General features: G+C 42.9%; 4 protein-coding genes and 1 pseudogene across 6 annotated transcripts in view; 1 reads left to right on the top strand and 4 right to left on the bottom strand.

Annotated features, from left to right (window-relative positions):
• The window catches only part of LOC106586301 (tyrosine-protein phosphatase non-receptor type 4), a 95470-nt gene extending 84441 nt beyond the window's left edge, over positions 1 to 11029 (bottom strand). For all 3 annotated transcript variants that reach the window (XM_014173445.2, XM_045707341.1, XM_014173447.2), the window contains exon 1: positions 10585 to 11029. The gene's annotated coding sequence lies outside the window, so the exon portion shown is untranslated. The remainder of the gene's footprint in view (positions 1 to 10584) is intronic.
• LOC106586288 (transmembrane protein 177-like) lies at positions 8412 to 14787 on the bottom strand (annotated as a pseudogene).
• Positions 14788 to 30728: 15941 nt separating this feature from the next.
• Positions 30729 to 39910, top strand: LOC106586304 (ras-related protein M-Ras). Its single transcript, XM_014173450.2, has 6 exons — positions 30729 to 31051; positions 35811 to 36028; positions 36296 to 36449; positions 36765 to 36864; positions 37511 to 37590; positions 38077 to 39910. Exons 2-6 carry the CDS (start codon positions 35833 to 35835, stop codon positions 38174 to 38176), a joined length of 630 nt encoding a protein of 209 aa, XP_014028925.1. The 5' UTR covers positions 30729 to 31051; positions 35811 to 35832; the 3' UTR covers positions 38177 to 39910.
• Positions 39911 to 75276: 35366 nt separating this feature from the next.
• On the bottom strand, positions 75277 to 84188 carry LOC106586305 (uncharacterized). The gene is made up of 6 exons (XM_045707895.1): positions 84083 to 84188; positions 79268 to 79396; positions 79115 to 79177; positions 78878 to 79024; positions 78666 to 78770; positions 75277 to 78553 (listed from the first exon to the last, which is right to left on the bottom strand). Exons 1-6 carry the CDS (start codon positions 84186 to 84188, stop codon positions 78264 to 78266), a joined length of 840 nt encoding a protein of 279 aa, XP_045563851.1. The 3' UTR covers positions 75277 to 78263.
• Positions 84189 to 102592: 18404 nt separating this feature from the next.
• LOC106586291 (parathyroid hormone 2 receptor) lies at positions 102593 to 256417 on the bottom strand. Its single transcript, XM_045707894.1, has 15 exons — positions 256299 to 256417; positions 255730 to 256035; positions 255526 to 255613; positions 247781 to 247880; positions 236259 to 236369; positions 235913 to 236040; positions 235540 to 235637; positions 183288 to 183471; positions 156936 to 157089; positions 134135 to 134195; positions 123501 to 123567; positions 118442 to 118536; positions 114851 to 114989; positions 103438 to 103479; positions 102593 to 103208 (listed from the first exon to the last, which is right to left on the bottom strand). The coding sequence occupies exons 1-15, from the start codon at positions 256415 to 256417 to the stop codon at positions 102810 to 102812; spliced, it is 2091 nt and encodes a 696-aa protein (XP_045563850.1). The 3' UTR covers positions 102593 to 102809.
• Between the last annotated feature and the right edge of the window lie 31941 nt (positions 256418 to 288358).

The following is a 288358-nucleotide window of genomic DNA, read 5'->3' as shown; positions in this document are numbered from 1 at the left end:
TCATATGTTCTCATGTTCTGAGCAAGGAACTTAAACGTTAGCTTTTTTTACATGGCACATATTGCACTTTTACTTTCTTCTCCAACACTTTGTTTTTGCATTATTTAAACCAAACAGGTGTCATTAGTTATTTGAGGCAAAATGTATTTTATTGGTGTATTATATTAAGTTGAAATAAGTGTTCATTCAATATTGTTGTAATTGTCATTATTACAAAAAAATATATATATATTATATATACAAAAAAAAATGTACATATAAAAAAAGATCTAAAATAAAACAAAAGAAAAATGTAAAAAAAAAATATATATATATATATTTTTTCTTTTAAACGGCCGATTAATCGGTACCGGCATTTTTTTGGGGTCCTCCAATAATCGGCATCGGCGTTCAATAAAATCATAATCGGTCGACCTCTAGTTCAGATGGACCAGTCATCAGCACTATCCGCAGTGCCTCTATTCAAATGACTAACACACGCCATACCATTTTTAATTCTGGTGCTGAGCCACTTTACCCTTGATCGTATGCATATCACTATTGATATTGTTCGTGTACATGCGGTATATTTTATTTATAATGACACTTTCTGATATTGCTACCATGCAAGCAACAATTTGGCTGTACCGTTTACACCTTCTGTAGAGACCCATCCACTTAGCAAGACATAGCAAAATATTGATATACAATACCAATATTGATACGTTCGTAACACGATTTCGTGACATACCACAACAATATCATATGACCAACAAAAATATTTGGCGCATGCATCTGTTTATGTACTGTACATGTGCACCTCACTCAGGTTTCAACTCATTGCCTTAACTTATGTTTGGAATACTATGTGATAAGTGTGTGTGTGTAACAATATACACTGCTCAAAAATATAAAAAGGGAACACTTAAACACATCCTAGATCTGAATGAAAGAAATAATATTATTAAACACTTTTCTTTACATAGTTTAATGTGCTGACAACACAATCACAAAAAAATCAATGGAAATCCAATTTATCAACCCATGGAGGTCTGGATTTGGAGTCACACTCAAAATTAAAGTGGAAAACCACACTACAGGCTGATCCAACTTTGATGTAATGTCCTTACAACAAGTCAAAATGAGGCTCAGTAGTGTGTGTGGCCTCCACGTGCCTGTATGAGCTCCCTACAACGCCTGGGCATGCTCCTGATGAGGTGGCGGATGGTCTCCTGAGGGATCTCCTCCCAGACCTGGACTAAAGCATCCGCCAACTCCTGGACAGTCTGTGGTGCAATGTGGCGTTGGTGGATGGAGCGAGACATGACGTCCCAGATGTGCTCAATTGGATTCAGGTCTGGGGAACGGGCGGGCCAGTCCATAGCATCAATCCCTTCCTCTTGCAGGAACTGCTGACACACTCCAGCCACATGAGGTCTAGCATTGTCTTGCATTAGGAGGAACCCAGGGCCAACCGCACCAGCATATGGTCTGACAAGGGGTCTGAGGATCTCATCTCGGTACCTAATGGCAGTCAGGCTACCTCTGGCGAGCACATGGAGGGCTGTGCGGCCCCCCAAAGAAATGCCACCCCACACCATGACTGACCCACCGACAAACCGGTCATGCTGGAGGATGTTGCAGGCAGCAGAACGTTCTCCACGGCGTCTCCAGAGTGTCACGTCTGTCACATGTGCTCAGTGTGAACCTGCTTTCATCTGTGAAGAGCACAGGGCGCCAGTGGCGAATTTGCCAATCTTGGTGTTCTCTGGCAAATGCCAAACGTCCTGCACGGTTTTGGGCTGTAAGCACAACCTCCACCTGTGGACGTCGGGCCCTCATACCACCCTCATGGAGTCTGTTTCTGACCGTTTGAGCAGACACATGCATATTTGTGGCCTGCTGGAGGTCATTTTGCAGGGCTCTGGCAGTGCTTCTCCTGCTCCTCCTTGCACAAAGGCGGAGGTAGCGGTCCTGCTGCTGGGTTGTTGCCCTCCTACGGCCTCCTCCACGTCTCCTGATGTACTGGCCTGTCTCCTGGTAGCGCCTCCATGCTCTGGACACTACGCTGACAGACACAGCAAACCTTCTTGCCACAGCTCGCATTGATGTGCCATCCTGGATGAGCTGCACTACCTGAGCCACTTGTGTGGGTTGTAGACTCCGTCTCATGCTACCACTAGAGTGAAAGCACCGCCAGCATTCAAAAGTGCCTTCCTACGGCTCCCATAGGCTCTCAGAAGGCGGCAAAACGTTGAATGGTGACTTTGCAGGCCATGGCTGAAAAACAGTAGCGCATTTGGATAGTGGTTGATCAGAGAACAATGAGACTGGGGGCGCGTGCACGAGCCGACACCATGTTTTTATTTTTCCGTCTTTGAACGAAAACAGGGTTTCCTGGTCGGAATATTATCGCTTTTTTACGAGAAAAATCGCATAAAAATTGATTTTAAACAGCGGTTGACATCCATCGAAGTACGGTAATGGAATATTTAGATTTCTTTTGTCACGAAACACGTCGGGCGCGTCACCCTTCGGATAGTGTCTTGAACGCACGAACAAAACAGAGGATATTTGAATATAACTATGGATTATTTTGAACCAAACCAACATTTGTTATTGAAGTAGAAGTCCTTGGAGTGCATTCTGACGAAGAACATCAAAGGTAATCCAATTTTTCTAATAGTAAATCTGAGTTTGGTGAGGGACAAACTTGGTGGGTGTCAAAATAGCTAGCCCGTGATGGCGAGCTATCTACTCAGAATATTGCAAAATGTTTGAGAAATTGAAGTTATAGCATTTATGAGGTATTTGTATTTCGCGCCACACGATTCCACTGGCTGTTGACTAGGTGGGACGTTGCCCAGGGAGGTTAAATTATTGATAATCTAACTGCACTGTCCAATTTACAGTAGCTATTACAGTGAAATAATACCAAGCTATTGTTTGAGGAGTGTGCATCATTTTGTACATGAAAAGCTATTAATAAACATATGCAATGGTTCATTGGATCAGTCTAAAAGAAATGCATGATTTTTCCTTTCTATTATCAGATCTAATATGTTATATTCTCCTACATTAATTTCACATTTACATAAACTTCAGTGTCCTTTCAAATGGTATCAAGAATATGCATATCCTTGCTTCAGGTCCTGAGCTACAGGTAGTTAGACTTGGATGTCATTTTAGGCGTATCCTTAAGAAGTTTTAACATTTCATTTCTAAAGTTGGCAACACAAAGCAGTAGCTACTGAAGCTATACGTCTTCAGAAAGTTGCAAGAAATACAAATCACTGATGCATTCTTTCCATTAAGGCTTTGGATTGAACAAGTCTGTGCTTGCTTTTTTCTCTAGGGAACTCGGAACCAACTAGAGTTGGTCGGTATGCAGATTTTCATATCGTCATACCATCCTCTCACCCCGGGATTTACGATATTACCGGTTTAGTACACAAGGGGGCGCCAAAAAAAAAAAAGCAAAATTCTATGGAGGCTGCTAGCAAAACATGCTAATGAGAGCAAACAAAAATAAACAAATTGCAAAGACAGGAAAACCAGCTCATAAAGTTATACATATATAGGTAGGAGCTCCTGAATGTCATTTTTGGAGAGTTTGGACATTATCCAGCAGCATGTCAAGACGCTGTGTGGAGTCTGGAGTTGCTAGGACAATGGGCCTGCCTACTCTGAGAAGATGGGGGGAGGAGCAGACAGCCGAGAAAAGAGGAACAAAAATGCAAGGAAATCAAGGTAGCAGTGGCAACTGTGCAAATAACTCATCCAAAGCGCGTAGACTTCTCAAACACAGCAGAAAGCTAACAATATGGTGCCTGTCAACTTATTAAAATTCAACCACAAAGGAAAAAAATAAAACGTATAAGACATAACTTGATGGCGCCGGAGCAGAAAGCAGACGTTTTACATGCCCCCAACCGAATGTGTTTTTTGTTTGTTTATCTGAGTTTGTAAAAAAAATATGTAATACACATTTTGTATATAATGTTTCCGCCTTACCGTCTTTTATGACCGAAAATAACTTCTGGACATCAGGACTGCGATTACTGACCACGGACTAGCAGAATGCTTTTTCTTCTTTCACGACTGATGACCCCGAGGATATACGGCTACCTCGGGAACAGGCCCCGACCCCCGGGATATGCGTGAAGAGGAGACGTTGAAAGAGGCCGGAAAGTGGGTTGCCTTCTGAGAATCGAAGGCGATCTAATAAATCCCCACTTCCCTCAATTCTGCTAGCAAACGCACAATCTTTGGACAATAAAATCGACGAGTTACTGGGAAGATTAAACTACCAATGGGACATTAAGAACTAACATCTTATGCTTCATAGAGTGGTGGCTGAACGACGGCAAAAATCAACATACAGCTGGCTGGTTATACAATATACCGGCAGGATAGAACAGCGGTGTCTGGTAAGACAAGGGGCTGCAGACTATGTATTTTTTGTAAATAACAGCTGGTGCACTATATCTAAGAAAGTCTCGAGCTATTGCATGCCTGAGGTTGAGTATATCATGATAAGCTGTAGACCATACTACCTACTGAGAGAGTTCTAACCTATACTCTTCGTAGCTGTTTAAAATACCACCTCAGAGGTTGGCACTAAGATAGCATTGAATGAGATGTATTCCGCCATAAGCAAACAAGAAAACGCTCACCCAGAGACGGTGCTCTAGTAGCCGGGGACTTTAATGCAGGGAAACTTAAATCTGTTTCATCAAATTTCTATCAGCATGTTAAATGTGCAACCAGAGGGAACTCTGGACCATCTATACTCCACACAGATGCAAATAAAGCTCTCCCTCAATCTCCATTTGGCAAATCTGATCATAATTCCATCCTCCTGATTCCTGCTTACAAGCAAAAATTAAAGCAGGAAGCACCAGTGACTAGAACAATCAAAAAGTGGTCAGATGAAGCAGATGCTAAGCTACAGGACTGTTTTGCTAGCAGTCTGGAATATGTTCCAGGATTCCTCCAATGGCATTGAGGAGTACACCACATCTGTCATTGGCTTCATCAATAAGTGCATCGATGACGTCGTCCCCACAGTGACCGTACATGCATACCCCAAACAGAAGCCATGGATGACAGGCAGCATCCGCACTAAGCTAAAGGATAGAGCTGCCGCTTTCAAGGAGTGGGACTCTAACCCAGAAGCTTATAAGAAATCCCGCTATGCCCTCCGACGAACCATCAAACAGTCAAAGCGTCAAAACAGCACCAAGGTCGAGTCGTACTACACCGGCTCTGACGCTCATCCGATGTGGTAGGGCTTGCAAACAATTACAGACAACAAAAAGAAAGCACAGACGAGAGCTGCCCAGTGACACGAGCCTACCGGACGAGCTAAACGACTTCTATGCTCGAAACACTGAAACATGCATGAGAGAATCAGCTGTAAGGTAAGGGTAGGTAACAACACATCCGCCCAGCATGATCCTCAACACAGGGGCCCCTCAGGGGTACGTGCTCAGCCTCTTCCTGTACTCCCTGTTCAATGATTACACAGCCAGGCACGACTCCAACAACATTAAATTAAACAGTTGTTGGCCTGATCACCGACAACGAGACAGCCTATAGGAAGGAGGTCAGAGACCTGGCCATGTGGTGTCAGGACAACCTCTCCCTCAACATGATCAATACAAAGGAGATGATTGAGGACTACAGGAAAAAGAGGACCGAGCACACACCCATTCACGGGGCTGCAGTGGAGCAGGTTGAGAGCTTCAAGTTCCTTGGTGTCCACATCACTAACATGGTCCAAGCTCACCAAGATAGGTCGTGAAGAGGGCACGACAAAACCTATTCCCCTTCAGGAGACTGAAAAGATTTGGCATGGGTCCTCAGATCCTCAAAAGGTTCTACAGCTGCACCATCGAGAGCATCCTGACTGGTCGCATCATTTCCTGGTATGGCAACTGCTCGGCCTCCGACTGCAAGGCATTAAAGAGGGTCGTGCGAACGTCCCAGTACATCACCGGGGCCAAGCTTCCTTCCATCCAGGACCTCTATACCAGGTGGTGTCAGAGGAAGGCCCTAAAAATTGTCAAAGACTCCAGCCACCCTAGTCAGACTGTTCTCTCTGCTACCGCACGGCAAGCGGTACCGGAGCGCCAAGTCTAGGTCCAAGAGGCTTCTAAGCAGGTTCTTCCCCCAAGCCATAAGACTCCTGAGCATCTAGTCAAATTGCTGCCCAGACTATTTGCATTGGCCAACCCCCGACCCCTCTGTTGTCATCTATGCATAGTCACTAACTCCACCTACATGTACTTACTACCTCAACTAAACAGTGCACCCGCACATTTGACTCTGTACCAACCATCCCCCTGAAAATATTATTTTTTTACTGCTGCCCTTTATCTCTTATTCTTATCCATATTTTTTGAAATTGCACTGTTGGTTAGGGGCTCGTAAGTAAGCATTTCACTGTAAGGTCCACACCTGTTGCATTCGGCACATGTGATTAATACAATTTGATTTGCTGTGTTTCGTAAAGCCTGATCTAAAATGCTTTTTGTTGTAATTTCTCCTCGGCATCAGACTAATTTTGTGCTTCAGCTGCACTTCTAAACTCAGATGAGAATTCACAAACAGATGATATATAGCTACTTTTCTCTGTGTATCCAGCCTCCGGTAAAATGAAAGATTAACTTTACGCAAAACATTAGGAAATGTAGCTGGCTAAATTCTTTCAATTATAGGCCTAAACAATAGAAATATGATGGCAATGCATCATTTTAGCCAAAAACACCTTGCTTTTTCATTGCAACATAATTTACTTGAGTGGCTGCCCGCCAAAAAGCGTTGCACTTTGTCGTCATCTGATGAAAATGAATGTATTTTCTGCCGAATGTGTTTGACACATTTTCTGTGAAGGAAAACTATTAGTTGCACGTCCCTGATCACTTTATTGAAAAAAATAATAAAAAAACACTTTCAATATAAAACGCGACCCATCACAACACACCTGGACTCACCTGCTCCCGTTTTCTCCCGTTGTGCTATTTACAAACACATGACTGACTCAACTGTTCTGGTGAATTATGTAAGCTTCATAATGTAAAATAATGTGATGGGTGAAATAAGAGTGCAATCTGATTTATCTCCTAACGCATTGCACAAGTTGACTGCAGGTATTTAGTTAAATATAGCAACACATTTTTAGAATGTAATTAAAAAACGTAAAAGTAGTTTCAAAAGACAGTCATTGGTTGATTTTTCTATTTCCAAATACCCCGGAATATCGCCCAAACCGAGCACCAACTGCACAGAGAAGCCTATCATTACAACAAGCATTATTTTTTCCTGATCGCACTTGTGCTCCCAAAATAAAAAAGTCAGGTGGCACAGCAAATTAGAGCATATGTGATCAAAATGGTTGCACTTTAGAGCCCTACTCATTCCTCTGTGCACCATGTTGCCTTCGCTGATGAATACCATTCATTTAACTGGCAAGCCAGCAATAACCGAATTACGAAATTAAAAGATTAGCCAAAACACCTTTGGTTCAGAGTCGTGAGGCTGGGAGAGTAAACACAGCTGTGTTTTGACTTTTGGAGATTTGCTGAAATGGATGTGATATCCGCATGGCTGGGCTACCGGCACTCTTATGGATTGCCACACATGCTGTCTCTGCAAGGGGTGCTGACATGGTGCCCTAGACCTGCACACATAACACTGTTGGAACACCCAGTGTGTGTGTGGCTTTCAATGCAGGGGTTTACTAACCAGAGAGAAACTGTAAAAGCTAAGAGCTGTCTCCGGTTACTCCTAAGCTAAGAGCTGTCTGAGGTACTCCTGAGCCAAGTCAACACAGCCATCAATCTTGGAACTGCTGCCCTCTCAGAGTAGCCACATTTTTTGACTGATTGACTCAATCTCCATAGACAAACATTGGCAGTAGAATGGACTTACTGAAGAGCTCAGTGACTTTCAAAGTGGCACAGTCATAGGATGCCATCTTTCCAACAAGTCAGGTCGTCAAATTTCTGCCCTGCTAGAGCTGCCCCGGTCAACTGTAAGTGCCGTTATTGTGAAGTGGAAACGTCTAGGAGCAACAACGGCTCAACCGCGAAATGGTAGACCACACAAGCTCACGGGACTGCCGAGTGCTGAAGTGCATAAATATTGTCTCACGACCGAGTTCCTAACTGACCCTGGAAGCAACATCAGCACAAGAACTATTCATAGGGAGCTTCATGAAATGGGTTTCCATGGCTGAGCAGCCCCACACAAGCCTAAGATCACCATGCGCAATGCCAAGCGTCGACTGGAGTGATGTAAACCTCGCCGCCATTGGACTCTGGAGCAGTGGAAACGCGTTCTCTGGAGTGATGAATCTAGCTTCACCATCTGGCAGTCAGATGTCCGAATCTGGGTTTGGCAGATGCCAGGAAAACGCTACCTGCCCCAATGCATAATGCCAACTGGAAAATTTGGTGGAGGAATAATGGTCTGATTTTCATGGTTTGGGCTAGGCCCCTTAGTTCCAGTGAAGGGAAATCTTAACACTACAGCATACAATGACAATATCGAGAATTCTGTGCTTTCAACTTTGTGGAAACCATTTAGGGAATTACGGCCACTCCCTATATCAGCATGATAATGACCCAGTGCACAAAGCGAGGTCCATACAGAATTGGTTTGGAACGCCGACTATGAGACAGGCCTAATCGCCCAACATCAGTGCCCGACCTCACTAATGCTACTGTGGCTGAATGGAAGAAAGTCCGCACAGCAATGTTCCAACAACTAGTGGAAAGACTTCCCAGAAGAGTGGAGGCTGTTATAGCAGCAAGGGGGGGAACCAACTCCATATTAATGCCCATGATTTTGGAATGAGATGTTTGACAAGCTGGTGTCCACATACTTTTGGTCATGTAGTGTAGGTGTATAGTCACTTATCATAAAACAAACAAGGATGGCAATTGGATGCACATGCACAAAGAATATGTTCCCATTGCAGTCGACAAATAAACAAAAAAATAATAATTGTGAGAGCATAATAGGACTATGAATACGGCCTCTTTAGCTTTGTTACTGTCATCTCAGCAGTAGTCTACCTCATAGTAGATTAGCTAGCTGGGTCCAATCAATCTATGTGGCTTCACCAATGCTCATGTCAGCAGGTGCAGTCTATCCCAATTATTCCAGCACCTGAGCCCCTCTCTCCCAAAACCCCACCCACACTCCACTTCAAAATCAGGGATGCCTGGTTCAGGTGCACAACCCATTAAGCCAGGACTCTCTCCACAGGCCATTTCATCTTTACCAGCTGAGTCCCCTAAAACAGGTTTTATTCTAGTTTATACAGAGGCCTCTCTCCTGGCAAAGACAGGCACAGTCTCATAGGCATGAATCTGATTTCTCGCTGAATCCTGACATGGCCCTCTCCAGTAGGATTAGGCTATGTGAAGCAAAGTAGCTATCTATGGGGGCCATATTAGGTGAATGAAATGAGGACATGTGAAAGTGCAGAGGTCCTCTTCTGTCAAACCTGAAGCCGGTCATTCAACGTCCTAGTTGGTTTGATTGAATGAGATTTGGGGACCTGAGAAAGCCTACCAGCACAATTTGGAGACAAGCGGTGATGTAGGCTCAGTCCAACTAAACTCATTCAATAAAAAACTGAATTGAGTTGATGTGGAATTCAAAGTGGAAGTATACGCCCCCCAAAAAATGTGTTTAATGCCATGACACCAAAAACGTGTAATTGAATTTGCTTTCCAGTAGTGAGTACGCAGGTTGAAATCAGTCCAGGTAGCTACTCTCGAACGATAGGCTTCCACCACCACGAATACGATGACTGAGGATTACGTCATTGTTAAAGTTGACCACATTAGCTAAATGATTATGTCCAAATTCAGAAAACACAGATTAGTTACCGGTTTACTCACTTGAAAGCAACCTTGAGTAATATCACAGAGAAGGAAACCCTTGACTTAAAGTAATTCCTCCTCGTGTTTAAAAATGACCAGCAAGTTATAAGACTGATGCAGCTGTCAGTACATTCATATTGTGGGCCATGTACACTGTAACTGGATACCACCTATGATAATTTATAGGCTCTGTTTTAGGCTATTTCTGCAAGGGTTAACTTAACTGAGTAATTAAAATATAAATATTTAGCTAATTGCCTACCTGCAACGTCCACAATTGGATTACTAAATACGGTTATCATATTTCTCCTTCCATCATCTGTCAAGCTTCAGAGTAGGCTTCCACACAGAAAAGTGTAGCTGAAATCTTGTGACTACCGTTACACTGAAATAGCAGTAGTGGATTCAGGGAACATCTTATTTCCCATAATAACTTAAAGGCATAGCCTACATTGTTTAATGGATCCGAGTATGGGACAGTAAATGTTTTTTAACTAAGTAGTTACCAAAACAATGGTGTATTGGTTAGGTTTATGGAGAGCAAACGTCAGAGCAAACAGCTAGATAGCTCGTTAGCAATTTAGCTAGCTAGGTTACCTAAAGTTAGCACAACCAGCTAGCAAACTAGTTAGCTACAGTAGCTACGCTAGCAAGCTGCATTACTTTTCAGTAAAATGGTTGTTAAATAGTTGGTAAATTATCTTACCGTCATAAACAGTTCCAGGGGCGTCCAGTTTTTAAGTAATATGGTTTTCTTACAGCGGGAAATGAGTTTAGGGTGAGGGACTGAAAATCCAAGTTCAGTTCACCCGCTGCCAACTCCGACAAAACCTCATCTTTATCACTGAGAGCCTTCAGCTTCATACACATTCAACTGCGGGCCCTCCTGGCTCGAATCTCGGACTAGCTCGGCAACGAATAATCCACACGCAAGACACAGCAACCATTGGCTACAGCGAACCAGCAGTCATTTCAGACCGAGTGAATGATATTTACAATTCCTTTGATTTGTAAATGCGATGGTATGAGCGACATAAATGTTGGGGGGGATTGGATTATTCGGTCTCTGACTTCTCAGCGGACTGCAGAGTCCGTCGTCAAAGCTCGCTCGCTGCAGCAGAGGCAACAGCATAGCAACGTTATGGCGCAATCTTCGCAGCGCCATCAGTGCACGGGGGTGGAGTCACAGGATAGGGAGGCGTGGTTTTCATTTGTGAAGTCGCGGGTGAGCAATCCTGCAATCTATATTTGTCATGCCATAGTAACTGGTATTTTGCCGGTTTTATAGAGCTACAAAATGTAGGTTAGTGTGGAGACTGCATTTGGCATCACGTTTGTACGTGTGGAGCAGAATAGTCATTAGGCGAGGAGTCATTAGTAATTTCCTCAAGTAATTATTGCCACAGGATATTACATTTCCATTGTTGGTCAGAAATAGCCCACACTAGTTTATCATTGCCATAAATTCAGGAAATACTTAGGTCCGTCAATGTGACTATAACAATACTACACCAGTGTAGATTAGGCCTGACAATGGGACTGTAGATTACAATTTAAATAGGGGCTGTGGCGACATCATGTGGTTAAAAAAACACTCCGTCTCCCAACTGTGTCCAATAATGTGAAGGGATGATGAAAATGTATATTTTACTGACACTGGCAAAGTGGTATATTAAAGACTGAGAATACATTTAAAACAATAATCAATGAAAATTGAACTCCCGAGTGGCGCAGCGGTCTAAGGCACTGCATCTCAGTGCTAGAGGTGTCACTACAGACCCTGGTTCAATTCCAGGCTGTATCACAACCGGCCGTGATTGGGAGTCCCATAGGGCGGTGCACAATTGGCCCAGTGTCATCCGGGTTAGGTTTTGCCGGGGTAGGCTGTCATTGTAAATAAGAATTTGTCCTTACCTGACTTGCCTAGTTAAATAAAGGTTCGATAAAAATTGGAAGTATAAGGACATGAATAATGGATCCTTATGGTATTGCTGACCCTGCTCATCCTTGATTAATTGAAGATTTTAGAGTTGACCAAATCTCTGGACACAGAAATATTATTTATAGTGTCCGAGGGCTATTGCAAGAAACTACATACAATCATTTTCAGTTAATATCCATTATTTGTGTTTAGAATTTTTTGGGAGTTTGAAATTGTGATCTTTGCTCAGGACAAGGGCATTTCCAGGCATAGAGCTGACATGGAAATTAATATTGAAAGTATTTAGAAAAGGGAAAATATTGGTTTTTGGAGTTATAAGATTCCCCTAAATATACATTTTAAGCTCAAATAATGCAACAAAATCAATTTGATCAACTATAAAACATGTAAAAAAGTGTCCCTGTCAGACAAGGATTGTCCCAACTTTCAAGAACCTCAGCTAATTTCCTGCTATTCCAAACATTTTGCCATGAGGCTAAGAATTTTTTTTGGGGGGGGGGTGTTGGGGTCCCCAACGCTCATGAGCTTTCATGCTGCGGTAGAGTGTGTGTTACGCCTATTGTCACAAATTACCCCATGTCGTCTTCACCCAGGCTGAGGGTACCATTGGTGTTTACCCAGTACAGTGCTGTAATTAGTTACAATTAATAATTTTCCGTTGCATAAAAAGATCAGGGGAGTTGTTTGTAATCACATACACAGAGCATTCGTATAACCCAGGAGAGCCTCACTATCAAGACTAAAAAGAAGCTGTCAATGCTGTGACTAGTGTGTATTTTGTTCTGGCTCAAAGATTTAGCCAGAAATAATGTGCCATTGAGATACGCATTTATTTGACAATGACAGTCTCTAGGTTCAGTTTTTCTCAACAAAAGCTGTCAAAGCGTTAATTACTTGTTTATTTTTTTGATACGTGTGTGATGTGATTAAAGTACTTTATTAAGTTGTCCATTTAATATGCAGACAACCTAAATGGCCACCAACTAAATGTGGAGATTCAATGCTGTATATTAATATCATTCTCGCCAAGTAACCAACTTTAAAAAGATTACTTTCTTTAAATCAAACAGATTCTTGATTCCCTTAATGCACACCTCGCTCTCTTTTTGGTTAAACATTCACAACACAGTTTCATCTTACACAAGGCAGCTGTACATGTTTAACATTATAACAGACTTTGTTAAATGTGGCTTTTTATGAAAACTTTTTATTGTACCTTGCCCTGATGTGTTTTACAACAGCACAAAAGTCCAGGTGCACATATAGACCACCTATAACATCCATTTTAGGCAAAGGTAAAATTGAGGTCACTGTTAAGAGGAAAGGAAGCATTCAAGTTTAGGGATGACTGCCATTATTCAGGCAATGTTACATGTGGTTGAAATTCACTTTTTCTTACTGTATATGTGATTGCATAAATACTGCCTGTTTAAAAACTAGTACAAACAGCAGTGGGCTTCTAGTCTCGTGTCAGACTTTACAAGTAACTCGCTAGAGGCCAAAGCTCACGTGATATTTGATTCTTTGTGCAGAAATTAGTGGGCTTCCAATGTCCATTTTAGGTCTTCTCTTCCTTGAGTAGACCCACAATGCCGTCCCTCCTGGAGGTGTAGGGAGCATGCTTCTAATGCCACTATGTTAACTACGCCCCTGAAGACCACAAGCCCAGTGTGTAGCCTGAAGATCTGCTTTATAGTCACCCTCTAGACCATCACCCCTGCCAAGCAGAACGGTGCTACAGCCGCATTCAGCACGAGTCCGCCCACCTCCAGATGAGCTACCTCCCGTGCCATGGCAAACTTCTGAGCCTCTGGAGAGAACACCAGCGCGTCCTTGAGGGCAGTGCCAATGTCACTGTTCCACTCCACCTCCTTGCCATTGATGAGAATGGTGCTGTTGGTAATGCCAGCCGGGTCGTCTAGCATGCTGTTAAAGTTGGCAGGGATGCCAATCTTGGCACCAGAGGGAAGCCAGGGCATGCCAGCCCCCGACCGGGTGGAAGCCAAATGAGGCAAAGGCACTGGAGCCCACATCAGATTTCTACAGGACCTGCTGGAAGACGCTCTCCAGTTTGTCAGAGATGCTGGCTGGTTCTCATTTGTTCCAGGCCTGGTACAGCTTCCTGTAAGTACTCGGGTGCGGCGGGGATACTTCTGTACCATCACAGCATACTTCAGAAATGGAGACACCATGGCATCAGTTGGTTTGGTCGTTAGCTACGGACCTCAGAGGGATTGATCTGACGAGAAACAAAAATCAATATCAAACGCAAGAGGTTTGACTCGGCTGACTGGTGTATTAAAGTTAAAATAAGACCAAAAAAGTGTAGACCAACTCGTCTTATGAATACATCCTCTTTTTGATTCATGGCATTACACACCATGATGGTTTCATAAGGATGCTATGTACAGTATGAGGTCCGAGTCCCCATCCGGATCACCTCTGGACTTGGTATTATGAAATTGTCTATCATCTTGATACAACAACACTGAGTGCATGGGTGGTAATATACTGTACCAGTTATTATTACTGACAGACAAACATTGATTAGTGTAGGAATGGGGATTCAGGCCCTGAGCTGTAATGATGTGCTCCTTGGAAGAGCTCAAAACGTGTCAAAATGCCTACGAACTGTTATTACATTTCAATGGTGTTGTTGGAGAATGCAGAAAATGCCATTTAAAAATATAGCTGTGAGCAGCAATGAACGGGGTTCACAGGATGACAAAAAGGACACAAGATCAGTTGGATACCAAAGCAAGCTCTCTATCATGTAGGAACTATCTTCTTTATATGCAATCATGAGTCTAAATACAACATCTGGAGTGAATATGATGTATGGTTCATGAGGAGACGATGATTTTGACCATTAGCGTTAAATATGCAAAGAATGTGTGGTTTATAGTTTCCTTGTTTTTTTTAGGTATCAATACCATATTCAGTGTGGTTCATCTTAGGGACATCCATGATAGCGCTGATACGTTTTAAGTTGATAGGCAACTGTGGAATGGATTTAAAGTGGTTTGAATGTAAAATCTGATATTTGTAAATAACTCAGGCATATTTTGACCATCCCATAGCTTTTCTCAAACCAAGTTAAAACATCTACCATGGGCCTACATTTGACCCTATAATTCATGAGAATAAGTATTTTAGCATATTATCGAAGGATAGTGTGCCCATTTTTGAATGCATCACCGTTATTTTCTTTTAGAACTATTGTGATGAATCCAAAGACCAAATTTGGAGTGAATCTGACTTTGTCCATGAGAAGATTTTTTTGATTATTTTAAGCATTAGTGTTACATAGTCAAAAAAGTGAATTGTTAATAGTTTCCTTATTTTTTTTAAATACAATGGCCTGACTGGCCTGCACAGAGCGCTGACCTCAACCCCCTTGAACACCTTTGGGATGAATTGGAACGCCGACTGCGAGCCAGGCATAATCGCTCAAAGTCAGTGCCCGACCTCACTAATGCTCTTGTGGCTGAATGGAATCAAGTCCCCCCAGCAATGTTCAAACATCTAGTGGAAAGCCTTCCCAGAGGAGTGGAGGCTGTTATAGCAGCAAAGGGGGGGACCAACTCCATATTAATGCCCATGATTTTGGAATGAGATGTTTAACAGGCAGGTGTCCACATCCTTTTGTGTTTGATGACCCTAAAAAGTTTCAAGTTGATAGGCCATTATGAAGTGGATTTACAAAGGATTTAAATTAACATGTACAATCTGATTTCCGTATTTATTAATAATTCAGTCATTTTAAAACCAATCTCTTAGCTTTTCTCAAACAAAGTTAAAATATGTACCATGGGCCTACATATATCAGGTATGAAGGTAAGACCCAGATGTAGACAATGTCGAATAAACAAATGGTTTAATAATCCGACAGGGGCAGGCAATAGACAGGTGAAGGCATGCAGGGGTCAGTAAACCAGAGGTGGGGCAACGGTACCGAATGGCAGGCAGGGTCAGGGTAGGTAGAGGTCAATAATCCAGAGGTGGGGCAAAGGTACAGGTCGGCAGGCTCAGGGTCAAGCAGAGTGGTCAGGTAGGCGGGCTCAGAGTCAGGATATGCAAGGGTCAAAACCAGGAGAGTGAGAAAAAGAGGCACTGGGAAAAGCAGGTGCTGAGGCAAAAATGCTGGTTGACTTGACAAACAAGACGAACTGACAACAGACAAACAGAGAACACAGGTATAAATACAATGGGGATAATGGGGAAGATGAGCGACACCTAGAGGGGGGTGGAGACATTCACAAAGACAGGTCAAACAGATCAGGGTCAGACAGCACTGAGACAGCTGTGAGACATGGGCTTAATTCTAGACACATGGAAAGTAGGGTGAATATGGAGGGTACGGGGTAACAAAAGACGAACAGCAGTGGGGCTAATGACTCTAGAGGTGGGGGAACGGGCTGATAAACTGGGGGGACAGTTTGCGAGACTCCACCTGGAGGGGCAGATCCCGGGTGGAGAGCCATACCCTCTGCCTGAGTCGATAGCGTGGAGCAGGGTTCCGGTGGCGATCCGCTTGTCACCTATACCTGGAATTGGTCTTCAACAGACTGGCCCGGGATCTTTTCCAGGTATGGTGACAGCGGCGGATGAACATCTGGGCAGAGGGATTGCTGACTTCCTCCTCTTGCTCGGGGAAGAGTGGAGGCTGATATCCCAAGGAACACTCGAAGGGCGGGAGACCCATGGCAGAGCAAGGAAGGTTGTTGCGGCGTACTCAACCAATACCAGTTGCTGACTCCAGGTGGTAGGGTTGGCGGAGATTAGGCAGTGAAGAGTCGTCTCTAAATCCTGGTTGGCTCGCTCCGACTGGCCATTGGACTCGGGGTGGAATCTGCAGGACAGGCTGGTTGACGACCCAATGAGCGTGCAGAACGCCTTCCAGAACCAGGACAAGAACAGCAGACCCCAGTCGGAGACCTAATCCACCGGGAGTCCGTGGATCCGGAAGACGTGCTGCACAATAAACTGGGCCAACTCCTTGGCAGAGGGTAGTTTGGGGAGAGGAATGAAGTGGGCGGCTTTGGAAAACCGGTCGACCACAGTCAGGATGGCAGTGTTGCCCTCAGACTGGGGGAGTCCCGTTATGGGACCAGGGATGCTGAGGGACAGGCAGTGGTTGGAGAAGACCTGCCGGAGCTTGCCGAGGAGTTTTGTTCTGTGCGCAGACTATGCAGGCGGCGACAAACACGGCAACATCCGAAACCATAGTAGGCCACCAAAAGTGTTGTCACACGAAGTCCAGGGTCTGACGAGAGCCCGGGTGACAGGCAAGCCTGGAGTAATGGGCCGACTCCAGGCCTGCGGTGTGGAAACCCCCCCCCCCAGGTTTCGGCTGGGACCGCTGCGCCTCCCGAAACTGTTTCCCTATACCTCAGCTGAGTGCCATCGCCAGGCATGAGGTGGGAAGGATAGTCTCGGGCTCCGGGGTAGTAACCGTGGGCTTATAGCGGCAACACAGGGCATCCGGCTTGACGTTCTTGGACCCCGACCGGTAGGAGAGGGAAAAGTTGAACCGGGTACACAGCAGGGCCCATCTCGCTTGCCTGGAGCTGAGGTGCTTGATGGTGCAGAGATACTTCAGGTTTTTGTGGTCGGTCCACACAATGAATGGATGTTCCGCCCCTTCTAGCCCGTGCCTCCATTCCTCCAATGCCATCTTCATCGTGAGAAGCTCCCGATTCCCCACATCGTAGTTCCTCTCCATGGCGTTGAGGTGGTGGGACAAGAAGGTGCAGGGATGCAGTTTAAGGTCCAGGGCAGAATGTTGGGACAGGACAGCCCCCACTCCAACATCCGAAGCATCGGCCTCCACCATGAACTGACGGGAAGGGTCAGGATGAACCAGGATAGGAGCAGTGGTGAAGTGGTGTTTAAGGTACCGGAATGCCCGGTCAGCGTCCAAAGACCACGTGAATGGAACCTTGGTAGAGGTGAGTGCAGACAGGCGGTAGGCCAGGGTGCTGTAACCCCGGATAAAGCGGCAATAAAAGTTGCCGTACCCCAGGAAGCGTTGTAGCTGCACCCTGGACGTAGGCTGAGGCCAATCCACCACCGCTCTCACCTTCTCGGGATCCATCTGGACACTCCCAGCAGAGATGATGTAGCCCAGAAAGGGAATGGTGGAGCGATGGAACTCGCACTTTTCAAACAACTGGTTCTCCAGAAGGCACTGGAGAACCTGTCGGGCGTGGAGCACGTATTCTTGGGGGGAGCAGGAGAAGATGAGGATGTCATCAATGTAGACAAAGATGAACCGGTTCAACATGTCGCGAAGAACATTATTCATCAGAGCCTGGAACACGGCAGGGGCGTTAGTGAGGCCAAAGGGCATGACCAGATATTCGTAGTGGCCGCTGGCCGTGTTGAAGGCGGTCTTCCACTCGTCCCCCTCTCATATCCGCACCAGGTGGTAGGCATTTTGTAGATCCAGCTTGGAGAAAACAGTGGCCCCCTAGAGCGGCTCGAAGGCCGTGGAAATGAGTGGTAGCGGATAACGGTTTTTCACAGTAATGTCATTGTGTCCCCGGTAATCAATGCACGGGCGCAGGGTCTTGTCCTTTTTGTCCATGAAGAAGAACACAGTGGGAGAGGAAGAGAGACGGATAAATCCTATAGCTAGGGCGTCCCCAATGTAGGTCTCCATAGCCTGGGTCTCTGGTTCCGACAGCGAGTACAGATGTCCCTGGGGCGGCGTGGTGCTAGGGAGAAGGTCAATCCCGCAGTCATAGGGGCGGTGCGGCGGAAGGGAAGTGGCCCGGGACTTGCCCGAACACCTCCCGGAGGTCCTGGTACTCATTGGGAATGACGGAGAGGTCCGGAGCAACTTCCGAGCCCCCAGAAAGATGTCCCGGGGCAGGTTGTGCCGACTTCAGACAATGGGTGTGGCAGAATGGGTGTGGACTCCAGCCCATGATAGCACCCGTAGCCCAGTTGATGATGTGATTGTGTCGCTGGAGCCAGGAGAATCCCAAAACCATGGGAATGTGGGGGGACTTGATGAGCAGGAATTGAATGGTCTCGCTGTGATTCCCTGACACACGTAGGTTGATGGGAGTGGTGTTATGGGTGACCAGACCTATAGAGTGCCCGTCCAGCGCTCTAACATCCATGGGAATGGAGAGGTGCTGAGTGGGGATGTTCAGCTCGGAAGCCAGTGTGGCGTCCAAAAAGCTCTCATTGGCCCCAGTGTCAATGAGGACCCGAAGAGATTTGGACTGTGTTCCCCACAGCAGAATGACATAAAAAGGGGTGCGAGTAAGGGAAGCAGAAAAGTTCTCCCTATTGCCCACCAGAGTACTCGCTCCTACCGGTGAGCCTGGTCAAAATGAACAGAAGTCGCTCAATACAGACAGCTCCTTGTGTTGATCCTGTGTTGCCGTTCCACTGGTGACAGCCCAGCTCTGCCTAGTTGCATAGGCTCGGGAAACAGTGCCTCAGCCGTCTTCGGTGACTCTCGAGGAAGGTCGGAAAACCTTGGGTGCTCTCGTCAAAGGGACTGTCGGGGACTTCCCGGGATGACTCGGAGGTGAAGTGGAATCCCTGGACGTGTGAGCGAAATCGAATTTCCTTTCCATCCGTCATTCCCGCAATCACCCATCGATGCGGCGTGTCAAAGCGATGAGGGAGTCAAGATCCGTGGGTAACTCCCAAAACGCCGTGCAGGAACATGTCGAACAGTGCTTCCTGGTTCCACGCACTCTCCGCTGCCAACGGGCGGAAATCCACCACATAGTCGGCCACCCTGCCGGAGCTGGATTGGCTTCTGGGCAGCATCTCTCCCAGAGAACGTGGCATCAAAAACCTTCCTAAATGAACATGTACAATCTGATTTCCTTATTTATTAATAATTCAGTCATCTTAACCAATCTCTTAGCTTTTCTCAAACGAAGTTAAAATATGTACCATGGGCCTACATATATCAGGTATGAAGGTAAGACCCAGATGCAGACAATGTCGAATAAACAATGGTTTAATAATCCAACAGGGACAGGCAATAGACAGGTCAAGGCATGCAGGGGTCAGTAAAACAGAGGTGGGGCAACGGTACCGGATGGCAGGCAGGCTCAGGGTAGGCAGAGGTCAATAATCCAGAGGTGGGGCAAAGGTACAGTTGGCAGGCAGGCTCAGGGTCAAGCAGAGTAGTCAGGACAGGCAAGGGTCAAAACCAGGAGGGCGAGAAAAAGAGACACTGGGAAAAGCAGGAGTTAAGGCAAAAATGCTGGTTGACTTGACAAACAAGACGAACTGGCAACAGACAAACAGAGAACACAGGTATAAATACACAGGGGATAATGGGGAAGATGAGCGACACCTAGAGGGGGGTGGAGACAATCATAAAGACGGGTGAAACAGATCAGCGTGTGACAACATACAACATTTGTTCAGAAGTTTTTCAACATTTAAAAAAAAATTCCACGATGGAGGAACATATATCTTATGGGTCCTTGAGGCAAATTTGTTCAGCATGCAGAAAGACAACCACATAAAACGTTTCAAATCGTTAAGTCAAATGGAGAGGTGGATATGAGGGTTTAAGTGAGACGGCTTATAACAAGCCACCTATAGGCCAATCAGTGCCATTATTTTTGACCAAGTTACTCATGGCCTCTATATTTGACCAATCTATGCTTGAGTTATTTGACCAAATCTAAAAATAACAATAGGTTTCACCCTAATGAGTAGGATAGACACTACTCTGTCATTAGGTGGATGTGATATAATGAAAATACATTACTTAGTACAAGTTGAAAATCTGGGAAAATGGGTTTGTTGTGTGACAGATTAGTTGCATGATACCCTTCTATGTCTGACGTTTTCTAAAAAAGAGATCACGTACCAAAATGTTACAGAAACAAATTGGCCTCACAAGTCCTCAACTGGCAGCTTCATTAAATAGTATCTGCAGAACACCAGTCTCAACGTCAACAGTGAAGAGGCGACTCCAGGATGTTGGCCTTCTAGGCAGAGTTCCTCTGTCCAGTGTCTGTGTTCTTTTGCCCATCTTAATCTTTTATTTTTATCGGCCAGTCTGAGATATTGCTATTTATTTGCAACTCTGCCTAGAAGGCCAGCATCCCGGAGTCGCCTCTTCACTGTTGATGTTGAGACTGGTGTTTTGCGGGCACTATTTAATGAAGCTGCCAGTTGAGGACTTGTGAGGCGTCTGTTTCTCAAACTAGACACTCTAATGTACTTCTCTTCTTGCTCAGTTGTGCACCGCCCGGGGCGTCCCACTCCTCTTTCTAGTCGGGTTAGTGCCAATTTGTGCTGTTCTGTGAAGGGAGTAGTACACAGTGTTGTACAATATCTTCAGTTTCTTGGCAATTTCTTGCATGGAATAGCCTTAACTTCTCATAACAAGAATAGACTGACAAGTTTCAGAAGAAAGTTATTTGTTTCTAGCCATTTTGAGCCTGGAATCAAACCCACAAATGCTGATGCTCCAGATACTCAACTAGTCTAAAGAAGGCCAGTTTTATTGCTTCTTTAATCAGGACAACAGTTTTCAGCTGTGCTAACATAATTGCAAAAGGGTTTTCAAATGATCAATTAGCCTTTTAAAATGATTAACTTGGATTAGCTAACACAACGTGCCATTGGAACACAGGAGTGATGGTTGCTGATAATGGGGCTCTGTACGCCTACGTAGATATTCCATAAAAATCTGCCGTTTCCAGCTACAATAGTCATTTACAACATTAACAATGTCTACACTGTATTTCTGATCAATTTGATGTTATTTTAATGGACAAACAAATGTGCTTTTCTTTAAAAAACAAGGACATTTCTAAGTGACCCCAAACTTTTGAAGGGTAGTGTATCTACACAAAAAGAGCAAGAGGCTATGATCCACTCCAAGAGAGAAAGCGCCTCTGTCTCCATGGCAACTGGCACCTGCAGCAATGTGGGACTCTCCCGTCCCTTGAAAAGGGAACTGTCAAAAGAGGCAGGTTACCCATTCCCATTAAGCATGCTGGTATTAGAATGTTTTTTGTGTTCCTCACACAAAGGTCTCTAGATCTTTGCCTTGGTCTTTGCCCCAGTGGTCTTAAGACCAGAGCTCTACATTACAGCCTCTTTCTAGTCTACCAGGCCAACATGAATATGGACACCAGATCACCATAAGACCACATCTTTCTCATAATCCCCTTTTCATTAAACTGAGCGAGGTCACTAGGCAACAGGGAACACATGCGAGCAGGGCAGATGGAGTAAGATGTATTTTAATCAGTGGGGGCTGCTGAGGGGTGGACGGCTCATAATAATGGCTGGAATGGAGTCAATGGAGTGGTATCAACCATATTTAAACCACGTCTTTGATGTGTATGATACCATTTCATTGACTCCATTCCAGACATTATTATGAGCTGTCCTCCCCTCAGCAGCCTCCACTGATTTTAATGATTGGCGAAAGAAGCTCTGGCTGCCACGGTGACAAATGTCAAGGATGTTAAATGGTGTTATTGTGAAGGGTGTCAAATTCAGGGTGTCAAATGGAGATTAGAATTTTCCAGGGGAGGCTAGTGGTAACCTTTGGAGCTCTCCCTAATTTGACTATGGATTTTCTGTATCTATTAAGTCTTTACTTTTCAGTTGGATGTTTGTAGCCTACATCAAAAGGTCAAAACACCAGTGGATGGAAAGCTTTTGACTAATCTAAATCCTGCTGCTAATGATCTGACTAATCATTTAATGCAGTCGAGAAATATTATGCACACCAATGTATGTAGAATGCTTACAGGTGTTGGGAAAGTTACTGAACATCATGGGTTATTATGGGTCTAACTTGAAACACAAACCAATCAATAAAATATCGAGAAGCCCCTGACTGCAGTATGCGGTTCGGTGCCGGACTCAATGTCGGCGGAGTCAAATGCGTTTAACCCAAACCCTTCCCGTCTCCTTCAAGGTCACCCAAGTTGAGGTTCACGTCGAAGGTATCAACGGCAACGAAAGCGAATCTTAATCGAACCTAACCTACATGGATAAAAATATTACCTATGGAAGTGAGGCGGTCATTATGCATAATGTGCTTTGTAATATTCATGTTATACTAGTGCAGTGGTATTTTTTTTATATAACCAACTACCGGACCGATGTTAGCGTAATGTTAATTAGCACCCATTTGCACGTGAGCTAGCTAATTAGCAATAGCACCCTTTTGCACATGAGCTAGCAAATTGCTTACAATTAATCTTATTTGGTGTCATGCCCTGACCTTAGAGAGTCTGTTTTATTCTCCATTTGGTTAGGTCAGGGTGTGACTTGGGTGGGCAAATCTATGTTTATATTTCTTTGTTGGCCTAGTATGGTTCCCAATCAGAGGCAGCTGTTTATCGTTGTCTCTGATTGGGGATCATACTTAGGCAGCCCTTTTTCCCACTTGAGATTGTGGGATCTTGTTTTTGCATTGTGCTGTCTAGCCCTGCAGAACTTTACGGTCGGTTTTGTGGTTTGTTGGTGTTCATCTAATAAAGTAAGATTTACATTTTAGTCATTTAGCAGATGCTCTTATCCAAAGCGACTTACAGTAGTGAATGCATACATTTCATTAATTTTTTCTCCGTACTGGTCCCCCTTGGGAATCGAACCCACAACCCTGGCATTGCAAACACCATGCTCTACCAACAGGTGCAGCGCTTACCACGCTGCACCTTGGTCTCATTCTTCAATTGACGGATGTAACATTTGGACAAATTTGCCTTCATGAGCAGTAAGCCTAGGTTTACATGTACAGTTATGTAATCGATTTGATTGTTGATTTTCTGTGTTTGTTCAATGTATGCCTTGTTGTATTTGGCAGGCTCTAAATGTGTATCGTTGATGCCGACGGCCATTCCCTAAGTTACACATAGCGAGTCTACACAGCCTACACATAGTATATACAATAATGAAATTAAATGCCTATTGCATAAAATAAGCCTTTCTAATTATCATGCCTTTTATGTCTATGCTTATTTTCTTTGATGTATAGAGACACAGTGTGTTATTGGAGAGTGAGAGTCCCAAAATGTAAAAATGCAGCAGCAGTCAACTTCATCACTGCCCCTTCTGCACATATAAGGCTGAACAATATGGTCAACAACCACATTAAAGGTCATGCTTCAGTGAGGCACAGAAGTAATATTTCTTTCTTTGTTTATTGAATATATTTGACGTTCACATTTTTTGATTTGCCCTATTTTTTTCAGGTACGTCAGTGTAATGTAATTTTATAACTTGTTACTTTACTGTTATTCCTCTCTTTCAGAGTTAACAATCATAAAGTGTGGCTTCAGTTGTAGAAATGTGACACACTTTCATTGTTATTGCACGGCAACAATAATCAACAGAGCACAGTTTCTGAAGCACCTGACATACCATCAGCATCCAGTGGCCCCTCAAGAGCACCCAGAGGCCCTTAAACAGTCCCTAGAGGCCCCTCGAGCACCCAGATGTCCCTCAAGAGCACCCAGAGGCCCTTAAAGAACCAACCTGTAGCATCAACTGCATTCCATATACCTCAGATACGGCTCCCTAAATCACCTGGTCCCAACATACATGGCAACTCAAGAAAAGTCATTGTAACTTGTCCACACTGCAAACTGAAGTTAAATAAGAAAAACTTCAAAACACATTTATGAAGAAAGCATACACATTGCTTTGAAATGGTGTCCAAGTTAAGATTTTTGGCATGTGAGCGCATTAATGTGAGAAATGGTTTGTTTGCAGTCAAATACATTTCCTGGTCCAGCAACACCCATACATGTGAAAAATACTTGGGGACCCACACAGAAATTGATGTGAGGTTGACCAATGTTGTCCTAATACTGACTTTGCTTTAACGTGTAGGGTGCTTCCTTTTGAATGTCAGCATATACGTTCCTTATTGTACTGCCCACGTGCAGGCAACACAACAGTGACTTTGACAGAGGAGGCCTTGGTGACTGGTCGAGAATAAATGGTTTAGTGAGGTGCGCAAGGCGTCAACACGAGGCAGATACCGAGGGTGTGCCCCTGTCTGTCCAGCTGACTGTTGGTGGACCATCGACAAAAATTCACACTTTGGTGTACGAGCCGAAACTGTCTTATTATAGTAGGCTTGGAAGGGTTGTGACAGCTTATGATAGTAAGCAGAACAGCTGGCTTTGTCCTTGTTCAAAAGCAAGGCATTCTCGCATACATAAAGCAATTGGTAAATGGCACCTCTTTGTAACAAAAAGGCAACTGTTTAGTAGGGTGAAAACCACAGAAGAGAGAAACCTTTCACCACAGCACACCACAGAACAGGATACAAGTGAAGCGAAAGAGGAGAATCATCCACCAAGTGATAAAGGTGTAGCACGGATGATGAACTACCTCATGGCAAATAAAAACGACCTGCTGAACTCCCCCAGGCTGTCATACAGCAGTCAAGAGATGGAAAGATATCGAGTGGCTTTCCGAAGCACCTGATCCCAAAAGAGGCCAGATGCAAGGAGTGTGATTACTATTCAGTGACCATCTACTGATCACTGCAAAAGGGAGAATTCTGACGACCACAGGTGTAATTGAAGGTCAGTAATATCATAGTTCTTTCATTGATTCTAGCTTCTAACATCCTTATGATCAAACAGTACATGATTCCCACATACAATGAAAAATAGAAGAAAAAATTATATTAGTCTCAAAAGGCATGCATTGAATATTTAACACCTTTTGGTTGAATTTTCTTTTTAGGCATATCAACCTACAGAAGGTCATGCCTGAACTGTGGCATGATCTACAGGTACCAGGAGTGAAAGGATGGTGTCCACAACTTTGATGACCACATAATCCTGTCTCTGCACTTATGCCTGATGATAAGGAATGCATTACAGGTGAGAACATATAATTCTGAAAATATGTTGTGCTTACTGAAATACTTAGGCTACTATAAAGTTGAAAATTAGAGCTCTCAGTTCATGTTTTCCTTCTTAATAGCCTACTCACCCTCTCATGCCAAATACTATCAAACAGATAATTTGAATTACTTATTGAGTAATTATAGATATCACTGAAAACCCCTTTAGTAATAGTGGCTTTTGTTTGCATGGTGGTATTGTGAAAGTGGGGTGTAATTTGATTTGATCACCCAATGAGGCACTACTCTTAATATTTATTCTTCCTTTTTCTTCAAGGAAGAGATGTTTTTCTGCCAAACATTTAAAGGCACCGTTTCCCTCCCTAGTGTAATTGGGATGGACGAGGAAGTCCGCATTACAACCCTTAAAGAACTACGGTGAAGAGTGGATGAAGAGGAAAATATTATCCTCAAGGAACCATTCATGTTCTAGTTCCAGTTAGAGAGATTATGAGATGTTCTATGTGGAGGCAGTTGACATCAAGAAAATGACTGTCTGCCTCTTTTGAGGCACAGGAGTGAAGACATTTTTGAGGAGTGGTCAAACCTTGTTTTTGTCTGCTGTGTTAATTGTTTCAGTTGTTAATTGTGTTATGTTATTTAGTAAAGATGACGTAGAAGTCACCCGAGTCTCTGATCTCTTTACAGTATGTCAGTATGTCTATATGGTATAGTCTGTCTCCATTCTCATGAGGAAAGTAAATAGCATTATAAATCAGGATAGGTAGTAACTGTATATATATGCTCAATGAAATAATATAATTGCCAAGTTATAACATTTGTCAACACAATTTTAACAGTACATGACATACGTAACAAGTCTGTTGTTCACTGGAACAATATCAGTAGCTTGTCTCAAATATAGCATGAAGCAAAAAGTGTTACAACACATGTGCTGGTACCACTTTATATAATATTTCTTACGATCTTAAAAAATGAAATACATTTGTATTCAACGTGTGCCTTGCACAAATGTGTGTGTTTGTATTCAGTGTCTGACTGTCAAACCTCTAGATGGACAAAAAAAACACTGGTGGGCGGGGTCAAATGTGAGTGGAGTCAAACGTTTGACTCCGCCCACATTTAGCCCCTCCCCGAACTGCACACTGCAGTCAGGGGTACTTGAAAATATCACCTAAATAAAGCATGATTTGTCCAAAGGGTCATGTTGTTAAAATCAACACAGTTTTGTAAGTTAGCACAGTCACAGAAATATGTCTCTCACACACACGTATGTAAAATTTAAATCAATAATCAAATTAAGATCACCTCTTGCTTCATCGGTTGAGCAATCAATCAGTTTGAGTGAAGATCAATCGGTCAATCTAGCGCCCTTTGAACATGATTGCCTCCAAATAATTTACAAAAGCGAAGTCTATAGTGTACTTCTCTATTCGTTAAACAGGGGAACCATTCTTTAAGATTTCCAAGACCTCTTTAGTCTCTGTCTTTTCATGATTTTGTTCCGAACATGGGTTCCCAGTATCAGAGCTGTCCGAGGGACCATTGTTTATGTTTTGTATTCATTTTCCAAAATGTTTTTATGACCAAAATCTCTTTCGAGGATAGAGAAGGGTGTAGTATCCTGCTATTATACACTGAGTGTACAAAACATTAAGGACACCTGCTCTTTCCATGACATAGACGGACCAGGTGAATCCAGCTGAAAGCTATGATCCCTTAATGATGTTACTTGTTAAATCCACTTCAAACAGTGTAGATGAAGGGGAGGAGACATGTTAAAGAATGATTTTTAAGCCTTGAGACAATTGAGACATGGATTGTGTGTGTATGTGTGCCATTCAGAGGGTGAATGGGGAAGACAAAAGATTTAAGTGCCTTTGAACAGGGTATGGTGGTAGGTGCCAGGCGCACCGGTTTGTGTCAAGAACTGCAACACTGCTGGGTTTTTCGGTTTCCCGTTTTTCAAGAATGGTCTGTCACCCGAAGGACATCCAGCCAACTTGACACAACTGTGGGAAGTATTAGAGTCAACATGGACCAGCATCCCTGTGGAACGCTTTCAACACCTTATAGAGTCCATGCCCTGACGAATTGAGGCTGTTCTGAGGGCAAAAGGAAGACATTATGAAGGTGTTCTTAATGTTTTGTACACTCAGTGTATCTACTCATAATTACATAAGAATAAAGGGGAATGGCAGTTTACTGGAAAACAGTAAGTGTTAAATAGATCATTTGTTTCCGGTACGCCTGACGCAATTCACCATGCTGAGGGAAGGGAGGAGAGGCTTGAGTGAGTCCCCCCCCCCCCCTCACACTTAACTAAAGAACATCAATATGAGATGTTCCAGGAACTGCTGCACACAGCAAGAGAGGGAAAGAGAGAGCTGTCTATTTCATTCCATGCCTATTAGCCACTGTAATGAGTCATGTAAAAGGCAGTAACAGCATCTAATGTATGACTTATTTATGAAGCCAATCCTGATATCAAGCAGCACAGCACCCCTTCCCCATCAGATTATTCACAATCACATCGATCCTATCGCTGCCACCTTCCCTGCCACAGGTCTGCACCCCACCATGAATAACCACTTAATGGTACAAATCTTTCTGTGTGTGTGTGTGTGTGTGTGTGTGTGTGTGTGTGTGTGTGTGTGTGTGTGTGTGTGTGTGTGTGTGTGTGTGTGTGTGTGTGTGTGTGTCTGTGTGTGTGTGTGTGTGTGTGTTTTACAGTTGAGCCCTAAGAAGATGAAGCTCCATGGACTTTTAGGATAAAAATTCATAAAATATATTTTCAGTGATTTCTCTTTGATGACCAGCTCATGTTGGCCTACTCTGAGAAAAGCATGTTTGTAAACATGACAATATCTGACCATATCTATTGTGATATTGGTGTATGTTTTTTGATGTAAGAAACAATTACTGCAATTTCACCAGCTCTAAAATCGAAGATCAACTAACATTAAAAATTCACACCACTCAACAGAATTGTGAATAAAATATAGTATGTGTTACAGTGTGAACAGTGGCAGGAACATCATCTGATCTCCAATCAGCATTCCCAAGGTTTAGGGTGCTTATGTTCCCACATCTTGTTCGCCTCGGGCTTTGTTTGTTTTTCATGTAGTGGACACAATATAAAACAATGCAGGGGGTGAGATTGTAATTGCTCAGCCTAGGCAGATGAATATGGTACACAGAGGAACACAAGAGTGGCTGTCCTCATGGTAGAACAGACCCATATCTAGCTAGCCTCGCTCTCTTTCTCTCTCAAGGAGAAAGGGACCACTCTGTATGTATCTTTAGAATCAATATACACTGAACAAAAATAGAAACGCAACATGTAGTGTTGGTTCCATGTTTCATGAGCTGAAATAAAAGATCCCCAAACTGTTCCATACTCATAAAAAGCTTATTTCCCTGTAAGCAAGCATTTCTCCTTTGCCAAGATAATCCATCCACCTGACAGGTGTGGCATATCAAGAAGTTGATTAAACAGAATGATAATTACACAGGTGGACCTTGTGCTGGGGACAATAAAAGGCCACCCTAAAAATGTTATGTGCAGTTTTTTCACACAACACAATGCCACAGATGTCTCAAGTTTTGAGTGAGCATACATTTGGCATGTTGACTGCCGGAATGTCCACCAGAGTTGTTGCCAGAGAATTTAATGTTAATTTCTCTACCATAAGCCGCATCCAATATCGTTTTAGAGAATTTGGCAGTGCGTCCAATCAGCTTCACTACCACAGACCACGTGTAACCATGACAGCCCAGGACCTCCACATCCGGGTTCTTCACCTGTGGGATTGTCTGAGACCAGACACCCTGGATAGCTGATGTATTTATGTCTGTAATAAAGCCCTTTTGTGGGGAAAAACTCATTCTGATTGGCTGGGCCTGTTTCCCAAGTTGGTGACCCTGGCTCCTAAGTGGGTGGGCCTATGCTCTCCCAGGCCCACACACACACACACACACACACACACACACACACACACACACACACACACACACACACACACACACACACACACACACACATGCACACTTTTGATTAATCTGATCCTATCACCTGACCTCTATTTTAGCTGAAACCCAGTTTTTGTCAAGCAGGCTATTTAGGCTAAAAGGCTATTTTGCCTTTTAAATAGGAGTTATACATATACCTTTATTATTTGTTTCATGATCAGTGTAATCTGAGTCTCACATATGATTCACTTTAAGCATTTCGGTCCTGTGTGGCTCAGTTGGTAGAGCATGGTGTTTGCAACGCCAGGGTTGTGGGTTCGATTCCCACGGAGGATGAGTATGGAGAAAAAATGTAGGAAATGTATGCATTCACTACTGTAAGTTGCTCTGGATATGAACGTCTGCTAAATGACTAAAATGTAAATGTATTTCATGTGATGCATTATGAGATATCTTTAGTTGAGCAATAGGCTATAATTCATGAATTTAGCGATGGGTGCACCATATAAATAGAATGAATTAGACAACTGATTGTAATTGCCACTAATCAAGTCTCATGGTCAATAAAATAATTACAAAAGCTATATTGATGTTCATTCGAAATGTCCTACTCAGAGACGCCACCTTAGAATTTAGACCAGGGATGAGTAACTTTGATGGGGGTGGGGGCCACAAAAAAATCTTAACTCATCATGAGGGGTAGCAGTGGCTCGCATCCGTACATACCCTAGCCCTAAGAGAAACCTGTGAGTAAAACATGTTAGCGGCCCACCTCTTGACAGTGGAGAGAACTTTTTTTAGTTTTAAAGTTAATTTCATGCAATTCTACACATTTTGACTTGTGTTGGAGAGAAGATTTAGTAATTTTATTACTGAGAGAAGATTTTGTAGTTTATAACCAATTTCAAATAATTACACATTTTTCATGGGGCAGAGACAAACATTTTGGGGCTACAAAAAGGGCCCATTCCTGATTTAGATAAAAGTATGTCTTTAAACCAGTCTGGGGGGGGCGTCGACAAAACGGAACAGTCCACTTTCTTAAAAAGGGGCATTCCAAAAAACAAATCAACTGATTTTGGCATTAAAAAAAAAGAAGTATATTCTTGTGAAGGCTTAAATGATTTTACATGTAGACTACATTTTTATATCAGTCATGACATGATGAAGAAGGAAAACATTTTTAACCAACAAGTGTCCACCCTTATGAGGCCGTTCTATTTTTAGTATCAGCTGTTGCAATATAAAGATTTGCTACATAGCGGATTGCATCGCGGTAATGTGAGGCACATTCCGGTCACAAAGGTAAAATGATGGCAATGATTTGAGGTAACGGACAGAGAGAGGGATGAGGAATATTTGTGTTTGAAGTGGTTGCTGGAGCGTTCTTTCACGGCAACGGATATCATAATATTGGTAAGTTATTGCTGAAATTGTCGTCGTTCGTTTTAGGCTGCCACTTCATCGCAGCTACTTAAACATTCTTGGTAAATCTTATCAAGTCTTGTACTGTGCTTTGGAAAATATTTATCTAATTTGACTTGGGTTTTTGCAATTTAACTGTGGATTTAATTTCTTACAACATTGTAACATTGTGTGGCCTCTGATTCAAGAAATGGACGCCAATATTCCATTTGCGGAAATTGCTTGATGCAGCAAACTTCTCTAAAAGATTTGACATTCAAGAAGCAACAAAAATCCTCTATCCAAGGGCGATAACTCTCTACAGCTGTTCCTATACATCACTGATTTAGTTCAACATGAGAATAATCTTGTCAAATTTTGTCAGGGAGGAAGTAAACCGTAGCCTAGTAGTGTTTAATCTACTTTCCATTAGAATTGTCATAATTTGCAGGGGATGAAATGAAACATCACAAGAACAAACTCAATTGATACAGTTAGCTACTTTGTTACAATGTTTATACTTCACACTAGCCTTTTCAACTAGTCATGTATGAATAGATCCATTATAATCATTACAGAATTTCTATTGAAGGATTCTTCAGGCACCACATCATAGGATGAGGTCACCCATCATTATGCAGCCTTCAATATATTAGTCTCTTTTAGAATCCAATTGAGTGGAAGGACTTATACTCTCGTCTCTAACATGTAGGCTCAACATTTCCAAGCAGTCCCATTACAAGTCAGAATGTTGAATAAACCTAATTTGGACTTACTTTACCTGTGTTCTGATTTTATTTTTTTCCCCTTATGTCAGAGGTGATCTGAAACAAAATATCCACAGGGAAGTGTTATTAGCCTGACTTTAAATTAGCTGGTCAGTGTATTTGTCACCTTGACAGCTGGTGTATTTGAACCAGTGACCTTTTGGTTACTGGCCTAATGCTCTAACTGTTATCTTCTACTATTGTTTACATATTGTGCATCACGTGCAATGCATCAGGAGATTGAAAATGCAAACCGGAAATACAAGCTGACAGAGCCATATACAGACTGGTGCCCCAAGAAGTCAGGTTAATATTACTTTCCTGTGGACATTTTAGCTCCCGTTCTTACCGTCAAAAGGACCAACCGCACGGACAACCGTGCGGTTGGTAAAGTTTTATAATATCATTGTTAAATAAAATCTGGCATGTAGAGACTTGCACCTTTTTTTAGGGCGACTTCTTTCAGACTGAATAGCCATGGCGTAACCATGGTAACAGTCTGATGTATAAGGCAACCTTCAATATAGCTACACATATTCATCTGACTATTACTAGCCTAGTGAAATCACCAGATAATTCTGCAACAAGTGTCATGATGGTGAAGCTTCTTCACTTGTTATTCAATCAAAGAAGTTGACATGCCAATGAAGGTACTGCATTTTTAATTTAAACTTGTTCAAAGCAGCTTGAACTCTTTTGTTTTAGAGAAGCAGGTTTATTGAACCGTGTCAACCAAAGAACTCTCACAAGGTGTTACTGTATGAAATGCAACATAAAGTCCACTGACAGCAGCCTGGTGAGGTAGGCCAACGTTGATTCACTGAAGAGGCATCTTAATCTCAAGTCACAACCTACTCTTTACCAAGTTATGTACAGTCAGTCTTTTAGTAGCAACATATGTAATGCATGAGTTCTGATCAGATTAAATGATGAGTTGACAAACGTGGTCTAGAGTATCGAGCACAAAGCTGTCCAGTTCAGAGTACAGAGATGTCCATTATGTGATTGTGTATACTTGCAGTTGATATGAAAGAAGCAGAGTAGTTGCTCAGAGGTGGTAGGATTAGAGTGTGATGCTCCCTACTGCCATTGAGTCATCACAGATGAAGCCCCATAATCTACTGATCTCATTTGTATGCAGAATCTTGTGACCTCATGTACAGTCAACAGGACTTTAGTTGGCACCCTGGCCATTTAGTAGTGGGGGTGATGACACGCCCTTTACTGGACATCTAGGTAAGTTTTCCTGTCTGTAGGGCATCAGTCAGCACTCCCTTAGTCATTGTTCAGCCGTCAGCACCTAGATAAGAATCCTAGATGAGTGAGACAGATCTGAGCTGGACTTGAGTGGTAAGAAATGGTATGAATTGGGTGATCAGCGGTACTTAAAATAAAATGTTATGTGACATGTGCGGAGTACAACAGTTGTAGACCTTACTGTGAAATGCCTACTTTCAAGCCCTTAACCAACAATGCAGTTCAAGAAAAAGAAAATATTGACTAAATAAATGAAAGTAAAAAAAATATACAGTACCAGTCAAAAGTTTGGACACACCTATTCAAGTTTTATTTTTTACTATTTTCTACATTGTAGAATAATAGTGAAGACATCAAAACTATGGAATCATGTAGGAAACAAGAAGTGTTAAACAAATGTAGCCACCCTTTACAATGACAGCTTTGCACAAGCTTGGCATTCTCTCAACCAGCTTCACCAGGAATGCTTTTTCAAGTCTTGAAGGAGTGCCCAAATGCTGAGCACTTCTTGGCTGCTTTTCCTTCACTCTGCGGTCCAACTCATCCCAAACCATCTCAATTGGGTTGGGTGATTGTGGAGGCCAGGTCATCTGATGCAGCACTCTATCACTCTCCTTGGTCAAATAGCCCTTACACAACCTGGAGGTGTGTTGGGTCATTGTCCTTTTGAAAAACAAATGATAGTCCCATTAAGCGCAAACCAGATGGCATGGTGTACCGCTGCAGAATGCTGTGGTAGCCATGCTGGTTAAGGGTGCCTTGACTTCTAAATAAAGCACCCCCCCAACCATCACACCACCTCCTCCATGCTTCACAGTAGGAACCACACATGCGGAGATCATCCGTTCACCTATTCTGCGTCTCACAAAGACACCACGGTTGGAACCAAAAATCTAAAATTTGGATGGCCGAAGGACAGATTTCCGCCAGGTCTAATGTCTCACTCGTGTTTCTTGGCCCAAGCAAGTTTCTTCTTAATATTGGTGTCCTTTTAGTAGTGGTTTATTTGCAGCAATTTGACCATGAAGGCCTGATTCACAGTCTCCTCTGAACTGTTGATGTGTCTTACTTCAACTCTGTGAATCATTTATTTGGGCTGCAATTTCTGAGGCTGGTAACTCTAATGAACTTTTACCAAATAAGGCTATCTTCTGTATACTTACCCTACCTTGTCACAACACAACTGATTGGCTCACATGCATTTTGAGATAATAAACCGTGAGGAGCAGCAGTGTAAAAACAAAGGGGGAGGGGGTGTCAATGCAATAGTGTGGGTGGCCGTTTTGATTAATTGTTCAGCGGTCTTATGGCTTGGGTGTAGAAGCTGTTAAGAAGCCTTTTGGACCTAGACTTGGCACTCCGCTTGCCGTGCAGAAGCAGCCAGAATGGTCTATGACTTGGGTGACTGGGCCTATGACGTGACAGTTTTTTGGGCCTTCATCTGACTGATGAAGTGGTACAGTATGTTTTAGGATGTGCAGGTTGTTCCCTCAAGCTAGCTGTTCCCTTGTGAGGGAGGCAGGGAGCTCCTACAGTATATCCTTCTCCAGGGGTCTGACTGGGCCTCTTGAGGAAGGAAATGTCTTTCCTTCCCTCTATTGTTTCGAGCAGGAAGGTGGCAGGGCTGCCGTCACCAGCTGACAGCTGTTTCCTGCGGCCCACTGCCATGTTCTCTACCCACTGCCTGGGCTGAGCCAAGGCTGTGTTCTCTGAATGCATGCACAGTCTGTCCTCTACCCTTATCCTGTCCTCCTATGCAGCTTGAGGTCAGGCATGTTCAAAGACATTCAAGCATATTCCCTCACGCTATCCTGCTGTTGGAGAAAGTTCTAACACTTTTAATGGTTGGGGATGACCACCACACTCTGCTGTTTTCTCAAGCTAGTTGTCCTCAGTTGGCTTTTCCTTGTTTATCAACCACTCTCTTAGTGGCTTGACATGTCTTGTGAAAGCTGTTGCCTTTTACCAGTACAGCATTTGGTTCACGAAATAATTTGCTGTAATGTGTCCATGTTTTTGAAGGACCAGGTTCTTACTAAATCGCAGTAGAAAAACATTTTAAATACAGTGTGAGATGGAAAACGTCAGGCAACAGAGTATTAAACCAATCTATTCAGTGAATCTGGAGTAGTTTTTGTGGAAGCTGGTGAAATTGCACCACCACAGTTGCTTTAGAGGCTACTCTTTCAGAGAAGTCAGACTTTTTATTCCCCCCCCGAAAGCCATAATTACAAAGCACAGTAATCAATATGTCTAGACTGTATTTCCCCTGCTCATAATGGTGCTGGGAGAGTGGTTGGTGGCTCCATGCTATTCTGGCAGTCTCATAAGGAGAAAACAGAATAGCCTACATAATGGGAGGGAGAGCCTCGCCGTTACACCACTGACTGGCTGGCTATGCAAGGCACTTCCTCATACAGACAGCCAATCAGTGACCAGGGGGTTTTCTCCAGCTCAGTCATATACAGTAAACTCATTTATATCTAAAAGGCTCTGCTGCTCAAGGTGTTTGGTTTATTACACACGTTGTATACATCTATTTCCTATTCTTTACTACAGCACTTTCGGCAAGCCCTTCTAGCTGAGATTGACTGACTGAGGTGTCGATAGCTAGCTGATGTTCTCTCTCTGAGGGGCTGGTGTGTGTGATGCATTGTTCTGTGTACTCTGGTCTCCCTGGCTATGAATTAGCAGCAGCAGTCTCATACTCCTCATATCTCCCTCCCTCCTCTCCTGCTGTGTTCCAGGTATAGCCAGCCGCCCGTCGCCATGGCAACCAGCAGCGCGGTGCCTAGCGACAACCTCCTCACGTACAAGCTGGTGGTGGTGGGGGATGGTGGAGTGGGGAAGAGCGCTCTCACCATCCAGTTCTTCCAGAAGATCTTTGTGTCTGACTATGACCCCACCATCGAGGACTCTTACCTGAAACACACGGAGATAGATGGACAGTGGGCCATCCTGGACGGTAGGGAGACCTTTTCTCACTGTCTCTGGGTTAGGAAGGGCTGGTGTCCTTTATCAATTATGTTTAGAGTTTTAATGAAACATACTGTTGTGGTACAGTATTCCCATGTAGTTTCACAGATTTAGACCTAAACAATATGTGCATTTTTTTTGCAATTGATAGCTTGTAGCGTTTCCAATCATTCATATGAAAACAAGCAAGAAGATGATTCCCAGTAGCATCTGTAAAACCTTTAACACTGGTACCTGTATGTGTGTAATTGCACAGTGCTGGATACGGCAGGCCAAGAGGAGTTCAGTGCTATGAGGGAGCAGTACATGAGGACGGGGGACGGCTTCCTCATCGTGTTCTCTGTGACAGACAAGGCCAGCTTTGAACATGTGGACCGCTTCCACCAGCTCATCCTTAGGGTCAAAGACAGGTGAGGCCCAGCTCTTGATAATGATGCGTGCCTTATGGGCCAGACACCTACACGAGACTGCTGCTACTGTAACGAATGCCTCCGACTGGGTTCTCTGCCGCAATCTTTTGTGTGTTCCCTCTAACACTCACTGTTCAAGGGTTCATCTACACATGCTTTTCTTTTTTGTATCTCTTGTTCACGACAAAGGGAAACAAGTCCTTCCCCATTCAATGTTTCCATTCCAGTCAGGTTGTGTAGTGGTGTAACTGTACACATGTAATGTTGAATGAGATGCATCTGTTCTTCAGTCCTTCTCCTTCTGCTCTCCTTCAGGGAGGCCTTTCCCATGGTGCTGGTGGCCAATAAGGTGGACTTGGTTCACCTCCGCAAAATCACCAGCGACCAGGGGCAGGAAATGGCTGCCAAACACAATGTGAGTACAGTGTTAGCTCAGACAAGGAGTGGGGCAGCTTGATCTCTGAATCCTTTGTTTTTAATATCTTGTTTGATGCCGTACAGTGTCCAAATTGATTAATGTACTTTTGATAAAGTTTGAATGGATAATTTTTGGCCAGTCTTTCATGGTCAGGAAAAAGTCACGGCCGTAGTTGAACCTGTAGAAGTCCTTTCCCCACTGCTGTTGTCAGTGACTGGGGCTGTTCTATGGGCTGTGTGTTCTGGGCTGCTGTCCCTGGGAGAGAGGTTTTTGGGTGCAGGCAGGGACGCTGACTCGGCGTTAGCTACAGGGTGCGATATAGGCCTCTGGGATTGACTGTGCACAGAGGCTCTGTGGTGGGGAGGAAATCACAAATATAGCCAAGTTGGCATTTACTGTTTTAGAACACGCTATTTCAGAGGACACCACCGAGTGTATGAAATTGTGTTTGCAGATCTAAGCTTACATTTTGTTTACTTGCAAAATTCGCATCTCTTGTTATGAGCCGGAAAAGCATCATTAGTATTTGTGTATACCTTGTAGCACTAGCAAAGTCGGACACTAGTCTATTTTTTTTGCTTGTGTACTATGTCATTTTCCTGACAATGTTTGACCAATGTGTTTTTGTTTGTTTTTTTCACAGATCACATACATTGAGACAAGTGCCAAGGATCCCCCTATGAATGTGGACAAGGCGTTCCATGAACTAGTCAGGGTTATAAGGTCGGCCAAACTACTAGACTTGAAGGCTATGTTTTAAGAATTGTATAGGCTTGATCATAATATTTGATTCAATTCATGCTTGAATAATAGAGAACCACCATTTTGGTTTCCCTTTGCAAACATACTGTATATGCAAAAGTCTTAAAGGGTTGGGGGAAAACTGTAGCTATGTCCTGAATGAACAGACGTGTAATTTCAGAGGAATCCAGTATGTGTTGATGTTCGGTGTGGTCATATCCTGCTGGAGGGCCCACTCATCTGTTTGTCAGGCATTTAGAGTTTCACATAAAGACTTTGAGGCCCTCTAGCCAAGCTACCCAAGCAGCAAGACTATCTGATTTTTAACCCTCGCGCTCCCTTCTCTTGTCTACTCCCTCCTTTACATACCCTCCTTTCCTATTAATTTCTTTTTTTTTCTACACCCTCTTTCTCCCCCATCCCTTCTCTCTATTTTGCTCTGTCTTTCTCTCTCTTCCTCCTGTGCAGGCAGCAGATCCCAGAGAGGAGCCTGAAGAAGAAGAAGAAGATGAAGTGGCGAGGAGAAAGATCTACGGGTTCTCACAAAGTCCACTGTGTCATTTTGTGATGGTGTCGCCCCTCGCCGCTGCTAGCAATGATGTAAGAGAGAACTACAGACTGGCAGTAACCAACAACTGGAGGGGGAATTGGGGGAGATAAGGAACTGACTGTTGACTGTTATGGTGTCAAAGAAAACCCTTCACTCCAAGGCATGCCCAAGTGGGGTCTTATAGGGGCATCACTGCCTGCCCGCTTCCCCTGATTGGTCAGAAAAAAGCACTCCAGGAAGAGCTCCTTATGAACTGACTGATTTACAGACAGCGCAGTGATGATGCTCTCCATGGAGGTGGTCTTCATGGTATTCTCCTGGGTGGGGAGATGTGATGTTAGATGTTGTTAGGGACCTATGATCTGAGTGTTTGTAAGTTCTCCATGGTGTTGAATGTTAAATTCTGAAACGATAAAGAAGTATATTCTATCTGCACTAGCCACAGGCATAGGAGGATTTGGCTTTGGGGTCCTGAAGAGAAGTGGATGTGGCTGTTAGTACTTTTTATTTACATTTTTCTGGTGGGGAATCTGGCTTGTAGGTTGAGGGGATCAGTTACTCCAAGCAACAAGATGTTAGATTTCTCTTGTCTAATAGGGAGTATTTAATACCTATGAAATGGCTTGTACTGTTAAAGCACTAAACAAAAAAAACTTGGGGGCTTGTTCATCTGGGGTGTATTCATTACGCCAATTGTGTTGCAAACTCCAAATGGAAAACTTTTGCACGAACACTAGACTTTCTATTGGACAAATTCAGGTAGGTCCCTCCCTGTTTTGTTCCGTTTGTTCAGTTTGCTTCTGTTTTGGTTCTTAAATGATTTCCATTGAAACATTTAATGAATACACCACTGGTTAGAAATTTGCCCTTGAATGAAGGAAGTACCTTTGCACTTTGAATAGATTTTGACTTTCATATCTGCATGTGTTGAAAAATTGCAAATGATGAAAGGGAAGACATAATAGAAATTGACTGAATGTGGAAAAACTGAGCTTATCATAATTATGTCAATACCATGTAGCCCATTTGCTTGTCTCATGTCGGTTGGACAGAACAGTTTATACCAGTGGAGGCTGCTGAGGGGAGGACGGCTCATTATAATGGCTGGAACGGTGCAAATGGAATGGCATCAAACGCATGGAAACCATGTATTTAATACTATGCCGTTCCAGCCATTACCACATGCCTGTTCTCCCCAATTAAGGTGCCACCAACCTCCTGTGTTCTATGCTCTCAGCCCTGGGTTGTGTTCAGTAGGGCACACTGTAGAAAAACAGTTTGCAATGGACAACAAAAATTGACATTTGTTATTGGAGTCCAATTAATCAATCCACGTTTCAGTCCATTTTCATCTGTTTCGTGCCTACTGAACATAATCCTGGAGTGACCCTGCTGTACTTCACCCTGAGGTACAGTAAAAGTTCTACCTCCCAGGGTATGAAGCAACAGACATGGTCTTTGGCAGTATTTTACAAAAAAAAAAGATATGTCTGACGAAATCAATGATATCGTATCAAGTATGTTTGATACTTTTTTTTATTATTGATCTGAGTTTCTTGTAAGTGTTTTTTAAAATAATTAATAATTTATTACTGTACCTGTTACCTCAACATGATGTATTATAACTGGCTCTGTCTGACTGAGCTAGAGGAAGATGAGGCACAAAACAATGGCCACCGCCTTTCTATCTAGCTTCCTTCAGGGTTTCAATAAAGAAATACAGTATTGTGAATTAAATGATACTGTCTCTGACTGTGTGTCTGTATGTGTTCTTGGCTTACTTAACCTCGGGAACCTGGAAACAAACAAATCTGTTACAAGAGACTGTGGTTGCACCAAATTTGCCCTGGCCAAACGTAGTGTACTGTATGGGGAATTGGGTGCCGTTTGGGACTTTATGCACGCTGTCTTTACATGTATGTTCTGTGTAGTGATGACCACAACTAATATCATCCGTCAGAAACCGTTGACTGTTAGGCGCTAAGTGTCCTGCTGTTTGTTGAAGTAGACTTTTATAATGATCTGTAAAATATGTATTATGATGTGCGTAAGGCAGGTAGCCTAGTGGTTAGAGTGTTGGGCCAGTAACCGAAAGGTTGCTGGATCGAATCCCCGAGCTGACAAGGTAAAAATCTGTCATTCTGCCCCTGAGCAAGGCAGTTAACACACCTTTCCCTAGGCGCTGACGACGTGGATGTCGATTTATGGCAGCACCTCTGATTCAGAGGGGTTGGGTTAAATGCGGAAGACACAACTTCAGTTGAAGGCATTCAGTTGTACAACTGACTTGATATCCCCCCTTTCCATAATATCAGCCTTCAGAGGTGCCTGTTCAGCAGGAGCCCCTGGTATTAATCATATTGCTGGGTCAGTAGAATGCTGCATTTCAAAATATTGATCTCTACCCACCATGGAATAGATACAGCCTCTAGAGCTAAAACGGATACGATTGGTTGAAAATGAATGTCCTTGTCGTCAGACTCCAATGAATAGATTTTGAGTCACTTTTCTTTTAAAAACTCTCACACTGCAAAGAGATCCCTGACTTTCTGGGTGATGCAACTTGATATGCAAAGGAATTCAAATTTCATTGTGCATATGCTGTGCTGCTCAGTTTTTGGATGCACCCTGGAGAGTTGTGTTAAGAACTTCTCACTCGGATAAGATATGCCTGCATCTTGTACGGTTATTTTTATTTTGGAACGTGCAGAATCTTCATAGAATTATATTGTGTAGAACAGACATGCTACTCTGTGATATACATTAGGGGATAATGTAACTATAATGCATATGACATATCTGTAAAGTCTAGAATGTTGCTCCATCCTGAATGAGCCTCAGCTTTCTTTTACTTCTGCTAGTCAGTGCTTTTATTGTTCGCAGCAAACATACTTCTCATCGGCCTGTAGCCTGAGGTTCCGTCCCAAATGGCATCCTATACTGTACCAATGGAGGCTGCTGAGGGGAGGACGGCGCATAATAATGGCTGGAACAGAGTAAATGAAATGGCAACAAACACATGGAAACCATGTGTTTGATACCATTCCACTAATTCAGATCCAAAACTATTGTTACCCTTGACAAAGATTAGCAAAAAAGACCATAAAATAAATAATGCAAATGCTGAGCTTTATTTTTTTTATACACTGCTCAAAAAAATAAAGGGAACACTAAAATAACACATCGTAGATATGAATGAAATTATCTTATTAAATACTTTTTTCTTTACATAGTTGAATGTGGTGACAACAAAATCACACAAAAATAATAAATGGAAATCCAATTTATCAACCCAAGGAGGTCTGGATTTGGAGTCACACTCAAAATTAAAGTGGAAAACCACACTACAGGCTGATCCAACTTTGATGTAATGTCCTTAAAACAAGTCAAAATGAGGCTCAGTAGTGTGTGTGGCCTCCACGTGTCTGTATGACCTCCCTACAACGCCTGGGCATGCTTCTGATGAGGTGGTGGATGGTCTCCTGAGGGATCTCCTCCCAGACCTGGACTAAAGCATCCGACAACTCCTGGACAGTCTGTGGTGCAATGTGGCGTTGGTGGATGGAGCGAGACATGATGTCCCAGATGTGCTCAATTGGATTCAGGTCTGGGGAACGGGCGGGCCAGTCCATAGCATCAATGCCTTCCTCTTGCAGGAACTGCTGACACACTCCAGCCACATGAGGTCTAGCATTGTCTTGCATTAGGAGGAACCCAGGGCCAACCGCACCAGCATATGGTCTCACAAGGGGTCTGAGGATCTCATCTCGCTACCTAATGGCAGTCAGACTACCTCTGGCGAGCACATGGAGGGCTGTGCGGCCCCCCAAAGAAATGCCACCCCACACCATGACTGACCCACCGCCAAACCGGTCACGCTGGAGGATGTTGCAGGCAGCAGAACGTTCTCCACGGCGACTCCAGACTCTGTCACGTCTGTCACATGTGCTCAGTGTGAACCTGCTTTCATCTGTGAAGAGCACAGGGCGCCAGTGGCGAATTTGCCAATCTTGGTGTTCTCTGGCAAATGCCAAACGTCCTGCACGGTGTTGGGCTGTAAGCACAACCCCCACCTGTGGACGTCGGGCCCTCATACCACCCTCATGGAGTCTGTTTCTGACCGTTTGAGCAGACACATGCACATTTGTGGCCTGCTGGAGGTCATTTTGCAGGGCTCTGGCAGTGCTCCTCCTGCTCCTCTTTGCACAAAGGCGGAGGTAGCGGTCCTGCTGCTGGATTGTTGCCCTCCTACGGCCTCCTCCACGTCTCCTGATGTACTGGCCTGTCTCCTGGTAGCGCCTCCATGCTCTGGACACTACGCTGACAGACACAGCAAACCTTCTTGCCACAGCTCGCATTGATGTGCCATCCTGGATGAGCTGCACTACCTGAGCCACTTGTGTGGGTTGTAGACTCCGTCTCATGCTACCACTAGAGTGAAAGCACCGCCAGCATTCAAAAGTGACCAAAACATCAGCCAGGAAGCATAGGAACTGAGAAGTGGTCTGTGGTCACCACCTGCAGAACCACTCCTTTATTGGGGGTGTCTTGCTAATTGCCTATAATTTCCACCTGTTGTCTATTCCATTTGCACAACAGCATGTGAAATTTATTGTCAATCAGTGTTGCTTCCTAAGTGGATAGTTTGATTTCACAGAAGTGTGATTGACTTGGAGTTACATTGTGTTGTTTAAGTGTTCCCTTTATTTTTTTAGCAGTGTATATATATATATATATATATCTCCACACTAATTCAATTGCTCAGAGAAATAGATTTTGTTTAACAATTAATACTAAAGAATTCTAACAGGTACCCGTTTTCAATACTCCGCAAGACTCCCTTTGCGAGGATAATGGCACTGTGCCTTTTTCTGAAATGTTTTATGAGATTGGAGAACACATTGGGGTGATCTTAGACCATTCCTCCATACAGAATCTTAAGATCCTTGATATCCTTTGTGTGCACTTATGGACTACCACAGGTTTTCAATGGGGTTCAAGTCATTGGCACTTGGATTGGAACCTTTGCTATGGTCAGATGACATGTAAATAGAGCTCTTTGGCCATGCAAACAAGTGGTGGGTTTGGTGTCAAAAGAAAGGTGTATATGACGAAAAGAACACAAAACCTACTATAAAATATGGTGGTGGATATTTCATGTTATGGGGCTATAGGTCAACCAAAAACCTGCTTGTCTCTGCCAGGAGGCTGAAACTTGACAAAAAAGTAGATCTTCCAGCAAGACAATAACCCATCAAAATCCAGAAAAAAATGGTTAATTGACCAATGCCTTGAACCCCCTATGGGCCCTGGTAAAACGTAGTGCACTATGTAGGGAATACAGTGCCATTTGAGATGCAGACAGGGTCTAAATTACATTCAGCATGTCACACTTCACGCCTCTCTATGTGTCATCTTTCCTTTTCACAGACAATGAATAAATCATGTGCTGATGAAAGCAGCTACTGCTGGGTGAGGAGTTCCTCTGATATTGAGGACTTTGAAGATTAGATTTCAGAGGGGCTCTGAGGAAAGATGTCAAACACCAGACATCAAAAACATACAAAACTTCTCCAAGTCAACTGATGTTTTTTGGATTATGATAAGGAAAGAAGCAGTAAAGCCATTTTGGGCATTTCTGTAAAAACATGCATGGAGAAATCAAATGTAGGGCTAAAATGTAATTGCTCATGTTGTCCCAGCCAGGGACCATGACCTGACCCAGAAATATTATTGGTTAACTTGAACTATGACTATATTGTTGCAAACTTGCATGAATTTCAATGACTGAAGGACTTGCTGGACTTGCTGTAGTACACGGGTTTAAGTTGTGTATTTACCTCATTAGGCCAAGTGATGGCGCCATTGTGTTGTCTCAAGGGGTGTTGCCATCAACCTTGTGTAAAGCATTCACATCCCATGGTATCACCACAGGTTTAGAAAGGTAAGTGTCTTTGGTGTCATCATGCCTGTGTCCATCTCTGACCATGGTGTACTTGTATCCAAGTGTGTCTCTGGTGCAAAACGCAAGAAGTCAAACTTAATAGACAAGAACGGTTTCTGCTTTGTTGAACTAGCAAAGAACGTTGTGACCAAGCAAGCGTAGCATTTTAACTATGCTACACTCTCCAGATGCCAGCACTTCATCCGTTACATTGTAATCAGTTGTGCTCCAGAATAATTCACCTATTCATTTAATTATTAATTTGCTAAATTATTGCACAACACAAAATGTTCCCGGTCAAGAGAGTGTGCCGCAAACCAACAACCAACAACTGTCAACACATGTCAACAGCTGTGCTGCTGTTTGTTATCATTATATTTTATTTCAATCTATGCAGAGCAGCCTGCTCTCAACTCATACAGAAGAGAGAGTACATTGTGGGCTCACTGGAAAACTCAAATTAATGAGTCATTGTGGTTAGGGGTACCGATGATGGTTCGTTTAAGCAATAAGGCACGAGGGGGTGTGGTAAATGGCCAATATACCACGGCTAAGGGCTGTTCGTTAACACGACGCAATGCGGAGTGCTTGGATATGGTCTGATATACCAGGGCTTTTAGCCAATCAGCATTCAGGGCATGAACCACCCAGTCTATTATTGAAAATAATTTCATGAGATTGGAGAACACATTGGGAGGGATCTTGACCCTTCCTCCATACAGAATCTTTCCAGATCCTGTGCTTATGGACTACCTTCTTCAATTCAAACCACAAGTTTTCAATGGGGTTCAAGTCCGAAGTCCGGCGACAAAATTGATATTTTGTGGTCAATTAACCACTTATTTTGGGATTTTGATGTGTGCTTGGGGTTATTGTCTTGCTGGAAGATCTACTTGCGGCCAAGTTTCAGCCTCCAGGCAGAGGCACCCAGGTTTTGGCAAAAATGATGCTGTTGACCTTAACCGTTGACCTATAGCACCATAACATGAAATATACACCACTATATTTTACAGTAGGTTTGGGGTTCATTTCGTCATATGCATCTTTCTTTCGACGCCACATGTTTGCATGGCCAAAGAGCTCTATTTACATGTCATCTGACAATAGCAAAGTTTACAATCCAAGTGCCAATGCCTTGAACCCAATCGAAAACCTGTGGTTTGAGAAGGTAGTCCATAAGTGCAGACAAAGGATATCAAGGATCTGGAAAGATTCTGTATGGAGGGATGGTCTAAGATCACCCCAACGTGTTCTCCAATCTCATAAAACATTTTAGAAAAAGGCACAGCGCCATTATCCTCGCAAGGGGAGTGTTGCGGAGTATTGAAAACAAGGGTACCTGTTTTTAGATAATTTTTTTATTACGTGTTAAACAAAATCTCTCTGAGCAATTTTATCAGTTTATATACACAAAATAATAATAATAATCAAGCTCAGCATTTGTGTTACTTATTTGATTGACTTTTTTGATTATCTTTATCAAGGGTGCCAATAGTTTTGGATCTAACTGTATAAATGCCATTTAGCTTTTATCGTAATCAATTTACAGTCATGTGTGCATACATTTTACATATGGTTTGTCCAGGGAAATGAATCCACTATCCTGATGTTGCAAGTGCCATGCCCTAACAACTGAGCTACAGAGGACCGAATAATTCAGTTGCTTACGTAAGTATACAACTAGAGTCTCATGATTTCTATAGACAAATCTATTAATTCAATTATGTTTTTCAGTTTATACAAATTCATCATGATAAGTACATGTGCTATTCTGTCTGTCTGTGCTCATGTTTCTCCTCTTCATACTCAAGCGTTTTTCAAAGCGTGCACAAATTGATTAACTTCAGGTTATTTTTGCGCACTCATCCAAAGACAGGCAAAACTGTCTGTGTCTGTCTGTCATTTTGTCAAAAATCATTGAAAGCATTTCTCAAGGTCATGTTAACACAACTTAAACATTTCTGTATTTTATCAAATGCAGCATCTCAATTCCTTCTACTCTAACTCTTTGAAGTTCATGAAAAGTACAAGAAACATTTTGTTGAAAACATGCCTTCAGACAATACAAAGTATTCTATCTCCATAGAAACAGTACCTATAGCCCCGTCTATGGTATTTTACGCTAGCCCATGAGGGCCAATCTCTACCCTTAACCTTGTTCTGATCACCTCCAAAACAAAGGTCATGTGGTTTGGTGAGAAAAATGCCCCTCTCCCCACAGGTGTGATTACTACCTCTGAGGGTTTAGAGCTTGTGGTAGTCACCTCATACAACTACTTGGGAGTATGGCTAGATGGCACACTGTCCTAGGCTAAAGTTAAATCTAGACTTGGTTTCCACTATCGTAATCACTCCTCTTTCACCCCAGCTGCCAAACTAACCCTGATTCAGATGACCATCCTACCCATCCTAGAATACGGAGATGTAATTTATAGATCGGCAGGTAAGGGTGCTCTCGAGCGGCTAGATGTTCTTTACCATTCGGCCATCAGATCTGCCACCAATGCTCCTTATAGAACACATCACTGCACTCTATACTCCTCTGTAAACTGGTCATCTCTGTATACCTGTCGCAAGACCCATTGGTTGATGCTTATTTATAAAACCCTATTAGGTCTCACTCCCCCCTATCTGAGATATCTACTGCAGCCCTCATCCTCCACAAACAACACCCGTTAAATTCACAATCTGTTAAAGGTCCCCAAAGCACACACATCCCTGGGTCGCTCATGTTTTCAGTTTGCTGCATCTAGCGATTGGAACGATCTGCAACAAACACTCTAACTGGACAGTTGTTTTCTCAATCTCTTCATTCAAAGACTCAATCATGGACACTCTTACTGACAGTTGTGGCTGCTTTGCATGATGTATTGTTGTCTCTACCTTCTTGCCCTTTGCTGTTGTCTGTGCCCAATTATGTGTGTACCCTGTTTTGTGCTGCTACCATGTTGTGCTGCAACTATGTTGTGTTGCTACCATGTTGTTGTCATGTTGTGTTGCTAACATGCTATGTTGTCATGTGTTGCTGCCATTTTATGTTGTTGTCTTAGGTCTCTCTTTATGTACAGTTGTGGCCAAAAGTTTTGAGAATGACACAAATATTAATTTACACAAAGTCTGCTGCCTAAGTTTGTATGATGGCAATTTGCATATACTCCAGAATGTTATGAAGAGTGATCAGATGAATTGCAATTAATTGCAAAGTCCCTCTTTGCCACGCAAATGAACATTTGCCACGCAAAAACATTTCCACTGCATGTCAGCCCTGCCACAAAAGGACCAGCTGACATCATGTCAATGATTCTCTCATTAACACAGGTGTCAGTGTTGACGAGGACAAGGCTGGAGATAAACTCTGTCATGCTGATTGAGTTTGAATTTCTTTTATTTTATTTTTTATTTCACCTTTATTTAACCAAGTAGGCTAGGTGAGAACAAGTTCTCATTTACAACTGCGAACTGGCCAAGATAAAGCAAAGCAGTGTGACACAGACAACAACACAGAGTTGCACATGGAATAAACAATAAACAAGCTGTAACGACGGTCGTCAGGAATGGACCAAGGCGCAGCGTGCTCATAATTAACTTTAATGAAAACACTTACACAAACAAAACAAAACGATGGACGACGAATACAGACTTGACGGCAAAAGACAGCAATTCAAGTGACAACCTCCCACAAATTACAAACACAAACACACCTTAATATATAGGACTCTCAATCAAAGGCAACTAGACAACACCTGCCTTCAATTGAGAGTCCACACCCCAATTAACTAAACATAGAAACAGACCAACTAGAAAGAACATAGACTAACAGAGCAGTGACCAAAAACCCCGGAATACATAAATCAACTACCCTCTACATAATACACACACCCCGAACCACATAAACCAAATACCCTCTCCCACATCCTGACCAGCCTACACTAACAAAATAACCCTCATACTGGTCAGAACGTGACACAAGCCAATAACACAATGCCCAATATAACAGATTGGAAGCTTCAAAAGGAGGATGGTGCTTGGAATCATTGTTCTACCTCTGTCAACCATGGTTACCTGCAAGGAAACACGTGCCGTCATCATTGCTTTGCACAAAAAGGGCTTCACAGGCAAGGATATTGCTGCCAGTAAGATTGCACCTAAATCAACCATTTATTGGATCATCAAGAACTTCAAGGAGAGCGGTTCAATTGTTGTGAAGAAAGCTTCAGGGTGCCAACGAAAGTCCAGCAAGCGCCAGGACCGTCTCCTAAAGTTGATTCAGCTGCAGGATCGGGGCACCACCAGTACAGAGCTTGCTCAGGAATGGCAGCAGGCAGGTGTGAGTGCATCTGCATGCACAGTGAGGCAAAGATTTTTGGAGGATGGCCTGGTGTCAAGAAGGGCAGCAAAGAATGCCACTTCTCTCCAGGAAAAACATCAGGGACAGACTGATATTCTGCAAAAGGTACAAGGATTGGACTGCTGAGGGCTGGGGTAAAGTCATTTTCTCTGATGAATCCCCTTTCCGATTGTTTGGGGCATCTAGGAAAAAAAGCTTGTCCGGAGAAGACAAGATGAGTGCTACCATCAGTCCTGTGTCATGCCAACAGTAAAGCATCCTGAGATCATTCATGTGTGGGGTTGCTTCTCAGCCAAGGGAGTGGGCTCACTCACAATTTTTCCTAAGAACAGGCATGAATAAAGAATGGTACCAACACATCCTCCGAGAGCAACTTCTCCCAACCATCCAGGAACAGTTTGGTGACAAACAATGCCTTTTCCAGCATGATGGAGCACCTTGCCATAAGGCAAAAGTGATAGCTAAGTGGCTCGGGGAACAAAATATCAATATTTTGGGTCCATGGCCAGGAAACTCCCCAGACCTTAATCCCATTGAGTACTTGTGGTCAATCCTCAAGAGGCGGTTGGACAAACAAATACCCACAAATTCTGACAAACTCCAAGCATTGATTATTGTCACGACTTCCGCCGAAGTTGGTCCCTCTCCTTGTTCGGGCGGTGTTCGGCTGTCGACGTCACCGGCCTTCTAGCCATCGCTGATCCATTTTTCATTTTCCATTGGTTTTGTCTTGTCTTACTTCACACCTGGTTTCAATCCCATCAATTACATGTTGTGTATTTAACCCTCTGTTTCCCCTCATGTCTTTGTTGGTGATTGTTTGTTGTATGTTTTGTGCTAGTCATGTTCTGGTGTGCGATGGGTTTTGTACCCTTTTATATTATTTTTGTATATATTGGTTTTCTGAGTTTTTTAGCATTTATTAAACTGCTCCGCTTATACCAACTTCATTCTCCTGCGCCTGACGTCCCTGCCACCAGCACGCACCCATTACAATTATGCAATAATGGGCTGCCATCAGTCAGGATGTGGCCCAGAAGTTTATTGACAGCATGCCAGGGCGGATTGCAGAGGTCTTGAAAAAGAAGGGTCAGCACTGCAAATATTGACTCTTTGCATCAACTTCATGTAATTGTCAATAAAAGCCTTTGACACTTATGAAATGCTTGTAATTATACTTCAGTATTCCATAGTAACATCTGACAAAAATATCTAAAGACACTGAAGCAGCAAACTTTGTGGAAATTAATATTTGTCATTCTCAAAACTTTTGGCCACGACTGTGTTGTCTCTCTTGTTTTGATGTGTTTTGTCCTATATTCTTATTTAATTTATTTTTCATCCCAGCCCTCATCCGTGCAGGGGGCCTTTTGCCTTTTGGTAGGCCATTATTGTAAATAAGAATTTGTCCTTAACTAACTTGCCTAGTTAAATAAAAGGTTAAATAATAATAACAAATAATTGGATACTCTGTGTGTTGATCTTTGGACTCCAGCCCTCTCTATTAACTTTCTTCAGCCATGTGGTGAATGACTGGAGTCTGAAAGATGAAAGGGGAGCAGGTCAGAGCAGGTAACTCAAACAGCCAGGACAGGAGAGGACAGGGAGAGAAAGAGAGAGGGAGGGAACAGAGAGGGAGGAAGTATAAGAGAGAAGAGGGACAAGGATAGGAGGAGTGTGAATGAGGTGAGTGAATGGCTGATGAAAGGACAGGAGAGGCTCACAGTGACCTGGGTGTGTGAGGGGATTTTACTTTAGGTGCTCTTCAGGGCACACAGCTGGGGTGTCATTCCACCGACTCGGTGCATTTTGAGAAGTGTAACCCGGTCCAAAAAATATTTGATTTCACCTAATTTTAACATTGTCATGAAGAGCACATCTTTATAAAAAACACGTTTTTCCATCTCAAGAGGTTAAATTAAAAAAAATCTATAGTAAGTGCTTATTACAGTGTAAGTGCCACAAAGTAACAGGGTTGACGATTTCATCTTACATCAGCCGTACATCCCCTCATGACAAAGGGAATGGAGGCTTGTTGTGTGCAACATGGAGTGGCAATTGAATGCAACCTTCACAAAAAAGTTTTATTGCTAAAACATTTCTAGACTTTCTATGTGTAACAAGGTTAACGTGTTATGCTTGACCCGCTCAGTTTTCCACCACAAGACACCAGAAAATGGACAAAAATAATAGAACCAGCTGACTTGCTTTTACACTTTGATTTAACTATTGGATGTTAAAGAGTTCCCTCTATCCCTATCTCTCTCCTTAGCCCTCTGTGACTCTGTCTCCTCCTCTCTCTCTATCTCAAGTGCCATAGCATACCTTCCTCTGTACCCACCTTATCTTTCATTATCTTTCATCAATCGAAATGAGTGTTAGGGCTGTTTCTGTTTTGGTTAATTTTGTTTTATTTTTGGTTCTCCACTAGCTGTAAGGAGCTGTGTGGCTGTGATAGGAGCATCTCGCTACGGTGGTGATGCTAATTCGATGGGGGAGAACTGGGAAGTGATTTTTGGAAGAGAGGAAGGAATGATGAGTGTATTGGTGGAGATTTCAGGGAGAGGAGGCTGGGGGATTACAATGGGGTGGGAGTAGTCAGAGACTTGATCTGGAGGACTCCCATCTGCCAGCGGTCCTACACTAACCCTGTTCCTGGATGATAAGGAAATACTCGCTTTCTGTGGAACAAATAAATTACATATCTTTCAAAAGTCTAGCTGTCAACGAGTGGAAAAACAGTTTGAAGTGCGTTGTTCTTGAGGAGAGAGAGGAAACCCTAAGGAATTAAAAAGATGTGAAGCTGCTTATCAGCTTCTTATCTAAGGGTTTACTGAGGAACTGTAAATAATAAAGGCTATACTTATTAATAATGTACTTTGAACTTTGACGAAAAGCTCGGCACACGCATACTCAGGCTGACTGGGTCTCGTTCAGGCAAATGAGAAATAAGTGCACTCAGGCTATCCGGAAGGCCAAAGTTAGTTACTTTAAGGAGCAGTTCTCTCTCTGTGGGTCTAGCCCCAAGAAGTTCTGGAAAATAGTTAAAGACCTGGAGAATTAACCCTCCTCCTCACAGCTGCCCATGTCTCTTAAAGTTGATGATGTGGTTGTTACTGAAAAGAAGCACATGGCTGAGCTTTCTAATCACCGCTTCATTGAGTCAGGATTCCTATTTGACTCAGCCATGCCTCCTGGCCAGTCCAACATTTCCTCATCTACCACCCCTTCTAATGCGACTAGCCCCGATGCTACTCCCTCTTTTCCCCCTGCCCCGCTACAAAGTTTCTCCATGCGGGCAGTCACTGAGTCCGAGGTGCAAAAGGAGCTCCTTAAACTTGACCCCCAAAAAACATCTTCTTTAAGGCCCCTTTAATCGCCAAGCCTATCTCTGACCTTTTTAACCTGTCTCTCCTCTCTGGGGAGGTTCGCATTGCTTGGAAGGCAGCCACGGTTCATCCTTTATTTAAATGGTGATCAAGCTGATCCTAACTGTTATAGGCCTATTTCTATTTTGCTCTGTTTATCAAAAGTGTTGGGAAAACGAATAATCAACTGACTGGATTTCTTGATGTCTACAGTATTCTCTCTGGTATGCAATCTGGTTTCCGCTCAGGTTATGGATGTGTCACTGCAACCACAAAGGTCCTCAATGATGTGACCATTTCCCTTGATTCTAAGCAATGTGGTGCTGCTATTTTTATTGACTTCACCAAAGCTTTTGATACGGTATACCATTCCATTCTTGTGGGCCGGCTAAGGAGTAATGGTGTTTCTGAGGGGTCTTTGGCCTGGTCTGCTAACTACCTCTCTCAAAGAGTGCAGTGTATAAAGTCAGAACATCTGCTGTCTCAGCTGCTGCCTGTCACCAAGGGTGTACCCCAAGGCTCGATCCTTGGCCCCACACTCTTCTCAATTTACATCAACAACATAACTCAGGCAGTAGGAAGCTCTCTGAACCATTTATATGCAGATGATACAGTCTTATACGTACTCAGCTGGCCCCTCCCCGGATTTCTTGTTAAACGCTCTACAACAAAGCTTTCTTAGTGTCCAACAAGCTTTCTCTGCCCTTAACCTTGTTCTGAACACCTCCAAAACAAAGGTCATGTGGTTTGGTAAGAAGAATGCCCCTCTCCCCACAGGTGTGATTACTACCTCTGAGGGTTTAGAGCTTGAGGTAGTCACCTCATACAAGTACTTGGGCGTATGGCTAGACGGTACACTGTCCTTCTCTCACACATCTAGACTTGGTTTCCTCTATTGTAATCACTCCTCTTTCACCCCAGCTGCCAAACTAACCCTGATTCAGATGACCATCCTACCCATGCTAGATTACGGAGATGTAATTTATAGATCGGCAGGTAAGGGTGCTCTCGAGCGGCTAGATGTTCTTTACCATTCGGCCATCAGATCTGCCACAAATTCTCCTTATAGGACACATCACTGCACTCTATACTCTTCTGTACACTGGTCATCTCTGTATACCCGTCGTAAGACCCACTGGTTGATGCTTATTTATAAAACCTTCTTAGGCCTCACTCCCCCCTATCTGAGATATCTACTGCAGCCCTCATCCTCCACAAACAACACCTGTTCTGCCAGTAACATTCTGTTAAAGGTCCCCAAAGCACACACATCCCTGGGTCACTCATATTTTCAGTTTGCTGCAGTTAGCGACTGGAACGAGCTGCAACAAACACTGAAACTGGACAGTTTTATCTCAATCTCTTCATTCAAAGACTCAATCATGGACACTCTTACTGACAGTTGTGGCTGCTTTGCATGATGTATTGTTGTCTCTACCTTCCTGCCCTTTGTGCTGTTGTCTGTGCCCAATAATGTTTGTACACTGTGCTGCTACCATGTTGTGTTGTCATGTGTTGCTGCCATGCTGTGTTGTTGTCTGAGGACTCTATTTATGTAGTGTTGGTTTGTCTCTTGTCGTGATGTGTGTTTAGTCCTATATTTTTATTTAATAAATTTGTCTTTTTAATAACAGCCCCTGTCCCCTGCAGGAGGCCTTTTGGTAGGCCGTCATTGTAAATAAGAATTTGATCTTAACTGACTTGCTTAGTTAAATAAAGGTTAAATATAACATTTTTAAAATTAACTTTTGTAGAAATAGTATTCATTTAAGACAAAATACATCATTTTATGCTGTATGTGGGCCAACCTAAAAACCTACCTTTTGGGTCATTACCCAGTTATTACAGCACTTTACTTAAGTAAATCTTATGTACAGTACCTTACCAGTTACTTAAAAAAAATACAAAAAAAATACGTTTTCGTCTTTTGAGCTGCTAGTCATGAAATCTATGCAGCCTACTCAATCACTTTTTATAGTTTTCTGTTTACAGGCCTACTGGGCCATATACAGCGTTCCTCACTGAGTTCCCTGAATTCCTATTGGACCTTGTAGTCATGGCAGATAATATTCACATTTTTGGTGACTTTAATATTCACATAGAAAAGTCCACAGACCCACTCCAAAAGGCTTTCGGAGCCATCATCTACTCAGTGGGTTTTGTCCAACATGTCTCCGGACCTACTCACTGCCACAGTCATACTCTGGACCTAGTTTTGTCCTGTGGAATAAATGTTGTGGATCTTAATGTTTTTCCTCATAATCCTGGACTATCGGACCACCATTTTATTACGTTTGCAATCGCAACAAACAATCTGCTCAGACCCCAACCAAGGATCATCAAAAATGGTGCTATAAATTCTCGGACAACCCAAAGATTCTTAGATGCCCTTTCAGACTCCCTCCGCCTACCCAAGGACGTCAGAGTACAAAATCAGTTAACCACCTAACTGAGGAACTCAATTTAACCTTGCGCAATACCCTAGATGCAGTCGCACCCCTGAAAACAAAATCATTTGTCATAAGAAACTAGCTCCCTGGTATACAGAAAATACCCGAGCTCTGAAGCAAGCTTCCAGAAAATTGGAACGGAAATGGCGCCACACCAAACTGGAAGTCTTCCGACTAGCTTGGAAAGACAGTACCGTGCAGTATCGAAGAGCCCTCACTGCTGCTCGATCATCCTATTTCTCCAACTTAATTGAGGAAAATAGGAACAATCCAAAATGTATTTTTGATACTGTCGCAAAGCTAACTAAAAAGCAGTATTCCCCAAGAGAGGATGGCTTTCACTTCAGCAGTGATAAATTCATGAACTTCTTTGAGGAAAAGATCATGATCATTAGAAAGCAAATTACGGACTCCTCTTTAAATCTGCGTATTCCTCCAAAGCTCAGTTGTCCTGAGTCTGCACAACTCTGCCAGGACCTAGAGTCAAGGGAGACACTCAAGTGTTTTAGTACTATATCTCATGACACAATGATGAAAATAATCATGGCCTCTAAACCTTCAAGCTGCATACTGGACCCTATTCCAACTAAACTACTGAAAGAGCTGCTTCCTGTGCTTAGCCCTCCTATGTTGAACATAATAAACGGCTCTCTATCCACCGGATGTGTACCAAACTCACTAAAAGTGGCAGTAATAAAGCCTTTCTTGAAAAAGCCAAACCTTTACCCAGCAACTCACTGCCTTCCTGAAGACAAACAATGTATACGAAACGCTTCAGTCTGGTTTTAGACACCATCATAGACTACACTTGTGAAGGTTGTAAATGACCTTTTAATTGCATCAGACCGAAGCTCTCCATCTGTCCTTGTGCTCCTAGACCTTAGTGCTGCTTTTGATACCATCGATCACCACATTCTTTTGGAGAGATTGGAAACCCAAATTGGTCTACACGGACAAGTTCTGGCCTGGTTTAGATCTTATCTGTCGGAAAGATATCAGTTTGTCTCTGTGGATGGTTTGTCCTCTAACAAATCAACTGTAAATTTCGGTGTTCCTCAAGGTTCCGTTTTAGGACCACTATTGTTTTCACTATATATTTTACCTCTTGGTGATGTCATTCGGAAACATAATGTTAACTTTCACTGCTATGCGGATGACACACAGCTGTACATTTCGATGAAACATGGTGAAGCTCCAAAATTGCCCTCGCTGGAGGCCTGTGTTTCAGACATAAGGAAGTGGATGGCTGCAAACTTTCTACTTTTAAACTTGAACAAAACAGAGGTACTTGTTCTAGGTCCCAAGAAACAAAGAGATCTTCTGTTGAATCTGACAATTAATCTTGATGGTTGTACAGTCGTCTCAAATAAAACTGTGAAGGACCTCTGCGTTACTTTGGACCCTGATCTCTCTTTTGACAAACATATCAAGACTCTTTCAAGGACAGCTTTTTCCATCTACTTAAGTTTGCAAAAATCAGAAGCTTTCTATCCAATAATGATGCAGAAAAATGTATCCATGCTTTGTCACTTCTAGGTTAGACTACTGCAATGCTCGACTTTCCGGCGACGCGGATAAGGCACAAAATAAACTTCAGTTAGTGCTAAACACGGCTGCTAGAATCTTGACAAGAACCATATTTTTTTATCATATTCCTCCAGTGCTAGCCTCTCTACACTGGCTTCCTGTTAAGGCAAGGGCTGATTTCAAGGTTTAGCTGCTAACCTACAAAGCATTACATGGGCTTGCTCCTACCTATATTTCCGATTTGGTCCTGCCGTACATACCTACACGTACGCTACGGTCACAAGACGAAGGCCTCCTAACTGTCCCTAGAATTTCTAAGCAATCAGCTGGAGGTAGGGCTTTCTCCTATAGAGCTCCATTTTTATGGAATGGTCTGCCCATGTGAGAGATGCAGACTCGGTCTCAACCTTTAAGTCTTTATTGAAGACTCATCTCTTCAGTAGGTTCTATGACTGAGTGTAGTCTGGCCCAGGAGTGTGAAGGTGAACGGAAAGGCACTGGAGCAACGAACCGCCCTTGCTGTCTCTGCCTAGCCGGTTCCCCTCTCTCCACTGGGATTCTCTGCCTCTAACCATATTACAGGGGCTGAGTCACTGGCTTACTGGTGCTCTTCCATGCCATCCCTAGGAGGAGTGCGTCACTTGAGAAGGTTGAGTCACTGACGTGATCTTCCTGTCTGGGTTGGCGCCCCCCCCTTGGGTTGCGCCGTGGTGGAGATCTTTGTGGGCTATACTCGGCCTTGTCTCAGGATGGTAAGTTGGTGTTTGAAGATATCCCTCTATCCCTTCAACTCTCTAGAGACAGCAGGAGTGGTAGAGATTCTCTGAATGATCAGCTATGAAAAGTCAACTGACATTTACTCCTGAGATGCTGACCTGTTGCACCCTCGACAACCACTGTGATTATTATTATTTAACCCTGTTGATCATTTATGAACATTTGAACATCTTGGCCATGTTCTGTTATAATCTCCACCCGGCACAGCCTGAAGAGGACTGGCCACCCCTCATAGCCTGGTTCCTCTCCAGGTTTCTTCCTAGGTTCTGGCCTTCCTAGGGAGTTTTTCCTAGCCACCATGCTTCTACACCTGCATTGCTTGCTGTTTGGGGTTTTAGGCTGGGTTTCTGTACAGCATTTGAGATATCAGCTGATGTAAGAAGGGCTTTATAAATACATTTGATTTGATGTGTAGCTTCACCATTGTTTCTGTGTACGTACGGTGCCTTGGCACAGTAATTTAAATCAATGCTCTGTCCCCCTGTTACTGTCCCCCTGTTACCATTAATTTCTTCCTTATTTCAGCATAGTTTCTGTCTACCTTACTTTTACTTCTAATATAGTTTCACCGTAGTTTCCACAGTATGTACCTACAGGGCAAAGGCATTGTATACTGAAGCAATGCTCTTCTCCTCAGTTACCGTGTTAATTACCATTAATTTCTTTCTGATTTCACCATAGTTTCCGTGTACCTTACTGTTAGTTTCTTTAGATTTTCTCAGATAGATTAACACCACAATAACAAGTAATTTTGTTTGTTATCTCCATAGCTAATACCTTCTAAATAACACAAGAAACATTCATAATATACTCGGTTAATGTCACGGTCATCGTAATGATTGGACCAAGGTGCAGTGTGAGTAGTTCCACATCTTTACTATAACGTGAAACTTCAGCAAAATACAAAAACAATAAATGATCAAACGAACCGTGAAGTGCAAATAGGCACCTACACAAAAACAAGATCTCACAAAACACAGTGGGGAAATGGCTGCCTAAATATGATCCCCAATCAGAGACAATGCTAAACAGCTGCCTCTGATTGGGAACCATACCAAGCACACCAACATAGAAATAAACAACATGGAATACCCCCAGTCACGCCCTGACTTGCTATACCCTAGAGAACCAAGGGCTCTCTATGGTCAGGGCGTGACAGTTAATATAATGGCAATTTACAACACTTGAATTAAAGGATTGTACAGTACATACACTGAGCAAAAATATTAAGCACAACATGTAAAGTGTTGGTCTCATGTTTCATGAGCTGAAATATGAGCCTATTTCTCACACAATTTGGGCACACATTTGTTTACATCCCTGTTAGTGAGCATTTCTCCTTTGCCAAGATAATCCATCCACCTGGTGTGGCATATCAAGAAGCTGAGGACAATAACAGACCACTCTAAAAGTGCAGTGTTGTCACACAACACAATGCCACAGATGTCGTAAGTTTTGAGTGAGTGTGCAATTGACTGCAGGAATGTCCACCAGAGTTGTTGCCAGAAAATGTAATGTTAATTTTTCTACCATAAGCCGCCTCCAACGTCGAGAATGGTGTGTAGAATTTGGTGGTAGAATTTGGTGTGTAGGCTATGATAGACAGCTATGATAGACAGTAACTCCTGGACAATTAGGCCGACTACTATTTTATTTACTTTTTTTAATCGCCAATTACTGGCTAACGAAAACCCTGCCGCATTTTCCCATCAGAGTTGTGTTTCCATCAAATTGACTTGCGGAAAAGCGTCTGTGCATAAATACGTACTGCAAATAAAGTTAAATTTTGCTGTTAAATTCCCATACACCAAATACAAAATACATGTTAAATTGGTTTCCATCGCATTTTAAACTCCAGGCCTACTGATGTTCTGTAGGTATAGCGAATGTGTCATGGTTGTCGTCGGGAAAAGTGGACCAAAATGCAGCAGGATTGTGGATGCTCATCTTGACGTTTTATTTACTCCAAATATGAACACCAAAATAACAAACAACGAATTCACGATCAACACAACAGTCTTGTAAGGCTTACTCATGCTAAACAAGAAACAGGCAAAACAAGAAACAATCTCCCACAAAATACAAACCAAAACACACCCTAATATATAGGACTCTCAATCAAAGGCAAAGAGACAACACCTGCCTTCAATTGAGAGTCCCAACCCCAATTAACTAAACATAGAAACAGATTTACTAGACAAAACATAGAAATACATGAATATGACACAGTGCTCAAAAAAAATCAAATGCCCTTCTACAAAAACCACCACCCCGAACCAAATAAAACAAATATCCTCTGCCACGTCCTGACCAAACTACAATAACAATTAACCCTTATACTGGTCAGGACGTGACAGAATGTGCCAACTCTGGTATTGGCACGTGCGCTCGAGCCAACAGCTCGTAGTGCGGGTAGAAACTCATGCAAGCAGTCAGACAAGTGAAAATTACGGTCAGTAAAGAAAACTATAAGCTCATCTCTCAATTAAAAAAACGTGTCAATACTTTGCCCCTTGATAACCAGCGCACTTCTGTATTTTGTAAAAGCATTACATGGTTGCTGCCCATATCATTGCATAGTGCAGAAAATACACTAGAGTTCAGGGGCCTTGCTTTAACAAAGTTAACCATTTTCATTGTAGTGTCCAAAACGTCTTTCAAACTGTCAGGCATTCCCTTGGCAGCAAGAGCCTCTCGGTGGATGCTGCAGTGTACCCAAGTGGCGTCGGGAGCAACTGCTTGCACGCTCGTTACCGTTCCACTATGTCTCCCTGTCATGGACTTTGCGCCATCAGTACAGATACCAACATGAGCAGCAGCTACGTTTGGCTACATACGGACCGTTAGTGGATTTCCTGCAAGAGAGTAACGGTTAATGTGATTGGATGTTAATTATTTGACTAGGCTACCTGTATTTGAAATTGTGTTGTTATTTCGCTGAACACTAGATGGTTTAATTTTATTTTTGGCAGTGAAACGAGGCTACTCAAGCAAGCAAAAAACCTCACCCAAATGTATAGACCCGTTGGAAAATATAAATGGACTGTTTGAGAATGTGAAGAATCACATTTATATTTGGCGTACCCCAGACGGCATTGCATGTACTACTGGGGGTACGCATACCCCAGTTTGGGAATAACTGGTCTAATGGACCAACTTGAAAAAAGACAGCACTTCTTTCATCCCAAGTCAAGCACTGTTTAAGTTACAGTTAGGCTACTGTGGCTTTTTTATCATAATGTAGGCCTATCCGAGTGGCCTGCCATAAAAACAACGGAGAAAATACATATCATAACATTTTAACATGGAAATAGCTGTTCTATCTACAGTAGCAGCCAATGTGTGGTGTTCAATGTAGGCCTACATTCCATGAGATTTTAGAAAAAAGCATTAACCTTTTTATTCACTTGTACTTCAGCCAAGGCAGTGACTGAAAATATTGTGTTGTTTGATGCAAGAAACCCTTTATAAAATAAAATAAATTATTATTCCCATACCATAATACAGAGAATCAGACAAATTATGGAACCCTCTACCTATAGACAACGTTCCAGTACACGACACACTGAGGTCACGCACAGATGTGCATGACTCTTGGCTGCTGTAAGAAAGCCATCGCCGTCTGTGCCCATTCAACAAAATGTACGTTTGTATTACTTATAAACAATGATGTTTTGATTCTTGCTTGAACAGTCGCTAAGATGATATTTGGTTGTGATCTTCACTAAATAACTATTTTGGATGCACCACTTGTTAGCTAGAATGCTAATGCTCATTGACATAGGCTGTACCAAAAGCTAGCCATAGAGCCATTTTACTGGTTGAAGTTGAAGTGTTTTTTTAAGTATAATGCAGTTGATTTGCGATGTTGACCCAAACATTATATTAGGCAGGACATTCATACGAGCCTTAAAATCCAATTGTGTTCCTAAAGTAGTGTGAAATGCACTCGTAAGCAACATGTAAATAGAGGCACTTGTTGCTGGCGTTCTATAAGAACTCCCCCGTGTTCTGCCACCAACGTGTGGCAATGTTTCCAAACACAGAAAGGGGTCTATTGACTACATAGCTGATTCAAGCCTGTCTCAAAATACAACACTGCCCCTTTCAGACAGAAAAAAAGCTCTTGACCTGACTTGCTTTTCAAAGATGGCTAGAAATGCACACGTTTTGTGCTATTTTTTTAACTTGCTTTTCAAAGATGGCTAGAAATGCACACGTTTTGTGCTATTTTAGGAAGCAACCCCAATGCTGACTAGAAATTAACTATAACTGAGCTAATAACTCACTTACTAGCAAAGAATATGAACAAATGTACACACTTGGCGACATGCAGCTCTTGCTTTGATCTAAAAACAAGCGAGACCACTCATGCTGTAAACACAGTCCAATTCAAAGTGAAATGCACAGATCCATATATGGCAATGGTCTATTTGCATAAAGGGATACTCCAGCTCTGATTGGTTATGGCGCAACTGTCTGTGTAGAGTATGGGCCTGAGTCGTGCCTGTCAATGCAATAGAATCCTACTCCAATGTTCTCTGCCTACAAGAAAATCTATTTCATAGTTTGTTTTGTTTTGGTGTGTTACATTGAAAGTGGCTAATATTGCGTTGATTTGATTATAATTTGCACAGTAGAGGGAAACGTTGATAGTGTTATCTAATGGGGAAAACTGGAAAGTTGAGTGAATTTCAATCTCATGCTTCTTTTCACAGGCTGATATTGAATCTGTGTGGCACTCCCGGGGAGCTGTGCGCCTGCGTGCAGCTTAGACGGAACATTGCTCTCAGCCCAGGAGCAAAATGTATGAATTTATGGTTGGATCAGAATCATTTTTATAATCATTGGCTGGTACGAATAATTAAGTAAAACCACAAGTCTCTTCATCCATGGCTAATTTAAGAAAGGGACGATTTTAGCTAGCTAGCTAACCACCGGAGGATAAAGTTAGAACAAGATGCTGAATCATCAAGTTTGCTGACAACATAACAGTGGTAGGCCTGATTACCAACAACGACGAGACAGCCTACAGGGAGGAGGTGAGAGCTCTGGCAGAGTGGTGCCAGGAAAATGATATCTTCCTTAACATCAACAAAATGAAAGAGCTGATCGTGGACTGCAGCAGAGAGAGCAAGCTCCCATCCACATCAACAGGGCCGCAGTGGAGAGGGTCAAAAGCTTCAAGTTCCTCTGCATGCAAATCACTGAGGACCTGAAATGGTCCCTCCACACCGACAGCATGGTGAAGAAGGCGCAATAGTGCCTCTCCAACCTCAGGAGGCCGAAGAAATTTGTCTTGGCCCCTAAAAACCTCACAAACTTCTACAGATGCATCATTGAGAGCGTTCTGTTGGGCTCATAGAGATAGATAGAGGACTCATCTTTGTATCTCTTGCCATTATACCATCTATGAAAGCATGGGAACACCATTGTGACGATCTCCACTTTCTTCACAATTGGCTGATCCCTCCTCACGACCCCAGTTGGACATGACTCTAACAAGGTCACCAGGAGAGATCAGCCAATGAAGTTGGAAGTCCCACCCAGTTGACTACTGGGCTCTGCCCATGCTAATATGGCCTTTTGGCACTAGAGGCCTCTATCACTCTCTCTGGTTGGGCTGTATCACCACCTGGTACGGAAACTGCACCGCCCACAACCGCCGGGCTCTCCAGAGGGTGGTGAGGTCAGCCCAACGCATCATCGGCCAAGAAGATCATCAAGGACCTCAGCCACCTGAGCTACGGTCTGTTCACCCCGCTACCATCTAGAAGGCGAAGACAGTACAGATACAGCAAAGCTGGGACTGAGAGACTGATAAACAACTTCTATCTCCAGGCCACCATACTGTTAAACAGTCATCACTGCCCAGTACCCTGCCCTGAACCTAAGACACTGTCACTAGCCGGCTACCACCCGGTACTCTACTCTGCACCTTAGAGACTGCTGCCCTATTAACAAAGAGTAATTGAACGCTGGTCACTTTAATAATGTTTACATACTGCTTTACCCACTTTATATGTATAAGAGAGAATACAGTAGACGGCACGCATGAAACGTTTGATTTATGACCCTATGTCCGGATGACGTGTGCATGCCCATATTTGGGCATCCGGTCAGGACATCCTGGCGGGAAGTTATCACGTGGTTATGCCCATATAAGGGCATCCTGGTCCTGTTGTCACATGTTAGAGTGTGTGTTAATTTATGCATATATTGCATCTATTCCTTTGAAGTTGTCATGATGATTGATGTGTAGGGACCTCGTTGAACTGGGGGGATGTGTTTGAACATTTCGAAGAGGATGGCCCCACACCCCCTATTTTATTGCCCTTAGGGCTGTTGTCTATGAAGCAGGAATGTCCGGGGGTATTGTGTTGGGGGCAGACACATTATAAATAAGACCCAGAACAACACAAGTGACCATGATAAACCACCAAAGAAATTAAACATGGATTTTGTGATCAGTGACACAGCTGTGATGACCGTAACAACGGAAGCAGGACCACGGTTGAAACATAGATAAAGGTCAGAGTATAAACGATGGGCCAAAAAAGCGTTTTTTAAATATGTATAGAACCCAAATACCGCCCGCAACTGCGCTGAAAGATCAAGTGATGATGTCTAATGGACAGCAATGGGGTTATCTGTTTGATTACCTGACCTGTAGAGTGGAACTCTATACCGAGAAAATACAGACCCTGCTTTAGGATTGGACTACGGGCTTGAAGACTGGCAGGTTTTTCGCAAGGTGGTGTGTCCCGAACTGAGAGTTATCACAAAGGGGTATAGCTTGTTCACGGACTACGAGACCCGTTGGGAGGGTGCCCCTGACTCCTCAGGAAGAATATTTCACAGGGTGAAAATACAAAGAAAGAATGGACTTCCATGTGGGTGTGTGGAGTTCTATATCAGCAACGAGGAAACCCGCAACCAGAACATTCGTGATGGTGGCCTGACTGGGGATTTCAGGTTGCACATGCTTATTCCTTTTAAAAGTTCGGATCTAATGGAATTGAAAATATTAGAGTTGTTGGACGCTCTTTTTGTACAGAGCCAACAACGGCAGAGCATTGTTCGACTAAGGAAGTGCATAATATATACGAATCCTGAGGATTATGCTTCAAAGGAACCCCAAGAAGGGTCATCCTCAGAAGGGTCAGCCCCCGAAGAAAACTAAGTACGCGGCTGCGTTAACCACGCCCTGATACCAAAGGACTGGTTCAACAATAAAAGGAGTGCCCATAAAGCCTCCGGTTCTTCATTTCAGCATATACCATGGATCTTCATATACCATACCAGGACTCCAATATGTCATGGGTACCAGACCCTAAGGACTTTATGCCTCGCAGCCCACCATTCTACTCCCCCCAGACATTCTACTCCTCCCCCTAAGACCCCCGACACCACCAACATGTACACAGCCTGAGGATGTGTTTGATGGGGTGGTCAGTACTATTTTTGTGGACACCATCAAGGCCTCTGTAGCCGCACTTTTAGATGTGGTGATTGGAGAGTATATAAGAGAAAAATGCATCGCTTGTGAGATCAGTCACCCCAGCCAGCGCCGTCATCCGTGTTTATACGAGCCCCCAAGATACTAATTCTTCAACCATTTTGAGGAGCTGGTGAAAAGACTGTGGTCCTGCAGATTTATACCCTCGCTGGTCAGAGCCCTGGAGTCTATGGGTCTTGTGCCATCTATTCCCAGAGTTTACGGGGTAACCGAGGCTTTCCTACATAAACTGAAGGATGCGATCTACATCCACAAGAAACTCAAAGAAATCCAACACACCCTGGTGGATGACAACAAATACAGGGAAGCTGTGGTGGCTGTTGTGATGACTTTCTGGCTCAATAAACCGCAAGAGACCGAGTGAAAGTACATATTTGTTATTTAGATCTAAATCAATGACTAACTATATGCATACGATGTTAGAGAGAATAAATAAATACATTATTTTGAGAGAACTTACAAATGTGATGCAGCAAATTATTGAAAATAAAGTGAACAATGTATCGTTCTACACAACCCACAATACATGGGCTAATGTAGAGCGTGTGCTAAAAATGGAGCAAATCATGAATCATGTACAACATACGGGTGAGAGTCTACAATGGACACAACTGGTATCACGTCTTGTGGATGATTCTGAAGAACTAGAAACAACCTTGTCTAAGATTTTACTTTACTTTACATGTACCATATTTGTTGTTTATATACTTAAATAGCAGATGTGTGCATTTAAAAAATTCAGCAACACAAGCCTGTAAATCTAAACCAAATATACAGGGTGTTGCATGCTTGGATCGTTGAGAAATCGGGGACTAGTATCCTGCTACGAATCCTGAATTGTCTGTATACGTAATACTTGATGTTCGCATAAAATAAAACTTAAAAATGAAAATTAAATGTTGTTGTTATTTGAAAGGGGCTCATTAACGTTATTGTACCTCAGAGAGGCAAGAAGGATGGCGGAGCAAATGTTGAAACACATTTATTATACCCCCTCTAACCCTGGGTCTTATGGGGATAAGGAGCGTTTACAGAGAGCTATAGCCAAAGAAACAGGTAGCAGGTTAGGCGTTGCTCAAGTGAATGAATTGTTAGCAGTGCAGGATGCTTACACTCTGCATAAACCTGTACGAAAACAATTTCCAAGAAATATAGTTTTTTCTACTCATCCCTTGTCCCAGTTTTAGGCGGATCTATGTGACATGCAGGCCGTTGCATATATAAATGATGGAAATCGCTACATGCTAACGGTTATAGATATTTTCTCTAAAATAGCATTTGTAAGGGTCTTAAAAAATAAGAGTGGGGCAGAGGTGACCCAGGCCTTTGACTCTATCTTGAAGGAAGGAGGAGCCCCCAAGAAAGTGCAGACTGACGGTGGAAAATCATTTTTTAATAATACTTTTCAGAAACTCATGAAGAAGCACAATATAGTACATTTTGCTACAGGCTCGGATTTGAAAGCTTTAGTTGTTGAACGCTTTAACAGAACTCTGAAGGAGCGGATGTGGAGATATTTTACAGCTCACAACACGCATAGATATATCGATATAGTTCAAGATTTAGTAAAGGGTTACAACTACAGCTACCATAAGAGTATACGGATGAAGCCCTCTGAGGTCTCTTCTGAAAACTCTTTTCAAGTCTTTAAAAATCTATATGGTTTGTTCCCCCTTCGCGGTAAGTGGGGAACAATAGTGGGGACTTGGTATGTATATCCAAGTTGAGGGGTGCTTTTGACAAAAAATATGAGCAAGGTTACAGCGATGAAGTGTTCACCGTTACCGAATGTCTACCGCGCATACCCCCTGTCTACAAGTTAAAAGATTATGACGGGGAGCTTATAGAGGGATTTTTTTATGAGAAGGAACTACAGAAGGTACAGATGGGTAGAGATAAAGTCTCACGTGGAGGAGATTCTAGATCATAAGACAGAAAAGGGTAAAAAATGGGTGTTGGTCTGTTGGAAAAACTGTCCCCAAAAGTTCAACAGTTGGGTATTAGAGCACGATGTGGTGGAGGCATCGGGGGTTAACTTAAACCCTCATGCATGATAAATACAACATCATTCGTGCGTACACAGGAGTGCATCATGGAACACAGCGGCTTCTACCTGACCCTCCCCAGTAATGCGTCTGCACATATACTGTATATCGTAATAACCAAAGTTCGAATTATACAACCAATTTTCCAAAGCCTATAGAGTTATCAGAGGCCTGGGAAGTAGGTCTCAGCGAGATTACATACCCCCATAGTTGGTATAATATCAAGGATAAGGACCGGGATTGTTATTGCAAAAGGATATTGGAACCTCCGAAACGCATAAAGATTAAAAAAGGGTTCTATAGAACCGTTGACAGGATCGTCTCAGAGTTGAATGAACTCCTAACTCTGAACAATATGGAAATACTCTTGGTCTACAACCCTATTCATAAACGTGTATAAATCTCAGGGGCTGCGGATGGGGGTATAAACACCAGCGGTAATTTAGCCTACATGTTGAAGATAGGTCCCAATAAAGGGACGTATGTGAAAGATAAATTATTCCTATTCCCTGCGGATATACATGCAGGGTTTTACAACATATTTGTGTATGCCGACATCATATCCTATCAAAGGGTAGGAAGGAGACAGTTGTGTGCCCCTCCTGAGAACAGTTCATATAGAGGGAAAGGATGGTGATGTAGTCACTGTTAACTATGACAAGCCACACTATGTACCTGTAAGCAAGAAATATATTGAAAACATTCTGGTTGAGCTTAAAACGGATCAGAACGAAAACATCGAATTTACTTATGGTAAACAGTTGTAAAACTCCATTTTAGACCCACTAAAACCTCTCAACATATATAATATATTATTAGTATTATATATTTTTACTTTTTTTTATAAACATTATACAAATAAATTAAAATGGTTATGGAACACAACCACAACCACTCTAACCGCTATGTCTCATACTATGTTGATCAAGTGGGTAATGGGTTACCAGGCTATCATGGATTCCCGACCATGTACTGTTCGGGGATAGGCGGTATATTTCGTAACCTCTTTAGGATGGTTTTACCATTTATGAAGAGAGGCCTCAGCATAGCCAAACCACATTTAAAATCAGAGGCTAAAAATATAGTCAGTGAGGTTGTAGCCAATGCTATGACCAGAAGGGCGTCATCCAATGCCGAGCATCAAGAAGGCTCGGGGCTTATGATGTTGTCTCGAAGACCAAAAAAGAGACCTCCGGTTATAAGGCGCAGGCCTGCCCCTAAAAAGCGGAGATTAACCGTTAAAAGAAACTTTTAACAAGGTAAAGTGAGGAGGTCTGGACCAAAAACGGCAAAAAGAATACTCGGAAGTATTTTCTAAAAGAACAAGAAACATGGCTCTTTTACACCGCATGTCCTCTGAAGCTATAAAGACAGAGCTCGATCTTTTCACGGCCCCCTTAACCCAATTTTCAATAGATAGGTCCAGTTATGTGGAGATAGCCCCACTCTCTGCCATTACAGACAACGGTCCTATAGAATTTTTCATACCAGGCCACGGTGACAACTATCTGGACCTCAACAACACCTTGGTGCATTTACGTCTAAAAGTGACCAAAAGAGATGGTACTAACATTGCAAACGATGCCAAAGTGAGTCTCATTAATTACCCCTTGGCCACAATCTTCTCCCAAGTGGATGTGACTTTGGGTGAACGCCTAATCAGTCAAAGCAGTGCCACATACCCTTATAGGGCCATCATGGAATGTTTACTCAACTACTCCGAAGACACTCTGAAGACACAATTCAGTGCCGGGCTGTTTAGCAAGGATACTGCAGGAGTCTCTATGGAATCGATAGACCCTTCCACCGGTGCAAACAAAGGACTGGAGGCACGCGCTCGCTACTGTGCCGAATCTCGAGAGTTTATCTGCTAGGGCCTATACACTCTGACATTTTCTTTCAAGAACGTTTACTCTTAAATTCGGTTGATTTAAGACTAAAATTAACCAGGGCCAAGGATGAGTTTTTTCTGATGTCTGCCCAAGACGTTGACTTTAGTTTAAAAGTGTTGGGGGCAACGCTTTTTATTAAAAAAGTGTCTGTATCTCCGACAGTTCGTCTGGGTCACTCACAGGCTTTGATGAAAGGAAATGCCCTTTACCCTCTCCAAAGAACTACCATGAAAACCTTTAGCATACCTATGGGCAGTAGAATCTGCAGTCAAGAAAACCTTTTTCTAGGCCCTTTACCCCGCTACATGGTTATAGGTTTGGTTGATCACGCCTCTAATACGGGCAGCTTACATAAAAACCCATTTAATTTTCAACACTTCAATGCAGAGTATGTAGCTCTCTGTCAGGATGGACGTCAGGTCCCTGCTAAGGCTTTCCAACCGCAATTTAATAACAACATATCTGTGCGAGAATTTTACAATCTATTCCTGGCTACCGGGAGGCATCTAAAAGATCTCTCTTTACCTATTGACAGAAATTATTTTGCAGAGGGTTACACATTGTATGCTTTCAATTTATCACCTGATGATGACACCTCAGGAAATCTGTCTGTGGTGTCCCAAGGTAACCTCAGGCTGGAAATGCGTTTCCGTACACCTTTAGCCTGTACAGTTAGCATGATTGTTTATGCATGCTCTGATACAATCTTGGAAGTGAATGCCCGAAGACAAGTCTTAGTGGATTATTATTAAGGATCGTTGAGCAAAGATATGAATACCCAAGAGCTGGAAGGGCTCATGAGCCGCTTGATTGGAAAACAATTTTGTGGAGTGTGGGCTTGTGATGAATTACCTATTGAGAAATGGCCAGAGCAGCCGGCCATGTTTATTGTCAAAACCCATCCTAAACACATGCCGGGTGAACATTGGCTAGCTGTGACATTAGAAGACGAAGGAGGAAGAAAAATCTTTTTATTTTTTATTCCTACAGCTTTCCCCCTGGATTTGTACATTTCCCCAAATCTATTAAAGAGTTTTTGATCAAAAATGGATCAAAGATCTACTACAGCATCAAACAAGTACAAGATAACCCTTCCACTACATGTGGTCAACACTGTGTATTCTACCTATGCCAAAGAGCCCGGGGAGTTTCTTTTGAAGATGTTATGTCTCTTTATAATGATGATTTAAGAAGTAATGATACCGTTGTAACTTGTTTTGTTAGAAAATATCAAAAGTGTTCAAATATGTGTCCTTTAAGACCGTGTAATCAAGGCGTATGCTCACGTCAAATGTTTCAAGAATGCCCAAATTTTTTAATTGCTTAATTTTTCAAATAAAATGTATTGAATTTAATCATAGTCATTCAAAAGTCATTCAAAAGTCTAACCCCCCTGAGGACTCATCCATGATTGAGTTATCATCATCCCTTTCAAAAGGGGGAGGGGTTGTTGGAACATCTTTAGGGGTGCTGTAGCTCGTTGAAGGTTTTTGTTTTAAAGTTTGAATCTGTTGACGAAGCTTATAGTTGGGTACACCCGAGAGGGGAATGTTGAGGATTGCCAGGGCCTTAAGAAACTGACGACCACCCGGGAGATCTTCTGTCATCAGCAACCTTGTGGGCGGCCGTGGTACTTTTAAGCAAGTCAAGCATATGTGAACCCTTAACAACAGCGCCCTGAAGGATAAACTCTCCTCTGTCATTCCAAGTAGTGGTCCCCTTTGAGTCTTTTATCTTGTTCATAATGTATATAACATTTTTCCTGTTACGTGCCGGAACATGTGTCAACATGTCATGCATAACGTTATCTTCAACAGGCATTTGATCTTCAGCCGGTAAGATCGCAGGTACAGGCATTACAGGGGCTTGGTTCTCTCTAGGCGCGTCATCTTTTAAAGGGTCCGGTAGGGAAAGCGATAAATGGTTGGTCTCTCTCTCACCAAGGCCAAATACCTTTGCAAAAGATTTGTGTATTTTTGGACCTTATCATAGGGGTTCCATCCTTTTCGGTTCAAAATATCCTTCATGGCCGTATCCAAATCATTTTCCGCTGTTTGTCTGATATTTTCAGGACCCTGCATTTGTTTTTTAAGTCTATCCAACTCTTGTTGAGGCACCAAGTACATTTTATTTGCCATCACACTCTGTGTTCAACCCCCACGCCTGGCAGCAATAGGCTGGTGATGAAGGGCACGGCTATATTTAGCAAAGGCAGAAGAAAACCCCCAGACTGTTGTATGCTATGTCTTTTCTTTTGAAGACTGGCCCTGTTATTGGCAAAGAGTTTGATCGCGGTCTTTTGTCTCTTTAATTTTTTTTATTGGTTCAGGGTGAGTGGAATGCGTCCTTTCAGAAGATTCAAAGCAATCTCACATAGGGATAATATGAACAGTGACCCAAGATGGCCTTCCGTTCTTTAGCAGTAGCCCCAACTAGGCTTCTCAAGAGGGGTTTCTTTTTAAACGCAGAGACATAGCGGTTACTTTTTAGGAATTTACGCAGCCGGCCACTCCCACGGGAACACGCCGGTTCGGAGCCTCAGGTGTTCTGGAGTATTTGATTTTAAATCCACGATTAAATAAGAAAATGGCACTTTGGTAGCGTCCTCATAGTTCTCCATGAAGTAGGATTTCCTTCCCCGATACATCTGCTGAGCTAGAGTGTTAATTTGTAGTATTTCTCTAGGGTTTTTGAACAAAAGCATGTAATTGGCGTTCAAACTAATGGTACGGCTATTTTTACTTTGGTGAAACACATTCTGCACCAAGTAAAGCACGGACAGATTTCTATGATGACTATATTGGGTAAAAGCTCATACAATTTCAGGATGTTCGCTACCTGCAAATAGCATATCGTCCAAAACCAGCAGATTGTTTTTATGAGGAGGGAGAAGTTCATCATCAGACAGGGATTCGGGTATTCCTTCAACAAAGGTGATTTTTATTTTCTTCAACAGTTCATCATACAAAGGTTGATAACACGAATAACACCACACAATATTGTCAGGCTTCTGAGATAATACATGTTCAGAATTCTCTAAAATACTTTTTACAAAACAAGTTTTACCGCTATTGGATGGGCCTGCGATTAAGGCCGTAAATGGTAGTTGAAACCGGGGATCAAAACCTTCTACAGCAACCATTATATCTTAAGCTTTAAGACACATAGACTACCCGGAATCTTTTAGTAAGTGGGGCATTCCTTAGATGGAAGCCCTTTTTATCCCTAACAATTTTTTTGTAGGAGCTCAAAATCTCCAAGTCACTATTCCGGTCGTTTATGAACCCCTCGACCAAGCGTGTGATTGATTCCAAGTTTACACGCAGGGCATTTTCATAGTTTTGAGTAACGCTTTTGACTTTCAACACCACGTGTATGTCTTTAGTCCTAAAAGCATAGCTTTTGGGACCACAGGAGGACCATTCTGTGATATGGTCACCATCTTCGAGTTCACTCATTAAACCACCCAGATAGTTGCTGAGTGGGGGGTTCCAATCACCCTGTTTGCTTACATAGATCACAGAGTCTGTGTCGTGGTAAAGAACCCGCCTCTGAAGCTGCTCAATGAGGGCGTACAGTTCAAGTCGGCCATAGGCCGTGGTAAATGCTGCAAGAAACACATTTACATTACCCGGGGATAGAACCCACCTCTTGTTACGTCTCCATTGCACCAGGGCAATGTCTTGACTCAAGAAGGAAAAATGTGACATTTCGTATTGGTCCAAAAAAAAAAAATCCAAATATTCTTCCGGGTCTTTAATGATCGACGTTGTTAGCATGTTGCTTCTCTGGGAAAGATTCCCCCAAAGAGAGTTTAAGTACAATTTCGAGACATTTCTTTTGGTTTTGTTGACCTCTATTCTGTCTGGGTCAAGAAGTATGCCTTCTCTGTCATGATAGTCTTGAATGTACTTGTCTTTGCTCAATTGATCTGTGACGGATGCAGGATAGCCTGAAGCCATTTGCTTGCATCTCAAGAAGGTCTTGATGTACTCTTTAAAAAGAGTGTCTGATTTCCTGGAAAAGTTCCACACTTCAAAGATTTTGGCCACGCGATATCCCATCTCTAGAACCTTAGAGAATTCAACTGTGACCCATTCACCTGTCAGGGCTCTTTCTTGATCTGAGTGATCACAAGGCTTTTCCTGGTTGTTGTTTTCACTGCAGGTGCAACAAAGGGGAAAGAAAAGTTTTCCTTGAGGTCCCTTGTAAGGCAACACTGGTATAAACAAACCCCTAGGAGGGTAGACAGTTTCTTTGATCAAACCAAAATAATTTCAGGATGCCCCATAGGATAGCATGAGGAACTCATTACATGAGGATTAATGGATGTAAAATCTACATATCCTATTGTCTCGTCAGGTTGCACTACATACCGCAATGTCAAAGCATTGGTACGGCCTCCATACAAGGCCTGTCGTGGTTCCAAGGGTTCTGGTGTGTCAAAGCTGGAAATGAAGGCTCGAACATGTGTGTAACGGCTGTCTTCTGTAGAAATGGACCAAGGCGCAGCAGGTATGTGAATACTCATTTTAAATTAAAATAAAGGAGTAAAGCATCCACTTAACAATTCAAACAAAGTAACAACAGCTACAGTTCTGCAGGCTAGAAACGCAGTGCAAAAAACAACCACCCACAACCCCAAAGAAAAACACACACACCTTTATAGGACTTCCAATCAAAGGCAACTATACACACCTGCCTTCAATTGGAAGTCCCAATCATCCACCCAACATTTAACCAATACAAACATGCCACGTCCTGACCCCAAAACTAAAACACTAGCTCCATCTGCTGGTCAGGACGTGACAGTACCCCCCCCTCAAGGTGCAGACCCCGGAATGCACCTACCAACAAAAAAAAACAACACAAAACCCATAAACAATAACCCTAAAACAATAAGGGAGGGAAGGGAGGGTGGCTGCCGTCACCGACGGCACTGTGCTACACCCTCCCTCCCTCCCCAACCCACCTATCCTGGAGGTGGCTCAGGTGCAGGGCGTGGACCTTGCTCCACCGTCGGCGTAGCCCACTTCGGTGGCGCTGCTAACTGCGCCGGGCAGATGGGCCACTTGGGCTGACCCTGGCAGACGGACCACTCGTGCTGGGCCGGAGGACAGGAGGACCCCTCGGGCTGGACCGGGGGACAGGAGGGCCCCACGGGCTGGGCCGGGGGACAGGAGGGCCACTCGGGCTGGGCCGGGGGACAGGAGGGCCACTCGGGCTGGACCGGAGGGCAGGAGGGCCACTCGGGCTGGGCCGGAGGGCAGGAGGGCCACTCGGGCTGGGCCGGAGGGCAGGAGGGCCCCACGGGCTGGGCCGGAGGGCAGGAGGGCCCCTCGAGCTGGGCCGGAGAGCAGGAGGGCCCCTCGGGCTTGGCCGGAGAGCAGGAGGGCCCCACGGGCTGGGCCGGGGGACAGGAGGGCCACTCGGGCTGGGCCGGGGGACAGGAGGGCCACTCGGGCTGGGCCGGAGGGCAGGAGGGCCACTCGGGCTGGGCCGGAGGGCAGGAGGGCCACTCGGGCTGGGCCGGAGGGCAGGAGGGCCACTCGGGCTGGGCCGGAGGGCAGGAGGGCCCCTCGGGCTGGGCCGGAGGGCAGGAGGGCCCCTCGGGCTGGGCCGGAGAGCAGGAGGGCCCCTCGGGCTTGGCCGGAGAGCAGGAGGGCCCCTCGGGCTGGGCCGGAGAGCAGGAGGGCCCCTCGGGCTGGGCCGGAGGGCAGGAGGGCCCCTCGGGCTGGGCCGGAGGGCAGGAGGGCCCCTCGGGCTGGGCCGGAGGACAGGAGGGCCACTCGGGCTGGGCCGGAGGACAGGAGGGCCACTCTGGCCGCTCCTGACAGGCAGGGCACCCTGGCAGATCCGGGCAGGCGGGCACCTCTGGCAGAACCGGGCAGTCTGGCCACCCTGGCAGTTCAGGGCAGTCTGGCCACCCTGGCAGTTCAGGGCAGTCTGGCCACTCTGGCAGTTCAGGGCAGTCTGGCCACTCTGGCAGTTCAGGGCAGTCTGGCCACTCTGGCAGTTCAGGGCAGTCTGGCCACCCTGGCAGTTCAGGGCAGTCTGGCCACTCCGGCAGTTCAGGGCAGTCTGGCCACTCCGGCAGTTCAGGGCAGTCTGGCCTCTCTGGCGACTGTTGACTGGCGGGCAGCTCTGACGACTGTTGACTGGCGGGCAGCTCTGACGAATGTTGACTGGCGGGCAGTTCTGACGACTGTTGACTGGCGGGCAGCTCTGACGACTGTTGACTGGCGGGCAGCTCTGACGACTGTTGACTGGCGGGCAGCTCTGACGACTGTTGACTGGCGGGCAGCTCTGACGACTGTTGACTGGCGGGCAGCTCTGACGACTGTTGACTGGCGGGCAGCTCTGGTGATGGTTGACTGGCGGGCAGCACTGACAACTGTTGACTGGCGGGCAGCTCTGGTGACTGTTGACTGGCGAGGCTGGGTTGACACACTAGACTCCTGATGCGTGGGGCTGGTATAGGACGTGCCAGCCTGGAGACACGCACCTCCATGCTAGTGCGTCTGGCGGGAAACACCGGACCGAAAGGGCGCGCTGGCGGTCTTGATTGTAGGGTTGGCATCCCCCCTTCCGGCTCGATGCTCACCTTGCCCTGGCACCTGCGGGGCGCTGGTACTGGGCGAACTGGGCTGTGCGTCCGTATAGGCGAGATGGTGCGCACCTCAGCGTAACATGGCGCCCTCCACCTCGTACGCACCTCCCTGTAGTCACGGGTAGCTGGCTTACGGCTCTTCCCTGGCCTGGCCAAACTACCCGTGTGCCCCCCCCCAAAAAAATCTTGGGGCTGCCTCTCGGGTTTCCTAGCCAACCGTGTTCCAGCGTAACGTTCCCGATGGTTCCTCTGTCCAGCTGCCTCCACTCTCCTGAGTGCCTCCACCTGTTCCCATGGGAGGCGATCCCTTCCGGCCAGGATCTCTTCCCAGGTGTAGGCTCCCTTGCCGTCCAGGACGTCCTCCCATGTCCATTGTTCCCTTTTTCTCTCCTGTGGCTTCCTCCTCTTCTGCTGCTTGGTCCTTTGGTGGGTGGTTCTGTAACGGCTGTCTTCTGTAGAAATGGACCAAGGCGCAGCAGGTATGTGAATACTCATTTTTAATTAAAATAAAGGAGTAAAGCATCCACTTAACAATTCAAACAAAGTAACAACAGCTACAGTTCTGCAGGCTAGAAACGCAGTGCAAAAAACAACCACCCACAACCCCAAAGAAAAACACACACACCTTTATAGGACTTCCAATCAAAGGCAACTATACACACCTGCCTTCAATTGGAAGTCCCAATCATCCACCCAACATTTAACCAATACAAACATGCCACGTCCTGACCCCAAAACTAAAACACTAGCTCCATCTGCTGGTCAGGACGTGACAATGTGGATCAAACTTTTTGAGTGTGGTCCACTCATGCTCCCACATCACATTCACTTTCAACCGTAAGTAGCCTGTAAAGATTCTAATTTATCTTGGAACTCTTGGTACATTTCCCCAAAAGTATTTTGGGTTAGGACACACATGGCCTGGGGCACAAAGTAAGATTTACAACTGTGGAAGAAACAACCGTTGTACTCAAACACGGTCTCAACACCGTCAATCTGTGTGTATCCATCTACATGATAAGGCCCAAATGCCTTCTCACCCCTATTCAAAGCATGTTGAATAAAAATGTATTTATCCTGGGCCAAGTACTCCAACCATTGAATGGACCCACTAAAATATGACTTGAATTGGCATCGGTAGTTGTCAGGCGAGGGGATAGCTATGGATGCTGGAGGTAAAAAGTGTGTATGATAGGTTTTCATGCATGTCAATGCAATAGTTGTACAACTCCAGGGGTCAATGCCTACATCTTTGATGACCTCTTCTCTGAATCTGAGGTATCCGTCATGAAGTATAACCACGTCATTGTCACAGTATGATTCCATCTCTTTATGGAAATCAAAGGTGCTATGTCTTACTGTCTCATACCACGTCATGAATCTCTCTCGCTCTTTGGGAGACATTTGATCACACCCGTACATTTCGGGGCTGGGATAAGATCCGATATAATGTAGATTCTCCTCAGATGTGAAGAAATGAGGAAACCAACCTTTCACAGAGTTTTCAAACCCAAGGCCTCAGGCATTTGAGCCAATCTCATGGGTAAGAAACTTAAACTGTCAATGTATCTCTGGTTGAAAGCGGGGTCTACAAAACACAAGATTTTACTACCTTGAGCTATGACACTGGGTGCAACGCCTTGTTGTATCAAGGGGTTCAAAAGAAGGTAGGAATCATAGGCTCTAGAATTGTGCGCTATAAACGTGAAGTTTCTGTACTGGGGTTTTCTAAAGTGTTTTAGAAAGAGCAGTGCACAATTGGGTTCCTCTGCCGACCACTTTTCACCCTTGAAAGTCAGGGTAGATACTAAAATAGCCAAATTGACCCCTGATTGCTGATTAGTCTCAAAATCATAAAAAACGTATTTCTCTGAATGTTCATCTTCAGCCAAGGGCTGAATATAACACTCGTGTGGCACTTCTTGAACCACTTCTGCATCTCTGCTTTTCAAAAGGCCCTTTACAGATGGGGCAATGTATGATTCCACACACATGAGGTTTAGGGTTGTCTATTTTAAGGCTGTAATTGCAATGGCATTTTGGACATTTCTTGTTAATGTCACAACTGCTTACAGATTTACATGCCTTGGGGTGCCATGTTTCAATTTTGTGTTTTTCGTAGCAGTAGGCCGAACGTTGACAATCCGCACAGGGTGTTAGGTTTATGGGCTGCATCGGACATGTTTCATCCAGACATACTGAACAGTTATAACGACTAGAGTGTCCCCCCTTTCGGGTGTAGCCTGTATGACAGGCTGGACACACATATGGTGCGCCTAAAAACGCTGTGATGTTGGTAATAGCATAATAATGGTCGTTTTGCACATAAAAGTACAGAATCTGAGGATGAGGTTGTGGGTTGTTTTGGAATTTCAAGAGAGCTGCATTAGCTCTAATGTGGTACAAAACCACAATCTTGATGTTCAGAAAGTTTTCAAATTTGACTATGTCAGAGAAAGCCACCGCATCCTGTATACCTAGACCCACGGCCTTTTGGAGCTCTCTAGCCTTTTGTAACGCCGCTAGATCAGTACATCCAGGGTTGAGTAAATGTGCTAGGCCTATTGCAAAGCATAGCTTACTACCAGGATTGTGAACGTTTATGAGGTATGCCCTTTTATTACTTATGATTTCTGATTGCATGAGACTATCTAGTTTCCTTCTCTGACCCCCGCCACCCTGGGGTTGACGTATTATTTGCATTACAAGCTCGAGGGTCCTATCGGCTATGATGGATAAATTTGATTGAACAAGTCGTTCCAGCAGGGCTATAAATTGTTCAAGATCTGCAGCATCATTAGGTAAAACAAGAGATACAGTGTTTTGCATGCTATCTCCACAAATTTCAAACTGTAAGACATCACGAGGTTCACCATAAGCTGTTGCCCTGTCTAACAGTTCGTCCAGAGTATCCAATATCATCACATAAAACACCGCATAGTCAAGATTCTGATTCAGCCATATGAAATTGAAAAACTGTCGAATCTCTGTATTGCTGAATTTATTTCGGTACACAAGCCGGACACTTCTATCAAGACCATCTCCCTCCTGATTTATTAGACCATTTTCCAATTCCTCAAAAACCATGTATTGCGTTTCAGACTCTTCGGACCTGGGAGTTAATGGCGGGGTCTGTGTGCGGTCCGGTGTAGAAGATCTTATGCTCTCATTCATTTGGTTAATTAAGGATTTGAGTGCATCAGGGATCTGGGATAGCGGGTTTTCATCGGTCGTCCTGGACTCATTCATATGATTAATTAAGGCTATGAGTTCGGCAGGAATTTGGGATAACAGGATTTCACCTATATGAATTATGATCTTACCCCAGGATCAATCATTTGGTTAATGAAGGCTTGGAGTTCGGCAGGAATCTGAGATAACAGGGTTTCAACTGTCTGAATTATGTCTGTTGGCTCATCCATTTGGTTAATTAAGGATGTGTGTTCTTGTGGTATTCTGGAAGGATCCATGTTGCATATAGGTTTTTAGCGCATGCATTTGCGTTTTTTAATCGGATTGTTGTTTAACAATCGTGGCATTGTTCTATGCCAGGAGGATAGATCTTGACTGTATTGCCGCTTAAGTAAAGCCACCATTCATTTGTGTAGCAAGACCTTTCTGGATTTTAGAGCCCCGTAAAAGCCTGTGAGAAACCTAGCTCGGGTGTTTCTACCAAAGAATTGGCTGAATCAAGAAGGCTGGCTGAATCAAGAAGGCTGGCTGAATCAAGAAGGCTGGCTGAATCAAGAAGGCTGGCCGCCTCGCACAACATCAAGTCTTCTACCTCTGAAATGTCATTTAAAACTTTGAAATCATCCGGTTTCAGTGTTTTATTGTGAATGTCCGGTGCGCCGAAATCCTCTGCGTGCTCTCGTTGTGTATGGTCTTCTCTGCCGTTATACGCCGGGGAGGAGTCTGAAAGAAAAATATACATACAAAATAGGTTATTAAACATAAAATATGAGATAAAAATGTCAAATACATTTCAGATATAATACTATGTATTAACAATATATAATTAAATTACCTCGGCTTTTTTGACGCTGGCTGTTCTGACGAATCGTGGATACCGTGGGCTCAAGACTTTTTTCACCATGCATTCCAGATTCTACCCGGCGTGTATCGTCGGAGTCTGAAAAAACATTATTTGTCATTGTTTTAACATATTCAATCATAAAAATGTATAAATAATAATAAAATATGTATAACTAATAACATATATATATAATGGCTTCATACCGAGTCCATAGTGCGCCGTTTCTTGAAGCAGTAGGTTTCCAGCCCAGTAACACTTCTCGGGCCGGAGTGATTCTGCGCAGTGCACTTGTGCCTGAGTTGTGCATTGCGTCTTTGGGTCTCGAATATGGCGCGAGTGGTTGGAGGTTCCTGGGGGAGTTGATGGGACGATTATAGCATCGGTTCTTGGTGGGTTTGAAAAAACGTTCGTACAGAACTGGTGAATATTGTCTGTTTCACCTGCTCCTCCGTAGTCGTTCAGAGTCCATAACGCAGCAGGGATCCTTCTTGACGGACTGTCAGCTGTAAACACAAAAATAGCTTTTAATATAGGGTGCACACTTTTTGTTTTTAATGTATAAATATTCTTACAGATTTTATTATTGGATTTACGTCGAAAATAGTGTGATGGGGAAGGGCTTCGTAAATGATCGGGCGCAGTTTGCTTCTGAGAATCCCCGTCTAACGCTGTCGGTTCCCAATCAATTATTCCCGGTAGCGACTGGGTAAAGGAAGGATATCCTACAAACGTTAGATAATATTAACATATATCTATACGAAATATATACATTTTAACTTATAAGAAACGTGCATTTGACATATTACCTAAAAAATCATTGTCCCCCCGTTTTAGAATATCTGTTAAAAAAACATATAACTCCTGTTTAATATTAGAAAAATATCTAATTGTAATATCCAAACAATTCCCCGAAAAAATACCTAACGCCTCCAAATCTAATATATTATTTTCACTAACTCACCTTCAGAAAGCTCCATTAGGATGGATTCACAGATTATCTATTAGCTGCTCGGTATTCCGCTGTTCTGGGCTGTTGGCCTGGTGTTTGGAGTTGCGCTAATGCCGTTCGTACAGAATGGATAGAATACGGTCTGTTTCACTAGTCTAACGAGAGATAGTATGTAATGAGTTTACAGAGCGGGGGTGACGTTTTTCGGGCGATATCCTGTATGCAAAAATGGACATGTAGTACCCCAGAATGTTTAGAGAACAAAACATTGATTTAAAACAACAGGAGGGTGTCTCGACATGTTCTGTCTGTCTGTATTGCCATTATGCTTCATAGCACCTCAGGGGAAGCAGCTTGGGGGGTGTCCGATGTAAATCCTTGCAGGCTTTGGAAAATACATATGAACTGACAGATTTTGTCGCATTTGTACTATCATATTGTTCACATGCTAAAATTGTCACTTTGGAGTCACTTTGGCTTTCAAATCATCACGCCTGCACACCAGCTTTTCCTTAGCATAGCCAGGTAGGGATGTACCACTCAGGGCCTGTTCACATTGACATAACGTTAGCCGTATCTTAAGCCATTCTCTCATACGCAGCGCAGGAGAAAAACTCCTGGGTTTTGCATGATAATGGGGGTTGGGACCGCTGTCTGTGAAAATCTTCACAGTTGAATCCTCAGGTTGGAATATGTAAGTCATATGTCCATCCCTCGTATCCACAACTCCTTTAAACATTCAGGGGCCTCACACAAAATGTCCTCGATGCTTTTATCAATGGGTTCGTGACAAGAGGCGCATAGTACCCCCAGAATTGGCCTAGGAGACATATTTTTCTGTTTAATGTTCTGGGTTTATTTTTAAAATCTTGTTTAGTTCTAGGTCTTATTTATAATGCGTCTGCCCCCAACACAATGCCCCCGGACATTCCTGCTTCATAGACAACAGCCCTAAGGGCAATACAATAGGGGGTGTGGGGCCATCCTCTTCGAAATGATCAAACACATCCCCCCCAGTTCAACGAGGTCCCTACACATCAATCATCATGACAACTTCAAAGGAATAGATGCAATATATGCATAAATTAACACACACTCTAACACGTAACAACAGGAACAGGATGCCCTTATATGGGCATAACCACGCGATAACTTCCCGCCAGGATGTCCTGACCGGATGCCCAAATATGGGCATGCACACGTCATCCATATATAGGGTCATAAATCAAACGTTTGACGCGTGCCATCTACTGTATTCTCTCTTGTATATACTGTATTCTAGTCAAGGCCCATCTTATATACTGTAAATACAGATTTTTATTCATATACTGTCCATACTGTCTATACATATATATATATATATATATATATATTCCGGTCTCTGACATTGCTCATTCTGATGTCTTAATTTCTTTAAAAAAGTATTATTAATACTTTTGGATTATGTGTGTATTGTTATTATATTTCTAGATATTACTGCACTGTTGGAGCTAGAAACATAAGTATTACGCTGCACCTGCGATAACATCTGCAAATCTGTGTACGCAACCAATAAACGTTGATTTGATTTTGTGATGTGATTGGCTTCGCTTGCTGTTGAATTCAATGCTATAGGTGGCAACAATGAAACAACCGTGCTTGGCTCCGCCTGATTATCCAATCCTAGCAAGCAATGTAAAAGTAAACCCTTCCAATGACCGGAAGCCACGTAGCGCTGGTGACACACTGAGCTCCCCTTCCTGTCAGTGGATGTAACCCCCTGTGACTCTGGGCCGTCTGCAAGACACTCAGCATGCCCCTCTATACACATTATCATTTAATCAACCTTGGGGTGAAGGAGTACATTAAAAATAGCTTGCTGTGAGACAGAGAGATCAAGAGTGATGCACAACCTCTTATCTGTCATGGAGTGACAGCTCTTTTTTTCATGACAGCTCACTCCAGTTCAATCACAGTAAATGGGAATGAACAGGAGGAGTAGCTGTCTGTTTTGACATTGAAAAGAATAGATCACAGACACTAGATGGGTAAATGAGGATGCAGAAGCAGCTCCTCTATCCTTTCTCCTTGCCTAACGCTCCACTGTTTCCTGTAGGTGCCACCTGTTCCTCTATCTCCTCATACCTGTCAGTCTAGCTCTATACACATATTTAGTCTCAGCAGGGGAGATGATGATAACCATACTCAGACACAAGGTTCATGGAGAGGAGAGTCTTGGGGGTATCAACATGATCTCCACACTCAAGGAGGAGATAGGAGAGGCACGTTCTTCCACTCGGGCTCCACTCGGACTGCCCACCCCAGGGACTGAGTGTGTGCATTTACACTGGCAGCCCAATTCGGATATTTTTCTTCCTAATTTGTTTTTTGAACAATCAGATTGACTCTAAAAAAGATCTGATGTGAAAAGATCTGATGTGATTCGTCAACACAGCCTTAGTGTTTTCCAAACTGAGAAAATGGTCTCTGATTGTATTCCGGAACCACAGATTTCCATGAACCTCAGGTATCCAGTTTACTGGAGGATAGGATGCTTGGGTTCCTGTACGAGTTTACAGAAGTTATTCAGGATTAATTTCTAAATGCATACAGTGGCTTCGGAAAGTATTCAGACTCCTTTACTTTCCCCACATTTTGTTAGGTTACAGCCATATTCTAAAATATATTAAATAACATAATAATTCAGCAATCTACACCCAATTCCCCATAACGACAAAGCGAAACAGGTTATACATTTTTGCAAATGTATTAAAATTTAAAAACAAATACCTAATTTACATTCACACCTAATTTACATTCACACCTATTCACACCCTTTGCTCAGACTTGCTAAATTGACCTCAATTGCATCCTGTTTCAATTGATCATCCTTGAGATGTTTCAACAACTTGCTTGGAGTCCACCTGTGGTAAATTCAATTGATTGGACATGATTTGGTAAGATCCATATAAGATCCCACAGTTGACAGTGCATGTCAGAGCAAAAACCAAGCCATGAGGTCGAAGGAATTGTACGTAGAGCTCCAAGACAGGATTGTGTCGAGGCACAGATCTGGGTTAGGTTACCAAAAAGGTTACCAAAAAAATGTCTGCAGCATTGAAGGTCCCCAAGAACACAGTGGCCTACATAATTCTTCAATGGAAGAAGTTTGGAACAACCAAGACTCTTCCTAGAGCTGGCCGCCTGGCCAAACTGAGCAATCGGGGGAGAAGGGCATTGGTCAGTGAGGTGACCAAGAACCCAATAGTCACTCTGACAGCGCTCTAGCGTTCCTCTGTGGAGATGGGAAAACCTTCCAGAAGGACAACCATCTCTGCAGCACTCCACCAATCAGGCCTTTAAGGGAGAGTGGCCAGACGGAAGCCACTCCTCAGTAAAAGGCACATGACAGCCCGCTAGGAGTTTGCCAAAATGCAACTAAAGACTCAAACCATGAGAAACAAGATTCTCTGGTCTGATGAAACCAAGACTGAATTCTTTGGCCTGAATGCCAAGCGTTACATCTGGAGTAAACCTGGCACCACCCCTACGGTGAAGCATGGTGGTGGCAGCATCATGCTGTGGGGATGTTTTTCAGTGGCAGGGACTGGGAGACTAGTCAGGATCAAGGCAAAGATGAATGGACCAAAGTACAAAGAGATCCTTGATGAAAATCTGCTCCAGAGCGCTCAGGACCTCAGACTGGGGTGAAGGTTTACAATCCAACAGGACAATGACCCTTAGCACACAGCCAAGACAACGCAGGAGTGGCTTTGGGACAAGTCTCTGCATGTCCTTGAGTGGCCCCGCCAGAGCCCGGACTTTAACCCAATCTAACATCTCTGGAGAGACCTGAAAAGAGCTGTGCAGCAACGCTCCCCATCCAACCTGACAGAGCTTGAGAGGATCTGCAGAGAAAAATGGTGGAAACCTCCCAAATACAGGTGTGCCAAACTTGTAGTGTCATACCCAAGCAGACTTGATGCTGTAATCGCTGCCAAAGTTACTTCAACAAACTACTGAGTAAAGTGTAACGGGCGTCATATAGAGGGGACCAAAAATACTAAAAGACAAAATAACAAACGGCAAACGATCAGAATACAGTTCTGTCAGGTACAGAGACTAAACAGAAAATAACTGCCCACAAACACAGGTGGAAAAAAACCTACTTAAATGTGATCTCCAATTAGAGGCAACGAGGACCAGCTGTCTCCAATTGGAGATCAACACAAAAAACAACATAGAAATAGAAAAACTAGAACTTAAACATAGAAAACCACCCAAAACACTCCCTGTCATGCCCTGACCTACTTTACTATAGAAAATTAAATCTTACAAGAGTCAGAACGTGACAGTACCCCCCCAAAGGTGCAGACTCCGAATGCAAAAAAAAAAAAAAAAGAAACCACAAAACCAAAAGGGAGGGTAGGGAGGGTGACAATTGTCTATGGCGGTTCTAGTGCAGTACTCAGAACCTTACCATCCAGCAGATCCTCCAGCAGCGGAGGTGGCTTCGGTACGGGGCGTAAACCCCGCTCTGCCCGCAGATCCCTCTGCTTCTGTACCACCGGACCGTGGATCGTCATCGGATGAACTGGACTGTAGATCATCGCCGGAGGCTCCGGGCTGCAGGCCGCCGCCGGAGGTTCCGGGCTGCAGGCCGCCGCCGGAGGTTCCGGGCTGCAGGTCGCCGCCGGAGGTTCCGGGCTGCAGGCCGCCGCCGGAGGTTCCGGGCTGCAGGCCGCCGCCGGAGGTTCCGGGCTGCAGGCCGCCGCCGAAGACTCCGGGCTGCAGGCCGCCGCCGGAGGCTCCGTACTGGGGAGCGTCGCCGGAGGCTCCGGACTGGGGAGCGCCTCCTATGCTAGTCCCATGCATCAGACCTCCAGTGCGCATACTCAGTCCGGAGCCTCCGGCGACGCTCCCCAGTCCGGAGCCTCCGGACTGGGTATGCGCACTGGAGGTCTGATACATGGGACTAGCATAGGTGGCGCCAGACTGGTAACACGCAACTCAGGTCGAGTGCGGGGGGGAGGCACAGGACGTACTGGGCTGTGGGAGCGCACTGGAGGGAGAGTGCGAGGAGCAGGCACAGGACGTACTGGGCTGTGGAGGTGCACCGGAGGTCTGATGCGTGGGACCGGTACAGGTGGCACCGGGCTGATGACACGCACCTCAGGGCGAGTGCGGAGAGGAGGCACAGGACGTACTGTGCTCTGGAAGCGCACTGGAGGGAGAGTGCGAGGAGCAGGCACAGGACGTACTGGGCTGTGGAGGCGCACCGGAGGTCTGATGCGTGGGACCGGTACAGGTGGCACCGGGCTGATGACACGCACCTCAGGGCGAGTGCGGAGAGGAGGCACAGGGCGTACTGAGACGTACTGGAGACCTGGTGTGTATAGCCGGTATTACTTGTTCTGGAACTTCCACACACTTCTCAGGACGAGTACGGGGAGCTGACTCAGGGGGCACCAAACTGACGACACGTTCCTTTGGGAAAAACTCGTGCGTCCTCCACCAACTCAATAACTCTCCCATTTCTCCCTTCTCTAAATTCTCCCGGATTGGCTCTGGTTTGCTCCTCGGCTCCGCCGACTGCTCCATGTGCCCCCCCCAATTTTGTTTTATTTGGGTTTCTGTAGCCTCTCGTGCCTCCCTGGCAGGCTTCTATATCTGTCTATTACTTGGCCCCAAGTCCAGTTTACCCTCTCTAGACTCTCCTTCAGTGACCAGGTATCCATCTCCTCCCAAGCACGCTGCTTGATCCAGTTGTGGTGGGCAGTTCTGTGACGAGCATCATATAGAGGGGACCAAAATGCAGCGTGTTGAGTGCTCATTATGATATTTATTAACTGAAAAATACTAAAGACAAATTAACAAACGGCAAACGATCAGAATACAGTTCTGTCAGGTACAGAGACTAAACAGAAAATAACTGCACACAAACACAGGTGGAAAAAACCCCTACTTAAATATGATCTCCAATTAGAGGCAACGAGGACCAGCTGCCTCCAATTGGAGATCAACCCAAAAAACAACAACATAGAAATATAAAAACTAGAACCTAAACATAGAAATAGAAAACATAGAAAACTGCCCAAAACACCCCCTGTCACGCCCTGACCTACTTTACTATAGAAAATGACATCTTACAAGAGTCAGGACGTCACATAAAGGGTTTGAATACTTAGGAAAGTGTGATATTTCTATTTTTAATACATTTGCAAACATTTCTAAACCTGTTTTTGCTTTATTGTTATGGGACATTGTGTGTAGATTGATGAGGGGAAAATTGATTTAATAAATTTTAGAAATTGCTGTAACGTAACAAAATGTGGAAAAAGTCAAGGGGTCTGAATACTTTCCAAAGGCACTGTAGAGTGTAAAGCAGCAAATATGATCCTCGATCGGCACTCATACAGGAACCCGAGGGGGAAATCAGACAGCGGCTCCAGCGAAGTAGCAGCAGACCACCTCTACCGTCTATGATCCTATGCAGCACGCGTTCTCCGACTCAACGCCAGAGCATGCTCTGAGTACAGTGAGTCCTGCATCATGACATTTACTGAGACTTGGTTACATCAAGACCTCCCTGACTCTCTTATTAAAGTAGAGGGGTTTACCCACGTCTGCTTGGATAGCAGTGATGCGTCACGGAAGAGCAGGAGGGACGGTATCTGTGTGTACATCAACAACAAGGGGTGTAGACAATATACAATACCAGAGTCTTGTGCATTGTAAATAGAATCTGAATTTGGGAACATTCTTATCTGCTCTGTGTACGGCTGCCCAAGTAGCTGACTGTGTCTATCAACAACTACAACGCACCACAGAAGCCCCTATTTTCATTTGGGGGACTTCAATAATTGCAAACCGGAAATGTCACTACCTGGGTATGAACAATATGTTAAATGTGACACTAGAAATAGCAGAATCCTTGATAAATGTTACGGAAATGTTAAAAATGCATACACAGCTTGAGCGAAACCATCCCTGTCTAACTCTGATCACAACACTGTCCAGCTCATTCCTACCTACCGTACAACTCTAGCATAGAATCACTTAAGGGATGTTTTTGGTTTAGAGATTGGGACATTTTTCATGAGTTAGATGTGTACAAGTCAACACAGATTGTCACAGTTGAGTGACAATCTGTTGAGTGTGATAATGTGACCGACTCCATTGTTATTGATGGTTGTGTTCATAGGTTGGAAATCAACCCTATAGTTGTCACTAGAGTCTTCAAGCACACCTGTACGAATAAGGCAACAGGTCCTGATGGTATGTCTGCTTTTCTTCTAAAAACATGTGCAGTGGAACTGACTCTGGCTTGGTGCTGTCGCGACTTCCGCCGAAGTTGGTGCCTCTCCTTGTTCGGGCGGCGTTTGGCAGTCGACGTCACTGGCTTTCTAGCTACCACCGATCTACGTTTCTTTTTCCATTTGTTTTGTCTTGATTGGACACACCTGGTTCCCATTACGTTATCATTTATTCCCTATTTAACCCTCTGGTTCCCACATGGTTTTCTGCGTGTTTGTTCTTTGTTTAGTGTTCTAGACTTCTGTGCGCTGGTGTGTTTTTCCCTACGTGGAAATGTTATTTTCGAGTAAAGTATGTCTTTTACTCAGTTCTGTGTCCTGCGCCTGACTCCGTCCTACCGCTGCACACTGACACCTGACAGGTGCCCTTTCTTTCAGAGGTCTGTAGACTCCCATACTGTCCCATCTCTGTGGAAAAAGGCCATTATCACTCCAGTCCTCAAAAAGCCTTGTCCAAAATAAAGTAATCACTATAAACCTGTTGCCCTGACCCCCATCGTAATGAAGTGCTTTGAAAATATCAAGGTGTGTGAGCTCCGTTCAGATGTGACCCCTGTGTTAGAGTCTTTGGCTATAAGCAAAGTCGTGGAACTCATGATGCAATCAACACTGTTTACAATGTTGCATCTTATTGTCATTGGAAAACCACAAGGCCTATGCTAGACTGTTATATATTGATTTCAGTTCAGTGTTTAGCACAATACAGGCACATGTCCTACTCAGCCAGTTAAAGCAGATGGGCGTTAACCCCTATAACGTAAAGTGATACCACTCATTCCTGACTAGCCCACTCAGCAGGTTAGAGTTAACAGTATCCTCTCTGAGGCACTGTTTGCACAGGTGCCCCGCAGGGTTGTTTGAGTTCACCCATCTTATTCACATATGAATGCACTAGCAGTAATCCTGATAACTATATTGTCAGGTTTTCTGATGACACCACCATTCTTGGTCTGCTGTATGTAAGATGGGTAAGCTGTAAAATGCTGATACTGTGTACAGGTCAGAGATTCAAAGGTTTGTCAAGTGGTGTGATGAGCACCATCTCATCCTTAATGTAAAGAAAACGGAGGATATGGTGTTTGACCCCAAATCTGTCAGCGACCACATGCCTGTGGTTGTCCACAATGCCAACATAGCACAGGTTAGTTCATATAAGTACCTGGGTGTACATTTACATTTACATTTAAGTCATTTAGCAGACGCTCTTATCCAGAGCGACTTACAAATTGGTGCATTCACCTTATAATATCCAGTGGAACAACCACTTTACAATACTGCATCTAAATATTTTAAGGGGGGTTTAGAAGGATTACTTTATCCTATCCCAGGTATTCCTTAAAGAGGTGGGGTTTCAGGTGTCTCCGGAAGGTGGTGATTGACTCCGCTGTCCTGGCGTCGTGAGGGAGCTTGTTCCACCATTGGGGTGCCAGAGCAGCGAACAGTTTTGACTGGGCTGAGCGGGAACTGTGCTTCCTCAGAGGTAGGGAGGCGAGCAGGCCAGAGGTGGATGAACGCAGTGCCCTTGTTTGGGTGTAGGGCCTGATCAGAGCCTGAAGGTACGGAGGTGCCGTTCCCCTCACAGCTCCATAGGCAAGCACCATGGTCTTGTAGCGGATGCGAGCTTCGACTGGAAGCCAGTGGAGAGAGCGGAGGAGCGGGGTGACGTGAGAGAACTTGGGAAGGTTGAACACCAGACGGGCTGCGGCGTTCTGGATGAGTTGTAGGGGTTTAATGGCACAAGCAGGGAGCCCAGCCAACAACGAGTTGCAGTAATCCAGACGGGAGATGACAAGTGCCTGGATTAGGACCTGCGCCGCTTCCTGTGTGAGGCAGGGTCGTACTCTGCGAATGTTGTAGAGCATGAACCTACAGGATCGGGTCACCACCTTGATGTTAGTGGAGAAACGACAGGGTGTTGTCCAGGGTCACGCCGAGGCTCTTAGCACTCTGGGAGGAGGACACAAGGGAGTTGTCAACCGTGATGGCGAGATCATGGAACGGGCAGTCCTTCCCCGGGAGGAAGAGCAGCTCCGTCTTGCCGAGGTTCAGCTTGAGGTGGTGATCCGTCATCCACACTGATATGTCTGCCAGACATGCAGAGATGCGATTCGCCACCTGGTTGTCAGAAGGGGGAAAGGAGAAGATTAATTGTGTGTCATCTGCATAGCAATGATATGAGAGACCATGTGAGGATACGACAGAGCCAAGTGACTTGGTGTATAGCGAGAATAGGAGAGGGCCTAGAACAGAGCCCTGGGGGACACCAGTGGTGAGAGCACGTGGTGCGGAGACAGATTCTCGCCACGCCACCTGGTAGGAGCGACCTGTCAGGTAGGACGCAATCCAAGCGTGGGCCGCGCCGGAGATGCCCAGGTCGGAGAGGGTGGAGAGGAGGATCTGATGGTTCACAGTATCAAAGGCAGCAGATAGGTCTAGAAGGATGAGAGCAGAGGAGAGAGAGTTAGCTTTAGCAGTGCGGAGAGCCTCCGTGACACAGAGAAGAGCAGTCTCAGTTGAATGCCCAGTCTTGAAACCTGACTGATTAGGATCAAGAAGGTCATTCTGAGAGAGATAGCAAGAGAGCTGGCCAAGGACGGCACGTTCAAGAGTTTTGGAGAGAAAGGAAAGAAGGGATACTGGTCTGTAGTTGTTGACATCGGAGGGATCGAGTGTAGTTTTTTTCAGAAGGGGTGCAACTCTCGCTCTCTTGAAGACGGAAGGGACGTAGCCAGCGGTCAAGGATGAGTTGATGAGCGAGGTGAGGTAGGGGAGAAGGTCTCCGGAAGTGGTCTGGAGAAGAGAGGAGGGGATAGGGTCAAGTGGGCAGGTTGTTGGGCGGCCGGCCGTCACAAGACGCGAGATTTCATCTGGAGAGAGAGGGGAGAAAGAGGTCAAAGCACAGGGTAGGGCAGTGTGAGCAGGACCAGCGGTGTCGTTTGACTTAGCAACGAGGATCGGATGTCGTCAACCTTCTTTTCAAAATGGTTGACGAAGTCATCCGCAGAGAGGGAGGAGGGGGGAGGGGGAGGAGGATTCAGGAGGGAGGAGAAGGTAGCGAAGAGCTTCCTAGGGTTAGAGGCAGATGCTTGGAGTTTAGAGTGGTAGAAAGTGGCTTTAGCAGCAGAGACAGAAGAGGAAAATGTAGAGAGGAGGGAGTGAAAGGATGCCAGGTCCGCAGGGGAGGCGAGTTTTCCTCCATTTCCGCTCGGCTGCCCGGAGCCCTGTTCTGTGAGCTCGCAGTGAGTCGTCGAGCCACGGAGCAGGAGGGGGGGACCGAGCCGGCCTGGAGGATAGGGGACAGAGGAAATCAAAGGATGCAGAGAGGGAGGAGAGGAGGGTTGAGGAGGCAGAATCAGGAGATAGGTTGGAGAAGGTTTGAGCAGAGGGAAGAGATGATAGGATGGAAGAGGAGAGAGTAGCGGGAGAGAGAGAGCGAAGGTTGGGACGGCGCAATACCATTCGAGTAGGGGCAGAGTGAGAAGTGTTGGATGAGAGCGAGAGGGAAAAGGATACAAGGTAGTGGTCGGAGACTTGGAGGGGAGTTGCAATGAGATTAGTGGAAGAACAGCATCTAGTAAAGATGAGGTCAAGCGTATTGCCTGCCTTGTGAGTAGGGGGGGAAGGTGAGAGGGTGAGGTCAAAAGAGGAGAGGAGTGGAAAGAAGGAGGCAGAGAGGAATGAGTCAAAGGTAGACGTGGGGAGGTTAAAGTCACCGAGAACTGTGAGAGGTGAGCCATCCTCAGGAAAGGAACTTATCAAGGCGTCAAGCTCATTGATGAACTCTCCAAGGGAACCTGGAGGGCGATAAATGATAAGGATGTTAAGCTTGAAAGGGCTGGTAACTCCTCCCCTCAGACAGACACTATAGGGTCCCTCCTCCCCTCAGACAGACTCTATAGGGTCCCTCCTCCCCCAGACAGACACTATAGGGTCCCTCCTCCTCTCAGACAGACACTATAGGGTCCCTCCTCTCCTCAGACAGACTCTATAGGGTCCCTCCTCTCCTCAGACAGACTCTATAGAGTCCCTCCTCCCCTCAGACATTATAGGGTCCCTCCTCCCCTCAGACACTATAGGGTCCCTCCTCCCCTCAGACAGACGCTATAGGGTCCCTCCTCCCCTCAGACAGACGCTATAAGGTCCCTCCTCCCCTCAGACACTATAGGGTCCCTCCTCCCGTCAGGCTGACACTATAGGGTCCCTCCTCCCCTCAGACAGACACTATAGGGTCCCTCCTCCCCTCAGACAGACACTATACGGTCCCTCCTCCTCTCAGACAGACACTATAGGGTCCCTCCTCCTCTCAGACAGACTCTATAGGGTCCCTCCTCCCCTCAGACAGACACTATAGGGTCCCTCCTCCTCTCAGACAGACACTATAGGGTCCCTCCTCCTCTCAGACAGACACTATAGGGTCCCTCCTCTCCTCAGACAGAACACTATAGGGTCCCTCCTCACCTCAGACAGACGCTATAGGGTCCCTCCTCCCCTCAGATAGACACTATAGGGTCCCTCCTCCCCTCAGACAGACACTATAGGGTCCCTCCTCCCCTCAGACAGACACTATAGGGTCCCTCCTCCTCTCAGACAGACACTATAGGGTCCCTCCTCCCCTCAGACAGACACTATAGGGTCCCTCCTCCACTCAGACAGAGACTATAGGGTCCCTCCTCCCCTCAGACACTATAGTGTCCCTCCTCCCCTCAGACAGACACTATAGGGTCCCTCCTCCCCTCAGACAGACACTATAGGGTCCCTCCTCCCCTCAGATAGACACTATAGGGTCCCTCCTCCCCTCAGACAGACGCTATAGGGTCCCCACATGTAAGTTGAACAGGTATAAGCACTCCTTCATTCCCATGTCCATCAAATACCTAAACAGCAATATGTAAAGCTGAGCTGTGTTAGTATGCCTCTGACAGATTAAGGGAATATGCAAAGTTTTATGTATGTGGCTATATGAGAATGGTATGATGATAAGGGTAACATGCAATGCATGTGTTCTGTTGTATTATGAATGTGTAATGTACAGTTTCTATATTGTATACAGCAGTACTGTGTGTCTAAGACAATTTCCCCATTGGGACATTAAAGTTCATCCTATACTATCACAGACATCACGAAATGGTCTACATCCCAAATGGCATCCTATTCCCTTTATAGTCTAACACTATGTCCAGGGACCATAGGGGCTCTGGTCAAAAGTAGTGAACTATACTGGGAATAGGGTGCCATTTGGGGCGCACTCATTTAGTTTGTTGCTCTAACTCCTCCTGACTCCTGCTGCCACACTTTGCCTTTCTATCACTGTTCCATCTCCAGCCTTGTTTACCTCTCTGTGTGTCTGAGACTTAATTGGTATACTTTGATATCTTCTGCTCTTTGCTCCCTGCTCTGTATGACTTTCAGAGGCCTCTATAAGTGGCTGTTGTTGTCAGTGTGGGAAATGGAGATGATGTCCACTATGGATTTATCGTCGTGATCATCTTACCTTACGTCAGCACAGTCGTTTTTCTGTTTCCAAGAAACAGCTAATTAATGGCATAGTCTGTTTTTAGATGGCAGGCCTGTCCATTTGAGTTAGCATGGCTTTTTCAATTATTTTCAATACATGTTAATTGGGATGAAAACATGCATGAATGGCATTGAAATTACATTGTGTTTTGATGTGTGTAATATGTCCCATGTTAACATGTAGCCTAGATGGGGATGCGAAACTTAACACACTTGAATATGAATAGGGTGATTTAATGATTGTGTGATGTGAGAGGAAATTATGATTGCTATTGTGGGCGTGGTGGAGTGCTTCTCTAATCACACACACACACTTCCCTACATATTTATTTGGACTTTTCATTTGGTTCTATACTCCACCAATTTGGATTTAAACTTCTTCGGGGTAGGGGGCAGTATTCGGAAGTTTGGATGACTGAGGTTCCCAAAGTAAAAGGATATGCATATAATTGGTAGTATTTGATAGAAAACACTCTGAAGTTTCTAAAACTGTTTGATTGATGTCTGTGAGTATAACAGAACTTATTTGGCAGGCAAAACCCCGAGGACAAACCATCCAGGAATCTTCTTTTTTGAGGTCACTCTCTTTTCAATGGGTTTTCTATGGGGATCTAGATTTCTAAGACGCTTGCTTGCAGTTCCTATCGCTTCCACTGGATCTCAACAGTCTTCAGAAATTGGTTGATGGTTTTCCTTTGAGAAATGAAGAAGTAGCCCTGTTCAGAACGAGGGTCGAGTCTAGTGTACTGTTGTGGTTGGGGAGCGTGACCTGAAAGCTCGCTCAACTTTTTTTTTATCCGCTATTGAACGCAGTTTATCCCGTCTTAAATTGTATCGATTATTTACATAAAAAAATACCTAAAGTTGTATTAGGAAAGTTGTTTGAAATGTTTGGACAAAGATTACAGGTAACTTATGAGATATTTTGTAGTCATGTTGCGCGAGTTGGAACTGGTGTTTTTCTGGATCAAACGCGCCAAATAAATGGACATTTTGGAGATATAACGACGGAATTAATCTAACAAAAGGATCATTTGTGATGTTTATGGGACATATTGGAGTGCCAACAGAAGAAGCTCTTCAAAGGTAAGGCATGAATTATATTGTTATTTCTGAGTTTTATGGCGGGATGAAATATGATTGTCTGTGTTTGTTTGATGGGGTGCTGTCCTCAGATAATCACATGGTTTGCTTTTGCCGTAAAGCCTTTTTGAAATCTGACACCGCGGCTGAATTAACAAGAAGTCAAGCTTTAATTGGACATATTGCATGTGTATTTTCAAGAATGTAAAATATTTACAATTCTGTAGTTTGAATTTCGCGCTCTGCAATTTCACTGGATGTTGGCCAGGTGGGACGCTACCGTCCCACGTACCCTAGATAGGTTATTAAATGTGGTATGTGAGGCGACATTAGAGAACATCACCTTTTGTTTGACGGTATTTTCATATATATCTGTTTTACCATTTAGAAATTAATGCACATTATGTGTCTACTCCCCCCATTTGAAGGTGTCATAAGTATTTGGACAAATTAACTACTATTCTATTACATTTCGTTAAAAGTTTAGTATTTGGTTCCATATTCCTAGCACACTGACTACATCAAGCTTGTTGGATGCATTTGTAGTTTGTTTTGTTGTGTTTCGGATTATCTTGTGCACAATAGAAATTAATGTAAATGTATTGGGTCATTTTGGAATCATTTTTATTGTAAATAAGAATATAATATGTTTTTGAACACTTCTACATTAATGTGGATGCTACCATGATTATGATTAATCCTGAATGAATTGTGGATAATGATGAGTGAGAAAGTTACAGATGCACAAAGATCATGTCTACAAAACATGCTAACCTCTCACCATTACCAATAACTGGGAGGTTAGCATTTTTAGGGGGGTCTGACATTTATGATTCTAACTGTTTCACTCATCATTATTCACGATTCATTCACGATTATCTGAAACACAACCAAAACAAACTGCAAATGAATCTAACAAGTTTGTAGAGTCACGAGCTTGATGTAGCCATTGCCTATTTGGAATATAGGACCAAATAGTAAACGTGACTACATTTAATACACTATAAGTGAATTTCTCCAAATACTTATGACACTTTCAAATGGGGGAACTAAATACTTGTGAAGTGCTTTCATTTCGAAACGGTAAAATAGATATGTATGAAAATACCCTCAAATGTTACATTCTGTACTGTCGCTGTCACGACTGTCTTCGTCTTCTGACGATATTGCGAAATCGTCGTCTGAAAATGTAGACCAATACGCAGCGGATGTCGTGTTCATTTTTGAATTTAATTAATTGCTCACGTGAACACTATACCAAAAATAATAAACAATGACAGTGCAACAGTTTTGCATGCTATCCTAACGCAGTGCAAAAACAATCTCCCACAACAGACAAACACAAACACACCCTCATATATGGGACTCTCAATCAAAGGCAAATAGACAACACCTGCCTTCAATTGAGAGTCCCAACCCCAATGAACCCAAACATAGAAACAGACACACTAGACTCAACATAGAATTACATAAACATAGATCATAAACCAAAACCCGGAAATACTAAATCAAACGCCCTCTTACCAAAACACCACCCCGAACCACATAAAACAAATACCCTCTGCCACGTCCTGACCAAACTACAATAACAATTAACCCTTATACTGGCCAGGACGTGACAGTCGCCTCATACAAAACTTTTTTATCTCAAATTCAAAATGTTTGAGGATTCAGCCAAATTAAAAGTTTTACCTTCACTGTCCAAATAAATACATAAGGGAGTGTATTTTGTCCTTATGTCAGAAAAAAAATATATAGTAATTGTATGGAATTTCTACACTACACGAGTTTCATAGAACAGAAAGTGGTATTTTAAATGCATTTATCACAATTTTTGTGAATTGTATTGGAGCATTTCCATGTAAAAGGACCCATGAGCACTAACATGTGAAGTTCATAGGAGCACATCAGATTTCTTGTCAAATGAAAGCTAAGAGTTTATATTTTCTTGAGAAATGAAGGCATACAATATAGACATTTTCAACCATTTTCCACCCTAAAAATGTGGAATAAGCAAAGGCTTTTGTTTCTGGTCAAACATGGAAAAGGGGTCTAAGAAAACATCTAGCAGAAAAAGTCTTTAAAGGATAAATCATATCAATCCACATCTCTCCTGAATGTCCTTTGATACCTTTAGGAACATGGAATACAAATTCACTCCAGGGCTGTTGAACCTCAGCTAACGGGTCAAGTCAATGTGCTCGGCTCCGCCTGATTATGCAATCCTAGTGAGCAACGTAAAAGTCAACCCTTTCAACGACTGGAAGCCAGATAGCGTTGGTGACACCCTGAGTTCCCCTTCCTGTCAATGAATGTAACCCCATGTGACTCTGGGCCGCCTCCAAGGCACTCAGCATGCCCCCCTCTGCACATTAAAGAGGTAAAAACTAAACGGCACGGAGGCAGAGGCTGTGCGTCCCAAATGGCACCATATTCCCTCTATAGTGCACTACTTTTGACCAGGACCCATTAGGATCTGGTCGAAAGTAGTGCACTATGTAGTGAAACGGGTGCTATTTGAGACACAGACATAGTTTAGTGACTGAGAATATCAGGCAGTGAACGTTGCTAAAAGCCTTTTAAAAGCTGCCACCAATTTACACAGTGTGTGGTGAAATTCTAATACAACACGTCGAATCTTCACGCAGAGTCTCCTCCTGTGACTATAATAACTACCATTAAAGGAAGCATGACCAAGCTTTTAAAGTTTAATCATATGTTTTGTTGTTGTTGTTTTTTCCCTGGCTCTGACTTTCAGAAAATGTTCCTCTGTGGGGAATTAGGTTGTCTACACAGCTACAGGCTGCTTAGGCTTACAGTAGCTAAAATATGGTAACACTTTACTTGACGTCCAGCGTCATAACACATTATGACACGATCATAATCATGTCATAATATGTCTTAACAGGTGACATAACTTGTCATAACACTGTCATGACCCATATTTAAGGGCGGCAGATAGCCTAGTGGTTAGAGCGTAGGGCCAGTAACCGAAAGGTTGCTGGATCGAATCCCTGAGCTGAATGGAAGCAAGTCCAACAGCAATGTTCCAACATCTAGTGGAAAGCCTTCCCAGAAGTGTGGAGGCTGTTATAGCAGCATGGGGGGGGGACCAACTCCATTTTAATCCCCATGATTTTGGAATGAGATGTTCGACAAGCAGGTGTCCACATACATTTGGTCATATAGTGTATATAGCTACCCTCCCCCTTCAGTCTATCACATCGGAAGATGTTGTAATCAGCAATTTCAATGTCCTTATCCATGATACAACTCTTGAGCACAGGATGTTGGTGGCACCTTAATTGGGGAGGACGGGCTTGTGGTAAGGTCTGGAGTAGAATTGGTGGAATGGTATCAGATACATAAAACACATGGTTTCCATGTGTTTGATGCCATTCCATTCACACCTTTCCAACCGTTATTATGAGCCGTCCTCCCCTCAGCAGCCTCCACTGCTCTTGAGCCAGGTCTCCATGAGAACCAGAATATCAGGGCTCATATCATGCACCCAGACATCAAGAAGGTCCATCTTTGACACTAAGCTTTGCATGTTTACCTGGAACAGCCATAGACATGATTTGAAAACCGAGGGGGTCACCGTTTTGTTCAATTCACAATAGAACTAATAGCACTTGTCGAGTTAATCACTAGCTGTCGAGTTGACGGAGGTATTGCCGGATTGGCAGAGGTATTCAGGGGAGTTAGAAGAACATAAATTAGGGTACTTACATTAGCCATACTTGTACGGGACATAACATTGTTTCCATGTCCTCTGTTACTAATTATAATAGGGAGGACTGGAGCGCTAACAGACCCAGACGATCAGTCTCTAAAACAGTTTGCAATGTTGCTGGAAATATTCCTGGAATGCCTGCGGTTAGGGTGAATCGCATCTCTTTAAAAAGCGCTGGTTGTTCCCATAGCAAATTAAAATTGTCACAAAATGAACCATTCTTGTTATTGTAAAGTTCCTTGAGGTATTCGTTTTAGGGCAGCGATGAAACGTTCCGAACTCCTTCCAGAGCACGGGAGGGGGCCAGAGATCATTCTTATCTTCCCTGTGCTAATGAGGGTGTTTAAAAGAGCATAACAATTGTTGACTGCTGAAAGTTGTTTGTCATAGAGTCGCTATAACAAGCTTCATACCTCATACACTTTCCCTACTAATGGGTCACTGCGGTGAAGTGAGTACAGGAATTATAGGAATGTCAGTGTCCTAGTCATTGGCACTCCACTTGTCTCCAAGTGACTTCTTTGTGCCGTGAGTGTTTCATACACAGCAGTATACAGGAGCCAACAGGTAACCAATTAAGCTCTTAATTGACACTTTAAGAGAGAGCTGTGCTCCTTGCTGCCAAAGAGTAGATCCCTTCCTCACTGTCCCTCTTTTTCTTTCTCTCTCTTTCATCTCTTATCAATGCAATAATGGGAGGTCGGTACCTCAGCCCCCACTTTCCAGGGAGAGCAATTGGCACAGAACCCATCAAAACAGACTTGACACAGAGAGAGGTGAACCTTGCAAGGAGCCAATGATGACAAGCAGAATTTGATGGCATTTGCATTTCCCTTTGATGTTGTGAAAACATATTTTCTCTCTCATTTTTTACACATATATTTTGCTTCTTATCTCTGCCCCTACTGATGAAGGCTTTTGCCATAATGCTTGAAGAAACAGCTACTTTTTTGAACAAAAGAGAACTTTGGTAAAAAAGGCCTGGTTCTGCTTGTGTCCCCTAACCAGACACATTCACCATTCCCATTTTAGTCATGAATGTAGTCTATTGGTTAGACCATAGAAAGATGCAATTTTCCAAAAGTCAAGGCTGTTTGGCTGTTTAGCTTAGCCTTTGGATCAATTCCATGCAATCGATTCCAAGCGAAACGTCTATCTACTGTCATAGAGAACATTGATTCCATCCATTGTTCCTCTAGTCACACCTTTTTGGCTGGGACATTACTATTGTTCATTTCACCACAACTCCCCGTGATTTTAGAGGTGCTGGTTCAATTACACTCACAGTTGGAGGGCCAGTGGTGCCAGTGGCGCCAACCACTGTGATTGCGCATGGTGAATCACTCTAATCAAAGCCTATTTTTCAGGATTTGTGGAATATTTTTCTGCATATGTTCAAAATGTGACTTTTGTGGACGTGGCATACCTATCGTCAGTGTTAACCTAAAAACTTAGTGAAAACGTCCTTGAAATCTGCTCACTCCAATTTGTCCTTGTTGGACGCACTTTTGTTTTCCATTTACCAACTTCCTGTTATTTTCTACATTTTTACAGTCAGGAGATATGGCCTCAACAGGCCTTTACCTGTAAGTGGACATAAACTAACTACCATTATTGATCCATTGGCCTTCTCTTGGCACCCTGTTAAATTGAGGGCCATATTTTTACAGTAACTAATATAGGTTTGCTTTTAGCAGGGGGTTCAATTTGGCCCTTGGGTGGTTTGAGTAAATTTTTTTTTTTTTAAATAAACCAAACTCAAAATACTTTAAAATGATAAAAATTAGACAGGGAGCATAAAAAAGTCAAAAAACGATGGAGAGAGGACTAATGTTTGCAAGGAAATATACAAAACATATCAGTGCAGCCCTCTGGACCTCGTTGGAGACTGACTGCGTGAAAATGAGTTTGACACCCCTGAATGGACGTGCTCATGCACATATACACTAACTATCACGATTAAACCATTTTGGCTTGTTTAGGAACTGTACAATTGAGAACCATATATATATTGATGCATATAGGAATCAACCTTGGCTTGACTAAAATGACTTCCAGGAAATAGAACAGAATAGCCTTGTCTGTACAAACACAGTAATAGAGGTTTGATTTGATGAGACCCTCGTCTGAAAGAATGATACAGTAAATACACAATACAGACCTGAGGGAGAAAAAAGAGCTGTCTACAATACACAGTGAATTTACCAATCTCTGTATGAGTGACAGTAATGTAAGTAACTCTAAAAGAGAGAAAGAGTCGAGAACAGGGAGCAGTGAAATAACATTTATCACAAGTAAACAGAGAAGAGAACAACAAATATCACTGAGACATGACTGTAATCACTTAAGCCAACAACAAGCCAGACTCTGAGAGAAATTAGCTTTTTTAAAAGGTATTGTTCTAGACTGGATAGAACTCAGCTTGACAAGGGGAAAAACAAAATACTGTTTGTTGGCATCCAGACATCTGTTAGTCAGTCAAATGTAATTTTGGATAAAAAAAAACATGCTTTGCACAGACAGACACATGATGCAGTCAGTTCCTCTAGCCCTTAGTACTGACTTTAGCCCTCACCTCCCCTAAAGGATGGAATGTCTGATTTTCAACGACTGGGGAGTGTTTGGTAGAGAACATGGATCCTTGGCCCAAAATCATATGGATAAAGCAATGAACATTTGTATTTTTTGCTTGAAAATGTCATCCCTTGGCTACAAAAAGTCAGTCCATGATTTTGTACAAAGATGAGACGTCTTTTCCTGTTTGTTGTCTTACCCCTCAACTGTGGTGTGTTTCTGTGTGTTTGAGTCTGTAGCCTGCATATAGGCCTACTGTATGTATCCATATAGGCCTACTGTATATATCTATATAGGTCTACTGTATGTATCTATATAGGCCTACTGTATATATCTATATAGGTCTACTGTATGTATCTATATAGGCCTACTGTATGTATCCATATAGGTCTACTGTATGTATCCATATAGGCCTACTGTATATATCTATATAGGCCTACTGTATGTATCCATATAGGCCTACTGTATATATCTATATAGGTCTACTGTATGTATCTATATAGGCCTACTGTATGTATTCATGTAGGCCTACTGTATGTATCCATATAGGCCTGCTGTACAGTATGTATCCATATAGGCCTACTGTATGTATCCGTAAAGGCCTACTGTATGTATCCATATAGGCCTACTGTACAGCATGTATCCATATAGGCCTATTGTATATATCCATAAAGGCCTACTGTATGCATCCATATAGGTCTACTGTACAGTATGTATCCATATAGGCCTGCTGTACAGTATGTATCCATAAAGGCCTACTGTATGTATCCATAAAGGCCTACTCTATGTATCTATATAGGCCTACTGTATGTATCCATATAGGCCTACTGTGTATGCATTCATATAGGCCGACTCTATGCATCCATATAGGCCTACTGTACAGTATGTATCCATATAGGCCTACTGTATGCATCCATATAGGCCTACTCTATGCATCCATATAGGCCTACTGTATGTATCCATATAGGCCTACTGTATGTATCCATATAGGACTACTGTATGTATCCATATAGGCCTACTGTATGCATCCATACAGGCCTACTGTATGTATCCATATAGGTCTACTGTATGTATCCATATAGGTCTACTGTATGTATCTATATACTGTAGGCCTACTGTATGTATCCATATAGGTCTACTGTATGTATCTATATACTGTAGGCCTACTGTATGTATCCATATAGGTCTACTGTATGTATCTATATACTGTAGGCCTACTGTATGTATCTATACCTGTACAGTATGTGATAGTCAGCTGTTTGTTCACTGGCACACAATTGTTAATAACCCATCCACAACCACTCAACTATATGTGATAAAATGAAAATCTGAGGCCCACACCCGACCCAAACCTGCTAATATATAAATGTGCTGTAGGCTACAGTCAGAGATGGTAGCATTTTTTGGGGACAGGGGGTTAAGGGGTTTTCCCCCCTGATTTAGATATGTTTCTGCTTATATTTTCTGACATTTTGGTAGGCTATTTGTAAGCCAACTTGTCTATAGTTCGATACATGCAACTTCTCTCTTGTCATTAATATGTTGCCCTTGAATACTAAATAAACCCTTGCTCACCAAAATAATGTCATAAATCGATAAAATGAATGCTTCAATCTAGTTGACATCGGTAAAGTTCTCGGCGTCATCTCTGCTTCTTTTGCAGAGCAGACGTTTAGAGAGCGGGGAGAAAATACAATCTACAAAAAAAAAAGCTGGAAAGATTTTCTGTGCAACATTTTCCAATGACATCAGTTTGACCAATTATAAGGAAATAGAAAGCTGTGAAAACGACCCAACATGTTTCTGATAAGATTTCAGTTCGGCTGGATGCATTTTTTTACGTGGTTAAAATACTATCAGCTTTTATGACGCCGATACATTTAGCACCTCTACTACAGATGGTATCTAACTGAATATTTGCATTCTCTCACAAACTGGTCTCAGAGCATTTCATATTACTCTGTATGTAGACGTTTGCGTTATACGCTAACCCATCTAATCCGACCAATACCCTACTTTGTTTTTTCCTTAAGTAACCATCTGTTTTATGTAACCATACCAAAAGTGCTTTCCCAGATTTACATTTACTATGTTACATCTAGTCTATGAGACCAGGCTGCCTCTCAAGATGCTGAAATAAAGAAATCATATTACTCCTGTATCATTCTACTGCAAAAAAATGCTTAATTCCGCAGGAGTTAATATTAAGGCTATGTGAGAGGTTATAGACCTACAGTCAGTGTCCAGATTTCCGTTTCCATTTAACCCATCTGAACAGTAGGCTACCATTCCCTTGACATGCCATAGGCCTATTTGAAGTTCCTGTCTTGTGACTGTTGAATTTGTATAGCTCCTCACAATCATCACACATGGCACTGCTACCATCCTCTTTTACCACTTCACCAAATCTTTCCCAAACATGACTTTTCTGGCCCTCCCTTCTCTTTATTTTCAACTCTCCCCTTTGTAGCTTTTCTCTTATTGAATTAAACTCTGACATTGTCCTTTTTGCCTCAGTGGATCGACGTTAACTTTCTCTGCCCGTTTCCAAAAGCTTTTGGCGATTGGTGTGTAGGTTATTTGGCGCACCTACAGTTTAGGCTTAAGCACTAATTCCAGATAGCCTAAAATATTGAAAGAAAACCCTCAATGTAGCCTATAGATATAAATTGCACAAGAATGATACATTTATGGATTTTTCAAGGTATTGTTTTCTCTTTATTCAACCCGCCCGCAACCTACCCGCCCTTCATCCACACAATAATTACGGACACTAAACCCGCCCGCCTTGCGGATATAACCGTGGGGACTGCGGGTTATGCGTCAACCCGCACAGCACTATCACATTTGTATCTCTATGAATGAACATGCGGTTCCAAGTCTAGGGCCAGGAGTCTTTGGTCCCTATCCCAAAGGCCTGGTGTTTTTCCCAGCCAAGATATATATTATTCATATTCAGGAAATCCTCCAGTCTCTCCCTTTGTCTACAGTGTCTCCTCATCATCATCTACGGTCATGCTACTATTGAGTACAGGCAGCGTCTCCTTCAGAGAGATGTCATCCACCTGCTTGGCACTGTCCTCCTCTGGTTCCTCAGGTATGGAGGGGTGGAGGCTGTCTGGGTCTGAGTTACTAATGACATAGCCAGGCAGGGTGGCATGGGTGCTGAGTGTAGGGGGTCCGTTGCTCCGGTAGACCCGGCTGGAGAAGAGGGTGGTGGATCGGGTGGCAGGGCCAATCCCGGCCAGCTGGGACTGGCTGATGGTGCTGTTGTTGAGCACTGTGAGCACCGAGCCGTAGCGGTACCTACCACACACCACCGGACCCTTCCAGTCAAACGCCAGGTTCCAACGAGTCCACGTCTTTTTGATCTCTGTCTGGACCTTTGGGGGAGATGAGGAGAGGGTGAGAAAGAGGGTGTAGGTGGAGTGGTTGGGGGAGGAAGATGGGAAGAAATAGAGAGAAAAAGGGTTTGGGGGAATCTTAGCCCTTGTTTCTCATATGTCGAAAGAACAGAGATCTAAGGAGCCGCTCTAGGGATGTTCTCAACCTAGAGATGTCTTGTGTTGAAGTTACACAACTTATACAGACTGTAAAATCCTCCGCACTCACCTCTCCATTGCAGTAGCAGTAGATGATGGATACAAAGAACCCCTGGAAGAGACAGAAGAGTGTGAGGGGAGAACCAACGTCATAAAGAAGATCAGTTTATTTCTGGGTTGCAGGGGTTTTGCAATTCAATGTTCATATTGTAAATCAATGGAAAGTGTATAGCATTGGGGCTGCAGGTAACCTAGCAGTTAAGATCGTTGGGCCAGTAACCGAAAAGTCACTGGTTTGAATCCGAGCAGAATAGGTGAAAAAAATCTGTTGATGTGCCCTTGAACAAGGCACTTACAGTAACCCTAATTGCTCTGGATAAGAGCATTTGCTGTACATCGCAAAACCTTTGTCAATCTGGTGACATGTACAGTGCCTGCATTTTAAATGGATTCACCTTTTTACTGCAGTGGGCTAAATCAGGGTCACACAGAGTGATTCTTGGTAGTCTTAAACAAATCTACTTTGAAACAAAAGTATATACCTCACACATATTTATGGGCTTAATAACAAAAGTAAGATATAAAGTAAGATATCATTTTGAGTTTGCATCCCAATATATGACACTTTATATACATCACAGAAGACTGAAATATAACCAAACCGTTTGTCTGATTTAAAAAAATTATCTTTATTAATTATGAAATTATGAAAAATATGAATAACATTCCACCCATGAGGCCAAAGACGGCGCTTTTGGTCATCGACTGCAGGAAAGAGGAAGATGTAGATTTTGTCACAATAACCCAGAATGTCAAAGTGGAATTATGCTATAAGACATTTTTACAAATTATTAATAAAAAATGAAAAGCTAGAATGTCTTGAGTCAATGAGTACTCTACCCGTTTGTTATTACAAACCTAAATAACTCCAGGAGTAGAAAATTGCTTAATTAGTCAGATTGCATGGAGTTGCATGGACTACTGTAACTCTGTGTGCAAAATTGGTATTTAACATGATTTTTTAATGACTGCCCAATGCATACAATTATCTGTAAGGTCCCTCAGTCGAGCACTGACTTTCAAGCACAGATTCAATGACAAAGTTTGAGGTTTTCTAATGCCTCGCAAAGGGCACCTACTGGTAGAATATAAAAAGCAGACATTGAATATCCCTTTGAGCATGGTGAAGTTATTAATTACACTTTGGTTGGTGTATCAATACACCCAGTCACTACAAAGACACATACAAATATTCCAAAACATGCATCCTGTTTGCAGGCACTAAAGTAATACTGCAAAAATAATGGCAAATAAATGTACTTTTTATCCTGAATACAAAGCATTAAGTGTGGGGCAAATTCAACGCAACACATACAGTGCATTTGGAAAGTATTCAGACCCATTTACTTTTCCCCAATTTTTTTACATTACAGCCTTATTGTAAAATGGATTTCAAAAATAATACATTCTCAGCAATCTACACACAATACTCCATAAAGACAAAGCGAAAACAGTTTTTTCAGAAAGTTTAGCAAATTTATAAATTTACAAAAACAGAAACACCTTATTTAAATAACTGTTCTGACCCTTTGCTATGAGACTCAAAATTGAGCTCAGGTGCAACCTGTTTCCACTGATCATCCTTGAGATGTTGATTGATTGGAGTCCACCTGTGATAAATGGTAAGTTCAAATGATTGGACATGATTTGGAAAGGCACACACACCGGTCTATACAAGGTTTCAAAATTAACAGTTCATATCAGAGAAGAAAAACAAGCCTTGAGGTCGAAGGAATTGTCCGTAGAGTTCTGAGACAGGATTTTGTCGAGGCACAGACCTGGGGAAGGGTACCAAAACGTTTCTGAAGCATTGACGGTCCCCAAGAACACAGTGGCCCCCATCATTCTTAAATGGAATCAGTTTGGGACTACCGAGACTTTTCCTAGAGTTAGCCACCCGGTCAAACTGAGAAGGGCCTTGGTCAGAGAGGTGACCAAGAACCCAATGGTCACTCTGACAGAGCTCTAGAGTTCCTCTGTGGCGATGGGAGAACCTTCCAGACAGACAGCCATCTCTGCAGCACTCCACCAATCAGGCTTTTATGGGAGAGTGGCCAGACGGAAGCCAAGCCTCAGTAAAAGGCACTTGACAGTCCACCAAAAGGCACCTAAAGACTCTCCGACAATGAGAAACAAGATTTTCTGGTCTGATGAAACCAAGATTGAACTCGTCATGTCTGGAGGAAACCTGTCACCATCCCTACGGTGAAGCATGGTGGTGGCAGCATCATTCTGTAGGGATGTTTTTCAGCGGCAGGAACTGGGAGCCTAGTCAGGATCGAGGGAAAGATGAACGGAGCAAAGTACAGATAGATCCTAGATGAAAACCTGCTCAGGACCTCAGACTGGGGTGAAGGGTCACAATCCAACAGGACAACGGCCCTAAGCACACAGCCAAGAACGCGCAGGAGTGGCTTCGGGACAAGTCTGTGAATGTCCTTGAGTGGTCCAGCCAGAGCCTGGACTTGAACCCGATCAAACATGTCTGGAGAGACTTGAAAATAGATGTGCAGCGATGCTCCCCATCCAACCTGACAGAGTGAGAGGATCTGCAGAGAAGAATGGGAGAAACTCCCCAAATAGAGGAATGCCAAGCTTGTAGCGTCATACCCAAGAAGACTCGAGGCTGTAATTGCTGCCAAAGGTGCTTCAACAAAGTACTGAGCAAAGGGTCTGAATACTTATGTAAATGTGACATTTCAGGTTTTATTTTTGATAAATTAACACACATTTCTAAAAACCTTTTTGCTTTGCCATTATGGGGTATTGTGTGTAGATTGAAGGTAAAAAAATATTTAATACATTTTACGATATGACTGTAACGTAACAAAATGTTGAAGAAGTCAAGGGGTCTGAATACTTTCCGAAGGCACTGTAACTGAGTACCACGGTTCATACTTTCAAGCATGGTGGTGGCTGCATCATGTTATGGGTATGCTTGTCACAGTTTTGACTTAAAATCGGCTTGAAAATCTATGGCAAGACCAGAAAATGGCTGTCTAGCAATGATGAACAAGTAACTTGACAGAGCTTGAATAATTTTAAAAAGAACAAATGGGCAAATATTTTACAATCAAGGATTGTACAATATTTAAGAGCTGTAATCACTGCAAAGGTGATTTTAACATGTTTTAACTCAGGCGCATGAATACTTATCTAATCAAACTATATTAGTGTTTTATTTTTCATTAATCGATTTTCACATTAGAGTATTTTGTGTAGATTGTTGCCAAAAAATGACAATTTAATCCATTTTAATCCCACTTTGTAACACAACAAAATGTGGTAAAGTCATGGGGAGAGAATACATTCGAAAGGCACTGTATTCCAGGGGGGAAAAGTGCCCTTCTCCCCTTTATTCTCTCTCTATTCAACATAACACAGACTTCTGAAATGCCATAAGAATGCATGAGATGTTTTGATATGATTCATATGTTTATTTCAACCTTCTTTTCTCAAATCATTATTTTTATAAGAATCAATCATAAGAAAAGGTCTTGCATTGATCGGCATCCCTTCTGCTATATCTCACAGCCTATTATATCTGTCCATCTCTTTCAAATCTCCCCCTTTTCTCCACTCTTGCTTTCTTTGTGGAAGCAGCAGCACCCTTTTGCTCTCTGTTAAGGTTGCAGATCTATTGCAGTGGTTGGCTTTGCTGTAGACAGAGCCGAGGCAGGCATGCCTAGTAAGGAGAGAACACTAAACTTGCAAAGAACACATGGTGTAATTTACACTCCTTTATCTCATCAACACATTGAGCTGATAAATAAAGAAACGGAATGATGAGTAAAACTAAAATATTGTCACACTGTTAGTTCTCTGCTGCCAATGACTGGAACGAACTGCAAAAATCACTAAAGCTGGAGACTCTTACCTCCCTCACCAGCTTTAAGCACCAGCTGTCAGAGCAGCTCACAGATCCCTGTACATAGCTCATCTGTAAATTAGCCCATCCAATCTACCTCATCCCCATACTGTATTTATTTATTTATCTTGCTCCTTTGCACCCCAGTATCTCTACTTGCACATATATCTTCTGCACATCCTACCATTCCAGTGTTTAATTGCTATATTGTAATTACTTCGCCACCATGGCCTATTTATTGCCTTACCTCTCTTATCCTACCTCATTTGCACATGCTGTATATATATTTTTCTACTGTATTATTGATTGTATGTTTGTTTATTCCATGTGTAACTCTGTGTTGTTGTACAGTGAGGGAAAAAAGTATTTTATCCCCTCCTGATTTTGTACGTTTGCCCACTAACAAAGAAATGATCAGTCTATAATTTTAATAGTAGGTTTATTTGAACAGTGAGACAGAATAACAAAAACAAACAAATCCAGAAAAACGCATGTCAAAAATGTTATAAATTGATTTGCATTTTAATGAGGGAAATAAGTATTTGACCCCTCTGCAAAACATGACTTAGTACTTGGTGGCAAAACCCTTGTTGGCAATCACAGAGGTCAGACGTTTCTTGTAGTTGGCCACCAAGGAGGGATTTTGTCCCACTCCTCTTTGCAGATCTTCTCCAAGTCATTAAGGTTTCGAGGCTGACGTTTGGCATCTCGAACCTTCAGCTCCCTCCACAGATTTTCTATGGGATTAAGGTCTGAAGACTGGCTAGGCCACTCCAGGACCTTAATATGCTTCTTCTTGAGCCACTCCTTTGTTGCCTTGGCCGTGTGTTTTGGGTCATTGTCATGCTGGAATACCCATCCACGACCCATTTTCAATGACCACAACACTTTTACCCAGTTGTCCTCTGAATCATTCAGATGTTCATTGGGAAACTTCAGACGGGCATGTATATGTGCTTTCTTGAGCAGGGGGACCTTGCGGGCGCTGCAGGATTTCAGTCCTTCAGGGCGTAGTGTGTTACCAATTGTTTTCTTGGTGATTATGGTCCCAGCTGCCTTGAGATCATTGACAAGATCCTCCCGTGTAGTTCTGGGCTGATTCCTCACCATTCTCATGATCATTGCAACTCCACGAGGTGAGATCTTGCATGGAGCCCCAGGCCGAGGGAGATTGACAGTTCTTTTGTGTTTCTTCCATTTGCGAATAATCACACCAACTGTTGTCACCTTCTCACCAAGCTGCTTGGCGATGGTCTTGTAGCCTATTCCAGCCTTGTGTAGGTCTACAATCTTGTCCCTGACATCCTTGGAGAGCTCTTTTGTCTTGGCCATGGTGGAGAGTTTGGAATCTGATTGATTGATTGCTTCTGTGGACATGTGTCTTTTTTACAGGTAACAAGCTGAGATTAGGAGCACTCCCTTTAAGAGTGTGATAATTTCTTTGTCAGTGGGCAAACGTACAAAATCAGCAGGGGATCAAATACTTTTTTCCCTCACTGTATGTGTCGAACTGCTTTGCTTTATCTTGGCCAGGTCGCAGGTCGCAGGTCGCAGTTGCAAATGAGAACTTGTTCTTATATTTCCCTCACTAACTTTAAACATCAGCTATCTGAGCAGCTAACCGATCACTGCAGCTGTACATAGTCCATCTGTAAATAACCCACCCAATCTACCTACCTCATCCCATACTGTTTTTATTTACTTTCTGCTCTTTTGCACACCAGTATCTCTACTTGCATATCATCATCTGCTTATTTATCACTCCAGTGTAAATCTGCTAAATTGTAATTACTTCGCTACCATGGCCTATTTATTGCCTACCTCCTCACTCCATTTGCACACACTGTATATAGACTTTCTTTTTTCTATTGTGTTATTGAATGTACGCTTGTTTATTCCATGTGTAACTCTGTGTTGTTGTTTGTGTCGCACTGCTTTGCTTTATCTTGGCCAGGTCACAGTTGTAAATGAGAACTAGTTCTCAACTAGCTTAATTGGTTAAATAAAGGTGACATAAAAATAAAAACTAGCCTACCTGGTTAAATAAAGGTGAAGTAAAATAAAATAAATTATTCTCTACAAATTGTATCGCCTGGCTGGGTACATAAACCACAGGATCATTCTCAAACGTACAATATTAAATGGGCGGCAGGTAGCTTAGCGGTTAAGAGTGTTGGGTCAGTCCCTGGTTCAAATCCCGAGCCGACTAGGTGAGAAATCTGTCATTGTGCCTTTGAGCAAGGCACGTAACCCTAATTTCTCATGTAAGTCACTCTGGATGAGGGTGTCTGCTAAATGACTAATCTTTTAACGTACAAAGGTTTCCACACTTCATATTGTGCTGTATGAAGAATAATGCCTCAGGGTAATGCAGCTATGATGCATGTAGAAACCGGAAGAAAACTAATGCCCTTTGCTAACTGGAGACAAGTGAAGGGAAAGATATTACAAAACACATCACAAACAAACGTGGAAACAAAAAAACAATGGGAGGAAAGCTTTTATCCTCTGGGCAATTCCATAGAAAGACAACCAGAGAAATAAGACCGTTCTGCATTGTGCGAGGAAAGCCACGCTTTGTAGTAAAATAAAGTGTTGTTCCTTTTGCCTGAAGAACTACAATTAAAGATATAACAAAGAGGCTAAGATGCAATGAGCAGCTTAAGAGGATTAACCAGAGATTTCTAATAATGCAGCTACCAAGCTGTCAGACGTAGCATTGCTCGTTAAAACAACAGTTTGGTGTCTCTATAATGAGCCACTTAAATCATTCAATTCAAAAGCATAAAAGTATGTTTTGAAGCTGAAATATTTTATTAGTAGAATGAGATGAAAACGCTTGGTGGTGAGCCACTACTGAGGGGTCCTACACACTATTACACTGTCTGGCACAGCTGTGATAAACTGACTGAAAACAGAAGGCTCTCATGTCTGACAGAGTAAAGCTGATTCGAGTGAATTTACCAAGAAGGCATTGAATGTTCCTGAGTGGCCTAGTTACAGGTTTGACTTAAATTGTCTTAAATCTATGGCAAGACTTGAGAATGGCTGTCTAGCAATGATCAACAAGTAACAGAGCACATGAAAAAGGCACATGAAAGCCCGCTTGGAGTTAGACAAAAGACACCTAAAGACTCTCTGACAATGAGAAACAAGATTGTATGGCCCGCTTTTTCAGCGAAAGGAACTGGGAGACTAGTCAGGATCGAGAGAAAGCTGAACGGAGCAAAGTAGAGAGAGAACCTAGATGAAAACCTGCTCAAGAGCACTCAGGACCTCAGACTGGGGCGAAGGTTCACCTTCCAACAGGACATTACCCTAAGCACACAGCCAAGACAACGGAGAAGTGGCTTCGGAAACAAGTCTCTGAATGCCCTTGAGTGGTCCAGCCAAAGCCTGGACTTGAACCCGATCGAACATCTTGACTTGAAAATAGCTGTGCAACGATGCTCCCCATCCAACCTGACAGAGCTTGAGAGGATCTGCAGAGAAGAATGGGAGAAACTACCCAAATAAAAATGTGCCAAGATTATAGCATCATACCCAAGAAGACGTGATGCTCTGATTGCTGCCAAAGGTGCTTCAACAAAGTACTGAGAAAAGGGTCTGAATACTTATGTAAATGTGATATTTTTGGTTTTAATTTCTAAAAACCTGATTTTGCTTTGTCATTATGTGGTATTGTGTATAGATTGATGAGGAGAAAAACTGATTTAATACATTTTACGATATGACTGTAACGTAACAAAATGTCAAAAAGGTCAAGGGGTCTGAATACTTTCTGAAGGCACTGTAACTGAGTACCACTCTTCATACTTTCAAGCATGGTGGTGGCTGCATCATGTTATAGGTATGCTTGTCATTGGGACTAGAGTTTTTTGGGATAAAAAGAAAAGGAGCTAAGCATAGGCAAAGTCCTAGAGGAAAACCTGGTTCAGTCTGCTTTCCAACAGTCATTGGGAGACAAATCCTCCTTTCAGCAGGACAATAACCTAAACCGCCAGTCTTAATATACACTTGAGTTACTTACCAAGACGGCATTGAATGTTCCTGAGTGACCTAGTTACAGCTTTGACTTAAATCGTCTTGAAAATCTATGGCAAGACCAGAAAATGGCTGTCTAGCAATGATCAACAAGTAACTTGACAGAACTTGAAGAATTTAAAAAGAACAAATGGGCAAATATTGTACAATCCAGGTTTACAAAGTTCTTAGAGACTTACCCAGAAAGATTAAGAGTTGTAATCACTGCCAAAGGTGATTTTACCATGTTTTAACGCAGGCGGTTGAATACTTATCTAATCAAACTATATTAGTGTTTCATTCATCGATTTTCACATTGGAGTATTTTGTGTAGATTGTTGCCAAAAAATGACAATTAAATCCATTTTAATCCCACTTTGTAACACAACAAAATGTGGAAAAGTCATGGGGTGTGAATACATTCGAAAGGCACTGTATTCCAGGGGAAAAAAGTGCCCTTCTCCCCTTTATTCTCTCTCTATTCAACATAACACAGACTTCTGAAATGCCATAAGAATGCATGAGATGTTTTGATATGATTCATATGCCTATTCATATGCCATATGACAGACAGAGTGAAGCTGATCTGTCACTAGCACTTGGTCCGGAGAAGGACCTTCCTTGTCTTTATTGGCCTCAGCTAGACTCGGCTAGACAGGCAGATGAAGATAAAGTAGCAGGAGGGAAGGGAATCTCCCCGCCTGAGGTTCAGGCTCTCAACTGTAGTAGACCCTATCATTCGCCCCAACGGAGCGAATGATACGTAGCGAATGCTACACAGTAAAGTAGCTTTCACTGGTTCAGGTCAAACTCCTGTTCCAACTTATTTTCATGGGATGCTTTCTTTAACCTGTTTAGGATAGGGGGCAGTATTGACACGGCTGGATAAAAAACGTACCCGATTTAATCTGGTTACCACTCCTACCCAGTAACTAGAATATGCATATACTTATTACACATGGATAGAAAACACCCTAAAGTTTCTAAAACTGTTTGAATGGTGTCTGTGAGTATAACAGAACTCATTTGGCAGGCAAAAACCTGACAAGGTTTCAGGCAGGAAGTGGCCTGTCTGACAAGGTGTCGTTCTTCTTGTCTCTGTTTATTGAAGAGTGAGGATCTTAGCTGTCCCGTGACACTTCCTACGGCTGCCATAGGGTCTCAGAAGGCGGCAAAAAGCTGAATCGTGGCTTTGCAGGCTCTGGCTGAAAAAAAGTAACGCGTTTGGGTAGTGGCTGGTTACAGTACTGTGAGACTCAGGCTCGTGCCCGCGTCGACCGAAAGCTTTGTTTACTTTCCTCAGTTTAGCTAAATGGACATTCCCGGTCGGAATATTATCGCTTTTCTACGAGAAAAATGGCATAAAAATGGATTTTAAACAGCGGTTGACATGCTTCGAAGTACGGTAATGGAATATTTAGATTTTTTTTGTCACGAATTGCGCCATGCGTGCGACCCTGATTTACCATTTCAGATAGTGTCTGGGACACACGAACAAAGCGCCGCTATTCGGATATAACGATGGATTATTTTGGACCAAACCAACATTTGTTATTGAAGTAGCAGTCCTGGGAGTGCATTCTGACGAAGACAACAAAAGGTAATCAAACTTTTATAATAGTAAAGCTGATATTGGTGAGTGCTAAACTTGCCGGGTGTCTAAATAGCTAGCCCGTGATGCCTGGGCTATGTACTTAGAATATTGCAAAATGTGCTTTCACCAAAAAGCTATTTTAAAATCGGACATATCGAGTGCATAGAGGAGTTCTGTATCTATAATTCTTAAAATAATTGTTATGCTTTTTGTGAACGTTTATCGTGAGTAATTTAGTAAAATGTTAGCGAATTCCCCGGAAGTATGCTAGTTCTGAACGTCACATGCTAATGTAAAAAGCTGGTTTTTGATATAAATATGAACTTGATTGAACAAAACATGCATGTATTGTATAACATAATGTCCTAGGGTTGTCATCTGATGAAGATCATCAAAGGTGAGTGCTGCATTTAGCTGTCTTCTGGGTTTTTGTGACATTATATGCTAGCTTGAAAAATGGGTGTCTGATTATTTCTGGCTTGGTACTCTGCTGACATAATCTAATGTTTTGCTTTCGTTGTAAAGCCTTTTTGAAATCGGACAGTGTGGTTAGATTAACGAGAGTCTTGTCTTTAAATAGCTGTAAAATAGTCATATGTTTGAGAAATTGAAGTAATAGGATTTTTAAGGTTTTGAAAATCGCGCCACAGGCTTCAAGTGGCTGTTACGTAGGTGGGACGAATTCGTCCCGCCTAGCCCATAGAGGTTAAAAATTGGATCCTACTTCATTTAATTGGATACTGTTATATCAGCTTTCGTAGCTACATGTACATTCAACCTTGAGGACCGGTTCTATTGTAGAATTCAAACTGTCTTCAAGAAACAAAGAAAATGTGTAATATTTTTCCCTCATTTAATTTAGCGATTTGGCTATTAAACTTTCAGGATATAGTGGCTTATTCTGCCACATTAGTAATTATAGTAACTATTATGAGCTAGACCTACAGAACACAGTAAACACCATCTTCCATTCACAGTGGATGCTATTCAAAAGGAATTATTTAGTACAGAATGTAATTATATGTGCCAAAAGAGGGTGGGACCCATATGTTATTGACACCACATTTTAGCCATTCTCATCCAGAGTGACTAACAGTGAGTGTATAATTGTTCATACTTTTGTATTTGTCCCCTTTGGGAATAGAGCCCATAACCCTAGCGTTGCAAGCGCCATGTTCTACCCAACCGAGCCACACAGGACATATCATATGATTCAGAGGCCATTATTAGCATTACCTGTGGGCCAGGGTTACTGTAAGTGTTGCTACTAGAGTGCACTAAAGCAGCCTCTATCCTATCAGTCCTAGTAGATTGGGCTTTCTTCAGGGAGAGGAATGTAGGACTAGAATAGAGTAAGAGTAATCTTTCACTATCACCTCAGTAGGAGTATCTCTAGTAGAAACACATTCTCCTCGTTTTCCCCCAGGTACTGTATACTTTCTCATACAGGTCTAGACAGTGAGGGCCAGGGCGAGCCAAGGACAAAGCTGATAATATAGAAAGTACAGTAGCAATCAGTTGTATTGATCCTCTCCCAATGCTTCTGGCAGAGTTTTGAATCGATTAAGTGTCACCGACCTGTGGTGATAGATAAAAGTAGGGTTGAAGAAGCTAAATCATAATTTCATTGCCTGATTATTTGTGATGAATGTTGGTGTGACTTGGCCACAAACAGCCTCACTTCCCTCAGGTGACAAATTATGTTTACAGGATAAAGTTCAAGGAGTGTTGGAGAGTAAAGTTCTCCCTGAAGTTATTGAAGTCTCACTGAAGTTGAAAAAAATGTCTTCAACAATATAAGTGTAAAACACAAAAAACAAAGTAAAAGTATGCAAGCTTGATAACCCTGAGGGTTGTGTAGCAAATACATGTTTTACCTCATATCATACATGGCAAGTAACAAATATAACAAATGACTAATTTTCAAAAGATAGTTACCTGGAAGGAGTTGAAGAAGAGCTCGAAGTACATCCTGACCTCCCAGCTGAGGCCTTGGAAGGTGTGAGGCATCCCCACAAACACAATGTAGTGGACCCCAAACACCAGCACCAGCACTAGGGTGGACTTAGCCAGCTTCCTGTGGGTACAGACAAAAACGGAGGTTTGGAGGGGATCAGTTTGAGCAAGACAAGACGAGATGTAGAATTGCTGAATCTTTATCTCATAATATGTCATTATTTGGGATGGAAGGTGATCAGTAATTGTGCGCAGTCCGACTCCAATGCAGTTGTTTTTCTCACAAAAACAAAGGCTGAACATCACCAGTCTTTACATCACAGTGGATTCAGCCATGACATCGACACTCACCAACAACTCCCAGTTTAATAATGAACAGTGTTTCAAGTTTCACAGATGGCCATTAGTCATTTCACATTTGCTGCCTTCTGATCTCCTCTCCAGAGGGGTCTCTGGTGGTTCTTCCCCTCAGATCTGATCTGCATTAGTTATCTATCCCAACAACCTCCTGATCCATCAGTGAAAATGCCAATAAGCAACAAAATCTACCGGTAATTATAAAGCATTTTTAAATGGCATGTAGGCCGACGTTCTGAACGGAGAAGGATGTAAATGGGGTGTAAATGGCACATTTAGTTCAGTGCCTCGTATCATCTGCCATCATCAGTCATGCTACAGTTCAGTGAACACATGACTGACTCGCACAGCAGGGTTGACAGTCTCCAGCAGAGTGATGTTATCTGCGTGTGTGTGTTGTGCCTGTGCATGTGTGTAAACGTGCGTGTGTGTGCCTGTGCGCTCCTGTGTGGGTGTACATCGGTATCAATGCCTGTGTGTGTGTGCAAACATGAGACGTCCCTGGCATCATGTCAGCTGTTAACCAGCCACCTGGTGCCCAGCACTGCGGTACGCTGCTCAGCAGGGGAGGAGAGGCAGAACCAATTGATCACTGACTATTATTAAGCCTAGCAGTGACGTGGGGTTTGGCCCAACTGCGACCCTGGTGGAAACACTCTGGATCAGTCCCAAATGGCATCCTCTTCCCATTATAGTTCACTACTTTTGACCAGAGCCTTGGCCAAAAGTGGTTGACTATATAGGGAATACTAGAGTGCCATTTGAGATGCACTCTCTGAATGAACCCCTGAATAACTATTACCTTCCCAACACACAGCTCTATCATTACAGCGGCTTTCTACATCCACTGTGGATGTTGTTTTTTTACCATCATGGGTAATAACAACAAGGCTGATGAGTACATTTTCTAAATATAAGGATATAGTTAGTATAGGAATTCAACGTCCAAATATTATATGGATAAATATGGATAAAATCATAAGGCTTTGGGCCAGGGGCAGACTTTCTCAAAGCATAATGTTCAATTAAGCTTAATTGGATTTGGTAAAATACACACTGGTACCATAAGTTTCCTGAGGCCTAGAATAAAGAAGTTAAAGGCATGGACCTTGCCTGAGGCGTGCTCTTCTGTATGCTTTATGGCATATCATCCCATGTTGTAATGTTAAGGAGGCACATAGGAGATTTCAGACAGAACATGAATTGTAAACTAGAGGCAAGACATTTTACACCCTAGACAAAATGTACACCTACAGTGGGGGAAAAAAGTATTTGATCCCCTGCTGATTTTGTACGTTTGCCCACTGACAAAGAAATGATCAGTCTATAATTTTAATGGTAGGTTTATTTGAACATTGAGAGACAGAATAACAACAAAAAAATCCAGAAAAACGCATGTCAAAAATGTTATAAATTGATTTGCATTTTAATGAGGGAAATAAGTATTTGACCCCCTCTCAATCAGAATGATTTCTGGCTCCCAGGTGAATTTTATACAGGTAACGAGCTGAGATTAGGAGCACACTTAAAGGGAGTGCTCCTAACCGCAGCTTGATACCTGTATAAAAGACACATGTCCACAGAAGCAATCAATCAATCAGATTCCAAACTCTCCACCATGGCCAAGACCAAAGAGCTCTCCAAGGATGTCAGGGACAAGATTGTAGACCTACACAAGGCTGGAATGGGCTATAAGACCATCGCCAAGCAGCTTGGTGAGAAGGTAACAACATTTGGTGCGATTATTTGCAGATGGAAGAAACACAAAAGAACTGTCAATATCCCTCGGCCTGGGGCTCCATGCAAGATCTCACCTCGTGGAGTTGCAATGATCATGAGAATGGTGAGGAATCAGCCCAGAACTACACGGGAGGATCTTGTCAATGATCTCAAGGCAGCTGGGACCATAGTCACAAAGAAAACAATTGGTAACACACTACACCGTGAAGGACTGAAATCCTGCAGCGCCCGCAAGGTCCCCCTGCTCAAGAATACATATACATGCCCGTCTGAAGTTTGCCAATGAACATCTGAATGACTCAGAGGACAACTGGTGAAAGTGTTGTGGTCAGATGAGACCAAAATGGAGCTCTTTGGCATCAACTCAACTCGCCGTGTTTGGAGGAGGAGGAATGCTGCCTATGACCCCAAGAACACCATCTCCACCGTCAAACATGGAGGTGGAAACATTATGCTTTGGGGGTGTTTTTCTGCTAAGGGGACAGGACAACTTCACCGCATCAAAGGGACGATGGACGGGGCCATGTACCGTCAAATCTTGGGTGAGAACCTCCTTCCCTCAGCCAGGGCATTAAAAATGGGTCGTGGATTGGCATTCCAGCATGACAATGACCCAAAACACACGGCCAAGGCAACAAAGAGTGGCTCAAGAAGAAGCACATTAAGGTCCTGGAGTGGCCTAGCCAGTCTCCAGACCTTAATCCCATAGAAAATCTGTGGAGGGAGCTGAAGGTTCGAGTTGCTAAACGTCAGCCTCGAAACCATAATGACTTGGAGAAGATCTGCAAAGAGGAGTGGGACAAAATCCCTCCTGAGATGTGTGCAAACCTGGTGGCCAACTACAAGAAACGTCTGACCTCTGTGATTGCCAACAAGGGTTTTGCCACCAAGTACTAAGTCATGTTTTGCAGAGGGGTCAAATACTTATTTCCCTCATTAAAATGCAAATCATTTTATAACATTTTTGACATGCGTTTTTCTGGATTTTTTGTTTTTGTTATTCTGTCTCTCACTGTTCAAATAAACCTACCATTAAAATTATAGACTGATAATTTCTTTGTCAGTGGGCAAATGTACAAAATCAGCAGGGGATCAAATACTTTTCCCCCCTCACTGTATCAAGTTATTTTCAAAAGGGAACATGAAAGGAAGAACAAAAGCTCAAATCAAAAGAAAACAAAATTCAGAGCGGTGTAAATAGCATATTTCATCTCAAATGTGCAACTCTGCAGCCTAAAACACATTGTGCATTTAGAAATAATTCAAGGTAGAATGCCTTCTTTACAGTTGACTTTCATTGTGAAATTCAATTTCACATTTGAATCCATAGAGTTTCAAATAACTAGTAGGTCCTTACAGACATCTTACAGAAATATTTGCACTAACTGTAAATCGCTATGGATAAGAGTGTCTGCTAAATGACTAAAATGTAAATGTAAATCTTTGCCAATGTCACTGTGACATTGATCTACCCACCTGTACTGTTTTCTTGTGTCGTATCTCCCTGCATTGGTCTCCCTGATCTTTGTCGCCAGCACTCGCACAATGTTCACAAAAAGGATAAAGTTGAGCTGAAAAGACAATTGGAAAAAGTTCTAATTAGCCGAGCCAGAGATACTAGACACTTCATTGCAGAGAGTACAACTCCTCTGCTTGAAACTAATTGCCTCACTTCTTTAATCTCGTCTCAATTCCCTGCATTCTTGAGCTCTATCTGAAAAGCCTATTTTCTTAGCACTTAATATCTCTTCATAATCCTATTATAGAGAAAATGGGTTTAACTGTTAGGAGGCAGTTGATAGATTATAGACCATACAGTGGCTACACTGAAAACACAGGTTCTATCTACCATGTTAATGTACAGTGCAGTACTTTCGGAAAGTATTCAGTCCCCTTGACTTTTTCACGTTACAGCCTTATTATAAAATGTATTAAATCGTTCATTTTTTTCCTCATCAATGCACACACAATACCCCATAATGACAAAGTAAAAACAGGTTTTTAGAAATGTTTGCAAATGTATGAAAAAAATTATGGAAATATCACATTTATATAAGAATTAAGACTCTTTACTCAGTACTTTGTTGAAGCACCTTTGGACGCAATCAGAGCATCAAGTCTTCTTGGGTATGATGCTACAAGCTGTATTTGGGGAGTGTCACCCATGAATACACCTGTATTTGGGGAATGTCACCCATTCAGCATCGCTGCACAGCTATTTTCAAGACTCTCCAGAGATGTTCAATTGGGTTCAAGTCCAGGCTCTGGTTGGGCCACTCAAGGACACTCAGAAACTTGTACCGAAGCCACTCCTACTTTGTCTTGGCTGTGTGCTTAGTTGTTGTCCTGTTGGAAAGTGAACCTTCGCCCAAGTCTGAGGTCCTGAGTGCTCTGAAGCAGGTTTTCACCAAGGATCTCTCTGTACTTTGCTCCGCTAATATTTTCCTCAATCTTGACTAGTCTCCCAGTCCCTGCCGCTGAAAAACATCCCCACAGCATGATGCTGCCACCACCATGCTTCACCGTAGGGATGGTGCCAGGTTTCTTCCAGACCAGGCCAAAGGAGTTCAATTTTGGTTTCATAACACTAGAGAATCTTGTTTCTCATGGTCTGAGAGTCTGTAGGTGCCTTTTGGCAAACTCCAAGTGGGCTGTCATGTGCCTTTTACTGAGGACTGGCTTCCGTCTGGCCACTCTCCCATAAAGGCCTGATTGGTGGAGTGTTGCAGAGATGGTTGTCCTTCTGGAAGGTTCTCACATCTCCACAGAGGAACTCTGGAGCTCTGGCAGAGTGACCATCGGGTTCATGGTCACCTCCATGACCAAGGCCCTTCTCCCCCGATTGTTCAGTTTGGCCGGGCGGCCAGCTCTAGGAAGAGTCTTGGTGGTTCCAAACTTCTTCCATTTAGGGAATAATGAAGGCCACTGTGTTCTTGGGGACCTTCAATGCTGCAGACATTCTTTGATATCCTTCCCCAGATCTGTGCCTCGACACAATCCTGTCTCGGAGCTCTACGGATAATTCCTTCAACCTCATGGCATGGTTTTTGCTCTGACATGCACTGTCAACTGTAGGACCTTATATAGACCGGTGTGTGCCTTACCAAATCATGTCCAATCAATTGAATTTACCACAGGTGGACTCCATTAAAGTTGTAGAAACATCTCAAGGATGATCAATGGAAACAGGATGCACCTGAGCTCAATTTCAAGTCTCATAGCCAAAGGTCTGGATACTTATGTAAATAAGGTATTTCTGTTTAGACATTTTTGCAAATGTATACAAAAAAACTAAAAACCTGTTTTTGGTTTTGTCATTATAGGGTATTGTGTGTAGATTGATGATGAAAAAAAGTAATTTTATCAATTGTAGAACAAGGCTGAAACGTAAGAAAATATGGAAAAAGTCAAGGGGTCTGTATAACTTCCGAAGGCACTGTATATCATTACATAAAGTAAATCAGCACAAGTACGAGTGTGAGTTATAGAACTCCAAATCTAATATAAGGGAGACTATAGGCATTGTAATGGGCTTCAAGGAGTGTTCCGAGTGTTGAGGCAGCATTCGATTCCAAACTCAGAAATATACCTGACTCATAAACGGAATCAGGTCATTGTTCAATTTATGATGAATGATCGTTTCTCTCTGAGGAAAACCTCTCAGTGACTGGTGAGAACAGCATTAAGAAAATTATTACTTTGGACATGTGTGGCAATCAGTTGAACGCCTTTGCCACAATACGATGAAATAATTGGAAAAATGCAAATTGTCGTTTATGTATTTAGGCATTTTGTTCTGAGAGGGCTTTTGGATTGGGGTTCCTAATGAAACTGAACATCCATTAAACACCATTCTATCACTTTGCATGAAAAAAATCATGGCAATAGGAATACAAAATACATTCAACAGTAGTCTCAGTTTAGAGTGATTGGTTATTGTGCCATCCATTGCAGTGGGAACAGACTGCAATGGATGGAATTTTAATTTGATCATCTCAACCATCTTGGTGAGACTGTTGGGGCTTAATTTGTTTCACCATTCATGTAGCGTGTATATGTGACATCTGATTAAAAAACTCTATGATAAGCTATATGATCGGCCTTTGACAGCCTATTCTCACCATATGAGTGAGAATGTTTTCCAAATCCCATACTGGAGAGCTAGCCAGCCCTGAACTAACACACTTTCATTCAAATATTTAACTATTTAACTAAAAAGTATTCTCCCTGGACCATAATTAAATGACGAGTAGCAGGGCTGGATGGAAAGCCTTCAGACCCAGATCCAGTATATGCTCAGAAAATATATAATCTTTTCAGACAACCAATCTCAACCTCAGTTAATTCATTCCAGCCAGATTCTTTGATTACGTCCCAAATGGCACCCTATTTATTTGATAATGCACTACTTTTGACCAGGTAAAAAGGGAACAAGGTGCCATTTGGGACTTAACTTTGATCTCTTATTCATTCCACCTTACTTATAGATTCAGATCACCCTCCTCAGATCCCAATCACTTCATACTCCTTCATTTCAAATCAGTGTAATTGTATACATTCCCTCCAGTCTCAGACCCAAAGGGAACAGAGACTGAGACCAAAGCTGCTTACCGGCAGAGAGGATGGGAGAATAACTGATTAAAACAGCCGGCCACGAGGCAAAATTCATTTTAATGTAAGATTTAACAACGCACCTGCTTTCGAATACATAGTCTGGCTGATCGAGTAAGTGAAACGTGAACAGAAACAACATAAGGATTTAAATTATGTACAGTATGTTATTAATCCTACATGATCCGATCAGGTATTGTGAACTCCCACCGCAAAGGATAACACTTCAAAGTCAGTCAGACAGTCAGTGGAGTGGAAGCTGCAACTGGCAAATTGGCTCTTATGATAAGATACTGTAAGTGTGCCTCCAAAGGAGTTACTATTGCTCACATCGCAGTCTGCATAAAAATGATTTCCCAGAGTTAACACAGAGATGGCGGGGCAATGGGGGGCAGAGTTGAATGTTTTAACTCCATCAAAATCGATCATATTTTGCCGGAGTGCAATTTTCTTCCAGTTAAAGATTCTCAAATTTCTCTGGCTCGCTTCATTCATGCGAGAGACCCCCATAGACAGTGTAAGAAGCAGACATCGTCATTGTCACGCCCTGACCTTAGAGAGCCTTTTTATTTCTCTATTTGGTTAGGTCAGGGTGTGATTTGGGTGGGCATTCTAGTTTTTCTATTTCTTTGTTTGCCAGGCATGGTTCCCAATCAGAGGCAGCTGACAAGATCCCACAAACTAAGGTGGGAAAAATGCTGCCTAAGTATGATCCCCAATCAGAGACAACGATAGCCTTTTTCCCACCTTAGTTTGTGGGATCTTCTTTTTGGTACTGTGCTGTATGCCCTACTGAATGTCACGTTTTCGTTTGTATTTTGTTTTGTTTCGGTGTTCATTTAATAAATGAATATGTACGCCTACTACGCTGCACCTTGGTCCAATCCTTCCAACAACGAGCGTAACAGTCATACTGTGTCTGTTTCTTCAGCTTCTGAAACAACTTAGCTTGATGGGTCTCAGCAGGCAGGTCTGTGTGTCTAATCTTTAAAGCTCCCGATAACCCACACACTGACAAAAAAGTAGGTCGTCTGAACTAAATAAATACTGAGGCTGTAAACATACAGTATATACTTCATTGGTTGTCTATATTTTCTCCCAAGGATTTGTGTGCACTGTAGTCGTTATGATAAGGTAAGAACAACTCTATAACAAAGGTTTGAACCAATCAGTGAATCAAATTACACAACAAGACGAACTAAACATCATAATCATTATGTGTATATTATATACTCATGCCTACGATAGACCTAAAGCCCCATTATATTCTGGGAATTCTAATGATCTCTCGCTATCCTCCTATCTCCATTTCCTGCCTCTCTGGCCTCTGTCCTGTAGTGTTCGCAATTGTAACATCATGGTCACCAAGGTCATTAGAGACTTCTGAACTCATGTTGTCCCTGTCTGACTTTCATTAGATGCTGCTCAGCTCCTTATATGGATTTACATATTATTGACAATGTTGTTGTTATTTTTCTGGTAATGATATTATTACACATTCGATTCCAACTGTCAGGGAAAGGAGATGTATTTTTATACTTCATTGTGGGTGTTAACGGCTGAATAATTGGTGGGATCGTCAGATAAGCACATGCACACACGTATACATGCACAAACGTACGCCCACACATACCCTCACATAAACAGACGCACGCATGCACACGCTCTCACCTACGCATGCGCACCTGCACACGCACACGAGAGAGAAAGAGCAATTATCATGTGAACTGAGTTTGCCTTTCCTGCTCTCATATCAGTCCGTGTCCCTGCCACAGGGGTGTTCAGCTGTGTGTTTGTTATGAAACAGAGAGAAAAGTTAGGGGGAATAGTTGATCTATTTTCCTGAGGAAGCGTGTCATCCTTAAACTGCACCAATCCTGAGACTGAGATTGCAGGCAAAAAGAAAAGCATTTCTCTGACTTACTCCGATGGCTGTCAGAATGGGAACCTGGTATATCCACTTAATGTTCCCAGCACTTAACTCCCAGCACCTAGAAAATAGAAGAGTAAAATAGATGGTTAAAAAAGACAAACAATGAGGATAAAGTTAGCGGGAGTGAAGGAATAAATATGGGGTGATCAAAACAAAGAAACAGAAAGAGAAGTGGAGAGATGGAGAGAGCGAAAGAGGTGAAGAGAGAGAGAGATACAGTGAGCTGGAGAAAGAGGAGAACTGCACTTAACATTCCTGGGGTAGGATAATGAACTCCATTAAGAGACTCCTCCATATTCATTACAGTGACAGACAGGGCAGTTAAAGAGAGCTCCATTGACTTCCATCAGGGCCAATGGCAAAGGCTATGTCTGCCTACCCATTCAATGTGAGAATGTGTTAGCTTATTCTGTCAGAATGGTTTGTTTACCCGCTATTGGAGCACACTTAATCCGGTTAGGGGTGTTTACTTCATGAATCGCAGAACGACAAGCTCTGAAAATAAAACACCCATCCCAGATTCTGGGTAGACATTCTGCTAACATGATTTGGAAGGTTTTTGGTCACACATTAGATAGGAAGCTGTTTGAAAAAGTCTGCAAAAGTCTTATTTTCATTCCAAAAATGTGCCACATTTATGTATGATAGCTAGCCATAATTGGAATTTGCACATCATCTATAAACAAACCAAGAACACAGAAATTAAATTGATCCATTTACACAGCCTTGTTAGAGAGAGAGAGAGAGAGAGAGAGAGAGAGAGAGAGAGAGAGAGAGAGAGAGAGATCAGATTTCCTCAGCTAACATTTGCGGCAGGCGGCTAATTCCCCGCTCCGGTCCTTAATTAAGAAAGGTGCTAAGTAACAGCAGGGGGAAATTAATTTCCATGACTAATAGACAAGCAGAACAGGATTCATATTCCATTTGGGACATTTATGTAACAAACCAACTATTTTGTTTAGCTAATTGGCTACAGGTAAACTGTGTGACCCTTAAAGGGGGCTTAAACCTCCCAGTTGAAACTTTTCCGACTAGTTTTATGTTCCTATATGTCATTTAGCAGATGCTCTTCTCTAGAGCGACTTATAGGATCAATTAGGGTTAAGTGCCTTGCTCAAGGGCACATCGACAGAGCACACACACCTTGTCGGCTCGGGGATTTAAACGAGCAACGTTTCAGTTACTGGCCCAATGCTCTAACCACTAGGCTACTTGCTGCCCTGGCGTGAAATCTGCATCTCCACTGAGCTGTATCAGCACCATGGACAGAGCGTGGAGTGTGTGTGGGCGTGTAGGGGGGCTATGGAAAGTCACTGGGTGGTTAGGTATGACTCCTTTTGGTTTTCATAAAAAGTGAGAAAAACGCTGGTAGGCTGTGTGAATAACGTGATATAATGCATCCGCCTGTAATTATCTTGCTTTAAAAAGCATTAGCTCTAAGCACCTACAGCACCCGATGTCACATGAAGGCCAAAAAGATCATCAAGGACATCAACCACCCGAGCCACGGCCTGTTCACCCTGCTACCATCCAGAAGGCGAGGTCAGTACAGGTGGTCAAACCTGGGACTGAGAGACTGAAAAACAGCTCCTATCTCAAGGCCATCAGACTGTTAAATAGCCATCACTAGCCGGCTACCACCCGGTTACTCAACCCTGCACCTTAGAGGCTGCTGCCCTATATACATAGACATGGAATCACTGGTCACTAGTTACTTCAATAATGTTTACATGCTGCTTTACTCATTTCATATGTATATACTGTATTCTATTCTACTGTATTTTAGTCAATGCCACTCCGACATTGCTCGTCGTAATATTTACTTTTAGATTTGTGTGTATTGTTAGATACTACTGCACAGCTGGAGCTAGGAACACAAGCACTTCGCTACACCCACAATAACATCTGCTAAATATGTGTATGTGACCAATAACATTTGATTTGATTTGAGTAGCAGCATCAAACCACCAAAGCCGCTGCCAAGCCCAGCAGCGATGAAGCTGTTGAGCTCCAGCTAGCTATGCGTACCACCCCCCATTATCCTGGCGCTGCCAGGATAATGGCTCCACAGCCCCCTCCACCTCCAACCGTTCCTGACGATCTTGGAACAGAGGAGAATCCTACCCTAGCTGCATCTTTTCTGTCCAAAAACATTTATTAGCAACTGGTTCATAGGAAGAGAGTGGCTGGAATACTCGCTTTTTGCAGATGCAGCACTTTGTTTCCCATGTCGAAAGTTCTGTGTTGGGTCCAATGCTAACACAGACAAGGCCTTCACCCAAGCTGGGAATTCTAACTGGAAGCATGCTATTCATAGTACCAAAGAATTCGCTAGGCATGCATAAAGCCAGGAGCATTTGAAATACACTGCACTATTGATAGAAAAACTAGTTCAAAGTGCTATGGGAACTGAGGTATCGACACTTGTTAAGGTTTGGGCAACTGGCAAGAAATTGCATGTATTTATCGGTGATTGTGGACATTATTGAGTTCCTTGTTTTAAACCAGCAACCAATGAGGGGGACATTAGACGTGATAGAGTCCAGAGGGGAGGCGGACAGGGGACTTTCTATGTCTACGATATACACTCAGAAAAGACAAGGCACTTGCCAGGAACCATACCCTACAGTACAATGCCACATTCACGTCACACGATATTCAGAATGAAATCATAGGGTTCCTGAGTGAGATAGTTAAATAAATCTGAGAATCTTAGCACACACTGAAGATAGACATGACCAAGCATCCTTTTGGATGGGAAAATGTATTGTACAGTTATGAATATAACTACTATTCCCTGAAGGAGGGAACAAGGTATACCATACTATGGGGAGTCAACGACCAATCATATTCTCCTGAAGAATTCTCATATCATATTCTCCTAAACTCGCCCAACGGGCCAATAGATGCCAAGCTCCACATCGGAAGCCCCGCATTATTTTCCTCAATTCAGTACCGCTCTTCAGTGATGGCGCAGGGCAAAAATATGTTAAACCTCGTTCCGTCCTTCAGGGAACAGTAGGTCTATTCATAATTGTATCTTCGCTTTCAGTCGGTCACTCAGTATAACATACTATGGGGACGTACAATCACACCCCAGGCTGGCTCAGTGGGTACCAAACTAGGAGGCCCATGGCAGCCCAATCACATACAGGTTCTACCAGCTCCAAAAAGGGGTTACAGAAGCCACCTTTTTCCCTAATACTTACCGGAGCAGCCTGAACTGTCAGAGCCTCATGAGGACTGAACTGTCAGAGCCCCATATAGGGAACCATAACCTTCTGCAACTTGTCGCACAGATACGCTCCTACTGCAGCCCAAGTCCATAGACAACAATCACAAGTCCAAAACAACAGAACATCTGTCGTGACTTGGTAAAATATACAGGCGTAAAGAGCACACCAGACATAGGTCATGCAACCTCTGTTGTTCACTAGAAGCAATTGGAGGAGGTGTGAAAGGGAACAGCTCGAAAGCCAGGGACCTGTAAGTCATAGGCGTAACCTTGGAAGAAAGAGCTGCATTAGGACATAACATCACTTTTGAGTCGCCAAGCGCGAACTCCAAACAGGAAGGGTGTACTGATAGCACGTGGAGATCCCCAACGTGCTTGGCCGACGCCAAGGCCATGAGGAGGACAGTCTTGTAGGAAAGGACCTTCAGGTCTACAGACTCCAATGGTTCAAACGGAGGCTTACACAGAGCATCCAGGACCAAAGCCAGGTCGGTGCCATAGGCTTAGACACTGGTCTGAGCAGACGCATGTCTTTCAGGAACCGCACCACCAGAGGATGTGAACCCGGGGTAGAGCCATTAATCCTTACATGACATGTCGAGATGGCTGCCATATAAACCTTCAGTGTGGAAAATGAAAGGCCCTTCAATGTGGAAATGAGCTCTTGCGAGAACATCAAAATGTCCACCAAAGAGCTCTGAAAAGGAGATACTCCTTTAAAACCTTTTCACGTGTGAGTTCCAAATATCTCTAATGGTTGCACCAGCTTGAGTATTTTTATGCGCGTGATGTCGCGTGATCTCTCTCCCTGCTCCTCCAGGTATGATCCTGTTTTGTTTGTTCCTTTGTAGTTTTACGTAGTTTCCACTCAGTCATGTTCACACACACATATTCACTCATCCATGCACTTTACACTTTACAGGACAGTTAACCCGCACTGCCCTCAAACCAAGACACACTGCCTGCTAATATTTCAACTTGTCAATTTCAAATTATTCTTTTTTTTAACAGTTTGAATTGAAGTGTCTTCCGCCTCCTCACTAATTCACATACAAGTAGCCCATTTCACTGTTGCAGACAATTTATGTTTGAGGCGTTACTGAGCCGGACAAACTTCTCTCTTCAATGAGAGCCCAAGCACTTCCCCAGTGGTTCCCCAGATGAAGTATGCAGACATTTGCACATTCTTGCACAAACCTTTTCCCACCGGCAAATTTTCCGGCTTGTGCTCGGATTGCCTTCATTGTTGTTTTCTTTACAAATAATAACTTTGGACATGTATGCATGCCTATCAAAGTAAGTTCATTATTTTCTGTGTACTGTGTTGTCGTTCCTACTGTAGCATACCTACCGTATAATGCATAATGTATTCACTGTTCTATTCATGTTTTCAAGTACTGGTCACAAATGATGCATTATTGCATAGATTGCAATGGACACATATGATATGTGTAACATACTTTTTGGAAGGTTTACTGATTATGATGAGCTAATGCTAAGATATTTGCCAGCTATGTGTGGAGCCATGTTTGTTGACATTATGCAATGCATTCGTGGTGTCACGTGAACGTCTGTCAGAACAAAGATGTTATAACAAAATGAGGTGAAGGGATCTTTCGAGTAAACATCCGGAAGTGACTGAAGGGAAGTGAATGATGGTGTCACATCTACTCCCGCACCCCCTCTCCGGCGCTCAACATTGCCGGTCTACTAAACACTCGTCCTGGCAACCCATCTTTACACACACCTGCGTCTCATCATCAGTCACACCTGGACTTCATTACTTCCTGATTACTTACACTTTATATAGCACTCTTTTGTTATCAGTTATCGGGTAGCATTGGTTATGTTTCCTTGTCAGATGTTTCACTTGTTATGTATCATTCTATCTTAGTTATTATTAAACTCACTAACTGCACCTGTTTCCTGACACCCTGCGTCAACGTTACAGAATACTACCTCAACAAATGGAAGCAGCAGTTAATCAGGACATCTCCCAGATGGTCAGCGAACAGGGACACCTACTTTGCCAACACCACGACCAGCTGGCACAACTGGGGATGACTATGGATGAGGTCCTCTGCGTTCTTAAATGTCTCAACCTTCCCCAAGGGGTGTCACCTCCAACAAGCAGAGAATTTTCTACGACAAGTCAACCCAGCGAGCCAGCACCCCAGCCCATCCAACAGTCCGCCCAGGTCAGCGATGCCTGTTTGTCCCTCCCGGACAAATATGACAGGTCTCACTCCAAATGCCGTGGCTTCCTACTCCAGTGCTCCCTCGATTTCTATGATCACATGGGAGCCCCCACCACCGAGAGGTCCAAAGTTGCCACGGTTATTTCCCTGCTGACCGGACAGGCGTTGGAGTGGGCTATGGCTGTCTGGAAGAGAAGGAGCTGGGTTCTTATGAAGGGTTCAGGGGGTCTTTGACAATCCACCCTCGGAGGGCAGAGATGGGGGTGAGCGCCTACTCCAACTATGGCAGGATGGCCAGACAACAGCGGAGTATGAGCCGGTGCTCTGCACCCTATTCAGAAGAGGATTTGCAAAGAGATCCAAACGACAATCTAACCTTGAACACACTCATCGTGATGGCCATCCATCTGGATAACCTTCTTCGGGAGCGTCGGCACCCCCATCACCTCTCTCCCTCCCTCGTTGACCATTCTGAGTCAGAGCCTGAACTCATGGAGGTAGGGGCCACATGCCTCCCCGCGGCTGAGCGATGCCATCAGGAGAGAGTTAGGGCTCTGTCCCTATTGCGGCCAGGAGGAGCACCAACTTCAACGGTGCCCGGTACGTCCCAACTTAGAATCCAAGAGAGCAGAGGGACGGCCCTGTGATCATCAGTCTCCTGGGTTAGGTCGTGAGTACTCCATCATCACTTTCCACCAAACTTTTTTTAGTATCGATTTCACTAGCTGGCTTTCCCTCATCTATTGTTTCTACAGCTCTAGTGGATTCCGGATCTGCGGGGAATTTTATTGACCAGGCCCTTGCCTCCTCCCTGCACATCACTTCATAGCCGCTCTCCTCTCCGTTTCTGGTCCATGCGACCATTGTGATCCGGCACGTCACAGCTCCACTCACCCTAACCATGGGACCCAAGCATCAGGAAAGCCTTTCCTTCCTCATCGCCTCTGCACCCATACACAAAGTCTTCCTTGAACTCCCGTGGCTCCAACTCCATAATCTCACCATCTCCTTGTCAGAGAGGTGGATTACCACCTGGGGACCAGGATGTTAGAGGATCTGCTTTCCTGCACCTTGTGGTTCCACATCAGTGGAGGCCCTGTGAGTGTCTGCCAGCCCATCAATTGGTCCTCCAGTATCGTTGGTCCCATGTTTTGGGACATAGATGTGGACATCCGCCAGACTCAGGAGAGGGAACCCGCTCCTGCCGCCTACCGTCTAGAGCGCTACTACGTCCTCACAGGGGTCAGAGATCGATTGTTGACCTGGGCACACGCATCCCTCACTGCTGGACACCCAGGTATCACCCGCACCACTCAATCCCTTTGAGAAATACTGGTGGCACACTTTGGCACAGGACGTTGCACACTATGTCAATTCATGTTCAGTATGTACTCAATCTAAATCTCCCCGGTGCGCTCCAGCAAGAAAACCCCTTCCCGTGCCTTAGCATCCCTGGTCTCATCTGTCTATTGATGTTGTCATTGATCTCCCCTCCTCTGATGGTTTCACCACAATTTTGGTGGTGGTGGACAGATTCTCAAAATCATGCCGTTTCATCCTTCTCTCTGGTCTCCCTACCACTCTCCAGGTCGCTGAGGCACTGTTCCAGCAGGTCTTATGACACTATGGCATTCCGGAGGATATCGTATCTGATCGTGGACCCCAATTCACATTACATGTTTGGAAGGCTTTCATGGAGAAGCTGGGGGTCACGGTCAGCCTCACTTCTGGGTACCGGCCTCAATCTAACAGGCAGGTGAAGAGGATGAACCAGGAGCTAGGGAGGTTCCTGAGGAGTCACTGCCAGGACCGACATGGGGATTGGGCTCTATTTCCTTCCTTGGGCTAAATTCATTGCAACACTCCTGAACCAGGCTGACTCCCTTCCAGTGTGTTCTGGGTTATTAGACTCCGAGCCAGACCGAAGCTCCTGCAGTGGACGAGTGGGTCAGGCGCACAGAAGAGGTATGGAACGATGCACACGTGACTCGAGCACACCGTCCGCCATCAGAAAGGACTCTCCACCAGGAACCTCCCACTCCGCCTGCCCTGTAAGAAGCCGAGTCCCCAGTTTGTAGGGCCGTTCCCCACTTAACTACCAGATCTCACCATCTTTTCATGTTTCCCTCCTCAGGCTGGTGGTTCCTTGTCCCCTGGCTGATCACATTCCCCACAACACCCCCTGGGGTCTACTCCTGTCAAGTCTACTCCTGCTCCCCCTCTCCGGCACTCAATGTTGCCGGTCTACTAACCACCGGTCCTGGCAACCAATCTTTACGCACACCTGCGTCTCATCAGTCACACCTGGACTTCATTACTCCATGATTACTTACCCTTTATATAGCACTCTTTTGTTATCAGGTAGTATTGGTTATGTTTACTTGGCAGACGTTTCGCTTGTTTTGTATCGTTCTATGTTCGTTATTATTAAATTCACCAATGGCACCTGCTTCCTGACTCCCTGAGTCGACGTTAAATATGGTAGAAGACACACCCCCATCAATATTAATACTGCAGACCAAACTCATCTTATCTCCTCTTATCTTCATTTGACATGAAAAACAAATATGGCGGCGAGAACACAATCTATCGTCAGATTACTTTAAATTTTTTAGAAAGTGTTTTACTCAATTATTTTTATCAATGGTGAGCTCACCCGTGATGATATGAATTGTAAATAGTAATTGCTATTAGCTAATTCATATGGTTTCTGTCAGCTGAACAAGTATAGACTGACAAGTTTCAGAAGAAAGTCGTTTATTTCCAGCCATTTTGAGCCTGTAATCGAACCCATAAATGCTGATGCTCCAGATACTCAACTAGTCTAAAGAAGGCCAGTTTTATTGCTTCTTTAATCAGGACAACAGTTTTCAGCTGTGCTAACATAATTGCAAAAGGGTTTTCTAATGATCAATTAGCCTTTTAAAATGATAAACTTGGATTAGCTAACACAATGTGCCATTGGAACACAGAAGTGATGGTTGCTGATAATGGGCCTATGTAGATATTCCATAAAAAATTTGCTACATTAACAATGTCTACACTGTATTTCTGATCAATTTTATGTTATTTTAATGGACAAAAAAATTGCTTTTCTTTCAAAAACAAGGACATTTCTTAGTAACCCAAAACATTTCAACGGTAGTGTATATATAGTTTTGGTATTTTACCCCCTTTTTCTCCCCAATTTCGATCTTGCCTTATCGCTGCAACTCCATAACGGGCTAGGGAGGCAAAGGTCAAGTCATGCGTCCTTGGAAACATGACCAGCCAAACCGAGCTTCTTAACACCGCCCGCTTAACCCAGAAGCCAGCCACATGTGTTGGAGGAAACACCATTCAACTGACAACCGAGGTCAGCCTGCAGTCGCCCAGCCCGCCACAAGGAGTTGCTAGAGCACGATGAGCCAGGTAAAGCCCAGAAGCACCAAGATGGTCATAAACTGACCTCGAAGCCACCCCCTGGCCCGGAGAAACCCGCTTCTGGCCTGGACCCTTTCCTTCATGCCTCGGGAACTGCCGAGATGACCCGCAAAGGACTTTCATGGGAAAAGTCCCGGAAAAGCTGCGTCCTCTTTTTTTTTCTCCTCGAAATGGCCAGTAAGTACTCCATAGCCGAGCCAAACAACCTTGCTGGCGAAACTGGCTCATTCAAATATTGCAACCTGTCCCTCTCAGGAATCCGGGACAACGTCAACCAGAGGTGGCACTGAGCCACCACTGTCGCCCCCATACTTTCCCCCACAGCCAGGATAGTACAGCGGGACAGACGCAGCACAAAATGTACAATAGCATTGTGTCGAGAAGCTCTGAAACCGGCTTCCTCGCCTCCACGGTCTTAATCAATATCTGCAGCATTATGACCATATTCAATGACCGGGCTGCCACATCCTCAGCCTGGTACACTTTGTCCAGCTGATCCCCCGAGAACTGACACTGTTTATTCGGAAGCACCATGCTAGAATAAGCCCCCTTGTTAGCCTCTGGTGCTAAGTAATTTGCCAGCTTTCTATCCAAATGAACCCCTATGAAAATGAACCCCTTCTCCTCCATAACCTCTACATTCATGAACTCGCCATAACCAGGTAGCACCAGATGGCTGAATGAAGGGAATCCCAAGAAGTATTTTTGAATTTACTCTTACCACTGGCCATCTTACTCAAGCACTGGCTACACAAGCAGAGCAGAAAGTAGTGAGCTTTTAACAAACACAAAAAAACAATACCAAGACCAAACTCGCAACATCTAGGGGGACGAGTACTTTCTCCCCACTAACAGACACCTAAGTGGGAGCTGAATCTCGTAGTCTTTGAGTACTTAAAAAGTGTTTAAATTGCGTGACACATTCTTCCTTCAGGCGCGCTGAAGAGCGAAGAATTAAGGTAATGAATTATAGCCAAGAAGGCGGGGCTTCAGAGGGCAGGCTCAGCATTGAATGATTTTAGTTTTAGTTTTCCTCAGGTTTAGATAATTAAATATCGTTCCAATGCAAGAACCCCAAAATATTGTGCCCTCTCGCAGATTTCAACTGCCCCCTTAGTCACTCTATCCTGGCACCGGGGCTAAATAAAGCCTGTTACCCAGCCAGCAGAATTTGTCTCGTACATGGCCGTGACCCCACTCTCCGAGGGTGTCTCAGGGGGAATGGGATATGCACTTGTACATGTGTGAAACAGGACAAATATAAGCACCCCCTATTTGACCTTTGAGGACTCACAGCATAAAATAATTTGTCTAGATTCATCCAACATATCATGCTGATACAGATGCTCAAATGAAGGCTGAGGGTGTGACATGGCAACACCTGGAGCGGAGAGCAAAATAATGAAAGGGATGGAGGCTCAAACCAATATAATTATCTAGAAAGCTATGAAACAGAGGTAAATCTACTCACTACGGTGATGTTAATTTAAATGTATTCACTATTGTGATGTTGAATATTATGATGTTTTGCATCCCAATTCCTTGGAGGAGATATGGTGCACTTGCTACTGGTAAGGGCACTCTACATAAATTCATATTTATATAGTGCATATGAAGAACAGGGGATGTATAATGGAAGCCTGCCAAGGTGCTTGCAAGGGCCATAGCTGGAGGATTCCATCTGGTGAGAAGATCGTTGAACATAGCTATTAGATACGGTATCTACATTAATTACCTAAATACTGAATTTGGACTAGTGTCTCACTCACCTTCCATCTGCTAGTGTTGCCCGGACAACTGCCCATGCTGCCACGAACAGAGCTGGAACACCTGCAATTGTACATGAGGAAAAGAACATCAGCTTTCTACAAATGTTCTAAACACTTACTAAACATAATGCAATTACTTAATTACTTGTTGCATTATTCTGTTCTTAGCTCACTAATAGCAGCTCTAATACCTCAGAAACAGGCTAATTAGACAAACAATGAGTTACTCAACTCAGAAATAGCACTCTGAGCGTTGATATCTGAAAGCAGGATAATTGTAGGATTTCTCTTCCAGTGAAGGTGTTTTTAGAGCCAGCTAGCTAGAAAGCAGGAAGTTGTGACTCATACTCAACAAATGTCTCTCTTCCCGTTGGAGCTGAAACGTGTGAATAAGGACAATGCTGGGCCTAAATAGTTATACGATTAGAGCATAAAGTTCTAAGTCATTTCCTTTGCATTAGAACAGCAAGTATTTATACACTGCTCAAAAAAATAAAGGGAACACTTAAACAACACAATGTAACTCCAAGTCAATCACACTTCTGTGAAATCAAACTGTTCACTTAGGAAGCAACACTGATGGACAATACATTTCACATGCTGTTGTGCAAATGGAATAGACAACAGGTGGAAATTATAGGCAATTAGCAAAGACACCCCCAATAAAGGAGTGGTTCTGCAGGTGGGGACCACAGACCACTTCTCAGTTCCTATGCTTCCTGGCTGATGTTTTGGTCACTTTTGAATGCTGGCGGTGCTTCCACTCTAGTGATATCATGAGAGGGAGTTTCAACCCACACAAGTGGCTCAGGTAGTGCAGCTCATCCAGGATGGCACATCAATGCGAGCTGTGGCAAGAAGGTTTGCTGTATCTGTCAGCGTAGTGTCCAGAGCATGGAGGCGCTACCAGGAGACAGGCCAGTACATCAGGAGACGTGGAGGAGGCCGTAGGAGGGCAACAACCCAGCAGCAGGACCGCTACCTCCACCTTTGTGCAAGGAGGAGCAGGAGGAGCACTGCCAGAGCCCTGCAAAATGACCTCCAGCAGGCCACAAATGTGCATGTGTCTGCTCAAACGGTCAGAAACAGACTCCGTGAGGGTGGTATGACGGCCCGACGTCCACAGGTGGGGGTGGTGCTTACAGCTCAACACCGTGCAGGACGTTTGGCATTTGCCAGAAAACACCAAGATTGGCAAATTCGCCACTGGCGCCCTGTGCTCTTCACAGATGAAAGCAGGTTCACACTGAGCACGTGACAGACGAGACAGAGTCTGGAGACGCCGTGGAGAACGTTCTGCTGCCTGCAACATCCTCCAGCATGACCGGTTTGGCGGTGGGTCAGTCATGGTGTGGGGTTGCATTTCTTTGGGGGGCCGCACAGCCCTCCATGTGCTCGCCAGAGGTAGCCTGACTGCCATTAGGTAGCGAGATGAGATCCTCAGACCCCTTGTGAGACCATATGCTGGTGCGGTTGGCCCTGGGTTCCTCCTAATGCAAGACAATGCTAGACCTCATGTGGCTGGAGTGTGTCAGCAGTTCCTGCAAGAGGAAGGCATTGATGCTATGGACTGGCCCGCCCGTTCCCCAGACCTGAATCCAATTGAGCTCATCTGGGACATCATGTCTCGCTCCATCCACCAACCCAACGTTGCAGAACAGACTGTCCAGGAGTTGTCGGATGCTTTAGTCCAGGTCTGGGAGGAGATCCCTCAGGAGACCATCCGCCACCTCATCAGGAGCATGCCCAGGCGTTGTAGGGAGGTCATACAGGCACGTGGAGGCCACACACACTACTGAGCCTCATTTTGACTTGTTTAAAGGACATTACATCAAAGTTGGATCAGCCTGTAGTGTGGTTTTCCACTTTAATTTTGAGTGTGACTCCAAATCCAGACCTCCATGGGTTGATAAATTGGATTTCCATTGATAATTTTTGTGTGATTCTGTTGTCAGCACATTCAACTATGTAAAGAAAAAAGTATTTAATAAGATTATTTCTTTCATTCAGATCTAGATGTGTTGTTTAAGTGTTCCCTTTATTTTTTTGAGCAGTATATAATGCGAGTGTAAAAACCATTGAATATAAGAGAGAAGATTTTCAGAGGACAAATGTAATCTTATATATCTTATATAAGCAATTACATTTGCATTTAAAAAAAAACTTTAAACAAGAAAACATGCCGCTCTGCTGAACATGACAGTTCTATCATAACTTATTTACTCCAATACCTTCATATTTCCTTCACATAAATGTAATTACATGGTTCGTTGGATTGACATGGATTGCAATTGTGTGGTTTAACCAAAGAGACAAAATCACACTGATTGACTGTGACAGAAAGGATTGTTTGTCTGTTTGTTTGTGTGTGTGTGTGTGTGTGTGTGTGTGTGTGTGTGTGTGTGTGTGTGTGTGTGTGTGTGTGTGTGTGTGTGTGTGTGTGTGTGTGTGTGTGTGTGTGTGTGTGTGTGTGTGTGTGTGTGTGTAAGTCAGTGTAACTGTTTGTGCCTGCCTGCTTGCCAGCTATCTGCACGTGTTGTGTTTGTCAACAACAGGGTTGGGCAATAATTTTATCTCGAGGGCCACAGATTTTCTTCAGACCAATTTGTTTGTCCAAAAACAATAGAAAAAAAAATACAAAAAAAAATATATATTAAAAAAAATATATATATGTCCATTATAACTTCTACATACTGTATATCTAAACTCAGTAAAAAAAGAAATGTCCTCTCACTGTCAACTGCGTTTATTTTCAGCAAACTTAACGTGTAAATATTTGTATGAACATAACAAGATTCAACAACTGAGACATAATCTGAACAAGTTCCACAGACATGTGACTAACAGAAATGGAAAAATGTGTCCCTGAACAAAGGGGGGGTCAAAATCAAAAGTAACAGTCAGTATCTGATGTGGCCACCAGCTGCATTAAGTTCTGCAGTGCATCTCCTCCTCACGGACTGCACCAGATTTGCCAGTTCTTGCTGTGAGATGTTACCCAACTCTTCCACCAAGGAAGAGTGGTTCCTGGACATTTCTGGGGTAAAGGCCCTAGCCCTCACCCTCCGATCCAACAAGTCCCATATGTGCTCAATGGGATTGAGATCCGGGCTCTTCGCTGGCCATGGCAGAACACTGACATTCTTTTCTTGCAGGAAATCACACACAGAACGAGCAGTATGGCTGGTGGCATTGTCATGCTGGAGGGTCATGTCAGGATGAGCCTGCAGGAAGGGTACCACAAGAGGGAGGAGGATGTTTTCCCTGTAACGCACAGCGTTGAGATTGCCTGCAATGACAACAAGCTCAGACTTATGATGCTCTGACACACCGCCCCAGACCATGATGGACCCTCCACCTCCAAATCGATCCCGCTCCAGAGTACAGGCCTCGGTGTAAGGCTCATTCCATCGACGATAAATGCGAATCTGACCATCACCCCTGGTGAGACAAAACCACGACTCGTCAGTGAAGAGCACTTTTTGCCAGTCCTGTCTGGTCCAGCGACGGTGGGTTTGTGCCCATAGACGACGTTGTTGCCGGTGAGGTCTGGTGAGGACCTGCCTTACAACAGACCTACAAGCCCTCAGTCTAGACTCTCTCAGCCTATTGCGGAAAGTCTGAGCACTGATGGAGGGATTGTGCATTCCTGATGTAACTCGGGCAGTTGTTGTTTCCATCCTGTACCAGGTGTGATGCCTTAGGCATCTCACAGTACGGACATAGCAATTTATAGCCCTGGCCACATCTGCAGTCCTTATGCCTCCTTGCCGCATGCCTAAGGCATGTTCACGCAGATGAGCAGGGACCCTGGGCATCTTTCTTTTGGTGTTTTTAAGAGTCAGCAGAAAGGTCTCTTTAGTGTCCTAAGTTTTCCTAACTGTGACCTTAATTGCCTACCGTCTGTAAGCTGTTAGTGTCTTAACGACCATTCCACAGGTGCATGTTCATTAATTGTTTATGGTTCATTGAACAAGCATGGGAAACAGTGTTTAAACCCTTTACAATGAAGAGCTGTGAAGTTATTTGGATTTTTACGAATTATCTTTGAAAGACAGGGTCCTGAAAAAGGGACGTTTCTTTTTTTGCTGAGTTTCGTTTTAGACATTCAAGTGGCCTGGAGTTTCTTTCAAATCACAAATAATAATTTCCCCCCAAAAAACACAAACCTCCGGAGCACACCCCTAGGCCCGGTTTCTCGATTGCGATGGAATTTAGGCTTGCGAGTGTTTTAACGATGCATCTTTACTACAAAAATGTACGTAAAATGTGTTTCCCAAAACACAATGCAGAAAGAACGTTCGTTAAGTGTGTCGCTGGACCATGTACTGTATCGATACTGATAGGATTGAAAGAAAGGCAGAGCTGCTCTCTGATAAGCTTTCTTAATTCAAATCTTAATTTAACGTTCTAATCATTCCACAATCCTGGCGATGGTTCAGCTCCTAGGGAGATATCACCTTTTTTAGGGGCTATATCAGCTTTAATATTGCAGATAGATTGTGGCTTCTATGAATATAATTGACTACATCATTTCCAATTGTGCACATTGTAACACATCATGAAATATATTGAGGAAAAAATGTGATAGTGTAGCATACAACAATAGAACTCAATTGACTGAACATTATATTTATTTCAATATGACTGAAATATACACTGAATGTACAAAACCTTAGGAACACGACCTGCTCTTTCCATGACAGACTGACCAGGTGAATCTAGGTGAAAGCTATGATCCCTCACTGATGTCACCACCTGTTAAATCCACCTTAATCCGTGTAGATGAAGGGGAGGAGACAGGTTAAAGAAGGATTTTTAAGCCTTTATACAATTGAGACATGGATTGTGTATGAGTGCTATTCAGAGCGTGAATGGGCAAGACAAAATATTTAAACGTCTTTAAAGGGGGTATGGTCGTAGGTGCCAGGCGCACCGGTTTGAGTGTGTCAAGAACTGCAACGTTGCTGGGTTTTTCACGCTCAACAGTTTCTTGTGTGTATCAAAAATGGCCCACCACCCAAAGGACATCCAGCCAACTTGACACAACTGGGAAAGAGAAAGGGGGATACTTAGTCAGTTGTACAACTGAACGCATTCAACTGAAATGTGTCTTCCGCATTTAACCCAACCCCTCTGAATCAGAGAGGTGCGGGGGGCTGCCTTATTTGACATCCATGTGATCGGCACCCGGGAACAGTGGGTTAACTGCCTTGCTCAACTGTGGGAAGCATTGGAGTTAACATGGGCCAACATAACTGTGGAATGCTTTCGACACCTTGTAGCTCATGCCCCGATTAATTGAAGCTTGTCTCAGGGCAAAAGAGGGTGCAACTCAATATTAGGAAGGTTTTCTTAATATTTTGTACACCTAGTGTACGGTGCATTCGAAAAGTATTCAGACCCCTTGACTTTTTCCACATTTTGTTATGTTACAGCCTTATTCTACAATTGATGAAAAACAAAAATTTCCCTCATCAATCTACGCACAATACCCCATAATGACAAAGCAAAAACAGGCTTTTAGACATTTTTGCTAATTTCTAAGAAATTAAAACAGAAATACCTTATTTACATAAGTATTCAGACCCTTTGCTATGAGACTCGAAATTGAGCTCAGGTGCATCCTGTTTCGATTGTTCACCCTTGAGATGTTTCTACAACTTGACTGGAGTCCACCTGTGGTAAATTAAATTGAATGGACATGATTTGGAAAGGCACACATATGTCTATATAAGGTCCCACAGTTGACAGCGCATGTCAGAGCAAAAACCAAGCCATGAGGTCGAAGGAATTGTCAGTAGAGCTCCTAGACAGAATTGTGTCGAGGCATCAATCTGGGGAAGGGTACCAAAACATTTCTGCAGCATTGAAGGTCCCATAGAACACAGCAGCCCCCATCATTCTTAAATGGAAGAAGTTTTGAACCACCTCCTAGAGCTGTCCACCACACCAAACTGAGCAATCGGGGGAGAAGGGCTTTGGTAGGGTACGATGGTCACTCTAACAGCACTCCAGAGTTCCTCTGAGGAGATGAGAGAACCTTCCAGAAGGACAACCATCTCTGCAGCACTCCACCAATCAGACCTTTATGGTAGAGTGGCCAGACGGAAGCCGCTTCTCAGTAAAAGGCACATGACAGCCTGCTTGGAGTTTGCCAAAAGGCACCTAAAGACTCTCAGACCATGAGAAACAAAATTCCCTGGTCTGATGAAACCAACATTGAACTCTTTGGCCTGAATGCCAAGCGTCACGTCTGGAGGAAACCTAGCACCATCCCTACGGTGAAGCATGGTGGTGGCAGCATCATGGTGTGGGGATATTTTTCAGCGGCAGGGACTGGGAGACTAGTCAGGATAATGCCACTTTAATAATATTTACATTGAGGGAAAGACGAATGGAGCAAAGTACAGAAAGATCCTTGATGATAACCTGTTCCAGAGCGCTCAGTACCTCAGACTGGGGCGAAGGTTCACCTTCCAACTGGACAACGACCCTAAGCACCCAGCCAAGACAATGGAGAAGTGGCTTCGGAACAAGTCTCTGAATGCCCTTGAGTGGTCCAGCCAAAGCCTGGACTTGAACCCGATCAAACATCTTGACTTGAAAATAGCTGTGCAGCGATGCTCCCCATCCAACCTGACAGAGCTTGAGAGGATCTGCAGAGAAGAATGGGAGAAACTCCCCAAATACAGGTGTGCCAATCGTGTAGCGTCATACCTAAGAAGACTTGAAGATGTAATTGTTTCCAAAGCTGCTTCAACAAAGTACTGAGTAAATGGTCTGAATACTTACGTAAATATGATATTTCAGTTGTTGTTTGTTTTATAAATGTGCCAAAATTTCTAAAACCTGTTTTTGCTTTAGCATTGATGAGAATCTTTTTAAATACATTTTAAGAGATTTAAACGTATTCTACAAGAACCAATATCACTCGCTAAAAAGAAAACCCTATGGAACAATCCTTGGATAGCTTTTCAGAATTCCCGGATAAATTGGTCTACATGGAAAACTAAAGGCATAGAAACCATAAATGACTTGGCCATAGGAAATACATGTATTTCCATGACAGCATTAAAAAGCAATTTTGGATTCACCAATGCAGTTATTTTCAAATACATGCAACTTAAAAATGTTATATCACAAAATGTCGATTTGAAATCTTTTGGACATCAGAGCAATCTTGAGGGAATCCCACTTGAGTCAGAAAAGGATATTGATATGTAAGCTATACAAACCTTGCAGAGAGCCTATCAAACTCAAAATCTCTTAAAAAAATCTAAACTATTGTAAACAAGACTTAAAAGGAACTGATACTGGCACAAGATGGAAGGAAGGTTGGAACGTGACTAACGAAAATGTACACTTAATCCAGTAAGAACGAATTAAGAAATTATAAAGCACAGCGGCAGTCATGTCTTAAGTGTAAAATGAACAATGACTCAATAATCCATGCCTTCTTGGAAAAGTCAACAAGGTATGGGTGGAGTTAGAAAGTTGGCTGTCAGAAGTATTACAATGTAAATGTACTTTTAATCCATCTGTCAGTGTCACGACTTCCGCCGAAGTCGGTCCCTCTCCTTGTTTTCGGGCGGCGTTCGGCGGTCGACGTCACCGACCTTCTAGCCATCGCCGATCCACTTTTCATTTTCCATTGGTTTTGTCTTGTCTTCCATCACACCTGGTTCCAATTCCATCAATTACATGTTATGTATTTAACCCTCTGTTCCCCCCCTTGTCCTTGTCCGCAATTGTTTGTTGTCAGTGCTTGTGCACGTTATGTTCTGGTGTGCGTCGGGTTATGTACCCATTTATTTTATTGTTCTGTATCCGGTGGGTTTTGATGATTAAACTGAGCCGTTGGAAACACAGTTTTGCTCTCCTGTGTCTGGCTTCTCTGCCGCCAGTACGCACCCCTGACAGTCTGCATATTTCAACACATGGCATATGAGGGTGCAGTGAGATACCCGATGAGTCGGATGATACTTTTCTGGTCAATCATCTTGAAAAAACGTATACTTAACTGGAAATCAGCCAATCCTTCGCCCTTAACACAATTGAAAGGTTAAATGCTTTATTATCTAAATGTTGAAAGTGCGTGGACGACGGACAGAAACAAAATAGTGCAGTTTGAGGCCATGTGGCGTAGAGTGACGCGGACGCTGGATATTGGGGGTGTGAGAATGTGTGTCTGGCAGGTGTGATGTAGTTGCAGTGGTGTAAAGTACTTAAGTAAAAATCCTTTGAAGTATTACTTAAGTCATTTTTGGTGTATCTGTACTTTGCTATTTATATTTTTGACAACTTTTACTTTTTCCTCACTACATTCCGAAAGAAAATAAATGTACTTTTTATTCCATGCATTTTCCCTGACACCCAAAACTACTCTTTACATTTTGAATGCTTTGCAGCACAGGAAAAATTGTCCAATTCCCACACTTATCAAGAGAACATCCCTGGTCGTCCCTACTGCCTCTGATCTGGCGGACTCACTAAACACACATTCTTTGTTTGTAAATTATGCCTGAGTGTTGGAGGTTGCCCCTGGCTATCCATAAATAAAATGTAAAAAATAAAATGGTGCCATCTGGTTTGCTATTTTTAACTTGAAATGATTTATACTTTTACTTTTAACACTTAAGTATATTTGAGCAATTACATTTACTTGTGATACTTAATTATATTTAAAACCAAATACTTTTTTACTCAAAGTGTTTTACTGGGTGACTTTCACTTTTACTTGAGTCATTTTCTATTCAGATAGTATCTTTACTTTTAACCAAGTATGACAATTGGGTGGCATTTCCCATATATTTCCCATATATATATACATATATATATACACATATATACACATATACATATATATACACATATATACATATATACATACATACACATATATACATATATACATTTCCATATATACATATATACATTATTACATATATATATACATATATATACATATACATACATATACATATACACATATACACATATATATATACACATATATATATACACATATATATATACATATATATATATATATATACATATATATATACACATATATATATATATACATATATATATACACATATATATATATACACACATACATACATACATACATACATACACACACACACACATACATACACATACATACATACATACACACACACACTATTCACTGCAGGTCCCGCCTTCATACAGCTTTGACCAATTGTTTTTGGACTGTGTGTGATTCCAGGCTGGTGATAGGCTACTTTGCTTCAGAGGTGCCGGTATGCATTTCCCGAAGAAATGGGAGGCGCTGGTAGGGGCTCAGGACAGCTCTGCCCCAAGTCAAGCACTGCCTTTCCTTCTGAAAAAAGTATTTTTTCAGCATCTACATTTCAAAGGTGTCTTTCATGCCCCATGCTCCCTACCAGGAGGAACACATCAAACGAGGATGGGCATGAATAAAGCACAATTTACCATAAGAGACCTCTTATGGTAAATTGTGCTTTATCCATGCCCCATCCTCGATCTGATGTATAAAAACAAACAGAGCAACAGTCAGAGGAGGTTGTAAGAGGATTTGGATTGATGCTGCTTCTGATGATTGTTTTCTGAATGTGCTTCTAACACAGCATCTGTGAGAAGAAACTACTCTACTAGTAGAGTTGTGAGATCAACAATCAATTCTCCCTGGGGCAGGACTCACTATCTGAGCATTTTATGAAATACCAACTAAAAAGAGTGTGAAGAAAAATGCTCCAACAAATGATATTCAGTGTGAATAGAGGAGTGCCGTTACAAAGTAGGGAATACGTTTAAGTTATGAGTGAATCCGGTGTATGCATGCCAGTAGACTTGCTGTATGTGTTGGTAGAGTTGTCTCCCTGCAGAGACAGAGGAATGCCTTGAGTTTCTGTGATGTTCACTGATTAAGAACAACATTGAAGTGTCCTATGGAGGGTCCTTTGGGGTCATAAAGTATAGTGGTTTCTAGGATCATAAAAGTAAGGATTTGATATTGGCCACAATTTCAATGGCCGGGGGCCCTAAGGGGCCAGGGGAAAGTTCTCAATATCTCCCCTTGTCCTGTTGGTATTGTGGTTCCAAGGATAAAATGAAGACCCAGATAATTATTTAATATTATGTTGAAAGAAATAGAAAGGAATAGTTGTTCTTAAGAAGATCTACACCACGTCCAAACAACTTCATAGTCTCGTATCCAATCAGCAACGTGAGACAGGCGGAAAAGAGAAGTTTGCCTCAAGCTACAATACACCTATCTGAGCAGCACACCTGAAACCCAGTGGTAGAGGAGAGTATTAGAATGACAACCATTCTGTCCCAGTTACAGTAACTCTACTCAGAATGTCTTTTGCCTTTAAAATGGAGTCCAACCTTTACTCCAATAGAGAAACTAGTAGGACCTGATCCAATAGTACTAGCAACTCAGTGTGAATCTATTTATGAGTACTTATCATCAGCAGGTCGAAAACACACGTAGTGGGAGAGATGATGACCTTGGAGTCTGTGATTCAGATGCGTCGGCGACAGGCTGGCGTGGGAGCACAGAGTGATGATTCAATCACAATTTATGGCATTGTCCCAATGGCAAGCCATATTATGTTCGCTATCAAAGGAGGGAAGCACACCTCCACTGTGGCATTTCCCAGAGAAGAACGTTCCCACAGACCTTGGGAGTACGGACACCGTCTGAAGTGTGAAAACCGATGAAAACTTGAATCAACGAAATGAATGTTACTGTGTGAATGAAACTTGTGTTTGGATTGTTTCAAGAGTTTCAAGAGTTCATAAAGAGCTGTACATTTTCATATGTCTTATTACATTGTATGTATTCCGGTTGATGTATTTTCAGAGAGACAGGGCTGAAATTGTATGTTGGGTTTTTCGGTTTTCAGGCACATTTCTGTTGTCCGGTCATAACATTCAAATTGAATTGAGTTAATTCGATTTTAATCTGGGTGTGATGTCCTGCCTTTTGTCTTCCCCCAGAAATGTGCAAAGTTAATTTATGTTGGGGGTGAGTTTCCGTTTTTCCATGGATAAAAGGTCTAAGTCTAATTGAGAACTTGTTTGCAAGCTCCATGTGTGTGGAGACAGACACACCACGTACGTCCTATTAGTAGAGTTATTTACTCTGTCTTATACTGTAATGAATGCTATACTACATGTACACTGGAAGTGTCAATTCATTTGTGACTAATACTACGTATTAGTTGATTTGAGTAAATGCATGCCTCGTTTAAATAGTAAAGTCTTTGATTATATGTTCCAAATTGAGTATGTCTATTGGTAAATGTGATTTACACTATACACAGAGCATTATGCATAGGTTTTAACTTTACATCTCTGGCTAAAATAGATTTTATACATTAAAGCTTGGACTGTGGTCGCTATAAACAGCTCATAAGTCCGATAAGCCTCTTAATAAATCACATAACTTTATGTTAGAATACATGTACTTAAAATATCCGAGTGGGGATGCCGAAACTTGCAAAATGGCTGAGTCTATTTGGATTACGTTTGACCTATAGCATTTATTCAGTCAGATGAATGTAGTTTACTGTAACAATGTGCGCTGAAAGTTGGGAAGCAAGTTCAGGGAGTGAGTGTTTTAATAAATGAACACAACGTAATACAAAACAAGGAAAAACGAACGGCGCACAGACATGACACTGGAACAGAAACAATGACGCCTGGGGAAGGAACCAAAGGGAGTGACATATACAGGGAAGGTAATCAGGGAAGTGATGGAGTCCAGGTGAGTCTAATGACACGCAGGTGCACGTAACGATGGTGACAGGTGTGCTCCATAACGAGCAGCCTGGTGACCTAGAGCGCCGGAGAGAGAGCATACGTCCCAGTACCCCTCCCCGGCACGTTCGACTTCAGTTGTAGGACGCCAACCAAAGGGACGATCCCGGGGATCAGGAGCGGAACGGTCACCCCTGCTGATGTGCAGGAACCTGTCGCCAGCTGGGGCGTGGGAACCTGACAGACCGGCTGAGGCAGGGGAGCCTGGCGAGCCGGCGGAGGAAGGGGAGCCTGGCGATCTGGCTGAGGCATGAGAACCTGTAGCGGCTCCCGGATCCGACGTCATTCCCACTGACACAAAAAAAAATAAACACTCCCTGATACTTCCCTTAGGTGAGGAAAGTTCAGGGAGTGAGTGTTTTAATAAATAAACACAACATAATACAAAACAAGGAAACACGAACAACGTACAGAGGCCGGAGAGGGAGCACACGTGACATTTATCAAAAATCTTTTTAACCTCAACAACACACGCACACACTCGCCCTCACACACACACAAATACACACAATGCGCATGCAAAAATATATGTACTTGCACACACACACTAGGGCTGGCACAATTACTGTATAACCGAGTAACCGACGGTTTAAGACTGTCATGACCATTTTTGTTGTTGCATGGAACGAACAGCTGACTGTAGACGGGACGGCCGGGCATTCGTGCGGTTGAGTCTGTTTCTGCTGTAACATGGACTCTACAACGTGACTAAACTTTGTTGCTCTTGGCTGAAACAAGCACAGTGTTGCAGCAAACAAGTCTTTGGTTGCCAGTATTTAAAAAAAACGGTTATTAGGGTGACCGCAGTCATTTGGCTGACAAATAACCATCATCCAAAATTGCATGACCGTCACAGCCCTAATAAACACACCCACACACACACAAACAAGCATGTTATTTTAAGGGTTGTCATGGTGGACTGAAGTGTGGTTAAATTCAACTCTGCTTAAACCACGCTGTCACTGGTAAATCGTTTGGGCTGGACACAGCAGAGGGGTATACTACGATGCAAGCTAGATCTACTCAGGGTCTTCTAAAGTTAGCCAGCTCCGTATTTCGACGGTGGATACTGCTCGTCTGTCTTCCGCTAACTCTATCAGGCTTGTAATTGCGCAATCATGTTGCACGTGAATAGTCAAATGCCAAACTCAAATCAAATTAAATTGTATTTGTCACATGCGCCGAATACAACAGATGTAGACCTTAAAGTGAAACGCTTACTTACAAGCCCTTAACCAATAATGCAGTTTTAAGAAAATACCTTAAAAAGTAACATAATATAAGAGCAGCAGTAAATAACAATAGCGGGGCTATATACAGGGGGTACCGGTACAGAGTCAATGTGGGGGCTATATACAGGGGGTACCGGTACAGAGTCAATGTGCGGGGGCACTGGTTAGTCGGTAATTGAGGTAATATGTACATGTAGGTAGAGTTATCGGGGACGCCAAGGAACTTGAAGCTCTCAACCTGCTCCACTACAGCCCCGTCCTGTAGTCCACAATCATCTCCTTTATCTTGATCACATTGAGGGAGAGGTTGTTGTCTTTGCACCACACGGTCAGGTATCTGACCTCCTCCCTATACAGTAGGCTGTCTCGTCGTTGTCAGTGATCAGGCCTACCACTGTTGTGTCATCAGAAAATGTACAGTCATGAGTGAACAGGGAGCACAGTAGGGGACTGGGCACATACCCCTGAGGGGCTCCCATGTTGAGGATCAGCGTGGCGGATGTGTTGTTACCTACCCTTACCACCTGGGGGCAGCCCGTCAGGAAGTCCAGGATCCAGTTGAAGAGGGAGGTGTTTAGTCCCAGGGTCCTTAGCTTAGTGATGAGCTTTGAGGGTGCTATGATGTTAAACGCTGAGCTGTAGTCAATGAATAGCATTCTCACATAGGTGTTCCTTTTGTCCAGGTGGGAAAGGGCAGTGTGGAGTGCAATAGATATTGCATCATCTGTGGATCTGTTGGGGTGGTATGCAAATTGGAGTGGGTCTAGGGTTTCTGGGATAATGGTGTTAATGTGAGCCATGACCAGTCTTTCAAAGCACTTCATGGCTACAGACGTGAGTGCTACGGGTTGGTAGTCATTTAGGCAGGTTACCTTCATGTTCTTGGGCACAGGGACTATGGTGATCTGCTTGAAACATGTTGGTATTACAGACTCGGTCAGGGAGAGGTTGAAAATGTCAGTGAAGACACTTGCCAGTTAAGAAGAATCCTAGAGTGTCAGCTAAAGACCTACAGAAATCTCTGGAAGATGCTAACATTTCTGTTGACAAGTCTACAATACGTAAAACACTAAACAAGAATGATGTTCATGGGAGGACACCATGGAAGAAGCCACTGCTGTCCAAAAAAAACATTGCTGTACATCTGAAGTTTGCAAAAGAGCACCTGGATGTTCCACAGCACTACTGGCAAAATATTCTGTGGACAGATTAAACTAAAGTTGTGGTGTTAGGAAGGAACACACAATACTATGTTTGGATAAAAAAAGGCACACCACACCAACATCAAAACCTCAGGCCAACTGTAAACTATGGTGGAGGAAGCATCTTAGTTTGGGTCTGCTTTGCTGCCTCAGTGCCTGGACAGCTTGCTATCATCGATGGAAAAATTAATTCCCAAGTTTATCAAGACATTTTGCAGGAAAATGTAAGGCTATCTGTCCGCCAATTGAAGCTGAATAGAAGTTAGGTGATGCAACAGGACAACAACCCAAAAGACAGAAGTAAATCAACAACAGAATGGCTTGAACAGAATAAAATACGCCTTCTGGAGTGGCCCAGTCAGTCCTGACCTCAACCCGATTGAGATGCTGTGGCATGACCTCAAGAGAGCGGTTCACACCAGACATCCCAAGAATCTTGTGGAACTGAAACAGTTTTGTGAAGAGGAAGGGTCCAAAATTCCTCCTGACCATTGTGCAGGTCTGATCCACAACTACAGAAAATGATTGGTTGAGGTTATTGCTGCCAAAGAAGGGCCAACCTGTTATTAAATCAAAGGGTTCAGATACTTTTTGCAACCTGCACTGTGAATATTTACGCGGTGTGTTCAATAAAGACATGTGTTCAAATGATAATTGTTTGTGTGTTATTAGTTTAAGTAGACTGTGTTTGTCTATTGTTGTGAATTAAATGAAGATCAGATAAAATGTTATGACCAATTCATGCAGAAATCCAGGTAATTCTAAAGGGCTCACATAATTTTTCTTCCCACTGCATGTCAAACTGTTTTGTTATATTTCGATCTTCTGTGATGTACACTACTGGCCAAAAGTTTTAGAACACCTACTCATTCAAGAGTTTCTTTATTTTTACTATTTTCTACATTGTAGAATAATTGTGAAGACATCAAAACTATGAAATAACATATAGTAACCAATAAAGTAGCCACCCTTTGCCTTGAGGACAGCTTTGCACACTCTTGGCATTCTCTCAACCAGCTTTACCTGGAATGCTTTTCCAACAGTCTTGAAGGAGTTCCCACATATGCTGAGCACTTGTTGGATGGTTTTCCTTCACTCTGCGGTCCGACTCATCCCAAACCATCTCAATTTGGTTGTGAAGGCCAGGTCATCTGATGCAGCACTCCATCACTCTCCTTCTTGGTAAAATAGCCATTACACAGCCTGGAGGGGTGTTGGGTCAATGTCCTGTTGAAAAACAAATGATAGTCCCACTTAGCGAAAACCTGATGGGATGGCATATCGCTGCAGAATGCTGTGGTAGCAATGCTGTTTAAGTGTGCCTTGAATTCTAAATAAATCACAGACAGTGTCAGCAGCAAAGCACCCCCACACCATAACACCTTCTCCTCCATTCTTTACGGTGGGAAAAACACATACGGAGATCATCCGTTCACCCACACCGCGTCTCAGAAAGACATGACGGTTGGAACCAAAAATCTCCAATTTGGACTGCAGACTAAAGGACAAATAATTTCCACCGGTCTAATGTCCATTGCTCGTGTTTCTTGGCCCAAGCAAGTCTCTTCTTCTTATTGGTGTCCTTTAGTAGTGGTTTCTTTGCAGAAATTCGACCATGAAGGCCTGATTCACACAGTCTCCTCTGAACTGTTGATGTTGAGATGTATCTGTTACTTGAACTCTGTGAAACATTTATTTGGGATGCAATTTCTGAGGCTGGTAACTCTAATGAACGTATCCTCTGCAGCAGAGGTAACTCTGGGTCTTCCATTCCTGTGGCGGTCCTCATGAGAGCCAGTTTCATCATAGCGCTTGATGGTTTTTGTGATTGTACTTGAAGAAACTTGGCATTTTCTGTATTGACTGACCTTCGTGTCGTAAAGTAATGATGGACTGTCATTTCTCTTTGCTTATTTGAGCTGTTCTTGCTATAATATGGACTTGGTCTTTTACCAAATAGGGCTATCTTCTATATACCCCACCACCTTGTCACAACACAACTGATTGGCTCAAATGCATTAAGAAGGAAAGACATTCCACAAATTAACTTTTAACAAGGCACACCTGTTAATTTAAATGCATTCCAGGTGACTACCTCACGAAGATGGTTGAGAGAATGCCAAGAGTGTGCAAAGCTGTCAAGGCAAAGTGTGGCTATTTGAAGAATCTCAAATATATTTTGATTTGTTTAACACTTTTTTTGGTTACGACATGATTCCATATGTGTTATTTCATAGTTCTGATGTCTTCACTGTTACTCTACAATGTAGAAAATAGTAAAAATAAAGAAAACCCTTTAATGAGTAGGTGTGTCCAAACTTTTGACCGGTAGTGTATATAAAGTGTAATATTGGCACGCAAACTCAAAATGTAATACATTTCAACTCTATATCTAACATCGTATAGGTGTCTTATTTTTTCTAAGCCCATAACCATGTGTGTGAGGTGTATAATTTTGTTTCAAAGTAGATTTGTTTAAGACTAACAAGAAACACTCTGTGTGAACCTGATCTATCCCACTGCAGTAAAAGGTCAACATTTTAGCAACCAGGAAATGGCAGAGCTGTCACGTCCAATATAAGAATTGTCGGATCAAAGCGCAGCGTGGTATGGTTCCATCATCTTTTATTTGAGAAGTGAAACACACAGAAAACAATAAAGCACCAAAGAAAATACGAAACGTGAAGCTACGTAGTGCTCGCAGGCAACTACACATAGACAAGATCCCACAGTCACAGGTGGGGAAATGGTTGCCTAAGTATAATCCCCAATAAGAGACAACGATAGATGGCTGACTCTGATTGGGGACCATACCCGGTCAAACAAAGAAATAAGAAAACTAGATTACCCACCCAAATCACACCCTGACCTGACCAAATAGAGAAATAGAAAGGCTCTCTATGGTCAGGGCGCGACAAGAGCAATTTCTGCATAGTGCACCTTTATTAAAGAATATATTGTTAAGATTACTAATGTTACTGTCCCCACTACAAGAAAAAAAATACTTAAATGCATGTAATTTTGCCCTTGAAACATTTAACTGAAATACTGTAGAATTCCATTCATTCCTATGGAGGACTGCTGCTACTGGGGAGTGCCAATATGGCCGGCCAGTGGCTTCAAAGCCCCTCAATGGCCAATACAGAGATGCAGTAAAGGGGTCAATGGAACGCAGACCATTCCATTGACCAGATTGTTAGATTAGACATGTTGAATGTGTGCCAAAGTGGATATTCGTCAAATCCGTCATGATTTATCTATTGTAACAGGTCCACAATGTGGTTACTCAAGTCTGATTTTTATATATTTGGCTGTTTTCACTGCATAACATTTAGAAGTTGTCCCTTTTCAGGTTTAGAAGAAATGACTGCTAAATGCTTACTCCCGTTCATATAAGCTGGTTAGAATAGATGGTCATCATAGTCGTTTCAAAGTAATTTTTTAAGGTTTAAGGTGACATGAACATGTGTCGGGGTTAACATCCATACAAGCGTTATACTCAGATTTTTACCTCAACATAGTGTGAAATACACATAGACATAATAGCCTAAATGTAAGGTAATTTTGCTGGGGGGCAATGAGGATATTCGGGATCTTTCCCCAACGGCCCTAACCCCCACACATTTCCATTGCAAATCGATTACTTTGGTCGAGTTTGACTGACCTCTTTACTGTATCTATAGCATCAGTAATCCAGGGTTTATATACATCAATGCAAGATCTGCGCAACACTCTCAAAATAACGACAACCTCGTACGTGCCCCCATGTGTTGACACTGACATCATGCAACAGTGAGAAGGTCAGGTCGAGATGGTCAGCGTGCAAAATCCAGACATGAAAGATTGCCTTGAAAGAGACAGTGTTGTAGGTCAAAAACGTAAACACAGGAGAGAGAAATCAAGTTTTGCATGCAATTTGTTTTGCTTTCTTGGATACATGAATTCTGTGGGACGATTTAGCATAGGTAGCTGGAGTCCGAATATGGAGGACAAGGATGGGAGTTTGATAGGCGTCAGGCACAAAAATTGAAAACCATATTTCAGTAGCTCGGAAGAAAACATGAAGAAAGCGGAAAAGTTGATGAAAGATGAAGATGTGTCCAGGGCGATTGATCCTAAGAGGCTCCCAGTGAATAGGCCGAGGCCAATAGAGAGTGATAGGAATAACATTCTTTAGTAAGGTTGGTTTCTTAGCGTTCACAGCCGTGGTTATCAACTGTACAAATGAAATGGAACATAAATCACAGAAAATAGATGTTGTGGTGGCAGCTGCAGAGAGGTACTTAGGTGTACAAGATTTTACTGCAGAAGAGTTACAATGTGTGTTGAACGACAGTGTCCCATCCTCCCAGGCTGCCAGCCTGGTGTAAGATCAGATAGGGCCAAGTAGTGAAATAGTGGTGAGGTTTTAACCCATAACAATATAAGCCCTGCCTAAGCCGGAGGAGTAGTGGTGGTGGGGGGAGGGGGGTGTGTACTAATTGTATGGAATTTTTTAAGACGTCATACCAGGGATCATTTTAGCTATTTGATTTAGAATTTTAAGACCCCTTGAAGTATCCCCCCAAAAAAATCTTAAATAATTTTTGGCTTTATCACTATTAGCCCATACAAATGCATGGAATAACATAATAATTACTTGGAACAACAGAAAGTCCCCCCAAACAATCTAATGGAAGTTTGTTCTGAAGTGTCTGTCCTATATCTGAGAGATGTAAGAAAGATCAGGAAACATTTGTTATTTTGTATTTAACCCCTCATTTTTGGCACTAAACAGTACATACTTCCATACATTTTTTAAAATGTTCCCGGGGGACCTTCAGACGAGTCTAGTGAGTCTTGTGCACATCCTAGAGCAAAAGAAGGTGAGAGTCTCACGTTTCCACAGAGGGGTCATATTAGTGTGTAGCCCAAACTGTTTGGATGCTACAGACGATTTTGTGAAAAGACCGATTTTTGGGATGTCTCATGGTCTGACAAACACCTCTCTACTGTAGCTCTGTCAACTTTTACCGCAGATATGGAAATGTGACATAGGTGGATGCGGTGGATTGAGACGCATCCAACGCAAAAAAACATCTCTAGCTTAAATTGACAGATTTCTATGGGGATTTTTGTATTAATCTAATTAGATTTCCGCGGCGAGTGAGGGCATCAATCTTAGTTATCGACCTTAGTAGGGTTGGTTGGTAGGGCATTTTTCTTCCCCTTTCTCTATCCTTTTCCCCTTCCCTTTTTGTGTCACTAATTGTAATGAATTCACATTCCAGAACAGTAGGCGGAAACAGAGTGCTTGATAAGAGAAATTGATGAATAGGGAGGCCGTGACCTGCCTCACACTGCAGTACAGTAGGTGGTGGTGTATGCACCTCTCGGTTGCGATCCGCCAATACATATTTAAAGAAGAAGTAAAAGCTTTGCTAGCTAGCCTAGTGTTGGTTAGCTAGCAAACATTCGCTTGCATTTTTGTTGGGCCTACCAACTAGGCTATCTAGCTAGCTAGTTACCATCTACATAATTGACTTTCCATGCAATCTTTTGAGTTTTCTTGGATTATCTAGCACGCTAGCTAGCTAGTTTTCTATCCTTGAGTAGCTAGCTAGCTAAAGCAGGCAAATATGCTATAATCGTTACTCACTAGCTAACTAGCTAGCTAGCTAACATTAGCTGGACTCGATGGTCTTATCTTCCCTGAACCTTGTTCTTAGGATATTACGTTAGACACACCCAGCGTAACAATGTTAGCTAGCTACCTACTTGTGTCACACTGAGTAACATGAGTTCCTTTTCAATGTAGCTAAACACTAGCTAACTTTTTATTGTTAGCAAGCACTATTATTGCCAGCTGGATAACACAATAACTAGCTATATGCCTAAACTATATAAATCATGATGATGATACCTAGGGGTAATGTAGAGTGCCTATACTAAATCGTCATACATTGTTCTTCTCTACCAGACTCTTAGACTCCAGGATGGGAAAATGCTTACATAAAAGAAGCAGATGAAGACAGAGTCCGAGAATGAGTTGTCAATTTCCCTTGTTACTTGTAATGCTAAAAAGGGAAGAAAAAGACAATTCTATTTTTCTAAATTAGCTATCTAAGCTGCTCAGCATACTATAGGCTACAGATAGAACACTAGAATAGTTATTTTTTTGTTATTGAGTAGGCCAATATCGTTGTTCCATCTAATTAATCAAATTATTAATCTAACAATAACAATCCTGTAAGGTATTTTACGTTGCAATAAAATTGTTTGTAGGTATTTTCACTTGGTACTGAGTAATAAGTAAATATAGAAATTGCTCATAGGTAACTATAAAGTTACACTTCAGTTTAAATAGATAAATCCTGTGTAACAACTAGAGACAACCTTATACTTATGCAGATATATACTCTGTGGTGTATTAGTGTGTTTATTTTTTCACTTGGCACGCAAAACAGGCCAATAAAATCAAACTTTGCACACAAACTGAACGATAATGAAGATTTTCAAAAAGGCAAAAAGATTTTAGCTAGTTAGAGAGACATAGAGACGGAGTAGAGCTTATCCAGTGTCTGCGTCTTCTGAAGAAGACGAAGAGAAGCATCTATGGCGGCATTTCAGTGACCAGGGCTCCTTCAAGTACAGGAGAGGTGAGAGTGTAATCATGCAATGCAAGCTGCATACCCAGGATGGCGGAGTTGACTTCCTGCTAAAACTCTGTCTCGAACTTGAGGAAACAGAGGTAAGATAGCTAGATATGAATAATTAAAAAAAATGCAGTTAGTAGCTAGCTATCCTTGCAGCTAAGTTAGCTAACTAGCTGCATGGCTAACCACCACCCAACGATAATAGCCGTTATTGTGGCTAGCACGTCAGCAATTGAACTAGCTAGCTAATGTTAGCTTGCTTGGTCATGACATACAGTATTTAGAGAGACCTAGGATTTTTAGCTATGCACTTTGTCTGTGTAAGTTAGGATAATGTTCATTTAAAAGCCAGACTCAGTAAGTCTCAGATAGAATCTTGGTGAAATTGTATTCTTCTTTTAGCTAATTATATTTGGTTAGATCATGATGTATGAAATCATACATGATGATGATGAATGAATACATCAATCATGAAGGTTAACGTAATGAATGATAGGCCTACTTCAGCTCTCATTAAGGTTTCATGAACAGCTTCATAAAGGCGTTATGAATACGTATGTAAAGTTTAGGCTTCAGGCCTCAGTTAAAGTAAGGTTTTACCCAGCAAACATACATTTTTTGTGATTGAATGTAATGAATTATGTGATATTGGGCTATTCTATGATTTCACACAACATCAGTGTCTCTCACAAGTAATGTTTTGTCTACGCATCATCCACATTTTATTGTGTGTGTGTGTGTGGAGCGAGAGAAAAATAGATGGGTTGGTTTAAGTTAATTAATCTTGCATATAACTGTGTGAGTTTACACAATAGGTACAGCGTGACATGAACTCATCTCAACATTAGACATCTTTTTAGGTCTGAGAATATCTGACAAACTCACTACATTCTCAGTTACTGAGAACAGTAAGTATGGAAGGTCTGTGTTTGGGCTATTGTAATCAAATCAAATGTGTTGGTTGCGTACACATATTTGCCGATGTCATCCCAGGTGCCGCGAAATGCTTATGTTTCTAGCTCCAACAGTGTAGTAATATCATGGAGTCTACAAGGTGTCGAAAGCGTTCTACACGGATGCTGGCCAATGTTGATTCCAATGCTTCCCACATCTGAGTCAAGTTTGCTGGATGTCCTGCTGCGCCTGGCAACTACTACAATACCCCATTCAAAGGCACTTAAATATTTTGTCCTTCCCATTCACTCTCTGAATGGCACACATAATGTACAGCATCCATGTCTCAATTGTTTCAAGGCTAACATCCTTCTTTTACCCGTCTCCTCCCCGTTATCTACACTGATTCAAGTGGATTTAACAGGTGGTGACATGTAAGGGATCATAGCTTTCACCTGGATTCACCTGGTCAGTCTATGTCATGGAAAGAGCAGGTTGTCCTAATGTTTTGTACACTCAGTGTATTTTCTCTCTTACTTTTTCTATTTATTGCATGGAATGGATCACTTGGTATTTCATGAAGATGTTTATTGTTAAACATAATTCTTGTGACTGTTTTGCACGTTTTGCACTTTTGCCTCAATAAAGTGTGCGCCTGTTCACAAATCTCTGCTCTCCTGCACCTGACTTCGCTACCAGTATGCACACACCTGACAATAGGTCTCTGGTGTCATAGTGCATTATCAATGTGTACTGGCATTTAGATAACAAATATTAGAGCATGATTACCAAAGCTCTTGATGAAATGAAGTAAGCAACAATTTGGGTACTACATTTGTTTTTAGAATGCACACCAACCCAATCAAATCCCATAAAGGCTGCAGTCCTACAATGACATCCTCACACACAGGTCTCTGATGCAAAATAGTTTAAATCTCAATGAGAATAACCTGTAGCGACAGAGGTAAATTAAAATAAAATCATGACACACACTCACCCCATCCGATGAGGGTGAAGCCCCACAGGTATTTTGTGTCAGAGAGGAAGGCCATGAAAATGAGACTATGGAGGTACAGGCCCTCCACTAGGATCCAGTAGTAGTTAGTCGCCAAGAAATAGATGAACAGCAGCACTGTCACTTTACACCCAATCTGTAGAAAGAGAGAGATACAGACAAGGAGACAGAGACAGTGAGAGAGAGAGATAGGGGGGAAGAGATGGAGAGAGAGACAAACTCAAAACAAATGAGAGAAGAATGATTAATAAGAAAATGACAATATAGTACCGCAATAAAGCTTTGGAATTGCCCAAGGTTTCACTGTCAAACTCATCCTTCCCCAAAAAATGACTTGTTCTCACTGCAGGTACTTTATAAAAGTCCCTGTTCCAGTTCCCTTCTTCTGTAGTGATTTCCTTGTATCAGGGAGGCCTATACTGTCTCAGATGTTGAGACACGTGGGAGGGACGCAACACTCACATTTTCAGCTTCTGCAAAAGGTCTGTTAGGTGCCAAAGGAAGCTAGAGTCTAAATGGAAATAACAGAGCCCAAGAAACCCTATAGACACGTCTATCACAGTGGGAGACAGCGGAAACATTACAATGTGATATTTCTCTAAATGGCTTCCCTGCCAGCCCACGTTCCAGTAATGCCAAGCCATTCAAAAAGAAAAGGACTCATTACTGTTGCTCATTGGCTGCTACTAGTGATGACTTCTCTAGTAAACTATACTAGTCATTGATCAGGGTTGGGTAAATGACTTTCTAAATGTCATCCGTTACAGTCAAACGTTGGAACTGAAATTATTTTGAAATTGTTTCCTTACGAACAGAACCATACTTTTTAAAATTCCATTACACTGTTTCCGACCAGCAAAATACATTTCTGAACCGATTAGAAACCTCCAAAAAGTACTGGTTTATTCCGATCCTTCCTGTTTCTTTTTAAAACCTCTGAAATCGTATTTGTATTTACATTTAGCTCAACATTAAATTACTTCACCAATCATGCATTGCGGATAGAGCAGCTTGCTATTGGGCGGGCAAGTATATTTCAGCAAGTTGTTTAAGACAAGTGTAGGGCGCGAGATGCAACAGACAATTTTAGGGTGGGGAGAAAGGGAGCGAGGGGGGAGAGAGTGAGTGAGGGTGGAGGAGGAGGCTTGGCGCGGTGGGCATCTTGTGATGAATTATACCTATGGAGGAACTTTGAATGTCTTTTAACTTCAGCGTTGGCTTAACATTGGACCAGAGCTAGCTAACAGCTTGTGTGTGCAGAGCAGCACCATAATTAAAAACACATCTTACCTTTTTGTAGATAATAAATCCAATATGAAATGGTATCCCTAACTTTCATTGAAAAAGTTAATCCATTCTTCTCTAATTCAAAATATCTCTCCCTATCTTCGGAATCACCATTGTAAAGTCAGTAGGCTACAGCTATGCTTCGGAGGGGAGAGGCAGGTAGTTTACACGCACACTCACTGGCAAAGATTTTCAGCTGTCAGGCAAACACTGAAAGAACTTTCTGATTGACAGAGGGACGCTTTGCATAGGCGCTTTTTTTTGTGGGACTGGAAAAAATGCCCTGAACGTAAAAGAACGTGAAAATGGTACAACAGTTCTGTTCTGGAACAGTACTGATCACTTTCATTCCAGGTTCTGTTTCTGCTCCTTGACGTTTTTTGTTCCTTTCCATTTTTCTGTTCTGTTCCCTGAATTGGTTACAACCCCTTGTTACAGTTACTACCCACTGCGCACAAACTGGTTGAATCAACATTGTTTCAACGTATTGTGACGTGGAATCTACGTGGAAAATACAGCGGTTTTGAAAAAAGTAATCGAGGTGAAATTTCAACCACAGGATTATATAATCATTGTTACCAAATTTCAACAGACAAACCTTGTATAAAATATGTTGGATTTGTATCTTTTAAACAGCATCAGATCTTCTATCAGAAAAAAAACTATAGGCTGGGCAGCACCTCCTACTGGAGAATAGATTTTTTATTTTACCAGGTAAGTTGACTGAGAACACGTTCTCATTTACAGCAACGACCTGGGGAATAGTTACAGGGGAGAGGAGGGGGATGAAAGAGCCAATTGTAAGCTGAGGATCATTAGGTGTCCATGATGGTTTGAGGGCCAGATTGGGAATTTAGCCAGGACACCAGGGTTAACACTCCTACGCTTACTATAAGTGCAATGGTGCAATCTTTAATGACCTCAGAGAATCAGGACACCTGTTTAACATCCCATCCAAAAGACAGCAGTGTCCCCAATCACTGTGCATTGGGACATTTTACATTTTTTTTTAGACCTGAGGAAAGAGTGCTTCCTACTGGCTCTCCAACAACTTCCAGCAGCAGCTGGTCTCCCATCCAGGGACTAAACCTGCTTAGCTTCAGAAGCAAGCCAGCAGTGGGATGCAGGGTGGTATATATCTACAGCTACCCTTTAAAATCCCATCCAGGGTTTTAACTTCTCTAGGGTAGGGGGCAGTATTTTGCCGTCCGGATGAAAGGCGTGCCCAAATTAAACTGCCTGCTACTCAGGCTCAGAAGGTAGGATATGCAAATTATTAGCATATTTGGATAGAAAACACTCTGAAGTTTCTAAAACTGTTTGAATGATGTCTGTGAGTATAACAGAACTCATATGGCAGGCAAAAACCTGAGAAAAATCCAACCAGGAAGTGTGGAAATCTGAGGTTGTAGTTTTTCAAGTGATTGCCTATACAGTATACAGTAACTTAGGTTCATTTTGCATTTCCTAAGGCTTCCACTAGATGTCAACAGTCTTTAGAACGTTGTTTCATGCTTCTACTGTGAATATGGAGTGAACAAGAGGGCCTGGAAGTAGATGAGTGAGAAAATGACATGAGCTCAGAGGCGTGCGCTCACGTGAGAGTTAGCTGTGTTCCTTTTCTTTTCTGAAGACATTGGAATTTTCCGGTTGGAATATTACTGAAGATTTATGTTAAAAACGTCCTAAAGATTGATGCTATACATCGTTAGACATATTTCTACAAACGTAAATATAACTTTTTTTGACTTTTCGTCGTGACATTTTGCACGCTTCCTGCATTTGGAGTAGTGGACGACGCGCAAACAAAAAGGAGGTATTTGGACATAAATGATGGACTTTATCGAACAAAACAAACATTTATTGTGGACCTGGGATCCCTGGGAGTGCAATCCGACGAAGATCATCAAAGGTAAGTGAATATTTATAATGTTATTTCTGAGTTTTGTTGACTCCACAAAATGGCGGGTTTGGTTTCGTCTCTGAGCGCTGTACTCAGATTATTGCAAAGTGTGCTTTTGCTGTAAAGTTTTTTTGAAATCTGATACAGTGGTTGCATTAAGGAGAAGTGTATCTAATTCTTTGAATAACAGTTTAATATTTTATCAACGTTTATGATGAGTATTTCTGTAAATTGATGTGCACATTCACCGGAAGTTTTGGGAGGCAAAACATTTCTGAACATTACACGCCAATGTAAAATGCGGGTTTTGGATATAAATATGAACTTTATCGAGCAAAACATACATGTATTGTGTAACATGAAGTCCTATGAGTGCCATCTGATGAAGATCATCAAAGGTTAGTAATTCATTTTAGCTGTATTTCTGTTTTTTGTGATGCCTTTCCTTGCTTGGAAAATGGCTGTGTTTTTTCTTGTATAGGTGCTGTCCTAACAATCTAATGCTATGCTTTCGCCGTAAAGCCTTTTTGAAATCGGACAATGTGGTTGGATTAACGAGAAGTGTATCTTTAAAATGGGATATAATAGTTTGAGAAATTTTGTTTGAATAAATGTTTGAGAAATTTGAATTATGAGATTTTTGTTGTTTTGAATTTGGCACCCTGCTATTTCACTAGCTGTTGGCAGTGTGTCCCGCATACCCCAGAGAGGTTTTAACCAAGCCCAGCCTTGCTTAGCTATGATATTGGTCTCTGACTAGTACTGTATCAATGTGCTTGTCACGGCTGTCTTCGTCTTCTGACGATATAGCGAAATCGTCGTCTGAAAATGTAGACCAATACGCAGCGGATGTCGTGTTCATTTTGAATTTAATTAATCGCTCACGTGAACACTATAAAAAAATAAAAATAAACAATGACAGTGCAACAGTTTTGCAGGCTATCCTAACGCAGTGCAAAAACAATCTCCCACAAAAGACAAACACACCCTCATATATGGGACTCTCAATCAAAGGCAAATAGACAACACCTGCCTTCAATTGAGAGTCCCAACCCCAATGAACCCCAAACATAGAAACAGACACACTAGACTCAACATAGAATACATGAAAATCAAACAGTGCCCAAAAACCCCGGAATACTTAAATCAAATCCCCTTTTTAGAAAAACACCACCCCTAACCACATAAAACAAATACCCTCTGCCACGTCCTGACCAAACTACTATACCAATTAACCCTTATACTGGCCAGGACGTGACAGTGCTATTGTGAGAATATTGGACTCAAGTCTCCATCTCAACCAAATATCTAAACTAAAGAATAGGACTAATTCAAATTAAACTTTATTTAATGTGCATTTAAAGTTAGATCTGATTTAGTCCTATTCCTTAACTTAGATTTTTGGTTGAGATGGAGACGTGAATACAACACATCAATTATTAATTTGTAGACTTACTGTAATTAAAGCCAGACTAAGTCAGTGGCATAGATAGAACTATCATCATCTGCACATATATCACTCCAGTATTAATGCTAAGTTGTAATTATTTTTGCCTCTATAGCCTATTTATTGCCTACCTCCCTACTCTTCTACATTTGTACACACTGCACATAGATTCTTTCTATTTTTCTATTCTTTTGTGTTATTGAGTGGACATTTACGTGTAACTCCGTGTTGTTGGTTTTGTCGCACTGCTATGCTTTATCTTGGCCAGGTTGCAGCTGTAAATGAGAATTTGTTCTCAACTGGCCTACCTGGTTAAATAAAAGGTGAAATAAAAAAATAAAACAAATCGAAGCAGAAGTTAAATCTCCTTCAAATGTTGATGTGGTTGCAATGACAACCAAACACAATTTAATATCACTTTTTAAATACAATAAATAGCCTATTAACTTGTTAACAAATTATATGTTGGATTCACGTCTTCAACTCAACCAAAAATTAAGTATTAGACACTTTTGAAAAATTTGATGATTACTTCTCGGATAATAAAATAATTGAGAAAGCATGTTTGTGAGAATAAAAATACCCTTTCTTTTTGTAAATTACATTCAATTCAGCATTGAAAAAAGGCGCAAGTTTAAGTTTGTTCAACCTGAGCGAGTCTAACCACATGTCAGAGACCCCTATGGGGCGACTTTCAACTTACTCCTGAAAGATGTAATTGTAGAATGCAATTTTGAATTTGGGTAGTGCATCGGCAGTTTTCCTCTCGTCATTGCAGACCTTAGAGAGCTATTTATAACATGCCAAAAATGTCCAGATCAACTAGCCCATTTCAGCTAATGTTTTTTACCTAGGTTTTTTAGCCCATTGATTTTGTTGTAATGTTTGATTCACTAAAATTAGCTTTAAAACTGTTAAGTTTTCTCTGCATCCCATTACAAAATGTGTAGAATTTTATCTCCACCAACAACAGGGATGTGAAAAGTTTGTGTCAGGAACTGTGCCCATAGAAATAGATGTGGCACGGGATGTTCCCCAATGCTGGAATGGGGGCCTGAGTGAAAACGTTTGGGAACCCCTGCATTAGTTAACCTTTGACAGCTGGTAACACTTTATATTAAATGGATAGGGGGCAGTATTTTCACGTCCAGATGAAAAGCGTGCCCAGAGTTATGCATATTATTAGTAGATTTGGATAGAAAACACTATGACATTTCTAAAACTGTTTGAATGATGTCTGTGAGTATAACAGAACTCATAAGGCAGGCAAAAACCTGAGAAAAATCCAACCAGGAAGTGGGAAATCTGAGGCTTGTAGTTTTTCAAGTGATTGCCTATCCAAACTACAGTGTCTGTGGGGTCATATTGCACTTCCTAAGGCTTCCACTAGATGTCAACAGTCTTTAGAACGTTGTTTCAGGCTTCTACAGTGAATGGGGAGAGAATAAGAGCTGATGGAACTAGGTATCTGAAAAAAAGGCACAAGCTCAGTAATGCGCGCTACCTTGGGAGCGAGCTGAGTTCATCTTCATTCCTAAAAAGAAAGGAATTGTCCAGTTGGAATTTTATTTAAGATTTATGATAAAAACATCCTAAAGATTGATTCTATACATCGTTTGACATGTTTCTACAAACTGTAGTATAACTTTTTTGACTTTTCGTCTGGACTTAGTAAGCGCGCGCCTTACATTTGGAATAGTAAACCTAACATGCGAACAAAATGGAGGTATTTGGACATAAAGATTAACTTTATCGAACAAAATGAACATTTACTGTGGAACTGGGATTCCTGGGAGTACATTCTGATGAAGATCATCAAACGTAAGTGTATATTTATAATGCTATTTCTGACTTCTGTTGACTCCACAATATGGCGGGTATCTGTATAGCTTCTTTTGGTTTCTGAGCGCTGTACTCAGATTATTGAAAAGTTTGCTTTCGCCGTGAAGCTTTTTTGAAATCTGACACAGCGGTTGCATTAAGGAGAAGTGTATCTTTAATTCTGTGCATAACACTTGCATATTTTGTCAAAGTTTATGATAAGTATTTCTGTAAAGAGATTTTTGGATATAAATATGAACTTTATTGAACAAAACATACATGTATTGTGTAACATGAAGTCCTATGAGTGCCATCTGATGAAGATGATCAAAGGTTAGTGATTCATTTTAGCTGTATTTCTGTTTTTTGTGACACCTCTCCTTGCTTGGAAAATGGCTGTGTGGTTTTTCTTGTCTAGGTGCTGTCCTAACATAATCTAATGCTATGCTTTCGCCGTAAAGCCTTTTTGAAATCGGACACTGTGGTTGGATTAATGAGAATCTTATCATTAAAATGGTGTATAATACTTGTATGTTTGAGGAATTTGAATTATGAGATTTTTGCTGTTTTGAATTTGGCGCCCTCCACTTTCACTGGCTGTTGTCAAATCGATCCCGCTAAAGGGATTTGATCCGTAAGAAGTTTTAAGGTCCCTGAATAAACCATTTATAAACAGTTTAAAGTGTTTACTTACCATTTATTAATCATTATTCCTACATTCGTAAATGTCAATAAGCAATCTCTAATTATTATTTTATACACCTATAAACACTATTTTAAATGATAACAATGTATAAATTATTAATAATGTAGTACTAATGTATTTATAAGACAATTATAAAAGTTATTGTCAACTCATCAGATTATTTATATGGCTTTTGTTGCCATATTCATATATGTCATGAATGGTATAGTTATTCATTGTTAATGAGTGTATTTATAAATGTGAGTACATGCACTTACTAATAATACCTCAGTAGATTATTAATGTAGATCCTTTTAAACCATTTACTAATTATGAATAAACTATTTTCAGTCCCTAATCTAAAGTGTGCACTATAAAATATACTTTATACATGTTTGTAAATTACTTGTTACTCCCCAAAAGCTGGCCACATTACTAGACAGTACTTGATGCTCCACCAATGGCTACAAATAAGGGGGTGAATAGTTATGATAGGCACAGGTATATTTATACAATATACAGTTCTGATATGACATGACTCAAGACCAATTTCCCGTCAGAATCCTTAGTTGTGGTTGAAGGTAACTTGGCTGCCCTGTTGTAACTTTACTGCTAGCTGGCATGCACTAAGCTAGCAACTTACTGTATCATGTGATGGCTAGCCTTGTTACAGGTTTAGTTACCCTCATCTGGTTCTCGCCCTGTGCCCTTATAGTACGAACTGGCAATGACAGACCCAGCAGACTTAGACCAGCTCCCTGCAGGGAGTCCCTGCATTGGGAAGCATGAGGAGCTATTGCAGAACCTTTTGGAAGGGCTTCGTTCCCTGACAGGACGCCACGACCAAGGGTTCAAGGCTATTATAGAGCAAATCAGTGAGTTAGCTCATAGACAGCCCGCCACCTCTGAGACCTCCCAACCTGCCAGGGTTTTCTTTCTCAGTGCTCCCTTATTTTTGAGCTACAGCTATCTTCATTCCCTTCACACCGATCGAAGATAGCATATATTATTACGCTAATGTCAGGAGGGGCGCTCTCCTGGGCTACAGCAGTTTGGGAACAACAATCTGCCATTTGTCGTCATCTGGATAAGTTCATGGCAGAGGTGAGGAAGGTGTTCGATTCTCCGGTATCCGGGAGAGAGGCGGCCAGATAATTGTTTGCATTACGTCAAGGCACACTTGTTCATCCGCTGCTGTTCGTTCATCTCCGAGGGAATCCTGAAGTCCCCGAAGGATGTATTTCTGAGAAGACCCGAAGCCACCCGAGTTCCCTCGAGAATTATAGGCGACAGGTGAGTCAGATACACCGGAACCAATGCAACTGGGCAGAGCTAGATTATCGCCTAGGGAACGTTCACATAGGCTAAGCTCCAACAGTTGTCTGTATTGTGGTGCTGTGGGGAATTTCATAGCTACCTGCCCAGTGAAGAGACCTAAATCATTAGTAGGTACAAGTACACTGGTGAGCCAGACTGGGAATCCTCTAATTCCTATTACCCGTACTCCTTTTGTTGTTATCCTGCTGTGGGGAGACCAGTCAAAGTCTCTTCGGGTGCTCATTGACTGGGGCTGATGAGAGTTTCATGGGCGCTACCCTGGTATCGGAACAAGGTATTCACACTCAACTCCTCTCCGTTCCCATGGATGCCAGAGCATTGGATGGCCTCTCCATTGGTAGAGTCACGCACATCACAATTCCCATTAATCTGCATTTATCTGGTAATAACAGTGAGTCAATACAGCTTCTCCTCATTGAGTCCCCTCACATCCCTGTTGTTTTGGGATTTTCTTGGCTCCAGAAGCACAACCCCAATATTGACTGGACCACGGGTTCAATCCTGGGTTGGAGTCCGTTCTGTCATTCACACTGCCTAAAACTGGCGCAGCCTTCCCCGGAAACATCTGCCTCCAGGATTAAGTACGGCCTCAGATCTCTCTGCCGTTCCAGCAGAGTATCATGACCAGCTGGAGGTTTTCAGCAAGGCTTGTGCTACCTCCCGTCCTCCACATCGTCCTTACGATTGTGCTATTGACCTCCTTCCGGGCACCACACCGCTTCGAGGCCGGCTATTTTCCCTGTCTGGCCCTGAGACCAAGGCCATGGAGGAGTACATTGAGGACTCTCTGGCTGCTGGGAGCATTCGCTATTCTGCCTTTCCTGCCGGCGCAAGGTTCTTCTTTGTGGAAAAGAAGGACAAGACCCTGCGTCCATATATTGATGACCGGGGCCTCAATGACATCACGATCAAGAATCGGTATCCGCTACCACTCTTCTCCTCGTCTTTCGAACCTCTCCAGGGGGCTACCATCTTTTCAAAACTGGAACTCCGGAATGCCTACCAACTTGTTCAGATACGTGAAGGAGACAAGTGGCAGATGGCTTTCAACACAGCCAGTGGACACTATGAGTACCTGGTCATGGCGCTTGAACTCACCAACGCTCCCGCTGTCTTCCAGGCTCTGGTCAACGATGTGCTCCAGGACATGTTGAATTGTTTTGTTTTTGTCTACCTTGATGACATCCTGATTTTCTCCCGTTCTGCCCGAGAACACGTTCTCCATGTTCGACTAGTCTTTCAGCGCCTCCTGGAGAATCAGTTGTTAGTAAAAGCGGAGAAGTGCGAGTTCCACTGCTCCACTATCTCTTTTCTGGGATACGGGCGGCTAACCGGATGTTAGTTCCTGATTCGGCCTGGCCTCAAGTCCTGGAATGGGCTCACTCCTCCAGGCTTACCTGTCATCCTGGTGCTCATCGTACCCTGGCTTACCTCCGACAACACTTCTGGTGGCCCACCATGGCTCCTGATGTCTCGGCCTTTGTCACCGGATGCATGGTGTGTGCTCAAAGCAAGACTCAGCGGCAAGCTCCGTCTGGCCTCCTTCAGCCACTCCCTGTTCCTCATCACCCCTGGTCCCATATTTACCTGGATTTTGTCACTGGACTTCCTCCGTCAGATGGCAACACCACCATTCTGACGGTGGTAGATAGGTTCTCAAAGGCCGCCCATTTCATCCCTCTTCTTAAGTTACCTTCAGTCAAGGAGACGGCCCAGCTCATGGTGCAGCACGTTGTCCGGATCCATGGACTCCCGGTCGACATTGTCTTGGATCAGGCTCCTCAGTTTCCGTCCCTATTCTGGAAGGCGTTCTGCACCCTTATCGGGTTGTTGGCCAACACCACCGGACTCCGGCTCCCCACTATCGTATCGGACAGAGGGTTTGGTTTTCCACTTGGGACCTGCCCCACGGGTGGAATCCCACAAACTTTCCCCCCGTTTCATTGGTCCTTTCCCCATTTCTAAAGTCCTTAGTCCCATTGCTGTTCGCCTGCTGTTGCCCCATACCCTCCGTGTTCACCGTAATTTTCATGTGTCCATGATTAAGCCCTTGTCTCACAGTCCTATGTCTTCTGTGTCTAGCCCCATCCCTCCCCCCATGTCATTGATGGCCAGTCACATATAATTATTTATAAAATATACTGTGGCAGACCAGGGGGTTTGGTCAAGACATTTACCCATATCAGACAGACAGAGAAGGATTAGCTCAGTTTCAAGGGTGTTTATTTAAATAATAGATCAAGGTAGAAAATAATAAGTCTCCTCCATAGGACCCTCTCCGGGACACAGTGTTCTGGGTTTCGGGTCTGGCTGTATCCTGTCGGGCACAAAACTCCCTCTTCTTACCTCTGCAATTGTCAGCAATAACACGGGAGTCCTTTCTTCCCCCCACTCTCCCTGTGTGCTGCCTGTCTGACAGCATTATGGGACTTGCACAGCTGGTGAGCAATCCGCCCTTGATTACTCACCAGCTCCCAATCAGCCCCAATCCGTCGAGACCTGGCATGTCCAGCAGAGGAGCCATCGCCTCATGATGTATACTCCATCTGTTACCAGGCCTCGACGAGTCTCCCCCTGGTGGCTGACCTGCTGTACGCCACAATACACTGTATATGTGTCACTAAATGCATGCTTTTCAACCGATTGCTGCCCGCACCTGCCCGTCCGCCTAGCATCACTACTCTGGACGCTTCTGACTTAGAATATGTGGACAACTACAAATACCTAGGTGTTTGGTTAGACTGTAAACTCTCCTTCCAGACTCTCCAATCCAAAATTAAATCCAAAATTAAATCCGGCTTCCTATTTTGCAACAAAGCCTCCTTCACTCATAATGCCAAACATACCCTCGTAAAACTGACTATCCTACTGATCCTTGACTTGGCGATGTAACTTACAAAATAGCCTCAAACACTCTACTCAGCAAATTGGATGTAGTCATTCACATGCCATCCCCAAAGCCCCATGTACTACCCAACACTGTGACCTGTATGCTCTCGTTGGCTGGTTCTCGCTACATATTCGTCGCCAAACCCACTGGCTCCAGGTCATCTATAAGTCTGTGCTAGGTAAAGCTCCACCTTCTCAGCTCACTGGTCACCATAGCAACACCCACCCATAGCACGCGCACCAGCAGGTATATTTCACTGGTCATCCCCAAAACCAACAGCTCTTTTGGCCGCCTTTCCTTCCAGTTCTCTGCTGCCAATAACTGGAATCAAATTGAAAAAAATCACTGAAGCTGGAGACTTATATCTCCCTCACTAGCTTTAAGCATCAGCTATCAGAGCAGCTTACCGATCACTGTACCTGTACACAGCCCACCTGTAAATAGCACACCCAACTACCTCATCCCCATATTGTTATTTATTTTTTTGCTCTTTTGTACCCCAGTAACTCTACTTGCACATCATCATCTGCACATCTATCACTCCAGTGTTAATGCTAAATTGTAATTATTTCAGATGTTACCAAGATGGCGCATCAGTAAGACCTGCTTGTTTTCGTCCCATGTAAATATTGTCTTTTTCAGTTTTTTTGTATACATTTCATTATATTTCAATCTCTTTTTTCCATTTTTGAATGAAATATACCTTCCTGTAACCTGCCTCATCCAATGTGGTACAGATCTGCTATTTTTGACCTTATAACTGGAACCTCCATCAGAAGCTAGCCAGTGTATAGTCTACTATTTTTTTAGTCATTGTTAGCCACTGCTAGCGGTCTTTACCTTAAGCTCGGACTCCAGCCGCTTTAGCCCAGATAGCCCGGATAATACGTGCCAGTCTGCACAGCACGATATCAGCCCTGAGCATTTCGGACTGCCTTTTTTTCCACTACATCACCGGATTCCTGCCACAAGCTCTGGACCATTACACCAGATCTTCGCAGCTAGCTAGTTGCTACCACGTGGCTATTGTGGCTAATGTCCTTGTCCAGAAGCATGCACCAGCTAGCCTCAAGCTAGCCTCGAGCTAGGCCCATTTCCTGGCTAGCAAACAAAGTACACCAACTACAATACCTCTCTTGCCAATTGGCCTGGACCCGTTGTCGACACGGAGCCCCACCGATCCTTCACAACTTGTCTGCTGACGTAATTCGGCCGATGTGCTCGCAACCGGCCTCTGCGTCGTGGATGTTGGTGTTGAACCATCTGCTAGCCCCGGCCTGCTAGCTTCCTGAATGCTGTGTCCCCCGCTCGCCTTGCATAGTAATCGACTACCGAACAGCTCCCTGTTTCATCTTTGCTGCTCATTGGACCCTATGATCACTCGTCTCCACAGCTGATGCCTGCTGGACTGTTCATTAACACAGTACTTCATTTTGTTTATCTGTCGGCCCCAACCTCAAACTCAGGCCCTGTGTGTAGCTAACTGACCCTCTCTGCCCATTCATCGCCATTTACCCATTGTTGTTGTCCTAGCTGTTTACCCATTGTTGTCTCAGCCACTGATGTCTTAGCTCTACCAATCAACACCTGTGATTGCGTTTCTCTAACGTCACTATGCCTTGTATACTGTTGTTTAGGGCAGCTCTCATTGTTTTATTTTACTGCGGAGCCCCTAGTCCTGCTCAACATGCCTCAGATAGCCCCCTTGTCCAACCCCCCACACATGCGGAGACCGCACATAGCTTAACTGGCGCCTCCAGAGATGAAACCTCTCTCATCGTCACTCAATGCTTCGGTTTACCCCCACTGTACTCGCACCCTACCATACCATTGTCTGTACATTATGCCCTGAATCTATTCTACCATGCCCAGAAATCTTGTCACGACTTCCACCGAAGTTGATGCCTCTCCTTGTTCGGGCGGCGTTCGGCGGTCGACGTCACCGGCTTTCTAGCCTCCACCGATCTACATTTCTTTTTCCATTTGTTTTGTCTGTATTGTTCACACCTGGTTCCCATTACGTTTTAATTATTTCCCTATTTAATCCTCTGGAGCCATCATGGTTTTGTGCGTGTTTATTGTTGTCAGTCGTCTCGTTTATGTGATTCTGGATTTTCGTTCTCCTTGTTGGAAGATTGATTTTGAGTAAAGTTACTATTAGTACTCATCTCTGTGTCCTGCGCCTGACCCACATCACCTCGACTCTGACAGAAACACACACCATCAAATGGAGTCAGCAGGTGCACACAGCCCTCCTCAACCTATGGAGGAGCGCGTCCAGCAGCACGCGACTACGTTGCAAAGTCTCGGCACAGCCATGGATCGCGTGCTGCAAACCATGGAGCGATGGGAGAGATGGGGTTTTCCAGCAACCTCATCATCATCACCCCAGCTCCCACAACAACCCACACCGCTGTCCACCCCTCCTTCACCTGGATCCAGTGGGATTCGGCTTGCGCTCTCGAGGGTATACGATGGAATGGCTGCCGGGTGTCAGGGGTTCATACTCCAGCTGGGGCTCTACCTGGCAACCGTTCACCCAGCTCCTTTGGGACGCGAGAGTGTGAACGCCCTCATCTCCTGTCTGACTTGTAGAGTTCTCAAATGGGCCAGCGCAGTCTGGGGAAGGGAAGGACCGACGTTGGACAATTATGAGGATTTTACCCTCCGCTTCCGGGCGGTTTCGATCATCCACCTGAAGGGAGAGCGGCGGGGGAACGCTTGTATCATCTCAGACAGGGGATGAGGAGAGCCCAAGACTTCTCTCTGGACTTTCGAACTCTGGCCGCCGGCGCGGGATAGAATGAGCGGGCCCTGATCGACCACTACTAGTCTACGCGAGGACGTTCGTAGTGAGCTAGCCTGCAGGGATACCACCCTTACCTTTGACCAGCTAGTAGACCTATCCATCAGGCTGGATAACCTGTTGGCCTCCCGTGGACGTCCGGATCGGGGTCCGTGAGTTCCATCCCCCAGCACCTCAGATCCGACACCAATGGAGCTAGGAGGTGCTGCTATGAGGGGGACTGGAGGGGGGACCATTCCCTGCACCACCTGTGGCCGCAGAGGATACACTGCTGGTCGGTGCTGGAGGGGTTCTCCAGGGAGTCGAGGCAGCAGGCAGGGCACTGGTGGATCATCCCATGTGAGTAGGCACCCGACTCACCCAGAGCTTCCTGTTTCTCACATGTGTGTATATATAACATTTCCTGAGTTTTCCCCCGCATTCCCAGCATAAGGCGCTAGTAGATTCAGGTGCAGCTGGGAACTTCATTGATCGTTCATTTGCAATTAGATTAGGGATCCCTATTGTTCCTGTTGATGTGCCCTTCCCTGTACATGCCTTAGATAGTCGTCCTTTAGGGTCGGGACTGATCAGGGAGGTCACAGCTCCACTATGTATGATAACGCAGGGGGGTCATAAGGAGAGAATTAGTCTCTTTCTGATTGATTCACCTGTGTTTCCTGTGATGTTGGTGTCCCTGGTTGGCCAATCATGAACCCACTATTTCGTGGAAACAGGGGGCTCTCAAGGGATGGTCACATCAGTGCTCGGGGAGGTGTGTAGGTGTTTCCATAGGTGCAACTACGGTGGAGAGTCCAAACCAGGTCTCCACCATGCACATCCCCCCTGAATATGCCGATTTCCCACCCATCGACGGTGGGATTGTTCGATAAATCTCCCGGTAGACGCAGCACTTCCCAGGAGTCAGGTCTATCCTTTGTCACGGGAGGAGATGGAGGCTATGGAAACATATGTCTCCGAATCTCTGGGACAAGGCTACATTCGGCCTTCCACTTCACCTGCCTCCTCGAGTTTCTTTTTTGTGAAGAAGAAGGATGGAGGTTTACACCCGTGTACTGACTATCGAGGTATAAATCGGATCACAGTGAAGTACAGTTACCCGCTACCTCTCATAGCCAGTGTGACAGAGTCATTGCACGGGGCGCACTTCTTCACAAAATTGGATCTCAGGAGTGCTTACAACTTGGTGCGTATATGGGAGGGGGATGAGTGGAAGACGGCATTTAGTACCACCTCTGGGCACTATGAGTACCTTGTCATGCCGTACGGGTTGATGAATGCTCCATCAGTCATTCAATCATTTGTAGACGAGATTTTCAGGGACCTGCACGGACAGGGTGTAGTGGTGTATATAGATGACAATCTAATATACTCCACTACATGCGCCGAGCATGTGTCCCTGGTGCGCAAGGTGCTGGGTCGACTGTTGGAGCATGACCTGTACGTCAAGGCTGAAAAATGTCTGTTCTTCCAACAGTCCGTTTCCTTCAAAGGGTACCACCTGTCCGCGGCAGGGGTGGAGATGGAGAAGGACTGCATTTCAGCCGTGCCTAATTGGCCGACTCCAACCCCGGTAAAGGAGGTGCAGCGGTTTTTAGGGTTTGCCAACTACTACCGGAGGTTTATCCGGGGCTTTGGTCAGGTAGCAGCTCCCATTACCTCTTTGCTAAAGGAGGGACCGGTGCGACTGCAGTGGTCAGCTGGGGCGGACAGGGCTTTTGGTCACCTGAAGGCTCTGTTTACTTTGGCTCCCGTGCTGGCTCATCCTGATCCCTCTTTGGCATTTATAGTAGAGGTGGACGCGTCCAAGGCTGGGATAGGAGCTGTGTTGTCTCAGCGCTCGGGTATGCCACCAAAGCTCCGCCCCTGTGCTTTTTTTTAGAAGAAGCTCAGCCCGGCGGAGCGAAACTATGATGTGGGTGATCGGGAGCTGTTGGCTGTTGTCAAGGCTCTGAAGGCGTGGAGGCATTGGCTTGAGGGAGCTAAACACCCTTTTCTCATTTGGACTGACCACCGCAATCTGGAGTACATCCGGGCGGCGAGGAGACTGAACCCTCGTCAGGCAAGGTGGGCCATGTTTTTCACCCGTTTTGTTTTCACCCTTTCCTACAGACCAGGTTCCCAGAACGCTAAGGCAGACGCAGTGTTCCGGATGTATGACACAGAGGAGCGGTCCACGGATCCCACTCCCATACTTTCGGCTTCTTGCCTGGTGGCACTGGTGGTATGGGAGGTGGACGCGGACATCGAGCGGGCGTTAGGTACAGAGCCCACTCCCAACCAGTGTCCAGTTGGGCGTCTGTACGTTCCGTCTGATGTCCGCGATCGTTTGATCTGTTGGGCTCACACGTCACCCTCCTTTGGTCATCCTGGCATCGGTCGGACAGTGTGCTGTCTTAGTGGGAAGTACTGGTGGCCCACTTTAGCTAAGGACGTGAGGGTTTATGTTTCGTCCTGCTCGGTGTGCGCCCAGTGCAAGGCACCTAGACACCTGCCCAGATGGAAATTACAACCCCTACCCGTTCCACAACGGCCGTGGTCACACCTATCGGTAGATTTCGTGACGGATCTTACTCCGTCACAGGGAAACATCATGATCCTGGTCGTTGTGGATCGGCAGGAGTCCTGCCATCTCCTTCCTTGGCCCGGTCTCCCTTCGGCTCTACAGACTGCGGAGGCCCTGTTCACCCACGTCTTCCAGCACTACGGGGTGCCTGAGGATATAGTTTCTGATCGGGGTCCCCAGTTCACGTCTAGGGTCTGGAGTGCGTTTATGGAACGCCTGGGGGTCTCGGTCAGCCTCACCTCAGGTTTTCACCCCGAGAGTAACGGGCAGGTGGAGAGAGTAAACCAGGATGTGGGTAGGTTTCTGTGGTCCTATTGCCAGGACCGACGGGGGAGTGGGCGGCTTTCATCCCCTGGGCAGAGATGGCCCAAAACTCCCTCCGCCACTCCTCCACTAACCTATCTCCTTTTCAATGTGTATTAGGTTATCAGCCGGTCCTGGCACCGTTCCATCAGAGCCAGATTGAAGCACCTGCGGTGCACGAATGGTTTCGGCGCTCGGAAGAAACATGGGACGCTGCCCATGTGCGCCTGCAACAGGCCATCAGGCGGCAGAAGGCGAGCGCCGACCGCCACCACAGTGAGGCCCCGGTGTATTTACCGGGGGATCGGGTCTGGCTCTTGACCCGAAACCTACCCCTTCGCCTGCCCTGCCGGAAGCTGGGTCCGCGGTTTGTGGGGCCATTTAAAGTCCTAAGGAGACTGAACGAGGTTTGTTATAGGTTACAGCTCCCTCCTGATTACCGTATTAACCCCTCGTTCCATGTGTCTCTCCTCAGGCCGGTGGTGGCTGGTCAGCTCCAGCAGTCTGAGGTGCGGGAGGTTCTTCCACCCCCTCTGGACATCGAGGGGGCCCCGGCATATACTGTGTGAGCCATTATGGACTCAAGGCATCGGGCGAGGGGCCTTCAGTACCTCGTGGAGTGGGAGGGATACGGTCCAGAGGAGAGATGCTGGGTGCCGGTGGAGGACATCCTGGACCCTTCCTCACTGCAGGAATTTCACCGTTTCCACCCGGATCGTCCTGCGCCTCGTCCTCCGGGTCGTCCCCGAGGCCGGTGTCGGCGCGCTGCTGGAGCCGCGCGTCAAGGGGGGGGGGTACTGTCATGACTTTCGCCAAAGTTGGTGCCTCTCCTTGTTCGGGCGGCGTTCGGCGGTCGACGTCACCGGCTTTCTAGCCTCCACCGATCTACATTTCTTTTTCCATTTGTTTTGTCTGTATTGTTCACACCTGGTTCCCATTACGTTTTAATTATTTCCCTATTTTACCCTCTGGAGCCATCATGGTTTTGTGCGTGTTTATTGTTGTCAGTCGTCTCGTTTGTAATTCTGGATTTTCGTTCTCCTTGTTGGAAGATTGATTTAGAGTAAAGTTACTATTAGTACTCATTTCCATGTCCTGCGCCTGACTCCGCCTTACCCACATCACCTAGACTCTGACAAATCTGCTCTTTTTATTCTCTGTTTCCAACGCACCATACAACCAGTTCTTATAGCCTTCAGCTGTACCCTCATCCTACTCCTCCTCTGTTCCTCTGGTGATGTAGAGGTTAACCCAGGCCCTGTGTGTCCCCAGGCACTCTCATTTGTTGATTTCTGCAATCGTAAAATCCTTGGTTTCATGCATGTTAATATCAGAAGCCTCCTCCCTAAGTTTGCGTTATTCACTGCTTTAGCACAATCCGCCAACCCTGATGTCCTAGCCGTGTCTGAATCCTGGATTAGGAAGGCCACCAAAAATTCTGAAATGTCCATCCCCAATTACAACATTTTCCGTCAAGACTGAACTGCTAAAGGGGGCGGAATTGCAATCTACTGTAGAGATCTGTCATACTATCCTGGTCTATGCCCAAACAGTTCGAGCTTCTACCAGAAATAAGTCCCTCACTGTTGCCTCTTGTTATTGACCCCTGTCAGCTCCCAGCTGTGCCCTGGACACCATATGTGAATTGATTGCCCCCCATCTATTGTCAGAGTTTGTACTGCTAGGTGACCTAAATTGGGATATGCTTAACACCCCGGCCATCCTAAAATCTAAGCTAGATGCCCTCAATCTCACACAAATTATCAAGGAACCTACCAGGTACATCCCCAAATCCGTAAACATAGGCACCCTCATACATATCATCCTGACCAACTTGCCCTCTAAATACACCTCTGCTGTTTTCAACCAGGATCTCAGCGATGACTGCCTCATTGCCTGCAACCGTTATGGGTCCGCAGTCAAACGACCACCCCTCATCACTGTCAAGCTCTCCCTAAAACTCTGAGAACACTAAGTGCTCCCTAAAACACTTCTGTGAGCAGGCCTTTCTAATCCTTCCTTGTAGCTCAGTTGGTAGAGCATGGTGTTTGCAACGCCAAGGGTTGTGGGTTCGATTCCCACGGGGGGGCAGCACAGGAAAAAAAATGTATGAAATTGTATGAAATGTATGCATTCACTACTGTAAGTCGCTCTGGATAAGAGTGACTGCAAAATGACTAAAATGTAAATGTAAAAATGTAATCGACCTGGCACGGGTATCCTGGAAGGATAGTCACCTCATCCTGTCAGTAGAGGATGCCTGGTTGTTCTTTAAAAGTGCTTTCCTCACCATCTTAAATAAGCATGCCCCTTTCAAAAAATGTTGAACTAAGAACAAAAATAGCCCGTGGTTCACTCCAGACTTGACTGCCCTTGAACAGCACAAAAAAACCTGTGGCGTACTGCACTAGCTTCGAATAGTCCCCGCAATATGCAACTTTTCAGGGAAGTCTGGAACCAATACACAGAGTCAATTAGGAAAGCAAAGGCTAGTTTTTTCAAACAGAAATTTGCATCCTGCAGCACTGGCTAGACTGTAAACTCTCCTTCCAGACTCACATTAAGCATCTCCAATCCAAAGTTAAATCTAGAATTGGCTTCCTATTTCGGAACAAAGCCTCCTTTACTCATGCTGCCAAACATACCCTCGTAAAACTGACTATCCTGCCGATCCTTGACTTCGGCGATGTCATTTACAAAACAGCATCCAACACTACTCAGCAAATTGAATGCAGTCTATCACAGTGCCATCCGTTTTGTCACCAAAGCCCCATATACTACCCACCACTGTGACCTGTATGCTCTCATTGGCTGGTCCTCGCTACATATTCGTCGCCAAACCCACTGGCTCCAGGTCATCTATACGTCTTTGATAGGTAAAGCTCCGCCTTATCTCAGCTCACTGGTCACCATAGCAACACCCACCCGTAGCACGCGCTCCTGCATGTATATTTCACTGGTCATCCCCAAAGCCAACACCTCCTTTGGCTGCCTTTCCTTCCAGTTCTCTGCTGCTAATGATTGGAACGAATTGCAAAAATCTCTAAAGTTGGAGAGTTGTATCTCTCACTAACTTTAAGTGTCAGCTGTCAGAGCAGCTTACTGATCGCTGCAGCTGTACACAGCCCATCTGTAAATAGCCCATCCAACCAACTACCTACCTCATCCCCATATTTGTTTTAGTTTTTTCTGCTCTTTTGCACACCAGTATTTATACTTGCACATCCTCATCTGCACATATCACTCCAGTGTACATTTCTAGATTGAAATTACATCGCCACTATATGCCTATTTATTGCCTTACCTCCTTACAGATTTTTCAATTGTGTTATTGACTGTAGGTTTGTTTATCCCATGTGTAACTCTGTTGTTTTTGTCACACTACTTTGCTTTATCTTGGCCAGGTGTAAAGGGGTGCATAACTGGTGGCAGTGAAGTCAGACGCAGGAGAGCAGACCTATGTAATAGCTGGAGCAGTTTAATATCAAAACCAACGATATAAAGAAATAACCAATATCGGTACAAAACCCGACGCGCACCAGTAAACATGTGCACAAGCACTTACAACAAACAATTCCGCACAAAGACATGGGGGGAACAGAGGGTTAAATACACAACACTTAATGAGGGAAATGAGAACCAGGTGTGTAAGAAAACAAGACAAAACAAATGGAAAATGAAAAGTGGATCGACGATGGCTAGAAGACAGGTGACGCCGACCGCCGAACGCCGCCTGAACAAGGAGAGGAACTAACTTCGGTGGAAGTCGTGACACCAGGTCACAGTTGTAAATGAGAACTTGTTCTCAACTGGTCTACCTGGTTAAATAAAGGTAAAATAAAATGTAAAAATGTGCCGCTATGGCCTATGTACTGCCTTACCTCCCTAACCTTACTACATTTGCGCACACTCTACATAGATTTTTCTATTGTGTTATTGACTGCACGTTTGTTTATCCCATGTGTAACTCTGTGTTGTTGTTTTTGGTCGCACTGCTTTGCTTTATCTTGGCCAGGTCGCAGTTGTAAATGAGAACTTGTTTTTAACTGGCCTACCTGGTTAAATGAAGGTGAAATAATAATACTAAAATAAAATATACTGCATACTTTAGATTACATTAAGTAAATGGCTTATAAGGGTCTACATTAATCACCAACTGAGATATTAGTAAGTGCATGAACTCACACATCCACTTATTAACAGTAAATAAATATCCAATTCATGACAAATATAGCAAATTTGGCCTTCCCTGTAGCTCAGTTGGTAGAGCATGGTGTTTGCAACGCCAGGGTTGTGGGTTCGATTCCCACGGGGGGCCAGCACAGAAAAAAAAGAAAAAAAAAAAAAGAAAAAGAAAAAAAAACAACATGTATGAAATGTATGCATTCACTACTGTAAGTCGCTCTGGATAAGAGCGTCTGCTAAATGACTAAAATGTAAAATGTATATAAATAGATGTATAAATATGCATATAAATGGTGAGTCAAGCCATTAATCAAACATTCACAAATGACTTGTAAATAATCTTCTGTGTTGACAATACCTCCTTTATAACTGGCAGTATAACATTAGTAATACATTAATCATTTACAAATTGTAAACATACTATGATCAAACGCCTTATTAATTATCTTATAAATCATTAATAGATAACTTAAAATGGCTTATACATGTGTCCATAACTATTAAGAGATTGCTTATCAACGTTTACCAATGTAGGAACAATGATTAATATGTATAAAATAATAAAAGTAAACTCTTTACAAACTGTTTATAAAGGATTTATTAAGGTACCTTGACATAAAGTGCAAATTATAATAATAATTGATTATGATTATTCAACAATTATATGATTAATTTTGCTGGCGCTTCGACTGGAGGTCAGTGGAGTGTGCAGAGGAGCGGGGGCTGGTTAAAAACCAGGTGGGCTGCAGCATTCTGGATAAATTGCAGGGGTTTGATGGCACAGGCTGGGAGCCCAGCCAACAGCGAGTTGCAGTAGTCCAGACAGGTGAGGACAAGTGCCTGGATTAGGACCTGCACCGCATCACATCATCATTGGTCTTCCTCTCTTCAGACAAGAACACTATGTCATGAGACTTCCACTCACACAATAGAACCACACATAACTATTCAATCTGTATACCTTAACAAATGTGTCATTTTACCAAGTCAGTGCAATTAGACAACAACATGCTGTTTGAATAGTGAGGACATGGAATTCAGGTATTCACAGTAAGAGCTCAAAGGATAAGGAAATGAAATTCTGAGAAGATGGACTTATCTCAAATCTTACAATGAGAATATATTATTTTTTTAAATAGCTATTATAAAAAAAATGGGGGATTCATTGCCAAAAAAACAAACTAATTAGTCTTCTAGAGGAAAACATGATCAGTTCGTTAACAGGTTTGTTAGAACTTGTTTGTGTCTCTGTTGGAATCTCTAATCTAACTATGCCACCAGTGCTTTTAAGTTTGTTTTAGGATAATTGCTGAGGAGAGGTCAGATGATGATCCTGTAAGAACTTGGTGCCTGTTGCCTCCTTATGGAATATCAAATAGCTGCTGCCTGACAAATACAGTAAGAGTAGAAGCATTCCTCTGTGTTGTCTTAACGACCCCAGGGGAGCCTATACTTTGTAATGTGTTCAGTTCGCAATATTCTCTCCTGTTTCTCCACAAACTGTTGATGGAGCTCTCTCTCTCTACCTCTCTTCCTCTCTCTCTATTTTTCTTTCTTTCTCCCTCTCCCTGCCTCTACCTCCATTTCTCTTCCTCTCTCACTACCTCCCTTTCTCTCTCTCTGTCTCTCTCTCCTTTTATCTCACTTAATTTCTTTGTTCCCTCTGTCTCTGCTGACACAGTGCTACTAGAGACCTTGAACCTTTTTCTCACATTTTATATTACCCAGAAAGCTTGAGTTTTTAAGCTCTCTGACACTTCTTTCATCATCACAACAAACTAAGGTGAATGATGAGTTTGCCCCACCATACAGAAGATCAGACTGAAGCGTATCCTCTGGTTACTCAATACAGTGGCCTTCAAACACCACACTAAGACATTCACTCTCTCTCTTTGTCCTCCCACTTACTCTGTTCCACTGTTATAAATATACTGTATAACATGTTCCAACGGCTGCCTCTGACAGTTGATCTGCAGCATTCAGAATAGCATACAGTATCTTTGCAACTTTCAGTAACTATCTTTCCTCACCAATCTGAGGTAGACAAGGTCATCAACGTGTCACTCATACAGTATGTTACACCTCTCTGAGGCATGGTCAGTACTGTCTCTCTGATCAACCTGGGCTGATAGCTGCTTCGCCACACACCTAGGTCAGTTTCTCTGTCAGGGAGGAAGAGGACCCAGGCAGTTGAATTTATCCTCAAAATAATCTTTGGGGTGTCACCATCTGAGGCTCGCTTCTTGGGTGTTTCATGTTAGTGATATGTGAACGCTCAGCTTTTTGAAGCTGGCAGGTATGATATGATATAAAAGTGTGTCATTGCACATGACATCTGATAAGAAAAAACTCTGCATCGTTGCAAGGAGCCTTTAAGTGGAAAACAGGGTAGAGGAGGAAGAGGAGGGAGGAATAGAAGGAGTTGAACGAGGGGTAGGAATGGGAGGAGGAGGGGGGGGAGAGAGAAAGGGAGGAGATTAGATTTAGCTGATTCTGCTGTTAATCACCAAAGTCAGATCAGTCAAAATCATTTGACAAACTTCCTTCTTTGAAGTCTCAAACAAAAGCCTACTCACAATTCAGCCAGAGATGAAATCGTATCACAAATTAACTGAAAACAATTGTCTTCTCTCAATAGGCTGCTGTCACATTGTATAAATTATTGGAGACAAGCGCAGGAATACGTAATAGGGGGTTTTAATACTCCACCCAAAAATACATGCCATGAAAGGCACAGGGACGAAGCCCGAAACAAACACGTATACAAAAACACAGGGAACAATACACGGGACGAGACCCGTAATAACGAGTACAAAATACACGCAGCACGAAAGCCGAAACAACAAAGCACAGGTATTCACAAGGCCAACGGACATGGTAACAATAACCGACAAGACAATGGTGAACAGAGGGCACATATATACCATTACTAATCAGGGGAATTGGAATCAGGTGTGCGGAATGAGACAGTTCAGTGACCCCTCGGAACTGGTGCATGGAATGAGCAGCAGTACCGGGGAATCCGTGACAGCTGCAGCATTGCACATTTAATCACAGGTAAAACAAAAAGCATACAAGTATTTAATCAAGATGCACATCCCATGGGAAGAACCATTGAAACTGCTTTTGTTGGCCAAGCTCTGAGCAAAAGCACTGCGACATGAGCATGTCACGCTGTGCCATTGTGCTTATAAAAGTTCAGCTGGTGTCTCGCACTTGAAAGGAAAATGACTCTGTAAATATATCTTGTTATGTTCCAGCCCTCATTAGACATGCAACAGACAGCCTTAAGGCTTAATGACTTAAGACAAAAGAGAAAACAAAATACAGTACAGTAAGAAGCACAAACCATTTTAAATGGCCCTGAGGAACTGCTATACAAAGGGAACAGATTAAAGTAAAACATGGCAGTCTCTATAGCTTTGAACTCTTTGAACCAGCTATCCCTTATAGAAAATACACATTTTCTGTGTAACACCTGTGAAGCCTATGGCAGCAGGCTAGCAATCTATAGCGCTAAGCTAGTGCTCCCTGTGGTATATCCTCCCTCACATGTTTGCTGTATTTATCCCTGTCTATACAGCAATTACAGAGCAGAGGAGGCTACAGTAGGGGAACAGACAGACTGACAGAGCATTTTCAGAGCTGGACAATTAAAATCACAGACAAGTGGAGACTATAGCCTTGGGGTACTGAGCATAGCCAGTCTGATTAGCTTTTTGAGTGCAACAGCATGCATGATTTTGAGGTGTTGAGGAAAGACCAGGAAAAATCAAATAGCCCCCTGGCTCGAGCTCTTCATTAAATGTATAGTGGGTTGAATGGGCATGAGTCATGGAAGACTAGTCTGTATATTCAAACGCACATCACAGGCATGGTGGACTGAAGAAAACATCTAGAAATGAAGTAGGTCCTTCACACACGGTTGCATTTACTAGCCTAGTTAATGGTATGTGTTGGAGCAATCGTGTGTCCAGGTTAGGGAAGTGACAAAAACACATTTTCGTTTAAACTGCCAGTTTATTTTACCGGTTTTCTGTTAAAACCTGAAAAAATCATAAAATTCCACTTGAATTCACAATGCACCTGTGCTGTTGCCAGCAACGGTTTGGGTCTCATGGTGCGTCCCTTTCAGATGGTTAAGCATTGCACCTGTAATACCATTACTGTACCTCAATTCCACCTCACAAAGTTTGCATTTCCTTCTCATTTAACTTCTCAAAGTACTACCATACAGGACTTTGCTGCTGCTGCTGTTGCTTTCCAACTGTTAACGATGTATTTTTGGAACAGAGGAGACTGATTAGTTGCGGTACTTCCGAGAACACAAACACTCGCATCTTTCATGGCGAGCTAGCGAGGGATAGAGAGAGAGGGTAAGGGCACACTATAGGCAGGTCGGCCACGAGGCAGACAGAGTCAAAATCATGCACTAGGCCTATGTATTGGCAATCAAAATCTGTATTTCGCAATGGTATGCTTATCTCACAATTTCTTGGCTTGCAATGTCTCGCAACTTCAGTAAATCAGGCCCTATCCTCAATGAATAGGCTAGGATATTTTACACACAGACTGAATACTGAACACAAATGTGCTTCATTAGCTAAGAGAAAGAGTAGGCTAACCAGCACGAAGGAAAGAGAGGAGAGGGCAGGCAGAAAGAACCGTGGTGTGCATATACAGTATCTTGGTAATCTGTATCTCTTGTCTTGTATGCTTCACAAATTGACCAAAGTAGCCTATAGTTCACCTCTCTGGTTTTATTTTAATTACACAACTTTCCCCAGGCGTTCATAGCCTATTATCTAGTCAGGCTATAACACGGAAAATTATCTGTTTTGTGATAACTTCACTATGAATGAAACTTTGTGGGGGGGGGGGCACAAAAAAATATTTGTTTGTTTAGGGACTTTTCTTAACGTTAAGGATCCCAATTTCGTTTAAATATTTTACTCTATTTCACTATTTCATTTCTTCATGAGTCCTGGAAGAGCAGGGTTTATTGGGATCTTTAGGGAGAATTAGTGAAGGAGGGCAGGAGTGGATGCATAGAGGAGAGGAGGAGTAGGAAGCGCAGGCAGGAGGTGCAGCACCACTACTCACATATTGAGAGTTGTCCAATGGTGCCATGGCCACAGTCTTGAAGTTGTCCATGAGCACCGCATCAAACTCCTGCAGGCCGGCGCTGGCGTACACCACCCGGTCCTTGACGAAGATGCTGACGGCTCGGAGCATGAAGGAGACAAACAGGTGGATGTGGATGTAGTTCCTGGTACAGTGGAGACGCCTGAAAGAGAACACAGGAAAAGTTAGCAATAGTCCTTAAAGTCTCTTCTAGGTGAAACAAAATGCAAATAAGAACGTTGAAAAGCAGTGGGTGGCTGCGGTGTGTTAGCGATCACTTTCTGGGTGTCGACGAACGGTCATGATCCAAAATATAAAATTGCCTGGAAATGAACAGAAATTGGCAGCGATATTCTTGTCAGAGGCCTGCTGGTTTTAACTGTTTTCCGTCATGGTGTGTCTCGTCTTGTAGCTCTTTCCTACAGTTTTGTTATATTTCAGTCTTCTGTGATGTATATAATGTGTCAAATTTGGATGCAAACTCAAAATTGAATACATTTCAACTCTATATCTGATATGGTACAGATGTCTTCATTTTTTAAAACCCATAACCATGTGTGTGAGGTGTATACTTTTGTTTCAAAGTAGATTTGTTTAAGACTGATTTAGCCCACAATAAAAGGTTAAGGCGAAGACTTAAAGCCATATCATCTCGGCTATTAAATCTGAACAAGGCATAATAGTCTCCCACACAATTTAGCTGGATTATAGACAAAATCGGTTACTCTTTGCTCAGAGGAAAGATACACTTTCCAAGCCACCCACTCACATTGATTCTGGGGACCGTTGAGTCAGTCCCTGAGTGTTCTCTCTGCAGTCTCTATTTCACACTGTTCAAAAGCTCCATTAACTGGAGAAAGAGTATTCTTTCATCCAGAACGACTCTTAATAAAGAGATGTCTCCCACATGAGCTGTCTGATAGCCTGTGGTTTTCTCTCTCTAGTGTACTCTGACGTAATAGACCAGTCCATATAAGCACTGGTCTTATACACTGATCATACAAAACATTAAGAACACCTCTTTACATGACAGACTGACCAGGTGAATGCTATGATCCTTTATTGGTGTCACTTGTCATATCCACTTCAATTTGTGTAGATCAATGGGAGGATACAGGTTAAAGAATGATTTTTAAGCTGAGACAATTGAGACATTATATTTTTAACCTTTATTTAACTAGGCAAGTCAATTAAGAACAAATTCTTATTTACATCAACAGCCTACCCCAGCCAAACCCTAACAATGCTGGGCTACCCTATGGGACTCCCAATCACGGCCTGCTGTGATAAAGCCTGGAAGCGAACCAGGGGTTGTAGTGACACCTCTAGTACTGAGATACAGTGCCTTAGACCACTTTACCACTCAGGAGACATGGATTGTGTATGTTTGCTATTCAGAAGGTGAATAGGTAAGACCAAAAAATGTAAGTGCCTTTGAACGGGGTAGGCTGATGGATTTTTCACACTCAACCTTTTCCCGTGTGTACTGTATCAAGAATGGTTCACCACCCAAGGGACATCCAGACAACTTGACACAACTGTGGGATGCATTGGAGTCAACATGGACCGGGAGGTACAAGTCAATATTTGAAAGGTGTTCCTGGAGACTCCCAGGTGGCACAGCGGTCTAAGTGCTTGAGGCGTCACTACAGACTAGGGATCGATCCCAGGCTTTGTCACAGCTGGCCGTGACCGGGAGACCCATGAGGCGATGCACAATTGGACCAGCGTTGTCCGGGGTAGGGGAGGGTTTGGCCGGCCGGCCGGATTTCCTTATACCATTGCGCTTTAGCGACTCCTTGTGGTGGGCCGGGTGCCTGCAACTTGACTCGATTGCCAGCTGCACTGTGTTTTCTCCGACACATTGTTGCGGCTGGCTTCTGGATTAAGTGAGTAGTGTATCAAGAAGCAGTGCAGCTTGGCAGGGTTGTGTTTCGGAGGACGCATGGCTCTAGAACTTCGCCTCTTCCAAATGTAGGGGAGTTAACTACCAATTGTGGAGAAAAAGGTGTAAAAGTAAGAAAAAAAGAAAGATGCTCCTAATGTTTGGAATCTCAGAATTCGTCAGACGAGGCCAATGGTTGTTGTTAGCATTCTAATTACAGACCTCTGGTGCCAAGCATCGGATTTAGGGCATAAAGGCTGGGCTTTCACATGCAGATCAATAATTGGAGTTCCTCTGTCCAGTGTTTGTATTCTTTTACTCATCTTAATCTTGTCTTCTTATTGGCGAGTCGGAGATATGGCTTTTTCTTTGCAACTCTGCCTAGAAGGCCAGCATCCCGGAGTCGCTTCTTCACTGTTGACGTTGAGACTGGTGTTTTGTGGGTACTATTTAATAAAACTGCCAGTTGACGACTTGTGAGGTGTCTGTTTCTCAAACTAGACACTCTAATGTACTTGTCCTCTTGCTCAGTTGTGCACCGGGGCCTCCCACTCCTCTTTCTATTCTGGTTAGAGAGAGTTTGCGCTGTTCTGTGAAGGGAGTAGTACACAGTGTTGTACGAGATCTTCAGTTTCTTGGCAATTTCTCGCATGGAATAGCCTTGACTTCTCAGAACAAGAGTAGACTGATGAGTTTCAGAAGAAAGTGCTTTGTTTCTGGACATTTTGAGCCTGTAATCGAACCCACAAATGCTGATACTCCAGATACTCAACTAGTCTAAAGAAGGACAGTTTTATTGCTTCTTTAATCAGGACAACAGCTTTCAGCTGTGCTAACATAATTGCAAAAGGGTTTTCTAATGATCAATTAGCCTTTTAAAATGATCTTGGATTAGTTATCAGAAAGAGCCATTGGAACACAGGAGTGATGGTTGCTGATAATGGGCCTCTGTACGCCTACGTAGATATTCCATTAAACATAAGCCACTTCCAGTTATAATAGTAATTTACAACATTAACATTGTCTACACTGTATTTCTGATCAATTTGATATTATTTTGATGGACAAGAAATGTGCTTTTCTTAAAAAAAAAAGGAGATTTCTAAGTGACCCCAAACTTTTGAACAGTAGTATATATATACATACATATATATATATATATATATGTATGTATGTATGTATGTATGTATATATATATATATACATACATACATACATACATACATACATATATATACATATATATATATATACTGCTCAAAAAAATAAAGGGAACACTTAAACAACACATCCTAGATCTGAATGAAAGAAATAATCTTATTAAAGACTTATTTCTTTACATAGTTGAATGTGCTGACAACAAAATCACACAAAAATAACCAATGGAAATCCAATTTATCAACCCATGGAGGTCTGGATTTGGAGTCACACTCAAAATTAAAGTGGAAAACCACACTACAGGCTGATCCAACTTTGATGTAATGTCCTTAAAACAAGTCAAAATGAGGCTCAGTAGTGTGTGTGGCCTCCACGTGCCTGTATGACCTCCCTACAACGCCTGGGGATGCTCCTGATGAGGTGGCGGATGGTCTCCTGAGGGATCTCCTCCCAGACCTGGACTAAAGCATCCGCCAACTCCTGGACAGTCTGTGGTGCAACGTGGCGTTGGTAGATGGAGCGAGACATGATGTCCCAGATGTGCTCAATTGGATTCAGGTCTGGGGAACGGGCGGGCCAGTCCATAGCATCAATCCCTTCCTCTTGCAGGAACTGCTGACACACTCCAGCCACATGAGGTCTAGCATTGTCTTGCATTAGGAGGAACCCAGGGCCAACCGCACCAGCATATGGTCTCACAAGGAGTCTGAGGATCTCATCTCGGTACCTAATGGCAGTCAGGCTACCTCTGGCGAGCACATGGAGGGCTGTGCGGCCCCCCAAAGAAATGCCACCCCACACCATGACTGACCCACTGCCAAACCGGTCATGCTGGAGGATGTTGCAGGCAGCAGAATGTTCTCCACGGCGTCTCCAGACTCTGTCACGTCTGTCACATGTGCTCAGTGTGAACCTGCTTTCATCTGTGAAGAGCACAGGGCGCCAGTGGCGAATTTGCCAATCTTGGTGTTCTCTGGCAAATGCCAAACGTCCTGCACGGTGTTGGGCTGTAAGCCCAACCCCCAGTTGTGGACGAAGGGGCCTTATACCACCCTCATGGAGTCTGTTTCTGACCGTTTGAGCAGACACATGCACATTTGTGGCCTGCTGGAGGTCATTTTGCAGGGCTCTGGCAGTGCTCCTCCTGCTCCTCCTTGCACAAAGGCGGAGGTAGCGGTCGTGCTGCTGGGTTGTTGCCCTCCTACGGCCTCCTCCACGTCTCCTGATGTACTGGCCTGTCTCCTGGTAGCGCCTCCATGCTCTGGACACTACGCTGACAGACACAGCAAACCTTGCCACAGCTCGCATTGATGTGCCAACCTGGATGAGCTGCACTGCCTGAGTCACTTGTGTGGGTTGTAGACTCGGTCTCATGCTACCACTAGAATGAAAGCACCGCCAGCATTGAAAAGTGACCAAAACATCAGCCAGGAAGCATAGGAACTGAGAAGTGGTCTGTGGTCCCCACCTGGAGAACCACTCCTTTATTGGGGGTGTCTTGCTAATTGCCTATAATTTCCACCTGTTGTCTATTCCATTTGCACAACAGCATGTGAAATTTATTGTCAATCAGTGTTGCTTCCTAAGTGGACAGTTTGATTTCACAGAAGTGTGTTTGACTTGGAGTTACATTGTGTTGTTTAAGTGTTCCCTTTATTTTTTTGAGCAGTGTATATATACACACAGTATATATACATTTGCAAAAAAATATTTGGGGGATTGGAAGTGATGCAGACAATTACATTGATGGAATATACAATCTATCTGCAGTATTAACGCTGATCTACCCCTCCCCCCCCAAAAAATGCATACAAAAACATTTAATAAATAACCTTTTCATGTGAGGAGAATAACACGTTTTCCACTCACATGTGAATTACAGTTTCACATGCTAAAAACTTTCACATGTGAAATGTGGAATTGCAAATTCACATGTAATATATACACACATGTACATACATATATATATATATATCCACATATACATATATATACATATTTATATTTACATTTGCAAAAACATATGGGGGATTGAAAGTGATGCTGACAATTACATTGATGGAAGCTACAATCTATCAGCAATATATTCTTCCCCCCCCATAAAAAAAGGTCAAACAAAACAAAATGTAACTAATTGCAAGCAGTGCGTACTTCCCGCTGAGAACTCAGTCGCAGAAGAGCAAAAACTGTGTTTCCAAACGGCGAAGTTTAACTTCACTAGGTTAGGGGGCAGCATTTGGAATTTTGGATGAAAAGCATGCCCAAATTAAACTGCCTGCTACTCAGGCCCAGAGGCTAGGATATGCATATAATAGCTTTGGCTAGAAAACACTCTAAAGTTTCCAAAACTGTTAAAATAATGACTGTGAGTATAACAGAACTGATATGGCAGGTGAAAACCTGAGGAAAATCCATCCAGAAAGTACTATTATTTTGAAAGGCTGTTTTTCCATTGAAAGCCTATCCACCATACAAAGACTTAGGACCCAGTTCACGATCGCTATGGCTTCTTCTAGATGTGGCCAGTCTTTAGGCATTGTTTCAGGCTTTTACTCTGAAAAATGAGGGAGATACAGCCCTTTCAATGAGTGGACAGTGGAAATTTCCAGACATGAATTCAGCGCATGATCGAGAGTGCGCCTTTCTTGTTTCTCCTTTTCTATTGACGAAGCTTTTGTCCGGTTGAAATATTATTGATTATTTATGACAAAAACAACCTGAGGATTGATTATAAACAGTGTTTGACATATTTCTACGAACTTTTATTGTACTTTTTTTACTTTTTCGTCTGGATGTTGAGAGCGCGCTTTGGGCCTTTGGATTACTGAACTAAACGCACCAACAAAACAAAGGTTTTTGGACATAAAAAGGGACATTATCGAACAAAACGAACATTTATTGTGTAACATGGAGACCTGGGAGTGCCACCAGATGAAGTTCAAAGGTAAGTGATTAACTTTAACGCTATTTCTGACTTTTGTGACACCTCTCCTTGGTTGGAAAATGGCTGTATGGTTTTCTGTGGCTAGGCGCTGACCTAACATAATCGCATGGTGTGCTTTCGCCGTAAAGCCTTTTTGAAATCTGACACAGCGGCTGGATTAACAAGACATTTATCTTTAATCCTATGTATAATACTTGTATCTTTCATTAATGTTTATGATGAGTATTTCTGTAATTTGATGTGGCTCTCTGAAATTTCACTGGATGTTTGTTTGAGACAATGATTACTGAACATAATGTGTCAATTTCAACTGAGGTTTTTGGATATAAAGATTAACTTTATCGAACAAAACAAACATTTTTTATGTAACGTGAAGTCCTGTGAGTGCCATCTGATGAAGATCAAAGGTTAGTGATTAATGTAATCACTATTTCTGACTTTTGTGAGCCCTCTCCTTGGCTGGAAAATGGCTGTATGGTTTTCTGTGACTAGGCGCTGACCTAACATAATCGCATGGTGTGCTTTTGCCGTAAAGCCTTTTTGAAATCGGATACTGTGGTTGGATTAACAAGAAGTTTATCTTTAAAATGGTGTATAATACTTGTATGTTTGAGGAATTTTAATTATGGGATTTCTGTTGTTTTGAATTTGGCGCCCTGCAATTTCACTGGCTGTTGTGATACCAGGGAGGTTAATAATAACAACAAAAAACACCGGAAAACAGAACAATCAAATAATGGGTACATAACCCGACGCACACCAGGACAGACGTGCACAAGCACTTACAATAAACAATCACCGACAAGGACATGAGGGGGAACAGAGGGTTAAATACACAACATGTAATTGATGGGATTGGAACCAGGTGTGATGGAAGGTAAGACAAAACCAAAGGAAAATGAAAAGAGGATCAGTGATGGCTAGAAGGTTGGTGACTTCGACCGCCGAACGCCGCCCGAACAAGGAGAGGGACCAACTTCGGCGGAAGTCGTGACACTAATTTGCATTTCAAACTGAAGCTGGAGAGACAGCAAACTTGTTGCATTTTGTTTCGTTTGACCTTTTTTTATGGGGGAGGGGGGGAATATATATTGCGGATAGATTGTACATTCCATCAATGAAATTGTCAGCATCACATCCAATCCCCATTCATACATACATACATGCACACATGCATACATACACATACACATACACACATACACATACATACACATACATACATACATACATACATACATACATACATACATACATACATACATACATACATACATACACACTAACATACACATGTAAATACTTACATATACACACATACACATACATACACATACATACATACATACATACATACATACATACATACATACATACATACATACATACATACATACATACATACATACATACATACATACATACATACATACTAACATACACATGTAAATACATACATATACACATACAGTTGAAGTCGGAAGTTTACATACACTTAGGTTGGTGTCATTAAAACTCGTTTTTCAACCACTCCACAAATTTCTTGTTTACAAACGATAGTTTTGGCAAGTCGGTTAGGACATCTACTTTGGGCATCACACAAGTCATTTTTCCAACAATTGTTTACAGACAGACTATTTCACTTATAATTCACTGTATCACAATTCCAGTGGGTCAGAAGTATACATACACTAAGTTGACTGTGCCTTTAAACAGCCTCGAAAATTCCAGAAAATTATTTCATGGCTTTAGAAGCTTCTGATAAGCTAACTGACATAATTTGACTCAATTGGAGGTGTACCTGTGGATGTATTTCAAGCCCTACCTTCAAACTCACTGCCTCTTTGCTTGACATCATGGGAAAATCAAAAGAAATCAGCCAAGACCTCAGAAAAAAATTGTAGACCTCCACAAGTCTGGTTCCTTATTGGGAGTAATTTCCAAATGCCTGAAGGTACCACATTCATCTGTACAAACAATAGTACACAAGTATAAACACCATGGGACCACGCAGCCGTCATACCGCTCAGGAAGAAGACGTGTTCTGCCTCCTAGAGATGAACGTACTTTGGTGCGAAAAGTGTAAATCAATCCCAAAACAACAGCAAAGGTCCTTGACAAGATGCTGGAGGAAACAGGTACAAAAGTATCTATATCCACAGTAAAATGAGTCCTATATCGACATAACCTGAAAGGCCGCTCAGCAAGGAAGAAGCCACTGCTCCAAAACCGCCATGAAAAAGCCATACTATGACTACGGTTCTACCTCTTCGCAGCAAAATCTGCATAGCTGGGAAGGTTGCATTCCCCATATAAATAACATTATTTTGGTTGCTAGAATGATATATAATAATTAAAATTGAAAAATGCAAAGTTTTGAATCCGACGTCGTTATTCTTATCAGTTCATAAACCATATGTGATGGAATCGGTACGTCAAAAATCTCTTCCCAACTATTTCGCAATCTATATGGCCTGGCTGTCAATTTTTTGGTCCTTAAATGAATTTTCCTTAACCAATTTTAGTCTTTATTGCACGGCCGACAGACAAGTTCCTTACTTTTTCCCCCTTCCACTTTCCTCTTCCATTTTTGCGTTAATGCTGCAATTAGTTGGTTGTAATTTTGGGTAGAGCAGACATTTCCATATGTTTTTGTTAGCTGCATGTGTGATATAACTCCACCAGTCCTATTTATGATATCATTTACGAAGATTATACCTTTTTTTATTTTTAGAAAAAAAAAATATAATAATTATGTATTAGTACATTTGAGTTTAACCACAATATTTGTTGTATTATTTGTTCTATATTTTCTGGTGGATTAAAATGAAATTGCAACCAACTTTCTATGACTTGTTTTAAAAACAGCAATATTTGGGAGATTATTTTCTTTTAAATTAACTGAAAGTGAGGTTGTAATCTGAATAAAGTGAAAAAGACCTTTCTTGAACATTGGATGAGACATTATTACTAATTTGATAGAGAACCAGTTCGGATTTAAGTATAACTTTTATATAACTGAAGCCTTTAGTGAGAAGTCTAATGCTTTTAATATTTAATCATTTCTGCCCTCTGAATTCATATTAATTATATAAATAGGCCCGTTTAATTGTGTCTGGCTTGCCCTTCCAAACAAAATTGAATATTTTTTTCTCATAAAATTCAAAAAAACAGTTTTCTAAGTGTAGGCAAGACCATAAGCAAATAGGTAAATTGGGATATGACTAAAGAGTTAATCAGGGTATTTTTCCACAAATAGAAAGGTATTTTTTAGTGATGCAATACATAATATTATCATAATTTGGTTGTAATCCAGAGAGGTTGGAAAAATTATCTAGATCCTCTGAGGCTGTGGAGGGATTCAAGTTTTGGATTAAAAATAATAATATGAATCATTAGCGTACCATGACACCTTTGTTTTTAAGTCATGTATTTCTAATCCCTTGATACAATTGTTGGATCTGATTTTAATAGCTAACATTTTGATGGCCATAATAAATAGATATGCCGATAGTAGACAACCTTGTTTTACTCCTCTTGATAGTTTAAAACTTTCTGAAAAGTAGCCATTATTTACTATTTTACACCTAGGGTTACTATAAATGATTTTAACGCATTTCATAAGAGATTCTCCAAAAAATAAAATGTTCCAGGCATTGATATATAAACTCCAGTCGTACTTTATCAAAAGTCAGCAATGAATAGCAGTCTTGAGTGGCGCAGTAGTCTAAGACACTGCATCTCAGTGCAAGAGGGGTCACTGTAGTACCTGGTTCAAATCTAGGCTGAATCACATCTGGCCATGATTGGGAGTCCCATATGGCAGCACACAATTGGCCCAGTGTTGTCCAGGTTTGGCTGGGTTAGGCTGTCATTGTAAATAAGAATTTGTTCTTAACTGACTTGCCTGGTAAAATAAAAAATATATAAACTCCAGTCGTACTTTATCAAAACCATTTTCAAAGTCAGCTATGAATAGCAGGCCTGGTTTCCCAGATTTTATATAGTGTTCTATTGTTTCCAGTATTGTTTCTATGTTGAAGATTAAAAAATAATTTGGTGCATTTTTCCCTATATTCCATCCAGTTTCATTTATTATTTTAATATATTACACTTGATCTTTGTTGAATAAATTCCTCCATTTCTTTTTGTTTTTCCTCTAACTTATTCTGAGCCCCAAAGGTACAGTTTTTATTGCTATCTATCTGTTCTGTTAGAACTTCTATTTCCTTTCCTATGAACTTCTATGACCTAAATTGCTTTTGTTTTAGAGATGAGTACTTAATTGCATGGCCTCTAAAGGCACATTTAAAAGTGTCACATACAATAAGTGGATTAGCTGTACCTGTGTTATGTTGGAAAAATTCAGTTATAAATGACTCTGTCCTAGTTAAAAACAAGTTATCATCCAACAGGCTTTGATTAAATTTCCAATATCCTCGCCCATGTGGAAATTCAGTAATTGTAATGTATATGCCAATTATCTGATGGTCTGACCACATTCTATCCTCAACACTTTTTAAACTTTTGGTGCCAACGAGAATGACATAAGAAAGAATTCAATACGACTAGCTTGACTGAGCCTCCGCAATGTATATCTCACTAGGTCAGGATATTTACGCCTCCATATATCCACTAGCTCCAATATATCCATGACATTCATGATTTCCAGGGGCTAGGGGGCAGTATTTTCACGGCCGGATGAAAAACGTACCCAATTTAAACAGGTTACTACTCTGGCCCAGAAAATAGAATATGCATATTATTAGTAGATTTGGATAGAAAACACGCTGAAGTTTCTAAAACTGTTTGAATGGTGTATCTAAGTATAACAGAACTCATATGGCAGGCAAAAACCTGAGAAAAAATACAAGCAGGAAATGAAAATCTTGTGGCTGTATTATTTTCAAGTCATTGCCAATAAAACACACAGTGACAAAGGATTCATTTTGCACTTCCTATGGCTTCCACTAGATGTCAACAGTCTTTATAAAGTTGTTTGAAGCGTCTATGATGAACAGAGACCGGATGAGAAGGAAGGGAAGTTGATGTCCCTGGGATGTCGTCACTTCATTATTGCGCATTCAGGCGCGTTCATGTGGGATGAGACTTTTTTCAAACGTTTTTCAAGACACAGGAAAGGTCCGGTTGAAATATTACTGATGTTTCACGTTAAAAATGGCCCTAAAGATTGATGTTGAACAAACGTAAATAGATTTTTTTTTTGACTTTTCGTTGTGACTTTTCCCTCCCGCGCCCTACATTTTGAGTAGCCTACCGAACGCGCTAACAACACGGAACAACATGGAGTTATTTGGACATAAATTATGAACTTCATCGAAAAAAACAACATTTGTTGTGGACCTAGGATTCCTGGAAGTGCCTTCTGATGAAGATTATTAAAGTTAAGGGAATATTTCTAATGTTATTTATGATTTTAGATGATTCCAACATGGCGGCTATCTGTATTGCGTAGTGTATTTTTTTGAGCAGAGTACTCGGATTATTGCAAAGTGTGCTTTCCCAGTAAAGTTATTTTGAAATCTGTCAATGCGGTTGCATTCAGGAGATGTTAATCTATAATTCTTTGAATAACAGTTTAATACTTTAACCACGTTTTATAATGAGTATTTTTTGTAAATTCACTGGCAGTTTTGGGGGAGACACATTTTCTCAACGACACGCGCCGATGTAAAATGCTGTTTTTGGATATAAATATGAACTTGATAGAACAAAAAATGCATGTATTGTCTAACATAATGTCCTAGGAGTGTCATCTGATGAAGATTGTCAAAGGTTAGTGCATAATTTTAGCTGGTTTTCTGCTTTTGGTGACGCCTGTCCTTGAATTGAAAATGGATGCGTGTACTTTTTTGGCTATGTACTCTCCTAACATAATCTAACTTTATGCTTTTGCCGTAAAGCCTCTTTGAAATCGGACAATGTGGTTCGATTAAGGAGAGGTTTATCTTTTAAATGGTGTAAAATAGTTGATTGTTTGAGAAATTGAAATTATTAGATTTTTGCTGTTTTGAATTTCACGCCATGCTAGCAATCCCGTCAGTGGGATTCTATCACCAAGTGGTTTTAAGAGCATGAGGGTGATAGTTTGCAATGTGATTTCCTTTACGGTCCATTGAGGTATTTTAAACAGTATTATAATCTCCCACCATAATAATAGAGTCTTGTATTGCATGCAGGGTTGAGAATTTAATATATTTTTCAAAGAAGCGAGTATCATCATTATTAGGTCCGTAAAGGTTAACCTGTTGGGGATAGAGGGCAGTATTTGCACGGCCGGACAAAAAACGTAGCCGATTTAATCTGGTTACTACTCCTGCCCAGTAACTAGAATATGCATATAATTGTTTGATTTGGATAGAAAACACCCTAAAGTTTCTAAAACTGTTTGAATGGTTTCTGTGAGTATAACAGAACTCATTTGGCAGGCCAAAACATGAGAAGATTCCAAACAGGAAGCGCTCTCTCTGACTATTTCTTGGCCTTCTTGATCATCTCTATCCAAAACAGGGGATCTCTGGCATAACGTGACATTTTCTAACGCTCCCATAGGCTCTCAGAAGGCGCCAGAACGTTGAATGATGACTTTGCAGGCCATGGCTGAAAAACAGTAGCGCATTTGGATAGTGGTCGATCTAAGAACAATGAGACTGGGGCGCTCGTGCACGAGACTCCACCATGTTTACTTTCTCTCTCTTTGAACGAAAACAACGACTCCCGGTCTGAATATTATCGCTTTTTTACGAGAAAAATCTCATAAAAATAGATTTTAAACAGCGTTTGACATGCTTCGAAGTACGGTAATGGAATATTTTGAATTTTTTTGTCACGAAACGCACCGGGCGCGTCACCCTTCTTTACCCTTCGGATAGTGTCTTGAACGCACAAACAAAATGCCGCAATTTGGATATAACTATGGATTATTTGGAACCAAAACAACATTTGTTATTGAAGTAGAAGTCCTGGGAGTGCATTCTGACGAAGAACAGCAAAGGTAATCCAATTTTTCTTATAGTAAATCTGAGTTTGGTGAGTACCACACTTGGTGGGTGTCAAAATAGCTAGCCTGTGATGGCCGGGCTATCTACTCAGAATATTGCAAAATGTGCTTTCACCGAAAAGCTATTTTAAAATCTGACACCGCGATTGCATAAAGGAGTTCTGTATCTATAATTCTTAAAATAATTGTTATGTATTTTGTGAACGTTAATCATTAGTAATTAAGTAAATTCACCGGAAGTTTGCGGTGGATATGCTAGTTCTGAACATCACATGCTAATGTAAAAAGCTGTTTTTTGATATAAATATGAACTTGATTGAACAAAACATGCATGTATTGTATAACATAATGTCCTAGGAGTGTCATCTGATGAAGATCATCAAAGGTTAGTGCTGCATTTAGCTGTGGTTTTGGTTTTTGTGACATATATGCTTGCTTTGAAAATGGCTGTGTGATTATTTTTAGCAGGGTACTCTCCTGACATAATCTAATGTTTTGCTTTCGCTGTAAAGCCTTTTTGAAATCGGACAGTGTGGTTAGATTAACGAGAGTCTTGTCTTTAAAATTGTGTAAAATAGTCATATGTTTGAGAAATTGAAGTTATAGCATTTATGAGGTATTTGTATTTCGCGCCACGCAATTCCTTGCCCAGGGAGGTTAACAGCTTCTACCCAGAAGCCATAAGATTGCTGAACAATTCATGAAATGGCCACCCGGACTATTTACATTACCGTAAATTCCGGACTATAAGCCGCAACTTTTTTCCCACGCTTTCAACCCCGCGGCTTAAACAATGATGCGGCTAATATATAGATTTTTCCCGCTTTCAATTTTTTTTTCTCCAAAAAAACACATTCTGTGACGTGCTCAGTTTTTTGGCGGCATGAAGCTTTCATTAGACCAATGAAATTGCCGAACGGGTTAAGGTCAAACAACTTTTTTCTTTACTGTTTAGATTAAATCGAGCGCTCTCAAACTTCCCATCATTCTGATTACGGTAGTCATTTTGTCACCCTCATCATGGCAAAGACACGGAGAAATGCATATGATGCAGCTTTCAAGTTGAAGGCGATTGATCTGGCTGTTGGAAAAGGAAATAGAGCTCCTGCACGGGAGCTTGGTCTTAATGAGTCGATGATAAGACATTGGAAACAGCAGCATGAGGAATTGACTCAGTGCAAAAAGACAACTAAAGCTTACTGCAATTTTTTTTGTTGTTACAAGCTGTGTTTCGTTAAAGCCTATTTATTTTTGTTACAAGCCGTGTTTCGTTAAAGCCTATTTATTTTTGTTACAAGCCGTGTTTCGTTAAAGCCTATTTATTTTTGTTACAAGCAGTGTTTCGTTAAAGCCTGTGTAAAGTTCATTTGTTTCAATGTACCGGTAGGCACCTGCGGCTTATAGACATGTGCGGCTTATTTATGTTAAAAAAAAAAAAAAATTTAATTCAGTGGGTGCGGCTTATATTCAGGTGCGCTTAATAGTCCGGAAATTACGGTACTTTGTTTTTACACTGCTGCTACTCGCTGTTTATTTTCTATGCATAGTCACTTTACAAATTACCTCAACTAACCTTTGCCCTCGCACATTGACTCGGTACCGGTACGCCCTGTATATAGCCTAGTTATTGTTATATCATTTTCTCGTGTTCCTTTATAAAAATGTTTTTACTTTATTTTAGTAAATATTTTCTTAATTCTATTGTTGGTTAAGGGCTTGTAAGTAAGCATTTTACGGTAATGTCTACACCTGTTGTATTCGGCCCATGTGACAAATAAAATTGGATTTGATTGGTGTCAGCGTATGCTACTTGGATTAGGCAGATAAATCAAATCAAAGTTTTTTTGTCACATGGTCCGAATACAACAGGTGTAGTCCTTACAGTGAAATGCTTACTTACAGGCTCTAACCAACAGTGCAATTTAAAAAAAAGTATTAGGTGAACAATAGGTAAGTAAAGAAATAAAAACAACAGTAAAAAGACAGTGAAAAATAACATTAGCGAGGCTATATACAGTAGCGAGGCTATAACAGTAGAGAGGCTATATACAGGCACCGGTTAGTCGGGCTGATTGAGGTAGTATGTACATGTAGATATGGTTAAAGTGACACTGCATATATGATAAACAGAAAGTAGCAGTAGCGTAAAAGAGGGGTTGGCGGGTGATGGGTGGCGGGACACAATGCAGATAGCCCGGTTAGCCAATGTGCGGAGGCACTGGTTGGTCGGGCTAATTGAGGTAGTATGTACATTAATGTATAGTTAAAGTGACTAGGCATATATGATAAACAGAGAGTAGCAGCAGCGTAAAAGAGGGCTTGGGGGGGCAGTTGTTATGAATAAAATGCCAGAATGGAATACTTTTGTAATTTTCCTTTCAGCTACTGTTGTCAAAAGGTGTGCTCGACCCCTCCTGCCCGAGCTACAAGATCGCCCAAAGGGATTTTCCAAGGACGGGAAGGACTAAGCCTGACTTCGCTGGGGCAGAAAAGGAGCCGAGTGCACCCCGAGACACATGAACCAACATTGACCACTAATGTGCAAGCCTTCAAAATAAAAAAAGATATTAAATAATATTGTATGTATAAAGACAGTTGAATGACACAATAATCTACTATCATACCGGCAGTAGTTTACATAAGGAGAGAATAAATATATTCATAATAAGACCATATAGCCCAATACCCTTTGTTTCACACATGGGCATTATGATCCATTCTGTTTGTAGGATGCTGCAAATTATGGGAAAAGCCCTATCGAGAAAAAAAAATTGTGTAAAGAAAGAGGCAGAGGGACAATGCTTTCATAATGTAAAAAAAGAAAGAAAACAGAAAGAAACATAGATCTGCATTCTAACCAAATAAGCAAGGATAATTTTATACAAACAAAACAGGGAAGGGGGGACATTCAATTTCTGTTTGTTGGGCAAACGACTTATGATTCATGTCCGTTAAGTAGGCAAAACATATTTCATTTTTGGATTTGGTTAGGGCGTAGCCTACAAGGCTTCGCTATAGCCCCAAGAATCGACTTAAATCAGTTAACATACAGTGTATAGGCTTGTCTACCATATGAATCTTCTCTTTGTGTCAGACTGGGTTCAAGTGACTTCTGTTTCTTGTTTTTCTGTATTTGTCTGTTTATGGTATGTATGTATGTATGTATGTATGTATGTATGTATGTATGTATGTATGTATGTATGTATGTATGTATGTATGTATGTATGTATGTATGTACGTACGTACGTACGTACGTATGTATGTATGTATATATATGCAGTGTGTACGCATGTATATTTGTATGTTATTATTGTTTTGCTCTAGGTATGTAATTATTTTTTGGACAACCTTATTTACTATTATGTATTGATGTATTTTTTCCCACACTCTTTATGTGATGCGCAATTGATAAATGTGTGATATGTGTGTGTCTAAGAAAATACCGAGAACAATTACCCAACCTGGCTAGAACTCTGAGAAACTTATGTTCTGCAATGCAGAGAACACAAGAAGAAGAATTATCATTTAATTACCATTGTGAATTACTGCAATGTTTGCTAATGTGTCAATTAATCCCATAAGGGATGGGTTGCCAATTGGCAATTTGACACAAAAATAAAATTTTCATTCATTCATACAGTGCATTCACAAAGTATTCTGACCAGTTGACCTTTTCCTCATTTTGTTTCGTTACAGCCTCATTCAAAATTGATTAAATCATTTTTTCCCTTCATCAACCAACACACAATACCCATTAATGACAAAGCAAAAACAGGTTTTTAGAAATGTTTACAAATGTATATATATATATATATCTATATATATGTCACCTCCTGACCATAGAAGCTTTTATTTTCTATGGTAGAGTAGGTCAGGGCGTGACGGGGTTGTGTCTAGTTTAGATTTTCTATGTTGTCATGTTCTTGTTTCTGTATTTCTATGTTTTTTGGGGGGATGATCTCCAATTAGAGGCAGCTGGTCATCGTTGTCTCTAATTGGAGATCATACTTAAGTAGTTGTTTTTACCACCTGGGTTTGTGGGAGATTGTATTTTGAGTAAGTGTATGTTGCACCTCTTCGTCACGGTTTGTTGTTTTGTTCATTGGTTTATTTGTATGTCTTGCATAGTTTCGCTTGCATAGTTTGCGCTTTGGTCCCATTCTTCAGACAGCCGTGACAATATATATATATATATACAAATATGACATTTACATAAGTATTCAGACCCTTTACTCAGTATGTTTTTGAAGAACCTTTGGCAGCGATTACAGCCTCAAGTCTTCTTGGGTATGACGCTACAAGCTTGGCACACCTGCATTTGGGGAGTTTCTCCCATTTTTCTCTGCAGTTCCTCTCAAGCGCTTTTAGGTTGGATGGGGAGCGTCGCTGCACAGCTATTTCAGGTCTGTCCAGAGATATTCTATTGGGTTCAAGTCTGGGTTTTGGATGGGCCACTCAAGCATATTCAGTGACTTGCCCCGAAGCCACTCCTGCGATGTCTTGGCTGTGTGCTTAGGGTAATTGTATTGAGTGCAGATGAACCTTCGCCTCAGTCTGAGGTCCTGAGCGTCAAGGATCTCTCTGTACTTTGCTCAGTTAATCTTTCCCTCGATCCTGACTAGTCTCTCAGTCTCTGGGATGGTGCCAAGTTTCCTCCAGAAGTGACTTTTGGCATTCAGGCCAAAGAGTTAAAGCTGGTTTTCATCAGACCAGAGAATCTTGTTTCTCATGGTCTGAGAGTCCTTTAGGTGCCTTTTGCAAACTCCAAGCGGGCTGTCATGTGCCTTTTACTGAGGAGTGGCTTCCGTCTGGCCACCCTACCATAAAGGCCTGATTGGTGGAGCGCTGCAGAGATGGTTGTTCTTCTGGAAGGTACTCCCATCTCCACAGAGGAACTCTGGAGCTCTAGGAAGAGTCCTGGTGGTTCAAAACTTCTTCCATATAAGAATGATGGAGGCCACTGTGTTTTTGGGGACCTTCAATGCTGTAGAAATGTTTTGATACCCTTTCCCAGATCTGTGCCTCGACACAATCCTGTCTCGGAGCTCTACAGACAATTCCTTTGACCTCATGACTTGGTTTTTGCACTGACGTGCACTGCCAATTGTGGGACCTTACATAGACAGGTGTGTGCCTTTCCGAATCATGTCCAATTCATTGAATTTACCACAGGTGGACTCCAATGAAGTTGTAGAAACATTTCAAGGATGATCTATGGAACAGCATGCACCTGAGCTCAATTGAGTCTCATAGCAAAGGGTCTGAATACTTATAAAAAATAAGGTATTTCTGTTTTTAACATTTAATACATTTGCAAAAATGTCTAAAAACCTGTTTTTGCTTTGCACCCAAAGGTGCAGACCCTGGATGGACCTTAAACAAAAACACAAAAATAAACACAAAACAAAAATAATCCCAAACTAAAGGGAGGGAAGGGAGGGTGGCCACCGTCACCGACGGTTCTTGTGCTACACCCCCCCTCCCCAACCTCCTACTACGGAGGTGGCACAGGCTCCGGCCTTACTCCCCAACCTAACCTGTCCACCCCCGCTAACTGTTTATTATATTTTACCCTTCCAGAAGTCTCTGGACTAAGGCGCATCACTGAAGACCTCGGGCTGATGCGCGTCGCTGGAGACCTCGGGCTGATGCACGTCGCTGGAGACCTCGGGCTGATGCGCGTCGCTGGAGACCTCGGACTGGAGGGCGACTCTGGGAGCTCCGGACTGGAGGGCGACTCTGGGAGCTCCGGACTGCAGGGCGACTCTGGGAGCTCCGACTTTGTCGGTTCCGGACTGTGGGCCGTCTCTGTCGGTTCCGGACTGTGGGCTGTCTCTGTCGGTTCCGTACAGTGGGCCGTCTCTGTTGGTTCCGGACTGTGGGCCGTCTCTGCAGGCTCCGGAGTGTGGGCCGTCTCTGTCGGCTCCGGACTGTGGGCCGTCTCTACTGGTTCCGGACTGTGGGCAGTCTCTGCAGGCTCCGAACTGTGGGCCATCTCGAGACGGGGCACTGTCGTCGGAGGCTCTGGATGGGGCACTGTTGCCGGACACTCTGGACGGGGCACTGTTGCTGGACACTCTGGACAGGGCACTGTTGCCGGAAGCTCTGGACGGGGACTGCGCGCTGAAGGCCTGATGCTTGGGGCTGGCTTAGGAGGCGCCAGACTAGGGACACGCACCACAGGGCTAGTGCGAGGAGCAGGAGCAGGACGAGCTGGACTGGGCTGATGCACTGGAGGCCTGGTGCGTGGGGCTGGTACTGAAGGTACCAGACTGGAGACACGCACCCCAAGGCTAGTGCGAGGAGCGGGAACAGGACGTACTGGACTGGGCTGACGCACTGGAGGCCTGGTGCGTGGTGCTGGCTTTGGAGGCGCCAGACTAGAGACATGCACCTCAGGGCTAGTGCGAGGAGCAGGAACTGGATATACCGGGCCATGAGTAGGCACTGGAGGTCTGGAGCGCACCGCCTGCACAACCCGTCCTGGCTGGATGGTAATAGTAGCCCTGCATGAGTGGAGTGCTGGCACAGGGCGAACTGGGCTGTGCAGAGGCCTGATGGCTGCCATGTGTAGAGCAGGCTTAGGGTAGCCTGGGCCTAGGAGGCGCACAGGTGGCCAGATGTGCTGCGCAGGCATCCTCCTTCCAGGCTGGATGCCCACTCTAGCACGGCACTTGCGAGGGGCTGGGATCGCTCGCAACAGACTGTGCATGCGCATGGGCAAGATCGTGCGCACTTCCGCATACACCGGCGCTCTCCTCTCCACACGCTCCCCATAATAAGCACGGGGAGTTGTTTTGGGGCTGCCTCTCATACTGTCCAATCAGTGCGTATTAGGCCTCATAACGGCGCCGCTCCGCCTTGGCTGCCTCCAGCTCCTCCTTAGGGCGAACGTATTCCCCAGCCTGGTGCCATGGTCCAGCCCCGTACAGAATTTCCTCCTATGTCCACGATTCCAGATAGCTCCTTTCCTGGTGCTGCTCCTTCCTCCGCTGCTTGGTCCGTTTGTGGTGGATAGTTCTGTCACGGGTGTCGTATGGATTGGACCAAAATGCAGCGGGACTGTGTGTACTCATCTTCTTTTTATTAGGCAGAAAGAAGGAAAAACAAAACAAAACACACGTATACAAAAACAACGACGATAAACAGTACTGTAAGTCTTACAGCTATACAAGGAACAACTACCCACAAAATCCCATAGAAAAACACCCCTCTTAAATAGGACCTTCAATTAGAAACAACTAGGAGCAGCTGCTTCCAATTGAAGGTCAACCCAACAAACACCACATAGAAATAGACATACTAGAACTAACATAAAAATAGACTAACAAGAACATAACCCAACAAACCCCAAAACACTCTAAACAAACACCCCTCTTAAATAAGAACATAGCCCAACAAACCCCAAAACACTCTAACCAAACACATCCTTGCCACGTCCTGACCAAACTACAATAACAAATAACCCCTTATACTGGTCAGGACGTGACACTGGCAGGGTGAATTAGCCTGTACTGGATCTCTTACTCACGTATGTGCTTTCTGCAGGGGAGTAAAATACTTAAGTTAAAATGCCTAAAAGTACTACTTTTTATAACGGTCATCTGAAGGTGAAGAAGTGCTCAGGATTATTTATTTTCAAGAAACACTCAAACAAAATAACAAAAGGGAAAAACAAAAACGCAGAGTTCCGTCAGGCACATATGCTAAACAGAAAATAACCTCCCACAAAACTCAGGTGGAAAACAGGCTGCGATAGACAACGATAGACAGCTGCCTCTGATTGGGAACCACACTCGGCTCAAAAACAAAGAAATAGAAAATCTAGATATTTCCACCTGTCGTGTCTTTGGGGTACCATTAAACTGAAGACATGTTTATCAATTAACTCCCTGTAATTATTATCACGCAATTAAACTGATTAATCGTTTAATTGTAATTAACTAGGAGATTAAGTGCTCAGGATTATTTATTTTCAAGAAACACTCAAACAAAATAACAAAAGGGAAAAACAAAAACGCAGAGTTCCGTCAGGCACATATGCTAAACAGAAAATAACCTCCCACAAAACTCAGGTGGAAAACAGGCTGCGATAGACAACGATAGACAGCTGCCTCTGATTGGGAACCACACTCGGCTCAAAAACAAAGAAATAGAAAATCTAGATATTTCCACCTGTCGTGTCTTTGGGGTACCATTAAACTGAAGACATGTTTATCAATTAACTCCCTGTAATTATTATCACGCAATTAAACTGATTAATCGTTTAATTGTAATTAACTAGGAGATCGGGGCACCAAGGAAAATATTCAGATTACAAAATTATAATTTTCCTAATATAACTTTCCTATATTATAACATTATATATTATATTCTATTATAGTATAGGCCGATTATCTTCTGGTTTAAATGGTGTATTTTACCTCGCGTCCAGTCTCATTCCAAACGTCGTAAATTGTTGTATCTGCACGAACCCAGCCTTTACTAAGAGTCATCCATACATCAATTGTCTTAAAATCATTTATTTACTAAACTAAGTAATTCACAGAAAGTATACAAACAGTAATTATCATCACAAAGAATTGGTAGTGTAATGTGCCGTAGTGGGCTAAAACAGGCATGGCTGGTCTGTTAGACAATGGGTCATAAAAAGTTCAGCTGAGGAGACACTCAGAGTTCATTAATATTAACAATTGACATGCTAATCCTTTGCACATGAACGCTCACTCATTCGGGAACAATTGCAATCAATATATATTTACGCTCAGTGTGTCGTCGGGATCCTTGTTGGAGCGTCGTTCTGTTGGAGAGTTTTGTCCGCGTTCTCTCTCTCTCTCTCTCTCGGTTAGACTGGATCTTTCAAAGCGACATTCATTCATGTCGTTATAGAATGGATGTTTCGTTGGTCTTCGCGTTCAATGATATAATTTCTAGCTGCAGACTATTAATTAATATCAAAGACTTGTTCTTATTCTGTCGGTATCAATAGTCTAAAAGTTAACCACGTGGTATAGTTCACTTTCAGTAGCGGAATTGGATGGTCAAACCTATTGGCCAACTCGCAATGGAGTGGAGGCCTGGTCTGTTAGAAAGTAAATCAGGGTATGGTTTTATAGTGAACATAGAACAGGCTTGTCACATGACGCCTGGTCCTGTCTGTGTCCCTGGGGGCGTGCCGATGACTGAGTTAAGCTTGGTACAGAAATACAATTCTATCACATTAACCTGTTAGGGCTAGGGGGCAGTATTGACACGGCTGGATAAAAAACGTACCCGATTTAATCTGGTTACTACTCCTGCCCAGTAACTAGAATATGCATATAATTTGGCTTTGGCTCCAACGTTTCTAAAACTGTTTGAATGGTGTCTGTGAGTATAACAGAACTCAAATGGCAGGTCAAAACCTGAGAGATTCCTTTACAGGAAGTGGCCTGTCTGACCATTTATTGTCTTTCTTTGACATCTCATTCAATTACAAAGGATCTCTGCGGTAACGTGACACTTCCCACGGCTCCAATAGGCTCTCAGAGCCCGGGAAAAACCTGAATGTCGTCATTCCAGCCCCAGGCTGAAACACATTATCGCCTTTCTCAAGTGGCCGATCAAGGGACTGTGGGCTTAGGCGCGTGCACTGGCCGCCCCCGTCTTTGTGTTTTTTCCTCTGTTTGCCGAAAAGGAGATTCCCGGTCGGAATATTATCGCTTTTTTACGAGATAAATTGCATAAAAATTGATTTTAAACAGCGGTTGACATGCTTGGAAGTACGGTAATGGAATATTTAGAATTTTTTTGGTCACGAATTGCGCCATGTGCGCGACCCTGATTTACCATTTCGGATAGTTTCTGGGACGCACGAACAAAACGCCGCTATTCGGATATAACGATGGATTATTTTGGACCAAACCAACATTTGTTATTGAAGTAGCAGTCCTGGGAGTGCATTCTGACGAAGACAACAAAAGGTAATCAAACTTTTATAATAGTAAATCTGATTTTGGTGAAGGCTAAACTTGCCGGGTGTCTAAATAGCTAGCCCGTGATGGCTGGGCTATGTACTTAGAATATTGCAAAATGTGCTTTCACCAAAAAGCTATTTTAAAATCGGACATATCGAGTGCATAGAGGAGTTCTGTATCTATAATTCTTAAAATAATTGTTATGCTTTTTGTGAACGTTTATCGTGAGTAATTTAGTAAATTGTTAGTAAATTCCCCGGAAGTTTGCGGGGGGTATGCTAGTTCTGAACGTCACATGCTAATGTAAAAAGCTGTTTTTTGATATAAATATGAACTTGATTGAACAAAACATGCATGTATTGTATAACATAATGTCCTAGGTGTGTCATCTGATGAAGATCATCAAAGGTTAGTGCTGCATTTAGCTGTCTTCTGGGTTTTTGTGACATTATATGCTAGCTTGAAAAATGGGTGTCTGATTATTTCTGGCTGGGTACTCTGCTGACATAATCTAATGTTTTGCTTTCGTTGTAAAGCCTTTTTGAAATCGGACAGTGTGGTTAGATTAACGAGAGTCTTGTCTTTAAATAGCTGTAAAATAGTCATATGTTTGAGAAATTGAAGTAATAGGATTTTTAAGGTATTTGAAAATCGCGCCACAGGATTCAACTGGCTGTTACGTAGGTGGGACGAATTCGTCCCGCCTGCCCTAGAGAGGTTAACATCAGCACATAGCATCTCAATGTATTACAAATAGCTTTATCCTTATTAATACATTTTATACAACCATGTGGATGCAAGTCTCAAGGCTGATGCTATTATATAAACCATTTTATGGTAATATGGCTATATTGTCTCTTCTGAGTATCACAAAATTGTACCAAGCGGACCAGTTCGTAGCTGGATTCTTCACCAGTCTTCCATACCTTCTCCAGAACACAAATGTCGCTTGGCTCCCCAATTCTGTGAGTTGGAAGAATTTCCAGTGTCTCTCTATGGGCCATGTGGCAAGAGATTCTCCTCTTAGAGTTTTACAACCCTTTCACACAGGGCCTGGGTGGGGGGAGGTAGGTTGGGAGATGGTGCAAGGGGGGAGGAGGTCAACTGTCCTCCCTGTACTCAGAGGCCAACGTCATGACACACCCGAGTCACACCCTGACCTAACCAAACATAGAGAATAAATAAGAGCTCTAAGGTCAGGGCGTGACACTTTTGGTATCTGCACTTTACTTTACTATTCATATTTTTGACTACTTTTACTTTTACTTCACTACATTCCTAAAGAAAATTATGTACTTTTTACTCCATATATTTTCCCTGACACCAAAAAGTACTCGTTATATTTTGAATGGTTAGCAGGACAGTAAAATGGTCTGATTCACAGACTTATCAAGCCAACATCCATGGTCATCCCTACTGCCTCAGATCTGGCGAACTGGTAACCTTGGTTACCTTGGTAACTCCTCAAACCTAATTCGTAGTATAGGGCTCTGATAGGTAGGTAGCTAACTAGCTAGCTAGGTTCAGAAGGTAAGTCGCTGCTAAATTGACTAGTTAGCTAGCTAGCTAATGTTAGTTAGGTTAGCTAAAATTAGCTAGCTAGTTTGATCCTAGCTAGGATTATCCACTCGTTTAGCTATCAAGCTGAAATAACTGTGTTAGCTTTATGACAACATTCCCATACAAATTATTTTACACAATTGGAAAGTCAAATGAATGACAGTGGAATTACCTGTCCAGAAGTAGGCCTGCCAAATCAGCATCACTCTTCAGACCCTTAACGGCCCTCAGTTCCCTCCACCTAGTAATGCCACCACAATATTGACCCTCGTTTTTCCCCTTTTCTGATCCAAAACTGTCTTCAAAAGGCAATTTTTACTTTCTTTGGGCAAACAGGAGGAGATGTGGAGGGGTAAATTGAGAAGTTGTGCGCTTAGTCCATGATTAATTGTGTCCGTGCTAATTACAGAAATACTTTTCATCTTTTCTAGTTTGCTATTCCGTGTCGAATGGCTGGTGATCAAAAGACTGCATGGGTTATAGTAATGTCACACACTCTTCTTCTTCATGTGGATTTACGGCAGACTAGATGCTTTGTTACGTATTGCTGCCTTTCACAGGTCGGAGAGAATTTGCCATTTTGTCCACAAAAAAGGGGAATGGGAATGTGAAACACTCACCTTTTCCTCTCTGGTACAGTCAGATATACAATATAAAATATAATCTTTGGATATACTGTACTTTAAGAAATAAGTTTAATCAAAGAGCATTAATCAGAGAGGAATTGGTAAAGTGTATTGATTATCTTTGGTGTAATGTACTGTAAGGAGAACCGGTACTACATTTCCCACCCAGACTAGCGTTATCAACTACAACTTCAGACTCAGACAGACAGACAGAGGGCCCATCTAGTACTGCAAGACCATTGTCTCCAATGGAGGTCAAAAATCATTTTGGTTCCAGTTGACTTCAAATTTCATATGCCAGGTCATGATGGTAACCCTAAACCTAACCCTAGCTTTAACTCCACATTCCAGCCCAACCTTCACCAAAGACTCAAACCTAACCCTAGCCCCAACCCTAACTGTAGTTTCATGTCCACTCCCTGTTCAACTGTAACCCTAAACGCGTCCGTCTGCTTCCCATCCGAAACAGTTTGGAACAGTTAGTGCATATATTATGGCAACGTTTTGTGATGTTTTTGGTTGTTTTGGTCTACGGCAAGGGTGTTTTCGGCCGTTCGTGCACACTACATTTTTACTTGAGGCAAGCAGAAGTTTGGTAGCCGTAGTCTATGTCCATTCATAGGTGACTGGTAAACTGTAGGGACATTTCTTCTCGATTCAGCCCAAAACTCAGTTTGGATTCAACATGTCGAACGACAACAACAACAACTTCGAGCATCGCTTGGCCAAGAAGGTACAGAAGTACCTGCACCTCTACGATTATAGCCATTCATTATATAAAACACAGCATGTAAAGGCCTATTCATGGAGGGAGATTGCTGAGACGCTGAGTTTCGAACCAATCACTTGTTTGAAAAAGCGGGGTAATGTTTGCGCCAAGTTCGTTAGGCAAAGAAAAGAAGATGCCGGTGGAAAGACTACTCCAGAAATTTTGCTGCAGCTTCTTTGGCTTGTTCAACATGTGAAGTATGGTAAGATGGAAAGCAACATGTCGTCTTCACCAGAGGATGAGTTATGTTGTTGTATTTTCTATTGTTGACGAGGAAAGGAGTAACCACGTTTGCTAAAAATAGCTAGCCAGCTAGAGCTAACTACTTGGCTTGCTAGCTAGCTTAGCAGCATAATCGTGCAGCGAAAGCAAGCCAACAAAATAAAATAAAGACCTTTACAACTTTTTGATCAAACATCTTTTTGTCAGAGAAATAAAATCATAAGCTTCCCACACTCATAACACCAAAGTCAAAGTTCGGTAGCAAGGTCCAGCTAGCTAAAATGTTGCAGAGTTGAGTAACTAGGCCAGGCCTACTCAATTCTGCTCAAATGTTTGCAACATTATAGTCTACTGTAGTTTTGGTAAATAATATTTGATATGTTGTTCATTGATAGTTTTGGATGGTTGGGATATGTGTACTAAATAGCCCTCTACTTTCGGCCCCCAGCCCATCTCCCGCACAGAGCTGCAGTGCAGAATGGGAAACCATCTTCATGCTGGACCTGGGAAGATTTATTCTGGGCCCCCTTCCAAGACCTACTGTACTCCTCTGACTTTCTCCACATTAATGCCACAAAGCAGCAGAATTAGTATCAGGAGTGTAATAAGAAGGGAGAAAATAGCTGCAGACTAGCCCTTGACACATTGATTGAAGACAGATCTCAAGATCAGGAGAACGCCATGCACCGAGTCACCAGTTTGTCCCAAAGATAAATAATTTCAGACTATAATCTCCTCCTTTACTCTGATCCCCTTTCCTCTCTTCTGTTGTCCTCTTTCCTCCTCTCCTCACCTTGCACACTGCTCTCCACTCATCTAATATCTCCCCTCTTCTCATCCTCTCCACAAGGCCCTGGCACCTATAGCTGGCACCTATTAATGAACTATCGCCAAAATTCTGGGAGGAATTCGATCACCAGCTGCTTGAGTTCAAGCATGACTTCAACAAGAGGACATGGACCGAACGACTGGGACCACAGTTAAATGAACTTGTTCTGATGTTGTTCTGACATCTCAGGAGTCAGACACTTTAATTTTATTCAATAGACACTTTTGTTGTTTATATGTCTGTTTTTCGCAGACACATTGGAACTATTGTACAAATATTTGCATTTGTCTGAATTTAATTGTATTTAATTGATAGGTGTTGTTTACATGTCTGTTCTTAGCAGACACTTGCATACTGTATTGTGGTTTACATTCAGAAACCAGATGCAAGAATAAAGGTTTATTCTTTTTGTGCTGAAAAAGCTCTTTCATCCCAATACAAGGTGTTTCAATGCATTCTATTTGAACATCAAACGCTGACAACGTTAAGAAGAGTTGTGTGCCACAAATTGTACTAGCTTTCTTCTACTTGTATGGTATAGTTCATTCTAATCTAAATTAATGCACACAGGCGTCATAGAATCAAGTTTCATTTTATTAACAAGATTAAAACTCTACACTTTAGTACAAAGTACTTTGGTTCACAGTGCACACAAAGAATAACTTTGTGAGTCTGTGCATACATCAAAGAGTGTGTGTGTGTGAGCAGTCTAAACAAAGGCCTATTTATCCTGCATTATTGGCTGGACTTTGGTTGAGTTGTCCTCTCCTAAGCATGTCTTCCTGCCATGGCACACATCTGGAGGGGGAGAGGAAGAAGTCCCTAACCTTGTTTCTTAATTCCCTTGCAAGCCGTGTCGCCATGGAATGAGAGAGTCTCCCTGGCTCTTGGAGATTGTTGTCCCCTGCCACAACCCTCCTCCACTCTCCAGGTTGGTAGTTGCCAGAAGGGAGGGGCGTGTCAGCAAAAGCGTGAGGCATGTATCTTGCGTTTGGCTCATGAGTTTCATCCATGGAGGACAGCTAGTTGTGGAGGGCCACACATGCCTTCACAATGTCCTTAGCCTTTTCAGGGGTACACTCGATTGGACGACCAAGAATCCTCATCCTGCCAGCCATGATGGTGAATGCCTTCTCTATGACTTTCTGACAATGAGACTGTAGGTATGCCTAGGTTAATTGAGATGAACTCCTGTGAATGCGAGGTAACAAGAGAACATACTGTATGTCAGATTTAAAATATAGCCTATTTGGTTAAAAAAATCTAAAAACATTTTCCAGGAACCATATTCCAAAATCCTTCATAAAATGGCATTTCTCATATAGGTGCATACATGTATCCAGTAAGAAGGGATATTATAAACAGAAAAAGTAAAATTGATTCCATCATTCTATTATCAACATACCTGGATAAGGGCGCATGAGGTTCTCATGTAGGGGGAAAGCTGCATGACCCAGGAAAACATGGACCTGCATTGTGGTAACTGGCAGGAGAGCTGACGGTGGTAAAATGAGGGTCTTCTGCAGCAGCTTGGACCCAAAAGAACGCTATTGAAATATTCCACCATCGCTCTCTCGGCCGTATGCCCCTACATCCGTCTCCGTCTCTTGCCTATGATATGTTTTGCTAGGTAAAGCAAATCTGGTAGATTCCGGGCAATTCCCACAACTTTCATTTTCACACCAGTCAAGTGTTTCTCTGTGTACATACAGTACACTATTTTATTTTCCAGTGAGTCTCTTCCTTGTTTTGGGGTGTCGTTGCTTCCTTGTTTGGCTGTAGATGGCTATTACCAGCTCATCACCCTCTACTGTCCCGGGGTAAAATTGATGCTTTCCGCTTTTTTAACGTTTTTCAAGTGAACGTCTTTTAAAGGAGTATGCGAGCACACTTGTTTGGCTAAGCACCAGCCGAACCGAAGCATGCTGATGCCTTAACACTGACCCTAGCCCCTGTGGACTGCGATTGAGCTAGCTGACCATGACCATGTTGAGGCTCAGCTTCCTGTGGCAACAGGAAGTAGCTTAATTCATTCTCAACATGGTCCTTTATTCTTTCCCTGCAGTTACACAAAAACATTGTGTTCCATCCTCTGTAGAACGTAAATTCTTAACGTAAAGACTTAGGGCATTGTTAAAGAGTGTTTGGCCATACATTGAATTTCAGCTTCCTGCAATAACAATAAATGATTTCATTGGGGATCATAGGGGCAGTTTAGAAGGGTTTTACATATTTCTGAAATGGGTACTGTCATGACACGATGAATGAAATTTGAAGTCAATCGTCCCAAAATGATTTTTGACCTTCATTGGACACAATGGGGTTGCAGTATTAGAGGGGCTGTCTGTCTGTCTTTCTGTGTGTAGGCTTCAATATTGTGACACTAATTTTCCCCCTATTGAATGCAATGTATTCACTTAGGTTTCACAGGTGATGTCTATCTCTAGGTGTCAATAGTGTGAGGCTAATCTCCCCCCATTGAATGCAATGTATGTTTTTAGTCCAATCTTTTAGCAAAACCATACCAGATTGACGCTTATCAATGATATCATGTTGCAAACACAGAGCTGAAGGGGAGGGGTCACACTCTGACAATCAGAGAGGGGGTATATTATTGTGGCCCTGGTGGCACAAAGTAATCAAAGGTCTGACTGCACAGAGATGCTTGGGAAAATGGTCACAACGGGGGACCAGAGTGTGTGTGTTTCAGGGGAAGGGGGTGGATCAGGGGAAGGGGGTGATCCCCATCACCTAGGACTTAATCAAATCTCAAATTTGTGTACATTTTTGCTCAATCTTGCATGCTTTCTCAAACAGCTGTAACTGTGGATGCATTCATAAATCAGGTCCTTTCTTGAGTTGGACTCTGGGATGTAACAACCGTTGAGCATCTGAGCTTAGAGTTGATTGCTGTAGTGTGTAGTTGAGTGTGTAACAGTGTGTGTGTGTGTGTGTGTGTGTGTGTGTGTGTGTGTGTGTGTGTGTGTGTGTGTGTGTGTGTGTGTGTGTGTGTGTGTGTGTGTGTGTGTGTGTGTGTGTGTGTGTGTGTGTATCCCACATCTGTTGCAAGGGGTAAGGATGTTAGGGACAATACAGAAGGAATCACAATAATTGTTTGCTAAAATGGAATGGAATGCAATGGCAATCCTGTTTATTGGTACAAATCTTTTGCACGAACTGCCGACATTATTACGCATATTAATTGGTAATGATGGAAATTAAGATATGCAAGATATATTAATATTTATACACTATCGTTCAAAAGTCTGTGGTCACTTAGAAATGTCCTTGTTTTAGCAAGAAAGGCCAATTTTTTTGTCCATTAAAATAACATCAAATTGGTCAGAAATATAGTGTAGACATTGTTAATATTGTAAATGACTATTGTAGCTGGAAACAGCTGATTTTTTATGGAATATCTACATAGGTGTACAGAGGCCCATTATCAGCAACCATCACTCCTGTGTTCCAATGCCCATTGTGTTAGCTAACCAACGTTTATCATTTTATTAAAAGGCTAATTGATCATTAGAAAACCCTTTTGCAATTATGTTAGCACAGCTGAAAACTGTTGTGCTAATTAAAGAAGCAATACAACTGGCCTTCTTTAGACTAGTTGAGTATCTGGAGCATCAGCATTTGTGGGTTCGACTACAGGCTCAAAATGGCCAGAAACAAAGACATTTCTTCTGAAACTCATCAGTCTATTCTTGTTCTGAGAAATGAAGACTATTCCATGCGAGAAATTGCCAAGAAACAGAAGATCTCATACAACACTGTGTACTACTCCCTTCACAGAACAGCGCAAACTGGCTCTAACCAGAATAGAAAGAGGAGTGAGAGCCTCACAAGTCCTCAACTGGCAGCTTCATTAAAGAGTACCTGCAAAGCACCAGTCTCAAAGTCAACAATGAAGAAGCGACTCCGGGATGCTGTCCTTCTAGGCAGAGTTGCAATGAAAAAGCTATATCTCAGACTGGCCAATAAAAAGAAAAGATTAAGATGGGCAAAAGAACACAGACACTGGACAGAGGAGCTCTGCCTAGAAGGCCAGGATCCCGGAGTCGCCTCTTCCCTGTTTATGTTGAGACTGGTGTTTTGAGGGTACAGGGTAGATGGATAATTTTTATATGTTAATGTACCATAAACAGATATGGCTCATTAACCTTTATGGACCAAATAATGATGATCCACGCTTCTTTGAAAATATATATAATGAATGATCAACCCTGCAAACAATACAAGATTATATTATTATGGTGGGAGATTATAATACTGTTTAAAATACCTCAATGGACCGTAAAGGAAATCACATTACAAACTATCACCCTCATGCTCTAATGGAAATCCTGAATGTCATGGATATATTGGAACTAGTGGATATATGGAGGCTTAAATATCCTGACCTAGTGAGATATACATGGCGGAGGCTCAATCAAGCTAGTCATCTTAACTTCTTTCTTATGTCATTCTCGTTGGCACCAAAAGGTATAAAGTGTTGATAGGGGATAAAATGTGGTCGGACCATCAGATAATTGGCATATAAATTACAATTACTGAATTTCCACATGGGCGAGGATATTGGAAATTTTATCAAAGCCTGTTGGATGATAAGTTGTTGTTAACTAGGACAGAGTAATTTCTAACTGAATTTTTCCAACATAACATAGGTACAGCAAATCCGCTTATTGTATGGGACACTTTTAAACGTGCCTTTAGAGACCATGCAACTCAGTACTAATCTCTAAAACAAAAGCAATTTAAGTCAAAGGAGTCTATACTAACAAAGGTAATAGAAGGTCTAACTGAACAGATAGATAAATATAAACTGTAGCTTCAAGTCTCAGAATAAGTTAGAGGAAAAACAAAAAGAAATGGAGGAACTTATTCAACAAAGATCAAGTGTGATATATTATAATAATAAATGAAACTGGATGAAATATGGGGGAAAATGCACATAATTCTGTTTTAATCTTCAACATAGAAATGCTACCAAAACTTCTTACAAATGACGGAGTCTCTTATGATTCACCAAATTAGATTTTGAAAGATGAAGCAAAGTACTTTAAGCATATGTTTTCATTTCAGACTCCTCCATGTCCTCTAACCGAACCTAATTGTATGGATTCTTTTTCTATTAATAATGTAAAATTAACAGCCATACAGAAAGACTCATGTGAAGGTGAAATTACAGAGGAGGAACTTCTTGATGCAATTAAAAGCCTGTAAGTCTGGGGAAAACTCCAGGGCTGGATGGCATACCAGTTGAGGTATACCAAACCTTGTTTGATATACTCAGAGGACCGTTATTAGCATGTTTTAACCACTCCAATGTAAATGGTAGATTATCAGACACTCAACAAGAAGGTCTGATTACATTATTACTGAAACATGATAGAAATATAAAGATCCAGTCCATTTAAAATATTGGAGGCCCCTTACACTTCAGTGTTGTGATGCAAAAATTCTAGCAAAATGCATAGAGCATTGAATTAAAAAGGTATTGTCGGACAGTATTCATTCTAATCAGACAGTTTGTTTTACATGGATGACACATTGGAGATAATATAAGGCAAGTACTGGAAACAATAGAACACTATGAAAAATCTGGGAAACCTGGACTGCTATTCATTGCTGACTTTTGATAAAGTACGACTGGAGTTTATATATCAATGCCTGGGACATTTTCATTTTAGAGAATCTCTTATAAAATTGTTTAAAATAATTTATAGTAACCCTAGGTGTAAAATAGTAAATACTGGCTACTTCTCAGAAGGTTTTAAACTATCAAGAGGAGTAAAACAAGGTTGTCCACAATCGGCATATCTATTTATTATGGCCATCGAAATGTTAGCTATTAAAATCAGATCCAACAATAATATCAAGGGATTAGAAATACATGGCTTAAAAACAAAGGTGTCATGTTTTCATGTTCATGTTTTCTAACCTCGCTGGATTACAACCAAATTATGATAAGTGTTGTCACGACTACTGCCGAGGGCGGTTCCTCTCCCTGTTCGGGTGGTGCTCGGCGGTCGTCGTCAACGGCCTACTAGCTGCCATCGATCCCTTTTTCGTTTTTCTGTTAGTTATGTCTTTATGAGTTACACCTGTTTTCCATTAGTAATTAGTTTTATTATTTAAGCCCGCCTTTCCACCTGTTCTGTGTGCGGACTTGTTACGTGTCGTCACTTTGTATGTTTTGTAGTACATGTATTTTGCACTTCGGGGTTATTGTTTCGCCCTGTTGTGTTTGGACATATTTCCTCGGTTTTCAGTACTTATTAAATTACATATTGTACCAAACATTTTCCTGCTTCCTGCGCCTCACTCCACACCCACGAAGCCCAAAGTGTTACAAGTGTACTATATTACATATTGGATAACTAAAAAATACAACTTTTACATTACTGTGTAGTTTACCAATAAAATGGTCTGTTGGTGATGTGGATATACTCTGTATTCATATCCCGAAATAAATAAATGATCTCACACCAATAAATTTGAATAGAAAGTCAGCAAAAGTAGATAAGATCTTACTACCATGGAAAGGTAAATAACTTTCTATTTGTAGAAAAGTCAGCCTGATTAACTCTTTAGTCATATCCCTATTTACCTATTTGCTTATGGTCTTGCCTACACCTCGCGACCAGTTTTTTAAATTATATGAGAAAGAAATATTTCATTTTATTTGGAACGGCAAGCCAGACAAAATTAAAACGGGCCTATTTATATAATGAATATGAATTCGGAGGGCAGAAATGACTAAATATTAAAAGCATTAGACTTCTCACTGAAGGTTTCAGTCATATAAAAGGTATACTTAAATCCGAACTGGTTCTCTATCAAATTAGTAACCTCTCACTTTCAGTTATTTGAAAAGGAAATCATCTCCCAAATATCACTATTTTTAAAACAAGCCATAGAAAATTGGTTGCAAATCCACCAGAAAAGATAGAACAAATAATATAACAAATATTGTGGTTAAACTCAAATATAATAATTGATAAAAAAAATATATATATATTTAAAAAAAAAGGTAAAATCTTCGTAAATGATATCATAAGTAGGACTGGTGGAGTTATGTCACATATGCAGCTAACAAAAACACGGGGAAATGTCTGCTCTACCCAAAATTACAACCAAGTAATTACTGCTTTACCGCAAAAAAAATGGAAGAGGAAAGTGGAAGGGGGAAAAAGTAAGGAACTTGTATGTCGGCCCTGCACTAAAGACCACAATGGGTTAAAGAAAATTGTGATAAATAAAAAAGTATACCAGTTTCAGTTAAACCATGAAATATAGATTGCAAAATAGTTGGGAAGAGATTTCTTATGTACCGATTCCATGGCATATGGTTTATGAACTTATACACAAAATGATGCTGGATTCAAAACTCTATTTAAATTACAATTCAAAAATCTTGCAACCAATAGAATGTTATTTATATGGGGGATACAACATTCCCAGCTCTGCAGATTTTGCTGCACAGAGGCAGAATCATTAGATCATTTGTTTTGGTACTGTCCATATGTAGCTTGTTTTTGGTCACAGTTCCAGGAATGGCTGAAGAATTGCAAAAATTACCAGGAGCTAAGCCTGCAGATAGCACTACTGGCTGATCTGAAAAGTCATAGTCAATCGATCAATAATATAAAAATACTTTTAGCAAATACAAAATATACATTTACAATCTGGAGAAACAATGACAATAGAAAGGTTCAGAACTTTTGTGAAACATCATAGCACAGTTGAAAAATATATGGCAAATAAAAATTCAATATGGATGGTGTTAAGAGATAAATGGTAGGGGTTGAATGGAGTTGACTGCTGCGTCACTTGGGAGGCCCTCTGACAATTAATCGTGATGGTAATACAGTCATCTCAAATAAAACTGTGATGGACCTTGGTGTTACTCTGGACCCTGATCTCTCTTTTGACAAACATATCAAGAATATTTCAAGTGACTAAAACAACTAATAACAACAAGATAACTAATGTAAAACAAACCGTGCCCATAAATCGTATATAAGATAGCAACGTTTTTGAAAGAGCACAGTTTGAAAGATATGGCAAATAGAAATCAAACCGGATGGACATCATGCATATATGGGAGAGGGTGAGGGTAGAGGAAGGACAAGAGTTAAAAACAAACAAAATAAAACTATTGTAAAATAAACTGTGTCCATAAAATATATATAGTGTGTATAAACTGGGAATACAGGACTAAGTGTTGTTGTTCACTAGTTTGCACCAATTGGGTGAGGGGTGGTAGGGTTTGAGTGTAATAAAGAAAATATATTTTAAAAATTTACAGTTGAAGTTGGAAGTTTATATACACTTAGGTTGGAGTCATTGAAACTCGTTTTTCAACCACTCCAGAAATTTCTTGTTAACCAACTATAGTTTTGGCAAGTCGGTTAGGAGATCTACTTTGTGCATGACACAATTCATTTTTTCAACAAATGTTTACAGACAGATTATTTCACTTATAATTCACTGTATCACAATTCCAGTGGGTCAGAACTTTACATACACTAAGTTGACTGTGCCTTTAAACAGCTTGGAAAATTCCAGAAAATGATGTCATGGCTTTAGAAGCTTCTGATAGGCTAATTTACATAATTTTACTCATTTGGAGGTGTACCTGTGGATGTATTTCAAGAGCTACCTTCAAACTCAGTGCCTCTTTGCTTGACATCATGGGAAGATCTAACGAAATCAGCCAAGACCTCAGAAAAAAAACTGTAGACCTCCACAAGTCTAGTTCATCCTTGGGAGTAATTTCCAAATGCCTGAAGCTACCACGTTCATCTGTACAAACAAAAGTACGCAAGTATAAACATGATAAGAGAATTATCTAATAAAGGTAAATGAATCAATAAACCATGATGAATTATTAGTCATACAGCATGGTTAATGAATAATCAATGTAATGTTCAATGTAGTGATCGATTAGTCCGATTAGTCCCAGAAAATCTAGTACAGGCTGTAGAGGGAAAGAAAATGTGTGTGAGTATTTAGTGTGCCCATGGGAACAGAGGAGCCAGATGGTAAAGGGAGTAGAAACTTCAAGGGGTTCCTAACCTTGAGGGAAAGGAACAGGCTGAGCTGGATAGTGATAAACAGTGTGGGAAGTCAAAGGGGGATGCAGGTCACCAACAGTTTGTGTGTACGTAAGCAAGAACTATATAATGACTGTTTTGTTATCCTGACCTCAGAACGTTCTCTGAATAAAGCTACAGAAACCTTTTGCAGAAAGCTGAGTCCTTGCCTAATTATTTAACCCATTGTCTTACAAACCTTGGGCATTAGTCAAGGCGAATTGATTATTGATTATTATCATCAAGATATCAAATTATTCTAACAAAACACCATGGGACCACGCAGCCCTCATACCGCTCAGGAAGAAGACACGTTCTGTCTCCTAGAGATGAATGTACTTTGGTGTGAAAAGTGCAAATCAATCCCAGAACAACAGCAAAGGTCCTTGTCAAGATGATGGAGGAAACAGGTACAAAAGTATCTATATCCACAGTAAAACGAGTCCTATATCAACATAACCTGAAAGGCCGCTCAGCAAGGAAGAAGCCACGGCTCCAAAACTGCCATAAAAAAGCCAGACTACGGTTTGCAACTGCACATGGGGACAAATATCGTACTTTTTGGAGAAATGTCCTCTGGTCTGATGAAACAAAAATAGAACTGTTTGGCCATAAGGATCATCGTTTTGTTTGGAGGAAAAAGGGGGATGCTTGCAAGCCGAAGAACACAAACCCAACCGTGAAGCACGGGGGTGGCAGCATCATGTTGTGGGGGTGCTTTGCTGCAGGAGGGACTGGTGCACTTCACAAAATAGATGGCTTCATGAGGAAGGACAATTATGGGGATATATTGAAGCAACATCTCAAGACATCAGTCAGGAACTTAAAGCTTGGTTGCAAATGGGTCTTCTAAATGGACAATGACCCCAAGCATACTTCCAAAGTTGTGGCAAAATGGCTTAAGGACAACAAAGTCAAGGTATTGGAGTGGCCATCACAAAGCCCTGACCTCAATCCCATTGAACATTTGTGGGCAGAACTGAAAAAGCATGTGCGAGCAAGGAGGCCTACAAACCTGACTCAGTTACACCAGCTCTGTCAGGAGGAATAGACCAGAATTCACCCAACTTTTTGTGGGAAGCTTGTGGAAGGCTACCCAAAACGTTTGACCCAAGTCAAACAATTTAAAGGCAATGCTACCAAATATTAATTGAGTCTATGTAAACTTTTGACCCACTGGGAATGTGATGAAAGTGATAAAAGGTATAAAATCTGAAATAAATCGTTCTCGCTACTATTATTCTGACATTTCACATTCTTAAAATAAAGTTGTGATCCTAACTGACCTAAGACAGGGAATTTTTACTATGATTAAATGTCAAGAATTGTGAAAACTGAGTTTAAATGTACTTGGCTAAGGTGTATGTAAACTACCGACTTCAAATGTGTGTGTGTGTATATATGTGTGTGTGGGTGTGTGTGTGTGTGTGTGTGTGTGTGTTTGTGTCACGCCCTGATCTGTTTCACCTGTCCATGTGCACCAGTCCTCCACCCCCTCCAGCTGTCGCTTATTTTCCCCAGTGTATTTATCCCTGTGTTTCCTGTCTCTCTGTGCCAGTTCGTCTTGTATGTTTAATCAAGTCAACCAGCGTGTTTTTCCCCATACTCCTTTTCTATTCCCTTTTTCTAGTCTTCCCGGTCTTGACCACTGCCTGGCTGGACTACTTTTCCGCCTGCCTGATCATCCTGCCTGCCCTGACCTTGAATCTGCCTGCCCTTCGGGACCTATTGGACACCGAACCGGTTCTGCCCTTTTGCCTGTACACGACCATTATTTTGCCTACCCCTTTTTGGATTAGTAAACATTGTAAGACTCCAAATATCTGCCTCCTGTGTCTGCATCTGGGTCTCGCCTTGTGCCTTGATTGTATGTATGTATGTATGTATGTATGTATGTATGTATGTATGTATGTATGTATGTATGTATGTATGTATGTATGTATGTATGTATGTAATGTATGTGTGTGTGTGTGTGTGTGTGTGTGTGTGTGTGTGTGTATTTGCAAAAATATATATGGGGGATTGGAAGTTACGCAGACAATTACATTGATGGAAGCTACAATCTATCTGCAAGTCGAAAGCTGATCTACCCCCTAAAAATGTTTTAAATAAGGGGAAATTATATAGAAATATAAACATAACAAAAACATTAATATATATATATATATATATATATATATATATATATATATATATATATATACTGCTCCAAAAAATAAAGGGAACCCTTAAACAACACAATGTAACTCCAAGTCAATCACACTTCTGTGAAATCAAACTGTCCACTTAGGAAGCAACACTGATTGACAATAAATTTCACATGCTGTTGTGCAAATGGAATAGCCAACAGGTGGAAATTATAGGCAATAAGCAAGACACACCCAATAAAGGAGTGCGCTGCAGGTGGTGACCACTGACCACTTCTCAGTTCCTATGCTTCCTGGCTGTTGTTTTGGTCACTTTTGAATGCTGGCGGTGCTTTCACTCTAGTGGTAGCATGAGACAGAGTCTACAACCCACACAAGTGGCTCAGGTAGTGCAGCTCATCTAGGATGGCACATCAATGCGAGCTGTGGCAAGAAGGTTTGCTGTGTCTGTCAGCGTAGTGTCCAAAGCATGGAGTCGCTACCAGGAGACAGGCCAGTATATCAGGAGACGTGGAGGAGGCCGTAGGAGGGCAACAACCCAGCAGCAGGACCACTACCTGCGCCTTTGTGCAAGGAGGAGCACTGCCAGAGCCCTGCAAAATGACCTCCAACAGGCCACAAATGTGCATGTCTGCTCAAACGGTCAGAAACAGACTCCATGAGGGTGGTATGAGGGCCCGACGTCCACAGGTGGGGGTTGTGCTTACAGCCCAACACCGTGCAGGATGTTTGGCATTTGCCAGAGAACACCAAGATTGGCAAATTCGCCACTGGCGCCCTGTGCTCTTCACAGATGAAAGCAGGTTCACACTGAGCACATGTGACAGAGTCTGGAGACGCCGTGGAGAACGTTCTGCTGCCTGCCACATCCTCCAGCATGACCGGTTTGGCGGTGGGTCAGTCATGGTACTCCATGTGCTCGCCAGAGGTAGCCTGCCTGCCATTAGGTACCGAGTTGAGATCCTCAGACCCCTTGTGAGACCATATGCTGGTGCGGTTGGCCCTGGGTTCCTCCTAATGCAAGACAATGCTAGACCTCATGTGGCTGGAGTGTGTCAGCAGTTCCTGCAAGAGGAAGGCATTGATGCTATGGACTGGCCCGCCCGTTCCCCAGACCTGAATCCAATTGAGCACATCTGGGACATCATGTCTCGCTCCATCCACCAACGCCACGTTGCACCACAGACTGTCCAGGAGTTGGCGGATGCTTTAGTCCAGGTCTGGGAGGAGATCACTCAGGAGACCATCCGCCACCTCATTAGGAGCATGCCCAGGCGTTGTAGGGAGGTCATACAGGCACGTGGAGGCCACACACACTACTGAGCCTCATTTTGACTTGTTTTAAGGACATTACATCAAAGTTGGATCAGCCTGTAGTGTGGTTTTCCACTTTAATTTTGAGTGTGACTCCAAATCCAGACCTCCATGGGTTGATAAATTGGATTTCCATTGATTATTTTTGTGTGATTTTGTTGTCAGCACATTCAACTATGTAAAGAAAAAAGTATTTAATAATATTATTTATTTCATTCAGATCTAGGATGTGTTGTTTAAGTGTTCCCTTTATTTTTTTGAGGAGTGCATATTCGGAATCTAAATGTTTCTCTTCATAATCCTGGACTATCGGACCACCATCGTATTACGTTTGCAATCGCAGACCCCAACCAAGGATCATCAAAAGCCGTGCTTTACATTCTCGGACAAACATAGGGATAGGCATCTCACTAGTGGAACAACTTCCGGTGAAACTGGAGGGCGCGTAATTCAAATAAATAATCATAAATATTATGGATTTTAAACATTTAGGTACATATAAGTGTCTTATATCAGCTGAAAGCTTAAATTCTTGTTTATCTAAATGCACTGTCCGATTTACAGTTGCTGTTACAGTGAAAACACATCAAAATGTTTTTCCACCGGCACAGGTTTCATACATTCACATATAACGATTAAATATTCCCTTACTTTTTGAAAATCTTCCTCTGATTTGTCATCCAAAGGGTCCCAGCTATAACATGTAGTGTTGTTTTGTTAGATGAAATCCTTCTTTATATTCCAAAAAGTCTGTTTAATTGGGGCAATCGATTTGAGTAATCCACTCGTTCAACTTGCAGAGAAAGGAATCTGAAAATCTACCCCTAAACTTTGTTTAAACAAGTGAAAATACGTTTCTATTTGCTCCTCAGATACCCTAAAATGTATTCAAACTATAATATTTATTTCGGAAAGAAGTATGTTCAATAGGAATCAATAGGATTTTAGCAGGTACGTAATTTCTTAATGGCGCGCGCAAACATTGATTTCCAAGACTGTCCTACTAAAATTGCTATTTATTATTCGTTTTTGAAGTTACAAGCCTGAAACCTTGGACATACACTGCTGACACCCTATGGAAGCCAGAGGAATTGCATCCAGGGAGCTAATTTACAATATGACCTTTCTCTTGCATTTCTAAGAGATGATCTCTCAACAACAAAAAATTCTGGTTAGTTTTCTTTGGATTTTCTCCTACCATATCTAGTGTGTTATATTCTCCTACATTATTTTAACATTTCTACAAACTTCAAAGTGTTTTCTTTCCAATGGTACCAACTATATGCATATCCTGGCTTCAGGGCCTGAGCTACAGGCAGTTTACTTTGGACACATCATTCAGGCGGAAATTGAGAAAAAAGGGGCCTAGCCCTAAGAAGTTTTAACCACCTAACTGAGGATCTTAAAACCTCTTGGGGCTAGGGGGCAGTATTTGCACGGCTGGATAAAAAAACTTACCCGATTTAAACTGGTACTACTCTTGCCCAGAAATGAGAATATGCATATAATTAGTAGATTTGGAGAGAAAACACTCTAAAGTTTCAGAAACTGTTTGAATGGTGTCTGTGAGTATAACAGAACTCATATGGCAGGCCAAACCCTGAGAAGATTCCATACAGGAAGAGCCCTGTCTGACAATTTCTTGTCCTTCTGTTGCATCTCTATCGAAAATACAGCATATCTGCTTTAACGTGACATTTTCTAAGGCTTCCATTGGCTCTCAGAAGGCGCCAGAAAGTGAAATGACGTGTCTCCTGTCTCTGGACGAAGAACAGCAGGAGATTTTGTGAGTGGTCAGGCTGTTAACAGTGACACTGGAGATGCGCGTTCATGAGAATTCTCTTTTTCTTTCTTTCAGCCTTTGAATGAATACAACGTCGCCCGGTTGGAATATTATCGCTATTTTACGAGAAAAATAGCATAAAAATTGATTTTAAACAGTGTTTGACATGCTTCTAAGTACGGTAATGGAATATTTTGAAATTTTTTGTTACAAAATGCGCTCGCGCGTCACCCTTCGGATAGAGATCTGAACGCACTAACAAAACTGAGCTATTTGAATATAACTATGGATTATTTGGAACCAAAACAACATTTGTTGTTGGAGTAGAAGTCCTGGGAGTGCATTCTGACGAAGAACAGCAAAGGTAATCCAATTTTTCTTATAGTAATTCTGAGTTTAGTGAGCGCCAAACTTGGTGGGTGTCAAATTAGCTAGCCTGTGATGGCCGAGCTATCGACTCAGAATATTGCAAAATGTGCTTTCGCCGAAAAGCTATTTTAAAATCTGACACCGCGATTGCATAAAGGAGTTCTGTATCTATAATTCTTAGAATAATTATTATGTATTTTGTGAACGTTAATCATGAATAATTTACTAAATTCACCGGGAAGTTTGCGGTGGGTATGCTAGTTCTGAACATCACATGCTAATGTAAAAAGCTGGTTTTTGATATAAATATGAACTTGATTGAACAAAACATGCATGTATTGTATAACATAATGTCCTAGGAGGGTCATCTGATGAAGATCATCAAAGGTTAGTGCTGCATTTAGCTGTGGTTTTGGTTTTTGTGACATATATGCTTGCTTTGAAATAACTGTGTGATTATTTTTGGCAGGGTACTCTCCTGACATAATCTAATGTTTTGCTTTCACTGTAAAGCCTTTTTGAAATTGGACAATGCGCAAGCGTCCCATCTTGCCCAGGGAAGTTAATGTAACCTTGTGTAATACCCTAGATGCAGTCGCACCCCTAAAAACAAAGAAATTAGGTCACTGGTAGACAGAAAATACCCGAGCTCTGAAGAAAGCTTCCAGAAAATTGGAAAGGAAATGGCGCTCCACCAAACTGGAAGTCGTCTTACTAGCTTGGAAAGACAGTACCGTGCAATATCGAAGAGCCCTCACCGCTGCTCCATCATCCTGTTTTTTTCAACCTAATTGAGGAGAAAAAGAACAATCCAAAATGTATTTTTTCTACTGTCACAAAGCTAGCTAAAAAGCAGAATTCCTCAAGAGAGGATGGCTTTAATTTCAGCAGTGATGAATTCATTAACTTCTCTAGGGTACGGGGCAGTATTTTGACGTCCGGATGAAAGGCCTGCCCAAATTAAACTGACTGCTACTCAGACTCAGAAGGTAGGATCTGCATATTATTAGTATATTTGGATAGAAAACACTCTGAAGTTTCTAAAACTGTTTGAATGATGTCTGTGAGTATAACAGAACTCATATGGCAGGCAAAACCCTGAGAAAAATCCAACCAGGAAGTGGGAAATCTGAGGTTGTAGTTTTTTCAAGTGATTGCCTTTACAGTATACAGTGACTTAGGGTTCATTTTGCACTTCCTAAGGCTTCCACTAGATGTCAACAGTCTTTAGAACGTTGTTTGAGGCTTCTATGGTGAACAGAGAGCGAACAAAGGAAGTTGGAAGTTGTTGACTCAGGAAAGGACATGACTTCATTGGCGCACATTCACGTGAGAGGGAGCTGTGTTCCATGACATTTTTCAAGACATTGGAATCGTCCGGTTGGAATATTATTGACGTTTTATGTTAAAAAGGACCTAAAGATTGATGCTATACATCGTTAGACATGTTTCTACGAACGTAAATAAAACTTTTTTTTTACTTTTCGTCGTGAAATTTTCGGCGCGCTTCCTACATTTGGTGTAGCTTACTGAATGCGCAAACAACAAGGAGGTATTTGGACATAAATTATGGACTTTATCGAACAAAACAACATTTATTGTGGACCTAGCATTCCTGGGAGTGCATTCTGATGAAGATCATCAAAGGTAAGTGAATATTTATAATGCTATTTGTGATTTTAGATGACTCCAAAATGGCGGGTATCTCTATTGCCTGCTGTTGTTTTCTGAGCGCTGTACTCAGATTATTGCAAAGTGTGCTTTCCCCGTGAAGCTTTTTTGAAATCTGTCACAGCGATTGCATTAAGGAGATGTTTATCTATAATTCTTTGAATAACAGTTTAATACGTTTATGATGAGTATTTCTATAAATTGATGTGCTCATTCACCGGATGTTTTTGAAGGAAAAACATTTCTGAACATTACGGGCCAATGTAAAATGGGGTTTTTGGATATAAATATGAACTTTATCGAGCAAAACATACATGTATTGTGTAACATGAAGTCATATGAGTGCCATCTGATGAAGATCATCAAAGGTTGGTGCTTAATTTTAGCTGTATTTCTGGTTTTTGTGACGCCTCTTCTTGCTTGGAAAATGGCTGTGTGGCTTTTCTTGTTTAGGTGGTGTCCTAAGATAATCTAATGTTTTGCTTTCGCCGTAAAGCCTTTTTGAAATCGGACAATGTGGTTGGATTAACGAGAGTCTTATCTATAAAATGATGTATAACACTTGTATGTGTGAGAAATTTGAATTTTGAGATTTTGGTGGTTTTGAATTTGCTGCCCTGCTATTTCACTGGCTGTTGAATAGTGTGTCCCGCAGGTGGGACGGTCACGTCCCACATACCCAAGAGATATGATGATCGTAATCATTAGAAAGCAAATTACGGACTCCTCTTTGAATCTGCTTGTTACTCCAAAGCTCAGTTGTCCTGAGTCTGCACAGAACTGCCAGGACCTAGGATCTATAGAGACGCTCACATTTTTAAAACCTGTATCTCTTGACACATTCATGAGAATTGCCATGGCCTCTAAACCTTCAAGCTGCATACTGGACCCTATTCCAACTAAACTACTTAAAGAGCTACTTCCTGTGCTTGACCCTCCTATGTTGAACATAATAAATGGCTCCTTATCCTCCAGATGTGTACCAAACTCACTAAAAGTGGAAGTAATAAAGCCTCTCTTGAAAAAGCCAAGCCTTGACCCGGAAAATGTAAAAACATATCGGCCTACATCGAATCTCCAATTCCTCTAAACATTTTAGAAAAAGCTGCCTTCCTGAAGACAAATAATGTATATGAAGCACTTCAGTTGGGTTTTAGACCCCATCATAGCACTGAGACTGCACTTGTGAAGGTAGTAAATTACATTTTAATGGCGTCAGACCAAGGCTCTGCATCTGTCCTCATGCTCCTAGACCTTAGTTCTGCTTTTGACACCATCGATCACCACATTCTTTTGGAGAGATTGGAAACCCTAATTGTTCTACACGGACAAGTTCTTTCCTGGTTTAGATCTTATCTGTCGGAAAGATATCAGTTCGTCTCTGTGGATGGTTTGTCCCTTGACAATCAGTTATACGTTTCAGTGTTACTCAAGGTTTCGTTTTAGGATCACTATTGTTTTCACTATATAAAGTGCATTTGGAAAGTATTCAGACCCCTTGATTTTTTCCAAATTTTGTTATGTTGAGCCTTATTCTAAAATGGTTATGTTACAGCCTTATTCTACCTCTTGGTGATGTAATTCGGAAACACAATGTAAACTTTCACTGCTATGCGACGACACACAGCTGTACATTTTGATGAAACATGGTGAAGCCCCAAAATTTCCTACCCTGGAAGCCTGTGTTTCAGATAGAAGGAAGTGGAAAGCGGCAAATGTTTTACTTTTAAACTCAGACAAAACAGAGATGCTAGTTCTAGGTCCCAAGAAACAAAGAGATCTGCTGTTGGATCTGACAATTAACTTAATAACTTTTTTACACACATTTTCTCCCCAATTTCGATCTTGTTTCATCGCTGCAACTCCCCAATGGGCTTAGGAGAGGCAAAGGTTGAGTCATGCATCCTCCAAAACATTTTCAAGTGTACTGTGATCCTGCGGCTACCATTTCTCAGTAAAGTATTATGTTTATCCTTAACCTGTTATGGCTAGGGGGCAGTATTTTCACGGCTGGATAAAAAACGTACCCGATTTAATCTGATTATTACTCCTGCCCAGAAACTAGAATATGCATATAATTATTAGCTTTGGATAGAAAACACTCCAAAGTTTCTAAAACTGTTTGAATGGTGTCTGTGAGTATAACAGAACTCATTTGGCAGGCCAAAACCTGAGAAGATTCTGTACAGGAAGTACCCTGTCTGACCATTTCTTGGCCTTCTTTGTCATCTCTATCCATTACAAAGGATCTCTGCTCTTACGTGACACTTCCTACCGCTTCCATGGGCGCTCAGAGCCCGGGAAAAAGCTGAATGACGTAATTCAAAGCCCTGGCTGAAACACACGAGCGCTTTTGCTAAGTGGTATATCAGAGGACAAAGGGCTCTGGCGCGTGCACTGGCTGCCCCCGTCTTTCTGTTTTTCCCTCTATTTACCGAAAAGCAGATTCCCGGTCGGAATATTATCGCTTTTTTACGAGATAAATTGCATAAAAATGGATTTTAAACAGCGGTTGACATGCTTCGAAGTACGGTAATGGAATATTTAGACATTTTTTGTCACGAATTGCGCCATGCGCACGACCCTGATTTACCATTTCGGATAGTGTCTAGAACGCACGAACAAAACGCCGCTATTTGGATATAACGATGGATTATTTGGGACCAAACCAACATTTGTTATTGAAGTAGAAGTCCTGGGAGTGCATTCTGACGAAGAACAGGAAAGGTAATAACATTTTTCTTATAGTAAATCTGATTTTGGTGAAGGCTAAACTTGCCGGGTGTCTAAATAGCTAACCCGTGATGGCTGGGCTATGTACTTAGAATATTGCAAAATGTGCTTTCACCAAAAAGCTATTTTAAAATCGGACATATCGAGTGCATAGAGGAGTTCTGTATCTATAATTCTTAAAATAATTGTTATGCTTTTTGTGAACGTTTATCGTGAGTAATTTAGTAAATTGTTAGTAAATTCCCGGAAGTTTGCGGGGGGTATGCTAGTTCTGAACGCCACATGCTAATGTAAAAAGCTGGTTTTTGATATAAATATGAACTTGATTGAACAAAACATGCATGTATTGTATAACATAATGTCCTAGGTGTGTCATCTGATGAAGATCATCAAAGGTTAGTGCTGCATTTAGCTGTCTTCTGGGTTTTTGTGACATTATATGCTAGCTTGAAAAATGGGTGTCTGATTATTTCTGGCTGGGTACTCTGCTGACATAATCTAATGTTTTGCTTTCGCTGTAAAGCCTTTTTGAAATCGGACAGTGTGGTTAGATTAACGAGAGTCTTGTCTTTAAAATGCTATAAAATAGTCATATGTTTGAAAAATTGAAGTTTTCGGATTTTAGAGGAATTTGTATTTCGCGCCACGCCCATCATTGGATATTGGAGCAGGTGTTCCGCTAGCAGAACATCTAGATGTAAGAGGTTAACCACTGATTCTCATCTGGTCTCTTCTCTGCACCTGAGTCCAACCTCACCAGGTCACAGCAAGCTTCTTCCTCAACATGGACCCAGCAGAGATCACCCAGATCCAGAATGCTATAACCCACCAAGGAGCACTGCTGGGGCGGCAGCAAGAACAACTCTCCCAAATATCAGAGACCCTCCGGGCACTTACCAGTTCCCTCCAACCACGGCCCATCCCCAACCCAGGAGGAGCCAATGCCCAAGTCTCATCACCCAGTGCTACAGGCGTCGCCGTATTTCCTCCAGAAAACCTGCACCGGAAACCCAAGATCCCAGCCTCTGAGCGGTATGACGGCCATCCGGGAGGATGCAAGGGGTTCCTCACTCAGTGGTCTCTGGTGTTGGAGCTACAGTCCTCCTCGGGCGCCAACAAGAGTTTCCTGGACTGAGGTGCCGTTATCCAGTAGGGCCTGGACACTGTTCCACTCAATTCACCCCTCGATGCCAACGCTCTCATTGGACAGCTCCTTGCCCATGTCTGTGAGAGAACGGTCCCTGTCATCCTGCGTCTCTCTGGGAATCACCAGGAAAGAATCAGTCTCCACATAATCAACTGCCCTCGCTCTCCCCTGGTCCTGGGTCATCCTTGGTTAAATCTGCACAATCCACAGATCGACTGGACCACCGGAAAGGTAACCACTTGGAGTACATTCTGTCACTCAAATTGTCTAAGTTCTGCCCTTGCCCCTGCCTTGTCTGTGCCCCAGTCCATTCCAGAACCTCCGGACCTGTCATCAGTTCCTCTCGAGTATCACGATCTAGCTACTGAGTTCAGCAAACACCACGCCCTGTCGCTGCCGCCTCATCGGCCATTGACCTCCAGCCTGGAGCTCCTTTCCTCTGTAGCTGGTTGTATAACCTTTCTCGCCCCGAGCAGGAGGCCATGGAGGGGTACATACAGGATTCCCTGGCAGCAGGACATGTCAGGCCTTCTTCCTTTTTGGTGGGTGCTGGTTTTTTCTTTGTAAAGAAAAAGGATGGGTCGCAGAGGCCGTGCATAGACTTCCGTGGGCTGAATAACATCACTGCGAAGAACAAGTACCCCTTGCCACTCATCAGTTCTGCTTTTGCCCCCCTCCATGGTGCTATGGTGTTCACCAAACTCGACCTCCAGAATGCTTATCATCTGGTCCACATCCGAGAGGGGGACGAATGGAAAACGGCATTCAACACGCCACTTGGACACTTTTGAGTATTTGGTCATACCTTTTGGTCTCACTAACGCCCCTGCTGTTTTTCAGAGCCTAGTCAACAATGTACTGAGGGATGTGATTGGATGCTTCGTTTTTGTCTATGTGGATGACATTCTGATTTTTTTGAAGGACTCCAAGGCTCACCAGCAACACGTTCGCCAAGTTCTCCAACGGCTGTTGGAGAATAAGCTTTTTGTTAAATATAGCTGAAAAATGTGAGTTCCATGCTTCCTCTGTGTCTTTCCTGGGTTACATTATCGCACAGGGACGGTTACAGTGGCCTGCGCCGTGTTAAGAATTAGTTCTTAACTGTCTTGCCTAGTTAAATAAAGGTTAAATAATACACCTGAAGCAACTACAGCGTTTCCTGGGGTTTGCACATCTTTACAGATGATTCATCCAGAACTACATCCATCTGGCAGCACTTCTCACCACTCTCACCTCCACCTCCACTCCATTCCACTGGACCCCTGAAGCAGAGGCAATGTTCCTGGAACTCAAGTGTCGCTTCACTTCCGCTCCAGTCGTCACTCAGCCAGACCCAGAACTCCAGTTCATCGTGGAGGTGGATGCCTCCGTCAATGGGGTAGGTGCTGTTCTGTCCCAACGTTCCCCCTCTGATCAGCAGCTCCATTCTTTTCCCATAAGCTCTCACCTGCCGAGATAAATTTTGGCATCGGTAACCGGGAACTTCAGGCAGTTAAGCTAGCTCTTGAGGAATGGCATCGCTGGAGGGTTCTATTCTCCCCTTCATCGTGTGGACGGACCGCAAAAACCTGTCCTACATCCAGACCGCCAAGTGTCTGAAATCCCGGCAAGCCAAGTGGGCATTGTTCTTCGGGAGATTCAACTTCATACTCACTTATCGCCCAGGTTCAAGGAATACCAAGCCTGACGCCCTTTCCCGCCAGTTCAACACTGGTTCCGAGATCGAGTCCCGCATTCGCCAGGCTCAGCAGAACCAGCCTTACCCCGGTAACGGTCCTAGAAATGCTCTGTTTGTTCCAGATTCAGTTCGCTCCGATGTTCTTCAGTGGGCCCATTCTACTCACCTGTCACCCGGGTATGAACCGGACCATTGCCTTCCTGCGTCAGCGCTTTCGGTGGTCCAACATGGAGAGAGATGACCGGGAGTTTGTCTCAGCCTGCTCGGTCTGTGCCCGGAATAAGACCTCCACTAAACCCACATCCGGCCTGCTTCACCCTCTTCCCATACCCAGTCGCCACCTGGTCACACACAGCTCTGGACTTCGTCACTGGCCTTCCCCCATCCAATGGTAAGTCAGACATCCTCACCATAATTGACAGATTTTCCACAGCGGCTCTCTTCATTCCGTCCTCCAGGGAGACTGCGGACCTGCTGGTATCCCATGTGTTTTGTCTGCATGGCATTCCTAATGATATTGTTTCCAACAGGGGACCCCAGTTCACATCCCAGGTATGGAGATCCTTCTGTTCAGCACTGGGTTTCACCCCCAGACCAACGGCCAGACCGATCGGGCCAACCAGGAGATGGAGACTGGTCGGGCGCCAGGTGGCACCCATAGAGGGGGGGTACTGTTACATCTGCTCCTGCCACGCCCTCTACTTCTCATCCTGTGTCTCTCTAAACTTGTTTTAGTAGTTTGTTCCTGCTTAGATCCTGTATTCTTATTATGCCTGTTTTCCCTTGCCTTATGCTGTTTTCCTCCCCGTTACAGTTCTACCCGCTCTGACTTTGGCCCCTGTCTCTAGTCCCACGTCTCATCAGTCCTGATACCCTCTCCGGGACCCCCCACTCCACTGCATCCTTGGATTCCTCTCCGGACCTGCTTACCCAGTCCCAACTCCCCTCTCTCCAGCCTCAGCCTCAACATCTGGCTTCCTGCATCCCAGTCTCCTCGTCTGAGTCTGCTCTTGGGTTAACTTGTTCCGCTCCGCGTGACACAAGGTTTTCATGCAGATGGCTACTCGTTAAACCGCTACACAGTTGACATCAGAAAGACAGAGCTTACACCAAGGTACAATTTGTTTTACAGTGCACTCGGAAAGTATTCAGACCCCTTGACTTTTTCCACATTTTGTTACGTTAGTCTTTTTGGTTTTTTTCCCCTTCATCAATCTACACACACCCCATAATGACAAAGCAAAAACAGGTTTTTAGAAATGTTTGCTAATTTATAAAACATGAAACTGAAATATGACATTTACATAAGTATTCTGACCCTTTACTCAGTACTTTGTTGAAGCACCTTAAGCAGTGCTTACAGCTTTGCAGCTTTTTGGGTATGACGCGGCAAGCTTGGCAAACCTGTATTTGGTTTCTCCAATTCTTCTCCGCCGATTCTGTCAGGGTGGATGGAAAGCGTAGCTGCACAGCTATTTTCAGGTCTCTCCAGAGATGTTACATTGGGTTCAAGTCCGAGCTCTAGTTGGGCCACTCAAGGACATCCAGAGACTTGTCCCGACGACACTCATGCGCTGTCTTGTCTGTGTGCTTAGGGTTGTTGTCCTGTTGGAAGGTGATGGTGCCCAATGGTGATGTCCTGAGCGCTCTGAAGCAGGTTTCCATCAAGGATCTCTCTGTACTTTGCTCTGTTCATCTTTCCCTCGACCCTGACTAGTCTCCTAGTCCCTGCCGCTGAAAAACATGCTTCCACCACCATGCTTCACCGTAGGGATTGTGCCAGGTTTCCTCCAGACATGACGCTTGGAATTCAGGCCAAAGAGTTCAGTCTTGGTTTCATCAGTCTAGAGAATCTTGTTTCTCATGGTCTGAGATTCTTTAGGTGCCTTTTGGCAAACTCAAAGCGGGCCTTTTACTGAGGAGTGGCCAGAGCTTCCGTCTGGCCACTTTACCATAAAGGCCTGATTGGTGGAGTGCTACAGAGATGGTTGTCCTTCTGGAAGGTTCTCCCATCTCCACAGAGGAACACTAGAGCTCTGTCAGAGTGACCATCGGGTTCTTGTTCACATCCCTGACCAAAGCCCTTCTCCCCCGATTGCTCAGTTTGGCAGGGTAGCCAGCTCTAGGAAGAGTCTTGATGGTTCCAAACTTCTTCCATTTGAGAATGATGGTGGCCACTGTGTTTTAGGGGCCCTTCAATGCTGCAGAAATTTGTTGCTACCCTTCCCCAGATCTGTGCCTCGACACAATCCAGTCCCGGAGCTCTACGGACAATATTTCGACCTCATGACATGTTTTTTGCTTTGACATGCACTGTCAACTGTGGGACCTTATATAGACAGGTGTGTGTGCCTTTCCAAATCATGACCAATCAATTTAATTTACCACAGGTGGACTCCAATAAAGTTATAGAAACATCTCAAGGATGATCAATGGAAACAGGATGCACCTGAGCTCAATTTCGAGTCTCATAGCAAGGGCCTGAATACTTGTGTAAATAAGATATTTCTGTTTTTTATTTTTAATACATTTGCAGACATTTCTAAAAACCTGTTTTCTCTTTGTCATTATGGGGTATTGTGTATAGATTGATAAGGAAAAAAAGAATTCAATACATTTTAAAATAAGTCAGTAACGTACATTTTTTTGGGGAAAAATCAAGGGGTCTGAATACTTTCCGAATGCACTGTACCTCTGCTCTCTCCTATCTCTCTCACAGTATAACGGAATCACACACGGTAGCCTTAGGATCACTGGATGTATGACCTGTTTGGAATGAGCACTCCCTCACCTGCTTGGCTACTACAGGGTGAAGAGATATCAGTTTGCCCTGGAGAGAAACAACTGTCCACAGGTGTCAGAGAAGGGGACTGTCAGTTACGACATATCAGTGATTTATATCTGCTGCAGGGTACCTTAGTGGAATGAAGTGTTTAAATACTTATGTAAATTAGGTATTTCTGTTTTTTATTTTTAATACATTTGCTAAAATGTGGCTTTCATTTTGGATTACTCTGCAGACTGCATTTACATGTTGACAAATACATGTTCACCCTTGCAGTGCACAGCCACGGAACAGCTATATTGTGCTCATTTGCACAAGTCAAACCAAAATTGGTTTGGCTCAGTGTTTGTATGCAAAACTGAGTCTTTATTGATCAAATGATTATAACTGGCAGCCTCTCACACTCTTTCAGAAAGACATTCACACACACACACACACACACACACACACACACACACACACACACACACACACACACACACACACACACACACACACACACACACACACACACACACACACACACTCACCTGAAGTATCCAATGATGAAGATAGCCACTAGTAGAGAGCTGAAGGACACAGCATAGCCCACAGTGTACATGACATACAGCCGCTCAAAGAAATTCTGCTGGAAGAGAGAGAGGGATGTATAACCGTAAAGCTGCCCATACAGCTGAAACAGTCATGTAGTGGTTCCAGTGGGTTTGAGCATGGTTCTGGCAACACTAGGGTTGTGGGTTTGTTCCTCGCATGGGCCACATATACTGATATATTCTATGTGTCACTGTCAACTATAAGTGGCTTTGAATGAAAGCATATGATTTTACATGCAATATATGGTGACATGAAGGGTTTATGTTTGGGTTTAAGATTAGTCTACAGTAGCTATATAACAGTACCCACTTTCCCTCTCTCGTTGCTTGGCTTCATAAACCCAGGGCCCAGACACTCTGAGTAGTTTGGCCACGTGCTGTTCAGGCTCTCTACAAACACCCACGACCCATTGATGTCACACTTCCTGTAGGTGTAACCTGGAACATATCAGCAACACACTGTAGCACTTCACTTGGTTCCACATGTTACATGTGAGATAATACATATGGTAATTCAAGCATTAAAATTCACAAAAAATGTACAATATTATCAATCATTCACTGGTAAAGGGGAACCACACAGAGATATTGTGTTCTAATCCTATTTATATGTGGAACCCATTCTTTCATGCATGCAGAGTAGAGTTGGGTGTTACCTTTGTGGTTGAAGTCGTAGACATAGCTGGGGCAGGGGACCTTGGTGACAGCTCCTGGGTAACCCTGAGGCCAGCAAACCAGGCCGTCCCAACCAGGGGGGCAAAGGTCATCTGGAGGAGAGGTAGAATGCTTTGAATTCAGAGTTTACTCATTTCAACTACAGTATGTGACCGGTGTACAACCTCAGAAATATGAACACGTTGGGAATGAAGGTTGTTCGGAATACTGATGCTTTACTGTATTGATATTTCAACACACTTCCCCATGCAACACAAGGAGTGCACACTTTGGCTGATTTTATGCCTCGATCATAACGGTTAAATTGTTTACCTGTAATAAAACTGAAAGTAATAGCCTGGATGTTTATTTGCTTCAATCACTGAACATAAGTGTTTTAATGTCATGTAATATTTAAAATTGTATATAACTGCCTTAATGTTGCTGGACCCCAGGAAGAGTAACTGCCACTTTGGGGATGCTTAATAAATACAAATACATAACTGCCGCTTATTTGGAGACAGGCTTCTATTTGAGGCAGGTGTCTATTCCCTTAATGCACCCACCTTGCAGTCTCGCCTTCTTCTGATCCACCACAGACAAATGCTGAAGCCCACCTTTTTTACATCTCTCACTCGTTTTAGATTGGCTGTTGTCTCGCCCAAATTTTGCTCTGCGAATTTGATCACTGCGAGCTTGAATTTGATGTTTTGTTTTCTTTTTGGTGGCACCATGGCTAGCAACAATGAAAGATTTAAAATATATTTATAATTGAATGCACATGACTGTGGGAATATCAAAGCGGATCTAACCACTAGGCAGGTAGCTAGAGGGAAGAGTGTTGTGCCAGTAACCAGAAGGTTGCTGCATCAAATCCCCGAGCTGACAAGGTAAAAATCAGTTGTTCTGCCTCTGAGCAAGGCTGTTAATCCACTGTTTGTTGGGCACAGTGGATGTTGATTAATACAGCCCCCCGCACCTCTCTGATTCAGAAGGTTTGGGTTAAATGCAGAAGACACATTTCAGTTGAATACATTCAGTTAGACAACTGACTAGGTACTTTCCCTACATATGAAAATGAAAAAGGTTTATGAAGGAATTACTATTAGTCAGACAAAACCTGCCGAGTTTAGCAATAAATAATGATTGAATTTATCCTTAAACTTACTACTTTGATGTGTAAGTTTTATAAAAGGTTTGTAAATAGCACCTAAATCATAGCAAAAATGTTTTTTAATTTTAAATTAAACCTTTATTTAACTAGGCAAGTCAGTTAAGAACAAATTGTTATTTCCAATGACGGCCTACCCCGGCCAAAACCTATCCCAGATGACGCTGGGCCAATTGTGCACCACCCTATGGGACTCCCAATCACGGCTGGTTGTGACACAGCCTGGAATCAAACCAGAGTCTGTAGTGATGCCTCTAGGACTGAGATGCAGTGCCTTAGACCACTGCGCCACTTGGGACCCACCAATCTTGCAGGCCAGCGCTCCATCTTTGGGTTTTTTCTTCCGAGACTGTTCGTAGATCTCGATGGCCTTCTCTGGCTAAAGACAGTATATACAGTGCCATCAGAAAGTATTCACACCCCTTGACTTTTTTCATATTTTGTTGTGTTACAGCCTGAATTTAAAATGCATAACATTTTGTTGTCATAGGACTATTCACAATACCAGATAATATCAATTTGGAATTATGTTTTTTAACAGTTTTACAAATTAATACAGAATAAAAAGCAAAAATGTATTGAGTCAACAAGTATTCAACCCCTTTGTTAGGAAACCGCTCAGGGATTTCACCATGAGGCCAATGGTGACTTTAGAACAGTTGTACAGAGTTTAATGGCTGTGATAGGAGAAAACTGAGGATGAACCAACAACATTGTAGTTACTCCACAATACCAACCTAAATGACAGAGTGAAAAAAGGAAGCCTGTTCAGAATAAAAGCATTCCAAAACATGTATCCTGTTTGCAAGAAATGTGGCAAGCAGGACAATAAACTAAAACACAAAGCCAAATCTACCCTGGAGTTGCTTACCAAGAAGACAGTGAATGTTCATGTGTGGCTGAGTTACAGTTTTGATTTAAATTTACTTGAAAACCTATGGCAAGACCTGAAAACGGTTGCCAATTATTACCAATTTGACATAGCTTGAAGAATTTTGAAGAATAATGAGCAAATGTTGCACAATCCAGGTGTGGAAAGCTTTTAGAGACTTACCCAGAAAGACCCACAGTTGTAATCACTGCCAAAGGTGCTTCTACAAAGTATTGACTAAGGGGGTGTGAATACTTACACTACCGTTCAAAAGTTTGGGGTCACTTAGAAATGTCCTTGTTTTTGAAAGAAAAACACATTTTTTGTCGATTAAAATGACATCAAATTGATCAGAAATACAGTGTAGACATTGTTAATGTTGTAATTGACTATTGTAGCTGGAAACGGCAGATTGTTTTATGGAATATCTACATAGGCGTACAGAGGCCCATTATCAGCAACCACCAACCACCTGTATTTTAATAGACAAAAAAAAGTGTTTTTCTTTAAAAAACAAGGACATTTCTATGTGACCCCAAACTTTTGAATGGTAGTGTATGTAATTTAGGCATGTTGTATTTAATTTTCCATAAACTTGTAAACATTTCTAAAAACATGTTTTCACTTTGACATTATAGGGTATTTTGTGTGTAGATAGGTGAGAAAAAAATGATTTAACCCATTTTGAATTTAAGCTGTAACACAACAAAATGTGACTTGTTTCTGGAAACTAGGCGTATATGTCGCACATCATTACTTCACAGGAAAGACATTTTAAAGTTTTTTGGCAGAAATGCATTCTGGAACAGGTGAACTTTCATGTGCCTTAATAACAAACGTGAATGCCATCTGTAAATACGTGTCACGACTTCCGCCGAAGTCGACCCCTCTCCTTGTTCGGGCGGCGTTTATTTTCCATTTGTTCTGTCTTTGTCTTTCACACCTGGCTTCACTCAACCAATTACTTGTTTATTATTTAACCCTCTGTTCCCCATGTTGTGAGTGATTGTTAATTGTACATCGGTCGGTTTTTGTGGGCTTGCTATGTTGCTTTGTATTTTTGTATTTCTGAGTAAAGTACGTTGATGGGACGGCTGCCGGATGCCAGGGGTTCCTACTCCAGCTGGAGCTCTACCTGGCGACCGTCCACCCGGCTCCATCGGGGCGTGAGAGCGTGTCCGCCCTCGTCTCCTGCCTCTCAGGCAAAGCCCTGGAGTGGGCCAACGCCGTCTGGAGTGAAGGAGACGCGGCGTTGGACCATTACGCAGAGTTCACCTGCCGCTTTCGGGCATGTTCGACCACCCGCCTGAACGTCTGTTCCACCTGAGGCAGGGGACGAGGAGCATGCAGGATTTCGCCTTGGACTTCCGGACCCTGGCCGCCAGCGAGGGATGGAATGACAGGGCCCTTATCGATCACTACCGGTGCAGTCTGCACGAGGACGTCCGTCGGGAGCTGGCCTGCCGAGTCAACACCCTCACGTTGGATCAGCTGGTGGACCTGTCCATCCGGCTGGACAACATACTGCCTTCCCGCAGACGTCCGGATCGGGGCCTGTCAGTTCCATCCCCCAGCACCTCCGCTCCGACGCCCATGGAGCTGGGAGGTGCTGCGCTTAGGGCGACCGGAGGAGGGGCCATTGCCTGCACCATGTGTGGCCGCAGAGGACACACTGCTGGTCGGTGCTGGGGGGGTTCCTCAGGGAGTCGAGGCAGCAGGCAGGGCACTATCGTGTCACCCCAGGTGAGTCGGCACCAGGCTCACCCAGAGCCCCCTGTTGCTCACATGTATGTGTTTATTTCATTTCCTGAGTGTTCCCCGCATTCCCAGCATAAGGCGCCAGTAGATCCAGGCGCAGCTGGGAATTTTATTGACCGTTCATTTCCCCATAGTTTAAGGATCCCCTTTGTTCCTGTGGATATGCCCTTCCCTGTGCACGCCCTAGATAGTCGACCATTAGGGTCAGGGTTGATTAGGGAGGCCACCGCTCCACTAGACATGTTTGGAGGGTCACAAGGAGAGAATCAGTCTCTTCCTCATAGATTCTCTTGCTTTTCCGTGGTGCTGGGCCTACCCTGGTTGGCCTGACATAACCCCATTATTTCGTGGCAACAGAGGGCTCTCAAGGGGTGGTCACGAGAGTGCTCAGGGAGGTGTGTAGGGGTTTCCGTCGGTGCAACTATGGTGGAGAGTCCAGACCAGGTCTCCACCGTGCGCATTCCCTCAGAATATGCCGATTTGGCTCTCACCTTCTGTAAGAAGAAGGCGACTCAATTACCACCCCATCGATGGGGGGATTGTGCGATAAATCTCCTGGTAGACGCAGCACTTCCTAGGAGTCACGTGTATCCTCTGTCACAGGAGGAGACGGCGGCTATGGAAACATATGTCTCCGAATCCCTGGGGCAGGGATACATTCGGCCTTCCACTTCACCTGCCTCCTTGAGTTTCTTTTTTGTGAAGAAGAAGGATGGAGGTCTGCGCTCGTGTATTGACTATCGAGGAATCAATCAGATTACTGTGAGGTACAGCTACCCACTGACTCTCATCGCCAGTGCGATCAAGTCAATGCACGGGGCGCGCTTCTTCACAAAATTGGATCTCAGGAGCGCTTACAACCTGGTGCGTATTCGGGAGGGGGACAAGTGGAAGACGGCATTTAGTACCTCGTCATGCCGTACGTGTTGATGAATGCTCCATCAGTCTTCCAGGCCTTTGTTGACGAGATTTTCCGGGACCTGCACGGGCAGGGTGTAGTGGTGTATATCGACGACATTCTGATATACTCCACTACACGCGCCGAGCATGTGTCCCTGGTGCGCAGGGTGCTTGGTCGACTGTTGGAGCATGATCTGTACATCAAGGCTGAGAAATGTCTGTTCTTACAACAGTCCGTCTCCTTCCAAGGGTACCGCATTTCCACGTCAGGGGTGGAGATGGAGAGTGACCGCATTTCAGCCGTGCATAATTGGCCGACTCCCACCACGGTAAATGAAGTGCAGTGGTTTCTAGGGTTTGCCAACTACTACCGGAGGTTTATCCGGGGTTTTGGTCAGGTAGCAGCTCCCATTACCTCACTGCTGAAGGGGGGACCGGTGTGGCTGCAGTGGTCGGCTGAGGCGGACAGGGCTTTTGGTCACCTGAAGGCTCTGTTTACCTCGGCTCCCGTACTGGCTCATCCAGATCCCTCTTTGGCGTTCATAGTGGCGGGGGACACGTCCGAGACTGGGATAGGAGCCGTGCTCTCTCAGTGCTCGGGCACGACACCAAAGCTCTGCCCCTGTGCTTTCTTTTTGAAGAAGCTCAGCCTGGCAGAGCGAAACTATGATGTGGGGGATAGGGAGCTGTTGGCTGTTGTCAAGGCTCTGAAGACGTGGAGACATTGGCTTGAGGGGGCTAAACACCCTTTTCTCATTTGGACTGACCACCGCAATCTGGAGTACATCCGGGCGGCGAGGAGACTGAACCCTCGCCAGGCAAGGTGGGCTATGTTCTTAACCCGTTTTGTTTTCACTCTGTCCTACAGACCAGGTTCCCAGAACGCTAAGGCAGATGCACTGTCCCGGATGTATGACACAGAGGAGCGGTCCTTTGATCACACTCCCATACTTCCGGCCTCTTGCCTGGTGGCACCGGTGGTGTGGGAGCTGGAAGCGGACATCGAGTGGGCGTTACGCACAGAGCCCACTCCCCCCCAGTGTCCAGCTGGGCGCCTGTACGTTCCGTCTGCTGTCCGCGACCGTTTGATCAATTGGGCCCACACGTCACCCTCCTCTGGTCATCCTGGCATTGGTCGGACGGTGCGTTGCCTTAGTGGGAAGTACTGGTGGCCCACCATGGCCAAGGACGTGAGGGTTTATGTTTCCTCCTGCTCGGTGTATTCCCAGTGCAAGGCTCCCAGGCACCTGCACAGAGGGAAATTGCAACCCCTACCCGTTCCACAACGGCCATGGTCGCACCTGTCAGTGGACTTCCTGATAGATCTTCCTCCCTCACAGGGAAACACCACGATCCTGGTCGTTGTGGATCGGTTTTCTAAATCCTACCATCTCCTCCCTCCTCCCTTACACCTGAAACCCCACCTCTTTAAGGAATACCTAGGATAGGATAAAGTAATCCTTCTAACCCCCCCCTTAAAAGATTTAGATGCACTATTGTAAAGTGGTTGTTCCACTGGATATCATAAGGTGAATCCACCAATTTGTAAGTCGCTCTGGATAAGAGCGTCTGCTAAATGACTTAAATGTAAATGTAAATGATGTGGGTAGGTTTCTGTGGTCATATTGCCAGGACCAGCCGGGGGAGTGGGTGGCGTTCATCCCCTGGGCAGAGATGGCCCAAAACTCACTCCGCCACTCCTCCACTAACCTCTCTCCAGTGTGTACTGGGGTATCAGCCAGTTCTGGCACCTTGGTATCAGAGACAGATCGAAGCTCCTGCGGAGGACGAATGGTTTAACCTGTTAGGGCTAGGGGGCAGCATTTGCACGTCTGGATAAAAAAAAAGTACCCGATTTAATCTGGTTACTAATCCTACCCAGTAACTAGAATATGCATATACTTATTATATATGGATAGAAAACACTCTAAAGTTTCTAAAACTGTTTGAATGGTGTCTGTGAGTATAACAGAACTCATTTGGCAGGCAAAACCCTGAGACATTTTCTGACAGGAAGTGGATACCTGATGTGTTGTATTGACTTTAAACCTATCCCATTGAAAAACACAGGGGCTGAGGAATATTTTGGCACTTCCTATTGCTTCCACTAGATGTCACCAGCCTTTACAAAGTGTTTTGAGTCTTCTGGAGGGAGATCTGACCGAACAAGAGCCATGGAACGATGATGTCCCATTAGACACCTGGCGCGCGAGTTCATGTTGGGTACCCTCGTTCCAATACGTTATAAAAGAGTATGCATTCGTCCACCTTGAATATTATTCATGTTCTGGTTAAAAAGGCCCTAATGATTTATGCTATACAACGTTTGACATGTTTGAACGAACGGAAATATATTTTTTCCCCTCGTTCATGACGAGAAGTCCGGCTGGCTTAGATCATGTGCTAACAAGACGGAGATTTTTGGACATAAATGATGAGCTTTTTTGAACAAAACTACATTCGTTATGGACCTGTGATACCTGGAAGTGACATCTGATGAAGAGAATCAAAGGTAATGGATTATTTACATAGTATTTTCGATTTTAGATCTCCCCAACATGACGTCTAGTCTGTATCGCAACGCGTATTTTTCTGGGCGCAGTGCTCAGATTATTGCAAAGTGTGATTTCCCAGTAAGGTTATTTTTAAATCTGGCAAGTTGATTGCGTTCAAGAGATGTAAATCTATAATTCTTTAAATGACAATATAATATTTTAGCAATGTTTTCTAATTTTAATTATTTAATTTGTGACGCTGACTTGACTGCCGGTTATTGGAGGGAAACGATTTCCTCAACATCAATGCCATAGTAAAACGCTGTTTTTGGATATAAATATGAACTTGATAGAACTAAAAATGCATGCATTGTCTAACATAATGTCCTAGGAGTGTCATCTGATGGAGATTGTAAAAGGTTAGTGCATCATTTTAGCTAATTTTATGGTTTTGGTGACCCTGTCTTTGACTTGACAAAACATTACACACAACTCTTGTAAATGTACTGTCCTAACATACTCTAAATTTATGCTTTCGCCGTAAAACCTTTTTGAAATCGTAAAACGTGGTTAGATTAAGGAGATGTTTATCTTTCAAATGGTGTAAAATAGTTGTATTTTTGAAAAATTTGAATTTTGACATTTATTTGGATTCAAATTTGCCGCTCTTGAAATGCACCTGCTGTTGATGGAGTGCACCACGGGTGGCACGCTAGCGTCCCACCTAGCCCATAGAGGTTAAGCGCTCAGAGGAGACCTGGAACGCCGCCCATGTGCACCTACAACGGGCCGTGAGGCGGCAAAAAGTGGGTGCCGACTGCCACCGCAGCGAGGCACCGTTGTTCGCACCGGGGGACCGGGTCTGGCTCTCGACCCTCCACCTGCCCCTCCACCTGCCCTGCCGGAAGCTGGGCCCGTGGTTTGTGGGGCCATCTAAAGTCTGAGGAATTAATACGATAATCTGGGGGAAGCTGTAACCTGAAGCATGCCTCGTTCAGTCTCCACTGAATGAGGTTTGCTACAGGTTACAGCTTCCCCCAGATTATTGTATTAATTCCTCATTCCATGTGTCTCTCCTCAGGCTGGTGGTGGCTGGTCCACTCCAGGCATCTGAGGTGCGGGAGGTTCCTCCGCCCCCTGGACATCGAGGGGGCGCTGGCGTATGCTGTTCGAGCCATCCTGGACTCGAGGCGTCAGGTGAGGGGCCTTCAGTACCTCGTGGAGTGGGAGGGGTACGGTCCGGAGGAGAGATGCTGGGTGCTGGTGGAGGACGTCCTGGACCCTTCGTTGCTGCGGGATTTCCACCGTCTCCATCCGGATCGCCCTGCGCCTCGTCCTCCGGGTCGTCCCCGAGGTCAGTGTCGGCGCGCTGCTGGAGCCACACGTCAAGGGGTGGTACTGTCACGACTTCCGCCAAAGTCGGTCTCTCTCCTTGTTCGGGCGGCGTTCGGCGGTCGACATCACCAGCTTTCTAGCCACCGTCGAGCCACTTTTCATTTTCCATTTGTTGTGTCTTTGTCTTTCACACCTGGCTTCACTCAACCAATTACTTGTTTATTATTTAACCCTCTGTTCCCCATGTTTTGTTTGTGAGTGATTGTTAATTGTACATCAGTCCGTTTTTGTGGGCTCGCTATGTTGCTTTGTGTTTTGTATTTTTGAGTAAAGTACGTTGATTACTCATATCTGCTGTCCTGCGCCTGACTCTCTACACCAGCAACACACAGGACCATTACAATACGAATAGAATTGCTAAATTACAAGCCTTGTTGGTTTAGCCACGGAAAAAGGCAGGAACCTTCTCGCTAGCCATTAATGTCTGAGATAATGGATGGGCTGGACATGCCTAGAGATGAGTTCGGATTGGTCTGCCATGTAACGCACTTCTGTCTATAACATGAGCTGCACCGTATGTGTAGGTTATCCTTTTTCACATAGCTTTTTTTAAAGATCTCATGAAGAACTGCAAAAGTGTTGCTCTCCACTTTCTGGAGGACCGAGTTTTGAAATTAGTTGGATGCCCGTGGAAGCAGAGTATGATAGCTTAGTAGATGGAGACAATTCTGGCATTTGACTGCAACTATGCGGAGAGAGTCAAACACCTGTCTCCGGATTACATCTTCAAACTAAGGGGAACCATGGCATCTGTGACAGATAGGGAGAAGCGTTCATCCATGTATACAGGTAAGAGAGTCTAGCTAGGTACATTTTCAGATATTATACATTTGTAATTTAGTCAGAAAGTTGTTTTATTGCAAGTGAACTTCTTACATCTAGGGGTTCCGTTAGCGGAACGCCTCGCAAAAATCCAATGGAAGAGCTTGGGGTGAAATACAAATACCTCAAAAATGCAATAATTTCAATTTTTCAAGCATACGACTATTTTACACCATTTTAAAGATAAGACTCTCGTTAATCTAAGCACATTGTCCGATTTCAAAAAGGCTTTACAGCGAAAGCAAAACATTAGATTATGTTAGAAGAGTACATAGCCAAAAATAATCACACAGCCATTTTCCAAGCAAGCATATATGTCACAAAAACCCAAAACACAGCTAAATGAAGCACTAACCTTTGATGATCTTCATCAGATGACACTCCTAGGACATTATGTTATACAATACATGCATGTTTTGTTCAATCAAGTTCATATTTATATCAAAAAACTGCTTTTTACATTGGCGTGTGATGTTCAGAAAATGTATTCCCACCGAAAACTTCCGGTGAATTTACTAAATTACTCATCATAAACGTTGACAAAATACATAACAATTATTTTAAGAATTATAGATACAGAACTCCTTTATGCAATCGCTATGTCAGATTTTTAAATAGCTTTTTGCAATATTCTGAGTACATAGCTCAGCCATCACGGCTAGCTATTTTGACACCCGGCAACTTCGGGACACACTAAACTCAGAATTAGTATTAGAAAAATGGTATTACCTTTGCTGATCTTCGTCAGAATGCACTCCCAGGACTGCTACTTCAACAACAAATGTTGTTTTTGTTCCAAATAATCCATAGTTATGTCCAAATACCTCCGTTTTGTTCGTGCGTTCAGGTCACTATCCAAAGGGTAACGCGCGAGCGCAATTCGAGACCAAAAAATTCAAAATGTTCCATTACCGTACTTAGAAGCATGTCAAACGCTGTTTAAAATCAATTTTTATGGTATTTTTCTCATAAAATAGCGATAATATTCCAACCGGACAATAGTGTATTCATTCAAAGAGGAAAAGAAAAAACAGCGTGGACGCGTGAATGCGCATATCCAATCTCTTTGTCACCAGGTAGACCACTGAGAAACTGAGCTACTATACTCTGCCCAGAGACAGGAGACGCCTCAATCCGCTTTCTGAAGGCTTTAGAGAGCCAATGGAAGCCTTAGAAAGTGCAACGTAACCCCACAGATACTGTAGTTTCGATAGAGAATCAAAAGAAGAACTACAAATTCTCAGACAGGCCACTTCCTGCTTGGAATTTTCTCAGGTTTTTGCCTGCCATATGAGTTCTGTTATACTCACAGACACCATTCAAACAGTTTTAGAAACTTCAGAGTGTTTTCTATCCAATAATATGCAAATATGTGACTCTGGGCCCAATAAGTAGGCCGTTTGATTTGGGTTTGATTTGGCCGTGAAAATACTGCCCCCTATAGCGAAGAGGTTAAAGCATACTGTTAGCTAGCTAGCTAACGTTAGCTGGCTGGCTCGCTAGCTAACGTTACGTGTATGATCTGTGTAGTAATATTATTCATATCTCAGAGCCATTGGCATTGCTAGTTATAGCCTAATGTTAGCTAGCTAGCTAACATTGAACCTAGTTGGTTCGCTACCTGCAGATTCATGCAGGGTAGTAACTTTATGAGTTGGGATTATGGTTCATTGTTTAGCTAGCTAGCTACATGTCTAAACAAAAGACTCCACTATGCAAGTAACCATTTCACTATACCATTTACACCTTCTGTATCCTGTGCATGTGACAAATAAACTTTGATTTGATTTGATATAGTGTGTGTTTACCAGAGACGGTATTGTCAAGAACAACATGACCTGCCCCAAAGTCAAATTAGGATATAACGTTTGGCCAACGAGACAGTGTCCATACTGCATACTGTTTATTATTTCCTTGACTTGCATTGTAATTCTGGAAGTCAGTCAGGGGGCGGACGTCTTATTTTACCACATGTACGTTGGTTTCAGGGAAAACGTATTTACTTAGAGTATGTCTGCTTAACTATGACTCACAGAAGCAATACAGCACCACAGAGATATGTCAAGTTAGGGCATGTTTAAGGTTACAGTCCACAGTATATGTTGTTATTACCTGCAGGGTCGCGGGTGGAGAGGTTCTGGTGGCATTGGAGTTTAATGTCATACAGAATGTACATCTGCTCCTCTGCTGTCAGACTCTCATCAGATCCACCCTGCAGACGACAAGCAGTGGCTAGTGTTAGTCTCATTAATTTTTCTGAGATAATTTGAGGTTTACAAGTTTCTGACAAAAAAAATACTAAGTTAACATCTCTTCTGAGTGGTTGTCTAATGTTCTCAAAGACCTTGTGACCCTATGATCTGATTACGGCCTTACAGTATTTCACACAGCGACATAAAGATTGGTCACAGACTTTTCAAATGATTCACAAGTAATGAAAGAGATTGGAAATGCATAGAGATCGGAAATGGTTAACATGAAGAAAACATTTATAACAATGCACCCACATAAAAACCAGACCTGGGTTCAAATACTATTTCAAATATATCAATTACTTTCATGTACATTCAAAGTAAGTACTCAGATATATTTTATTTGAAAAGCCAAGTGGCTGAATATTTTAATGTATTTGAAAATACTCAAATACATTGACTCAAATACACTCCCATGAATTTAACCCAGGTATTTGAAAATAGTATTTGAAACAAGCGTTTGAAAATACTCTTCAATACAATTTTGTAAGATATATATATATGTTTTACAAATAACCAGTCAAATACTCAAATAAAAGTACTTGTTTTGGGCTGTGTATTTGAAAATACTCAAATACACAGAAAAAAAGTATTTTAAATGTCAGATACTCAAATACACATGTATTTGAACCCAATAACAATTAAAGCAATGCTTCCCTTTCAAATCCCACACAAAATATTGAACAGTGTTCAAACAATACAGAATGCACAATCATTACCATATTGTGAAGGATATTTACTTCAAATGTTTTGGAACTTGTTCTGTTGTTATATTTGTGCCTTACGGAATAACAAACATATTCTAAGTCTGTGTATGCTTTCCTCAATTATTTTTTATTAGAATTTAACCTTTATTTAACTAGGCAAGTCAGTTAAGAACAAATTCTTATTTACAATGACGGCCTACACCGGCCAAACCCGGACAACGCTGGGCCTAGTGTGCGCCGCCCTATGGGACTCCCAATCACAGCTTGTTGTGATACAGCCTGGATTCAAACCAGGGTGTCTGTAGTGATGCTTCTAGCACTGAGATGCAGTGCCTTAGACCGCTGCGCCACCTGGGAGCCCAAAGTAGCCTAAAGTACTTTGAATGACTCTATGCCCTTTCGAGTTCAGTTACTGTACGGTGTCTTCAAATGCCATATCACTCTTGAGTTAAGAAAACTATTTGTGGATGTGGATGACTCATTGAATGGCGCAAACCAGAGTCAAGATAAATTATCCATTTATTTTCATTTTGATAATAGATTTTTCTCAGAAAGTAAAGTTTGGTTTTTGCCATGACATATACAGACAAGGAAGGAGTTGAAAGAGTTTGCATTTTTGTTCGTGGTTGTATATCCTTTTAAAATAACATTATGAATGTGTTTTATATTACCATGTAAATCACTATTTAGATGTTGTATGTCCTCGTACAGAACACATTTTTCAATGGCACACAGTCCACATGCATATCTTCAAATTTGATTTGAATTGCAAGCATATTCCTGAAAAACTAACTGACATTGTCCATCAAGGCCTGGAGCTGAATGGCCCTTCACATCTCACTGGCAGTCTGAATTACATGTACACCTACAGTAAATGATTGAATGGGGTTGACCAGGGGTCAACCTCATAGATGCTAAAAACTTCAACAGTTACAGACACAGACACATTAGGAGCATCTAATGGTAATGGAAATGATAGGAAGGCGAATTTGTGCAATCTGTGATGAACATCTCTTGCCCAAGGGGCATGTGGAGCACTGGGGAGCATTGGGACCATAAACCTTCATTGATGAGCAGATGGAATGGATAGATATTAGAATTACAGGCTGTGACGATATGTGTCATATCCCACTGTCTATCATAATTGCCACTGTTATAGTCTCCTGCATGTTACACTACTGTTTTAGCCTTACGCATTAACTTGGGGAGAGAATGCAAGTCTTCAGGTTTCAGGCAAAGTTACTCATCATAGCCTGGACCTAAGGTTACTCATCATGCAAGCGTGGTTCATTGAACCCTCGCCATTCCACTAAGGTACTCTGCAGCAGATATAAATTACTAATATGTCATAACTGACAGTCCCCTATTCTGACACCTGTGGGCAGTTGTTTCTCTCCAGGGCAAACTGATATCTCTTCACCCTGTAGTAGCCAAGCAGGTGAGGGAGTGCTCATTCCAAACAGGTCATACATCCAGTGATCCTAAGGCTACTGTGTGTGATTCCGTTATACTGTGAGAGGGATAGGAGAGAGCAGAGATACAGTGCATTCGGAAAGTATTCAGACACCTTGATTTTTCTACATTTTGTTACGTTACTGACTTATTTTAAAATGTATTGAATTATTTTTGTCCTTATCAATCTATACACAATACCCCATAATGACAAAGAGAAAACAGGTTTTTAGAAATGTTTGCAAATGTATTAAAAATAAAAAACAGAAATATCTTATTTACACAAGTATTCAGGCCCTTGCTATGAGACTCGAAATTGAGCTCAGGTGCATCCTATTTCCATTGATCATCCTTGAGATGTTTATACAACTTTATTGGAGTCCATCTGTGGTAAATTAAATTGATTGGACAAGATTTGAAAAGGCACACACCTGTCTATATAAGGTCCCACAGTTGTCAGTGCATATTAGAGCAAAAACCAATCCATGAGGTCAAAGGAATTGTCTGTATTTCTCCGAGACAGGATTGTGTCGAGGCACAGATCTGGGGAAGGGTACCAAAACATTTCTGCAGCATTGCAGGTCCCCAAGAACACAGTGGCCTCCATCATTCTTAAATGGAAGAAGTTTGGAACCACCAAGACTGTTCCTAGAGCTGGCTGTCCGGCCAACCTGAGCAATCGGGTGAGAAGGGCCTTGGTCAGGGAGGTGACCAAGAACTCGATGGTCACTTTGACAGAGTTCCAGAGTTCTTCTGTGGAGATGGGAGAACATTCCAGAAGAACAACCATCTCCGCAGCACTCCACCAATCAGACCTTTATGATAGAGTGGCCAGATGGAAGCCACTCCTCAGTAAAGGGCACGACAGCCCACATGGAATTTGCCAAAAGGCACCTAAAGGACTCTCAGACCACGAGAAACAAGATTCTCTGGTGTGATGAAACCAAGACTGAATTCTTTGGCCTGAATGCCAAGTGTCACGTCTAGAGGAAACCTGGCACCATCCCTACGGTGAAGCATGGTGGTGGCAGCATCATGCTGTGGGGATGTTTTTAGTGGCAGGGACTGGGAGACTGGTCAGGGTCAAGGGAAAGATGAACAGAGCAAAGTACAGAGAGATCCTTGATGAAAACCTGCTCCAGAGCACTCAGGAATTCAGACTGGAGCGAAGGTTCACCTTCCAACAGGACAACAACCCTAAGCACACAGCTAAGACAACACAGGAGTGGCTTCGGGACAAGTCTCTGAATGTCCTTGAGTAGCCCAACCAGAGCCCAGACTTGAACCTGATCGAACATCTGGAGAGACCTGAAAATAGCTGTGCAGAGTCGCTCCCTATCCAACCTGATGGAGCTTGAGAGGATATGCAGAGAAGATTGGGAGAAACACCCCAAATACAGGTGTGCCAAACTTGTAGCGTCATATCCAAGAAGATCTGAGGCTATAATCGCCCCCAAAGATGCTTCAACAAAGTACTGAGTAAAGGGTCTGAATAGTTATTTAAATGTGATATTTAAGTTGTTGTTTTTTTCATAAGTATTTGCAAAAATGTCTAAAAATCAGTTTTTGCTTTGTCATAATGTGGTATTGTCTGTAGATTGATGAGAAAAATAACAATCAATTTTAATCCATTTTTTATTTGAATTTTTAATATATATACTGCTTCAGCACCAGTACCACTTATAGAATACTAAGAAGGTCTCTGTAAATAGAAATCTCTGGAGGAAGTTTTAGAGGAGAGTCAAGACACAGGGGGAGTTCATACACAATAAATATTGTGTAGGAGGATGGTTAACAAGGGTTATCATTCTGTTATGTGAGATGCATAGAGGCAGAATGAGAGACTCTGCAGTCACCAAGGTGGGGGAGAGGTGGTACTGGTTGATCAGACATGAGAGGTGGTATTAGTTGATCAGACATTACAATTATTACGGTTTAATATGTGCAAAGATGAGTACATATCCTACACTCATCTATGGCCTATTCTGTATCTTCTCTATTTCCAGATGTGTGCCTGCAAAGTTGATCTCTCATGTGTCTTAAGAAACGTATTTGAGGTCATGAGGAGGAGTTGTACTCCATTCTCTACAGTGATGGCTGATAAGTTTGAAGCACAACTAAACCACACTACTGACTGACAGTGAGCACAGATAATTATATACACCACAATCCCTTAATTAGATGCGTCATACACACTCTAAGCAAAAATAAGGGGTATCTATCCTGCCTTTTATTTGGGTAAACATCACACATGGTGTAATTGCATGTAGAAAAACACAAAAGGAAACAACATCCTTCACAGCACTGTACAATAGTGAGTCACACACTGCACACACTATTCCCCACACACTGCAGTGAGGTGGGGAATATCAACACTGTTAAGGGGTCTCCATAATGCCTACATTATAACAGGGGTCTCTAAATTGAACAAGATCAGTGAGCCTGCTGCCCGCTGATGACGAATTTCCGATTTCTCATTGTATGGATGAGATGACAAATGGAGTACATTTTCACAACTGAATGACAACCCACTGGGCACAGACTGGTTGAATCAACGTTGTTTCCACGATTATTTCAATGAAATTACGTGGAATATACGTTGAATTAACGCCTGTGCCCAGTGGGAACTGAGTCTGTTAAATATTTGACTCATTATGAAAACATAAATATGATTTTCTACAGCTGATAAAAATTGTTTGCCGACTCAATGTTCAACTTTGGCAATTTATACTATTCTAAACATAATGCACTAATAAAAAATAAAAATCGGACATTCCCTGTCATATTCTGAACACAGCTGAACAATTAGGACTAGGTTTTGTTTCTTACCTGTGCGTTAACAAACGTCCAGCACAGGAGGAATGAGACCAAGTTCCATAAGATCCACTTCACCATACTTCCAAACAGGACAGTCACCTATCTCTTTGAAACTCTAAATGTAGTTAGGTTAAACGTAATTTCAAATAATAATTATTTGCCATTCTGACTCCAATAGTCGTTGTCTGGTTCACCTTTCCATATAAGACACATGACAAATATCTGACTTTTTGTCGACTATGACTGTAAAATCTTCAAAACACGTTTTTACGATAATAAATATAAGGTGACGTGTTCATACAATGTCAATAACAAGCGCAAAAAAATAGGAAAAGGTCAGAGAAAGCTCGCAAACACATTAACAATAATTCCTTATCCATAATACACGTTTATTTTTCCATATAGTAGGCTATAGCATATACATTCTGCCAGGACTTCTCAGAACAAGTTTGTACATTCCAGTTGTCTTTTTAGAGAGAAGGGCGCGAATTCTCTTTCCGTCCTCAACAAGCTGAGTGAAGACGTGAAAAGGCACGTGCTGTTGTTACCGCTAAACTAAAGCGCGGGGATCTTTTGGTGGTTCGGCAAAATCACCCTTTCTCTTCTTTAATTTCCAAAGAGTCCTTGTACATTCAGTGCAGTTTTATCAGCATCCAAATGACTGAACAGTAAATGAACAGCGTTGCATATCCTGACACGAAATTCCACCTAATACATATATCACATTCCAGGTTTGATCGCGCAATGCATCGTAAGCAGAAACACACTTTGAAGCAACTCTTGACTAGTGAAATATTTCAGTAATCGCAGTCATATATCGCGTAATTTGGTCAAAAACGCAGAATCTGCCCACAGGCGATTATTATTTCAGAAACTCTTCTATTCAAGGACCGTTTAACGTAATTTGCTAAAGTGGCTGATGAGCTATCCTTGGTGCTGAAACTTCGTTCGAAGGACTGACCCGAAAGTTGGCATGGGCGCTATAAATGCAGGAAATAATCTGTCTTTAGCCGAGTGGAGAAAAAAATGTCCGATGTCATACCAGGACAAAATAATTTCAACACTAAATAGGCCTACTCTGCCAATATATTTGAAATCACATTCATATGTGACCAAGACAGGTTGTACTTTGCAAGATGTGGAGTTCAACAATAACATGACCGCTTCCATTGATATTACTCACCATACCACTGCGACTGAAGGCACGAACAACAGGTGGAAATAATACAAGCAGACTGTAATCAGAAGCTACACAAGTGTGTGTGCATCACACTAAACCATCATTTTCCTTATAGAAGATAGAAGCAGCATGTGCTCAACTAGTAATGGCATGGTGCCCTCCGAGCATCCAATTATCAATGCTAATTAAAATCTAACAATTGATATCGTCCTCTTTACTAGTTCCTCCAGATACACAGGTCACATCCCGAATGTAACCCTATTCCCTATATAGTGCACTACTTTTGGCTAGAGCCTTATGGGCCCTGGTAAAGTGCACTATAAAGGGAATAGTGTGTCATTTTAGACACAGACAATGTACTGAGCAGGAAGTCGGCAACTTATCTATGAACTGGGTATGAGGCAGGATAAAAAAAGTGAAACATCAATAATTGCACAATAAAACGCACAGACTCTGTCGCTGCTGCCACCAAAGTGTGTGAGAGAGGGTGTTCTATTTGGTTTTGTTCCCTTCCATCTGATGGTAAAGTAACAGAATAAACTTGGCCTGAACTCCACATATGTTGTCTCCAATATGTTTATCAGCCCAGCGTGTGAATGAATCCACAAACATCCATTCCTCCACAGCATCAGTTCCCCTACAGCTCCAATCATCAATCATCTCAACTCAATTAACTCCCAATGCAACTACAGTGTGAAATAACTTTTGAGTGGTGCATCACTTCATGTTATATTCTGGACAATATACGTAAATACAATTGTAATCCCAATATTGTAATATTTCATCATATCTGTCCTGGGCCGATTGAATTGAATTGCCCACTCTAAGGCTTGTCGGATCAGAAACGCCCGTTGGATTGAGTTGAGCTCACCTCAACACATTCGTAGGGTACTAGGGGGTAACTAGCCCCCCCTAATAACAATGTTTAATTGCTGACACAAAAAAGCAATGTTTGGGGGAAAAAATGGTATGTGGACGAAGGTCATGCTTAGGCAAATAAACTATAAAGGGAAATAAATGGTTATAGTTTACATTTTTCAGTTTACATTTCATGAAATGTTGGTTTTAGAGAAGGGGCGCTTTTTTAAAGTACCGGGGTTAAAGTACCCCCCATTTAATCAGTTGTATTTAGAAATTCTTTAGTAAGTGATACTTAAAAGCTAAGTTTAGTTGTCTTATTTTAAATATTTAAATAAAATATGGGGGGAAATGGTGTTCGATATGTCACAATTAATATCTGCACTATGAGGAGATTTGATGTAAAGTCCCTCTTTTTAACTCACCTGCACATTCATTTTCTTTGTTATTTAAATGTTGTTCCTTTTCCTTACAATCCATTATGTACAATTGCACTACATTTTATTGGAATAATGCAAGTTTTTCAAATCCCAGCGGTCTTTAAAATGACATTCAAGAGCAAAAGGTTTTGTAAGGTGAGGCTTTCAGTACAGCCGCAGACTCTGCATTCCTCTTCCTCGTCTCGCCTCCTGGATCCTCGGCCTTAGGGACAACTCCAATAGAACTGCTGCAGTTGCAGCTGTTGGTTGTTGGTTTAAACAAAAACAAACAAACAACAAGAACACATGAGTATTGGTACAATAAACACTTCTAATCACTATATGCAAATATATATTGAAGACGGTACAGTCTAACGGCTGCAGCTTGTGGCTGCAGTGGGGTGGCAGAGTGATGTGAATCACTCCATGGCCTCTTGCTGTCAGAACAGCCTCCAGGGTCTTATGGGAGTGGTGCCCATCGAGGATGAGGATGTGGGGTTCCTCAGGGGTACAACCAACACTGCGGGCAAAGTGGTGGAGCCAGCCGACAAATATGGTACTGTCCACAAAGCCTGAGTCACTCACCCTTCCAATGGACCCTGGAGGTGCTCCAACCAGCAGGTGTTCATTCATCGTCTTCTGGGGGAAGATGAAGAGGGACGGGACGTACTGCCCCGCTGCACTGATAGTCCAAATTACTGTGACTGTGAAGCACCTCCTGTGCTAGTCATCCGTGAAACCTATTACGCTCCCTTGGTGGCCACCACTGGCAACGGTTTCTGGATGTTTCGTATTCCCGTCTCGTCCATGTTCCAAATCTTCGTTGGCCCGATGTCCATGACGCTGTTTAAAATGTCCTCGTAGGCCGTAAAAAACTGGTCAACCTTAAGCTTATTAAAGCCCAAGGCCCTCGCAAGACTGGTTGCTTGCAGTACTCAAACTGACAGTTGAGGGTTGAGCTTCATGAAGCCACTGAACCAATCCACTCCTGCATACCCCTTTCCTTTGCTGAACCTGTGCTTGATTCCCATCCTCTCTGCCAGATCGAAGGCGAGTCTTCTCATGTCCCATGATGTTTGACCAAATAGGGCTATTTCCATTTGTTGAATGTGGTTGACAAGGTAACTTTCATACATGGAAGAGAAGACTGGCACTCCGCGCATTTGGCTGAATCCTGGGTCTTTCACCTCCTTCCCTCTGAAGACCGTAGGGTTCTTGGTGGAATGTTGAACACCCTGGTAGCCCCCTTTAAGTTCTGCGCATTTTCTACTGCCTTCACGGCATGCTGTATCATCTCAGAGACATAGCTTCCACAGTCTGTTTTCTTCTTGTATATTCTCATCTGAAAATAAAACATGAAATTATATTAGGAACTGTAAGGAACTGACCATTAACCTAAACCCTGACCCCTAATCTAACAGATGGCCCCTAACCCTTACCCAAAACCTTCCCTAACCCTAACCACTAATCTTTTTTTTTAGATAGCCCCTAACCCTATTAACCTGCAGGGGGAGAGGTGCCAATTTAAAAGCTCTCTTTTAAAAACGTAGCTAGCTGTCCTCCCGAGTGGTGCAACCTGTCTAAGGCACTGCATTGCAGTACAAAAGATGTCACTACAGATCCGGGTTTGATCCCGGGCTGTGTTGCAGCTGGCCATGACCGGGAGACCCATGTGGTGATGCACAATTGGTTAGGGGAGGGTTTGGCCGGCATGCCCTTGTCCCATTGCGCTCTAGCGACTCCTGTGGCGGGCTGGGCACATGCACGCTGACATGGTCATAAGTTGGACGGTGTTTCTTCTGACACATTGGTGCGGCTGGCTTCCAGGATAAGCGAGCAGTGTGTCGAGAAGAATTGCGGCTTGTCAGGGTCCTTTTGAAGGATGCATGGCCCAGGACCTTCGCCTCTCCTGAGTCTGTACGGGAGTTGCAGCGATGGGACAAGACTGTAACTACCAATTGGGGAGAAAAAGGGGGTACATTTATAAAAATGAAAATAACCAACCAAAATAAAAAATACAATTAAAATAAACACATAGCTAGCTATATGTCATAAAATGCTGTGTAAAATAGCTAAAAGGCTATAAAGTAAGATTAACTGTAAAGCTATCAGTCACTAGTGGAAACATTTACAACTGCAATTAAGTTATGTTATCTTTTTTAATATATTTTGCCACAGACGATCTTCTCGTAAGGTTGTTAGCTAGCACTGCTAGCAGCTTATGTTAACTAGCATTTACTGCTAGCGAGGTTGCTGAGTGGTGCAGTGGTCTAAGACACTGCATCTCTATGCATGAGGGATCACTGCAGTACCTGGTTCAAATCCAGGCTGCATCCCATCCAGCGCACAATTGGCCCAGTGTAGTCTGGGTTGGGGTAGGTTGTCATTGTAAATAAGAATTTGTTCTTAACTGACTTACCTAGTTAAATAAAGGTTAAATGAAGAAAAAAACTAGCACACACTAAATGTCTAAATGACAGGTAGAAATACATTCATAACCATAAAGGGGTAACAAGCCCCAAGTTGTAGAAACATGTCAAGGAAGATCAGTGGAAACAGGATGCACCTGAGCTCAATTTTGAGTTTCATAGCAAAGGGTCTGAATACTTAAGTAAATAAGGTATTTCCGTTTTTATTTTCAATAAATGAGGCAAAATTTCAAAAATCCTGTTTTCGCTTTGTCATTATATGGTATTGTGTGTAGATTGATGAAGAAAAAAATAATTGCATCCATTTAAGAATAAGGCTGTAACATAACAAAATGTGGAAAAAGGAAGGGGTCTGAATACTTTAGCTCTAATACCAGATTTTTACTGTAAGGCTACAGTATATGCATTACATTATGTCCAACATTCCTGTCCAGTGTTCCTGGGTTAGATCAAAGTCTAAAAAGGGAAGCTAATGGGTAGTAGAAGAATATTATCTGTCATTGTCACATCCATATGGTACACTGTGTAAGACACATCAGCTGAGTTACGTACATAACTTCACAGTACCCAGTAGAGTCCCCGGAACATCTTCTTCAGGCTAGGGTCTATTTTTCTCCACTTCCTGTCTGACGTAAATGTACAAAATGACATAAATGTAAATGTAAATGACTGATGTGTCCCAATTAAACTGCCTGTTACTCAAAACCTGAAGCCAGGATATGCATATAATTGGTAGCATTGGATAGAAAACACGTTGATGCTTGTAGAAATGTTAAAATAATGCATGAGACTATAACACAATTGATATGGTAAGAGAAAATCCAAAGAAAAACCAACCAGATGTTATTTTTTTTTTTGAGATCCCACGCTCTTACATTACAACATATAGGGACAATGTTAAATCCGGCTCCCAGATTGCAATTCCTATGGCTTCCAATAGATGTCAACAGTCTTTGTTCAAGGTTTCAGGCTTGTTTCTTCCCAAACGAGGAAGAATTTTGAGTTTTGGCACCGGAAGTCACAGTTGGAAATCAGTCTGTGGGCGCAAGACGAAAAGGACGTGCACTTGCTAATTTTACTTTTCTTTTGAACATACTTCTTTCCGTATTAAATATTATAGTTTAATTACATTTAGTACCTGAGGATTAAATAGACACGTAGTTTGACTTGTTTTCACAAAGTTTAGCGGTAGCTTTTTGGATTCCTTTGTCTGCACGTTGAACGAGTGGATTACTCAAATCGATGGCGCCAACTAAATAGACTTTTTCGTATAAAGAAGGATTTTATCTAACAAAACGGCCATGCATGTTGTAGCTGGGACCCTTTGGATTGCAAACAGAGGAAGATTTTCAAAAAGTAAGTGATTATTTAATCGCTATTTGTGATTTTATGAAGCCTGTGCTGGTTGAAAAATATGTTGATGTGGGGCGCCGTCCTCAAACAATCGCATGGTATGCTTTCGCTGTAAAGCCTATTGTAAATCGGACAATGCAGTTAGATTAAGAAGAATGTAAGCTTTTAACCAATATAAGATACTTGTATGTACCAAAATGTTTAATATCCATAATTTTTATGATTATTTATTTGAATTGCGCACTCTCCAATTTTGTCGATAGGTGTCCCGCTAGCGGGATGCCTATCCCAGAGAGGATTTATAACACCAGACAGACTGATAATTGGTGTTCTGATCATATGAATGATGTTCTCAAAAAGGTTACGTCACATTTTCCCATATCGCCTTGTTAGACTACATTATTAACTGGATTATGAAGCAAAAGTGTCCCTTGGCACCACCAAATACCACTAAGTACTGGAAAATATCCATTGTTACCACACAGTTCATTAGTTGGTACCATGTAACAACATGAAGCATTATCATCTTCCTCAAACAACCAGTACACAAATGGGTGATGACGTAATGGCAACCTGTTTTGCCAGCTGGGCACAATTTCCTCACTTCTGTTTGCATTCTTGGGTAAACAGTTGTGCACTCAAGTCCACAATCCACATACTGTGGCTTTGTATGAGTAAGCATAGTAGTATCCTTGAAATGTAGGTGAATGACTGACAACAGCCTTCAACATTGGTTATTACTAGTATGGTAATTATAATTCATTGCTTCATAACAGGGAGCCCTATAATCCTAAGAATCTCTTCTGATTGGTTTACTACTCATTGTGTTACAACAACACCAGTGCTCAAATAACATAAGAAAACAGACTCTAATCTTTTTTAAGAGCTTGCTGCTCACCAGTTAGTAACAGCTTTGACTCTTTCTTACCTAAAACTACTCATGGTATTTTAGTCCTCAAAGACAAAATAAAATAAACAGCTAAAACCAAAGTCTCAAAATGGCTATCAATGACATACAAAAAAGTAGCACCACTGAACAATTGCATACCTCAAGACAGATCTTGTCACGCCCTGATCTGTTTCACCTGTCCTTGTGCTTGTCTCCAGCCCCTCCAGGTGTCGCTCATCATCCCCGGTGTATTTATCCCTGTGTTTTCTGTCTTTCTCTGCCAGTTCATCTTGTTTGCCAAGTCAACCAGCGTTTATCTCCTAGCTCCTATTTTTCCCAGTCTCTGTTTTTCCTAGTCCTCCTGGTTTTGACCCTTGCCTGTCCTGACACCAAACCCGCCTGCCTGACCATTCTTCCTTCCCTGACCTCAAACTTGCCTAACACCTTGTACTGTTTGTACTTGGACCTGGTTACTGAACCCCTGCCTGTCCTGACCTCTAGACTGTCTAATGCCCTGTACTGTTTGGACTGACCTGGTTTAAGAACTCTCGCCTGTACCCGACCTGCCTTTTGCCTACCCCTTGTGTTATAATAGATATTGGAGATCAACCATCTGCCTCCTGTGTCTGCCTATGGATCTCGCCTTATAGCTCTAGCTGAGAAACTGAAATATGTGACAATTTGCCAAATTGAAAGGTAAGCTCCTTACATCCAATGATGTAAAATAGTCTAGACATAACAATTGACAAGTCTATGATTAAATTACCCACTTTTAATTCTTTATACTTCAATGAAATGTAATTATTTGTAATTTTTTTTACACAGCAGTGTTTCTGTGGCTTGCAAATCATCACACAGCATGTTCATTTGTGGAATAGTCTCTAGTGGTCTCTACTCTGTATTTAGGCTCTTTGTAAACATATCCTACCAATGCCCTTATCCCACCTCCTGAGCTAAATGCAAATATCCTGTGGAGGTGGAGTACAGGACCCCAAGCAGATACCATTCGGGCTGTTTCCTTTTTGTCAAAAGGGGACGTAAAACAGATTTTAAACAAACTGAAGTACACACACACTCCCTGAAGCACTCTCTCGCCACACAGAATGCATGCACGCATGCACACACACGGATGCACGCACGTTGAGAAAAGGCAAACTCAATTCTTATTGGACCAAGATAAGCCTTGGTATTAGCTTTCTGGTTTCCCTTTGGTATGCTGCATGATGAGATGGTGTGAACCTGGGTATGACTCTCTAGTCTAGTCAGTGTTACTACTTTCGTCTTTCCACCCAGTAGGTGACGTAGTGCACCGTGCTGTCCCTGCCTCCATATCCTCCGCAGCCCAAACCCACAGGATAATTGCCGTCTAAGGGCTCTATTCAATGTGTAGATCAGCTTTATAAGCGCGATTGACCAGTAAAGGCAATGTTCCCGTGTCACGGAGACTGACTTCACAGTAAATGCTACATATGTCGGACCGATCAAAAATTACCTTTACATTTTAACGCGGATCTTCCTCGATACTTCGGCGATTCGGCTTGAATCCAGCCCTTAAGAAAAGATCAGCCCAGTCCCGCCTACACCCGCCTGGGCAAACTGCTCTGCCAGAGTTCTGTAATAAGGGCTCCCACATAGAATATGTTGTTTTTCATCAAGCTGGGGCTGCTTTGCTTTCACTAGTATAATTTTGCTTAAAACTTAATCTATCCACCAAATCTATGCTCAAGCTTATTAGCTTTCTAAATGGATTTTCATTTCCCAGCATGTAGAAACGTTTATTTGTTATTGTAACGGTTGTCGTTGGGTAGAGAGGACCAAGGCGCAGCGGGTTGCATGTTCATCATTATATTTTATTAAATAAATGTGAACACAGGAAAACAAAGAACGACAGACCAACAGTTTCACAGGCTAATACTCACAGCAGTGCAAAATACAACTACCCACAAACTACAAACAAAAAAACATACCTATATATAGGACTCTCAATCAGAGGCAACTAAAAACACCTGCCTCCAATTGAGAGTCCAACACCCAATTACCTAGACATAGAAATACAAAGAACTAGAATGAACCTAGAAATACAAAACATAGAACATAAACCAAAACCCGGAAATAATAAATCAACAACCCCATACTGACACAACCAGCCCGAACCACATAAAACAAATACCCTCTGCCACGTCCTGACCAAACTACAATAACAAATAACCCCTATTACTGGTCAGGACGTGACACTTATGTTTATTTCTATATCCAGTAGTCTAGTCAGCTGCCAGTACAGCCTTGTGATGCTGTCACGGCCTTATTCCCAGTATACACAAATACATTTTCCTCAGTCACTTGAGAAAAGCAAATGTACTGTGAAGATTCACAACACAACAGTGAAAAAACAGGACCTCTACATCTTAGGTTGGCAATACTGGTATTGTAACAGTCAGTCAGAGTGGTAACTGGCAAGGCATGCTTCTTTAATCATCTGATTGATGTTCCACTTTCAAAGACTCATCTATCCTCGCTATCATTCATTTGTTCAGTAAACCTGCCAAAATTGACCTGATTATTACTTTTCAAACCGTTTCTGTGACATACTGTAATCGTGGTAAGAGATAAAGAGAGACAGAGAGAGAAAGAGAGAAAGAGAGAAAGAAAGAGAGAGAGAGAGGGATATAGAATGAACGCAAGTGAGAGAGAGAGAGAGAGAGAGAGAGAGTTTGAGGGAGAGCAAAGAAAGGGTATGTTATGGTGCTCAAATGTAAACTCCATGTGGCCTATCTTTGAAGGGGTCATGAAAACATGGTTGATTCCTTTCACCTGTAGCTAGTGGGTCAGGAGCCATGATCCCACCATGATACCATGACATTAAAGACAGTGACGATCATAGATATGGCCACTACAAAACAAATACAACTGCTGATGTCGGATCTTAATTTGAGACCGTTTGCTACAGTCAGAAAATAATCCTGCAGCAACAGGAAATTATAATTATTATATGGATTATAACTCATGGACATTTTTGTAAGGTTTGATACATTTTTCGAAAAGGGAAAATGGAAATTACAAACAAAGTGGAAATTACAAACTTCAGAAGCCTTTTTAAACCTCAAATACACTGCAAGTTTTACAATTAAGATCCTACATCTGTATGTCCAGAAAGCCATTGCAGGATGATCATATCTTCATCCAAAGAGAATTATAATATCTTTGTTTTAGTGAAATGTTTTCATCTTTGTCCAATAATGTTCTTATAATGCAATAGGATTTCACCAACCTCTCGGGGAAGAAAGAAATGTTTTTTTCAACAAGTGTCTTAAACATAAGCAACACTTTGAAACCTTGAGGGTCACGTGTGTGCTGTTTTATCATGTGGCTTTGTGCACCAGAGATCAATGAAGATTAAGAAAGAGAAACATATGCTATTAAAGGAAAAGAACCATAGGGCCTTCATTGAATGGCTTTGAATTCTATTATTTGTGATTGACAGTTATAATGTCAAAGGTTGTTTGGTATGAGCTAATTTCCCAATCATGCCATTTTAAAACCCCTAGACTAGCAATTTCCATTCCCTGCACCCTGCTACAGACTTTGCCTTCCCTACATTATGTATATGAGCTGGTTCAAACATACGAATCATTGAACACTGACTTTCTGATCCTAATTTTCCCAATGGGAAGGGAACACTGTCACTACCACGCTTTCCAGCAAAGAAGCATGAATTAAGGAGTAATCTGAAGTGAAGAGGAACAAAAATCTGATGAAGGTTAAGGGCCAAAACGTGTTGGTTTTACTTTTAACAATAAAGAAGCACTGTCCTCCAAGAGTTGATTCATTTCCTCTTCACTCCTGATTTTCCCAATTACATGGAGGGAGAGGACAACCGTTTAATGCAAGGGTGGTACTATATCCTAATTGCAATATGAAAAGTCTGGTTACTCTAACTTTGTCACTGAAGTCCAGTAAATGTTGTTTTTGTGTTCTAATAAGAGCTCAATAACTGTGATTAGAGTTGAATCACCACTGAGTGGCATCGATTCAAACAATTATGATTTGTTTATACAATGGATGGGTCGAATCCTGAATGCTGATTGGTTAAAACCGCATTCCAGCCGGTGTCTATTCCACAAGTTACCACTAGCTAAATCTATGATGTTAAAATGCTTATTTACTCTGTTCCATCTGACAGTTTTTTTGTTCTAATAAGAGATCAATTACTGTGATTGGAGTTGATTCATCACTGAGTGGCATTGATTCAAACAATTATAATTTGAATAAACACCATCCATTGGCCCCCACAGTCCAGCAAGTGTAATCTCTAATCACTTAAAGAGGAAAACTACAGTTGTCTTACTTCAACACAGAGATTTCAGCAACCCAAGACATGTAGCCTCTGATTCTACAAAGTGACACGCTTTAAGAATTCCAAGTTTCACCCAATCAATTGAAGGGTATGTGAAGGGAAAAAAGTATACATGGAATGTTTCAGGGAATCTGAACATCCATAGGTACTCTTGGAATGGGGAATCTAAGTAGGAAAAAAGGGAAATTACATTTACAGTATGCAACCACGAAAGTTATTCAAGTACAAAAGATGGCGCCGAAGAACATGGCTGACATGTTACATTCTCCCAACCAATTGCGCTATTTTGTTCGTTTTTTTGCGTTTTGTGTAACTTATTTTTGTACATATGTTGTTCATAATGTTGCTACTACCGTCTGTTATGGCCGACAATAACTTATGGACAACAGAACAGCGAATACTCTGGAAGAAACCTTTTCCTTTAACGAGTCCGACGAGAAGGATATACTGCTTTCACTGGAACAAGCCCAGATCCCTATCATTTGCTTGAAGAAAATACACAGGAAAAGGGGCCGCAGATCGGGCTGCCTTCTGAGAATCCATAGGAGAGCGAGTAAACTCCCACTGCCATCCATTCTTCTTGCTAATGTGCAAACATTGGAAAATAAAATTGTTGACCTACGATTAAGATTATCCTACCAACGGGACATTAGAAACTGTAATATTTTATGTTTCACTGAGACGTGGCTGAATGACAATACGGATAATATAGAGCTGGCGGGATTTTCCATGCACCGGCAGAACAGAGAAGCTACGTCTGGTAAGACGAGGGGTGGGGGTGTGTGTCTATTTGTCAATAATAGCTGGTGCGCGATGTCTAAACCACACTATCTACCAAGAGAGTTCTCATCTATATTATTGATAGCCATCTATTTACCACCACAGAACGAATCTGGCACTAAGACCACTCTAAACCAACTCTATAAGCCATAAGCAAAGAAGAAAATGCTCACCCAGAAGCGGCACTCCTAGTGGCTGGGGACTTTAATGCAGAAACACTTAAATCAGTTTTACAACATTTTTACCAGCATGTCACATGTGCAACCAGAGGAAAAGAAATCCTAGACCACCTTTACTCCACACACAGAGATGCAGACAAAGTTCTCCCCCGCCCTTCATTTGGAAAATCTGACCATAATTCTATCCTCCTGATTCCTGCTTACAAGCAAAAACTAAAGCAGGAAGTACCAGTGACTCGCTTAATACAGAAGTGGTCAGATGACGCGGATGCTACACTACAGGACTGTTTTGCTATCACAGACTGGGATATGTTCTGGGATTCATCCAATAGCATTGAGGAGTACACCACCTTGATCATTGGCTTCATCAATAAGTGCATTGACGACGTACATATCCCAACCAGAAGCCATGGATTACAGGCAACATCCTCATCGAGCTAAAGGCTAGAGCTGCCGCTTTCAAGGAGCGGGAGACTAATCCGGACGCTTATAAGAAATCCTGCTCAGACGAACCATCAAACAAGCAAAGTGTCAATGCAGGATTAAGATTGAATCCTACTACACCAGCTCTGACGCTCGTCGGATGTGGCAGGGCTTGAAAACTATTACGGACTACAAAGGGAAACCCAGACGCAAACTGCCCAGTGACGTGAGCCTACGAGACGAGCTAAATGCCTCGAGGCAATCAACACTGAAGCATGCATGAGAGCAACAGCTGTTCTGGATGACTTTGTGATAACGCTCTTTCTAGCCGATGTGAACGAAACCTTTAAACAGGTCAACATTCACAAAGTCGCTGGGCCAGACGGATTACCAAGACATGTACTCAAAGCATGCACGGACCAATTGTCAAGTAACTTCACTGACATTTTCAACCTTTCCCTGACCGAGTCTGTAATACCTACATGTTTCATATACCGCCCCAACAGATCCACAGTTGACGCCATCTCAGTTGCACTCCACACTGCCCTTTCCCACCTGGACAAAGGGAACACCTATGTGAGAATGCTGTTCATTGACTACAGCTCAGCGTTCAACACCATAGTGCCCACGAAGCTCATCACTAAACTAAGGACTCTGGGACTAAACACCTCCCTCTGCAATTGGATGCTGGACTTCCTGACGGGCCACCCCCAGCTGGTAAGAGTAGGCAACAACATGTCTGCCACGCTAATCCTTAACACTGGGGCCCCGCAGGGGTGTGTACTTAGTCCCTGCCTGTACTCCCTGTTCACCCACGACTGCGTGGCAAAACATCACTAAAACACCATCATTAAGTTTGCTGACGACACAACAGTGGTAGGCCTGATCACCGACAACGATGAGATGGCAGATAGGGAGGAGGACAGAGAACTGGCAGTGTGGTGCCAGGACAAAAACATCTCCCTCAAAGTGAGCAAGACAAAGGAGCTGATCGTAGACTACAGGAAAAGATGGGCCGAACAGGCCCCCATTCTCATCGACTGGGCTGTGGTGGAGTGGGTCAAGAGTTTTAAGTTCCTTGGTGTCCACATCACCAACAAACTATCATGGTCCAAACATACCAAGACAGTCGTGAAGAGGGCATGACAAAACCTCTTCCCCCTCAGGAGACTGAAACGATTTAGCATGAGTCCCCAGATCCTCAAAAGGTTCTATAGCTCCACTATCGAGAGCATCATGACCGGTTGCATCACCGCCTGGTATGGCAACTGCTCGGCATCTGACCATAAGGCGCTACAGAGGGTAGTGCGTACGGCCCAGTACATCACTGGGGCCAAGCTTTCTGCCATCCAGGACCTATATAATAGGTCCTGGATGTCAGAGGAAAGCCCATAAAATTGTCAGAGACTCCAGTTATCCAAGTCATAGGCTTTTTCCTCTGCTACGGCACTGCAAGCGGTACCGGAGCGCGAATTCTTGGACCAAAAGGCTCCTTAACAGCTTCTACCCCGAAGCCATAAGACTGCTGAACAATTAATAAAATTGCCACCGGACTATTTACATTGACCCCCCCTTCCTTTTGTGCACTGCTGCTACTCACTGTTTATTTTCTATGCATAGTCACTTCACCACTACCTACATGTACAAATTACCTCAACTAACCTGTACCCCCGCACACTGACTCAGTACCGATACCCCTATATATAACCTCGTTATTGTTATTCTTATTGTGGTACTTTTTATTATTATTTTTTACTTTAGTGTATTTGGTAAAAAACTCAGTACAACTCTTCTTGTACTGCACTGTTGGTTAAGAGCTTGTAAGTAAGCATTTCACGGTAAGGTCTGCACTTGTTGTATCGGGGCATTTGACAACATTTTTTATTTTATTTTATTTGAAATAATAAATACGGATCTGTGTTCAGAAAGGCCTGAGAAGGTAAAATTGGAAAGTAAATGCATTCAAATTGATGCTGTTTTTAATGCATGTCTTTATTCAATAGGTTGGGACGCTCTACACTACAGAAAGTCGACACTGAGTAGACCAACTGAGTAATAACAAACCAAAAACTCCTAGATAAGTCATTTTATCACAGTTCAAACAGCTCAAACAACTTCACCACATTCCTCACCAATTTGTTCACTGTGTGGAGAGCGCTGCTTTCCAATGATATATTGGTTGGTACTATCTTTAACACATAACTGAGGTGTGATCAGTGGTTTTGACAGGCTCCTATTAAAATGCACATGCCATGGGGAAACATCATGATAATCACATGGGCAATTAGATAAGCGGCAGGTGATTGTAGTGTACTTGGTCCAATGGACAATTGAAGCACAGTACATTTGGCAAAATGCATGTATGGGTTACTAAACTTCCAGCCTTATCTCTGGGTGATGTAACCACATGAAAAAATACAGTTTACTATAGAATACTACAGTACTTACTATATAATTCTATAGTAAACTGAAGTATACTGTAGAATTATATTCTACACACTGTATCCCTCGATCATGTGTAGTACTTACTGTAGAATGTTGTAGTATATGTAATAATAATACAGTATTATCCAAGAAAAATAAAAACTGTAGTAAATACTACACTAATGTTCCTAAAAAACACTACACTTGTTTAACTATGTTAAATACTACAGTATTTCATTTGCATTTACCCTGCCCATTTCTCTCCCCCTTATTGCAATTTGTGCCACGTATAAGTGAGAGACCTACATGCCAAGTATAGATCATATATTGTGTTCCCTACAGGTTATAGAAAGGAGCACAAGCTGAACTATATGTTCAGACCCCAGCCCTACCTACCTACAAGTTATGGAACATTTGCTATTTTTGTATTTCTTCAGTGGGCTTCCTGAAGGAGAAAGCCTCCACTTCTATGTCAACATTTAATAAAACAAAATAACTACAGTAAAATACGCAAAAACACTACCGTGAATGCTATAGTATTTATACCATAGAATTGTATAATATTTTTTCATGTGTGTAACAACAGAACTAGCACAGAACTATTTCCATTGTATTTCAATTGATGTAACCCCTTGGTTATCCACACTGAATGTAGGAAGAACTGATTTGATAGAGCACAGTTATTATGGTGCTGCCGGGTATGTCTTTCATAACCAAAAAGCTGTAATGGGTGTCAAATGTATTTGCATTCCTTGTAGAGATACTCTCCCTGTTGACTGTTGGCTTGTGATTGACTACGTGTGGCATCAACCCTGAGTGTGTGACTTGAGTGCCACAGTGTCTTTGATATGCATACAATCAAATCAGGATTTGCTCAACAACAACAAAATAATTTACAGTATCAATACTTTGACATGCTTGATAAGTGCAGCTTTGACTGAATTACTGAATTGCAGCTGTCCGTAGTGTCAATTTATATTTATAAGTCATTATAAAATGTGATGGGAACTCAGTCTTGATAAACTGCAAGCTGCAAAGATTTGTTTGTTAATCTTCCTATCTCTAGCTCAGATATGGATCTCCTACACGTCAGTCAGAGAGGTACCGACTCTACGTTCACCTCCCTCAGCCTCCCACCCCCGTCTACAGATGTAGGATCTTAGTTTGAGCCAGTTTGCTACAGCAGGAAAATAATCCTGCAGCAACAGGAAATGTGAATTATTATGTGGATTATAATTAATGTACATTTTTGTAGGGGTCTGAAATTCAAAGTGGAATTTACAAACTTCAGAAGCCTTTTTTAAACCTCAAAACACTACAAATGTTAAATTGGGTGATCAAATTAAGATCCTACATATGTAAACCCCTGGGTCTATCTTTAGAGAGCAATGATTCAGGCCATGATAACTAAATACACAGGTCTGAAAATAGTGTTCCAGCTCAGTGCACCACAGAAGAGCACTGTCAGCGTCCCAAATGTCCCCATATTTCCTATATAGTACACTACTTTTGACCAGCCAGGGCTCTGGTCAAAAGTAGTGCCCCATGGTCAAAAGTAGTGCACTATATAGGCAATAGGGTGCCATTTGGGATGCACATCAGTCTTCAGCTATCAGCTTCTGCCACTGTCAACCAGACACATATTGTACAGCTAAGCTTCTTATCAGCAAGAGCTGACGGAAAGACACAATAGAGATCTGTAAGTCCCATCTGGAGGATAGCTCACACCTGGATAATGGGAAAAAAAAATCTTCACACTTCTAAAACATTATTCTACACTGTGTCATCTTGGAATCCCTTTATGTGCTGCATAATCGTCTTGTCCCTTAAAGAAGTGGTTCCCAACCTTGTTCTGTTACTGTACCACCAACTGAAATTTTCTCTGCCCGGAGCACCCCTTAAGTACCCCCTTGTGCATTTTAACAGTAGGTCTATTGTCTCATGAGTCATCTCAAGTAACCCCTGTTGATAGGCCAAGTACCCCCAGGGGTCCTAGTTCAACCCCTAATTGGGAACCACTGTCTTAAAAGACAAACTGTAACGCCAATGTTTCAGCATCCTGTTTATCTCACCTAAGTGCACACCAGTGAAATTACAATGAACATAAAGAATACGTGATTGTCAGTTTGTTAATTTCTTGAGCACTGACTTCGATGCTGAGGGAACTAGCGATCAGCCGTGCTGCAATTTGTCTGCCATATATACAGTGCATATTTTTTCTTTGTTCCCGAAGTTCATACTGAAGTAAGTCAAGAAGATGCAGAAAAAAATTGCTGACAAAAAAAGGGATGGGAGTCTTCAAAGGAAGTCTGTGTGGAGGAAAGTTGAGCTGCTTTGTGAGAAAGAGACCTGTCAGGAAAAGCGGAGGCTGAACAAGACAACAGGGTTTTACACTCTGCCTCAAGATAAATAAGGTTTTCCACACACAAACATGAAAATACACAGTGTCCGTAAAACGAATATGGGTTAAGAACTTTTGTGAAAGAGCACAGTTTGAAAGATATAGCAAATATAAATCAAACCGGATGGACATCAGAAATATGGGAGAGGTTGAGGGTAGAGGAAGGACAGGAGTAAAAACAAAGAAAATAGAACTATTGTGAAATAGGCTGTGTCCATAAAATGTATATGCTATGTATAAACTGGAAGTAGAATCCTAAGTATTGTTGTTCACTAGTTTAATCCAATTAGGGGAGGGGTGGTAGGGTTAGAAAGTAATAAAGGAAAAATGATATGTATATACAGTGGTGAGAACAAGTATTTGATACACTGCCGATTTTGCAGGTTTTCCTACTTACAAAGCATGTAGAGGTCTGTCATTTTTTATCATAGGTACACTTCAACTGTGAGAGACAGAATCTAAAACAAAAATCCAGAAAGTCACATTGTATGATTTTTAAGTAAATAATTTGCATTACAGACCCTAGTTCAATTCCAGGCTGTATTTCAATTGACTGTGATTGGTAGTCCCATAGGGCGGTGCACAATTGGCCCAGCATCGGGTTAGGGTTTGACTGGGGTAAGCTGTCATTGTAAATAAGAATTTGTTCTTAACTGACTTGCCTAGTTAAATAAAGAATAAATAAATAATGCACTGTATATACTCATTGATTCTTAGAGAAAAATAACTTAGAAATGCCTCATGAGCTTAGTTCAACTGTCAAACCCCATCAGAACCCAAAATATAAGGTTGTTTTACACCAATATTTGTAAGAAAATTAAGTGTAAACAACCACTGTATACCTAAAAACATGGTTAAAACCATAATTTTGATATCATGGATTGTCAGTCCTTGCATCCATAGCCTGTTAGGGCTAGGGGGCAGTATTTACACCGCCGGATAAAAAACGTACCCGATTTAATCTGGTTACCACTCCTACCCAGTAACTAGAATATGCATATACTTATTACACATGGATAGAAAACACCCTAAAGTTTCTAAAACTGTTTGAATGGTGTCTGTGAGTATAACAGAACTCATTTGGCAGGCAAAAACCTGACAAGGTTTCAGGCAGGAGTTGGCCTGTCTGACAAGGTGTCGTTCTTCTTGTCTCTGTTTATTGAAGAGTGAGGATCTTAGCTGTCCCGTGACACTTCCTACGGCTGCCATAGGGTCTCAGAAGGCGGCAAAAAGCGGAATCGTGGCTTTGCAGGCTCTGGCTGAAAAAAAGTAGCGCGTTTGGGTAGTGGCTGGTTACAGTACTGTGAGACTCAGGCTCGTGCCCGCGTCGACCGAAAGCTTTGTTTACTTTCCTCAGTTTAGCTAAATGGACATTCCCGGTCGGAATATTATCGCTTTTTTACGAGAAAAATGGCATAAAAATGGATTTTAAACAGCGGTTGACATGCTTCGAAGTACGGTAATGGAATATTTAGATTTTTTTTGTCACGAATTGCGCCATGCGCACGACCCTGATTTACCATTTCAGATAGTGTCTGGGACGCTTACGAACAAAACGCCGCTATTCGGATATAACGATGGATTATTTTGGACCAAACCAACATTTGTTATTGAAGTAGCAGTCCTGGGAGTGCATTCTGACGAAGACAACAAAAGGTAATCAAACTTTTATAATAGTAAAGCTGATATTGGTGAGTGCTAAACTTGCCGGGTGTCTAAATAGCTAGCCCGTGATGCCTGGGCTATGTACTTAGAATATTGCAAAATGTGCTTTCACCAAAAAGCTATTTTAAAATCGGACATATCGAGTGCATAGAGGAGGTCTGTATCTATAATTCTTAAAATAATTGTTATGCTTTTTGTGAACGTTTATCGTGAGTAATTTAGTAAAATGTTAGCGAATTCCCCGGAAGTTTGCGGGGGTATGCTAGTTCTGAACGTCACATGCTAATGTAAAAAGCTGGTTTTTGATATAAATATGAACTTGATTGAACAAAACATGCATGTATTGTATAACATAATGTCCTAGGGTTGTCATCTGATGAAGATCATCAAAGGTTAGTGCTGCATTTAGCTGTCTTCTGGGTTTTTGTGACATTATATGCTAGCTTGAAAAATGGGTGTCTGATTATTTCTGGCTTGGTACTCTGCTGACATAATCTAATGTTTTGCTTTCGTTGTAAAGCCTTTTTGAAATCGGACAGTGTGGTTAGATTAACGAGAGTCTTGTCTTTAAATAGCTGTAAAATAGTCATATGTTTGAGAAATTGAAGTAATAGGATTTTTAAGGTTTTGAAAATCGCGCCACAGGCTTCAAGTGGCTGTTACGTAGGTGGGACGAATTCGTCCCGCCTAGCCCATAGAGGATAGCGTAGTCTATGGATTTGAGAGTGGTTGCATTTCTCCAGACCCATCCCTCGCTTCTACTGAAAGTGTGGCGGGGGAGGACACTTTGTTAATGTTTCAATTAAGGATTGCTGCTTTAAATACTTTAAACAACTTTAATAGAGTAATCGTGTTATTATATAGTGCAATCCTCTAGTGAGTGAGTCAATTTTAAGCCATTAATATCAAGCAAAACCTCTAGGACAACATTCTTAGTATTGCAAACAAAAATAATTATATTGGAAGCAAAACAAAACATGAACACAAAAGTATTGATAGCAAAACCAAAAAAGGTGAGAACAAATGTAAATGGATGCAAAACATTTTTATTCAGTATTTTTCTTTATTAAATAAAAACGCCTTCCTCTTTCCTGCAATTTTCCCGATCTTTGGTTATGTTACCCTGGCCTTTGCTTCTGCTGCTTTTTTTCCAGTTGCAAGTTTTGGTACAAATTAATTCCAGCAATATAGCACCCTGCATCCCACTGCTGGTTTGCCTCTAAAGCTAAGCACGGTCGGTCCTTGTCGGTTCCTGGAAGGGAGACCGGATGTTACTGGAAGTGGTGAAAAATAAACCTGTGGAGAAACAATTTTGCATGTGAAACTTCACACGTGTTTGAATGTGAAGATTTTTGTGAAGATTATTTTTTTCACGTGACATTTTGCACATGATTTGTTGACACATGTTCACACGTTTCCGAAAACCCTGTGTTTTGAAATATGACCTTTTTAAATGAGCACACACACCTGCATACATGCACCAGCACACATACTCACACGTATATGCGCACACACGCACGCACACCCACCTTGCCGAACCCTCTCAAATCCTCCAATTTGTGAAATATCATCCTGGAGTTCGTGAATCCGTGGTAAGGAATAAGCCTTCACCAAAGCATGTCTTAGATCTAATCTTTTCTCTCCAGGTGCAATCTTCAGGTGCTCTCTCCCACTTTGATGGAATTGCACTGATGTAAGTGGAATGCATCCCTCAACAACAGAGCTATCCTTATTTTGGAGTCATCCTGGGTCTGTGGTGTAAAAGCTCTCACCAACCATAACTTTCATGGGATTGCACTGACGTAAGGCACAGCCCTAATAGTCAACAGATGTCATAGGCGTCGTAAGGATTGGACCAAGGCCAGCGGGTAAAGTGCTCATCTTCTTAATTTATTTAAAGATAACACTTGAACAAAATAAACAAACCGACGAAACAGTTCCATAAGGCAACACAGGCTATACAGGAAAACAACCACCCACAAAACACAAGTGAAACAAACACAACTAAATATGGCCTCCAATTAGAGACAACGACAACCAGCTGCCTCTAATTGGAGGTCATTGCCAAACCCCAACATAGAAATAGAAAACTAGATTTAAACATAGAAATAGAAAACATAGAACCTAAACCAAAAACACCGTAACACACAAAACAAACACCCCCTGCCACGCCCTGACCAAACTGCAATGACAAATAACCCATTTTACTGGTCAGGACGTGACAACAGAGTCCATTCAATTCAGAGTCTCTCATCACATGGTTTTACCACCTAAGGAGACCCAGCAGCTGTCGAGTGGCTCTTAACCCACTAGAGTTGATGTCCACGCCCCCACGGAAATCCAATTAGCATAATAAAAAAATCCCCATAAAAATCTGTCAGTTAAAGTTAGAGATACAGTTGAAGTCGGAAGTTTACATACACTGAGGTTGGAGTCATTAAAACTCGTTTTTCAACCACTCTACAAATTTCTTGTTAACAATCTATAGTTTTGGCAAGTCGGTTAGGAGATCTACTTTGTGCATGACACAGATAATTTTTCCAACAATTGTTTACAGACAGATTACTTCACATATAAGTCACTGTATCACAATTCCTGTGGGTCAGAAGTTTACATACACTAAGTTGACTGTGCCTTTAAACAGCTTGGAAAATTCCAGAAAATGATGTCATGGCTTTAGAAGCTTCTGATTGGCGAATTGACCTAATTTAACTCAATTGAAGGTGTACCTGTGGCTGTTTTTCAAGGCCTACCTTCAAACTCAGTCCCTCTTTGCTTGACATCATGGGAAAATCAAAAGAAGTCAGCCAAGACTGTATATATAGAGGGCTATGTGTCTCACCACTTGGTTATTGCAAGGCTAACCCCCAGGGAAGTCATGACTTGGCAGCAACAGATAGTCCAGTGAAAATGGCTGTTTATGTGTTGTAAATCTGAAATTTAGCAGCTGACATCTTAAGGGTTTTTTAATTAATGTATGTGAGACAGGTTCCATGTACAACAAGACAGGCAGATATGGACTAAAAGAACACAGAACAGTTTAATTACCTCTGGTTATGGACACTTTTGCCAACAATAAAGCTTCCACAACCTGTTCCTCGGACAGTAAACATCTGGCAATATCTACATTTTCGATCCCTTGGTCAGCTCGCTCTCTGAAAGTAAAGAACAGCTTATTTTTTATAGATGAAAACAATGAAAACAATAACTGAGATGTGACCGTTCAATCTAAAGCAGCAGATGTAATTTTTAGGATATGTCAATACAGCCCAGTGCTGCTTACCTGAGATGCCATCTTCGTAGGTGTCCGCTTTGACTTCCTTTGTCAGAAAAAAAGTTGCTTTCAGAACAATTATTTTTGATAGAAAATAAAAAAGGTTTTGCTCTCAACAAAAAGACGCAAATGTACCTCCATAGCATATAATAATTGGCCTGTGAATATCCACACCTTCATACAAACATGCTACTGTATGCAGAATTCTTGACGCACAACCGAAGATGCTGCCATATCCTGCCAGCACGCCCACAAGCGAGCCACTCAGGAGCAGAATGACGCATGGACGAGGGAAAGCAATGAGATGGGAACAGCAATTTGTTTCAAGTTGGGGAGGAGGGATAATAGCTGATTAGACTATTCAACCTTTACTAAAGAATAGTCTAATAGCCGAGCTAGGTGTGAACCCCTGGAGTGATGCTTAGAATGCCATTAAAAATTAATCCCTTTTTATTTTACCACTACAATCTGTTTGTCGGACAAAACTGGAAGAAAACAACTTGTGTAGGAAGTAAACATCCGCACCTCGATGGTGTCAACTGTGCTTATGTCTGCGTAATGAAAAAGCAGGGGGAAAAATAAACACTTCTGACTATTTATGGTCTAGCGATTGATGACAAATGAGCTCGCTGCCCAAACTTACATAATTACAAAGAGGAGATTCTCCTGATTAAAATGGTGCCCGTGTAACAGTTTTGCTTCCGTCCCTCTCCTCGCCCCTACCTGGGCTTGAACCAGGGACCCTCTGCACACAGACAACAGCCACCCTCGAAGCATTATTACCCATCGCTCCACAAAAGCTATAGCCCTTGCAAAGCAAGGGGAACAACTATTTCAAGGTCTAAGAGCGAGTGACGCCCCCGATTGAAACACTATAAGCCCGCACCCTGCTAACTAGCTAGCCATTTCACACCAGTTACACCCGACTTGAATTTTTTTTAAATATACACATTGCGAGATATTTGGCGAAATAGACTGACATGCCTATATTTCCCCCATAGGAAACAATGGGAAGACCGCAGGCCAATATTATTTTTGTTTTTTACATTTTGTTGTTTACATTTTAACTCTAAAAACAACGTGAGCAGGTCTCATTGCCAACAATAGCAAATCATGCATTGTGACGTTGAACAATAAACTGGGAATAGAACGGTTGGTGCCATGGTGCTCAATAGAACTAATAGGAGCTGGCAGGGTGAAAAATGACCTAAAATAAGGCCTGTTTTTTTTATGATTACTTCAAAACAACGGTAAGAAGCTGGGAAATATGGTCATATTATGAAACTGGGCTCCACGGCAGATGCAATGAACTAGTTTTCAGTCAGAAAAGAACGTTGTTAAAAATTTCATATGTCCAGGCTACGATCTACACGGATTTCAGAGCACTCTCGTCTGAGTGTACCAGAGTACGGAATAATTACTTTACGAGTGCTCAACACCGGTTGAATATGGCCGGTGTCAGTAAATGTCAGAAAAAAAGCGTAATTAAATTGTTTCCAGGAGCACATTTACAGTCACCAACGCTCTGGTTAACACGAAAACTGCCTTACCAGTTCTTCTAGGATGAGTAAAATAGTCAGACTGGTCTCATTTTTGTCTGGAAGTAGCTAGCCAACGTTAGCTTGGGTGCTTGACTGCCGTTGTAAGGCCAGGACGCTCAAATCAACACTACTCCTCGGCCCGAACTACTCCTCGGCCCGAATTGGTCTACATGGACAAGTTCTGGCCTGGTTTAACCTGTTGGGTCTAGGGGGCAGCATTTGCACGTCTGGATAAAAAAAATGTACCCGATTTAATCTGGTTACTAATCCTACCCAGTAACTAGAATATGCATATACTTATTATATATGGATAGAAAACACTCTAAAGTTTCCAAAACTGTTTGAATGGTGTCTGTGAGTATAACAGAACTCATTTGGCAGGCAAAACCCTGAGACATTTTCTGACAGGAAGTGGATACCTGATGTGTTGTATTGACTTTAAACCTATCCCATTGAAAAACACAGGGGTTTAGGAATATTTTGGCACTTCCTATTGCTTCCACTAGATGTCACCAGCCTTTACAAAGTGTTTTGAGTCTTCTGGAGGGAGATCTGACCGAACAAGAGCCATGGAACGGTGATGTCCCATTAGACACCTGGCGCGCTACTTCATGTTGGGTACCCTCGTTCCAATACGTTATAAAAGGCTATGCATTCGTCCACCTTGAATATTATTCATGTTCTGGTTAAAAAAGGCCCTAATGATTTATGCTATACAACGTTTGACATGTTTGAACGAACGGAAATATATTTTTTCCCCTCGTTCATGACGAGAAGTCCGGCTGGCTTACATCATGTGCTAACGAGACGGAGATTTTTGGACATAAATGATGAGCTTTTTTGAACAAAACTACATTCGTTATGGACCTGTGATACCTGGAAGTGACATCTGATGAAGAGAATCAAAGGTAATGGATTATTTACATAGTATTTTCGATTTTAGATCTCCCCAACATGACGTCTAGTCTGTATCGCAACGCGTATTTTTCTGGGCACAGTGCTCAGATTATTGCAAAGTGTGATTTCCCAGTAAGGTTATTTTTAAATCTGGCAAGTTGATTGCGTTCAAAAGATGTAAATCTATAATTCTTTAAATGACAATATAATATTTTACCAATGTTTTCTAATTTTAATTATTTAATTTGTGACGCTGACTTGACTGCCGGTTATTGGAGGGAAACGATTTCCTCAACATCAATGCCATAGTAAAACGCTGTTTTTGTATATAAATATGAACTTGATAGAACTAAAAATGCATGCATTGTCTAACATAATGTCCTAGGAGTGTCATCTGATGGAGATTGTAAAAGGTTAGTGTATCATTTTAGCTGGTTTTATGGTTTTGGTGACCCTGTCTTTGACTTGACAAAACATTACACACAACTCTTGTAAATGTACTGTCCTAACATACTCTAAATTTATGCTTTCGCCGTAAAACCTTTTTGAAATCGTAAAACGTGGTTAGATTAAGGAGATGTTTATCTTTCAAATGGTGTAACATAGTTGTATTTTTGAAAAATTTGAATTTTGACATTTATTTGGATTCAAATTTGCCGCTCTTGAAATGCACCTGCTGTTGATGGAGTGCACCACAGGTGGCACGCTAGCGTCCCACCTAGCCCCAAGAGGTTAAATCTTATCTGTCGGAAAGATATCAGTTTGTCTCTGTGAATGGTTTGTCCTCTGACAAATCAATTGTAAATTTCGGTGTTCCTCAAGGTTCCGTTTTAGGACCACTATTGTTTTCACTATATATTTTACCTCTTGGGGATGTCATTCGAAAACACAATGTTAAATTTCACTGCTATGCGGACGACACACAGCTGTACATTTCAATGAAACATGGTGAAGCCCCAAATTGCCCTCGCTAGAAGCCTGTGTTTCAGATATAAAGAAGTGGATGGCTGCAAACTTTCTACTTTTAAACTCGGACAAAACAGAGATGCTTGTTCTAGGTCCCAAGAAACAAAGATCTTCTGTTGAATCTGACAATTAATCTGGATGGTTGTACAGTCGTCTCAAATAAAACTGTGAAGGACCTCGGCGTTACTCTGAACCCTGATCTCTCTTTTGAAGAACATATCAAGACTGTTTCAAGGACAGCTTTTTTCCATCTACGTAACATTGCAAAAATCAGAAACTTTCTGTCCAAAAATGATGCAGAAAAAATTAATCCATGCTTTTGTTACTTCTAGGCTGGACTACTGCAATGCTCTACTTTCCGGCTCCCCGGATAAAGCACTAAACAAACTTCAGTTAGTGCTAAATACGGCTGCTATAATCCTGACTAGAACCCAAAAATTTGATCATATTACTCCAGTGCTAGGCTCCCTACACTGGCTTCCTGTTAAGGCAAGGGCTGATTTCAAGGTTTTACTGCTAACCTACAAAGCATTACATGGGCTTGCTCCTACCTATCTTTCCGATTTGGTCCTGCCGTACATACCTACACATACGCTACGGTCACAAGACGCAGGCCTCCTAATTGTCCCTAGAATTTCTAAGCAAACGGCTGGAGGTAGGGCTTTCTCCTATAGAGCTCCATTTTTATGGAATGGTCTGCCTACCCATGTGAGAGACGCAGACTCAGTCTCAACCTTTAAGTCTTTACTGAAGACTTATCTCTTCAGTAGGTCCTATGATTAAGTATAGTCTGGCCCAGGAGTGTGAAGGTGAACGGAAAGGCTGGAGCAACGAACCGCCCTTGCTGTCTCTGCCTTGCCGGTTCCCCTCTCTCCACTGGGATTCTCTGCCTCTAACCATATTACAGGGGCTGAGTCACTGGCTTACTGGTGTTCTTCCATGCCGTTCATGGGAGGGGTGCGTCACTTGAGTGGGTTGAGTCACTGACATGGTCTTCCTGTCTGGGTTGGTAAGTTGGTGGTTGGAGACATCCCTCTAGTGGTGTGGGGGCTGTGCTTTGGCAAAGTGGGTGGGGTTATATCCTGCCTGTTTGGCCCTGTCCGGGGGTATCATCGGATGGGGCCACAGTGTCTTCTGATCCCTCCTGTCTCAGCCTCCAGTATTTATGCTGCAGTAGTTTATGTGTCGGGGGGCTAGGGTCAGTCTGTTACATCTGGAGTATTTCTCTTGTCTTATCCGGTGTCCTGTGTGAATTTAAATATGCTCTCTCCAATTCTCTCTTTCTCTCTTTCTTTCTTTCTTTCTTTCTTTCTCTCGGAGGACCTGAGCCCTAGGACCATGCCTCAGGACTACCTGGCATGATGACTCCTTGCTGTCCCCAGTCCACCTGGCCGTGCTGCTGCTCCAGTTTCAACTGTTCTGCCTGCGGCTATGGAACCCTGACCTGTTCACCGGACGTGCTTGTTGCACCCTCGACAACTACTATGATTTTTATTATTTGACCATGCTGGTCATTTATGAACATTTTAACATCTTGACCATGTTCTGTTATAATATCCACCCTGCACAGGCAGAAGAGGACTGGCCACCCCTCATAGCCTGGTTCCTCTCTAGGTTTCTTCCTAGGTTTTGGCCTTTCTAGGGAGTTTTTCCTAGGGAGTTTTTCCTAGCCACCGTGCTTCTTTCACATGCATTGCTTGCTGTTTGGGGTTTTAGGCTGGGTTTCTGTACAGCACTTTGAGATATCAGCTGATGTACGAAGGGCTATATAAATAAATTTGATTTGATTTGATTTGATTCTCAAAGATGCCCTCTGGTGGTCAAACTAGCAATAACGTGCAGTAACAGAAGAAATGGCTGACAATTAAATGACGTGCCACAGAATGCTGCAGCAGCACGCAGGGTGTGCCGCAGTATGACACAACTTTTAAAGGAGGAACTACTGTACATTCTTCCATATCTTTGGGGAGTCTCCCACATGCTTTTGGTGAACACCAAACGCGTTTGCTTATTTTCTTCTTTAAGCAATGGCTTTTTTCTGGCCACTCTTCCGTAAAGCCCAGCTCTGTGGAGTGTACAGCTTAAAGTGATCCTATGGACAGATACTCCAATCTCCGCTGTGGAGCTTTGCAGCTCCTTCAAGGTTATCTTTGGTCTCTTTGTTGCCTCTCTGATTAATGTTCTTCTTGCTTGGTCTGTGAGTTTTGGTGGGCGGCCCTCTCTTGGCAGGTTTGCTGTGGTGTCATATTCTTTCAATTTTTTAATAATGGATTTAATGGTGCTCTGTGGGATGTTCAAAGTTTTGGATATTTTTTATAACCCAACCCTGATCTGTACTTCTCCACAACTTTGTCCCTGACCTGTTTGGAGAGCTCCTTGGTCTTCATGGTGCTGCTTGCTTGCTGGTGCCCCTTGCATAGTGGTGTTGCAGACTCTGGGACTCTTTCAGAACAGGTATATATATATTAAGACCATTAGACACTTAGATCTCCACCCGGCACAGCCAGAAAAGGACGGGCCACCCCTCATAGCCTGGTTCCTCTCTAGGTTTCGTCCTAGGTTTATGCCTTTCTAGGGAGTTTTTCCTAGCCATCATGCTTCTACACCTGCATTGCTTGCTTGGGGTTTTAGGCTGGGTTTCTGTACAGCACTTTGATATATCAGCTGATGTAAGAAGGGCTATATAAATACATTTGATTTGATTTGATTGCACACAGGTGGACTTTATATAACAAATTATGTGACTTGTGAAGGTAATTGATTGCACCGGATCTTATTTAGGGGCTTCATAGCAAAGGGGTGAATACATACGCACGCACCACTTTTCCATTTTTATTTTTTAGAATTTCTTTATACAAGTAATTTTTTTCATTACACTTCACCAATTTGGACTATTTTGTGTATGTCCATTACATGAAATCCAAATAAAAATCTATTTAAATTACAGGTTGTAATGCAACAAAATAGGAAAAAGGCCAAGGGGGATGAATACTTTTGCAAGGCACTTGTAACGATCGTCGTGCAGGAAGGAAGAAGTGGACCAAGGCGCAGCTGGGAGCGAACTCATGTTATTTATTACAGACTGAAATAACACGGTCAAAACAGAGAATAAACGTATCGCTACTGCTCCAACAAAAAGAGACAACAACCCACAAACATCGTGGGGGGAAAAGGAACTTAAATATGATTCCCCAATCAGAGGCAACTAGTGACAGCTGTCTCTGATTGGGAATCGACAGAACCCAACATAGAAATACGCCCCAAAGCAAGGCTATACCAAAAACATAGAAAATAAACTATAGAAATGCCACACCCTGACCAAAATAGAAGAGTTCACCTGGTCAGGGCGTGACAGTACCCCCCCTCCAACGGTGCGTACTCCCGGCGCACCAACCTAAAGTCTATTAGGGGGGGGGACCCGGGTGGGCGCCTCACCCTCGGTGGAGGCTCTGGCCCCGGGAGTGTTTGTGCACCCTGCCTCCACCCTAGCCCTACCCCTCTGGCCCGGACTGGACCACGGTGGAGCGGCATGCTCAGGCTCCGGAGCAGAGCCGCCGACCGGAACAGGACTGGTCACCGGTGGACCGGACACAGGCCGTGCCGGACTGTGGACACGCGCCGTGGGCCTGGTGCGGGGAACAGGGACGGGCCGGACAGGACCGGGGACACGCACCACCAACCTGGTGCGGGGAGCAGGGACGGGCCGGACTGGCCTGGGGACACGCCCCACCAACCTGGTGCGGGGAGCAGGGACGGGCCGGACTGGACTGGGGACACGCACCACCGGCTTGGTGCGGGGAGCCGGGATGGGCCGGACAGGACTGTGGACACGCACCACTAACCTGGTGCGGGGAGCAGGGACGGGCCGGACAGGACTGGGGACACGCACCACTAACCTGGTGCGGGGAGCAGGGACGGGCCGGACTGGACTGGGGCCACACACCACTGGCTTGGTGCGGGGAGCAGGGACGGGCCGGACTGGACTGGGGACGCGCACCACTAACCTGGTGCGGGGAGCAGGGATGGGCCGGACAGGACTGGGGACACGCACCACTAACCTGGTGCGGGGAGCAGGGACGGGCCGGACTGGACTGGGGCCACACACCACTGGCTTGGTGCGGGGAGCAGGGACGGGCCGGACTGGACTGGGGACGCGCACCACTAACCTGGTGCGGGGAGCAGGGATGGGCCGGACAGGACTGGGGCCACACACCACTGGCTTGGTGCGGGGAGCAGGGACGGGCCGGACTGGACTGGGGCCACACACCACTGGCTTGGTGCGGGGAGCAGGGACGGGCCGGACTGGACTGGGGACGCGCACCACTAACCTGGTGCGGGGAGCAGGGATGGGCCGGACAGGACTGTGGACACGCACCACTAACCTGGTGCGGGGAGCAGGGACGGGCCTGACTGGACTGTGACCGCACACCGGCGACACAGTGCGCATAAGCGGCGCCGGATATCCTGGACCGAGGAGGCGCACTGGAGGTCTGGAGTGCACAGCTGACATCACCCGTTCTGGCTCAACACCCACCTTAGCCTGGCAAGTGTGGAGCGCTGGCACAGAACGCACTGGGCTGTGCAGCCGTACCGGAGACACAGTGCGCGTCCTCGGCGCAGGATACATCGGACCGAGAAGGGGCACCGGAGGCCAGGAGCGCTGAGCCGGCAAAACACGTCCTCGCTGAACACTCCCCCTAGCCCGGCAAATGTGGGGCGCTGGCACAGAGCGCACTGGGCTGTGCAGCCGTACCGGAGACACAGTGCGCGTCCTCGGCGCAGGATACATCGGACCGAGAAGGGGCACCGGAGGCCAGGAGCGCTGAGCCGGCACAACACGTCCTCGCTGAACACTCCCCCTAGCCCGGCAAATGTGGGGCGCTGGCACAGAGCGCACTGGGCTGTGCAGGCGCACTGGCGATACCGTGCGCACCTCTGCCACCCAAGGCTCTTCCTCCACGCTGTCCCTACGCAGGTAATCCAGGACCTGCCACATCTCTGCCTCCTCCTTCGCCGTTATCCCCCACGAGAGCAGTGGTCTGGGCTCTTCCTCTGCCCTTCCGGACCACCCCATTAGCCCCCCCAAAAAAAATTCTTGGGAGTGTCTTCCGGGCCTCCTCGACCGCCGCCTGCGACTCCTTCCACCGGCTGGCATCACCTCCTCGACCTGGGAATCCTTCCGCCAGGGTCCTTTCCCCGACATGATCTCCTCCCAGGTCCAGAACTCCTTTCCCTCGCGAGCCCATCTCTCGCGCTCCTTTTCCTCCCGCTGCTTTGTCCTGGTTTGGTGGGTTGTTCTGTAACGATCGTCGTGCAGGAAGGAAGAAGTGGACCAAGGCGCAGCTGGGAGCGAACTCATGTTATTTATTACAGACTGAAATAACACGGTCAAAACAGAGAATAAACGTATCGCTACTGCTCCAACAAAAAGAGACAACAACCCACAAACATCGTGGGGGGAAAAGGAACTTAAATATGATTCCCCAATCAGAGGCAACTAGTGACAGCTGTCTCTGATTGGGAATCGACAGAACCCAACATAGAAATACGCCCCAAAGCAAGGCTATACCAAAAACATAGAAAATAAACTATAGAAATGCAACACCCTGACCAAAATAGAAGAGTTCACCTGGTCAGGGCGTGACAGCACTGTAGAAGTTATACATTCCCTTTCAGTGTTCTGCTCTTCATTTTTCATAACTTCAATATTTTTTTTCTCATGAATTTCACTAACATTATTAATATTTATTTTCCTTGCATACCTTTAATCATTTGACTGTCACAAAATGCATGGCTGTAGTGTGTTAAGTACCCGTAACAGAGTATCGAGGCCTGGGTTCAAGTTGACCCATAAATTAATTTAATTTATATATTGAAACTTCTTAGGGTATGTGCAAGATTTGGGGGAAGAGATAGCAAAAAGGGGTCACATAATGTATGGACATCTCCTTCCTTGTTCCTAAATACAGTGAGGGAAAAAAGTATTTGATCCCCTGCAGATGTTGTACGTTTGCCCACGGACAAAGAAATGATCAGTCTATCATTTTAATGGTAGGTTTATTTGAACAGTGAGAGACACAATAACAACAAAAAAATCCTGAAAAACGCATGTCAAAAATGTCATAAATTGATTTGCATTTTAATGAGGGAAATAAGTATTTGACCCCTCTGCAAAACATGACTTAGTACTTGGTGGCAAGACCCTTGTTGGCAATCACAGAGGTCAGACGTTTCTTGTAGTTGGCCACCAGGTTTGCACACATCTCAGGAGGGATTTTATCCCACTCCTCTTTGCAGATCTTCTCCAAGTCATTAAGGTTTCGAGGCTGACGTTTGGCAACTCAAACCTTCAGCTCCCTCCACAGATTTTCTATGGGATTAAGGTCTGGAGACTGGCTAGGCCACACCAGGACCTTAATGTGTTTCTTCTTGAGCCACTCCTTTGTTGCCTTGGCCGTGTGTTTTGGGTCATTGTCATGCTGGAATACCCATCCACGACCCATTTTCAATGCCCTGGCTGAGGGAAGGAGGTTCTCACCCAAGATTTGACGGTACATGGCCCCGTCCATCGTCCCTTTGATGCGGTGAAGTTGTCCTGTCCCCTTAGCAGAAAAACACCCTCAAAGCATAATGTTTCCACCTCCATGTTTGACGGTGGGGATGGTGTCCTTGCGTTCGTAGGCAGCATTCCTCCTCCTCCAAACACGGCGAGTTGAGTTGATGCCAAAGAGCTCCATTTTGGTCTCATCTGACCACAACACTTTCACCCAGTTGTCCTCTGAATCATTCAGATGTTCATTGGCAAACTTCAGACGGGCATGTATATGTGCTTTTTTGAGAAGGGGGACCTTGCGGGTGCTACAGGATTTCAGTCCTTCACGGCATAGTGTGTTACCAATTGTTTTGTTGGTGACTATGGTCCCAGCTGCCTTGAGATCATTGACAAGATCCTCCCGTGTAGTTCTGGGCTGATTCCTCACCGTTCTCATGATCATTGCAACTCCACGAGGTGAGATCTTGCATGGAGCCCCAGGCCGAGGGAGATTGACAGTTCTTTTGTATTTCTTCCATTTGCGAATAATCGCACCAACTGTTGTCACCTTCACACCAAGCTGCTTGGCGATGGTCTTGTAGCCCATTCCAGCCTTGTGTAGGTCTACAATCTTGTCCCTGACATCCTTGGAGAGCTCTTTGGTCTTGGCCATGGTGGAAAGTTTGGAATCTGATTGGAATCTGATTGATTGCTTCTGTGGACAGGTGTCTTTTATATTGGTAACAAACTGAGATTAGGAGCACTCCCTTTAAGAGTGTGCTCCTAATCTCAGCTCGTAACCTGTATAAAAGACAGCTGGGAGCCAGAAATCATTCTGATTGAGAGGGGGTCAAAATACTTATTTCCCTCATTAAAATGCAAATCAATTTATGACATTTTTGACATGCGTTTTTCTGGATTATTTTGTTGTTATTCTGTCTCTCACTGTTCAAATAAACCTACCATTAAAATTATAGACTGATCATTTCTTTGTCAGTGGGCAAACGTACAAAATCAGCAGCGGATCAAATACTTTTTTCTCTCACTGTACCCATGGTCCGACAGAGCTGCTGGAGTTGTGACCCGTTTTTGTTGATTATGTTGACGTAATTCTGTCTGGGAGGGAATGCTGTCACCTCCAGGTAGGTGTTTGTCTCCCTGTGTGCTGAGGGTGTCGGGTTCTTGTCCAGTTCTGGTATTTAGGTCGCCACAGACTAGTACATGTCCCTGAGCCTGGAAATTGTGGCTCTCCCTCTCTAGGATGGAGAAGCTGTCTTCATTAAAGTATGGGGATTCTATTGGGGGGATATAGGTAGCACACATGAGGACATTTTTCTATGTTGAGATAATTTCCTTATTAATTTCTAGCCAGATGTAAAATGTTCCTGTTTTGGCATACCCCCTGAGTATCTTCCCTGTTTCACACCTGGTAGTTTGGTGTATGGGACTACCAGCCCTCTGTAACCTAGAGGGCAACCAGTGGGTCCGTCTCCTTTATATCATGTTCTTGTAGAATGACAATGTCTGTATTTCTAATTTCTTTGATGAAATCTGGGTTCCTGCTCTATAGGCCAAAGTCAGATGACTTCAGACCTTGTATATTCCAGGATGAGATAATAAACGCTTTGGGTTCCCTAGTGCTGTCTGTCTCTCTGTGTCTCTCTGTGTCTCTCTGTGTCTCTGTGTCTCTCTGTGTCTCTCTGTCTGTCTGTCTGTCTGTCTGTCTGTCTCTCTCTCTCTCTCTCTCTCTCTCTCTCTCTCTCTGTGTCTCTCTGTCTGTCTGTCTGTCTCTCTCTCTCTCTCTCTCTCTCTCTCTCTCTCTCTCTCTCTCTCTCTCTCTCTCTCTCTCTCTCTCTCTCTCTCTCTCATATAGTGCCTTCAAAAAGTATTCACACCCCTTGACTTTTTCCACATTTGGTTGTGTTGCAGCTTGAATTTAAAATTGATTTAAAAAAATATCACTGGCCTACACACATTACTCCATGATGTCAAAGGGGAATATTACAAATTCATAAAAAGCTTGAATTGCTTAACAAGTCACATAAATTGCATGAACTCGCTATGTGTGCAATAATTGTGTTTCACATGATTTTTGAATGACTACCTCATCTCTGTACCCCACACAATTATCTGTAAGGTTGCTCAGTCCAGAAGTGCATTTCAAACACAGATTCAATCACAAAGACCAGGGAGATTTTCCAGTGCCTCGCATTAAATCCTTTTTAATTCCACATTGTAACATCAAAATGTGAAAAAACTCAAGGGGTGTGAGTACTTTATGAAGGCACTTTACATCTCTCTTGGTTCCAACTCTTGTCCCCCCCCCCCAAGCTGTTCAGATCTAGGGAGCAACTCATGGCCTAATCACTGACATAGCATACCAGTGATTACTCTAACATACTCTACCAGCAATTAGGGCTGAAAGGATGGCGATGGGGATAAAAGGGGAGCGAGCAAATACAAAAATCACAGGGATAACAAGGTGATTGTGTGAGACAACAAAGGAGCCACTGTACATATCTGGCAGTAAATGTTTAATTTAAGTGAATCTGAATATGAATCATCGACCTTTGAGGATAATTTTTAACCAATTGACATTTTGTGGCTTTGTCAAGTATTCAGTAGGTACGACAGACAACCAGTTTCGGTAATTATGTGATTTGCACACAGTACGTTTTTAATGATTGTTGTTTGATATCAAAATGTTTTCCTTTGGGTAATAACTTGTATGAGTCAGAGATTCCAGGTGATTTATTCAAGAGTTTAGGAAGGTAAATAAGACCATAGACTTTGACGTAAAAAAAGGATATGGAATGGCCAGATTTGCGTCGTCAAAAGTGACACACTCACTCTTAAAGTACTGTGCACTGTATCCAACTTTAATCGTTAAGTGGTATA

Source organism: Salmo salar, chromosome ssa25, assembly GCF_905237065.1.
Source record: "Salmo salar chromosome ssa25, Ssal_v3.1, whole genome shotgun sequence".
NCBI classification, from domain to species: Eukaryota; Metazoa; Chordata; class Actinopteri; order Salmoniformes; family Salmonidae; genus Salmo; species Salmo salar.
Note: the sequence above shows the minus strand (reverse complement) of the source record. Positions and strands in the feature narration are given on the sequence as shown.

Bases quoted from the DNA above. Each gene is read 5' to 3' on its own strand.
- LOC106586304 (XM_014173450.2), top strand. From the start codon at position 35,833: ATGGCAACCAGCAGCGCGGTGCCTAGCGACAACCTCCTCACGTACAAG. The intron at 36,029-36,295 runs GTAGGGAGACCT...GTAATTGCACAG, and splicing joins ACAGTGGGCCATCCTGGACG to TGCTGGATACGGCAGGCCAA. The intron at 37,591-38,076 runs GTCGGCCAAACT...CCTCCTGTGCAG, and splicing joins GAACTAGTCAGGGTTATAAG to GCAGCAGATCCCAGAGAGGA.
- LOC106586305 (XM_045707895.1), bottom strand. From the start codon at position 84,188: ATGACGATCCACGGTCCGGTGGTACAGAAGCAGAGGGATCTGCGGGCA. The intron at 79,397-84,082 runs GTAAGGTTCTGA...TAACGTTTGTAG, and splicing joins GCTGGAGGATCTGCTGGATG to GATATCCTTCCTTTACCCAG. The intron at 79,178-79,267 runs GTAAATCCAATA...TTGTGTTTACAG, and splicing joins CCCATCACACTATTTTCGAC to CTGACAGTCCGTCAAGAAGG.
- LOC106586291 (XM_045707894.1), bottom strand. From the start codon at position 256,417: ATGAGAAGACTCGCCTTCGATCTGGCAGAGAGGATGGGAATCAAGCAC. The intron at 118,537-123,500 runs GTAAGTCAGAGA...TTGTCTTTTCAG, and splicing joins CCATTCTGACAGCCATCGGA to CTCAACTTTATCCTTTTTGT. The intron at 103,209-103,437 runs GTGAGTGCGGAG...TCTCCCCCAAAG, and splicing joins ACTGCTACTGCAATGGAGAG to GTCCAGACAGAGATCAAAAA.